Source organism: Monodon monoceros, unplaced genomic scaffold (genome assembly GCF_005190385.1).
Source record: "Monodon monoceros isolate NGI ecotype Baffin Bay Population unplaced genomic scaffold, NGI_Narwhal_1 Super_Scaffold_21, whole genome shotgun sequence".
NCBI classification, from domain to species: Eukaryota; Metazoa; Chordata; class Mammalia; order Artiodactyla; family Monodontidae; genus Monodon; species Monodon monoceros.
The window spans coordinates 35,351,803-35,572,087 of record NW_021703778.1 but is presented as its reverse complement, the minus strand read 5'-3'; the positions used below and the strand labels follow the sequence as shown (position 1 = coordinate 35,572,087).

General features: G+C 40.5%; 3 protein-coding genes and 1 pseudogene across 8 annotated transcripts; 1 reads left to right on the top strand and 3 right to left on the bottom strand.

Annotated features, from left to right (window-relative positions):
- Positions 1–38,926: 38,926 nt before the first annotated feature.
- TM6SF1 (transmembrane 6 superfamily member 1) lies at positions 38,927–78,346 on the top strand. 6 transcript variants are annotated; one of them, XM_029236959.1, is made up of 10 exons: positions 38,927–39,169; positions 44,052–44,155; positions 46,314–46,411; positions 49,952–50,055; positions 51,812–51,894; positions 52,519–52,640; positions 54,414–54,518; positions 56,318–56,410; positions 56,611–56,730; positions 64,153–65,245. In XM_029236959.1, exons 1-10 carry the CDS (start codon positions 39,078–39,080, stop codon positions 64,342–64,344), a joined length of 1,113 nt encoding a protein of 370 aa, XP_029092792.1. In that variant the 5' UTR covers positions 38,927–39,077; the 3' UTR covers positions 64,345–65,245. The 6 variants fall into 6 exon arrangements, with proteins under 6 accessions (XP_029092792.1, XP_029092793.1, XP_029092794.1 ...); XM_029236960.1 differs by lacking the exon at positions 64,153–65,245 and adding an exon at positions 78,004–78,346 and having other exon boundaries at positions 39,053–39,169; XM_029236961.1 differs by lacking the exon at positions 64,153–65,245 and adding an exon at positions 65,923–66,031 and having other exon boundaries at positions 39,053–39,169.
- Positions 65,858–140,749, bottom strand: HDGFL3 (HDGF like 3). Its single transcript, XM_029236965.1, has 6 exons — positions 140,079–140,749; positions 90,955–91,031; positions 83,059–83,197; positions 80,183–80,341; positions 76,080–76,226; positions 65,858–66,952 (listed from the first exon to the last, which is right to left on the bottom strand). The coding sequence occupies exons 1-6, from the start codon at positions 140,160–140,162 to the stop codon at positions 66,947–66,949; spliced, it is 612 nt and encodes a 203-aa protein (XP_029092798.1). The 5' UTR covers positions 140,163–140,749; the 3' UTR covers positions 65,858–66,946.
- Positions 118,867–119,607, bottom strand: LOC114903743 (annotated as a pseudogene).
- Positions 140,750–189,737: 48,988 nt separating the features above from the next.
- BNC1 (basonuclin 1) lies at positions 189,738–219,850 on the bottom strand. The gene is made up of 5 exons (XM_029239390.1): positions 219,678–219,850; positions 199,928–200,027; positions 198,623–198,858; positions 194,778–196,624; positions 189,738–190,527 (listed from the first exon to the last, which is right to left on the bottom strand). The coding sequence occupies exons 1-5, from the start codon at positions 219,753–219,755 to the stop codon at positions 189,843–189,845; spliced, it is 2,946 nt and encodes a 981-aa protein (XP_029095223.1). The 5' UTR covers positions 219,756–219,850; the 3' UTR covers positions 189,738–189,842.
- Between the last annotated feature and the right edge of the window lie 435 nt (positions 219,851–220,285).

Here is a 220,285-nt window from a genome sequence, read left to right as displayed (position 1 = left end):
AAAACTTAACTCACAACTCTAACATTGTGCATTTTTTTTTCAGTCAACAGCTTGTAGGAGGAGCCAGGGAGGGCAAAAAGGCACCTATCCTCCAAACACTGGGGATCTGTGCTCTGATTTCTGCTTCTGAACACAAATGTACAGACAAAGAGGGGGCAGCTATTGTTGTTGTAGTACCTCTCTCCATTGTTGCAAGATGCTTTAGCTGAAGTGACTTCCCGAGGATTTAAAGGACCAGCACCTTCCCTCCCCCACCCCCCCACCCCCGTCCTTCATTTTCACTTTTTACCTTTTGGGGAGCCAGGTATTAAAGACTAGTATATTAAAAAGCAACCGTATTCATGGGGAAAATTAGAAAGTAACCATACATGCCCAAAAGGCTGAGAAAAGACCTGAGAAGACCTTAAGTTTATACCTCAGGCTGATCCTTGGCAAAGAGACAGATTTTACAGTAATCAAAACAACAAAAATAGCAAATGCTGGGGAAAAGGGAGAATCTGATTTGCAAAATTACCACATTACTAGATTCAAATGTCCAGTGTTCAACAAAAAAAATCACAAGGCATACAAAGAAATAGGAAAGTTTGACCCATTCAAAGGAAAAAAATAAATCAGCAGAAACTGTTCCTGAAAAAGACCTAATGGCAGATATACTAGACAGACTTTAAAACAACTATCTTAAAGATGCTCAGCTAACTTAAGAAAACGTGGAGAAAATCGAGAAAATGATGTGTGAACAAAACAGACGTATCAATAAAGAGATAGGAAGCTTGAAAAGAAACCGAAAAGAAATTCCAGAGCTGAAAAGTACAATAACTGAAATGAAAAATTTGCTAGAAGAATTCAAGGGCACACTTGAGCAAGCAGAAAAAAAGAATCAGCAAACTTAAAGATAAGACAATAGAAGTCGTCAAGGCAGAGAATAGAAAGAAAAAAGATTGAAGAAAAGCAAACAGAGCCTAAGAGAACTATAGGCCCTCATAAAAGAGACAACACTGTGGGAGTTCTAGAAGGAGAAGAGAGAGTGAAAGGGGCAGAGAGAACACTTGAAGAAATAATGGCTGAAAACTTATGAAGCAAAAACTGACAGAATTGAAGGGAGAAATAGATGGTTCTACAGTAATAGTTGGAGACATCAATATCCCACTCACAGTAATGGATAGAACAACCAGACAGAAGATGAGTAAGGAAATAGAGGACTTGAACAACCTGATAAGCCAACTAGATCTGACATATACAGAACACTCCACTCAACAACAGCAGCAGGCACATTCTTCCCAAGTGAACATGGGACATGTCTTCTCTGACCACAAAGAGATGAAGTTAGAAATCAATAACAAAGGGAAAATGGGGGAATTCACAAAATTGTGGAAACTAAACAATATACTTTTAAACAACCAACAGACCAAAGAAGAAATCACAAGAGAAATTAGAAAATACTTAGAGACAAATGAAAATGAAAACGCAAAATACCAGGGACTTCCTGGCGGTCCAGTAGTTAGGACTTTGCCTTCTAATGCAGGGGTGTGGGTTCAATCCCTGGTCAGGGGGCTAAGATCCCACATGCCTCGTGGCCAAAAAAACAAAACATAAAGCAGAAGCAATATTGTAACAAATTCAATAAAGACTTTAAAAATGGTCCACATCAAAAAAAAAAATCTTAAAAAACCCCACAATATACGGGCTTCCCTGGTGGCGCAGTGGTTGAGAGTCCGCCTGCCAATGCAGGGGATGCGGGTTCGTGCCCCGGTCCGGGAAGATCCCACATGCCACGGAGCGGCTAGGCCCGTGAGCCATGGCCGCTGAGCCTGTGGGTCCAGAGCCTGTGCTCCGCAACGGGAGAGGCCACAACAGTGAGAGGCCCTCATACTGCAAAAAAACAAAACAAAACACAATATACCACACAACATTGTAAATCAACTATACATCAATTTAAAAATATATATATACCAAAACTTAGGAGATGCAATAAAAACAGTGCTAAGGGGGAAATTTACAGCTATAAATGCTTACGTTAAAAAACATGCAATATCTCAAATCAACAACCTAACTTTACAAGTTAAGGAACTAGAAAAAGAAGAACAAACTAAACTCAAAGCTAGCAGAAAGAAGGAAATAATAAATATTAGAGCACTGATAAATAACATAGAGAACAGAAAAACAGTACAGGAAATCAATGAAACCAAAAGTTGATTCTTTGAAAAGGTCAACAAAATTGATAAACCTTTGGCTAGGTAGACTAAGGAAAAAAGAGAGAAGATTCAAATTACTAAGATCAGAAATGAAAGTGGGGACAATACTACATGCTACAGAAATAAAAAGGGTTATAAGAGAGTACTGTGAACAATTGTTTGCCAAAAATTAGATATCCTAGATGAAATGGACAAATTCCTAAAACTCAAAACAACAACAGAAACCTTTTAAAACACGTTTTTAAGGGACTTCCCTGGTGGTCCAGTGGGTAAGACTCTGTGCTCCCAATGCAGGGGGCCTGGGTTTGATCCCTGGTCAGGAACTAGATCCTTCATGCCACAACTAAGTCCACATGCTGCAACTAAACTAAAAAACACAGATCTCACAGGCCTCAACAAAGATCCCGAGTGCCACAACTAAGACCCAGCACAGCCTAAATAAATGTCTTTAAAAAAACAACACATTTATTTATTTCTTTAAAATAAATACATTTATTTAAAAAATAAATAAAAGAAAATGAACAAATACAATACAATACAATACAAAAAAAGCCACTGTGACCTATTCATCATTCTGTGTCAGAAGCTAAACCTGGTCACCTTTGGACAGAGTCCCACCAGTCAGCCCACCTTGGGCAAAACGCCCACTGATGACACTTCTTGTCCATTACCCAACCAAAACCATAACATGAATTTGAAACAGGGAAGGAAAAAAGAACCAAAATATCTAAGGCCCTCCTTTTCTTTTCTTCTTTTTTTTTTAAATTGAAATATAGTTTATTGTAAAATATTGTGTTACTTTCAGGTGTACAACATGGTGATCCAACAATTAAATACATTATGAAATGATCACTACAAGTCCAGTAACTATCTATCACCATACAAAATCATTACAGTATTAACTCTTAATTAAAATTTAATTAACCTTACAGTATTAACTCTAACTCTACACCCCTGTAAGTTACTCATTTTATAACTTGAAGTTTGTACCTTTTAATCCTCTTCACCTATTTCACTCAACCCCCTTCCTCCTTCTCCTCTGGCAAACACCAGTTTGCTCCAGGTATCTATAAGTCTGTTTCTTACTATTCTTTAGCTTTGTTTTCTTTGTTCATTTGCAAAACACTTTTTTAAATGGTAAGGGAGACTTTATTCAAGTCCATTGCAATGGGGGCATTGCAGTAGGGGAGAGTGATCAGGCTCAATTCCAAATACAGCAATGACAGCTGAGGATTTATAGCCAATAAGCAAAATGAGGGGGTCAATAATGGAAAATTACTAAAAGGAAACATCGAGGGTAGGGAGATTCTTGCTAAACTAATTTAGGATTTTTGCTGAAGGCAAGCCAGAGTAATCAGATATCAAGGGTAGGGAGTGAGAAACTTGATCAGGTATTGAGGGTAATCAGATAAAGGGTGAGGGCCTTCTTACTGAACTAACTTAGAGGATTTTTGCTAAGACTGAGTTAGGCAGGCCAAAGACAGGCCTGGGGCCGAGGTTGAGGCACATCTGAGAAGAAGGCTCAGAGGAGCCGGACTAAAGTTTGGTCAAGGAGAGTCTTTGTCAGAATTAAAGAATAAATAATGCAGATAAGATTTGAGGGACTAGGGTCTTTAAGAGAAAGGAAGTACATGAGATTTACTCCTGCTTTTTCCCTGAGGGCATTGTCTAATTTGTTGCTTATTTCTCAAGCAGAAAGAACTCAAGAGATAGACTATGAAACTGCCAGAGAAGTTGGGGCAAAGTCCTGGAAAGGAGGGAACTACAAAGAAGTGAACCCCCAAATCTTCATACAAATTAACTTTATGCTATTGGATAACTTCTAAGTTCTGCATGGACAAGGAGAAACAATAGCAGCTGAGAGAACAGAGACAAGGAGAGACTTCACATGTGCTGCAGTGCTGGGGAGACAGAGGTTGTAGTTCAAGGTCCACCAAGATGGAGGAGCCTTAGTGATTACAAGGGACTTTGGCTGAGATCCCATAAGGACATGCCCTAGAAGTAAGGGTTACACACTAGTAGTAAGAGAAAAATTAACTAGGTTAAAACCTGTCTTTGACAGGTTCAAGGTGATCTGTAGAGCTGCTGTAAGGAAATTTAATCCTGTTCGAAGAAAGATATGTCATCTGGAGACTCAACATTTTTTCTTCTACAGTGTTGTTGGGAAAAAAATAAAAATTATGAGGCATGCTAAAAAAATGAGAGACAGAGAGAGATAGAGAAGGAGAAAGAATAGACAACAGAATCAGTTCTATGGATGATTCAGATATTGGATTTATCAGACGAGGACTGTAAAATAACTATGATTAATATGATGAGGAAAACAGACAAAAGATGGAGAATTTCACCAGAGAGCTAGAATCCATGAAAAAAGAGTCAGGTGGAGATTCTTGACCTGAAAAGCACTATAACAAATTAATACCTAAACACTTTGTGTTTAATAGCAAATTAGACACAGCAGAACAGACGACTAGTATAACTAGAAGACAAGTCAGTAGATGTCCAAATTGAAATACAGAGAGAACAAAGGACAGAAAATACAGAAAGGAATGTGTCTATTTATCATATGAGACAGAATGAAAAATGGAGTACTAGAAGGAGAACAGAGAATGAGGCAGAACAGTATTTGAAGAAATACTGGCTGGAAATTTCCCAGAGCAAGTGCCCCAAGAAAACCAGGTAGAGCTGCATAATTTTTTGTATCTAGCCTCAGATGTCATGCAAGGATGCAAGGTCATATCCATTGCATTCTATTGGTTACAAACGAGTCACTAAGACCAGTCCAGATTCAAAGAGGGGGGACACAGACCCCCACCTTTTGATGGAGTAATATCTAAGAATTCATGGACATGCTTTAAAACCACCACCCTACTAAAACTACACATACCTATATCCTATGACCCAGTCATTCCACTCCTGGGTATATATGCAGCAGGGTACTGATGCCCACCAAAAGAAGTACATGAATGTGCATAGCAGCTTTATTCATAATAAATGACTAAATAATTACCAATAGTAGAATGGATAAATGGTGGTATATTCATACAATGGATGAAAAAGAGCAAACCCTAATATTGAAATAATATGAATTAATTTCAAAAACATGTTGAGCAGAAGAAGCCAGACATAAAGAATATATTATGATTTCATTTGTATCAAACTTCACCATAGGCAAAACTAATATGCAGGGCTATAGGTCAGAATAGCAGTTAGCTTTCGGGGGGTTGTTGACTGGGAGGGTACATGAGAGAATTTCTGGGGTAACAGAAATGTTCTGTATTTAGTGGTAGTTATAGGGCTGTTGTTCTGGTTATTTATTACTGTGTAACAAACCTGTCCAAAACCTAGCGGCTTAAAACAACAATTTCTTTTTTTTTCGTTAATCTGCATTGTGGGCAGGGCTTGGCAGGGAAGGCTCTTGTCTCTCCGCCCAGAGTCATCTAGGGTGACTTGACTGAGGGCTAGAAGATCCACTTCCAAGAAGCCTCACTCACGTGGCTGGCAAGTTGGTGCAGGCTGTTGGCTGGGAGCTCAGTTGGAGTTGAGGGCCCAGGACCTTGGTTTCTCTCCACATGAGCCTCTCCATGTGACTGGGCCTCCTCATAGCATGGTGGTTCCAAGGGCAAGTAGCCTGAAAGAGAGAAAGAGCCAGGAAAAGACTCTATCTCCTTTTATGACCTAGTCCTGACAGTCACACAGCATATTACCTCCACACTTAGTTTGTTGAGGTGGACACAAAGGCCTGCCCAGGTGCAAAAGGAGGAGACATAGACTCTGCACTTGATGGGGGAGTGGCAAGTCACACTGTGGGAAAGTCACGTCGGATTATAGACATTATTAAGTCACCTTTAGAAAATACAATCGGCTATAGGAGTTTACACACGTAAACATTTGTTAGCTTTATACTTGAGACTTGTGTCCTTCACTATCTATAAGTTATATCTCAATAGAAAAGCAAATAAAATGTAAAAAACTTGTGAAAGAATATATAAACTTACAAAGATTGACAATTCTTGCCCTTCTTTCCTGTACAACCATTCTGTGGGAGTCACCACCATTATCTGTTTGACATGTACACTTTTTTTATACGTACACTTTTAAACTTTACCCTGTACACTTGAAAACATTGCCTATCTATCTACCTATCTGTCATCATCATCTATCTATCTAAATCTGTCTATCTATCCATCCATCCATCCATCTATATAGACACGTATACTCCTAAATACAATTTTTTAAAAGATAAAAAATGGTATCACATTGCACATATTGTTTTGAAATTTGCTTTTTTTCACTTAGTACATTGTGGAAATCCTTCCATGCCAGGCAGTTTGGGAGTGGAATGCCTTCAAATGTTCAAAGAATAGACGCTAAATAAATGAGAGCTTAGATGATAGATTTCCAAATTCATATTGTGAAGTTAGCTTAACTCTGATACCAAAACCTAACCAAGAGAACTCACAGAAAAGAAAACTATCAGCCAATCTCATATATGAATATAATATGAAAATCTCAAAGTAACAGCAAATCAAATTTAGCACAAATTAAAAGCATAATTAACCACAACTAAGTAAAATTTATTCACATAGTAATTTGATAGTTCAATATAAAGAAATGGTACTGGCAATTATCTCTTCAAGTATGGACATCTTGACCCAAGTATCAAAAAGACATCTCCAAATACCCTTTGACACAATAGTTTTCCTCTTGGATATTTATCTGATTCAAATATACTCATTTATTTGTGAAATGACAGAAGTACCTGGATATCATGACAGTTTTATTTGTGTAATAAAAGATTTGAATTTCCATCAAGAGAAAACTGGTTAAATTGTGATATATTCATATAATGGAAGTCATTAGAAAGAATGAGGCACTATTATATGTACTAATATGGCAGCAATTCAAGTTATATTGTCCAGTGAAAAAGGAAGATTACAAAAATAAAATGAGTTATACAGCTGAAATAATACAAAATTTAGTAGGCATTATAGTGTATAGCAAAAATCCTATGTGACGATGTATTATCCAACTGTTGGCCTTGACCTCTCTCTACCTCGGTTTCCTCATCTGTAAATTTATTATTATATCAATAAAAGTCATATCACAGAGTCAGGAGTGGACCCAGGTTTTAGGGGTCTGAAGCTAATACAATAGTGTGTGGGGGGGGGGGGGGGGGGGGGGTACTTTTTAAGAAAAAGAATGCAAAATCAGATAGAAAACTGGGGTATATGGGTCTTAATTGCACAAGTCTTTCAAACTTTTCTATATGTTTGAAATTATTAGAAAAATTAGTTAGAAAGTATTTATAATGAGAAAAAAATCATAAGAAATCACACATTTTTAAAAAGCTGACCAATATCACAAACAGCACAAATCCAGAAAATAACATAATCTTTTAAATTAAGTAACTGCCTGAAAAACTTCTATAATACTTTCCCTCTGTAGTTTTGTCTTCAGACTCTTTATCTCTTGACATGAAAATGATTTTGGAACATCATTTTCTAGAGAGAGAACAGAAAAATTATTATGCTTTTCCTCTAACAGGATCAAAAAATTTATTATTGGTTGTTTAGAGAAGTTTTTGCATGTTCAGAACTTGTTACTGATAATATGCACATTCTAAGCATTATTGTGAAACTTGGGAACCTCTCTCTGTCGTTTCTTCTCTCTCTGAGCTGTAACAGACATTTACAGTACTGCTAGATGTTTGTGTCCAACAAACCCAGGAATTCTAATAAATTATATTTTGTGTGATTCCTGTCACAAAAGGCTATGATTAGCTATCATTGTAACCAACGAATAATCAAGAATATTCCCAAAAAGAGAGGACTTCTTTCTTGACCAGGTATTAATAAAAACCAAATCTTCCATTTGCAATTTTACATTTTGATAGATTGGAAAAATTTCCCACAGAAATCTGTTGTTATTTATTTTTATCCTTGTTTTTTTCCACTGCCCACATACCTCTGGGGCTGGGTCTCAGAAGATCCATTTAAATTGTAATAAGAGTTCTGACTTGTACCTTTGTGTCATGATGCTGGGTAAGTTGGCACAAAAGGCAGTAGAAGTATTCCTGGAAGCTATTCCTACAGTGGGCATCTAGCAAAAGTGACTGATAACCACATAAGGATATCCTACTAAACCTAACTAAATCTATCCCTGACTCAGGTTCTCCTTAAGGCCAGAGGCCATTCCAATGCCTCCCGATGACATAGGGAAATTGCGATGGAAAATTTATCAGAACCACCAGAACCAACAGTCATTAACATATCTTATTTTGCAAATTTTACAAAAACAATAACATTGTGTGAATATATTGCTAGGGCCCCTCCCAGACTCTTGGATGAGGTTTGTGCAAGTGAAGGGCCCTGAAGCTTAAGCTTCATTAGTTTCATGATAAATCTGCCTCTGCATAGAGTTGATATAAGGCCTAACTGAATTAATATATGGAAAGCATTTAGAACAGCCCAAGTAAGTGCTCAATAAATACTATTTATTATACATTACTGATATAGAAATAGATAGATAAATACAGCAGACTAGCAAGTCCAGAAAGAGACTCGATTACATATATACATTCATTTATTGGAGGTAGATTATATTTCACTCTCTATTCCACAATATACACCTGAAAGAATAAATCTATATATTAAAGAAGACTGATAACAGAGAAGAAAAGAAGAACAACAACAACAAGACAAAAGGAACCACAATAAAGTGCAAGTGAAATGATCTGGTTTTGAGGTGGGGAATTTCATTTTTTTTTTAGAAATTAAAAAAAATTATTTTATTTATTTTTATTTTTGGCTGTGTTGGGTCTTCATTGCTGCACGCGGGCTTTCTCTAGTTTCGGTGAGCAGGGGCTACTCTTCACTGTGGTGCGCGGGCTTCTCATTGCGATGCCTTCTCTTGCTGTGAAGCATGGGCTCTAGGCGCGTGGGCTTCAGTAGTTGTGGCTCGTGGGCTCAGTAGTTGTGGCTTGCGGGCTCTAGAGCGGAGGCTTGGTAGTTGTGGTGCGCGGGCTTCGTTGCTCTGCGGCATGTGGGATCTTCCTGGACCAGGGCTTTAACCTGCATCCCCTGCATTGGCAGGTGGATTCTTAACCACTGTGCCACCAGGGAAGCCTGGGAATTTCTTTCTAAACATAACACCAAGACTAAATCCATAAAATAAAAATACTGGCAGATTTGACTACATAAAAATGTTAAACTTGTGTCCATCTACAAATAAAGCTATTAATATTAAAAGTAAAGAGACAAATGAGGAAAAAATGTTTGTGTAATTTATGACAAAAGGGCAGTGTGCTTAATAAATAAAGAGCCCTAACAAATCAATAAGATAATTACCCACTCATCCCCTTTTTATTTATTTATTTATTTTTGGCTGCATTGGGTCTTCATTGCTGCGCACAGGCTTTCTCTAGTTGCGACACGTGGGATCTACACTTCGTTGCGGTGCACAGGCTTCTCATTGCGGTGGCTTCTCTTGTCGTGGAGCACGGGCTCTAGGCGCACAGGCTTCAGTAGTTGTGGAGCACAGGCTTCAGTAGTTGTGGCTCGTGGGCTCTAGAGCACAGGCTCAGTAGTTGTGGCGCACGGGCTTAGTTGTTCCGCCGCGTGTGGGATCTTCCCGGACCAGCGATCGAACCCATGTCCCCTGCATTGACAGGCAGATTCTTAACCACTGTGCCACGAGGGAAGTCCCTCATTCCCTTTTTTAAATGGAAAAAGGACATGAACAGGGAATGCATAGAAGTATAACCTTTCTGAACAGCGACTCAGAAATGTGTGTTCCAGTTTAAAATCTATGCATCTTTCGTCCCAGCAATTCTACCTATGGTAATTTATCCTGAGGAAATAAGAGCAGAATATAGAACTAAAAACAACAGCAACAACAAGGATATCAAAACATTATAATAAATTTTTAAAATGGAAACACCCAAGACAGATGATTGGTTAGGCAAATTGTGGTACAATCATATGACAGAATAATAAATATCTATTAAGGAATGTTTATTGGTATGAGAACGTCTTCTCAACCCATAACGCTGAGTGAAAGAGCAGGCTACAGAACAAGATGTAGAGCATACCATTTTGTCCTATGGGCTCAGAGTATACCATTTTGTTTAAAATATCTGTATTACATGTATAACAAAGACAAAATTTATAACCACTGTTGTTAATCTGATATATTGCAGGGTGATGAGACTGTGAGTGGTTCCACACACTTTATATTACTTTTCTTATTGGAGATTAAGAAAGAGGTAAAAATATTGTGAGGTTTGACTGCATACAATTATTGAATTGGTTAACTGGTAAGTTATAGCAAGGACACCAGCATGTCTATGTCATAAGATGCAGTTTATTTCTTTGTCTTCCTCTGAAATGCTGTTAGGTATCACCTCTCATTTGACTAAATGCAATTTAATTCAGTTCAACACTCATTGCATACTCCTAGTGAAAGTCACTGGAGATGACATTACAAAGATGACTAGAACATATTACTTTCCTCAAAGAAGCTAATAATTTATTAGGAGGGGGAAACACACTGGGACCTGCTTCAGCTAGAAATAAAATTTCTTTTTGGATTAAAAAAAAAAAAGCAACAGTAAGGGCAATTTGCCATCCCATAGACTAAATTCAGCTTATTTATGGAGTTCTTCTTTCTTTGCTTGTCATCGCTTTCTGGATCAGCCTAGGAAAGTAACATATGTCACCATGTGTGCTAGTTTATAATTAGAACAAATGTGAGGATTTATAAGAAAAAGAGCTATTGGCTAAAAAACATTTAGTAAAACTCTAGAAAAGGCAGTCAGGAGAAAGAAGAAGGAAGAGTTCTATTTTGGAAATTAATTTAATGCTAAAGAAAGAGAAGACTTTTAAAAAATATAAAAGGCAATTATTATGTCCTTAGGATTTTTATGTTTCAGGAGTGCAAGAAAAAGTAGCTGCTACTGGATTACCCTGTATTTGAAAGGATGAGTATTGTGCGTATAAATAGAAGCTAAGGTCAAGAAACTAAAGGCAGAAAAAGACTCACGTGTTCAGCAGAGACTGATAAGCATGTGAAATAAAATCTTTTACTCGTAAGGCTGCAATTATGCCTGTGACCAGAGTTTGAGCTCCAGGGAAGAGGGGAGGGGTTAAAGTCAGAAGGGTCCAAGATCGCCCTTCTTATAAACCTTAAACCAGTCCAAGACTTCACCGGACTTCACTATGATAACATTAACAGCAGAGACTTATTTCTAAGACCTCTGAGCCCATAGGGTAATTTTCTCCCCACACTTCACCTGTTTCCAACTCAGCATTAACACTTTTCAGAAAGATGTGGTTGACCTAAGCCCTAAAAACCACCATCTCCTCCCCATTTAGGGTCAAGAGTTTCTGAGAAGGCTTTCCCAGAGGCATGGCCCCAGGAATTAAAAAGCAGACAGGGGCTTTCCTGATGGCTCAGTGGTTAAGAATCCGCCTGCCAGTGCAGGGGACACAGGTTTGAGCCCTGGTCAGGAAAGATCCCACATGCCGCGGAGCAACTAAGCCCGTGCACCACAACTACTGAGCCTGAGCTCTAGAGCCCGGGAGCCACAGCTACTGAGCCCGTGTGCCACAACTACTGAAGCTGGCAAGCCTAGAGCCCATGCTCTGCAACAAGAGAAGCCACCGCAATAAGAAGCCTGCGCACCGCACCGCAACGAAGAGTAGCCCCCGCTCACCACAACTAGAGAAAGCCCGCGTGCAATAACAAAGACCCAATGCAGCCAAAAATAAATAAATAAATTTAAAAATAAAAATAATTTAAAAAAAAAAGCAAACAGGTAGAGGGTCACCTCTAGTCTGAAGTAGCTTGATTTCCCACCATCTTTCCATCCCCCTACTGACCTCCTCTAGCCTAGAATTCCCATGTTCTGCTTTCCTGCTCAGGACAGGGCAATTCAGCTTTCATCCTTCTCCACTGTCCTGTCAGCTTTCATGTCCCCTCAGGCTTTAGCAGGGCATGTTTCCCTGAGCACTTCCCCACCCTCCCCGCCTTGAATGTCCCCTCTGTCTTTTCTTGGGCTCCTGTCCCAGCTTCCCAAGCCAGACTCATTCACCACGGGCTCCACCACTACGCCCCACTGTGCATGGTTGCCAGCGTCTCCACTGAGTGGTGGTGGGTTACCTGGATGCTCAGTGGGTCTGCTGCCTCTTCTTTGTCCTCCTCTGAGGGACTCTGCACTTGACTCTCATCACTAGACGCTCTTCAAGGACAGGGGAGAGAACTGCCTTTTAGTTTACCAAGTCAACTCAACGTGACATAGAGAGGAGTGTAGGGAAACTAGGTTTGTCAATCAAGTAGAAGTCAGGGAACTCTGAGGAGAGTTTCTTTAGATGCCACAACAATACCAATAAGCATACACACACAAGTACTGAGGTTATTGTTTTTGGTAATCACTTTTCTCCTCCCCCCCTTCCCCTTCCTTGTTCTGGCACTACCTCATCACTTATTTTTAACAACTTTCTTGTTCAAATTTTCCATTTTTAATTCACCCTGGTTGCACAGCCACTATGGAGAGTAGTATAGAGGTTCCTTAAAAAACGAAAAATAGAACTACCATGTGACCCAGCAATCCCACTACTGGGCATATACCCTGAGAAAACCATAATTCAGAAAGACACATGCACCCCAATGTTCATTGCAGCACTATTTACAATAGCCAGGTCACGGAAACAACCTAAATGTCCACAGACAAAGGAACGGCTAAAGAAGATGTGGTACATATATTCAGTGGAATATTACTCAGCCATAAAAAGGAATGAAATTGGGTCATTTGCAGAGACGTGGATGGACCTAGAGACTGTCATACAGAGTGAAGCAAGTCAGAACGAGAAAAACAAATATCATATATTAACGCATATATGCAGAATCTGAAAAAAATGGTATAGACCATCTTATTTACAAAGCAGCAGCAGCACAGCACAGGGAGGTCGGCTCAGTGCTTTGTGACCACCTAGAGGGGTGGGATAGGGAGGATGGGAGGGAGGCTCAAGAGGGAGGGGATATGGGGGCATGTGTATGCATATGGCTGATTCACTCTGGTGCACAACAGAAACTAACAGAGCATTGTGAAGCAATTATACTCCAATAAAGATCTATTTAAAAAAATTGGCACACACACAAAAAAGAAAAGAAATAGAGACACAGGCGTAGAGAACAAATGTATGGATACCAACAGGGAAGGAGGGGTGGGATGAATTGGGAGATTGGGATTGACATATATACACTATTGATACTATGTATAAAATAGATAACTAATAAGGACCTACTGTATAGCACAGGAAACTCTACTCAGTGCTCTGTGGTGACCTAAATGGGAAGGAAATCTAAAAAAGAGGGGATACATGTAAACATAGAGCTGATTCACTTTGCTGTACAGCAGAAACTAACACAACGTTGTAAAGCAGCTATACTCCAATAAAGTTAAAAAAACAAAAAAGAAGCAGCCAACAGTTTGAAGTGGGATAGCACGAAGTGTAGAGCACACACTCTGGAGCCACACGGCCTGGGTTTGAATTCCGGCTCTGCCCCTTACTGATTGTGTGACCTTGGGCAAGTTGCTTAACCTCTGTATGCCTCAGTCTCCTTACCTATAAAATGGGGATTATTACATCTACTTTACAGAGTTGCTACGAAGATAATGTAATAAAGCACTTAAAATACTGCCTGACACATGGTGAGAGCTCTCTTTAAGTGTTTTAAAACAAATATATGTCTTTGAGCAAATTAGGGAGAATAAGCATTTGATTAGTAAGTTTTCTGAGACTTTGCAGACCTGAGAATGTCTTGGTGTTGCCTTGTTCTATGAATGACAGCCTTGCTGAGAAAACAATCCTTTGGAATCAACCTCACCCTTGCCCGCTTCCCTACCACCAAGCCCTGTAGATGCGGTTCCATTGCATCTGGGCTTGACTGGGTCCTCAGAAGAAGTAAAGGCAATCTGCCTTGAATTCAAGAAAGCCATCCCTGCCGGGAAAACCTGCAAACTATTTGCGGTTGAAACAACCATGTCGCAGTCTCTGACTTAAAGAAATTTTTGTTTTTACTTTTTATTGTGGAAGATTTCAAATCTACATAAAAATGAGAGGATTCCTGGCAATTTTAATAAGGACTCTGTTTATGTATAAACTCATCTTTTCCCTCTCAAATTACCTTTATATCTTTAGTTATTGACTGTTGAGGGTTGGAAAATCTTCCTCGAGTTTCCTGAGGTCTGGAGTTCAGATGATATTTTCTGTTGTCTAGGAGTTCTGTGATAAATGCTGTGGAAAGCCTGGATCTAAATTCTGGCTTGATCAGTTACTAATTATGGCTTTATTTATTTATTATTATTATTTTTTCTTTGCGGTATGCGGGCCTCTCACTGTTGTGGCCTCTCCCGTTGCAGAGCACAGGCTCCGGACGCGCAGGCTTAGCGGCCATGGCTCACGGGCCCAGCCGCTCCGCGGCATGTGGGACCTTCCCGGACCGGGGCACGAACCCATGTCCCCAGCATCGGCAGGCAGACTCTCAACCACTGCGCCACCAGGGAAGCCCAATTATGGCTTTATTAATTTTCTCTACACATTTCTTCATTTTTCAAGCAACGTTTATGTCTTTAGATTATTGTATGGGATAAATTAGTTAATACTGTATCTCTGCAAATCCAGGACACCAGTGATTATAAGAACATATTTTATATACTGCTAAGAAACAAACAAGGCTTCCAATTAAACTAATACACAATGAATTTTTTTATCACCTAAGATTCTTGTTTTATACTTATTGAAAGAATTCTTTCAGACTTATTTAGAAATATATATTTATCATTTACCACTTTGATAGGATTTCATTAGTATTTTCTATTTGACTAAACATATAGTTTTATTTTTTTCTCAGCTGAATGACACATATCAGTTATAAGATGCATTCTGATTTTAGAGCTGTTAAAATGGGAAGAAAATATACATTTAGAATTGATTAAATACAGTATATGTAAACCTTTCTGCTTACAATAGGAGTTCAGTGATTTTCTCCAGTTTTGTTTTGTTTTGTTTTACTGTACATTTTTCTTCTGGAGTTCTTTTACGTTCTGACTGATTTTCTACTGTGTCAGTTTTTACTTCCACTGCTTCTAATAGTGACTTTAAGTAGTCTGGTATTAGTTTTTATAATAATTTAAAAACTTGTCTGTTGTTCTTGGATATATGTCCTCTTTTAATGCTTTCACAGCTCATGAACCTCACATGATATGAAAAAAATCCATTCCAGATCTAAATGTAAAAGGACCAAAAAAGAAATTCTTATAGCAGAAAACAAAGGAGAAGATATTGGAGCAGGCAAAATTTTTTTAAAAAGGAAATATAAAGCACTTTACCCATCAAATAAAGTTAATGAATTGGCCTATATTAAAATTAAGAACTTCTGTTTATCAAAAGATACAAATTAAGAGAATGAAAAATCAATCTATAGATTGGAAAAGATATTTGCCATACATATATCTGACAAAGGACTGTCATCCAAAATGTGTAAATTGATAAGAGAAAGGAAGCCAATTGAATAAAAAATGGGCAAGAGGGCTTCCGTGGTGGCGCAGTGGTTAAGAACCTGCCTGCCAGTTCAGGGGACACAGGTTCGAGCCCTGGTCCAGGAAGATCCCACATGCTGCAAAGCAACTAAGCCCGTGTGCCACAGCTACTGAGCCTGCGCTCTAGAGCCTGCGAGCCACAACTACTGAGCCTGCGTGCCACAACTACTGAAGCCCGCGTGCCTAGAACCCGTGCTCCGCAACAAGAGAAGCCACCGCAATGAGAAGCCCGCACACCACAACAAAGAGTAGCCTCCGCTCGCCACAACTAGGGAAAGCTCGCATGCAGCAACAAAGACCCAACGCAGCCAAAAATAAATAAATAAATAAAATGTTTTAAAAAGGGGCAAGAGACTTGAATAGGCACTTCATTAATGAGGTTACGCCAAGAAGCACACAAAAAGTTGTTCAACATCATCATCATCAAGGAAATGCAAACTAACACCATAATGAGATACAGCTATACCAGGACCTCAACAGCTAAAAATTAAATGGCTGACAATAACAAGTGCTGATAAGGATGCAGAACAATCAGAATGTTCATAGTCTCCTGATGGGAGTGTAACTTGATACAACCATTTTGAAACATTATTTGGCATCATCTCCTAAAGATGATTATATACATAATCTATGACCCAGAGATTCCACTCTTAGGGATATTCCCAACAGAAATATGTACGTATGTTCACCAAAAGACATGCCCAAGAATGTTCATAGGAGTACAATTTGTAATAAATGAAAACTAGAGAGCACCCAAGTGTTCATCTTCAATGGACAGAAATGTAAATTGTGACATATTATCACAATGGAAATCTACACAGAACGAACTGATACAAGAGCATAGATGAATCCTGCAAACATAATATTGAATAAAAGGAGCCAAACCCCAAAGAGTGCATACTGTGTAATCCTGCATATGTAAAGTTCAAAAACAAGAAACTAATCTGTGGTGTTATAAGTCAAGGTATGAAAATGATGTGAGGCAGTCTTCTGGGTGCTGTTGATGTTTTATTTCCAGGTCTGGGTATTGCAGAAGTGTAGACCCACTTTTGAAAATTCACTGAACTATACTCTTAGGATTTGTGCACCTTTTGGTGTGTGTGTTAGACTTTGAGTTGCCAGAAAAATGTTGAAGATTTGTTCTCCAAATTGTTACATTTCTTCTGGATGATTCAGTCAAGAAGTTTTCCTTAGGCTCTTACTGCTTTTTACTGTCATCATCCTTAGATTAGTTTTTGCTTGTTTACATATTGGTGACGATATTTTTGCACACAATAAATGGATGTATTTTATTTCCCTCTTAAATAGTGTTCCCATGCAGGCTTCCCTAAGACAGGAGGCTTATCTTCCCAGAGCAGGAAAGAGTGACTATTTAGATTGGTCTAAAATTAGGGTGGCCAGAGAAAAGATGCAGTGTTCATTCCTGAGCCTCTTTTAGCCCCCTCGGAATGTAGAATTGAGAGCCAGCAGCCCTGCCATGGACCTGCTGCGGGGTGGTGGTGGTGGTGAGGTGACCCCACTGCCTGGACCTCCTGGTCAGGGGCCAGATGGACAATGTGGTAGCGCCCATGGCTCAGTGAAAGCTCAGTGGAGCCCATGGCTCAGCGAAAGCTACGGTGGGGTCAAGCCAGCTGGAGAGCAGCCCTCAGGCTCTGAGCAAGATAAATAAAACTAGGTTACAGGTTAGAGCAACTGCAGGGGTCAGCTGTGGACACCAGAAGCCAGGGCCAAGGCCAGCTGCGCCTCAGTGGTCACCAGCCCCCACAGAGCAAAGGGCCAGCATGAGGTCACGATATCTTGAGGTCACCAGGGCCCCTTCCCTGTACCCAAGTGCTACCTTAGAGATAAGCTGGAGGAGAAGGGTGGAATCTGACAGATTGAGTTGTTTTGACTCTGAAGCAGCCTTACTAAAAGGGATTGGTCCCATTTCTGACTGGGACTAATTGTACTAGAACGGACTAAAATACATGTTTCCGTGCCACCTAATCAGTGGGACCCAGTAGGGTCGGATTGCTTAAAGATAAATAAAAGAGCTACATTTCTTTGGCACTTCTGAGTATAGTGCAACGAAATTTGCAGCCCTCTTTCTCTCTTTTATTTTTTCTTGATTTTACCAACTTGTAAACTTTTGTTGCTGGAAATTGTTCATTTTAGGAATTTTTCTAGCTACTTGAATAGAATTTGAAGAGAAAGCTCCTGGCATTGCTACTCTCCACAATCATTCCTTTATTTATTAGTAAAACAATTTTATAGTTTCTCTTACCTTTCCATTCTATTCATCATGCAACCATCTATCTACCCACCCAAACAGTAACCATTTTTTGGAGCCATGTTCCAGGTATTGAGCTAGAAGATGAATGACAGTCCTTTGCTATCAGGTTTTGAATACAGAGGGTAAGCAGATAGCCAACACTGTTCCAGTTTCACCTTTCCACACATCCACACAGGCTTGTTTTCACTTTTGGTGTCTAGGCATATTAATTGCCAGGAATTGTTGAAAGTACTGGGTTTCTGAGTCTTATGACCCGTTGGCAATCATCTTTAAGAGCTTCCTTGCTTTGTAGTATGTCAAGATGTACATCTGCTGCCCTAGACCTGGAATCAGCCATTTCTCTAAGGAGCCTCGGTTCCCTTTAATAGGAAATATATTTAGAAACCAGAATCTGGCCTCTAAGGAAGCTCATTTCTTCAGGATTGGTCATTATTTCTAGTTCTTTTCAGTGGACAGAGATGAGATGAAGAAGATTAGGGGAGGAACAGATTTTAGAGGGTAAAGGAAAACTAATTTTTCTCAGTCATTTTTCTATTATCAATCATAGATTATTATTTTTGACTATAAATACATACATCTGTTCTAAATACCTTTATTTATAGTTTTTAATTCCCCTTTGAATTCATTCACTTAGGATAATTTACTCTTGTAGGTTTATTAGGACTGAGGGCAGGAACACTCAAGTGTCTTAATTATTTCCTGAGTCTATATACAGGACCAGCTATGTAATTTGCCATCCCATATAAAATTAAAATGGGGGCCCTGGTTCAAACAGCAGTAAATAAGTTCCACAAAGGTACTAAAATAAAAAGCTTTTCTCTTTTGTTCACTGTCTCTCCCTCCCCGATCCTCCCTCCACCTGTCCTGGTGTTTCTAATTTGCTATTTAATGTCAGGTTCCCCTGGGCCCAGGGCTACTGGCAGGCTGAGTGCAGACCTCACAGGCTCCCTAGGGGGCAGTCTCCTTGGCAGCAGGCATGCACGGGGCACAGCAGCTGCCAGGTTCCCTTCCCTGGCGAGACCAGCAATGTCCCCTTCCCATAGGCCAGTTGCCCTCACCCACAGGAATGGGAGAACCTCAAAGGTATTGCAATCTTCGTGCCAGGACGTGGTAGGTATCTAGATTTGGGGAGGGGTGAGAGGTTTGCCCCGAGGCCAGGGTGTTTCTACTCTGGGGTGAGGTCAGCTGCCTGAGCCACCACCGAGTGCACTGTGCCCAACTCTGATCCTTCCCATGCCCTAGCCAAGGCTCCCACCAGGAACGAGGGTGCCAGTGGTTGCTGGGCAGGAAGGCAGGCCAGGTAAGGCCCAACGCACCAAGGTGGGGGGAGTGGGTGGCTCAAGCTGGTCCCTGGGAGGCAGGGAGTCATCAGAAGTGGGGGACAGTGCATGAGCCAAGGCTCCAAGCCTCTGGTGCATGCCCCATTGTCCCACTGGATTTCACTTATGAAACACAAATTCAAAGATTAAATTCTTAAGAGCTTCATGATGGCGACTACAGAGCATTAAACCCCAAATGTGGGGCTCTTTAGAGCACAGGGCTCTGTGTGCCTCCACTGGTCCTGTGCCCATGAAGTGGTCCCTCCCTGTTTCAGCAGCAATTTTGTAAATATGCCTGGGGCCCCTGGGGTTCTTGGAGATCCTTTCAGGGGATCTGTGAGGTCAAAACTACTTTCATAATAACAGGAGGACAATACTTGCCTTTTTCGCTCTCATTCTCTCAGGAGTGTACAGTGAGGTTTTCCAAAGGCTGCCTGACAGTGTGATCCTGTAACAGATTGAATTCAGAAGCAGAGAATTCAGCTGTCTTCTATTAAGTCAGACATTAAAGAGATTTTCAAAAATGTAAAACAATATTATTCTTCTCACTAATTTCTATTGTAGAAAATATAGTTATTTTAAATAAAAATGTTACCTGTCATTATTTTAAATTTTTAATATTTATTTCTATATAGTCCTTTTTGTTGTTATTTTTAAGTGAATGAAGATATTTAAAATTTTCCAGTTTAAATTTCCAACACAACAAATATCGATAGATAGACCCACATAAACAAAAGCTGTTGGGGTGCTCAATACTTTCTTTAATGAATAAATTTTAAAAATTGAAGTAAAATTCATGACACAAAATTAACCATTTTAAAGTGCATAATTTGGTGGCATTTAGTCTACTGTGTTGTGCGACCATGACCTCTATTTAGTTCTAAGACATCTTCTTTCATCACCTCAAATGGAAACTCTGTACTCATTAAACAGTCACTCCCCATTCTTCCCTCCCCTCAGGCCCTGGTAACTGCTAGTCTGCTTTCTGTCTCTATGGATTTGCCTATTTTGGACGTTTCATATAAACGGAATTATCCAATCTGTGACCTTCCTCTCACTTATCATAATGTTTTTGAGGTTCACCCACACGATAGCATGTATCAGCACTTCATTCCTTTTTATGATTGAATAATGTTCCATTGTATGATATGACATATTTTGTTTATTCATTCATCATTTGATGGATATTTGGGTTGTTTCCACCTTTTAGCTACTGTGAACATTCATGTACAAGTATTTCTTGAAATACATGTTTTTAATTTCTTGGGGTATGATACCTAAGAGTAGAAGTTCTGGGTCAAATGATAATTTTATGTTTACTGTATTGAGGAAGTGACAAAGTGGTGACTTTTTTGTTTGTTTTTCTGACAAAGTGTTTTTTACAGCAGCTGCATCATTTTACAGTCCCATCGGCAATGTATGAGGGTTCCAATTTCTCCACATCCTCAACATTTGTTATTTTCCTTTTTTTTTTTTTAAATTGTAGTTATCCTAGTGGGTGTGAAGTGGTATCTCATTTGTAGTATTGATTTGCATTTCCATAATGATTAATGATGAGCATCTTTTCATATATTTACTGGCCATTTGTATATCTTCTTCGGAGAAATGTCTATTCAAACCCTTTGCTTGTTTTTAAATTGGGTTGTCTTTTTGTTGTAGGGTTCTAAGAGTTCTTTATATATTCTGGATACTAGACCTTTATCAGATATGTTTTATAAATATTTTCCCCCATTTTGTAAGTTGTCTTCTTACTTTCTTGTTAGTGCATTGTTTTAAATGAATTTTTATTGGAATATAGTTGATTTCTTAGTAGTATCTTTTGATGTACAAAAGTTTAAAATTTTGTTTACCTATTTATTTATTATTGAAGTATAGTTGATTTACAATATTATGTTAGTTTCAGGTATACAGCATAGTGATTCAGTATTTTTACAGATTATACTTCATTAAATGTTATTACAAGATAATAGCTATAATTCCCTGTACTATACAATATATGTTTTTTGCTTATCTACTTTATACACAGTAGTTTGTATCTTTTAGTCCCCTACCCCTAACTTGCCCTTCCCCTTTCCCTCTCTCCTCTGGTAACCACTAGTTTGTTTTTTACATCTGTGCGAAAAGCTTTTAATTTTGATTAAATCAATTTGCCTAGTTTTTTTGTTGTTGTTTATGTTTTTGGTGTCATTTCTAAGAATCTCTTGCCAAATCCAAAGCATGAAGATTTACCCCTATGTTTTTTATAAGAGTTTTATAATTTTATGTATCATTGTAAATCAAATATTCTTCAATTAAAAAAAGTTTTATAATTTTAGCTCTTACATTTAGGTCTATGATCCATTTTGATTAATTATTATATATGGTATGAGGTAGAGTACTAACTTCATTCTTTTGCATGTGGATATCCAGTTGTCCCAGCACCATTTGTTGAAATGACTATTCTTTCCACCATTGAATGGTCTTGGCACTTTTGTTGAAAATCAATTAATCATAGATTTTTTGACTTATTTCTGGACTCTCTATTCTATTCTAATTATTTATATATCTATCCCTATGCCAGTACCACACTGTCTTGATTCCTGTAGCTTTATAGTAAGTTTTGAAATTGGGAAATGTGAGTCCTCCAACTTTGTTTTTCTTTTTCAAGGTTGTTTTGGCTATTCAGAGCCCCTTGCAATTCCTTATCAATTTTATAATCAGTGTGTCAATTTCTGCAAAAACAAAAAAAAAAGTCATTTGAATCTTTGTAGGGATTACATTGACTGTGTAGATTGTAATGGGTAGTATTGCCATCTTAAAGGTATTAAGTCTTTTAATCCATGATCCCAGAACGTCCTTCCATTTATTTAGATCTTTATTTTTTTTCAGCAATGTTTTGTAGTTTTCAGTGCACAAGTCTTGCACCAACTTGGCTAAATTTATTCCTAACTGTTTTTATTATTTTTGATGCTATTACAAATGGAATTGTTTAAAAAAATTTTATTTTCAGATTGCTTGTTCCTAATATATAGAAATATAGCTGGTTTCTGAGTGTTGATCTTAGATCCTCCAACTTTGCTGAATTCATTAACTCAGTTTTTTTGTGTGTGTATTTTTTGAGATATTCTATATACAGGATCATATTATCTGTTAATTTTACTTCTTCCTTTCCAATTTGGATTCCTTTATTTCTTTTTCTTGACAAATGGCTCTGGCTAGGACTTCCTGTATAGTGTTGTTGACCAGCAGTGGTGAAAGTAGACATCCTTGTCTTGTTCCTGATATTAGGGGAAAGTCTTTAGTCTTTTATTATTGAGTATGTTAGCTGTGGGTTTGTTGAGTGTTCTTATCATGAAGGGCCCAATAATTTTTAAGAATGTTGGGAATTCCCTGGTGGTCCAGTGGCTAGGACTCTGCCTTTCACTGCCGAGGGCCCAGGTTCAATCCCTGGTCAGGGAACTAGGATCTCACAAGCCACGGGGCATGGCAAAAAAAAAAAAAAAAGGATTGTAAAGGGGTCCTGCTGGTATAGAATATTAGTTAAGAGCAAGAGCTTTGTAATCAGTCTAGGTCATTTGAATCGCAGCTTGGCCGCTTACTTGCTTCATGACCTGCTTGGACAATTTATTTAACGGTGTGCTCCAGTTTCCTTATTTGGAAAATGGAGATTTATTTATAACAGTGACATGATCTACCTCAGAGTGGTAAGTGAGGATTACATGACTACTCATTAAAACAGTGCCTGAGGTGGAGTAAATGATCAATACATATTGGCAATTATTCAAAGAACTGAACCAATTTAAATGTTCCCTGGCAATTTCCATTCTGCTAAAGTCTACACCACATAGATTTAATAATTTGACTTTGCTTTTGATTATTTAATAGATGGTGCTTCATTTTTCAAATTTACATTTCTGTAACTACTGTAGAGGCTGAAGAGTTTTCAAATTTTTATCACAGTTGTGATTTTCCCCTTTTTAATCTATCTTAAATCTCCATTTGTACTTTATTATTAGCGGTCTCACATATTAGTTTGATGCAGTCAAGTATAAGATAAATAACTAAAATTAGTCCAGTTTACACCACGTTATCAAGGCTGTTGTCGTGTTCATAAAAATAATATTAGGGCTCCAAGGACATTGAAGAGCTGGAATTATCTGGCCCACATATTTTGAATCTTTGAAATAAGCCATGGAGACTGAGCACAGTTGCTGTGATTCTGCTGCAGCGATATAAATATGACCTTCCATGAAAAAGCATGTTATGGCCAGAAGTGAAATTCAAAGCAGCAGGCTGGTTTTCAGAGTCCACATCATTAGAATAGGCTGCCTCTCTGGTTACAGCAAAGTAAATATAGACCAGGCTTATTATATGAACACATTTCATTTAACTTTGCCCATCTCTATTGATTTCCCAATTCAGTTTCAACAGAAACTGGATCAACCCAGTTATAAGTAGGTCTGCTTATTCTTTTCCCATCCGCCTCGGACATTTCCGTTCTTCCCAAGGCTAAGTTTTCCACCTTTGCTCTTCAGTTCATTCCCTTACTATCCTGCTGTTCTGTCTCTTGCTTTTCTTTCTGGTGACTTCAAACTCTCCTCTTCCACCAGCACCTTTTCCCGGTACCCACAAATATGTAAATATTTCCCCTAACAGGAAAGAGGTCCTCAACCCCATGTCAGCCTCAAAGTGTCCCCCTTTCTTCTTCCTTCCTATCACAGTATTCACTCTGCTTTCTTATTTCTGGCCACTCCTCAAGCAACAATAGGATGGCTTTGGCCACCACTCCTCTGAGCACCTCTAAGGCTGCTGGAGATCTCCTAACTGCTAAATCTTTGTCATTTCATTTTTTTTAAGATTTTTTTTTGATGTGGACCATTTTTTAAAGTCTTTATTGTATTTGTTACAATATTGCTTCTGTTTTATGCTTTGGTTTTTTGGCCACGAGGCATGTGGGATCTTATCTCCCCGGCCAGGGATCGAACCCACACCCTCTGCATTGGAAGGCGAAGTCCTAACCACTGGACCATTTTCACTGGGTGTGATGGTTGACTCCTAACTCTATGACACTCTCCTTGCCTGGGTCTGTGATATATTTTTATGGTTTTTCACCTTTCTAACTTTTCCTTTTCATTTTCCTGCATGATGAGCTCCTCTTCTGTCTCCACCCTTAACCGTTGGTTTACTCAGGATGCCATTCTTGGCGCCCTTTTTTTCCCCCTCCACCCACATTTTCTGCATGATCTCTCCTGTTCCCATGATTTCAGCTAATGCAGGTGATTCTCAAATCTATATTTTCATCTCTGATCATTCTTATAAGCATAATACTTGTTTTAGATATCCAAACGTCTACTAGAAATCTCCTCCTGGAGTCCCACAAATGCATCAAACTGAGCTGACATCTCCTTTGCCGGAAGCTCCTTCAGATCCTTATGTGTTAATTGCTGCTAACTTAAAAAACCCAGCTGAAATCCTGGCACTCAAGTGGAAAGAATGTCTGGCTGTCTGATTTTAGCCTCTTGTTTCAACAGATCACAACATACAGAATGCAACACAGTTGTGTTCTTTCTTTCTCAGTTTATAAAATTTGATTTTATTTGGGCAGCAACAAGCACAAGGAAGGAGGACCCTGTCTCCAGGCCTCTGAGAAAAACCATGATAGGTTTCCATATATCTCAGTGTACCTTCGTCCCCTGAGTTCCCCTGTCCCTTTCCTTCTCCCCAGCTAGCTGCCACTCCTAAATTCTTCTCTGCTTCGTGCCTCTCACATCCTGTTAATCAACAAGCTCCGTAGATTCTATTCCTAGTCTCTCCTTTCTACTCTCACTGTAGCTGCCCTAGTTCAAGACACCTTTGTTTTCTTATTTATTTATTTGTTTGTTTTTGTTTTGGGCTGTGTTGGTTCTTCGTTGCTGCATGCAGGCTTTCTCTAGTTGCGGCAAGAGGGTGCTACTCTTTGTTGTGGTGCACAGGCTTCTCATTGCGGTGGCTTCTCTTGCTGGGGAGCACAGGCTCCAGGCGCACGGGCTTCAGTAGTTGTGGCACACAGGCTCAGTAGTTGTGGCTCGCGGGCTCTAGAGCACAGGCTCAGTAGTTGTGGCGTACAGGCTTTGTTGCTCCATGGCATGTGGGATCTTCCCGGACCAGGGCTCGAACCCATGTCCCCTGCATTGGCAGGCGGATTCTCAACCACTGCACCACCAGGGAAGCCCGACGCCTTCGTTTTTCTTGCTTGGATTATTGCTCCTCTTATCCCTTTGCCTCCTGTTTCATTCCCCTTCACCTCAAACCCTGCACACCTATTAGAATAATCTTCTAAAATGGCCAAACTGAACATGTCCCTCTCCATCTTAAAAATTTCACTTGTCTACCCCGGGGGTACCCCAAGGAGGCTGGCACTTCCTAGATCGTGCTATGGTATTTTAGCCTCCGTTCCATTCCATATGTGGTAGGTAACTTCCTTCTGAAATGCCCTCTCTGCCTTGGTCCTCCAGAGATTACTTCCTCTGAGACGCCTTGGTTGAATTAATGATTCCTTCCCTGGGGCAACTTTCATCTTTATTATTATTGTCCTTCTCAAATACAGCTGTGACTGTGATCATTTTTTTATAGGTCTGAGTCCTCTGTAGACTGTGAATGGGTTGGTCACTTATTTACACTTTCCTTTTTTATAACCACAGTGCCTAGTAGAATATGTGGTACATCATCTTTATTCAATAAATAAATGTGTATTGAATGAATGTTTTAAATGTGATTGTTTGGATAGGGAATTCAGTGAGCTCTCCAGTACTTGGAGGCTGATTATAAAACATACAGCTTCTCTTTTTTTTGCGGTACGCGGGCCTCTCACTGTTGTGGCCTCTCCCGTTGCGGAGCACAGGCTCCGGGCGCGCAGGCTCCGGGTGCGCAGGCTCAGTGGCCATGGCTCACGGGCCCAGCCGCTCCGCGGCATGTGGGATCTTCCCAGACCGGGGCACGAACCCATGTCCCCCGCATCGGCAGGCGGACCCTCAACCACTGCGCCACCAGGGAAGCCCAATATACAGCTTCTTTAGTCCTCATTCTGTAACTCCTTCCCACTTCTCCTTTCTGCTTCCTGCCTATATGTCATTTCTTTTCTACACTAGACATCAAGCAGGTGGTGAACCAATGAGTGAGGAGTGAATATGACAGTTGGGACAGTCAGTTTTACCGTAAACAGAATTCTTATTGTCTGAGTATTCATTAGTCAAGACCCCACCGTTTGAGTTTATGTAAAGTAGCAGTAGTCAACAGCCTTCCAACATATTCACTAACAAACCAGTCAATAATGAAATCAGTCCCCACTGGACTAGCCAGAGTTTACCTCTGCCATTGAGTCAATGGCTTTTTTTAGTAGTCAGTCATCCTTTCCAAGATTGTGGGGTTGCAGAATTTCATGAAGTTGATTAAAGGGATGTTGGAGAATGGCTTATTCACAAATGAAAATTTGATTATAAAACCAGTTAACAAATGAAGCAAATAAGAGACAAGGATAAAAATGTGTTAAGTTCTTCAAAGAAGGTGATTTGAATATCAAAGGACTAAGAACTGCCTTTGGAGGAATTCCCTGGCGGTCCAGTGGTTAGGACTCCACGCTTTCACTGCAGGAGGCAAGGGTTCAATCCCTGATCGGGGAACTAAGATCCCACATGCTTCGCAGTGCGGCCTTAAAAAAAAGAACTGCCTTTGGAAAAATGACTAATCTCTTGAATACTTATGCAAAGACACCTGTTTTGGATCTTGATGTGAAGCTCAAAAATGATATTAATGTTGTGCATTATGTCATCATACTTCTTTTATTTACTGATTTATTTTTATCAAAGTTATACATCTGTTTAATAAAAATAGATGTATGTGGCTTGAAATGAAAACCAGAATCCCTTTCCCTTCTTTTCCCCATCCCTGAATTCTGCCCCTGAAGGCAACATCTTCTAATGCCTGCTTTTGCCCCATATTTCTAAATAACATGTTTACACTGGAATTTCTTGATTTTTTTCAGGTTTGGATGTTATCTATTGACTTTCTACTATAGAAGATGAGGCCGTTTGCTTAGTTTTCTATTTCCTCTCACTACTTCAAAGTCTCTGGAATTTTTTCATATTTTAATACCTTCAAACATACTAGGTAACCTAATAGTTACATCTTTTTCTAGAGACAGTTCTCCTGGAGTTGCCTCCCTTCTGCCCTAAACTGGGCTGCTTGTTCTCCAGGCCTGCTCCTGCACAGTTGTCACCCCATCTTCCTGGGGGATCCCTCAGCCCCGTTCATGGGCTGGAGCTCCTGTTTCCTGAATCCCACATCTTCTTCTACATTGTATGCTCCCTTGTATCAGTGGAACACATTCTCCAGTAGCTTTCTGAGAAAAGGCTCAAGGGAGGTAGATTTTTTGAGACCTTGCATTTCTGAAAATGCCTTTTTATTTTCACCTCTTGCTTGAGAGTTTAATTTTTTTGAGTTAAAGTCCTGAGCTATCTGGACTAGATAATCTGAAAACTTTCCCACTTAAAAACACCTAAATGGGAGGACTTCCCTGGTGGTCCAGCAGTTAAGACTACGCTCCCAATGCAGGGGGCCAGAGTTCGATCCCTGGTCAAGGAACTAGATCCCACATGCCACAACTGAAGATCCCTCATGTGGCAGTGAAGATCCTGCATGCCACAACTAAAGACCCAGCACAGCCAAATAAATAAATAAAAATAAAATAAAAACACCTAAATGCTGGATACAATATAACAGGAGCACTTAAACATGTAGCCTAGACTGCAAGAAAGTAAGTGAAATTCCCAGAGGCTAAAACTAAAGTCTGGGACCTGGAGTCAGTGAGAAATGCAGTGCCTACAGCTCCAGGGAGGTTGTCATTTCAATAACCTGGAAACCTGGTTTTTATGTCTACACTAGTCTAGGCGACCTGGCTTTGAGTTCACTGGATGCAGAACATTGAAACTGACATCCTGCAGAGAGCTGGGACCTTTAAAGGAGACATAACCTGCGATGAAAGTGTGAACTAGCAAAAAATGTCCCACCACAAAAGGGTCTAAAGACAAAGATCATAGGTCATGTCCTGAGCTCAGAGTAGTGGGGGAAGCTCTCCCTTGTAAAACTGTAGCCATTCTATACCATTGTTTGAGATCTGAATTTCTTCTACCAGAATATTCTGGGGGAAATTATTGACCTTTCCCATCTGATTCTTCTTATGATCAATTGCATCTTTTCCTGACATCTGATTTGGATTTGAAGATACTCTCTGTCTCCAGCCATGGATTAGGGCAGTGTTTCTCAGAGGGTAGACTGGAGACAACTTTGAGAACTTCTGGATTAGAGCCAAGCTCACCGACTCTTGGGAAGGACCTTTGCTTTCAAAGCTCATCAGGTCAATGAAGAAACTTGCAGGAAACTGACCCTGGACTGAACAAGTGTAAAGAAGCTCCAAACAACATGCACACCTTGACCTGGCTGTTTTGTGTTTAAGTATTGCCACCTGGAGAAACTCTTGATGTGTGCACAGGAGAGAATCACAGGATGTTCATTACAGCATTGTTTATAGAAGTGAAAAATTAAAAACAATTCTGAGATCTATTAGTGGAGGAATGAAAAATAAATTGTGGTATGGTCATACAGTAGAATGCTCTAGCAGTGAAAATGAATGAACAAGTGTATAGAAATCAGTGGATTTCAAAAACTCAATGTTAAGTGAAAAAAATATGTAAGAATATTATCATTTATGTAAATTTTATAAAATAACTATATATTGTTTACATGTATAGAGACATATATAAATAAAGACTGGATATGCCCCAGTTACAGGGTAGTGATTACTTCTAGAGATGGAGGGAGAGGAATGGGACTGGGAAGGGGATTTCAATTTCAATTTTATTTAAAAAAAAAAAAAGACTTTGAAACACCTTCTTCTCTGTCAGCCCCTCTCAATTTTTGTAGCTGTGATTCTTACAGGGTAAAGGTTTACAATATTTACATTTTGTTTTGTAACTGTTTTCCAGTTATTTCAAAAATAGAAAACTTTTTTTTTTGGCTGCACCACGGATCTCAGTTCCCCGACCAAGGATCGAACCCATGCTCTCTGTAGTGGAAGCGTGGAGTCTCAACTACTGCCCCACCAGGGAAGTCCCTAGAAAACTTTTAAATACCATAGTTTTGTGACATGTAAATATTAGTCACTAAAGAAACAATTCGTGTGATTGGAGCCAGAGAATATTAATAAATGTAAATCCTCATGTCATTTAAACATTGTTGGTCCAGGGAGATCCATTCAATCATCCCAACGTGATCAATTCTTTTGATTTCTTGCTGGCTTTTTTCACTTCCTTGGGGTTTCAGTTTCTTGTATTCCATGCTGTCTTTTCTTGAACTTTTAAAAAAATTTTGCTGGAAAATATACTGGCATAATCTGTCATCTAGGATGCATGGATAGTAAATGTTCTTGCATATCTGAAAATGCCTTATTACTGCCTTCACAAATTACTGGCAGTGTGGCAGGGTTTAGAATTCTAGGTCCGAGACTGGTTTCCTTGCTAACTGTGAAGATACTACTCTGTTTTCCAGGATTCAATGTTGTTAATGTTAGATGACAGTTCTGTGTCTTGTTCTTTAGTAGGAAATTCCAAAGATTTTAGGATTTCTTGTTTACATGTACAATTATAAAATTTTACCAGGATGTGTCTATCTAGATTTTAATTCAATTCAACAAATATTTACTGATGCCCGCTAAAGGTCAGGCACTGTTCAAGGTGCTAGGTTCACTGGACAATGAACAAATCAGACAAAGATTCCCGCCTTCCTGGAGCTGACAATTTAGCAAGGGAGACAGGCTGAAAATAACATGCATATTTCTTATGCATGGATAAGAAAATTACATAGTATGCCAGAAGGTGAAATATGCTATGGGAAAAAGGAATGAGTAGATCAGTGTAAAGGGTTCTGAGAATGCTGGTGGGGAGAGCTTAGTCTTTTTTCTTTAATTTTGTTCAGTGGGCTTTTTCAGTCTTGAAGACTTGTATATTTCTTGAGCTTAAGAAGATATTGTTTTGTTACTTCTTTGCTATTTTCTCTCCTCTATTTTCTCCATTCTTTGCTAATAAGACAGGTGCAGGACCTCTTGGGTCCCTGCTTCACGCTCTTATATTTTCTGCCTCTTTATTTTTCTTGCTCTATATTATGTGAGATTCCTTGATTGTAGATTAACTGCTTGGTCTTTAGCTGTGTCCAAATTATTATTTCAGCCCATGAATTGAATTTTCCCTACTGCAATCCCATTTTTAATTTCCTAGAACTTTTTCTTGTTCTTTGTTCCTTTCTGTTAGCCACTTCTGACCATTTCTCAACTGCAATGCCTCTGAGGATGTTAATTGAAATTTTTATAAAGTTCTCTCTTCTTTCTTAAATTGTCTCTGTTTCCGCCAAGGTCAGTTTTTCTATTGGTTCAACCTGGGCCTTCTCTTTCATGCTGCTGATTTTCCTAATATATTTAGCAACCTTGGTTTTCTGCTTATAGTTATGAATAAAGGTCTATGTTAAGCAGTGTGGGTAGCTTTCCTGAACATCTTGGCAGATTTGTTGGTCCCTGTCAGGCCTCTCCCCTGGCTGACAGAATTGTCTGAGAGTTCTATGCATGTGGGGTTTCAGAAGATAGACACCTTTTTAGGGTACCAGGATAAGAGGGAAGTAGTCAAGTTAGAGACCCTCACAGTTGTCCAAGTGGGTTTTATTCTGGGGGCAGAGCCCTTTAGAATTTCTAACTCGGTTCTGCTTAATTCTCAGGCCCTCCTACTGGCCCCCTCAGACATCTTCTGAACAGATTTCCCTCTTTCTTTAGAGAGCAGGTTTTTTGATTAATGATGAGGGAGAATGCCATTGCTTTCACCTACTACGTTTTCGTGCCAGGAGAGAAGGAAGGGCTGACTATCTGAGCTGTCCACAATACTGCTCCTCAATGCTCGTCCAAACCCTTCCTACTCTGCATTTATTGACTCTGAACTTGGACCTGCTCCTTATCTCCCTTGGGAAGAATTTTGGTGTCTCAGGTTTAAATGGCCTCTGTTCTTTCTCCACTACTGCTTCCTATTTGTCCGTTATCCATGACTGCATAACAAACCATCTCAAACTTTAATGGCTTAAAGCATCAAAAATGTCTCATTTTTCATGCTTCTGTGGGTTGACCATGCAGCTCTTTTGCTTTATGTGGTGTTGATGTTGGGATGGCTGGGTGGTCAAAACTAACCTTCTTTCATGTTTGGTGCTGGCTGCTGGCTGGGATCTCAGCTTGGGCTGTCAGCCAGGGGCCTTGGTTCTTCTCCGTGTTGTCCTTTCCACATGGCTGCTTGGGCCTCCTTACAGCATGGTGGCTGGTTCCAAGAAAGAGCACCATAAGAGGACAGACTCTAATGGGCAAAAGCTCTTATAAGCTTTTGTTTAAATTATGCTTCCTAATGTCCCATTGGCCAGAGCAAGCTAGCCACCTGCCAAGTCCAGAGTCAGTGTGGTAGGGAACTACAAAGGGCACAAATACTAAGAAGTGTGGTTCAGGACACCAGCAAAGTAACAGCTACCACAATCTTCTATGTATCCTTCAGATTTCAGGTCTACTAGGAGTACTCTTTCCTATTTCAAGCACTGTATTGCTTAGTCTTTTTAAAAAATGTATTTATTGGCCAGTTAATTATGTTAACTATTCTTATGTTAACTACTTTTACTTTAACTCTTGAATCAGAGGTTGAAAAGGTATCTAGAGGGGAAAAGTAAATGTCAAGGAAGTCCCTCAACCTCCCCTCCAATGGGTTCTGTCTAACCCAAACCCTGACATGTGAGGTCTTTTTTGTTATACCTCAGGAGGGTCTGAACAATGCAGCAACCTCGGGTTTGTTTGTCCCATGCTCATCCTTTTCATGCAAGAGTGTCAAATTACCCTCCATTTGTTTGTCTGTCAAACCATAATGCTCTGTCCTTACTTATCCACTCAGAATGTTTCTTCTTTCTTGCCAGCCACTGTAATTTCAAACTCTCTGTTGCTTCATTTGTATTAAGATGTTACTATATGAAATAATATTCACAGAACATCGCCTGAAGGATATTCATGAATACCCTTTGATCAGAGCTGGCAGATCGATTTAAGTTGGCAAGTGAGAAGAAGCCTATTGGTGATGTCCAATCTCCATGGGAGAAGGTTTCATTGATCATTGGTGAATGATCAATGAAACCCATTGATGCTCTGGGCTTGGACTGGAAGTGGTGGTGTGCTTGCCGGGAAGGTATTTCCGCCTCTGCCCCCAGATATCGTAAAATTTATCACCGAACCAAACCAAACCTTCTGAGGGCTGCTTATCTGTGAGGAATTATTTTGGCTCCTTTGCACTGAGTGACTCTTGGCAATATGCCAGCCACCTTGCACTGAAGACATACTGAGAGACAACTGTTCAGAATTAGATTTCTATATTTATTGTAGGAATGTTGCTGAGGACATACTATATGACATGGTGTTCCCTTTAAGAGGAGCCATGAGAGAGATCTTCTGAGCCTATGATCTGTTTTTATCTTACGGACACTGTGACTGTTATAACATTATGTTTCCCTCTTTGCTTTGATTGCTAGGAAACCCAGGGCAATGGTGCAGATGTCATCTAGCAACTGCACAAGACTTTTTGACAAACATTTTACATACTAACTTTACCTCTCCCTTCAGTTAGCATTTATTGAGCACCTGCTCTATGCCTGGCACTACCCAAAAATATCCATGTTAATCATTGTAGCATATTAAGACAGTCAGGGCGCTTGTAGCCAAAGACAAACCCTGTGTTTAATGTGACTTAATGTTTAGGATAACTTAATGTTTCTTTGAGTGGATTGGTCACTCTCTGGTCCCTTCTCGGGACAAGACCCTGGTAATGTACCCACTAAGATATGTACCCTTGCCCTGGTCACTCTCAGGTCATTTTTTTTCTGTCTCTATACACCCCACAGAGCAATCTGTTTGTCCCATTTACGTTTGTCTAGAGTGTTCAGCCTTTCCAAAGAACACAATCACAACTTTTATCAGAAGGATAAAAAAAGGGGAAAAAAGGGGAGAGGGAAGAGGGGAGGGGACAAATTAGAGGTATGGCATTAACAGATACAAACTACTATATATAAAATAGATAAGCAACAAGCACTTACTGAATAGCACAGGGAAATGTACCCGGTATCTTGTAATAACCTGTAATGGAAAAGAATCTGCAAAAATTACTGAATCACTATGCTGTACACCTGAAAGTAACACAATGTTGTAAATCAACTATACTTCAATAAGGAAAAAAAGGAAAGAAAAAAAGAAGGAAGAAAAATAGTGGAAAACTGAAGCATGTGAAAGGGGAAGACGCCACTGGGGCTGGGTACTAACGAGTGAACACAGGGCTGACTTCTACACTCTTCCAGAACAGCCTCACTGTGCTCCCTCAGTTCCTGCCCAGCAGTATTCTTCCTTAGTTCCTACTTCCTATGTGACCAGGTTCTCTGATGTTTTGCTTTCACTTCCCCTCCATGGCAGAAGCAGACACGGTCAGGGGCCCTTCCGTGTAATTCCAGATTTGTCAATTCTTTTGAACCAATACACCGAAAACTGTCTTTCTCATCAGGGAATGGGCAGAGTACAGACCTCTGTGTGTCTATTTTTGCTTCCAGGAAGCTTGGAGTCAAATTTCACAGCTACAATATTAGCCTTCACGGCTTGCAAGATGGATGGTCCTAAAAAAACAAAAACCGAAAATCAAAAAACAAATTTATTGTCTGAATGCCTTTTATTTTAAGTCATACCCAACCCTTTTTCAAGAGGAGGGGCAACTTAATAATTACTGATTTGCATAGAGCAGAACTCCAGAACTCAGCCTCCTAAAGCAATGAGTCAACTGGCCAAATTTGTAGGGTGTCCACCCACCATTTCTAAGGTGCCCGATGTGGTGCTTTGCTGCTGGTCAGCTGTGGCATCATGGGTATAGTGACTTAAAGTCAGCAAATCTGAATTTAAGTGCACCCTCTCTTAGCCCTTTGACCTTGGGCAAGTTGCCTCACCTCTTTGAGCCCCAGTGTCTTCATCCATAAATGGCTCCATACTCTTCAGAGAACTGCTGTGAAGATTATAGGATAATGTTGATGGAATTCCTTTATAATTTACAGAGTACTGCAGTGCTGGAGAATGAGATTATATTCACTGGGTTTGTGCCCTCCCCAGAAACCTGCGGAGGGTTTCTTCACCACTACAAGCATTCTGACCACTCATATTTTCAGCATTAAGACAAATTGTTGTCAACAAAATAATATAATCTCCAACATGCATACCAAAGTACCCCAAAGCTTTGCCATGGCCCTTGGGTCCCTGGCAGACTCCTAGGGAGCAGCTCACAGGTGTGGGATGTTGGATGCTTCTGCCATTGAGTTCAGATGCCCTTGGGCTGCTCTGCTGATGGAAATGCTCACCAGCCCCTCTCAGGTGGCCTCTGTTACCATTCTCTTTGACTCTACCCTCTTCCTGGACATTGAATTCATTTCCTTGATTTTTAAGCCACACCTCTTGGCCGGTGACCCTCAAATCTGTATCTGCAGCCTGTGCTTCTCTTGGTGCCAAAGACCAGTATCCCCAACTGCCTATGGGACGGCTCCTCCTGGGAGCCCCATGGGTACTAGAAACCCAACGTATCCAAAGCCAAACTCATCCTCAAGCCCCCTTCTCCCAGCTCTCTCCTCTTACAATTCCTATCCAGATCTTTCACATCTGCCCCCTCCTCTTCCCTCTCATTGCCATCACTTTGGTTCAGGTCCTCAGCATCTCTTGCTAGGATAAGCCTCCCATCTGGACTTCCTGCCTCCTACTTCTCCTCTTTCTAAACCATGGTCCACATCAGCTGCCAGGCAGATCTTTGAAGATGCTACTCTGGGGAATTCCCCTGCAGGCCAGTAGTTCGGACTCTGTGCTTTCACTGCCGCAGCCCAGGGTTCAATCCCTGGTCAGGGAACAAAGATCCCACAAGCCTTGTGGCAGGGCCCCCCTCCTCCAAAAAAGTGACTCTGATTAAGTCAGCCTCTCCTCCTACTCATAAATCTTAAATGCTCCCTGCCCTTGAGGTTTTCTGAGACTGAATCCCCGATCACCTCTCCATTGCCACTTCCCACCAGCCCCCCTCATGCACGAGTGTTTCCAACCAGAGCAAACAGCTTGAAGTTCATTGACTGGCATGCTCTCTCTTACATTTCTGGCTTTCACATGTGTTGTTTCCATTTTCTGGAAAACCCCACCAGTCCTTGCCTGCTTATCCAGCTTCTACTTGTTCTGCAAGGCTGGTCTAAAGCCTCAACTCCTCTCTGAAGCTTTTCTTGACTCCTTCAGACAAGATTGGTGATTCCTACAGCAATTTGTACATAAATCTTTTATCACCTTGCATGCTAATTGTTTACATGTGTTTTTCCCACACTAGACTGTGGTCTTTTTGGGCGAAATGTGTTTGTGATTCATCTTTGTGTGACCACTTCTTAGAACAATGCTGGAAACATGGTAGACTCTCTGAGGATGTTTGAGTCCTCTTGTTAGTGATTTAATTGTCACACCCATTCCTAAAGCAGCAGAGAGCATAACCGAAGCCAGCTTGATAAGATAGGAGGAATACATATAGAACTGTGAAGTCCAAAACAGAAGCCACTGGCCACAGGTAGCTATTAAGCACTTGAAATGTGACTAGCCTGAAATGAGTTATACTGTAAAATACACACAAAATTGCAAAGCCTTAGTATTAAAAAAAAAAAAGAATGTAAAGTTTCCCATTAACACCTTTGACATTGATGACCATTGAAATGATCATCTTTTGGACATATCGTGTTAAATAAAATATATTATTAAAATTAATTTCACCTCTGTCTTTTTACTTTTCTAATGTGGTTACTAGAAAATTTAAAACTACACATGCGGTTCACACTTGTGGCTTGCATTATATTTCCGTCAGACTATGATGATCTAGAGCGTTCATTCTGTGAACAAATGTTTCTCGAGTACCTGCTCCATACAGGTGTTAGTCTAGGTGATGGAAATAGAATGGTAAACAAGATAGATAAGGTTCTTGACCTCAGGGAGCTTATATCATAATGGAGAGAGGGACACAGAACAGGAAGCAGACGTGTAAACAAGATGATTTTGGACAGTATAAGTAAAGTACTATGAAGAAAGCAAAGCAGGGTACTTGATAGAGAGGGTGGAGGAGGCACAGGAGGGCGGCCAGGTAAGGTCTTCTAGAGCAGGTGAGGTCAGAGGCAGGGAGACAGGGGAGGAGGCTGGCACATGGAAGATAGTAGAGACCTGAACTGAGACAGCAATGGTACAGATAGGGAGACAGACTTGAGAGATATTTGGGAAGTAACAGGAGGACTGTGGTAATCATAGGAGTTCGGGATTGGCCAGAACCGATGCGGACTGCCAGTTTTCTGGATCACCAGGTGAATGGTGGTGCCACCAGATGAGATAAAGCTGGAGTGGTCTTGCGGCAGACGAGGAATTCCATTTTGGCCATGTTGAGGGTGAGGTGTCCGTGGAATGCCAGGGAGCAGCGCTAAAGGGAGACATCAGTGCTACGAATGATAAAATGGGATCTATTAGCACAGACACGGTCATTAAAACCCAGCATGGATGGGACGAAGTGAGAGAGTGGCATGGACATATATACACTACCAAATGTAAAATGGATAGATGGTGGGAAGCAGCCGCATAGCACAAGGAGATCAGCTCGGTGCTTTGTGACCACCTAGAGGGGTGGGATAGGGAGGGTGGGAGTGAGACGCAAGAGGGAGGGAGATGTGGGGATATATGTATATGCATAGCTGATTCACTTTGTTATAAAGCAGAAACTAACACACCATTGTAAAGCAATTATACTCCAATAAAGATGTTAAAAAAAAGTTTTAAAAGGGATAAAAACAACAACAGTAACAACAACAACCCAGCATGGATGGGAAAGGAAAGAGAGAAGATGGCAAATGGAGAGGACACACAGGTCCAGGGTCCAGTTTTCTAAACTGGATCATACACGAGCATGTGTCTAGGTTGAGGGGAAGGACCCAGGGTGGCTAGAGGGGTTCACGGTATAAGAGAGAAGGCAAGATCGATTCGGCAAGGTTTGGCTGGTGATGGAGGGGTTGGGCTGGCCTGGGAGACTGGCTGGGAGGAGAGAAGGGGTCTCCGACGAGGTATTTGTCCTCCGGGAGGAGGAAAGAGTTTAAGGAGCTGGTAAAGGTTAGGAGTAGCTGTGGAAGGGGATGATGTCCAGGTCACAGGTAAGGACATCACTTGGGGAAGCTTTGGATGTGTCACAGTTTGGGCCAAGGCTTTATCATTATGTCTTCAGAGTTTGAGAAGCCTCCAAGAAGCGCTGGGATAGAGGATTGGGAAAGCTGGCTTTTGAAAAGTTGAGTGGCCCTGGGGCAGCTCAGAGCCTCTTTGCCACTCTTTTCTCTCACCTCTAAAACGAGCTGCTGCTGTCTTCAGCTTGTTAGCAGGTGTAAGGTCACTAAGTACATGTGCTTCCCTTGGTTGCTTGAGCTGTCCTCTGTCTGAAACTCACTTCCCTTCCCTTTCCCAGCCAGTAGAGGACTCCAGGCTCTGTCCCAGGGGCTGTCTGAGGCCGCCCGGCAGCAAGGTCAAGCAGCCAGGGCAGACTTGGCCCGCATTATTCTCTGTAACGAGTGGGCGTCTGTCTGTCTGTCTTACAGCAGTGTGAGGGCAGAGTCCTTGGCTTCCTTGTACTCTGTATGAACTAGGGCAGGCTGTCTGGTGGTAAGCTGGCTTCCAGGAACGCTACCTGTAAGAGAAATGAATAGCGTTCTAGTCTCTTAAATCGTATTCCTCGGAGTGTCAGCTCCAAGTAAAAATGGGAATTGCAGGTGATAGCAGTGTACTGATTAGTACTGGGCACGCACTTCATGCCTATTAACTCAGTGAATCCCACAATCACACTGACGTGGGTTATTCCCATTTGGTAGAGAAGGGAAAAGACACAGAGAGGTTAAGTACTTGACCGAGGTCGACATCTGGTGAGTGAGCAGACGGGGTTTAAACCGGAATTCGGACTCGGCGTAGGAGCACTGCTCGCTGCCGGTTGTTGGCTGCTCCGGTGGAGAGGTTCCAAGGTTTCGGGATCATTTATCCCTTCCTATCCCCGGCCCGAGTGTTCCCCACGTGGATGATCTCGCGGGCTCTTCCCGCTCTGACACCCCCGGGTCTGGCTCCACCCTCTGCCTGCCCGCAGTTCGGCCCAGACACTCTTCAGAGCCTCTCTCGTCGATGACAAGCTCCCGGCTGCGCCCAGGGCCGGGGCCCCGCGCCCACCTCCCGGTCCGCCGCCTTCCCTGAGAGCGCGCGTCTCCGGGGACACCTGTCCCCGGTCAGGGGGCTGTCGCCGCTCCTCGGCGCCGCCCGGCGCTCGCGGTGGAGCCCCAGCAGCCCTGGGCGGGAGGACGGCAGGGGGCCTCCCGGGCCTGTGCACCTGCCCTGCTTACCAGGAGGCTGCGGGCGGGCGAGCCGTGGGGGCGCTGCTGAGGGCGCAGCGCGGGGGGCGCGCTGGGCGGGGCGCCTTGAAGGGCGCGGCCGAGGGGCGCGGGCGCAGCCGGAAGCTGGGGCGGGGCGCCCGCGCGGGATGCGGTGAAGGGCAAGCGGCGCGGCGGCGGTGGCAATGAGTGCCTCGGCGGCCACAGGGGTCTTCGTGCTGTCCCTCTCGGCCATCCCGGTCACCTACGTCTTCAACCACCTGGCGGCCCAGCACGAGTGAGTGGGTGCGCGCGGCGGGGGTCGGCGCGTCAGGAGCCCCAGCAACTTTTCAGAGGGGGCCGAGCCGCAAACTGCAGGGCAGCGGTTCGCCGGCCTCCAGGGCTCCCCGCGGGCGGCCGGAGGAGGGGAGGCGCCCGGAGTCGTGCGGGCCGGGGTCCTCGCTTAGGCTGGCATCCCTGACATTCGGCGCAATTCTGGGGGCAAGTGCTGGGCGTCCGCTCTGTGCCCGCCCCGTGCCAGGTATCCGGGGTTACAGAGGTCAATAAGGCAATGCCCCTAACCTTCAAGTGCCCAGGGGCAGGGGTGGGGCGGTACACACCAACTTGGGAGCTTGGTCTTATCTCAGGCTGTGCCTTGTTCGTTTCGCATTTCTCAGGAACGTTTCCATGTATGCACACACGCATACTTGTCATTTCGTATTAATTTTAGAAACTGTTGTGAATGACTAGCAGAAATAGCCCAGAACGAACAAACAAAGACCTGGGTTCTAGGCCTGGCTTTGGCACTAACCGTGGGGTCCGGCCTCAGTTCTCCTGTCTGTCAAATGGCCTATATTTGCATCCTATTGTCGGGATCCAAAAAGCCGTAAGGGCGCGGTGTTGTGTAGGATGGGCAGCGAGGCAGAGAGGCAGGGCAGTTCCATGCTAAGGAAATGGGTGGGGCTGAAGGAGGACGCATATGGATTTGGTTCAAAGCCCTGCCTCTCCTCTGTGAGGGATCCCTGGCCAAGCAATGGGCACCAGTCAGCAGCCAGCCTGCTCCAGCAGTGGGAAAGGTGCCAGACAGACCCCCGGGCCTGCTGATGTTTCTTGCTATCTGCGGGGAAGAGGAAGTAAACCTGTTATGTTTCCCACAGCAGTTGGTGCTAAGGAAATTGCATCAGTCTGTATGCTGCAGACACCCTCCAGACCTGCAGGCTGTAGAGAAGTGTCTGCCCACAGGGCGGTGACTTGCTCCTCTCTTGTTCCTGGGGCCACCACTTGCTGACAGCCTTATCCAGATGGCACCCATCCATACTGAGTGCTCCCTAGGCATGGGCGGTGACAGCCCTTGGTCTGACCCAGTCTTGGGGCACAACTCCTGGAAGAAGCATCTCTGGGCAGTGAATGTCACATGTCTGTGAATATAGTGCATGGAGGACCCTGCCCTCCTAAAATGGCATTATGGACAGTTCAGCAAATATTTATTGAGTACATATTCTATGCTTGGCACTGTTCCAGGTGCTGGGGAAATAGCTATGAACAAACCACAAGAGATTGGGGAGGCATGTGTTGAGATAGACATCAGCACAGAAAATAGGGCGACATGAGAGTGATGGGGGGGACTGGTGGTCAGGGAAGGCTTCTTGGAGGAGGTGACTTGAGCTGCAGGAGGTGGCCACAGGAAGATCTGGGGACAGAGCTTTCCAGGTAGGGGAACAGGGAGCAGTGCAGGGAGAGGGATGTGGCTGGGTGCTGGGATATTTGGGAGGGAGGGCAGTGCAGCTTGTTGAAGGATCCCATGGCATGGAGAGGATTTGAGGATGACTGAGATTTTGGCCTCAGCCTCTGGGAGGATGGTGATGGCATTTACTGAACACATGGTGAATTATGTATTGCTGTGTATTGTTGAGCACATTGCTAAGCCCTGCAGAGTTTGGAATAATTGGTTCCAACCATTCTTCCTGTCCTCCTGCAGGTTAAAATCCCAGTAGCCTTTGATTCCTCCTTCTTCTTTCTCCACTCCTTCCCTCCAGCCCTCCCACTGTCTCCTTCCCCCTAATTCCCCGGGCTGGGCTAGCGTGTTTCCTCCTTCCTGTTCCCCTGGCACTGGCCCTCTCTGGCCCAGCCCATGGCAAAGCCTCCCACGGGAGGTCCCCTTCCCGCCCCAGTGCCCTGTGCATTTCTGCCTCAGCCCACCAGCCCAGCCCACTGTGCTGGTGCTTCAGCCACACGGGACTGTTCTGTGCCCCTAGGACACTCCTTAACTTTCCCACCTCCTCGCCATTGCTCACACTGTTCCCTCTGATGGGGATGCCTTCCTCCCTGTAGCTGACTGTTGAAGCCACACCTGGGCTTTATGGCCCAGAGGAAAATGCCACCTCTTCTTCTTCCAGGTCCCTCCAAGCAGATGTGATCTCTCCCTCCTCTGAGCCTGGCTGGGTTGTGCTCTTCCCACAAGAGTTACTTTCCTGTGGTCAGAACTTACCTTCTCAGGCCATAGCTCCCCTTAGTATTGTCCTGCCCAGCACGGGGCCTCGTGCCTAGTGGGCATCCCGCTAAGTTTGCATTAGTTGACTTAGTTGAAGCTTCCTTCCCACCAGACCTTTTACAAAAGCCTGAAAAACAGAAAAATCAGATTAAGTCGAGGAGTCAGAAAAGGGTGGGATCTCTCTCTCTGTCACACACAAATACACACACACACACAAACACACACGCACACTCAAACACTCTGCTCATACTCACCCATACATGACCCCGCTCAGTAGCTGTCTGTTCATGGAAGGGCATCAGTAACTCCCCGCTCCCCATCCCAAAACACACACACACATTCCAAGACTAACAACATTTCCACCCTTGGGTTAGTGGCAGCCCTTATCCCTCCCCCCACACCCCGAGTCCCTGCTGGATCCATTTCTCCCTGTTCTGAGCAGGCCCTGCACTTGGCTGTCACTGGGAGACACAGGTGATCTGTTGCCCCAGTTTCTCTTCATTTTTTGCTCCTCTCCCAGAGGTGGAGAGTGTGAGAGGACACCGTGAACCAGTTCACACTGCTCTCTCATAGTCCAGAAGAGCACCAGCTGTGTGACAGTGCTGGCTGCGAGCCTAGGTCCTTGGTAGGAGCAGGGATGGGAGTTGTCTCCTGGCCACTACCTGTCTCAGGCTGTGATTAAAATGTCCGTCAGCTTACATCACACACCTATCCTCTTCCCTCTTCACCGGATGCTTCAGCCCAGCATCATGTTCCTGACCCACATTAGCTTCCTCTTCCATCCTCTCCTCCTTTGTCTCATCCCTACAGGAGGAGCCTGGAGCATCCACTGATGTGTACCCCTAGAAACCTCCTATTTCAGTTTCTTACCTGGTCACTGACATGGTCATCCTCATTCTTGTCATAGAACTATGTCATCCATTCACCATCCGTCCATCCACCCATCCATCCACCGTCCATTGTCCATCCGTCCGTCCATCCATTCATCCATTCACCATCCATCATCCATTCCTCCACCCACCACCCATCGTCTGTCATCCATCCAACTATCCATCCATCTGTCCATCCATCTACCATCCATCCACCCATCCATCCATCCCATTTCTCCTTCCTTTCTTCCTCTCCCTTTCCTTCCCTCCCTCATTCATCCATCAATTCCTGAACACCTTAAAAGAGGTCCCGAGGCAGACTTTCTGTGCATACTCATCCAGGTTTCTTGGAAAAGGTTGCACGTTCCCATACCCCACCCCTGAAGTATTCTGATTCTGTAGGTCTAGGGTGGCATTCGGAAATCTGGGCACTGCTGATGCCCAGAGCCCACTCCTTTACTCTTAAGTGGGTCCTGGGGCCAGGTGCTGGGGACACAGCTTTCTCCTTGGGGTCCATCTACCTGCAAGGAGTTGGATCACTTCCTGACTGACCTCTCTGACATTAGGGGCAGATTTCTGACTGGTGCCTAGCACCCATTCCAGCTGTAGGTGTGTGGAGTGAACTTCAGCATAAGTTCGTCCCTCAGATATTAGTAGGTATTGGTGGGCTGTGAAGGATACTTTCCAGAAGTCCCGGGGCATGTGGCAAACGTTATCCAGAAATCCTCTGTGATGGTGTGGAGGGCTCTTGGCTAAGGAGTGGTGCTTGCAGCCTCTCTCAAGGGCTACTGAGGAGTGGAGCAGGCCATGGGAGTGGGCCAGGTGGTGCTTTGTCTAGAACTGGATGCCTTGTTGGTGTGGAGGAGTGAGAGAGAGAACATCTCTTAGGACTGGAGGTAGCCTTCTGGGTGAGGAAGCTCAGAGCCTATTGAGATAGGTTCCCCCCGTGTAGACAAGGGTCTCTTTTTCATCCACAGTGCCTGGCACAGAGGGGTGTGCAAGGCATTTTCCCTCAATATATCTTTTAATGAATTAAAAACCAGATGATGAAATGACATGATGTTCCTAAGGTCACACAGGGAGTGGCAGAGTAGGTACTAGACTCCAGGTCCCTTGACTGCTAACTCCACCAAGTCTCGTGCCCTAGTGCTGTCCTGCTGAGGAGGGGCTTTGTTCCCCAGCCTCCTTAGTGCCACGCCCTTTCCCAGGAGAAAGACCAGGGGCTGTGCCCAACCTAGCCTCACCCTGGCTTCCTGGGCATGGGGTTGCATGCTGGCTTGGCTTCCTGGGTGTTGGGGTGCTGGCATCATTCTGGCTTTAGGCCCCGCCTAGGCTCTTCCCTCCTTGGATTGGCCTCGTCCTCTGGCCCCTTTGATTATACACACAGCCTGTGGCTTGTCTACCGAGAAGGTGTATGTAGTTGTGACTCCTGTGTGTTCCCTGGAGCTCGGTCTGAGGGTTTCCAGCTGGCCCTGAGAGAGGAGGCAGATTCAGTGGTTAGACCTGTCAGACACTGGGAAGAGGGCTTGGAGGAGCAGGTGGACAAAGGCAGCGGGACAGCAGCAGAGGGCGCTTGGACACATGGTTCACCCAGGTGGGCAGGATGACAGGAGAGTGAGGACCTAGTACCTCTGGTCCCTGAAAGTCACAGGGGCAGCCCAGAGGGGCCCAAGTGCTGCGGATAAACTTCATGAACTCCACAGTGCTTGAGGGATAGGCAGAGGCAGAGCTGCGAGAGAATGCATTCAATAGCCAGGGAATTCCATACACCAGTGTGTTTATTTTGATAAGTGACCACCTCCCTGTTCTGGTTGTTGCAGTTCCTGGACAATTGTAGGGGTGGCTGCCCTCATCCTGTTCCTGGTAGCCCTGTTGGCTCGTGTCCTGGTCAAAAGGAAACCACCCCGGGACCCACTGTTCTATGGTACGTCTCCATGGGAGGGAAACACTTTGTGTCCACTTAAGAGCACAACACTGGGGCCTCAGTCTCTTTCCCTCTGTGGTTGTGAATACTCTGAGCCCCCTGGTAAAGCGGCGGGAAGAGTGGGAGTATTTTTGTTCTCCTGTAAGCTAAAGTCTCTCCCAGGCTGTGGACCCCACCCTGTCACAGCTGGGAGCCTGGTGGAGGGAAGGTCACTGCCAGGGCCAGGCAGGACACCCCTCCGTTCCTCTCCCCTGTCCCCAGCCATGCTCTGACCTCTGACCTCGGCTCTTTTACCAGCTCCTTCCTGGCTTCCTGCCTTCAGCTTGCTGTTTGCAGCGCCCTCCACCTGGCATGGAACGTAGCCATATGGAGCCTCAGTTTGCACATTTGTGTAATGAGGAAAATAATAGTATCAATACTTATCATGGAGGGTTGGTACCAACATTAGATACTAGTTGTAAAGTACTTAGACCACTGCCTGGCAAGTACGCTTGTATGTTAAAGGAATAAAAACACCACTGATTGAGCACCTGTGGTGTGCCTGGTGTGACTCTGACCGCATTAGCAGTATCATTTTATTTAATCCTCACAACAAACGTCCTCCCTGCACAGATGAAGAATCTGGCTCAGAGGGTGCTAAGAAACGTGGTCAAGGTCACAGTTAGTGAGACAGCACTGACCCGCACAATTTCTCCCAACTTGCATGTAAAAAATGCTGAAGCTTAGAGAAATGATGTAACTTACCTAAGACCTGACAGCCGGTCAGGAGATGAGCTGGGCCTGTCTGAGTTCAAGGCCCCACTCCACCTGCCTTTGATCTGGCCTCTGCCCCCCTCTGCAGACTGGTCTCCTGCTGCCGTCTTCCCCCGACCCCCTCCACACTCCGTGGAGCCCACGCTTAGCTGCGCTCATGTCTCTCCCAACTCCTCAGGGTGGAGGACCCTTGCTCCTACCCCCTCAGCCCTCTGTCCTCATGTCTGTCACTGCAGCCACAGGGCCAGACTGGAGGGCAGAGAATGTCCTTGCCATCTCTGACCCAGCGTCTGACACTCCTGTTGGCATCGGCGATTGTTGGTAGAATAGCCGAATGAGCATGTGCTGAAGGCTTCCTCTCCTGGGAGACACGCAGTGGCTGATCACCTGATGGCTCATCGCTGTCAGTGGGATCTGGACCAGAGGCCTGCACAGAGGCCCGGGGAGGCAGGGTCTCCAGGGCCGGGCACGCGTGGGCCTTCTGCTCCTTCTGGGGAAGATGTAAACGCAGACTCAGGGCAAGGCCAGCTTCCCTTCTCTGTGAGTTAACCTTCCCCTCTCTCCTCTCCGTTTCTTTTTTCACAGCTGTTTGGATACTCATCATCAGATTTTTCTACCATCCAGGCCCATCACATAGTTTGACACCGATTTGTTACAACTTGAACGTGCAGCTTTATTGACAAACTGCCACACACTAAATTTGACCACTCACTGTTTAAAAAGTATTATTCCTAAGCTGTTTGTTGCTGGTAGTTTTCAGCCCGTTGAGGAGATTCTCACAACCTTAGTGAGATTCTCTAAGATGCTACGGCTTTCCTTCTTTAACATTCATCGGTTCCATCTCGTATCCATTTTTTAAAAAAATCACTGGCCTTTCTTCTTAAAGCCACTGTCACTTGCACGTCAGCCGCTGTCTGTCTTTCGGATCTCCAGTGTGGGATAAAGCAAGTGCGTTGGACACACTGTGAGGCAGACTGCTTGGTAACCATTGAGATGAATGATCTCTTTTGAGTCCATGTTTTAAACCTGGGGGTCACCTCTGTGCTTCCTTGGCCACTGGTTAATGGTTTTGTTCCCGCTACCCAGGTGGGATGCAGATGTGGCCCTGGCAGCCACGTGTAGGAAGTGGAGGATGGGTGGGGCAGGCTGGTAGAATCCTCTGGGACAGTCAGTGGGTGACTTTGTCACTCGCTACTCCCTGGGTCGGGGGGTGTCCTCTCCCAGCTCCACAACACGGGCAGAGATCCAGCTGCATGCACAGGAGGTACGTTCTTTTAGTCCATATTGACAACGTCCACAGTATCTTCTGGAAAACATGAAAATAAATCATTACTGGTGAACGCCAGGCTCTTAGGCAACGTCCCCTGAGCTACGGCTTTTTGAACTCCTGCTTTCTTTGCTCTAGTGTATGCAGTTTTTGGATTTACCAGCGTGGTGAACCTCATCATAGGACTGGAACAGGATGGGATCATTGATGGCTTCATGACATACTACTTGAGAGAGGTACGGGGTCGGTAGTGAGTACGAGCCTCGAACTAAAGGGTCTGCGACCCCAACAGCATTGCTCGAGATGGAAGTCCTTTCGTTTAGTGTAAGCAGGGATGACACACGGTATTTCATTTGCTGCCATAGACACAGGACACTTAGTCACGTGGAAGATGAAGCAGAAAGTTAGGACTGGGTCATGGGAGGCAGTTCTCCTCGGCGTTCGGTCTTACAGCTCCTTCCTCACACCCAACCCACCACCTTTCCCCTTTACTTGTATTTAATATAAATGAGGTTACTTTAAATGAATCCAGTATCTGTGTATCTACTGTTATTAATACACTACTCTCTAAGAAAGCCCAGGTCAGTCTTAAATGTATAAAGCCCCAAACACTGAGGCAGTTAATAAAGCCATTTGATTGTGGGGATGAACATGCACTCCTCCCCCCATCACAGCATGATAGACCTACCTGGCACCTGACAGAGCTAGTCCTTTTTCCTTATTTTATGGTGTGATGAATCCAGCCCCAGAGAGGTTAAGTAATGTACTTAAGGTCACACAGGAAATAAGGAGCAGAGCTGAAGTGTAGTCTTCATCTGTGTTTCAAACAATGGGGAGCTTTGTGTGCAAGCTAAGGGAGTTTGGATTTTGTCCCGCATGTGAGGGAAGATGTTAAGTCAGCGAACAGTGCAGTCAGCTCTGAGAAGGATGGGCTTGACGGGAAGGGTCGATGTCATAAGCTGGGACACCAGTCAGGAGGCTTTTGCAGGGCCAGCAAGGGCATGAAGATGGCCCAGACGGAGGCCAAGCATGGACAGTAGAGAAGGACGGACGGACTTCAGAGAACTTGGGCGGCTGGAATGAGTAGGTCTCGGGGATGAGTTGGGGGCAATGGGGAGAGTAAGGGCTGAGGTGCCATCCTGATTCCTGCTTTTGGAAGAACGCTGGTGTTATTCAACCGGAGAAGGACAAAAGGGGAAATGCAGTTCCACAGATGTTCGGTGAGCAGACTGTGGGGGTCACAAGACCTGCTTTCTCCCTCCAGGAGCTAATGTGGCAGTGAGATGGCATGGTCCTAGGCGCAGAGACGGAGGCTCACGCCAGGCACAGTGTGCGCTGAGGAAGAACTGACTCTGGGAGCACTCGGGGGAGCCTCAGCGAGTTGGTGACGCTGCCCTCGGCTTCTTTAAAAATGGCAGTGGCAGTGGATGATAAACGTTTTCCAGATAGACTAGGGGGTGGAGGGCATGCCAAGGAGAAGAGACAGTGTGGGCAAAGGCTTAGAGAGAAGGGACTTCCCTGGCGGTACAGTGGTTAGGACTGCACTTCCACTGCAGGGGGCGTGGGTTCCAGCCCTGGTCGGGGAGCTAAGATCCCACAAGCTGCACGGCACAGCCAAAAAAGAAAAAAAAAAAAAGGAGGCTTAGAGAGGAGAAACAGCATATGTCTCCCCACTGCCAGCCTGGGGCGCACGTGTGCAGGGATGATGCTGAGTTCATCTGGGGACGTGTGGGGTTTGAGGTGGGTAAGGAACATCCTGGCAGGTGTCCCAGCTGGCAGGGCTTTGCAGCTGTTGAGCTCGGGGAGGAGAACAAGGACCATCAGAGTATAGTTGGTACCTGAAGGTCTGAGAGGAAAGGAGAGGGTAGAGAGGAGAGGGCCGAGGGTGGAACTTTGGAGACCGTGGCCAGAAGATCAGGAGCCTCTGAAGTGGACTGTGAGGGGACAGGCGAAGAGGCAGAAGGAAAGCCTGGAGAGTGCAGGGCCACTGAGCCCAGAGCGGGGAGGTTTCAGGAAGGAGGCAGCTGCCAAGAGGGCCTGGAGGTTGAGCTGGTGAGGGTGGTGAGACAGGGTATGAGATGGGGGGCTGGGGTGTAACTGTGGGAGGGTCTGCAGGGCCAGGCTCAGGGACCCGGCTGCCAGATAAGAGGAGGTGGGGCTTGGTGTTGCAGCCACCAGCAGCTTTGGCAGGTTTTTGAGCAGAAGAGTGACATGTCAAGAGCCAGGGCAGTGGTGAGGTGAATCGGAAGGAGAGGAGAGAGGTAGGAAGACCATGTGGGAAAGGTCCAGTGAGGGGCACTGAGGTCTTGAACTAGGCCATGACGAGAGGGAGGGTTGCCTGGGGTGACATTATAGAGGTAAAATTGATAGGACTTGCCAACAGACTGCATAAGAGAACAAGGAATGAACAACGACCCTGTGGTTTTGACCTGGGTAAGTTGAATGGTGTTGCCATAAAAATAGAGAGGCCAGGTGGGGCTTGGTTGAAGGGGGAAGCCAATGAGTTAAAGGAGGTAAGGTGAGTTTGAAGGGCCCACGGACCAGACAGTTGAAGATACCCATCAAGCCACCAGGAGAGGTCAGCACTGGCCGTGAGAGCCAGGTGTGTACGCATCAATGATTAAAACCATGAACTTGGATAATATTATCCAATCAAAGCATGTCAGAGAGAAAAGATGTGGGCCAGGCATGGGTACTGAAGTATGACTCACGTTGTTTCCTCCACCTCTGTGATTTTCACTTGATTTGATTTTTGAGGCAAGATGACAGAGAGCAGTCTTTGCCCCAGGGGAGTGCAGAGCTTCAGAGAATCCCCTGCTTGGTTGGTTGACTGATGGGCTGGTTGATCTGCTGTGTTCCTTGTTGTAGAAAGGATTTAAGGCATCTTAGGAAAACATCTGAAACAAGGCAGGAGATCACAAATGTGGGAGAAAGAAGAAAGGAAAGTGAGTTGGAGCCAGAATGACACTAAAAACCTAGGCAGGTTTGACAGTGATTTTACAGTAGCCACCTGGAAACATAAGCACCTGGGAAAGGGAAATGTCGTTCATCATATAATCTGTGTTTATAAAATTAAAAATTTCTCAGAAGTATAGCTCTTCTTGGTAGTATAGTTTCTGCTAGTAATTAGCTGTGTGACCTTAGGCAGGTCAGGTAACCTCTTCCAACCTCTGTTTGCTCATCTGTAAAATGGAGTCAGTCGTGTCTATCCCATAGTGGTGTTGGGAAGGTTGAACGAGGGGTTGGGTGTGAAGCTCTGAGTATAGTGCCTGCCGGTCTGTGCCTGCATTGGGGACAGAAGCGGGGGAAAGGTGTGCCTTCCTCACACTCATCCCAGCAAGCCTCTGGGTCAGTATGAATTTTGAAGGTCAGCCAGTGGCCCTGGTCAGCAGGGTCTTCCCTGGCCACCCCTTCTGCCCAGAGCCAAACACCTTTAGTCACAGATTAGACTTGGCCTCAGTGAGTTCGTCATGCGGCCAGGACTGCCTGTAACGCCATCAGTTTTGCATCACTGTGCACACCTGTGTTGACCTAGCATAGGCCAGGCATTCTCTTAATTCCACTCCCTGTGGCAGACCCTAGTTCTGGCGGCTCCAGGGTAAATGTATATTTTCATGTTTCTACCAATTGTGTAATTGTATGGGATTAAGAATAGTTTCATTTTAGCAGACGAAGATGTTCTGCTGCTTTATTTTACTTTCAATACAGGTCTGGTGTTCTGTGTTGAAGTGTCTGAGTCATATTTAAAGTGGACTTCTGTTTAATGCTTTCCTTAGGGTGAACCGTATCTGAACACGGCCTATGGGCACATGATCTGCTACTGGGATGGCTCTGCTCATTATCTGATGTATCTGGTGATGGTGGCAGCCATAGCCTGGGAGTAAGTCAGTTCGCCTGGTGGGTGTGCCTTTGTCACCTTAGCAATCGATAGGCGGGTAGGTAAGGAAAATGGATGTATAGAGGCACAGACACAGGCAGGTACACATGGACATGAATCTAGGGTCTATGGAGACAAGTTAGACATGGCTTTGTTTTTCCTTGTGTCACTGCCTTTCGAACATATGCCTTTGGATCTCTCCTCTGCCATGATGGACAGCTCGGGCAGACCCCTTAACTTTCTGATTATGTTCTGTTATAAGAGCAGTCTCATTTTCAGAAATTAAAGCCCAGCACATAGTAATTCAAAACTTCAAACTCCTATCAGTTCAGAGCTCTCTTTCCCTCCAGTTCAGGCTTACCCCTGAAGCTTAGCGGCCTGCTTTGAGGCTGGGGTGCGTGGTCTGTCCCTTGATTCCTTCTCAGCTTGCTCTGCGGCTGGCTCCTCTGGGAGCATGTGTGTATGTACATGGGGTTAAAGGAAGAGGGGCAGAGTCTAACACGACAATTGCTGTTTTCTGGGAATTGGTAGCCTCTGTTATGATGTGCTGGCTGTGTCTTGTGGGGCACATGTGTGGGTTCTTGGAGACCCCTACCACAGGAAGGAACCTCTGCATTACACTGATCCCTGAAATGAGCAATGCTCTCTCAGACTGAATTTGTGTGACTCTCCTGCCCATGGTGGTACACCCACAGCTTCTTTCTGCTGGGGCCACGCCCTTTGGGGTGGGGATCCTTAAAAGATGGCTCAAGCCCAGCTACCTTCCCAGGCCTCCCCTTGGCTCCAGGTTAGAGAAAGCCGTGCATTTTGCCCCACACCAGGTTGAAATTCAGCTTGACCAACTGTCCTGTGCCCCTCCCATGCCCTCAGTCATCCACTCAAGGACAGTTCCAACTAATTTCTGGACTTTTCTAGGCCCCCCCCGCCCATCTCTTCATGAATGTTCCCAAGCTCCAGAGAACACATCAGGTATTTCTGAGAAGGCTCAGGCTCTGCTTGCTGTCAGGAGGGGGCCAGTGTTTCTATGGTTCACTTAGCATCCAGTTGGGGAGGAAGATTCTGGTCTGTCCCCCTGCTGACAATCCCAGTCACTGTGAACGGGCCTCTTGGGATCTGATGCATGTGGCTTGGGGGGTAGGGCAGGGCAGGAAGCACACAGTATTCTCCACTTCTCTTTCCCATCAGAGGATCTCTTTTTGAATTTCTCATGGCCCCTTATGGAGGTGACTGTCAGTTATCAGTTGCAAACACTTTTTGCCAACATCGCCTATTAAGATTAGGGGTATGTGTCTAGCAGCTCCTTCAGAACATGGGGTAGGTATCACTTATTATACTTATCTCTGGGGCTTTGGCCAAAATCCTGTGACACCAGGGAAAGTCCACTTAACATCCTACTCATAATGGTTTAAAATATGGATCCAATTTTCTGTGAACCTTCTTTTTACTTTCATGCTGTGAGTTTCATAAGTAATAGTGAAATGCAGTACTCCTTTGATAGTGATGACCATGGTATGGTTTAACAGACCAGTGTAGCAAGCATAATTTCCTATTCAAAAGGACACAAAGAGGGTTCTATAGCATATCACATATGGAAATGCAGTTTGATCACCAGGGTTCCTTGTATTTGATTTATTACTCTTGATTCAGTACATTTTGGCTCATGTACTTTACTAGTTAGAACAAAGATAATATTGTGGAGCATCTTATACTAATAGTATTCTAAGACAAATGTGTTAAGTCAGGATTTTTTTCATTACAGGGAAAGTTATAGAACCATTGGCCTATATTGGGTCGGATCTATTATTATGAGCATTGTTGTTTTTGTGCCAGGAAACATTGTAGGTAAGAAACTTTATCTTAAAGTTCACTTTCCTTTTCTGAAACAATAGGAATTGTTTTTAAATAGGGAAGCTATTTTGGTTGTAACAGAACCAAGAAATTCCAAGTATACCAAAATGGCTGTTTTGCAGAATTACTCCTTTTCCCTTCCATCTCACCTTCTAAGAAATGCTTTTGGGCAGTTTTCAGAAGTGTACACTGAACAATTAGACTATCTAATATCAGTGTTTCCTGACTTTTAGAAGGATCTAGTGGGGTAAGTATTGTGTTTGTGGCTACATTCAGTGTGAAAATATTTCCTACAACTCTTTGTATTATATATAACTCTTGACACACTATGGGAACTTGATAAATGTACTTGATAATTAAGATTCTTGAAAGCTAATGTAGAAGAGTTATTTATGCATGCAAGAAATCAGGATATTATATTGTCTATTTTTAAAGTGCTGTAGATAGGGCATGCCTGTTAATAAACACCTAATAATTTAAAATTGACCTGTTTTTGGTCTCATTAAAAATACTGTCTGGCCTATATCAAAATTTTAGATGACTTGAGACGGGGAGGTGTTCTACATGTTGTGTTTGGATATACTTTTGACTTTCTCTTTTTTTCTCTCTTTTAAATAGGGAAGTATGGAACACGCATTTGCCCTGCTTTTTTCTTAAGCATACCATATACTTGTCTTCCTGTCTGGGCTGGTTTCAGAATCTATAATCAGCCATCAGAAAATTATAATTATCCCTCAAAGGTGATTTTATTAAGTTAAATGTAACCTGTTCTCAGACTCACAGGGCTTACTCATGTCCACTGGATACTGGATTGAACCATGCCTCCAGGGATGGAGCCTTTGGAGCATTCAATCAGTGTGACTGTGCTGATTCTGCAGCATTGGTTCACACCTTAGTTATGGTGGCCAGAATGGTCTGTTTCTGCGTGAATAGATCTGCTTTGATTGGCCAGGCCATGCTTTTTGGAACTTCCTGTGCCAGAGGTTACACTGGCTCTTCCCATGAGATTCCGCATTAGTGTGTGGAGCGTGAGGTTTGTCTGGGGCTGTTAACAGCCTGGAGTCTGAGCACCTGGGTACCTCCTTCAGAGATATCTATGCACTACTGCCCCAAAGGAGGCTGGAGATATACTGCTGTTCCAGGTAGCACACACAGACATAGGGTCTGATTTACCAAGAGATCCAGGCACATGGAGACTGGCTACAGGACGTCTTCTGAGACACCTCCCTTCCATTCACAGCCGAGGTGGTCAAGGTGAAACAATACTGGCCGGGCAGGTACTCTGTTAAGGTCTTCATTTCTAAGCTAGTGACATTTTTCTAAGTTTCTCTTCCTTTCATAGGTATTAGATCCTTAAGCAAGATCCTTTAAGCAAAATTGATATATGAAAATATGAGTTACTAGAGATAATCAGAACACAATTCTTCATTTTACAAAAAGACTTACAATAGAATTCATTAAAATACATTTTAATTTACAGACACTTCATTTGTAAACATTTAGACACATGCTATGTAAACTCAGCTTGGCACATTGACAACTGGTACTCCCTTACACCCTCTTGAGGAATGAGGTGGTTGTTAAAAAATAAGCGAACAGTAACCATAGCCTTGGTCCTCACTCGGCTCCATGTCAGTGTATCAACACCATTCCGTTCATGTTGTAAAACACATAGACTGTTCATTTAAAAAACTGTTAAAACACAGTGATGGCTGGGGAGAAATAGGCATTGTCATACAGTGCTGGTAGGAACATAAATTCAGAATCGCTCTGCAAAGCCACCTGGCAGTGTTATCAACCTTAACAAATCTAACTTTTTAATCTAGTAATTCTGCTTCTAGGGCACTATCCTAAGAAAATCATCAGAGATGCTGTCAAAGATTTATGTACAAAGTTGCTCATCATCGCATTAAGTGTAACAGTGAAAATGCCTAAATGTCCAATAATCAGAGATATGGCGCTTCCATGTGATGTTGTTTTAGAAGAATTTTTAATAATGTGGTAAAGTACTGATAGGTAGATAGTGAGAGGCAAGAGAACAAATGCAAAATTGTTTATACATTAAGTCCTAATTTTGTGAAAAAATAAATGTAGATTATATATCATACATACATATGTAGTACAATGTGTGTGTGGATATATATATATATATATATATATAACTATATATATGTGACTGGAAAATATAACAACTGTTAATAGAAGTATGATGGGTTAATGGTTTATTTTTAAAAAATGAGTATATTTTACATTTATAATCATAAAATGCTTTTTCAAAAAAAAATATGGCCTCATAGAGCCAGAAGGGCCCTTTGAGATCACCTGGCCCAGTCTCATTTCACAGATGAGGAACTGAGACTTGAGGGGTGAAATTATTTTCCTGTTGCATGGCTAGTGGTTTTGAATCTTCAACATTCTCTTATCACCCATCATCATTGTATCTGTGTTTCAGTAGATCTCAGATTATTCTTTGGCACCTTGGGCCTGCTCATTAGTTACCACCTCTACTTTAGGTCATTCAAGAAATCCAAGCGAAAGATCTGCTGAGAAGACCATGTGATTTAATGTTGGTTGTGTGTCTCCTTCTGGCAACTGGATTTTGCCTGTTTAGAGGCTTGGTAAGCATAAGAGATCATAATAACATAAAGTATATTTTTAATCAGATTTCCTAGTGCACTAACAAAACATACCTCCCATTAGAGCCTGGAGGCCTGGACCTGCTTCCTGACTCTCCTACCCTCACCCCAGACCTCTCCTCCCAAAGGGGTAGGTCCCTTCTGGGCTGCTCCGTACCACCTCCTTCAGGTCCTTGGATCAAGCTCTGTACCTGAAAAATTAGCCATTAGTCTCATTCTTTTGGTTCCTTTGATGTTTCTGATTTAAGTATCTTTGGTAAGGGTGGTAACTTAAGACTAGTCAAACTGTGGCACAGAGCATGCATGTGTTCTCAGGGGTAGGGAGATGGGATTGAGGAAGGGGTACCAGAGTACAGTGTTAGACTCCTGGCCATTTACTAGCTGTGTGGCCTTGGAAAAATCACTTAACCTCTTTGATCCTCAGTTTCTTCCTGTGTAAAGTAACAGTACCTACCTTACAGTACTGTTTGAAGATTAAATGATAAGGCACATCGAACACTTGCAGAGGGCCTTATACCTAATAAGCGCTCAGTAAGTGATTGCTCTTACTATTTTTATTGATCAAGGATCCTTCACAATATCCCAGTTTCATGGTTTATTCTCAGTAGCAATAAATTTGAGCAGCCAGAATTATACGGGTAATTATATTCAGCTTTAATGACAATCACTGTTCTAAGGCTGCTGGCATTGCACAGCAGTTGGGGGGCAAGAGTGGCAAGTGTAAACTGATGCAGCTGATTCATTGTTTTGGGGCGGCTAGCTGGGTCAGGGTGAGTAGTCTTAAGAGCTGTCTCCCTCTTTGGATCATCAGAAACTTCCTGGAGCAGAGTTGGCTAGTAGGAGTGGCATGGGGAAGGGAAGTAAAGGAGAAAGCAGGGCCATAGGCTTTGCTCAGACCACAGAGCACTGAAACCATTCTTTGTTTAGTTTGCTGTAATTCCTAAAGTCAAAAGAACAAAACCAGCAACAATAAAAATGAGCCCCAACTGTTTTCTTGCATAGCCATCTCCACTCCCCTGTGCACATGAGAAAAACGTGTGCATGGGCGAGTGTGTACCCTTTGGTAGGTGGGGCTTTTAGGTTGGGGCCCATTTTTACCAACTCTGCCACTGACGTGTTCATGTTATTTAGGTGGGACAGCATTTATGGCTAAGGACACAAGGAATGGTACCTGAGGGAGGTGACTCAGTAATGTGCCAGAGAGACACTTCGTCTGTTCTGTGGCCTAAAGTCCACTCTGCCGTGACTAAATCTGCTCTGCCCTCTTTCAAAGTGGATATAGGAGGTGGCTTCAGAGAGGACCTCACTTTCAAATCCTTATCCTTTACTGCCCCCAAAGGCCATTTACTCTGTGAGGCGCTGGAGATAGGAGGATGCTATTTTTTGAATCTTGCAAAGCACAGTTAAGATGAATTTGGCATAGAAATGTACTTTTCTTCCTGCCGGGAATAGTTGGTGAGTTATTCCCAGGAAAAGTGAAACTGATAATCTAAAGCAAGCTGTGCTTTGGTTAGCCAAACCTAGACATTTAAACTGAATACTCGGAAGATCCCAAGAACAGGGCATTAGTTTCCATTTCCTTCTCCACTATTAACCTCTGCTTAATCTCTTCAGAGTAAATCTGTAGAATATTTTCTTTCCTTTTTTACTGATGAGCTTCTAAAATAGCTTTTGTTAAACAGAAAGCAGGTTGTGACGAAACCTGGCACGTTTAGCCTTATCAGCAAACATAAGAACCAGATGTGACTGTATCTTTATAATGCATTCATTTTTGTTTGTAGATTGCTTTGGATTGCCCAGCTGAGCTCTGCCGATTATATACGCAATTTCAAGAGCCCTACCTAAAGGATCCTGCTGCTTATGCTAAAATCCAGGTCAAGTAGTTATGAAGCCTAAGATTTTTCTAAAATTAATTTTCTTTTTTTTTTTAAGAATGGGAAAATGTGATACCATGTAGGAAATAGGAGTTAACGTTTTCTAAGGTGAAAATGTTAATTGATGAAAATGTTGTGCTTTTCGTAAGGCCAGATTAACTATTAATTTACTGATGACGTTATTCCTCTGTTCAATGTAGATGCTGGCATATCTGTTCTATTCCGTCCCTTACTTTGTGATGGCGCTCTATGGCTTGGTGGTTCCTGGATGCTCCTGGATGCCTGACGTAACACTGATACATGCTGGAGGTCTAGCTCAGGTACTAAGAATATGCTGTTAAGAAAGTTTACTGGGGATGTGGCTGTCATTGTTGAGTGTCTAAAAAATATCTCTGCTCTGTGTTTTAGGGTTGGAAACAGTTATTAGATATGTTGTGCCCTTTGCTTTACAGTTCTTTGGAAGACATTTCTGCATTATTTAAATCTCTTAATCTGGTAGGTGCGCCATTCAGTTATACAGATGAGGAAACTGAGGCCCAGCAAGGTTAAATGATTTGTTCAAGGTCACATACCCAGCAAGCGGCACTGCTGTTTCCCAGTCTCTGAACACCACAGCTACTAAAAGAGAATTGAGAGCTGTTATCATTAAGATGTCTATCTGAATTTAAGATTTCAGAAGTTCACTATATTATGCTACACAGGACCAGGGAAACTGGTTTTTAAAAAGTTCTGCTCCTGGGAAGCTGGGCCTGTCATCCCATTCCTCCCCTCTGCTACTTAGCCAAGCCTCTGGCCTACAGTAGATGTTCAGTGAATGCTTACTTCATTGAACTGGGAATGAAATTATCTATGGAATTATCATTCAAAGCATATTTTTATAAGATAACAACCTATCAAAACAAATTGATCTTATGAACAAGGAAGAAAATTATTTTGTTCTTTTCTTACTGTAAATTAGAAAACCGAAGTGAACTCATCTTTTAAAATCATTATCTGTCCCGCTCTTTTTTTTGTCTCGCTCTTTTTAAGCAGGCATAAAAATGAGGTTCATCCAGGAACTCTAGGCATATACAGTTAATTATACTTATGGTATAATTATGATGGCAAAAAGACACACTAGAATTTACAGGGTTTAAAACCAGTAACAGCATTTATGGGTTAATAGACTGGGCTCAATCTTTGCAGTCTGAGGTACTTCTTAACTATAGACTTAGAATATAAATATCAAAAAAAGTTGATGCAGTATTCAGAAGAAGTAATGGTTCCTGTCCTTTCCTTGAAGGACATAAGGAAAGAGAACTAGTATATACCCTCAGCAGACCTCTGAATACCTTATTTCTCAGGCCTTGGTGTGGGTCTTTATTTCCATATCTTTCAATACCAACTATAAGGTGATGACTTTTCATTTCCCATCTTTAGCTCAGACTGTTCCCAGACTCTTATATTTAATTCTGAACTCCTTCTTTTCACTTGGGTGTCTTACTGACATCTCAGATTTAATGTCTAAAATAGGACTCCTGATCCGCCCCACAACTTCTCTTTCATCTCCCCATCTCTGAAAATAGCCCTTCCTGGCATCCAGCAGCTCAAGTCAAAAATGTGGAGTAGTTCTTTACACTTCCTATTCCCTTACCGTCTACATGTAGCCCATCACTAGGTCGGGTTAGTTCTCTCGCCAGAGTAATTTGCAAATCCACCACTTTTTTACAGCTCCACTGCCACTACGATAGTCTGAGCTCTCATTACCTTACTTCATGCAAGGCAAGCCATGCTAAGTGTTTTACTTACCTATTTGTGTAAAGACAGGCTGTGTGCTCTGCTGGAGTAGCAAATACCCAGTGGTTAAAAATAAAGTTTTATTTATTGCTTGTGCAAAGATCATGTGGGATATTTTCAAAAGTCAGGCCTGGCACCGACCCAACTGCAGAGGAGGCTGATACATGTGGTCTTCCTGTCTGCCTCAGAAGAAACTGTGTGAGCACATAGCATCATCTCTGCAAGTGTTTCAAAAGCCTCACTTAAAGATAAGCAGGCCGAGACCCAGGGTAGTTACTTGCCTAAGGTCACAAAGTTACTAGAAGAGGGATATAAAACCCCATCTGACTCCAAAGCCCATATTCTTCTCTGTTGTGTTATCCCTCTCCTCATGCAAACAACTAACTATGCTCCAGAATCCTACAGCAGAGTAAGACTTTGTACGTGGCGTGTAGGAGTTAGAGGACCTTCTGGGAGTGGGAGGCAATGACACCTGAGCTGTGGGCTTTACTGGCTGAATAGACTTGAAAAGACTGCGGAAGCGTTTAGATGTTGGAGTGTGCCCTGGTTAGAGGGTACAGAGGGCCTCCCACTCGCCCCACTCTTACCAGCCCCTTGATTAGATTGTTCAGGGTTCAACATCTACTCATTACCCGTGTGCTCTGCCTGCACAATCCAGCTTCCTCTGCATGCCGTGTACCTTGGTCTGCCCTGCACCAGGCCCTGATGCAGGAACACCGAGTGTCATCAGCTAGGAGGCTGGCAAGAGTGAGGCCAAGTGTTGGACCTGGTCAAGTCTCAGGAGACAACTTGAGAACTAGGCAGGAAGACCTAGGCCAGGGCCTAGCCATGTGCACAGGGTCAGCAGAGTCAGGAGGCTTAGGATGGTCAGAGCTTGGGGGCGAATGGGTCCTTAAATCTGTAACAGTAAGATGAACCCTACCCTGTACCTGCTAGTGAGGCTAAGCTTGCAGACAGGCACCTGTGACTCCAGCCAGGAGGTTCTGGGAAAGGCAGTGTGGATGGCAGAGCGGCTGGCAGCAGCAGTGGCAGTTTCAGTCGTACGCCAGGCCTTGAAGAAATCTCTGATCTCATCCATCACTGCCCAATTTGCAAAGGTAGCCTGAGGCTGTCAACTAGATTCTATCAATGTCAGAAGGATGTTTCTCCCAACCCAACAGAAGAATGGTGCAATCTAAGAATTATGTGTCTGACATTCCCGTAACTCTTAGCTGGGCTTTAATATCTACCTATTCAGAGTGTTCAGCCTGAGGAAAAGTTACAGATCATACTGCAACGAAACAGTGCATATGATGAGAATGCTGAATTCCAGTTGTGTGATTTGTTTTCTGCTTAGCGAATACTTGCTCACGAAATGAATTCTCATCTTGAGAGGATATCGGACACATTCATCATAGAAGCTCTCCATTACCTTGATTAGCACCCCGAGCTTGCTAAAACTGCCATTCCTAATTTAGAAGCTTTATGTATTCATGATCCCACTAACTTTACCAAAATCTGCTTTTATTGTAAGATCTAGTGAACTCCCAAGAACCTGTGACTTAACAATAAGAAAAAAATCCTTGAAAAACTTCTAGACCAGTACAAGTCAATGGAAAACATGGTTAGTAGTTATTAGGTCCCTCATTTCAGACCATTTAGGAATCTGCCAAACCTGCTGCCTTCAGAAATCAAAAGATAAATCAAAAGGTGAACTAAAATGCAATAAAACCAGGACACATTTTACACCGGAGTTCCACTGGGGACTTTAACCCAAGGGTCTTTTCATATAAAATTAAAGTTTCAAGTCTAATTTGAAAAGTATTACAGGCTGTTTAGAGTTACTTATTAGCATTTTTTAATCAATTGAAGAATTTTTCTCTGCTAAAATTAAAAGAAAAGATATAGTTAATATGGTTAAGACCATGAGCTCTGGAGGCAGACTGGTTCGAATCTCATTCACGGATCACTTCAGTGACCTTGGTCACTCGCCTCTTTGATCCCGTTTCCTCTTCTATAAAGTAAAAATAATAACAGTACCTTTCTCATAGAGCTGCTGTTAAGGATTTTATGAGGTAATATGTGTAAAGGGCGTAGAGCAGTGCCTGGCACATTATAAGCTGTGGGCCTCTTTGTTGCTTTTGTTAATGTTGTTGTTAGAAGCTTCCCAGTAAGAGTTCGGAGGAGAAATGCCTTATGTTGCTCAGAAGATACATTAATCTGTAGCTGTGTGTTGTGTATAATTACCTAAAAATCAGAGAAACTGGAAGAAAGCTCTGGGACAGATTCACAGCGGGTTTGGCAGGGAGCCTGCCATGCCATCCAATTAACAGCTCGCAGCCATGGAAGCAGGAGCAGTTCCACTTCAGTCAGGCAATGCCAGTGCCCCTTCCCACCTGCTGCCTCAGACTCTCCCACCCCCTGGCTATGCAGGTGCCACATACTTTCTCACAAAAGGGTCTGGAGGCTCATCTGTGGATAATTTGGTTGTCAAGAGTTGACTCTACTGGGGGACAAGTTTTATTAAGTTTTTTCCTTTATGGAAGCCTTTAAGAAAACCTGAAAGTAAAGGTTTAGGAAGAACATGGGATACTAAAGCAAATCTCATTTTAATCATTTGCTTCTGATGTGATTCATCACTAAACATCTTTTTTAGTATTAAAACTAGAGCTTGGGTTTAATGTCTTTTTACATGCTTGTTATCCTTTGGTGGAGACAGTCTTGAAATTGTCAAAAGATCAGCAAGGGAATCTAAAAACAAAGGGCCCCGGTTTTCAAGCAAGTAGAGTGCCAGATCATGAGCAAGTATTTCACTTGGGTTTTGTATCTGTCTGTGGAAGAGCTCCATGTGCTTGGCACTGTCCTAAGCACTTGACAAAGATCAACTCATTGAACCTGTATAACAATCCTATGAGGTGGACTCCTGCTTTTCAGGTGAGGAGCCAGAGGTAGTTACATACCTAACACAAGGTCATATTGCTGGTTTTCGGTGAAGCTGGGATTTGACGCTGTCTATCTGGTTCCAGATTCAGTGTTCTTAACCACAAGACTATGGCGCTCAGAAAACCCTAAGAAACGGTAACACGGTTCTAGATTAGCTGTTTATACTGTATCAGCCAAATAACCTGGCTACTGTCCCAATGTTCACATTAGTTTTTGCCTATAATATTTATGTGGACACACAAAACTCTTTCAATTCTCCTTTCTGGAACCAAGATTGTGATTTTTAGTCAAATTCTTTCCAGGCTGTCTCTATAGGAAAACACAGCTATTAAAATTTAACCTTTTTCTTTGACTTTATTGCCTCATTTTCCATCCCAACAATCCATTCTTAAAAAAAAAAAAAAACCCAAAGTAAATCTCTTAACTAAATTTAAGGTGAAAAATGATTTAGAATGAAGTAGAAGAAAAATTATTAGGGGCTCAACCTCACATCACTGAATTTTGGAGAAATTTCTGGGACCCATAACTTGAACATGTAATCTTGGCCATGTGTCAGTTCAGCAGCACTGAGGTCACCAAGCCACCAGATCCTACTAGCACAGTGCTCAGGCTGAGCTCTTCGGCCCTGTCATAAGGAGGTCTCATGTGCTGGTGGGAAAATCACCCAGGAGACACGGTGCAGCCCCTTAGCAGCTATGTGCTTGGGAAGGGAACCCTTCTCAAGTGAGACTGAGGGTTTTCTGAAACTTCAGCACCCTGGAAACTGGACACCATATGTCTTGGGAGGAAGCTATGGTTGGATTGCTCACTCAGCTAGAGGTGAGGCCACTATAAATACACCCATTAGAACCATGAGCAGTACAGGAACTGCAGAAAATTGGCCTCAGGCTCTTTCTCTCAATTACATACCTCTTTTGATTAGAAATGCAATCATCTTTGCCCCTTGTTAAACAATTTTGAAGCAAAAGGCCTATTAAAATAGGTATAAAAATAGAGAAATGCTTTGTAGAAGCTTTTTTGTATTTTGACAGTCACAAGACCATTACTGTTGAACGTTTATTGAGCTCTAACAATGTGATAGGTGCCACACAAAACATCAGACACAGTACCTGCCCGGTGGGCTTACAATCTAATCTAAGGACATGATCATTTTTTAATGTTGCCATGAGTTTGCTGTTTGTGAAAATGAGGTATTAACTGCACCGGTTAGTGCAGCAAAAAAGCCTACGAAATCAGACGTTTTAGCAGGTTCCCTATGCAAGTAGGCATGATTGCTCATATTATTCTCTCAAACTATGGTCCGCATTTCCCCAAATTTGGTGATTTTTGAGATGTGTATAAGTGTCTATAAAGATAGACAACAAATGCACATTTCTTAAAACCATGGTTCAAATCTGGCCTCTAGTCCAGAAGAAAAAATTTAGTTACAATATTCAGAAAAATACTGTTATTCAAAATAGGCCCTAGAAGAAAATAGTGATGGGGGCCAAGTTCCTGTTCAGTGTTCCTAGAATGTCCACAAGAGCAGCTCCTCAGGGCAGCCTCTCAAATGCCCTTTACTCTGAAGGTGTTTTGTCTTCATAGCCCAGAGATGAAATATTTAACGTTTGCTGGGTTCTGTTTGGGCATGTGCCCCGGGGGAGGTGTGTTTGAGGGCAGAGCCCTCTCAGTGCCTCACAGATCACAATGCAGACAGACGATTCCTGCGTTGGCATTGGCGTTGGTCCCTGGGTCCTTGGCAACACACCACACTAATTTAATTTCTATCTCCAGAAAGCAGCAAAACTACCAGAGGCCCCCAGAATGTATCAGTAACTTGCAAAAATGTAACCTGTTAAAATCTGTCACTGATACAATCTGTATACATACTGCTTATGAAAACTTGTCCTTTGCTCATCATAGTAAAGTCAAGTGCTAAGTAACACTTTTATCTGTGTTAACCACTTAGCAGAATAAACTGATTTCATATGGAAGGAAATGTAAGATAACTCATATGTATTTAAAGCAAATTATTTAGTTTTCATTCTTGTTACTTCTGTGCCTTCTTTAGATTATAGTATCTTCTGTCTTTTCACTTTGATCCTGATGAACTAAGTCACCACTTACTACATTTAGATTCCCAATCCTTTGTGTATATCTTGCATTTCAGTAAGATATGAAATGCAGACTCCAGGACTGCATTCTGTAATGATACAAGGATCCTGAGGAAATACTTTCACAGAAGCCTTTTCTAATAGATTCCCCTGTGCTTACGAAAAGTATCAAAAAAGACCAACTGGCACATTCTGAATGTATGTTCTCAACAAGTAATCTAAGTACAAATGGGAAGCTCTTGCCTTTCTGTTTTGTAAACTCGGATTATGCTGACAAGCCATACTTCTAAATAATTTGATTTGAAAAGGTTGCCTGCATGTATATTTGCCATTTTATAAAGAGCAACCAAATCCCTACGCCCACCCTTATCTTACAAAACAACCCTTAGTATTTTTTAAGTTGCATAAAAAAACAAATATGTGAATAAATAAACAAATGCATAATGAAAGGCTTTGAGCTCTTGCTCCAAGGAGTAGGTGAAAGAACTGATAAATGAAGCTGAGGCCCTCTCTCAGTCCTTCTCTTTAAATAGTTAGGCTAAAAATATTTTAAGCTGTCTAAACTCTGTACTTGCTTCATTTTTATTGGAACACATTTTGTGAGCCACAACTGAGTTCCTATATAGGATATCTCCAGAAGGTAAATCAGGAAAAAGCAGATTTTATTCAGATTTTTTGTCAAATTGAGCCACTACTGTTTGGTATGGGGGCACTAGATGCGTTAAAAAACAGCTAGCCTGATAAAGACGTGCTAAAGGTTTACTTTATTTGAACAGTTAAGTCAAGAATAGCCCTAAATTCAATGAAATATTGAAGACTATGGATTGTTTGAAAGTCCTGGTTTTGAGGGCACAGGAGCATGGTCTGAATGAACCATTCAGAACTCATCGTGCATCCAACTAAACACAAAATTCATGCTTACCACCCCCCCTCCTTTTTTTAATGCAACAGGCTCAGTTTTCTCACATCGGTGCTTCTCTTCATGCTAGAACTGCTTATGTCTACAGAGTCCCTGAAGAAGCGAAAATCCTTTTTTTAGCATTAAACATAGCATATGGAGTTCTTCCTCAGCTCTTGGCCTATCGCTGTATCTACAAACCAGAGTTCTTCATAAAAACAAAGGCAGATGAAAAAGTTGAATAAAGCATTATTTTATGTTATTTCTCTCTAGATTACTGACTTTTGTTATTTTGGTACCAATATTTGGTCCCATTCCACTCTCTTCCCATACAGGAACATTTAAGAATACATAAATTCTTGCTCCGTACTGTATATGTGAGCTATCATAGGAATTATGTGGATAAATTTTCTTTTTTTGAAGGAAAATTGAAGTTATTCAGAAAGCTTGTTTAAAGAAATATATTTCAAGTTATTTGTGAATAAACTTGACCACCTATCTCAATATTCTGTTTGCACACTTTAAATATAAGTGAAAAATTACAATTTAGCTCCTATAATAGTGAGCATGAAAAGGAAACTGTTCAAAAGTGAAAATGGTCTATGCATATTAAAAATTTCAAAGTAGCAAATACAGATGGAGAAATATTTTTGCATATAAGATCTATATGTTTCATTATCAACCTCAATATAAAAGACAAATTATCAGAATATTTAAAAATGTTGTTTGAAAAATGTTTTCCCAAGGAAAGTATATTATTTACTGCTGTTTAAAAATTGCTTTTACTGAAATTTTTCTGTGAGTCTAAATAGCTAAGGAGGGATCTATAACTTATCATTAACCTTATTTTATTGGTGACTGGAAATGTTTCTATTGTATTTCTGTGTATATTTTTAATAAATTATTTTTGGTCTTTTATGAAGACAAATCTTACTAAATTTGAAACATTTTGTATATTTTTTTCAGAAAAAGTTCTGTAGTCTTTACGCCTTTTGTTTTAAAAATCTGTCAGCTATATTTCCAGTTCAAAATGTCATCTACATTCTCATGTTGTAGTGTGAGCAATGAAGAGGACTTTTCATGAATTAATTAAATTTCATTACTTTTAAATTAAAATATTCAAAATTAAAAAGTACCTTTTAAGGAAAAAGAAGTGGACTGGCATTCCTACTGTCTTTTAATGAACTTTTCATATTTGGAAATGTGAGTGAGTATAAATAGAGGAAAATCAATATTTGCTAAGTAAGAGAAACAAACCAAAAATCCAGCCGCCGCCTCAGAGCCCGGGAGTGGTAAGTGGCGCTTTCATGTCCTCAGCTGCCATCATCACCACCACCACCACCACTACCATCATCGTCATCAATGGCCCTAAGCTTTTAGGGCCACTCATGTTTTTCCTTCATGTTATTTACAAGCTCTTCACCAAAATAAGAAAACCAAAAGAAAATGGGGTCCAAATCAATGCATGGATAATGTCAAGTGTGTGAATTTAGGGTCCACTGAACTGGTAAGTATCTTAGACGTGCAAGCAATCATGTAGCCAGTTCCTCTCCCTCCCCACACTGTTTAAAAAAACCCTAAAACCCATAGAGTGTTAAAAAAAAAAAAGAAAACCCTCACCTGCACTTGATTCTATTGTCAACTTGCTGTTAACAATTTTTGCTTTAATATATGAATTACATTAATACCTCACATTACATATATGAAGCCAAATTACACTAACTTAGTTGTTTACAACCTCAAACCTTACTCCCAGTACACATTCCAATAAATTTATTCTGTAAAAACAATACACTTTTTTGTTTTTGATTTTTTTTTTACAGTAAACTTTTCAACTACAAACCTCGAATACGCGAAAGATGTTCCAAGGACAAGCATAACAGGACTGATAAAACCCAAACTGACTAAATGTGTTCTCACAATATAAGCTGGCATAAAAATAAATAAAATTTTCTATTATCACAATTGCAACAATAATGTACACATAATAATGGTTTGTGGATGAGTATTAACTATTCTAATTCTAGTTCCAAAAGAAAACAACAGATCATTTTAAAAGTCTATATTTAAAAGTCAATGCTTTGTCTTACTTCCCATAGGGCTACTGCTGATTCCAGCTTTAAAATGTAAAGAATCCAGCTTGAGTGATTAGCTCAAATTGTATTGAGATTGGGAAAAAATAAATCATTGCCTTTATTTTGGAGTAACACAAAAGACTCACTAACTTCACATATAGAAACTGAGTTTGTGTACGTTAACAACATGAGTTTTGAGAAGTATAAGCTGTCAACTAGCTATTTCTAATACGGAATAGATATTTTACAATATGATTAAACTTTACACATGGCCTCAAAACTGAAGAACAATTTTAAGTTTATCTTCAATATGCCAACATGGTGTATCTAGGAATTGGTTCCTGGGTTCTGTCACAGAGAGGAAATCCCTTAAGCATTATGTTGAGTGGTCATTTAAAAAAATGCTAATTTATATTTAACTGAGTGTTTGGTGATGGTGGAGTAAAGGCAGGAGACTGATGAACATAACTGCCTTGATAAAGGATCCTAGACTTGTATAAGCTTGTGCAAAAATCTGGATAATCCTTAGTGGTTAAGGGCAACTTCATGCAACCAAATAACATGAAATTAAATCAATAACCTTAAAAAAGGCTCAAATGTCTTTTTTCCCCCAAACACAACAGAGAGGAATGTGAATAATGTACATACAAACTGGGGTTCTGTCAATGACAACAAGGACTATGTGTTGGTTCATATCAAATCCAAGAATATTAGACAACCAAACGTATAACCTTCTTGTGGTTTTCTTAATATGCAGCATTCATTATGGTAGTTAGGTCTGAAAAAAAAGAAAGAAAACAAGCCTTTAGATGATTTTGGATATTAAGAATAAAAGCTATCCACACCTTTATAGTATATAACTGGGTTTTCTGAGATTCCAACCTGCACTGCAGCATTAACAATACTTAGCAAGAACAGCCCCTGAGGCTCTGCTTTATACCTATTAGTGCAAAAAGCTAAAGGAACGACTAGGGCATTTTTAGTGTTCCATTAAGAAAAAAAAAAAAGGGGGGGCTTCCCTGGTGGCGCAGTGGTTGAGAGTCCGCCTGCCGATGCAGGGGACACGGGTTTGTGCCCCGGTCCGGGAGGATCCCACATGCCGCGGAGCGGCTGGGCCTGTGAGCCATGGCCGCTGAGCCTGCGCGTCCGGAGCCTGTGCTCCGCAACGGGAGAGGCCACAACAGTGAGGGGCCCGCGTACCGCAAAAAAAAAAAAAAAAAAAAGTATTTGAAGAGTATGCAGATTATTCTGTATAATATTTACAACTTAATTACTTGTGACATATGGCTCAAAGAATACAAAAGTTAATAAAATCAAGATGTACAAAAAGAACGGAAGCCTAGATTTCTGTTAAAATTTAGATTACATCCATGTGACAAAGATAAAATATTTCCGTTTCCTAAAAGAATTATGTTTCAATTTTGGTCCCACTTTAAATTTTATCAGGTTACATTTCCCCACAGGGATGCTATTTTTGTTTTCTTCATCATTATCCCAAATACATTAAACCCCTTAGTAATGTTCTCATGAGATGAATGAAAGAGGGAACTCGGGCCCCCAATATTTTTTCTAAAAACAGCCTGCTTCAGCTCTTTACTTCACTGAGTGAATGAACTTGTTTGTAAGCATACATGTGCTCACTCATGGGTATATGGGTATGTTTTCACTTATGCAGCCAAAATCTATCCTGTACCGTACAGAATACAATATACAAATAATTCCAGAACCTTCAAATAGGAAAAGTTACTAAACCTACCATCCACTCAAGATGGCAGAAGTACATTTCTTAGCCTTCTTTGTTCCTACCAAAATGAGAAAGCTAATCTTAAATAAAAATTACATTTAAAATCTGTGAACTTGGAAGATTCAGTGCCTCGTGACTCCTAACAAAGAAAAACACTAGAAATAAGATTATACTCACAGACTTTAGAGGATTTTCCTCCCTTGTGAAGGAGGAAGACACCCATTAAAACAATGAAAAATTGTTAATCAACCAAAGAAAATTCTTTGTAACAATGTCTTTTTATTAATATTAATGTGAAAGGCAATACCTTCTATGTTTACATTGGTAGAAAATTCATAGTAACAACTACTCAATCCATGTTGAAGAGTATATTTGGAACAGATGGTCTTATGGCAGCCTCAGAATATTATTAGTGCTCCAAACAAAGTGCAAGTGGTAGCAAAATGTGACTATAACTTTAAGGACATGCTTTTTGGGGGGCGGGGTCTTTAAACAAGGTGCTATCAAATGAGTACTTATAAAACCAAATTATAAATCTAATTTTTTTAACTTCTCATACCATAATCACACTCTGTGCGCCTGTCTGTGAAAATATATCTTGTTAATTCATAATGGTGAATGTCCTGGACACACTGTTCTGAGTATTTGCTAGACTAGAAGTCTCCTCCACGTAAGCAGCCAGAATTTGTTCCTTAACACGCTGGTTGCCATGCTCAGCGCCACACCACTTCTATACTGGATAATGGCTGGCTAATCCAATCAGATTCTCTCTTGAGTCATTTGAATATGAGGCACATCGGAAAGGCTGTAGGGTGGCAGTGAAGCTGAAGGACACCCAGAACATAGTAAGCAGAAGTTATGAGGCAGGTGAAGTCATAGGATCATTTTTTTTTTTTTTCCATAGGATCATTTTATGGAGCACCAGTTTTACTGCAAAAAATGATGACAGATAAACTATGGTTATTCAGACTTGGGCATTTGGCACTTTGTCAAAAATAAATGAAATAAGCCTGTTATTTCAAGGAAAATGGCAGTATTTGTCGCCAATGATAAAATCTGAGCTTTTAAGTGAAAATTAGAATTCTAGAAAACTTAAATCCTCCATAACCAACAGCTTCCCAAAACGTAGATTCTTCTGACAAGACAGGCAGTGATATTTAAAATGTGACTAAAAAGATTTCATAATGAAATATTTGGAAAACTTGAATAACTCAGGGAACAAAGATTTTCCAAATGTGTGAAAGCTATTCAAAGTGCCAGACAGTCCAATGGATTTTAACCAAACAATACAAAGGGTTCAGATTCCACAGTGCAACTAACCTCTGAGAAATTACTACTTACAGAATTGGTGTAATATCAGAGAATACACATAATGATATGAAAAGACTATTAAAATACGCATAACTCCACTTCTCAACTACATGTCTATGTAAGACCACATTTTCTTCCTATACTTCAACCAGAATAACATCACAACAGACTGAATCCAGAAGCAGATATGAGAATCCTGCCTGATGTCTTCTATTAAAGCAGACATTAAAGAGATTTTTAAAAACGTAAAACCGTGCCATTTTTCTCAAAAAATTTTGGGGAAAATGCACTTTTCACAAAAATGTGTTATTTATACTAAGTAATGGGTTTATTATTTTAAAGGAAATTAGTATCTCAAAATTTTGTTTTTATTTCTAATTAAGTAAATATCAATAGCTATATCAAAAACTCTTTGGGGCCCTCAATAACTTTTAAGAGTATCAAAGGGGTCCTGAGCCAGCTTGATGAACCACTGGCTTAGAATAAATGAGAGTGAACGGTGAGAAATGAGGCTGAAAAGATAAATTGGCGTTGGAGTGTGAAGGCCATTATATGCTGAAATAAGGAGTCTGGGCTTGATCTAGAGGGCAATGGCAAGACATAAGGAGGCAGCACTATATGGCAGGAAGAACAATAGTTCCAGAGTCAGAAGAATAAAGGTATGAATATTGGTCAGTGGTTACAGTGAACTCTCTGTCCTCCCAACATTTATTCTATCCTCTGCTCCTCCCCACAATTATGTGATAGCCTTGTGATTTGGGGACTTGACTCCAGCTCCAGGGATGGGGAGAACCTGACTGGTCTGAGCCAGTTCTAATCCCCTTGTTATCAGCGGTTGGTTCAGGGATGGGCAGCTTTCTGACATGGATCTCAATGATGGCTGCCTCCTGGTATTCATACCCTTGTGTAATACCCTCCCTTTGAGTGTGGGCTGGACCTTGTGACTTGCTTCTAATAAACAGAATGAGGCAAAAGTGATGGGATAACAAAAGACGGACTTCTGTGTTGCTAGCATTCTCTCTCTTGCTAATGAAGCCAGCTGCCATGTTGGAGTTGCCTTATGGAGAGACTCATGTGGCAAGCAACCAAGGGAGGCCTTTAATGAAGAACTGAAGCCCTCAGCCCAGTAAGCTGTGTGTAACCAAATCCTGCCAACAACTTCCTGAGTGAACTTGGAAGAGGACCACCCCTCCGCACCCCCCAGATGAGCCTCAAAATGATTTGAGCCCCTGCTAATACTTTTAACTGCAGCTTTGGAGAGATCAAGATAGAGGTATCAACAAGTTACATCTACTTGGATTCCTGACTCATAGAAAATGCTATTTTAGGCCACTGAGTTTTGGAATAATTTGTTACATGGCAAGAGACAATAGAGCAGGTATATTATCTGCATGGCTTCCTGGCCACAAAGATTATTCCCCTCCACTTTATAGCCACATGAATCAGGAAGGGGAGCTCTAAGTGTTCTGGAGCCTACCCCTTTCTGCCTCATGCTTCCACTAGCAGGGGTGAGGATGAAGGCAGAGAGCCTCTGGAAATAAAGAGGGTCTCAGAAGTCTGTGGGTTCCTTGTAAGAACCTCTTCTTTCCTTTCTTTATCAATATTCATAACTTCAACACCACTATCTGCCTTGAGCCATCAATAATCCTTTTTCCTTACGCCCTTTATTCTTGCTTACTTCGGTTGCCACAAGATGGGCTCCAGAGCATCTATCACTTCCTGGACTCTCATCCTCAGTCACTTTATACATGTTTGTTTATAACCTCATCTCCTAAATGCTCCCAGCGCCCCCAACCCAGATTCCTTAATCTCTTCCACTGGGCCCCTTGGAAATCATAGCCATCAGCAAATTTCCTAAATTCATGATCTATTTTACTCATCAACTTGTTCTAACTGAAACCTGGTTTCCCCTGAAGATAGTGCTGCTTCTTTTCCTGCAACCCCCAGATGGTAACTATTTCCTTTGCCACAGCTCTTATACTACAGGCCCCCGAGGTGGGGAAGGTGTCCTTGATCTTAGTGACTATTTCTAAGCTCTTCTTCCTCCCCCCTGTGCTTCCATCCCCAGGAAGAATAATCCTTCTAGCTTTTAGTCTCAATATTGTGAACCACCACCCCTCCCTACTGCTGTCACCTCCAGACACCCTGGGTCACTCCCCTTTTCTCCTTGAAGACTTTAGCTCTGGCCCACTGTCATTCAATAGCATAATAACTGCTGGATGTCGACATGCAGAGAGATCGTCTTTCCAACACTCTGGCCTCTTAAGTTCCTAGACTTCCTCTTCTCCAAAGATCTCGTCTTCCACCTTACCTCAGTCACTCATTTCCATGGCTATTTCGTAGACAAGTGTTTCTCAACCATTGAGAGTATTTGCAAATACTGTTTTAAGTCACTGTTCTTTTGGGGGGAATTATGGGAACATTTTAGGCTATTATAAGAACTTGGAGGTCCTGTGGCATTTAACGGGTAGGGGCCAAGGGTACTAAATGTCCTGCGATGTGAACAGTGCTCACACAATGGAAAACTGTCCCACTCAAAATACCAAACTCACCTGCACTGCCATCAGCACATACTGCCACCCTTCCGCAGTTTGATCTAAACATCTTCCTATTCTATCACCACCTATCTTTCCAGCTCGCTCCCTTTATCCAGTACTCCAACTCCAAGAATTCTTGGATATGCAAAATCTGTTGATCCTGTCTCCTTCCTCACATCCTTATTTCCCTCTGAACATATTTTGGATTCCATGGGTCCATCATTATAATTAATCCCTTCCTTGCATACACCCTCAACTCCCTTGTCTTGAACCTCCTTTATTCTCTGGGCAAGCACCAATTCTAGTTAAATGCAATTCTCTGCCACTCCATGACTGCACAATTGAATATGCCTGGAGAAAAACACACAGCCATCTGACTGTTCTCACTTTAAATTCATGACCACTAACCTCATGTGGGCCCTTACTGCTGTCTGGCAATTCAACTTCATTTCCCAAGTCCAATCACTCTTCTGTTCTTCTAAGTAACTATTTTATCCCTTTTCCTCTCTCTTTAAACTTTCAACACTTCTTCCTGTTCTCACTCTCAAATGTTGACCTTGCTTCCTAAGAAGATAAAAGTAATCAGAAGAGAACTTTTGCATGCTCTCACCCCAAGTACTCATTTACCTGCCCCTGTGCCCAAACGCTCTGCATTTCCTCCTGCTTCAGTGGATGCAGTAAGGTAGCCCTTCCGGATGTGCACTAGATTTTATGCCTTCTTGCCTTCTGAAGAGCACTACTGTGGCAATTTTTTCTTACATTATTATTTTGTGATCATTCCATATTTGGATCATTCTCATTAGCATATGTGCTGTATATTCTCCCATCAAGAAAAAAAAGCCCCTCTGACCTTCTATCCTGGACCATGTCTATTAAATATTTGAAAAAAAAATTAGGTTACTTGCCCTATAAGATATCAGGACACATTATAAAGCTACTAAAATTTAAGAGTTTAGTACTGACCAAAGGAACAGAATAGAGAACCCAGAGAGAGACCCATGGCTATATGACAGATGACACTGCAGATCAGACAGGAAAGGAGAGACTATTTAATAAATGGTGCTGGTTAAATGGTTATGCTATGGGGAAAATGCAGTGGGAGCCTATCTCATACTATACACAAAAATCAATTCCAGATGGATTAAACACTGAAATGTTAAGAACAAAACTTTACAATTTTAAAAGGAAATATAGGAGAATACCTTTCTGACTTTGAGATAGGAAAAGACTTCTTAAACAAGACAGAAAAACAATAACCATAACAAGGAAAGTTTGATACATTTGACTACAATAAAATTAAGAAAGTCTGTTCACTAACAGCTTAGAGAAGATATCTGCAATGCATATGACCACCCATGGCAGTGAGAATCCAGAATATGTAAAGGAGTCCTACAAGTCAGTAAGAAAAGAAGTCCAACAGGAAAATGGGCAAAAAACCAAAATCAAGCACTGCACAGAAGAGGAAACAGAGGTGGTCGATAAACATGTGAAAAGAGGCTCAACTTCATTATTGATCAAAGAATCACAAATTTAGACTATAATTTACATCCACTATATTGGCAAAAATTTTAAAGTCTGACAATGCCCAGTTAGTCACAGGGAACTCATACACTGATGGTGGGAGTATACATGGATCCAACAACTTAGGAAAATACTTTGGCATTACCTTGTAAAGTTAAAAACCTTAAACTCATGACTCAGCATGTCCAGTGTGAGTTTACATACCCTAAATAAACTCTTTTATGTGCATTGGCTCAAAAATGAGCAAAATTATATTATTATTTAAGTATATACATATATGTTAGGTATGGGCTAAAATTTTGAAAATGAAAGGAAATAATAAATACAACGCTAGTGGTTATCTCTGGTTAGGAAGAAGACAGGATGGGGAAGAACATGTATATAGATACAAGTTATTGTTATGTTCTAGTTTTGGCTGAGTGGTAGGGTCTCTGGTATTCATTAAATTACCATGCTTACTACTTTATTTTTATATTATATATATATATCCTTTTGTGTATAAAATTATATTATTAGAAACAGGTTAAAAATAAAAAGATCTCAGGCTCTTGCTTCAAATTCAGGCTCTGACTAGCTGTGCGACCCTGGCCCAATCCTTTCAGCTTCAGTTTCCCCAGCTACGAAATGAAATAACACCTGCACCTACCTCCTGGGATTTGTATGAGGATCAAATGCATGTACAGCATTTAGCACAGTATGTGGCACATGGTAAAAATGTTAGCCACTACTACTCTGACTCTGCTGCTGTTGTTACTTCTAGTAGCAACTATCTTCTGAGGTGCTTTCAAGTTATTAAAGTAGAAATGGTTTTATTAAATTAGAAAAATGAATCTACAATGCAAGAGCTAGAGTGAGAAGTCATCAGTAATACCTAACAGCTGAAACCACATGAGTGCATAAGATGGAAACAGGGGAAGCTTTCAGACTGGAAGTGTACCAAGACAGCCTAGAGAAAAGTGCTCTAGGAGACTGAGGAGACACTGGGAGAGGAAGCAGAAGAGACTGGTGACCTGGAGGCAAAGTCAGGAGGAGAAAGTGGCTAATGGTATTAAATGCTGCAGAGTAAAATAAAGACTAAAGGAGACACTGGATTTGGCAATGAGAGGATCACTAGGAACCTTTACAAGAGCAGTTTCCATGAACCGGTCAAAGAAGAAACAAGAGTGCCAAGGGTTAAGGTAGTGGTCCCCAACCTCTTTGGCACCAGGGACTGTGTTTCATGGAAGACAATTTTTCCACGGACTGGGGTGCGGGGGGGGGGATGGTGCGGGGGGGAGATGGTTCCGGCGGTAACGCGAGCGATGGGGAGCAGCAGATGAAGCTTCCTTGCTCGCCCGCCGCTCACCTCCTGCTGGGTGGCCCAGTTCCTAACAGGCCTCTGACGGACAGGTAGCGGTCCACGGCCTGGGGGTTGGGGACCCCTGGGTTAAGGCATGAGTAGGTGAGAAGATGGACGCTGGGAGAAAAAGGAACTCTTTTAAGAAATTAGAGATAAAGAGAAAGGTGAAAAGAGTAGGATACATGGTGGAAGGGAGGTATCTTTAAGGTTAAGGGAGACCTGATACTGTTTATAGGCAGAGAGTAAGGAGCCAGCAGAAAAGAAAGTAAAGGTATAGGAGAGAAAGGGGACCACTGATGGGGTGTAGCCTTGGAGAAAGCAGGAGATGATATTCTGGACTCTGGTGATAGGAAGGTGCAGATTGGTGCTTCTCTTTAATGTGCATATGAATGACTTGGGCGTTTAGTTAAAATGCAGACTATGATTTGATAGCTCTGGGGTTAAGCCTGGATTCTGCATTTCTAACAAGCCCCCAGGTGATGTTGATGCTACCTGTCTGCAGACCACACACTGAGTAGTACGGGTGTAAACTACCTCTTCCTCTGTCATGGGAAGTACAGCTAGAAATTTATTGGAGAGAGGTCAAGGGAAGGAGGACAGGCAGAGGATGGGGTAAACTGAGCTGGGTGAGAGAAACAAGGGAATAAATAGAATCATAACTTGGGAAAAATTATGGGTAACTGGAAGCAGGAGGAGACAGTTGAGAGGTAAACAGTAATGACAAGAGTAAGCAAGAACTCAGCTGAAACCAGAATTTAACTAAAGAGTAATAATTTATTTTATCAGTATTGTTTTAAAATGATTTGCTGCTGTCCAATTAGTCTTCATAAAGACTATGGAAAATGACCAGGGGCAAAATCTGCCTTCACTAAAACTTTTACGAAGGTGGACTTGCCTGTGACTTTGAAGTTAACAGAGGTTAACAAAAGGTAACAAGATTCAAAGTGTACAAGTTTTCCCCTTGGTTACTTTAAACATTAATATTCACATATAGCTTGAATATTTAAATGTTTAAAATCCCCATGGGTATATTAAATTACATACTGCTTCTAAGAAAGAAGGAGCAGTATAAAATACCCTATTTTGAACATGCCATTCATTTTATAATATAAGAAATACAACTGTCAAATTCTGAGGTGGCATTTCATAATTTCAATACTTCATGCCTGACTTCTAAAAAACTCTCAAGGTGCTGAAGTTAGTTTAAAAAAGAATAAACCTGTCAGAGTTCCAAACTGATAGGTGTAATTCCCACCCAGCTCTCTTTTGTTCTCAGACTCTAAGCATCTGATCACTTATTCAGGAGCTGTGAGTGAATGTATATGTCAAGCTGAGAATGTTTCTCCATTTACTAAGGCAACGTTTACTAATGCTGAGATAATGAAACCTGTTCTGAGGCAAAATGTCTTCTAAGTTAACAGGAAGATAAGAGAAATCACAGGTATATTCTTACCCCTTCACTGGTTTTTTGCAAGTCTGAAGTTGTGTTTCTTGTGTCATTGCCGGCATCTCCACCCTCAGAGCTGCTTTTATTTTCTTCTTCTTTGCAGTCCTTGTCATCTTCATCTCCTGGAGATTTCCGGGACTGTTTAGAGGATTTCTAAATATTTAGACAAGTTAAAAAGTATAGTCAAAAGTAGAAACCCAAATGCACAAATGTAAGTAAGAAATGTAGAAGTAGCTGACCTATATCCAGTCTTTGTGGCTTGATACAGGATATACCAATACAACATGGCAGTGTGCCACAACTGAGCTAGGTGACCTTGGACAAGTGATTTCACCTCATGGGGCCTCAGTTTAACCAGCTGGAAAGGAAGTAGAGGTGGACTAGATAACCTTCTAGTTCTTTCCAGCAGTGTGATATTAAAAGCAGAAAATAGAGATTCACATACCTGGAACACTGTCAATGAATAAATATAGCTGATGGATACCATTCTAGGAAGGCTACAGAGCTAGAAGGAACCCTAAAGGTCTCCTTGTCCTTCCCCATCATTTCACAGTAGAATGTGAGGTCCAGAGAAGCAAGGTAAACTATCTAGGATACTATATGGATATTCATGTTGGAACACTTATGGAAGCTGTTTGGTTAATGGTATACATGGGATGATCTTGACAAAACTTTTCTATCACCATATGATATGAATTAACTTTAATCTTTTAAATTATGGATAGGCCACACTGGTAAACTAGCCCTTTTTTTCTTATCAACTTGCATTTGAAACCAAGATGAACTCTACGGTGAAGATGAAAATACAATTATAGTTCACAGCCAGAGCTGCTTTGCAGAACAGCATTAAAATGATCAAAAGCTGGCCCCACTGTGTACCTTTAAGAAAATAAAATGTAGCATTTCACTTACATTTCCTTTTTGAGAAATTTTATGAATCTTTAAGCACATGGTAAATAACAGCTAAGGCAAAACTCATTAAGGCAAGTCACTTTTGGTCTTACAGAAATGAATTAGCAAATCTGAGCTTCCTGAGACAATCAATATTTTAAAATGCAACTTTCAAAGAGAAAATATCTTCTAGCTATGTGACAGAATATGGAATTACATTGCTTCTATCTTACTTAACTGAAACTACCAACCAAGTCCAAGATGTCAGTTTAAAATGACTTCATTTTTACTTTTTACAAGGAGGGAAAGCAGGGATTTAATAATCCAAACATGGAGTGCCTGGAGTTAAAGTTTAGATCAAGTATGATGATGTAAAAAGTCAAATACTTTTGTTCTCCTAGTAAATACAGTATAATTATTGAAATGCAGTAGTTGCTTTATATAGTAATTCTCAAGTAATAGTCCTTGACTTGCAGTTCTTACAGATAATAGGCAGAACTCCCTAAAATTTATAGTGCTTACAAAGGATACTTACGAGTAATCCTACAAGTGAGTTTTTAAGCTTTATAATTTGATATACATAGACTAGAATTAGGGCATTACTATGTTTTGCTAATGAGTCACATTCGGTATTCCACTAAGAAATCTGGCTGCCAAGCTATATTTGGTAACCTTAGAAAGCGCTTACTGTGCTTATGCAGATCGTCGCACTTCCTGTAATTTTGGGGAAGGACCCTTCATCAGTTTTATCAATATGGTTTTGAATTGGTTGTGTGTCCAACTGTTGCTATCTTTGGTTTTTAACTAAGATTACTAACGGTTTACTATCATCATCAGTTTAGTTTGTTGTGAGGCTCTCTGATTAGCCCTACTTTATACAGTAGATAACTTGCATGCAAAATATTTTTTGCTTATAATTTTCTAGTATCTGTTATGGCTCAAATATGAATCACACATACACTTACTGCTAATATGATATATATATAACCTCCCTCAAATGTGCTTATACTATGGCTCTTATGAACATTTTTTTCCACAGAAGAAACAGAATTAGGTGAGGTAGAGGGAAAGTGGGACTTCTCCCTCAACCTAACTTGGATGCAGTCAAAAAAGTTTGTGAACCAAAAGTTTAGTGGTAAAGGAAGATTATTCAAGAAACAGATGTAAAAAAAATCACCATATTCAACAAAAAGGAAACATCTGGGAAGCCAAAGAGAGCAGTGAGGTTATACGAGGTAAGTGGTTCTCTAAACGTGGTTCCCAGATCAGCAACATCAGCTCACTGGATATTTAATTCCCCACACTGGACCCTGCCCTAGACCTACTAAAATAGAAAATGGTGGGGGGTGCTGACACGCAGCAATAAGTGTTTTAATAAGCCCTCCAGGTGATTCTGATGCATGCAAAAGTTTGAGAACTATTGTGTTAGGTTACTCGGTTGATATTGAAAATTAAAAATCATGGTTCTTAAGTGATCATGAAAGTTGTGATCTTGAAGGAAAGCAACGGAAATGATTCTTTAATTTAAAATCGATACGCCTTAGTAAATAAAGTATGTCTTTACCTCTTCACTACTTTAAATTATAAATCCACCCCAGGTATGAGCCCTATTACTTCTGGCTTTCACAAGAGTGATGAAATAATGACATTTAAAAGCCACATATCCACACTATTAAATACCTCAGGTACCTTAGAGGGGCTTAGATAATTTAGGGTGGTGCAACACATTACACGGAAGCTCAGCAGGCAATCATAAACTAAATTAAATTCAATTGGGTGTTTAAATGAAGGCCAAAATGTTAAAAGAAATTCAGCTTAAAAAATAACCCCTATGGAATATACAGTCTGTTAGGGAAAATTCTAATTATTTTGTTGCCATTTGCAAACTTTACCCCCATTTAAGGCAGATACCATGTTTTTCATTAGGTGTACAGGAAGTAACATGCATTCATACAATTTTACCCGTATGCCAGTTGGGTGGATTTTATAGACTGTAAAATAAAATGTTGATAGTCTAAGAAACCCTTGATACTTGTTTTTAAGGAATTTCCTAAGTATATCCAGCCACTAAATACCAGAGTCTAAATGGAAGTAATTTGTCCAAGTATTCAACTGTGTGACAGACCAATTGCAGCAAAACTTGTACCCATCTTTATCTTCAAAGATCCATCTACCCTGCTTTAAGTTTCTAAAAGGTGAAGAATTTCCACAATATCATAGTTTTTTCAATTGTATTTCTGAATTACTGTATGAAAAACCTAAACTTTCAATTTGTAAATCAAGGATCATGTCACGCCTCCAATAAATTACTGTTACATCTGGAATAAAATTCAAACTCCTTAACATGGCGTGCCAGTCTCCATTATTTAGCCTTTGCCTGTCTCTCCCTCCTCATCGTGACTCTCCAATCATGCCTGCCTTCTTTCAATCCAGGCCATGTCAAACTCTTCCCTCCCTCAGAGCTTTGCTGCTCTGCCACACGCGCTCCTCGTCCCATGCTCTTCTTTCAGGTCTCAGCATAAATTTCATCTTTTCGGAAAGGCCCGGCCACTCTATCTAAATAGATACACTTATTCTGTTGTTCCCTGCTCCCATTCATTTCCTTCATAGCCCTTTCAGAATTTACAGTTATTTATTATTTGTTTTTTAACTCTGTGTTTCCACCCCCCCCAACCCACTGTATTGTAAGTTACATGAGGGTAGGAATGGCATTGGATTTGCTCACCACTATCTACCTAGTACAAGTGTCTGACATAGAATAGGTGACCTGGAAATATGAGAACTGAACAAATAAAGAACCAAAGCACATTCTTTAAAGCAGAGAGACAAGAAAGAGTCTATCTTTATATTTACATCTATAATACTAGACATAGTCCTAAATTGTACTGAGTCTCCTATATTCCTAAATTCTTCAGGGCTCACCTGGGGGTTGTTATAAGAGGTATACCTATTCTTACATCCTTGATTAAAGAACAGTCCTCCTCCAACAGAGAAGGTGCTATTTTCAGGGTCAATAGACCTTATGAGTCAATACCAGTTACCCTCACATCTAAGATCACCTGTCTTATTCCCCTCAGATATATTACTGTCTCTAAAGGCAGAGGCTCCACAGAGCTAATATATTTCTATGTGCCCAGTGAATGAATTAAAAGTAATCTAAAAACCTTTAATGAATATGCATACAGGATTAACAACAATGGGAAAGGTTTCTTAGTAACCTTTGAAGTGTATGACTTTTTCCGTTTTGAGCCTGCTTTTTCATTCTTTCTTTTGCCTTTTCCATCTTCTTCTACTCTATCACCTTCTTCCTCACTGCTTGCATCTGCAGTATTCCCGCCTTCTCCCTCGGTTTCTGAAGAGCTCTGTTGCTGAATTGCCTAAGAGATAATAAAATATTAGCTAATTACATTTTTGAAAAATAGCAAAGACTACAGACTATGAAAAGAATCATTCTATTCTAATTAGAAGAAGTTCAGCTTACTCAAGATTTTCAAAATAAATGGCTGTCAACTTCAATTTTCCAGTGACCAATTGACATGAACCCTCTTAAGGTAACAGAATTACAGGCATACCTCGGAGATACTGCAGGTTCAGTTGCAGACCATAGCAATAAAGTAAATATCACAATAAAGCACGTCACATGAATTTTTTGGTTCCCCAGTGCATATAAAAGTTATGTTTATACTAAACTGTAGTCTATTAAGTTTGCAGTAGCATTATATCTATAAAAACAATGTGTATACCTTAATTTAAAAATACTTTATTGCTAAAAAATGCTAACCATCATCTGAGCCTTCAGTGAGTCCTCATCTTTTTGCTGGTGGAGGGTCAGCCATGCTGATGGTTGCTGACTGGTCAGGGTGGTGGCTGCTGAAGGCTGGGAGGCTGTGGCAACTTCTTAAAATAAGACAACAGTGAAGTCTGCAGTATCAATTGACAAATGATTTCTCTGTAGCAGGCAATGCAGCTGGATAGCATTTTACCCACCATAGAATTTCTTTCAAAATTGGAGTCAGTCCTCTCAAACCCTGTCACCATTTTATCAACTAAGTTTATATAATATTCTGAATCCTTTGTGGTCATGTCAACAATCTTCACAGCATCTTCACCAGGAGTAGCTTTCATCTCAAGAAACTACACTCTGCTCATCCATAAGAAGCAATTCCTTATCCATTCAAGCTTTAGCAGGAGTTTGCAACAATTTAGTTACATCTCCAGGCTCTGCTTCTAATTCTAATTCTCTTGCCATTTCCACCACATCTGCAGTTCCTTCCTCCACTGAAGTCTTGAAACCCTCCAAGTCATCCATGAAGTTTGGAATCCACTTTTTCCAAACTCCTGTTAATGTTGATATTCTGACCTCTTCCTATGAATCATGAATGTTCTTAATGGCATCTAGAATGCTGAATACTTTCCAGAAGGTTTTCAACTGAGTTTTGCCCAGATCCATCAGAGGAATCGTCATCTGTGGCAGCTATAGCCTTACAAAATGTATTTCTTAAATAATAAACTTGAAAGTCTAAATTACTCTTTGATCCATGGCTGCAGAATGGATGTTGTGTTAGGAGGCATGAAAACAACACTGATCTCATCGTACATCTCCAATAGAGCTTCTGGGTGACCAGGTGCATTGTCAACGAGCAGTAATATCAAGATTTTCAAAGGAATCTTTTTTCTGAGCAGTAGGTCTCAACGGTGGGCTTAAAATATTTAGTATACCATGTTGTCAACAGACTGTGCTGTCATTCAGGCTTTGGTGTTCCATTTATAAAACACAGGCAGAGCAGATTCAGCATAATTCTTAAGGGCCCTAGGATTTCTAGAATGGTCAATGAGCACTGGCTTCAACTGAAAGTCACCAGTTGCATTAGCTCCTAACAAGAGTCAGCTTGTCCTTTGAGGCTTTGAAGTCAGGCATAGACTTCTATCTAGCTATGAAAGTCCTAGATGGCAACTTCCAATAGAAGGCCATTTCATCTACATTGAAAATCTGTTGTTCAATGTAGCCACCTTTATTAATTATCTTAGCTAGATCTTCTGGATAACTTGCGGCAGCTTCTACATCAGCACTTGCTGCTTCACCTTGCACTTTTATGTTATAGAAATGGCTTCTTTCCTTAAACCTCTGGCATCAACCTCGGCTAGCTTCAAACTTTTCTTCTGCACTTCCTCACCTCTCTTAGTGTTCAGAGAATCGAAGAGAGTTAGGGCCTTCTCTAGATTAGGCTTTAGCTTAAGGGAATGTTGTGGCCGGTTTGATCTTCTATCCAGACTACTCAAACCTTCTCCACCGTAGCAATAAGGCTGTTTTGCTTTCTTATTATTCATGTGTTCACCAGAGTAGTACTTTAAAATTCTTTCAAGAACTTTTCCCTTGCATTCACAACTTGGCTAACTGCTTGGCTCCAAGAGGCCTAGCTTTCAGCCTATTCCAGTTTTCGACATGCCTTTCTCACTAAGCTTAATCATTTCTAGCTTTTGATTTAAAGTAAGCGATGTGTGATTTTTCCTTTCACCTGAATACTTAAGATGCCATTGCAGGGTTATTAACTGGCCCAGCTTCAATACTGTTGTGTCTCAGGGGATAGGGAGGCTCAAGGAGGGGGAGAAAGGGGAACTGCTGATCAGTGGCGCAGTCAGAACACACACAACATTATCAATTAAGTTTACTGTCTTATATGGGTGTGGTTTGTGGTGCCCCAAAACAATTATAATAGTAACATCAAAGAGCACTGATCACAGGTCACTATAACAAATATAAGAATAATGAAAAAGTTTGAAATATTGAGAGAATTACCAAAATGTGATGCCAAAACATGAGGTGAGCAAATGCTGTTGGAAAAATGGGGCCAACAGGCTTGCTCAATGCAGGGTTGCCACAAACCTTTGATTTGTAAAAAATGCAGTATCTGTGAAGTGCAACAGAGCAAGGTATGCCTGTACATTTAATCCAAAGTGCTACTGGAACCAGAAAGAATTCTGACTTCAAATGGGTGGTGGGTAATCATTAGTACAAAGGACATATAAGAAAGATCCAAAAAAGAGTTAAAATAAAAAATGAGATGCAGCAAGTGGTAATGAAGTAAACCATCACCTGGTATCCAGTAAACTTTACTCCTGGGTTATTTTCTATTTCCCACAATCCTTCATTAAATCCTTTCCGTTTGTTTGACTTTCCAAACTTGTCTTTGTATTCCTTATAAGGGAAAAGGTCTTTGGGACCTAGAAATGCACTGCAGAGATATATTAGAAAGAGATTTGATATTCTGACCTTCAAATATAAGATATTTTTAATATCAACTCAAGTGTCAGAGCATATTTTAGTAAATACATTAAAAGTATATATAAACCCTCTCAGTTAGACACATATCACAAGATGTTTTGCACATATATTTCAAGGTAGAAAAAATAGACAGCTAGGTATGCAAGCCAGCAACACTGAACGGTGCTACTTTGATTTTACTTCTAAATTACTAATTTCTTTTTTGTTTTGAAATTGATTTTTAGTTAAACTACTTTAAAAGTAGTTTTAAAGATGTCTACTTTGACCACTTAAATCATCATCTTAAACTAAGGCTTACCTATGCTAATCTTTCACAGGTAAGGGTTTTGTAAGACTCACAGTAAAAACATAAACACTGGATTAAAAAATGATTTTAACTCTTTATGCCACATTAGTGTATTTATTCACTATTATTTCTATAAATTAAAAAAGCATTAGTGTTTAATGAGGCACTACACAAGAAAAAAATCAGAAGTGGCAAAGTAGATAGAATCTTATCCAATTTAAACCTTATCCTAAATTAATCATAATTATGAAAAGAAAACGAGTCAGAATAAATCCTGGGGCTGGCTAATAGATCTGAGCATTTAAACTAGAGTCTTCAGCATTATTATCTATGATATTAACCTGGTGAATGAGATGGTGGAGGCCCACATGCTGGCTGAGACTCATTTCAAACTAAGATTCATTTACTCAACAAATTTTATCGAACATCTCTAATGTGTAAAGCACTATTCCAGAGGTGCTGGGGATTCTTCAGGGAACAAAGAGATGAATGTCTCTGCCTTCATGGAGCATACATTCTATTAGCAAGGGTAGGGGACCAGACAATAAAGAAGATAAATAAATAAAATACATAGTACTGTGTGCTGAAAATAAATCAATCAATATATAGATGAAGCAGAGGAGGAGGATGGTTAAGGACTGGGGTAGATTTTACAGTTTTAGAAATACAGATCAAGAAGGAAGGCCTCACTGAAAAGGGAACAGCTAAGCACTGAAGGGGGTGAAGGAAGAACCCATGCAGTTATCTGGGGAAGAGTAGAGCAGACTGAAGGAAGAGCAAGTACAACAGACCCTGAGGTGGGAGAATGCCTAGTGTGTCTGAAAAATTAAGAGGCCAGTGTGGCTAGACTGAAATGAGTGAAGAGAGAGCTGTGTGAGATGAGGTCAGAGAGGTAACAGGGTGGGAGCACAGATTATGTCAGGCCTTGGAGGCCACTACAAAGGCTTTGAGTCATATGGGAAGCCATTAAAGGTTTTGAGAAGTGACAATTTGTGTTTTAACAGTGCCACTTTGGCTGCTGTGTTGAAAACACACTGAAGAGCTGGGTACTAGGGCAGAAGCAGAGAGACTAATTAGGCTATTGAAGTAACAGTGGTGACTTGGACCAGTTGTAAGCAGTGCAGTTGGTGAGAGGTGGCTGGATTCTGAATTCACTCTCAAGAAAGAGCCAAGGTATTTGTTAATGGGCTAGATACAGCACGTGAGAGAGAGGGTGGAACTGAGGCTATCTCCAAGGTTTTAGATTGAGCAATTAGAAAAATGCAGTTGATATTTACTGAAATGGAAAGATTTTTGAGAGAACAAGATTTGAAGGTGAAAAGCTTAGTTCTGGATGTTGAATTTGAAAACTTGGTTAGATATCCCAGTGAAGATGTCAAGTAGGCAACTGGGCAGGTGATTCTGGAATTCAGGGGAAAGGTCTGTGCTGGAGATAAATATTTGGAATTTATCGCAGAGATGATGTTGAAAGCTTTGAGACGATAGGTTAACAATTTACTGCTGATTTTTATAAATTCCATTTTCTGACTGGATCTTAGTACTGATCCCTTCCTTACACTGCCCAGCTGGTCAAGAATTCAAGTTGATAAAATCACCTGAGGAAGCTTTCTGACCCCAATCACCAAACTTTCCTTGACTGTTCACCTTCAACTGTTCAGCATGACTGCATTTCACTGAATCCAGAGATAGTTTATTAGGATACTGGACATTCTAACCAAATGCCTGACAAACTGAGCATGAGAAGGAAATGTGACTTTGGGTATGGTGATTTCACTTTTAGAGCAATTTGACATGAATTATTAGACTGTGGCTTGTGACCTTTCTCTAGTCCTTGACTCTATGTATAGGAATTGTGGGCTAAGCTGCCTGAGGTTCACGTCAGCTATAGATGCTAACCAGAGCTTGTCTGTACTTTAATTATGCCACAGGAGTCAAGGTTAATGATTCAACTGGCCATGTTAGCTGCTGCCAGAAAGAGGGACACTGAATGAGCTATTCTAAAACAAGTTCTTGTTTTTGATAGACAATCTTGGTTTTTCCTGGATTATAGATAATTCCACAAATCAAATCCCCTCTCAACTGGTTAACTTTGTTGTATGTTTTATAAATTTTAAAGGGTAGGCCAGAAAATAGAATTGTTCAAAGTTACAAGCTCTAAGGATGTTATTTTTTTTCCTGACAAAGGCTGCCTTGAAAATTGTCCAGACTAAAACTACTGGGGTAAAGTTATATGGAGCAGAAGAAATTGGGGCTCCAATCACCTATCTGTCTGAGCAACAGATTCAAAGCCATGTTCTGAGGAAAATTCTGGTCCTGCCTGAGGGTGCTCCTGCTGACAGTTTTTTTGTTAAGTTCCTCACCTTCCACATACCTTCCCCCCCTTTCATTTATTTCATTTAATCAATTTTAATTCATTCAACAGCTAGTTTTAGACACTCCTGAAGTCATTCTACGAGACCACCGTCACCCTGATACCAAAACCAGACAAAGATACTACAAAAAAAGAAAATTACAGACCAATATCACTGATGAATATAGATGCAAAAATCCTCAACAAAATACTAGCAAACAGAATCCAGCAAAACATTAAAAGGATCATACACCATGATCAAGTGGGGTTTATCCCAGGAATGCAAGGATTCTTCAATATACGCAAATCAATCAATGTGATACACCATATTAACAGACTGAAGAATAAAAAACATATGAACATCTCAATAGATGCAGAAAAAGCTTGTGACAAAATTCAACACCAATTTATGATAAAAACTCTCCAGAAAGTGGGCACAGAGGGAACATACCTCAACATAATAAAGGCCATATATGACAAACCCACAGCAAACATCATTGTCAATGGTGAAAAACTGAAAGCATTTCCTCTAAGATCAGGAACGAGACAAGGATGTCCACTCTTGCCACTATTATTCCACCTAGCTTTGGAAGTCCTAGCCACGGCAATCACAGAAGAAAAAGAAATAAAAGGAATACAAATCAGAAAAGAAGAAGTAAAACTGTCACTGTTTGCAGATGACATGATACATGCATAGATACATAGAGAATCCTAAAGATGCCACCAGAAGACTAATAGAGCTAATCAATGAATTGGGTAAAGTTGCAGGATACAAAATTAATGCACAGAAATCTCTTGCATTCCTATACACTAATGATGAAAAATCTGGAAGAGAAATTAAGGAAACACTCCCATTTACCACTGCAACAAAAAGAATAAAATACCTAGGAATAAACCTACCTAGGGAGACAAAAGACCTGTATGCAGAAAACTATAAGGCACTGATGAAAGAAATTAAAGATGATACCAAAAGATGGAGAGATATACCATGTTCTTAGATTGGAGAAATCAATATTGTGAAAATGACTATACTACCCAAAACAATCTACAGATTCAATGCAACCCCTATCAAATTACCAATGGCATTTCTTCTTCTTCTTTTTTTTTTTTTTTGCGGTATGCGGGCCTCTCACTGTTGTGGCCTTTCCCGTTGCGGAGCACAGGCTCCGGACGCGCAGGCTCAGTGGCCATGGCTCACGGGCCCAGCTGCTCCGCGGCATGTGAGATCTTCCCGGACCGGAGCACGAACCCACATCTCCTGCATCGGCAGGCAGACTCTCAACCACTGCGCCACCAGGGAAGCCCTACCAATGACATTTTTTACGGAACTAGAACAAATCATCTTAAAATTTGTATGGAGACACAAAAGACCCCAAATAGCCAAAGCAGTCCTGAGGGAAAAATACGGAGCTGGAGGAATCAGACTCCCTGACTTCAGCCTAAACTACAAAGCTACAGTAATCAAGACAATATGGTACTGGCACAAAAACAGAAACAGATCAATGGAACAAGACAGAACGCCCAGAGATAAACTCACGCATCTATGGTCAACTAATCTATGACAAAGGAGGCAAGGATATACAATGGAGAAAAGACAGTCTCTTCAATAAGTGGTGCTGGGAAAACTGGACAGCTACATGTAAAAGAATGAAATTAGAACACTCCCTAACACCATACACAAAAATAAGCTCAAAATGGATAAGAGACCTAAATGTAAGACCGGACACTGTAAAACTCTTAGAGGAATACATAGGAAGAACACTCTTTGACATAAATCACAGCAAGATCTTTTTTGATTCACCTCCTAGAGTAATGGAAATAAAAACAAAAATAAACAAATGGGACCTAATGAAACTTCAAAGCTTTTGCACAGCAAAGGAAATCATAAACAAGATGAAAAGGCAACCCTCAGAATAGGAGAAAATATTTGCAAACAAATCAATGGACAAACGATTAATCTCCAAAATATATAAACAGCTCATGGAGCTCAATACTAAAAAAACAAACAACCCAATCCAAAAATGGGCAGAAGACCTAAATAGACAGTTCTCCAAAGAAGACATACAGATGGCCAAGAAGCACATGAAAAGCTGCTCAACATCACTAATTATTAGAGAAATGCAAATCAAAACTGCAATGAGGTATCACCTCACACCAGTTAGAATGGGCATCACCGGAAAGTCTACAGACAACAAATGCTGGAGAGGGTGTAGAGAAAAGGGAACCCTCTTGCACTGTTTGTGGGAATGTAAATTGATACAGCCACTATGGAGAACAGTATGGAGGTTCCTTAAAAAGCCAAAAATAGAATTACCTTATGATCCAGCAATCCCACTACTGGGCATATACCCAGAGAAAACCATAATTCAAAAAGACACATGCACCCCAATTTTCACTGCAGCACTATTTACAATAGCCAGGTCATGGAAGCAACATAAATGCCCATCGACAGACGAATGGATAAAGAAGATGTGGTACATATATACAATGGAATATTACTCAGCCATAAAAATGAACGAAATTGGGTCATTTGTTGAGACGTGGATGGATCTAGAGACGTCATGCAGAATGAAGTAACTCAGAAAGAGAAAAACAAATATCGTATACTAACGCATATATGTGGAACCTAGAAAAATGGTACACATGAACCGGTTTGCAGGGCAGAAATTGAGACACAGATTTAGAGAACAAACTTACGGACACCAAGGCGGGGAAAGCAGTGGGGGGTGGGGATGGGATGAATTGGGCAATTGGGATTGACATGTATACACTGATGTGTATAAAACTGATGACTAATAAGAACCTGCTGTATAAAAAAATAAATAAAATAAAATTCAAAAAAACAAAGAAACAAAAAAACACCTACCATGGGCCAGGCACTGTGTAAAGCACTGTGTATATAGGGCTTAGCAACATCCACAGAATCTCTGCCTTCACAGGGAGACTGAATATTAGGTACTTGCCAGGGCATATAATCTCAGGTTTAAGGACACCCAATACTTAGTAAATGATCAGCTGAAACAATGTTATAACAGGTTTTCTAATCCAGCAAAAAAACTCACATATGGACTGTATCACACTGCTCCTTGGTAGAATTGCTTTTACTGAATTGAGACTTGGAATTATGCCACTGACTTATATGAAGGATGCTATAAGAAATAACTCCATAAAATCCTTCACACTGTTTACTGGAATGATTCTGTTACTTGTACTAGCAATATACTAGGTGGCAAATTCTTTAAGGACAACTTTTATTTTCAGTGCCTTAAAGAATATCTAGAAAATGTTTACTAAGTGAATGAAAGTTACCACATAATATTAGTAAATGGTTGATTTTGGTGTATGCAATGGAAACGTGATAATCTCGTTTATCAAATCCTGCCTTGTTCTAGATGTACAATCAGATCACTTGGAATTAGGTTCTAAAGGAAAAGCAAAATAATGGTACAGACATAAAAGGGAAGCAGGAATGAGGGAAATACAAAAATGGGTATCACAAAGCCCTACGCACTTATTACTATAGGTAAAACATTTATTTCTAAGCTACGAGCAACCTCTTCAAGGAGAAAAACATGTTAAGTTGCATAGTCCACAAGCGTCTATTAGATAAAAATAAAACAAAGAAAATAAAACTAACCTCTTGAAAAAATAAATTTCTCACATGAAGACAAGAAAGAAATATGCCTTAAACGGCCCTCTCCCAGCTAGCTCTCTTTCAATACGAGAATGAGGAAGATGTCAGAGTGGTAGAGACAGGAAGCAAAGAAAAAGTTCATGCCTAGGGCTTCCCTGGTGGCTTAGTGGTTGAGAGTCCGCCTGCCGATACAGGGGACACGGGTTCGTGACCCGGTCCGGGAGGATCCCACATGCCGCGGAGCGGCTGGGCCCGTGAGCCATGGCCGCTGAGCCTGCGCGTCCGGAGCCTGTGCTCCGCGACGGGAGAGGCCACAGCGGTGAGAGGCCCGCGTAAAGCAAAAAAAAAAAAAAAAAAGTTCATGCCTGGCTCTACTAACATTCACATGAACATAGAGGGTGACCCTGAATATAAGATTTCATCTTAGTTTTTAGCTTTCCCCCCCCATTTGCAGTTTCTATTCCATTTGTGTCCTTGTTGTAAATAACCATATACGTTCTCAGTGTGTCAGGTTCTGTGTGTCAAGACTGCCTATGGTTCCCTAGCATCCATTATCATTGTCTTTCTTTTAATGGATACTCCTCCCAATTTGCTTCCCCAACAAAGTTGCCTAGCTAGAGACTATGCTTCCAGCTTCCTTACAGCTAGATGTGACCATATGTCCAAGTTCTCGCCACTGGTATAAATGCAACTGTAAGCCACATATTCAACTGCTGTGTCATTTCCGTACCTCTTCTCTCTCCCCCTTCCCTCTACCTGGAAGATGCACAGGTACTGCTGAGCCAGTTTTTGCTTTTTTTTTTTAAAATAAGCAGACAAGGGTAATGCCCTAGGGAATGGTAGGACAACACAACAGAAGAAACCTGGGTCCCTAGAGCAGAGCTGAACATCCACCTTGATCTATCTACCTTGATAGACAGATCTATCTATCTATCTATCTATCTATCTATCTATCTAGATCCCCCATCCCTGGACTGTTTCCAAAAACAGAAGTAAATTCCTATATTATTTGAGACACTGTATTTTCAGTTTCCTTTATTCAGTAGCTTAATCTGTATTCTGACCAGCACAATTACAAAAACTTAGAAAGGTAGTATGTTTCCTTCAGGGTCTGACAAATTGAAGGAGACTGAGAGAACATAACTTTGTTCTGTGAAATATGAATGGAAGACATCTCTCTAGGTCTTAAAAGTGTCCTAAAGGAAACTTCTGGGTCATGCCCAACATTTAAGCAGAAACAGAAATGATATTCAAAAGCCAAATAAATGAAAAATCTTTACATTAAGAAAAAAATATATTATCTTTGCAATTTTATATAATTGATTATAATGATTTTAACAACATATAAAATAATATAAAGTGATTTTAACAACATATAATGTAGTCTAGCAGAATCAAATTAGAATTGTTGAAAATTTAAGTGTTTTGTTGACTTACGTTTCATGGGTTCCAAAAAAGAAGATAGGATACTTATTTGCTGGAGGCTTCACAGCTCCCTCTGGGAGTTCATCAATCTATTAAAGATAAAACCATGTAAAATAGCATAAACGTGATATAAACATTGTTCCGATAATTTATTGTTAATTTCAAAATAAAATCACTCTAATAAAAATCCCAACAGTTTTCCTTTCCTTGAACCTTATAAAATGATTCTAAAGGTCGTATTTGGCACACCATATGGAGAGTAACACTGTAAATTGATTATAACTATTATGGTAATACATAATCAGGAGCCAAAACTACTCATTTCCTTCAACTCAATAGAATTACTCTTGGGAATGTGTCCTAGTGAAATAATTCAAAAGAATAACAAAAAAGTAACAGAAGATGCACTTTTGGGGGATAGTAACAAATTTTTATATCCCACCCTACAAGATAGGAGAATTATAGAAAGTTAACTCAAAATATTATGTAGTCATTGAAAGATATCATCTCTTGCCTGGACTAGTGCAAGTCTCTCCCCATCCACTGAAGCTCACATTACCTTTTTAAATGCATATTTGATTGTGTCAAATCCTTCAACAGCTTGTCATAGCTGTGCATCTGAAACCTCTGGGGCTTTTAAAAACTAAAGATCATCAATCCTTCCCCAGACCCAGCAATTTTTATGTACACCTGAGGTTGAAAACTTCTCATAGGATAAAGTCTAAATTCTTTAGAATGCTACATAGTTATATAAACATCATTCCCTAGAATGTTTCAAGAAATGGTCCTTGACTCCTAAATCTCCATCTATAGTCCCAACCTTTCCTTTGAACTCCAGGAATGAAATTACAAACATCTACAAACCATTTCCATTTACAGGTCCTACAAGCAGCTTAAAATGAAGAAAAGGCCTGGAGTTCTTCAGAAGAGGCATACTTGGAGTTTATAGAGCAAGGAAAAGGGTCTGGTATCCTGTATCCTGAAGATATCTGCAGGCCTTCTGAACTAACATATGGCGACAGCCTGAGGATTACTACAGCATCACAACATTCATCTCTGAACTGAAAGAACCATGTGTCACAGAACAGATGCCCTGGTGTACTGAGAAAAGATGGACTTTCAGTCTAGAAACTTTAGTCCTGCTTCTGACTTCAATTGTGATATCGAAGATATCACTTAATGACTTTCACATCTGTAAAATGAGACGGTTGCACTAGGTAACCTCTAGGTTTCCTTCAAGTCCTGAAATTCCATGCCTTGGAATTTTCTCTGAATCTGTTTTTGTTTCCTATCTTAAGTACTGGTACACTCAGTACCAAGAAAGAAACCTTAATCTTTTTATTATTTCCTCAAGCTCCACATTCAGTTTTTCACCAAATTCCCCAATTTGGCTCCTGAAATGTCTCCAAATTGAACACCATTCCCATTACTAAATTTAGTTCCCTAAAAAAGTTCTCATGATCTTTTGACAAGGCCACAGCAGCCTGTCAAAGTATCTCCTTGCCTCTGGGCTTTCCCGTTACCGACTGTACAACTTCTGGGTAAACCCTGTATGTTTTACATTCAATACACTACCCTACAAAGACAATTTAAAATGAGTAATTTCATTTTGAATAAAATTCAATTATACACACACAAACACACACACACACTCTCTCTCTCTCATACATATATTATTGTGGTAAAAAATACATAACATAAAATTTTCTATCTTACCCATTTTAAAATTTACAGTTCAGTAGTGTTAAGAATATTCACACTATGATACAGATCTCCAGAAAATGAATAACTATATTTTAAATGGACAAAAAATAGAACTTAATATGGAAATGTATGTTTATGTATGTGGGAGGCACTGAATTGCTAGCCGACAAAACACTATCACATCATGTTTTTTTTTTCACTCTTGTGAGAAAACTGAAAGTGTATCTTTTTAAAAAAACTTTTCTTTCAAATAAAACACAACTTTTGGTTAAACTTTTCCTTCACTGTGTTATATAACTAACATCTACTGTAGAAGCTGCAAACTGACAGCCCTTAGGCCATGTCTGGCCTGAAGAAATGTTTTGTTTGGCTCATACAGTGTTTTTAAAAAACTGAATTAGGTATCAACACTTTAAAACTGGAAGATTCATCTTAAATCCAGAACAACAGCCTCTGTGAAAAAATATGGAAGATAGGGATAAGCAACACTAAGCTTGCATTCCCAGGAGACAACAATTAGCTGAAGATGATCAACAGCTGCCTTCAGACAAGGTATGTTCTCTCAAGTTTGCTACATTCCCCACCACTCTCTAGGTAATGTTGTTAATGCCTGCTTCCCTTACTTACAATTGCTTGCCTGGCCCCTTTGAACATCTGAGTTCACACCCCTGTAATAAATAATACCAAAATAGTGGCTTTACCATCACGCTGGTTCCCTCATAAAGGTGTTAAATGTTGACACGCACTCACTATATCTTACTGAGTCTTGTTTTGAAAATTACACTTTGACAGTTTTGGAATTATACGAAGTTGTTCAAGTGGATATATATACCTTCTTGAACCAATTAAAGAGTGCACCTCCTGGGCACTGGTTTTTGTTTGTTTGTTTTGGCTTCTAGAGTGAATACCAAGTGGCAATAGAACTTTAACTTCAGAGTTTCTGTTTTTCTACTGTTTCTATTTTCCTGACTTTTATTTTCACTTTTATTTCTGGTTCTTGGCTATGTTTGGTTCTGATTCTGGTTTGCACACAGCCAGTGTGTTATTCCCCATTAATAGGAGGATGGGGACCTATTCTCTTTTGGGTATGACAGGGCAAATAATCTGGTACAATAGTCTTTTGGTTTGTAGAAGAATAAGTCTTGCTTTTACTGGAAAGAAGAAAAGCCCTTTGAGATCTAGATCAGTGAGTGTATGTATTTTGTGTTTCCTTTAACCTGTAACTGAAGTAGACCTGAAGCCATAGGCTCTCTGTGTGCCTATCATACTTGAGAGTCTTTACCCTTCCCCGTGTGAGTTTGAAACATTTTCCTGTTTCTGGGAAGGGTATTAACAAATTAGATATAAATTTCTTAAAATGAAAGAGCTCTGTTTTTACTGATTTACAGACACTAATAAGATTACAAAAATCTAATATAAAGGAACGTTAAGAATCCTCAAGAAATTAAAAAGTGAATGTAGAATACTTCAAATACGGTGGCCTTTTTGTTATCGTTCATTGTTTATCTGTCTGCTTTGTTCACTGCAGAGACACGAATGTCAGTTAGAACTGAGGCTGGACTTGGGGCCTGGAGGCAGGCAACCTCACATTTCCTAGAAAACTTGTTCTCAGAGTTCATCCCTGGGCCTTCACCATCAGTGTCACCTGCGGACTCATTAGAAATGCTAGTTCTCAGTCCAGAACCCTAATGAGGGTTAGGCCCAAGAATCAGGGTTTTAAGAAGCCTCCAGCTGTTTTTGATATACATTATAAAACATTCCATCCTCCTGCTGTGGTTCCTGTGGATGAGTTGCCTTTGTTTCTTCTGATTAAGTCTGCTTAGGGAAGAGATATGGGGATATATGTATATGGATAGCTGATTCACTTTGTTATAAAGCAGGAACTAACACACCATTGTAAAGCAATTATACTCCAATAAAGATGTTATAAAAACAACAACAACAACAACAAAACATTAAGTCTGCTTAAATCTGCGGGATTTTTGCCCTGAGACCGCAAAATTGCATCAGTGCACGTTTATTTTCCTAATATTTTAAAAAATGTCCAATTTTCTATTTTTTAATTAAAGGAGTGCTACACTATATTAAATGTGGTGGCTTTTTAAGGAAAAAACCCTTCTCACAGGAGCTGTTAGCTCGTAAGTATTCTTATATAAGAATCCAAATTAAAGTAATCAAAGTGAATCTTTGAACAAATCAGACTGGTTTACAATTTTGGTTTAAAAATAACTATTTGTCTTTATCTGGATTTAATCATTGTAGAGTGTAATATAAGTAAATTTAAGAAAATAAAATTGGGGTTTCTCATGAAGATACTAATTTACATCTGAATTCCTTAAGTTCTGAAGTTCTTACCTAACCTCCCTCGGTAGACTTCCCTGGTGGTGCAGTGGTTAAGAATCCACCTGCCAATGCAGGGGACACAGGTTTGATCCCTGGTCCAGGAAGATCCCACATGCTGCAGAGCAATGAAGCTTGTGCACCACAACTACTGAGCCTGTGTTCTAGAGCCCGCGAGCCACAACTACTGAGGTCTCACGCCACAAACTACTGAAGCCCACGCGCCTAGAGCCCGAGCTCCGCAACAAGAGAACCACTGCAATGAGAAGCCTGCGCACCTCAAGGAAGAGTAGCCCCTGCTCACCGCAACTAGAGAAAGCCCGCACACAGCAACGAAGACCCAACGCAGCCAAAAATAAATAATAATAAAAAAAACAAAGGCATCATCATATAGATAAAAACAAATAAGTAAATAATTAAAAAAAGAATAAAATGGACATTAAAAAAAGGAAAAAAGGGTCTACTGATAAGCTAATATTACTTCCATATAATGTTTAAGATGAAGGAAAACGTAAACTTAAATTATAATTCTGACAAACTTTTCTATATCAACAGTAATTATGTTCTGTGGTATGTTAAGATTAAACATAATTTCCAACAGTTAACTTTAAGACCTTGGACTAATATTAAATTGAGTTAAAGGATCATCTTTGCATCTCTGAATAATTCCTAAGTAAGACAGAATACTGAAACACTGGTCAGCAAGTGTAGTTTTAACATATATATGATTTTAATTTTTATATGTTATGTAGTGGAAAGGATATGTGTATTAGGTGTATCCATGAGCTTTGCTGGTTTGTTAAAACACTTGTATATAACAGAAATTTCTCAGTTTCTCTGTGAAACAGAAGTTAGTTACCTTGGTTAAGTTATAACTGATATGCAGATTGAGACTATACTAAGAACAATAGTGACACAGAAATACAACCATGTATGCAAAGGTAATGAATGGCATGTGTTCTTGTTTATTAATGGGAAAAGATTAGTCTTGTACTTGAAGTGAAGTATCTAGGTTGTTCCAAAATGTGAAAGAGGATAATGAAGGACAAACCTGGATATTGAAAGCTGTAGATTTGTGGAAAGGGAAATTTATTTGCCTTGGACTATAATAACTGCAAATAACAGTCTAAAATATGCAATGAAATATTAAAATTTTTCCAAAGCTGGCTCAGTTTTGATGGATTTATTCATAAGGTTAAAAAGGGAAAGCTTCTAAATCAATTAATGTCAAATATTTATTAATATAAAACCAGAATTTGGTTTTCTCTGTTAAAATAAGAAATTGGTCTTGGAGTATTCTGTTCTTAACAAAATATGGTAAAAGGTTATTCTTTACCTCCTGTAATCTGCATAGATAGCCATATCTCACTAGAATAACTTCTTGGACTTTGTGCTGACTCTGTCATATCTTTAAATTTGTTTTTAAACAAACAACAAAAGTTCCTTGCTAAAGAGTTAAAGTTCTTTAAAAAAACTGGGTTACCACCTTCTATGTTAATTTAAAACATTATATTGTTACTTTGACCAAGTCATTATTCATTATCCTCAGATATCTAAGCTCCTATCTTAATCAAGCAATGAAGTCTGATAATTCTTGTGATGCTGCTGAGTTCAGAGAACTCACTGTGTAACAAATGATTTGGTTCAGATTGTGGTGTAAGACCCAAAGTGCAGTATTACGTGCTGCCTCAACATTTTGTAAAATTGGGATGGTCTTGAATGGTCTACCTGCAAGTTCTCTTCCTCGCTCTGCTCCTGTGGATAAGGTCCCCTAGTCAAAAAATCCTCTTCATTAAAGGGACCAAGCAAAGTTTTTTAATCCCTGCTAGCCTTTATCCCCGGTTTTGGTTCCCTGCTAGCCTCGCAATTATTCAGACAAGCCAATCACATCCTCCTGTGGGAACCCCACTCTCTTGATACTACAAAGTCTTCTTCCCATTGCCTGAGTTGTTCACTGTTTCTGAGTGTAACCTCCAGGTCGCCCTGTAAGGCAGGCAGCGTCCTCCTCCTCTGGGATGTGAGTTTATGTAACTAATACATTGTTGCCTATCTTATCTGCCCAGTGTTGTGTGTTGAGCCATTCCCAAAAACATATGGTGGGAATCCTCTCTCTCACCAATAGGGTGAATAGGAAGTGATTAAAATACAGATAGGCACCAACACCAGGGGAATCTTATCAGAATGCTGGGGTAAGAGGTTCCACACAGTGGCTCAAATTTATTATGTGTGGTAGCTTAGAGGAGTCCAGATGGTAGTTGGGGGTGGGGTTGAGTGGAGGAAGAGAAGTCCTGAGGGCCAGAGGGCTAGGCAGAGATACCAAGGTCCCTCCCTTGGCAGTGTCTCTTCTCTCAGAAATGCTCATGGCCCATTCATTCTCTTACTTTGTTCAAATCTCTGCTCAAATAGCACTGCATCAGAGGGCTTTCCCCCTACAACCCAACTTAAAATAATACCTCTTACCCTGTCATTCTCTATTCTTTTATTCTGCTTTATTTTTACTGTAAGAATTTCCCTGCCCTTGAGTATTTGTTTGTTTCTTCACATTAGAATATAATCTTTGTGAGAGGGAAACTTGCTTTGTTCTCCACAATAGCTCTACTGCCTAAAGCAGCACCTGATACATGACTAGTGCATAATAAATATTCCTCGAGGACCAAAATTTCCTTACTGACTCAGGACCTGAAGAAGCCTATACTTACATGATGAGAATCAGTGACCCTGGCTGTGAAGAAGAGAAAGGTACACCACAGACCACTTTCAATCACAGATTACTAAGAAAAACTATTATGGGGTTATAGTATAAAGGAGTCTCTATGCTTAAGAAAAGGAAATAAGAAGAACAAACTTGTCTCTTTGAATATGCCAATAAGAATTTTGGGGGCTAGCTGACTAAGAATGTGGAGGGAAAAAAAGACCATTTTACCTATTAAAGTTTATGAGGTGAGGTTAAATTACAGAGGGGAAAACCGCTTGTGATATTATAAAATGGCTTTAGATAAAGAGAAGTCTATAAATGAGTCAACAAATTTACTGTAGGGGAAGAAAGGGAAAGCACACTATGGAAAAAGGAAATGTATACAAGAGGAAGGGGAAAGAATTTTTTAAATCTGAGTATATCTGGATTAACAAACAGGTAACTGATCAACTTAATATCTGAAAATAACACTTTGTTAGGACCCCAAACATAAGGAGATAGCTTCCAAAATAACAGTTCAAAAAATCTGTTGAAAACCAGTCTGTAATTATCTTCAAGAATATAAAAATCATCACTTGTTAGTTGACAGAGCAATTTCACATTGAAAGACATTTTGTTTTTCACTCAATAAAACTTTGAAAAACCTCGCCATTTTCATCTTTAGAAAATTATAAATAATTTTGAGAGGTCACAATACACTTAGAACACAGTGCTTTTAACTTATTGTAGGCTTTATGTAGGGGATAGGCCAGATGACTGACTGAGGTCCCTCATTCGTATGTTACATTGCTGATTCTAGAGGAGGAGCACATATGGAGCATTAACACATCCTCACAGTATACCCGGGGAGAGCCAATCTGACAAATGGAAAACCTCAGGCTGAATAGTAAAAAGTGAGGGATTTGGTGTATGATCTTCATATAAGATCTTCATTTATATTGCCAGATCCCTCTTTTTTTTTTTTAAATTATAGCAGGCACATTTTAAATTGAAATGTATAAAAAATCTGGCCTATTCCCCCAACTTTCCCTCAGTCTTAAGCAACTGTCCACACAGGTTCAATCTTGAACAGGTATAAATAAACTCATTTTTAGGGTTTAGCTGCATTTTAAAAAAATTTTACTTATTTAATTTATTTATTTTTGGCTGTGTTGGGTCTTCGTTGCTGTGCGAGCTTTCTCTAGTTGCGGCAAGTGGGCGCTACTCTTCATCACGGTGTGCGGGTTTCTCATTGCAGTGGCTTCTCTTGTTGTGGAGCACGGATTCTAGGCATGCGGGCTTCAGTAGTTGCAGCACATGGGCTCAGTAGTTGTAGCTCGCAGGCTCTAGAGCGCAGGCTTATTTGCTCCATGGCATGTGGGATCTTCCCGGACCAGGGCTCGAACCCGTGTCCCCTGCACTGGCAGGTGGATTCTTAACCACTGTGCCACCAGAGAAGCCCGCTATCTGCATTTTTATTGAAGTAAAATTTATAGTGAAATATACTGATCTTAAATGTATTGAATATATTTAACGAGAATTTGATACATACATATACCCATTTAACCAACCCCTAATCAAGTACAGAACTTTAAGTTATCTCAGAACATTTCCTCCTACTCCCTACCGGTTATTTCTCATCCACTACAGGCAACCACCTTCCTGATTTCCATCATCACAGATCGGTTTTGCCTGTTCCTGAACTTAAAAAAAAAAAAAAAAAAAAAAGCAACAAGTTTTTGGTCATTGGCTTCTTTTGCTCCATGTCTTTTTGAGATGAATTCATATTATATTAGTAATATAATTCTAATATCATTCTTTTATATTGCCAAGTAGTATTCTACTGCATCCATTCTCTTTATGTGATGATGGACATTTGTTACTGTTTCCAGTTTTGACTATTGTGAATGAAACTGCTAAAATTATTCTTGTACCTTTCTTGGGGGGAATATATGCTTTCATCTTACTTGGATAAATACCTAGGAAAAGGATTAGTGAGTAATAGTGTAGGGATATGTTTAACTTTCTAAGAAACTTCCACACTGTGTTCTGAAGTGGTTATACCATTTTTTAAAAAATTTATTTTACTTATTTATTTTTGTCTGTGTTGGGTCTTCGTTGCTGCATGCGGGCTTTCTCTAGTTGCGACTAGCGGGGGCTACTCTTTGTTGTGGTGCGCGGGCTTCTCATTGCGGTGGCTTCTCTTGTTGCAGAGCACAGGCTCTAGGCATGCAGGCTCCAGCAGTTGTGGCACGCGGGCTCGGTAGTTGTGGCACGTGGGCTCAAGAGCGCAGGCTCAGTAGTTTCGGCACACGAGCTTAGCTGCTCTGCAGCATGTGGGATCTTCCCGGACCACGGCTTGAACCCGTGTCCCCTGCATTGGTAGGTGGATTCTTAACCACTGTGCCACTAGGTAAGCCCGGTTATACCATTTTAAACCCCCCTGAACAATACATGAGTTCCAGTTGCTCTACATCCTAACCAACACTTGGTGTGGCCAGTCTTTTTAACTTTAGCCATTCTAACAGGTGTGAAGTGGTATCTACTGTGGATATCTTTTAACATACCAAACTGTCATAGTGCTCTACACATTTACCCAAGAGAAATGAAAGCTTACGTCCACACAAAGATCTGTACAAGGATGTATATGGCAGCTTTACTCATAATAGTGAAAATCTGGAAACAGTCTAGATGTCCATCAACATGAGAATGGTTAAACAAACTGTGGTGTATTCACACAAGGAAATACTATTCTGTAATAAAAAGAACGAAGTACTAATCATACAATAACATGGATGAATCTCAAAAGCATTACGGTAAATGAAAGAAGTCTGCATAAAAGAGTAATACTGGAATATTGCATAAATGGAATATTGCATGATTCCATTTATATGAAGTTCCAGAAAAGAAAAAGCTAATTTGTGATGAAAAAAAACTCTAAACAGTGATTACCTCTGGGGGAAGGTGGGAGTGGTAACTGACTGGTAAGAGGCATAAGAGAATTTTCTGGGGTGATGGTATATTTCATATCTTGATAGGGGTTTGCGTTATATGGGTGTATAAATCTGTCATAACTCATCAAATGGAATATTCACTGTATGTAACTTTCACCTCAAAAATGTAAATAAACATTAAATTCTAGTTAATTACATGCATGCTAAAGTGTTTAGGAATGAAATACAATAATGCATGCAAATTAACTTAAAATACATAAAAATAAGATAAATTGATGGATGGATAGAAATTGTTAGATGGATACAAATGTCATAAAACAAACCTAGCAAAATGCTAATTGTAGACTCTAGGTGTGGTGGGTTATGGTGTTCACTTTTTTTTTTTTTTTTTTTTTGCGGTATGCGGGTCTCTCACCGTTGTGGGCTCTCCCGTTGCGGAGCACAGGCTCCGGACACGCAGGCTCAGCGGCCATGGCTCACGGGCCCAGCTGCTCCGTGGCATGTGGGATCCTCCCGGACCGGGGCACGAACCTGTGTCTCCTGCATCGGCAGGCGGACTCTCAACCACTGCGCCACCAGGGAAGCCCGGTGTTCACTTTTTATATCAACTTCTGATACGTTTCAAAAATTTCATTATAATATTTTGGTAAAAATAGGAGAAGAGGGGAGAGAGGATGAGGGTAGTATAACAAGTTGGTTATAACCTCGCTCTTAAAATGGAGTCAACTGATATTGTTTAGTCAATAAATCAGTATGAGACAGGAGGGGCTTCCCTGGTGGTGCAGTGGTTAAGAATCTGCCTGCCAATGCAGGGGACATGGGTTCGAGCCCTGGTCCAGGAAGATCCCACATGCTGCAGAGTAACTAAGCCTGTGTGCCACAACTACTGAGCCTGTGTGCCACAACTACTGAAGCCCTCCTGCCTAGAGCCCAGGCTCCACAATAAGAGAAGCCACCACAACGAGAAGGCCACACACCGCAACAAACAGCAGCCCTCACTTGCTGCAACTAGAGAAAGCCCATGTGCAGCAATGAAGACCCAATGCAGCCAAAAAAAAAAAAAGAGAGAGACAGGAAACTGTTGTGCTTTCTTATAAGCCAAGTTGGTTTTCAAAACTGTGTATACAATACTTAAGCTAAAAACAACTGAATTCAAAAAAGAATTTTTAATGAAGTAATGCCATTTGCAGCAACATGGATGGACCTGGAGATTATCATACTAAGTGAAGTCAGACAAAGACAAATATCTCATATCACTATATATGGAATCTTAAAAAAAAAAAAAAAAGATACAAAATGAGCTTGTTTACAAAACAGAAACAGACTCACAGACATTGAAAACAAACTTATGGTTACCAAAGGGGAAAGGCAGGGGAGGGATAAATTCGGAGTTTAGGATTAAGATACACATTACTATATATAAAATGAATAAACAAGGAGGACCTCCTGTATAGCACAGGGAACTATATGCAATGTCTTATAATACCCTATAATGGAAAAGAATCTGAAAAAGAATATATATATAAAACTGAATCACTTTGCTGTACACCTGAAACTAACGCAACATTGTAAATCAACTATACTTCAATTTAAAAAAATTTTTTAAGTTTTTAAAACCACCAAATTGTCAATTAGTGATTGCACTTCCACCAATCATGTGAGTCCCTAAATCCCTACATCTTCACTAATAACGAATAATTTATTATCTTTTAATCTTATTTAAATTTGCTATGTGAAAAATGCTGTTTTGTTTTAATTTGTACTTTCTTAATTATAGATGATGTTGAACATCTTTTCATATGTTAAAAAGTTATTTGTGTTTTCTATAAACTGCTTTTTCATATCCCGTGTCCATTTTTCTACTGGGTTGTTGTCTAGTTTTGTTACTGATCAGTAAAAGCTCATTTTGTTTGTATGCCTGTCTGTCTGTCTGTCTACCTATCTATGTCAGCCCTTTTCCTACCACGTATGTTTTTTACCCATTTATCATTTGTCTTGACTTCATCTGCAAAATTTTTTTTGCTAGCAGAAATTTCTTAATTTTTATATAGCAACAGCTATTAATCATTTCCTTTGTGGCTTATGGGTTTGTATCTTGCTTAAAAGGCCTTTCCTACTTTAAGATTACCCAAAAATTATCCCATATTTTCTCTTGTATTACTTTTGTGATTTCACAAGTCACAAAATAATTCTATGAATTATTTTCTTAAGCTAGAAATGCGCCTAATAGTAAGTGTAGGGAAATGAGCACCCACATAAATAATTACAAGGATTATAAACTGCTACAAACATTTAAGAAATTGATATGATTGCATATATTATAAAATTAAAACATACATACCACATGGCCTAACAATTCCACTTCTAGGAACCAATCTATCCTACAGAAATAAGAACATGAGTGAGTATGTAAACATAAACAAACCAATATGTTCACTGAGGCTCTCCTGCCAAAGAAGAAACAACTAACGGGCCATCAGGGTGGGAATGGTTAACTAAATTATGGTGCAGTCATAGTATGGCACGTTCATAGCCAAGATCTATGTGCATTGACTTGGAAAGTTAGCAGTATATCAAGGACAAGTGAAAAGAGCAAGCTACAGGATAAAAAATGTTAACTACATAAAACCATACGTGCATGTGAATGCTTATGTAAGTGGAGGAAAACATTAGGAAGGGTACACGCCAAACTATCAATGCTAGTTATCTCAATGGGGTAGGAACGGTAGTGCTATAAAACATTTCTTCTGAAATTAAAAATAAACAAAAATATTATTTTGTCAGAGTAACCCAATAAAAATATTGATGCTTAGGGCTTTCTCTGGCAAGTCTGATTAAAAAAATAATTGCAGAATGGAATTCTTATTAGGTAAAGAGCAAATGGACAATTAAGCTTCCAGACTCTACTGTCTATGTGTGCTGGATGACTTTTCCTTTAAACCGTCAGCCTCTCTATGGTTCAGCCCCTCTGAACCAATGAGAACCTCATCTGATCAGATATAAAGGCACCTTTTCCCACTACAAGGGGGGTTTGGAATGAGTCTCCAGTTATATACTTGGTTGAATTTCTAAGGACACTATATTTGCAGAATTTAGCCTTCCCTTTTCCATTTCCCTAGTAAGGAGTCTTAGCTGGTCTTCCTCCAGCAAAATTTCCTTAATTATATGCAAGATTTTATATAGCACATTTTAATGGGGAGAGAATTCACTGCTTTACTCATATCCTCCAAACCCTGCCTCCCCCATCAAAAAAATGTAAAGAAAAACAATCATGTTAAACTAAATTCACACACTTGTGAATCTAATTCACAGTATTTGTACCAATTTGGGGACATCTTTTATTTTTGGTGTCAACTCATCAAGCTTTATGTTGTCAACAAAAAATGATATACAATATCTGTTTTTTTCCCCCTTAAATTCTACTTTATATGATATAAATTACTGCCATTTCTTGTTTTATTCAAATCTGATAAATAGATCTTTCCAACTGGGGCAAATTTTTGTCTTCTACTATTCTGTGTTAGATTGGTCTCTCTTAAACACTGCATTGCTGGGTTTTATTTATCAATCCAAATGGAGAACCATTTATGTTTGTAACATAATGTCTGGCTTTTTATGCCTCTGTTTTTTCTCTTCATGTTTATTTTTATTACATGAATTGTAACTCAAATACCTCATTTTTAATTCACTAAGTACTTCCTATATTTCAAGAACACTTTTAAAATAATATTTACAAATAATATTAAGATAATATTTACCTATTTATTCTAATCTGAAACAAAATATTTAGTGCTTTCCCCTCTCTTCTTCCCTTTCCCAATCTTTATTAATCTTCCCTCCATCTTTTCTCTATTATGTTTTACTGTTTGGTTTAATAAATTAGTTACTAATCACTTTTCTTGTTATAGTGACTGTAGGCAACTATCCAAGGGAGACTCCTTCAAAGAAGGAGCAGGAAGAAGGCAAAAGCATATAAAACAGGATGTTGATATGGAACTGTCAGTTTCAGCTGAAGATCTAAGACAACAGATAATACATTACAAAATGAGGTGAGTAACCACCATGCCAAACTTGCAAAGAATGTGGGCAAAAAACCTTGTAAACTTTAGCTCTAGCACAATAAGAAAACAAAACAAAACAAAGAAAGGTTGGAGAAGGCAAGAAAAGAGATAGAGATTAGGAGAGGATTTTTGGAAAAAGCTTCTTTTCCCCAAGTACCTTGACCTAGGGAAATAAGTTTCAAGAAGACTACTTGCAGAGCTTAAGATATATCTTCTAGAGCTTGGGAGTCACAGGAGACTGGTGTTTGACTCAAGTCTGAGAAATCCTGAGAAAGAGTACAGGACTTCCTGGTTAGTTCCTCTGATAGCAGGGTGAAATGGGTGATGAATGCACTGAGGTTGGCTTGCACTTCAAGAGTTTCTTGTGGTAAGAATGCAAGTCTTCCATGGACCATTAGCTAGAGATACAGTAAGTCCTCTACATACAAACCTTCAAGTTGTGAACTTTTAAAGATGCAAACATGCGTCCGCACGTCCAACCACGTAAGGTAGTTCACGTGTCTGGTATACATTGTCACATGCATGCATCCTCTACGAGTGGTTGTGCTTTTGTGTACTCTACTGTACAGCACTGTAGAGAGTACGGTAGTACAGTATCTTTATTTCAAGTCAGGATGTCTGGAAGCAAGCATAAAAGCAGCAGTGATGTAGCTGGTACCGCTAAGAAACGCCAAGCGGTAATGATGTAAACAAAAGTGAAAATAACTGAGAGTGGAACGAGGCGAAAAGATGGTAGGCGTTGCTCGTTCTTACGACTCATTCAACCATCAGCATGATTCTAAAGAACAAGGACGATCATGAAAAATGTGAAGTCTGCCGTGCTGATGATGTTGACAATAATATTGAAGAAGTGTGGAAAAGTGATGGAGGACATGGAGAAACTTCTCAGTGTGTGGATGCAGGATCAGCATCAGCGCTGAGTCCTGCTCAGCTTAAGGCTGATTCAAGAGAAATCTAAAAGCCTTCATGAAGACTTGAAGAAGAAACATGGCGAAGAATCAGAGGGCACATCTTTTAATGCCAGCCATGGCTGGCTTCATTGGTTCAAGGTTACAGCCAACCTTCATAATGTAAAAGTTAAGTGTTGAGGCAGTGAGTGCAGATATGGTAGCTGCCCAGGAATTTCCTGAAATGCTTCAAGAAATTATTGATGAAGGCGCATATTTACCGAAGCAGGTTTTTAATGTGGATCAGAAAGGACTGTACTGGAAGATTCCAGACCGAAGTTACATCAGGAAGGAGGAAAAGTTGATGCCAGGCTATAAAGCAGCAAAGGACAGGCTAACTCTTGTTGTTTGGTGGCATTGCTTCCAGTGATATGAAGCTGAAGCCTCTCTTAGTTTATCATTCAGAGAACCCAAGAGCCCTTAAAAATATAGCCAAGGACTCTTCCTGTTGTGTGGAAGAGTAACCCCAAAGCCTGGGTTACACAGGCCATTTTCCAGGACTGGTTTTTCCACTACTTTATCCCAGAGGTAGAGAAATATTGCACGGAGAAGGACGTCCCATTCAACATTCTATTGCTGCTTGACAGTGCTCCAGGCCATCCCCCATTCATGGATGACTTTCATCCCAACATCAAAGTAGTGCATCTGCCACCAAATACTACATCACTTATCCAACCTATGGACAAGGGAGTTACAGCGACTTTCAAAATATTATTTGCATCACACTTTTCATCAGGCAGTAAAGACGAGTGACAAATCCGGAACAACCTTGAGACAATTTTGGAAGGACTGTAACATCTACAAGGCCAGAAAAAACACTGACTTTGGCGTGAGGTTACAGCCCTCACCATGAATGGGGTTTGGAAGAACCTTTGTTCACACAGTTTGTTCACGATTTTTATGGAGTTTAGAAGGTGGATGAGGAGTCCAAAGAAGTCTTCAGCAACTTAGTGACCCTCAGCGAGAAGCTGGAGCTAGATCTCCAAGAGGATGACTTCACTGAACTCCTTGCTGTGCAACATGAGGAGCTTACTAATGAGGACCTGATGGAACTGGAGGCCCAGAGAAAGGACGAAGAGAGACAAGAGGAAGAATTAACTGAAGAACCGAAGAGATTCACGACGCAGGAAATGGCAAGGGGATTTTCTTTTTTTTGAGGAGGCACTGTTAGTTTTTGAGGCACAGGACCCGAACGTAGAATGGTACACAAAGCTTGCAGCAGCCATTCAGAATGCAATCCAGTGCTACCATGTCATCTATGATGAGAAAAAGAGCTAGTACCCAGACATCACTGGGTTCTTTTCAAGAGGGTAGATAGAACTGAATCCAGCAAGGAACCATAATCTGTGCCATCGACATCACGTGTGAGTGAAATTGCAGCTCGCCCTCTGTCTCCTATTGCTGACGATCCTTCAGCTCTAGCATCTCCCACCTCCTCTCCTTCCTCCAGTCAGTAATTCTTCTTGCCTGTTCACTTGATGCCAGCCCCTGGATGCCAGCTCTTGTACTGTACTACTGTACTTTTCAAGGTACTGAGGGGCTTCCCTGGTGGACCAGTGATTAAGACTCCACACTCCCAAAGCAGGGGGCTCGGGTTCTATCCCTGGTCAGGGAACTAGATTCCACATGCTGCAACTAAGACCTAGTGCAGCCAAATAAATAAATATTTAAAAAAAATAATAAAATCAATCAAGGTACCGTACTGTAAGAGTCAAAATGTTTTCTTTCTTGTGTTTGTTTTTTATGTATTATTTGTGTGAAAAGTATTATAAACCTGTTCCAGTACAGTACTATATAGCCGATTGTGTTAGTTAGGGACCTAGGCTAACTTTGTTGGACTTAATGAACAAACTAGACTTACGAATGTGCTCTTGGAACAGAACTTGTTATACATATGTAGGGTACTTACTGTAGTATGAAAGTTGTCTTAAATCCTATCCAAGAGGGCCATGTGGAGGTGAGGGGACCACGGCAGAAAGAAGGCAGAAATGTACCGTGACATGTCTAGGGAGGAGGGACTGGACTAAGTGACTTCACAGGAGATACATTTGCCTGTATCAAGAGAAGTGAAGATGAGATAATCCCAGGATTACTGGTGGTGGGATGGTAGGGTGCTTCTAAAATGGTTCCCAATAATCCTCATTTCCTGGTATTCGTGGCCTTGTGTAATCCCCTCTTCTTGAGTGTGGGCTAGATCTAGTTATCTACTTCTAATGAATGGAATATGGCAAAAGTGATGGGATGTCACTTTCAGCTGGCAGACTCTTGCCCTCTTGATTGCTTGCTCTGAGGAAACTGGCTGCCATATCATGAGTTGCTCTGTGGAGAAGCCCATGTAGCAAGGAACACAGGGATGGCTCTGGCCAACAGCTCATGAAGAAATAAGGCCTTTAAAGTCAATAACTCATGAAGAAGTGAATCCTGCCAACAACTCCTGGAGTGAGCTTGGAAGCAAATCCATTCCCTAGTCAAGCCGTAAGATGACTGTGACAGACAGAGGCAGAAGGTCCAGGTAAGCCATGCCTAGATTCCTGATCCACAGAAATTGTGAAATAATATATGTTTATTGTTTTAAGCCAGTAAATTTTGGAGTAATCTGTTATGTAGCAAAAGGTAAAACAGGGTAGCTCTAAACAAAGTACAAAAGAATTAATGAGCAAAAGAATCAGCCCTAAACAGCTGCCCAGTCCAGACAGCATCAACACCAGCTCACAACAGCTATTAGTCTAATAAGAACTTTCCTGCTACCTTCTACCCGTTTCAACCCTAGAGGGCTGAAGAATGTTGGATGAGCAGTCAATACATTAAGTAAGGTCAAAAAAATTAGTTGACCCCCCCTCTTAATACAGTAGGGCAACCTTTGGTAGGGAGAAATTTTGGCTTTAAATAAAGTTTGAAGTTTTAAATAATTATACAGAATTGACCATATTAATTATTGAACTTAGTCTGCTTTTGTACTAGAACTGCTTTGAGGACTTCTCATTAGCAGAGAGTGATCAGAAAAGTTACAGGACTTCATCCAAAGGGACTGGAGCAATGTTAGCATCACAAAATGGGTATGAACAGAGTAGAGGCAAAACAAAGCTTCAAAAAAGCAAAATGAGGAAAGAAAGAAGTCAGAGCAGCTAAATCATAGAGAGAAACAGCAAAGCTGGGGGTAGGTCAAGATGAATACTGAGTAATGCATGAAGGCAAGGCAAGAGAAAATCAGCTAGGCTAGAATCCAACATTTTGTAAATGGTAGTTTCCAAACCCACAGGTCTTCACAGTGCTCTGAGAAGTTTGCATTATTGACAGTCATGGTATCTGTTTCAATTTCAATTTAAAAAATAAATAAAATAATTTAAATACTTTCTTTCTAAAATTGAACAGTATGAGAGCCTCTTCGTATCTACTGAGCAAATATGTGTAGCAATAGTAGGTAAGTGTGTTCACGATTGAAATATTCAGTTAGGTTTATCACTCAACTGAACACAGCTAGCTGCTTCTGGATTTGACCATTAATCTGTTCTAATTTTTATTCTTTGTCTCATATTATTTAGCTTATATCCAAAACAAACCGTTTGTTAAGACTGCAAAAGAAATATGGATGTTGAAACAGAAGTTAGTAAAGAGCACAAAATGATAATAATCTTGTAAATTTTTTTCAAAATTATCTTTATTCTATCTGAAAATTGAATTTATCTGATCAATATCAAGATTCTCCATCTGAACCAGTATTGAAAGGAGAAAAAAATGATGACAAGTATATCCCAATTTAGCATTTTATTTAAAAAATGAATTATACTTTAGATTATCATTTTGGTGACTATCCTTTTATGTCTTTTATATACATGCACATATATTTTACATAAATGGGATATGTCACAGAAGCTGTTTTATCATGGAGATCCTTTTTCTTTTAAATAGAGGTGTGTGTGTGTGTGTGTGTGTGTGTGTGTGTGTGTGTGTGTATCTGTGTACATACTGAGTGGTAGGTGAGTGGAGGTTTACCTCTACAACCTCTCGCAGACCTACTTATCCCAAGGTAATGATTACAGTTGGAACCTTCGTAGTCATGGTTCCTCATCTGCTGATTCGACCAACCGTGGAATGAAAATTATTTGAGAAAAAGAATTCCAGAAAATTCCAAAAAAGCAGAACTTGAATTTGCCAAGTGCTGGTAACTATACAGCATTTACATTGTATTAGGTATTATAAGTAAGCTAGAGATGATGTAAAGTATATGGGAGGATGTGTGTAGGCTACATATAAAGGACTTGGGTGTCTGCAGATTTTGGTATATGCAGAGGTACTGGAACCAATCCCCCTGAGAATATCGAGACATAACTATTCATAGCAAAGTATGCTTTTCTCCATGTTCATATACAAATTTTTTTTTTTTTTTTTTTTTGGCAGTATGCGGGCCTCTCACTGCTGTGGCCTCTCCCATTGCGGAGCACAGGCTCTGGACACGCAGGCTCAGCGGCCATGGCTCACGGGCCCAGCCACTCCACGGCATGTGGGATCCTCCCGGACCGGGGCACGAACCCGTGTCCCCTGCATCGGCAGGCAGACTCTGAACCGCTGCGCCACCAGGGAAGCCCAATATGCAAATATTTTATACACAGGCAGAAGTGTGTTTTTTTTGGGGGGGGGGTGACTATGGTGTTTCTCTCTCTCACACACATGCACACAAAATAAATCACATTTTATCAAATTCTCTGCATTATTAAAACTCCTTGAAGTCAACTGGCATAGATTTAACTCATTTATTTTTAATGACTGCATAATAATCCAGTAATTAGATAACCTATAATTTACCCAACTTTTTCCTGAGGAATGTTAAATAAGGAATTTACCTTATTTTTAGTGTTTTTGCCCTTAAAAAAGGCTACAGCAAACATACTTAGATTTTTATGCACTGGTGCTTCTATTTCCATGAGATATGATTTCCAGGAGTGAGACTGTTGGATCATATATTAGAGGTATTTTTCATTTAAATAGATATTGCCAGACTGCTTTCAAAAAAGGTTATAATAATTCACTTTTCCACCAAGATATGAAAATGACCTCCCTTCCAATCTTTGACAGCATTAGGCATTTCTGCTCTTTTAAATTTGCATTTCCCTGATTAATGGTGAGGTTAAGCATCTTTTCATAGGTGTATCGGCTATTAGGATTTACCCTTCAGTGAATTGCCTATTCATATCACTTTTGCATTTCTCTATAGGCTTCTGTCTTTTTACTATTCATTTGTAATATATTAACCTGATAACTATACTCTCCATTGCAAATATATTTCTCTATTATATAATATGCCCATTGAAACATTTTCTTCTCTTGAGTTCCAGGATACTACACTCTCCTGATATATTTTTTTCCTTTCTCACCATCCACTTCTTTTCAGTCTTCTTTTCACAGCTCCTCTTCTCACACAGACTTACTCCCCTGGTGATTTCATCCAGTTCCATGGTTCTGAATGCCATCTATACACTGATGAGTCTCATATTTCTACCCCCAAAATCCAGACCTCCCTTTTGAGCATCAGACTCACCTACTTCAGTGTCTCATAGGCATTTCAACTCTTAATCTTATGGCCTAACCCGTTTATCTTTCAGTATTCTCTAACGTGAGTAAATGATATCACTGTCCAACCAGCTGCTCCTATTCGAAACCTGGAAGTCATTATTGATTTACTTCTCTCCCACACAGATATGTCTCAATAACACTAATTTCTTTCAATTATACCCCCTCAAATATATCACCAAACTAACCATTTCTTTCTACATCCAATTCTGTCTGCTCTGGTCTACTCTACCATCATCTAATGCCTAAACTTCTACAAAAGGCTCCTAACTGGGCCCTTTGCATCCACCTCCCTAGCCCCTACCTCTGCCCCCAACAATCAATTCTTCAGATCCTAAACATAAGTCAGATCATGTCATTTTGCTCGAAACACTCCCATGACCTTCCATCTTTTAAAAAATTCTAAACTCATTGCTAAAGCTGTAAGACCCATGATAGGAATTTTGTCTACCTCCTTGAACTCATCTCCCGCCCTTCTGCCTCTAGCCCTAGCTTATTCTGTATTAGCCTCATTTGCCTTCTTGCTCTTCCTTGAACATACCAAGCTCATTCCAACTTTTACCCCAGAGCTGTACGACTCCTTCCTCTCGAACATTTGACTCTGCTCAAATGTCACATTTTCAGAAAACCCTTCCTTGGTTGTGCAGAAACACCCACCCACACCGCATCACATCATATGCTATCCTCTTTGCTTGCTTCATCTTTTTCCATCTCTTATGGTTACATTAAATTACAAATTGCTTTGCTTGCTTGCTTAGTCATCTGTCCCACTCTAAACTAAAACATAAGCTTTATGAGGACAGAAAACACGTCCATTCTCATTCACTACTAAATCCCTAGCACCCAAAACAGTGCCTGGCACATAGCAGGAATTCAGTGTAATTTTTATTTTCAAGAATGACTAAGTGTTGCTTTATTATTTTTTGACACTGATCATTGCAAAGCTAGCCTAATTACATTGAAAGGAACCAATATATAGCTGTAGTTCATTCGTTTTTAATGTTTAATATTTTTACATCAATATACCACCATTTAATTTTCCATTCTCTGTCAAGGACATTTGGGTTACTTCCAAGTTTTTTTGCTATTATGAATCATGTTGGTGTGAATATTCTTGTACACATCTTCTAGTACACACATGTGAGCTTCTCTAGGATTACAGATGTTGAGTCAGAAAGTATGCAAAATTCAACTTCACAACATAAAGCTAATTTGTTTTCCAAAGTGGTTGACCAATACTCCTTCAGTGGTGTATAAGAATTCCTATTGCTGGACTTCTCTGGTGGTGCAGTGGTTAAGAATCTGCCTACCAATGCAGGGGACACGGGTTCGAGCCCTGGTCCGGGAAGATCCCAAATGCTGCAGAGCAACTAAGCCCGCGAGCCACAACTACTGAAGCCTGCGTGCCTAGAGCCCGTGCTCCGCAACAAGAGAAACCACCACAACTAGAGAAAGCCTGCGGGCAGCAACGAAGACCCGCAGCCAAAAATAAATAAATAAAATTTAAAAACAATTAATAAAAGAATTCCTATTGGGATAAACAACAAGGTCCTACTGTATAGCACAGGGAACTATATCCAATCTCCTGGGATAAACAATAATGGAAAAGAATTTTAAAGAAGAATGTCTGTATGTGTATAACTGAGTCACTCTGCTGCACAGCAGAGATTGGCACAGCATTGTAAACTATACTTCAATTAAAAAAAAGAAAAAAATACTCAAAATAAAAAATCACGGAGTCTAATAAAACACAGATAATGGCCAAAAAACAATTCCTATTGATCCACATCCTCTCCAACATATGATACTGGAAAATCTCTTAATTTTTGGCAATCTCATTATGATCTTAATTTGCATTTCCCTACTAATAAGGTTGAGCATCTTTTACTATATTTATAGGCCTTATGTAATTCTTCTATGAAATGGCTGTTCATGCCTTTTTGCCTATTTTACTATCCAGCTATTTGTCTTTTTCTTATTGATTCATTCTGTATACTAAAGCTTTGCTAGTTCTGTATGTAGCAACTTCCTTCAGGTTGTGGCTTATATTTTCAAGTTCATTAAAGGATTTTTTAACTGAAAAGAAGCTCTTGATTTTAACATACTAAAATTTATCAATTTTTCCTTCCATGGCTAGTTTTTTTCTGTGTTGTCATGGAAAATTCTTCCCTACTCCAGGGATACAATATATTCTCCCCATATGCTTTAAAAGCTTTTTACGTTTTCATCTATGTAGAAATGATCTTTGTATATAGTATGAAATAGGGATCCATATGGATACGATATGGATAACTAATCATGCTAGCATTGTTTAAAAATACTCTCTCCATATCCCCCCTCCCCTACCTGCAATGCCACCCTTGTCCATATATCTGTGGACCAGTTTCTGGGTGACCATTTTGTTCTACTGGTCAGTACAACTCTCCCTGAGCCAAACACTGTCTTAATTTACTATTAACTACTACTTGAACAATTGTACATTTTGATATCTGATAGGACAAGTCCCACCATCTTGTTCTTACTGTTCAGAAATGTCTTGTCTTCGTTATCTACCCTTCCATATATATTTTAAAGGACAACAAAACAAAAACATAATTTAAAAACAAATACTCATTTACAACAGCAACAAAAAGTATAAGATACCTAAGAATGTACAGAGATTTATAAAACAATTTAAAAACATTTAAGAAAGCCCACATAAATGAAGAAATAGACCACATTCATGTATTAGAAACCTTAATAAGATGTCAATTTTTCTATATTAATCCATAAATATAATTCAAATTCAATCAAAATCCAAACATAGTTTATTGTGAATCTTGACAAGCTAATATACTGTTTAACCCTCACTGCTTGATTGGAAGCATACAGAATTATAAATTTAGTATAAGATATAAAACTTTAACCAAAATATGTATTAGAATCTAAAATGTGATCAGCCTTATCTATTTCTGATGATAGGTCTTCCTTAATCAAAGTCTAGAAATTTTCCTTTATTATACTTCAGATAATTAATTTTGAAATATCTGTCCTGTCTTCTAGAGTTCATGTTGTTAGCAAGCTCTCTGAAATATACTTGCTGTTTATCATCTCTTCCCTTATATTTGTCTCCAAACACTTCCTTTGCTTTCTAGAGATGTTCTTCAAAGTCTGTCTTCTATTTGACTAATTTATTGATTCTGCTTGTTACCTGAGGTGTTTACATACTCTACTCTGGCTGTTCTTATTTAATAGTCATTGTTCACATCCTAATGTTCTTTACCGGAAAAAAAAAAATTTAAAGAACACAGACTTGTTACAGAACCATAAAGAAAGGCTTTGGACAATCATAAGGCATAGCATAAAAGGACTTTAAAAAAGCCAGCGAGAAAGGGAAGAAACAGCATAAAGCTTGGAAAAAGCAAATATTCTTTGCATACTTTCAAATTTAGTATAGAAGCAATTATCCTGAATGGCTCTGAAAACAGGGACCTATGCCCTAGACTGCTGATATCAAACAAAAGGCAAAATCACAGAAGCAAAGTACAGGTATAATAATCCATGAAGTGCCTCAGAAATTTAACCTATAGCAGCATTAATAATATTCTAAGGATTTAGAACCATCTGCTAAATGTATCCAATTGTAATTTATCTCTTTTTAAGGATAAAGATGTGAAATTAGTTTTGTCTTTCTGCCAAAAGCACCAATCAACCAAAAAAAAAAAGAAGAAAACAAACCCCCCAAAAATGTAATAATGACTGTGTTCCTGACAGGGTTGCTAAACAAATATTTGATAATAGAAAGTAGACAGTAGGAAGAAAACACCAAAAATTCCACAGGATGATTTTCTCAGAGATTCTTTCCTTCAGTTTATGTCTCAGGGATGAAATTCATCACTTGTAAATTTGAATAATTCTACACATAAAACAAAATTAAAGCATATAATAGTCTTAAACTATGCCTGTTTTTGACAAATAAAGGTGGTAGCTTAGCCAAACCATCTTGACTGCCTCATCTATGCAAAAGCTCATTTAAACATTTAAATAATCACTCACAGGCATTTTCTGAACACTGTATCTCATTTTCCTTGTTCTCAATTATACCCAACTGCCTCATATAAGGCTAGGCCTGGGCAAACTTGTGCTTTGTCTTCATTCTTACCTTTTCATCTTTCTGATAAGATCACAATGACCCCAGGACCTCATATTTCACTGCTCTTGCTTTCCCCACATATGCTGCATATGGATGTCCATAAAAACTCACTGTCCCAGGAATATCTGTTCAGAGTCCTGTTCTTTGCTTATTTTAAAATAAATTACAGGGACTTCCCTGGCGGTCCATTTATTAAGACTTTGCCTTCCAATGCAGGGGATGTGGGTTCGATCCCTGGTCTGGGAGCTAAGATCCCACATGCCTCATGGCTAAAAAACCAAAACATAAAACAGAAGCAATACTGCAACAAATTCAAAAGACTTAAAAATAAATAAACAAATAACAACAAGCACAATGATCAACAGAGTGAAAAGGGAGTCCACATAGTGGGAATAATATTTGCAAATCACATATCTGATAAGGAGTTAATAATATTTAGAATATATAAAGAACTCTTACAACTCAATAACAAAACCCCCCAAATAACCCAATTAAAAAACGGGCAGGGGCTTCCCTGGTGGCGCAGTGGTTGAGAGTCTGCCTGCCGATGCAGGGGACACGGGTTTGTGCCCCGGTCCGGGAAGATCCCACATGCCACGGAGCAGATGGACCCCGGGAGCCATGGCCGCTGAGCCTGCGCGTCTGGAGCCTGTGCTCTGCAACGGGAGAGTCCACAACAGTGAGAGGCCCGCGTACCGCAAAAAAAAAAAAAAAAAAAAAGGGCAAAGGACTTGAAGATATACTTCTCCAAAGATATACAAATGGCCAATAAAGCACATGAAAACATTCTCAACATGGATAATCATTAAGGAAACACAAATCAAAACCATGAGATATCACTTCATACCCATGAAAATGGCTACTTTCAAATAAACAAAAACCCAAAAAACAAAAACCGCAGAAAATATAAAGTGTTGGCAAAGACACGGAGAAACCGGAACCCTTGTGCACTGTTGGTGGGAATCTAAAATGGTGCAGTCCCTATGGAAAACAGTACGGTATTCCCTAAAAAAAATTAAAAATAGGATTATCACATGACCCAGCAATTCTACTTCTGAGTATATACCCAAAAGAATTAAAGGCAGGGTATCGAAGAGATATGTGTACCCACACGTTTATAGCAGCATTATTCACAATAGCTAAAAGGTGGAAGCATTCTGGGTTTTCATCAACGAATGAATGAAGAAACAAAATGTGGGATATACATGCAGTAAAATATTATTCAGCCTCAAGAAGGAAGAAATTCTAATACATGCTACCACGTGGATGAACTTTGAGGACATTATGCTAAGTGAAATATTCCAGTCACAAAAAAGACATGTACTGTATGATTCCACTTATATGAGGTACACAGACAAGTCAAATTCATAGAGACAGAAAGTAAAATGGTGGCTGACAAGGTTTGGGAGTAGAGGAGAATGGGGAGTTATTGTTTAATGGGTACAGTTTCAGTTTTGCAATACGAAAAAGTTCTGAAGATGGATGATGGTGATGGTTACACAACAATGTGAATGTACTTAATACCAATGAATTGTCCACTTAAAAATAGTAAATTTTATGTTATGTATATTTTAACACAATTAAAAAGAAAAAATTACAATTAGCACATAAATAGCTCATCCTAAGACTGGTTTTAAACCCTTTTCTTACCTGAGCCTTAAATTTTCTAAATTAAATATGGGTTTCTGTCTAACTGTCAAAATGGTTAGAGTGAATTCCGTATTTTCTTTCACTTCTCCCTCTCATCCTACGCAGGTGAGTAAAGAGGGCAATGGATTGTACTGCAGTTCTTCCTACTAACTTGCTCTGTAACTCTGAGAAAGTCACTTGGTCAAGAAGTTTAATGCATTTTAGTTTTCTCATCCCTCCCCTCAAAGTAACAACACTGGAAGTCATCTTAAATCTTATGTCTCAGAAGGTACTATCACTAAACTTTCCATTAACGACTTCAAAACTGACTGCAGGGAGGCAGGAACCAAAGCACAAAATGTAAAGGAAGGTCCATTCAAGATGCAGTGTTCTCTCTCTATAACAGTTAAATTGTGTTAAGTCCTATTACAAATAATAGGACAATAAACAGTTCTAAAAACTACATTTCAAAAAAAAAACTACATTTCAATGTCCTATAACCAAAAAGGGCTGAAACCCAGCCTTTTTGTAAGGAAATGCCAATAAAAAATGTCTCTATTCTCTTTTTCATGTTCCTTCTGGGTTGGTCAGTTTTATTACTTGTTCATTTAGTCTAGCTGCCTTGTTGATAGGAAAATCTTCTCATCACTTTCTGCACACATCTCACTTTTATTCTTTTCCTTTATGCATCTACGGTTCTCTTCCTTAACCTATCTCAAGCTTTTTCAAGGTAAGGTCATGTCTCATTCATTTTTGTAATGTTAAGTCTATCAAGTCTATCATGGAGACTAACCCAGAGTATATACTCGATGGACACTTAATGGGAATATGATGATGGAACCCAATTCACACAGCCCCGCTTTCACAAGGAAATAACTGGAAATTAAAAAGACGAAAGTTTCAATGACAGAAATTAAGAATGTTACACAACAAACTGTTTAAAACCAGGAAGCATTTCTGCTAACCAAAAAAAGTAGATAAAATCTTGAGGAAGTCTGTTAACAAAGAGTGGAATAGGGGAAAATCTCCCAGGGGTGGTCAAAAAACATTAAGCTACATATATACTGTTTATACAATTTACATCTTAAAACAGGAAGAAAAGTTATGAGTAAAAGGCTGGATAAAGACACAACAGCCAAATCTATACAAAAATAAAAGCATGTTACAAGTTACAAGTACCATAACTTACAAGCTGAAAAAGTATGAAATGGTAGAGTGGATCATTATACATATATTTTTTGTAATTTCCCCAGTTTATTTGAAAACAATCTTTTCTGACATATATTCATACGAATTTTAGATCAGTCATCTCCAAGTGTACAGAAATTACCTATATTTGACTATAAACTAACCACTGATAAAAGAATACTTAACATATCAATATTTAAGCATTCCAATATAAAAGGACTTTTTCCAACTTATTATTTTTTTCCTACCTAAGCTGATCTATATTTGACATTCAGGTTAATTATCTGCATGTAAAAGCAGGTGCAGTCCTCAAACTAACCTAAGGTAAACCAGCACACAAGTGTCCTTCTTCCCGGACATAATTACATTTCCAGAGGCAAAGTGGTTCAAATGGGAACAAATAAGCTAACTTCCTTATGAAATAAACTAGACAGACACAAACTAAGGAGTGAAGGTGCTAAAGATAAATCCCACAAATCTTCCTCCTTCCTGTCTTGTCAATGCACAAGTGTGCACTGTGAGCGTGTATGAACACTTCTCACCAACATCACTGGACACCAGGCCCTGGCATCAACAGGTAGTGCAGGGCAGGGGGCCCCGTCCACACAGAGGGAAGACGTAGTGCAGATTCTTGGAAGTGTCGATGGGCTCAGATGCTAATGGGCCTTACAGTGATGTTTTACTTCATTATGTTCTATTTTATTGCTCTACTATTTTGTCTGTTCCACTATTTTTGTAGCTGGGGTGAAGTGGGAGGTTCAACTAGTCTAAGAACATTTACCCCATAAACTGTCTGAATCAAAAATTTTATTTATTCTTCCACCAAACACAACAACTGATTTCCATCTACAATTATTTTTTAAGGTAGGAAACAGTGAGCCAACTGAAGAAAGGGCTGCGGCCTTGGCTAGGGAATGGTGACACTGTGTCGCTCGACTGAGAATGCAGGCCTATGGGGACGAGCCTGGGCCACAGCAGGACTGGACCTGGGTCAGTGAACCCTCTCCAGCAAGGCTCTGCAGCACTGCACACACTGGTGGTAGACGGTCTCAAAGTCAGCATCCTTACCATAATAAGGATCTTCAATAATGAGCTGTTCCTGTGGCTCCTAGCTCCCAAGTATTCAATTCTCACTCTGCAGTTTTTAACTTGATTACTTTTCCTATTCACATCTCTCAGGTTGCTTTCATCCATACATAGTATATAATCAAAAGTGGCAAAGACTTCTTTGGTAACCTGCCAGGCAACGTGACTCATGGGGATAACCACGCTTCTTCATGCAAGCCTGCCCCCGATAATCAGGAGGGTTTCCTAGTTCATACGTGGACACTGCTGCACTGTTTATCCTCCAAGTATCTGAAATGTTTTGATCAGTTACAAGTTTCCTGAAAACTGCTTCTGCAATGGGCGATTGACAGATGTTACCCAGACACACGAACAGCACTGACTTGGTCACCCGTATGGCCATCTTCCCGTGCACAGAGAGGCGCCCACTTGGATCATTATATTCTGACAAAAGGTACACTACCCTGGAGTTATAAGTCCTAAACATTTATGTGGCAAGTGAAGCCCTGAAATTTCCTAAATAGTCAAAAATATTGTGAGAGATATGTAGAAATATAATAGATATGGTAGCTATACTTCTGCATCTCTAAATATTGACTGCTACAGAAGCCTTCTTTTTAGGAATACAAAGAACACTTTTAAAAAGTTGATCACGGGGACTTCCCTCGTGGTCCAGCGGTTAAGACTCTGCATTCCCAATGCAGGGGGCCTGGGTTCAATCCCTGGTCAGGGAACTAAATCCTGCATGCTGCAACTAAGACCCAGTGCAGCCAAATAAGTAAACAAATAAATAATTTTTAAAAAGCTGATCACATATTAAAAGAAAACTCAAATTAAAAATTAGTTTAAAAGGCTACATACTCTGATAACAAGGTAATCATGCTAAAAAAACAAATTTAAACATTGTATAAAAACTTTTTTTTTTTTTGCGGTACGCGGGCCTCTCACTGTTGTGGTCTCTCCCGTTGTGGAGCACAGGCTCCGGATGCGCAGGCTCAGCGGCCATGGCTCACGGGTCCATCTGCTCCGTGGCATGTGGGATCTTCCCAGACCAGGGCACGAACCCGTGTCCCCTGCATCGGCAGGCGGACTCTCAACCACTGTGCCACCAGGGAAGGCCTGTATAAAAACTTTTAACCAATGATAATTTCTAAAATTATCTCCTAAACATCTCTTAGGCCAAAAAAGAAAAGAAAATCACGATTAAAATCTATATTGAAAATGATTATAAAACACCAATTACCCAAATCTACATGTTGAAGCCAAATCTGACCTTAGGAAAACTAGCTTTAAAAATTTTCATTTTCAAAAAGAATTTCAAAGGAATTTCATGACTTTTGAAATAGAAGTAGTGAAGATGAAATCAGAAATTCATGATGTAAGGGGAAAAAAATAGGAGAACTGATTAACCAAAAAAAAAAAAAAAAAGGGAAAAATAAAAACCAAGAGCTAGAGTTTTGGTGAAAAAATGACAATAAAGCTGACACATCTTTGGCAAATCTAAATACAAAATTTTTTTTAAATATATAAAATTAGTAATGAGATGTAACTACAGTGACTGAGACTAAAAATTATAGTAGAATGATATATATATATATATATAAAATCTACACTAGAAGGTTTACTATATCTATGAAATAGACACTTTTCTAGGAAAATAAAAATGGTAGAATTGACTCAAGAAGAGTGGAATATGTGAATAAACCAATAACCATGAAATTGATTTAAAAGATGCCCGAAAAAACCCTCAAAAAGTTTCCAGGCCTGAAGTGGTTTTAAGGTCTTTCAAGTCTTGGAAACAGACTTGCTTGCTTGCTAAATAGAAATTATTTTAGGGACTTCCCTGGTGGCGCAGTGGTTAAGAAACCGCCTGCCAACACAGGGGACACGGGTTTGAACCCTGGTCCGGAAAGATCTCACATGCTGCAGAGCAGCTAAGCCCGTGCACCACAACTACTGAGCCCACATGCTGCAACTACTGAAGCCCGTGTGCCTAGAGCCCGTGCTCTGCAACAAGAGAACCCACCGCAATGAGAAGCCCGCACACTGTGACCAAGAGTAGCCCCCGCTCGCCACAACTAGAGAAAGCCCACATGCAGCAATGAGGACCCAATGCGGCCAAAAATAAATAAACAAAAATAATTTTTAAAAAAATAGAAATTATTTTAGGGCATCTAAAACTTGGAAAGCTTACCACACATTTTACCAAATCAGCAAAGCTGCTAAAGAAATCAGACAAAAGACTTACTACAACAGACAGAACTGAAAGGAGAATAGGCAATTCAACAATAATAGATGGAGACTTCAATACCTCACTCTAAATAACGGATAGAACAACTAAACTAGACAGAAGATCAAAAAGGAAACAGAACACACTATAAACTAACTAGACCTAACAGACATCTATAGAACACTTCACTGAATAGCAGCAGAATACGCATTCTTCTCAAGTGTACATGGAGTGTTCTCCAGAATAGAACATACATTATTAGGTCATAAAACATGCTTCAATGAATTTAAAAGGACTGAAGTCGTACAAAGTATGTTCTCTGACCACAAGGTAATGAAATTAGACATTACTAATAAAAGGAAATTTGGGAAATTCACAAATATATAGAAATTAGCACACTGCTGAATAAACAATTGGCAAAGGAGAAATCACAAGGAAAATTAAAATTACTTGTAGGTGAATGAAAACATAAACATAATATACCAACACTTATGGGATGCAGTGAAAGCAATGTTTAGAGAGAAATTTATAGCTATGTACACCTATATTAAAAAGGAAGATCATGGGGCTTCCCTGGTGGCGCAGTGGTTGAGAATCTGCCAATGCAGGGGACATGGGTTCGAGCCATGGTCTGGGAAGATTCCACATGCCACGGAGCAACTGGGCCCGTGAGCCACAACTACTGAGCCTGTGCGTCTGGAGCCTGTGCTCTGCAACAAGAGAGGCCGCGATAGTGAGAGGCCCCCGCTCGCCGCAACTAGAGAAAGCCCTCGCACAGAAACGAAGACCCAACACAGCCCAAAATAAATAAATTAATAAATAAAATTTAAACTGTTGATTCATTCATGTAATTTAAAGAAAAAAAAAAAAGGAAGACCACAAATCAATAACCTAACATTCTACCTTCAGAAACTGGAAAAAGAATAGCACACCAACTTAAAGCAAATAAAAGGAAGAAAAAAATACAGATTAGAGTGGAAATAAGTAAAATAGACAATAGAAAAATACAGGAAATCAATGAAACCAAAAGTTAGTTCCTTGACAAGATCAATAAAATTGACAAATCTTAGGCTAGAATGACTAAGAAAAAAGAGAGAAGATTCAAATTACTAAAATCAGGAACGAAAAGAGAACATTACTACTGACCTTACAGAAATAAAAAAGGCTATCAGGGAATAGTATGGGTAACTGTATGCCAACAAATTAGATAACCTAGATAAAATGAACAAATTCCTAGGAAGGCACAAACTATTGAAACCCACTGAAGATGAAATAGAAAATGTGAGTAGAGCTATAATAGGAGATTAAATTATTAAAAAATACCATAAATAATAATAAAAAAACTACCACAAAGAATCTAAAAAAGCGCAACTCATAGAAACAAGAGTAGAATGATGGTTGCTAGGGACTGGAGGGTAGGGTAAATTGAGAGATGTTGGTCAAAGGATACAAACTTCCAGTTATATAAGATGAATAAGTTTTGGGGATCTAACATACAGCATGGTGATTATAATTAACAATACTGTATAGACTTGAAAGTTGCTGAGAGTAAATCTTAAAAGTTCTCACTACAAAAGAAATGGTAATTATGTGAGGTGACTGAAGTGCTAACTAACCCTACTAGCGTAATCACTTTATTATGTGTATCAAATCAGCACATTGTACACCTTAAATTTACACAATATTTCATGTCAGTTAAATCTCAATAAAGCTGTTTAAAATAAATTAAAAAAAAACACCCACAAAGAAAAGCTCAGGTCCAGATAGCTTCATTGGTGAATCATACCAAACATTTAAAGAATTAATACCAATCCTTCACAAACTCTTTCAAAAAACAGAAGAGGAGGGAACACTCCCCAACTCATTTTTTGAGGACTGTATTACTCTGATACCAGGATCCCAGAAACAGACATCACAAGAAAACAGAACTATAGATCAGTATCACTTACGACTATAGATGCAAAAATCTACAACAAAAATACAGATCTCCCTCAACTTATGATGGAGTTACATCCCAATAAACCCATCATAAACTGAAATTATCATTAAGACAGAAATGCATTTAATACACCTAACATACAGAATATCATAGCTTAGCCTAGTCTACTTTAAATGTGCTCAGAACACTTAACTTACAGTTGGGCAAAACAATCTAACACAAAGCCTATTTTATAATAAATGTTGAGCATCTCATGTAATTTATGGAATACCATTCTGAAAGTGAAATACAGAATGGTTGTATGGATACAGAATGGTTCTAAGTGTACTGGCTGTTTACCCTAGTGACAGTGTGGCTGACTGGGAGCTACGGCTCACTGCCACTGCCCAGCATCAGGAGAAAGTATCTTACTGCATACCGCTAGCCTGAGAAAAGATCAAAATTCAAAACTTGAAGTGTGGTTTCTACTGAATGTGTATCACTTTTGTACCATCATGAAGTCGAAAAATTATAAGTTCAACCGTCATGTGTCAGGGATTCTATTTCTTATTAGCAAACAGAATCCAGCAATGTATAAAAAGAATTATGCACCATGACCAAGAAGTTTTATTCCAAGAATGTGAGATTGGTTTAACACACAAAAATCAATCAATATAATACACCATATTAATAGAACAAAAGACAAAACATCACATGGTTATCTCAATAGATGTGGGAAAAGCATCTGACAAAATCCAACATCCTTCCATGATAAAAACATTCAACAAACTAGGAATACAAGGAAACACCCTCAACCTGATAAAGGGCATCTAAGAAAAACCCACAGCTAACATCATACTTAATTGTGGAAGACTAAAATTTCCTGCATAAGATAAGAAACAAGACAAGGATGTCCACTTTGACCACTTCTATTCAACATTGTACTGGAGGTTCTAGTCAAGGTCATTAGGCTATATGAAATGTAAAATGGTATAACAGCTTTGGAAAAGAGCCTGGGAATTTCTCAAAGGGTTAAACAAAGAGTTACCATATGACCCAGCAATTCCATTCCTAAGTATATACCCAAGAGACTGAAAACATTAAATCCACATAAAAAGCTGTATACATATGTTCATCGCAGCATTATTTATAACAGCCCAAAGTGGGAATGACCCAAATACCCATCAGCTGATGAACAGATAAACAAAATGTGGAATACCTATGGAATGTTATTCAGACATTAAAAGGAATAAACTACTGGGACTTCCCTGGTGGCACAGTGGTTGGGGATCCGTGCTCCCAATGCAGGAGGCCTGGGTTTGATCTCTCATCGGGGAACTGGATCCTACACGCATGCCGCAACTAAGAATTCCCATGCCACAACTAAGGAGCTAGCGAGCCGCAACTAAGGGGCACACCTGCTGCAACTAAGGCAACTAAGGGGCAAACCTGCTGCAACTAAGACCTGGCACAACCAAATAAATAAATGAATATTAAATAAATAAATAAAAGGAATAAACTACTGATACACGCTACAACATGGATAAACTTTGAAAATATTATGTTAAATTAAAGAAGCCAGACATAATTGGCCATATATTCTTTTTTTAAAAATAAATTTATTTGGGCTTCCCTGGTGGCGCAGTGGTTGAGAGTCCGCCTGCCGATGCAGGGGACACGGGTTCGTGCCGTGGAGCAGCTGGGCCAGTAAGCCATGGCCGCTAAGCCTGCATGTCTGGAGCCTGTACTCCGCAATGGGAGAGGCCACAGCAGTGAGAGGCCCGTGTACCACACACACACACACAAAATTATTTATTTATTTATTTATGGAGGGCTATGTTTGGTCTTCATTGCTGTGCGCGGGCTTTCTCTAGTTGTGGCGAGCAGGGGCTACTCTTCATTGCAGTGCGCAGGCTTCTCATTGCGGTGGCTTCTCTTGCTGTGGAGCATGGGCTCTAGGTGCGTGGGCTTCAGTAACTGTGGCACGTGGGCTCAGTAGTTGTGGCATGCGGGCTCTAGAGCACAGACTCAGTAGTTGTGGTGCATGGGCTTAGTTGCTCCACAGCATGTGGGATCTTCCCGGACCAGGGCTCGAACCTGTGTGGTTAAGAATCCACCTGCCAGTGCACCATCAGGGAAGTCCACCACCAGGGAAGTCCAATTGGCCATATATTCTATGATACCTCCAAATGAAATATCCAGAATAAGCAAATTCTTAGAGACAAAGTAGATTAGTGATTGTCATGGATTGGGGGTAAGGATGGATGATGACAGACTGCTTAATGGGTATGCATTTCCTTTTGGGGTGATAAAAATGTTCTAGAATTAGCAATGGTTGTACGGCATTGTGAATATAATAAAAACTACTGAACTGTATAACTTAAACAGGTGAATTTTATGTTACCTAAATTATATCTCAACAAAAAGAGAAATGTATATACAATAGTCCCCCATTATCTGCAGTTTCATTTTCTGTGGTTTCAGTTACCTGTGATCAACCATGGTCCAAAAATATTTAATGGAAAATTCCAGAAATAAACAATTCATAAGTTTTAAATTGCATGCCATTCTCAGTAGTGTTAGGAAATCTCAAGCCATCCTGGAGTGGGACATGAATTATCCCTTTGTCCAGCATATCCTACCTGTTAATAACTTAGTAGCTGTCTCAGTTATCAGATCAACTGTTGCAGTGCTTGTGTTCAAGTAGCCTTGATTTTACTTAATGAGGGCTGCAAAGCGTAAGAGTAGTGATGCTGGCAATTTGGATATGCCAAAGAGAAGCTGTGAAGTGCTTTCATTAAGTGAAAAGGTGAAAGTTCTCAACTTAATAAGGAGAGAAAAAATACCATTTGTTGAAGTTGCTAAGATCTACTGTATGAAAGAATATTCTATCCATGAAATTGTGAAGGAAAAAGAAATTCATGCTAGTTTTGCTGTTGCACTCCAAAATGCAAAAGTTATGGCCATAGTGCATTATAAGTGTTTAGTTAAGATGGAAAAGGCATTAAATTTATACAATAAGATATTTTGAGAGAGACCACATTCACGTAACTTTTATTACAGTGTATTGATATAACTGTTTTATTTTATTATTTATTTAATATTTTACCATGCCTAATTTATAAATTAAACTCTATCATGGGTACACAGGTATAGGAAAAAACGTATACATAGGGCTCAGTATTATCTGCAATTTCAGGCATTCCACTGGGGGTACTGTAATGTATCCCCATGGATAAGGGGGGGTTACTGTACTGAAACAAAGTAAGGTGTATTCCAGGTATACAAGTACAATTTAATATTTAAAATATATAATTAATAACAAGGCCAAAAGAGAAAACTTACAAAACTATTACAATTTGACAAAATTTAACTTTGACAAAATTTAACTTCCATTCTTGATAATTCTTAGAAAAATAAGAATAAAAGAATACATCAATGGAAAACAGTATGGGGGTTCCTTAAAAAACTAAAAATAGAGTTGCCACATGATCCTGCAATCCCATTCCTGAGCATATATCTACAGAAAACTATAATTCAGAAAGATACGTGCGGGCTTCCCTGGTGGCGCAGTGGTTGAGAGTCCGCCTGCTGATGCAGGGGACACGGGTTCGTGCCCCGGTCTGGGAAGATCCCACGTGCCGCAGAGCGGCTGGGCCCGTGAGCCATGTCAGCTGAGCCTGCGCGTCCGGAGCCTGTGCTCCGCAACGGGAGAGGCCACAACAGTGAGAGGCCCGCGTACCGGGAAAAAGAAAAAAAAAAAAGATACATGCACCCCAATGTTCACTGCAGCACTATTTACAATAGCCAAAACATAGAAACAACCTAAATGCCCACTGACAGATGAATGGATAAAGAAGATGTGGTATATATATATAATGAAGCATTACTCAGCCATAAAAAGGAATGAAATAATGCCATTTGCAGCAACATGGATGGACCTAGAGATTATCATGCTAAGTAAGTCATCATGCTAAGCAAGTCAGATAAAATACCATATGATATCACTTACATGTGTAATTTAAAATATGACACATGAACTTACCTACAACACAGAAACAGACTCACAGTCCTAGAGAACAGACTTGTGGTTGCCAAGGGGGAGGGGGGCTAGGGAGGGATGGATTGGGAGTTTGGGGTTAGCAGATGCAAATTATTGTACATAGAATGGATAAACAACAAGGTCCTACACAGGGAACTATATTCAATATCCTGTGATAAACCATAATGGAAAAGAATATGAAAAAGTATGTATATATAGGTATAACTGAATCACTTTGCTGTATAATAATTAACACATTGTAAATCAACTATACTTCAATAAAATGAATTTAAAAAAAAGGAATATATCAACATTATGTGGACCCCAGCTGTCATAAAATTTTATCATGTTCTGAAATGTGCACAAATATAACGGTACTATTGTAACAATACATTATAAAACCAAGATAAATTAATATATTATTAAGTAGAAATAAAATGACACCAAAAAATCTAAATTAATAATTTAATGTCATACTGTTTTGTTGGAATTACATCCTGTTTACAACATGAATATGCCTCAGGTTCTTTTGTGTTTAGCACTCTTACGCTGCCCTGGGCTGTATAATGAATCAAATTTCACAGTATTTTTCTCTATCAGAACTACCACCAGGCCTCCATTTACACAGCCCATCTTGACATCATTAGGTGATCAATAAGATGTTGGAGGCAAAGAATAAGGAGCATCTAGGATAATTTGAGGTCTTTGTTTTTGGGGGTGACTGGCTAAATAGTAATCTTTAAGTAAAACAGGAATACTTGGGTTGGGAGGGGTGGCTAGATTACTTTTGATGATGAATTTGTGGTACCTGAGGGACAGCTAGATGGAGCTGTCTAGTAGGTAAACGGATGTATGGATTTGAAGCTCACAATAGTAAGTCTGGGCCTGAAACAGAAATTTAGAAGAATGGTGGCTTGAAGCCAAAGAAGAACCTGTACAGGTATGGTTAGAGAAGCAGAAGAATCTTTCAAAAGAAACACAGGAGGGAAGTCAAGAGAAGAGAATTTTTTAATAGCAGTGTTAATTTCCACAGAGGCAACAATTAGGATTGAAATGAATTCTATTAATTGGCAGGTGATGGTGACTTCTGGGAGAGGGGTGAGAAAGAGACAGTAAGGTCAGTTATTTAAAGAAGCTTGGCTTCCAAGGAAAGCAGAGAGAGCAGTGCCTGGAAGATAGGAGAGATTATTCTTTCTAGTCTGAAGAGAGAAAGTCAGTGGAGGGGAAGAGGCTGATGACTTCAAGTCTATGAGAACAAAACTTTGTTTAGGTTACCTCTCTACCCCCAGCATCTATTAGGGTGTTAGTGTTTGGGACATAGCAAACACTCAAAAATATCAATATTTGCTGAATGTTGAATGAAGAAAGGAAAAGGGTGGGGTCAAGCAAGAAGGGGAGGGTCTTAGTAAGGAGGATGGGGAAGAGGCGATGGAGAGGGAAAAAAACATTTTTTGATCATCCGTTAAACTTCAGATTCTTAAAAAAAAAAAACAAAAAAAACCCCTTCAGATTCTTTATGTTCAAAATCCTTGAAATAACCCTGAAAAGAAGGCATTATTGTCTCCATTTTACAGTCCATCAAAGCAAAGAGATTAGGTACCCAAGGTCATTCATCTGTTGAGGGATAGAGACAGCAGACACAGCTTTATCTGCACATAAAGCTCCTGCTCTTCCACTGCACCTTGAAAATGAACATATAAAATATGAAAGTAAAATAATTTGCTGAAAATAAGGGGAAAGAGGTTGAGTTGGAAGAGGGTAGTAAAAATATCTACTAACACCTGAGGAGGATGGACAAGGAACTGACCCAGGTCAAGTAAAAGGAGTGATGAGCAGTGTTGAGGACCTAACGAAATTAATCCTGGAGCAGCCCCAGTCTGCATGCCTTTGTGATTATGTCTAGTTGGTCTCAGCAGGAGTTTGTAGGGTGAATGCATGAAAGTGTGCATGGGGTGAGAGCAGTTCAAGTAATCATGTAGGTCTAATCTGGATAAGGAAGGAGTGAAGCCAGGAGGTAGCTGGGATACCCAGAGAAAACGGAGAGGTCACAGTAGTTGGATTTTACAATATTGAATGAGAAGCAATTTTAGTGGCGCAAAGGAGGGGTCTTCAATCACCATCATCTCTATTTCACTTCAACAAACTTCTCTAACCGCCCGCTCTTGCTGAGCTGCCCTACTTCTGTAATTTGCTTTTATGACTATTAAAAACAAGGGACACATTTGTTCTGGGTTACCTATCCCTTGTAGTTAAATAAATATTTGCCCCAGACAAGGAGCTTATTAAAAATGAACAATGGAGACCATCAAATTTCATAACTCTATCAAAGGCTCTGTCCTTCACCCGCCACCCCACCTAGCACAAGACAGGGCCAGTGAACAACAGCAGTGACAAAAAGCTGAGCGGAAAATCACCAGAGTTCTTGAATACCTGACTTAACACAAAGATTAACCTAACCCTTTTGTTTCCAGATACTTCCACTTAGTATAGTGGGGCTATTTTCCAATAGAAGTGTACTTATTTTGTGTGAGTCAGTCAGCCAGATGTGAGATATAAAACTGTGCTTACTATAACTTTTCAGAAATATATCTTTTTCAGAAATTGAAGAGTGTCTTACTATCATCAATATTAGATTGTCTCTTCTAAGATTGCTGTTATCTAAATAGTAGCAAGGAAATCTTTTTGATTGGACAAAAGTGATTGTAAAGAAGATACAGAACCATTAGAAATGTGGTAGTCCCATGACTTTACATCCACCTCAGAGGGTACCACAAACCTACCCCACCTATAGGTTTTCTGGACTTAACAAAAGCCCATATCAATCCCAGTCATAGATAGCCTGATACCTCCACAGTCTAGTCTCACAAACCCAAGAAAACCCCAGAACCTCAATATTATCAACCAGGGAACACTAGATAGTCAGTGTTTATCACTAACTAGTTAGCAAATGTATGAAGCTTATTACCCTCAACAAGCCGTATGTATGAAACTATAATTAGCTTCATAGAGAAAGCTAAGAAAGTAGTAGGTATATTTGCAGTTCAAAGAATAGAAGGAAAATGAGAGTAGAAATATTTGATCTGTATACCTTTGGAGATCAAGTAAAACAATGGCCAGGGTGGTTAAGTGTCCTAACATAACTTTCATTTCTTATGTTCATGTGACCTCCATGTAGGACTATGGCTACAGCAGAATAAAAAGCTCAGGACTATTAACTCATCTCAAAAATCCAACTACTGTTCTATATAAACATATATAACTCACATAGGTTAATTTTCCTTTGGCCTAACAGACCAGACCAGTACTTTTCAAACTACAGGTAGTGAAATTGATTTTGTGGGTTACAACCTGATTTTATACAAAATGAAATATAAAAACATCAGGATGCATCACATATAGTATGATGTGGTGAAAATCTTTTTCTAGTGTGTGTGTATGAAATTAATATTTATTTCTTATTGTCAGTTACAGTCAAAAAAAGTCTGAAAGCCACTAGACTAGACTGCAACAGAATCAATCAGCAACCATGACTCATTTCCAAGGTCTAAATACTTTTTCAAAATTATTGACTTAATCCTCATGTAGCAGTCCAGTGAAGGAGATAAGAACAGTTATGCCTTGTTTGAAAATAGCTGGTCTCATTTTGAAAGTCAAACAGAAGTCTTGAGGGAATTAATTTTCAATCCATTTAACATATGCTAACTCCAAAAAAAAAATGAACTGAGAATTCATAACACTGCTCCCTCTAAATATGCATTTCCTCCAAAATTAAAGATATCATTAGTACAAAAGTCTACTTCAGTGACAAAAAGGAAGAAGAGCTCTAAAGGCATGGGGTTTATTTTTTGACATTTTTCCCTACATAAAAGTTTTTCAATCTCTGTGAAACTTTTTATATTTGCTAACCACTACTGAACCTAAATGAACCCATCACTTACAACAACTCTCATCTTAAACATATTTTGATAGAAACTAAGAAGTTACTAATATGTTAGTAAGAATTATCCAGTCTACTTTTGGAGAGCCTTCGAGACTCTATAATCAGGCTTAGGGAATCCACTCAGAGCTTGAGTTTCAGTGATCAAGTGGGAGGAGTAGTTGATTCATAGGCACCATTTAACTGCCAACGAAGTCCAGCTTAGTTTGCCCCCAAATCCTGAAGCTATGTGGACCCTCTAGAGATGGCTCATCACACTCAGAAATCTGGAGGGGCAATATTAATGGGAAGTCCCTACAACTCCCAGAGCCTAAAGCCAACTCACTATTATAAAGTCACAAGGAAACTGCTGAAAGACACACTTGCCAAACCACAAAAACATTTACTGAGACTTTACTAGGTCTGGTGTTTCTAGGAGGTTAATTATTAGGTACTTAATTAGCAAACACTTTCTTCATGTATATTTTCACATTTGATTACTAGGAAAAAGGGTGAGACTAAGAATTATCACTCTCCCTGTTTTACAAAGAGGTTGTAATAAAAAAAAGATGCCCAAACCTAACAAACCAAGAGAGTGGTAGAATGAGGTGCTTATCTTTTAACTCCTGGTCTAGTTGTCTTTCCCGACATGGCAGGAAGTCTTGCTCAGAAATCTGGAGGATGTCACTCTAAATGTCTGAGCTCACCAATCATTGGATTATTTCACTCTTTTTAACCTCTAGGTGGCTCTCTGTGACCCTACAGATGGTACTTACCTGACTAACTACAGCAAATTCTTATCAAGTAAGAAGATATAGTAGAAAAATTCAATTACTACCTCCATTTTAATCAGCTGAAAGGAGATTATATATACAAATGGCAGTGATATACAGTACATAGGAAAATGCTGTTACAGAGATTGAGAATGCAGTAAACTGGCAAGAAGTTACACAGGCTAGTAGTAGTAGTTCTTATGATTTAGCTTCTAGGCTCTACTGAACCAGTAACTCTCATAACTACCCTACCTGATGTTCAAAGTAGATGTGTTCTCTCACACATAAAGGTTTTAGAACTTACACTAAGTCAACATCATGCTACTCATTCAGAATTGATTTTAACAGGCCTCTGCTTTCTTTAAATGCACAGCTAATACTTATTTTTATATTGCCCTGTGTCAAAGGTCTTTCAAAGAGATATAGACTAAAGATAATATAATAAATGTTACAATAGTAAGTGTTCTCTGACTGAAGATTTCCAACTTCACAGAAACTTGTAGCCCTACAAACACACATATATGTATGTTCTTTTTACATACTGCCAAATGCTTCTTTAGTCCTTTACCTAATCTGATATCACATTTCTTATGTTCTTGTGGCATTCTTAATAGTCTGGGATTAAGACAATTAAGTTGTCTTTAGGTGAATTTCTTAAGCTAAGTCTTGGTTCTCTTATGGGGATATCTACCTCATAGTAGTGTTATTATATATACTCATTCTAACTTGATAATCAAGACACATATACATTATTGATAGAATGTCATATGTGATACATATATTCTGCCTAACTTGTAACCAAAGAAATTAATTCAATTAAATATTTGTGCTTATTAAATTGAGAAAGATTTTTAAACATTTGAATCATCTACTTTTAATGAATATGTGAGAAAACAAGTATTCTCTTATTCTGGTAGTGGGTAAGATAAGATAGTTAAATCTTTGTAATACAAAGCTTTAAAACATGCACATGCCCCTTGACTCAGAAATATAATTTCCAGAGACTTGTCCTAAGGAAATAACAATTAAGCCAAAAGAATGTTTCTCAGAGTATTCTTTCATAGTATAAAACTGGAAATAAAATGTCTTATAATAGCAAGTAGTTATAATTTATAAAAATAGGTCCACGCCATAAATTACCAGATGGCTATTACAAATAATGTTATAAAAACATATTCATTGCCACTGAAAGTCTTCTAAAGATACAGTGTTTAGTGGGGAAAAAAGGTTGCAAAACTGTATATACATTACAAAAATTATGTACCTAAACATATAGGTGCATATTCATGATGCTTGTAATTATGTCTAGGGATGTTAATCTTTCTACAGTGAACATTATTACTTGTGTAATAACTGTAACTCTGTTACACAGCTGAAATTAATATATAACATGAAGGTCAGTCCATTCTCTTTTAAATAAGCATAGTTTAAATAGTTTACAGTATGAGCAAATTGTTTTCAGTGCAAGGAACACTACTGACTGTTAAGGATCCTATATAGTCAGTACTTCTATTCTGTGGTGAAGGAGCAATTAAAAAAAATTCTAATTAGTTACAGACATTTTAATAAAATAGATTAAAGGTGAATTATTAGAAAATTAAAATTAAAAGGCATACAAACCTCAATTTTAAATCAGATTCACAAACAAAAAGTTACTCTATCAAATTGCTAAAAAAGTTTCTAAACTCTTGCTCTCAATTTCTATATCTATCTTGTCACTGACAGGTAACAGTCCACAGACCATGCTTTCAGTACTGCTTGAAATGATTAAGAAATCTTTTTGCAGTGGACTAACAACCGTATTAAGTGGACTATATTTTGATCAGACATCTGGAGGCTCTTCTGCAATAGAAGATATTTCTCTAATAAACAGGAATATTTGGGCTCTTGCTCTACTATACTTATTAGTCTATAATGTTTTTCTAATGCTAATAGACATTTTCAACAGTCATATATCATTTTAAACCATCATTTTCCAAAAGAATCAAACACAAACTCATATAGTGGAATTAAGAGAATTAATATTCTTCAAATCATGGGGCAACAAGTAGTCATTAGGGCATTCCAAAGGGGATATGCCACATACACAGATGCACCTGGCTGATGGAAAATGTAAATGTTGGTATGGAGTTGAAGTTGCTTGTTTGCTCCCAGGGTTAAGCTGAAGAAAATGAGAAAGTTTGCCAGTCTCAAACTGGCAATGTGAATATAGTCTCTTGGGCAAAGGCTGAGTGAGCCTGTGCCACTCTACCTGAGGAATGAACCAATGATGCATTTCTGTGGACTCGGGACAAAGTAATAAAGATTATAAACATCTTACTTTATGTCGAGATTAAAAAGCATTTAAGTGTCAACTGATTCTCTGAAAATATGTAGCCTGGTCTGCAGAAATAAAGGTTCACAGTCTAGCAGTTTACTGTCAAAGGCAAAAAAAAAAATGGAAAGTACTATGGATCAGAAACTGAGGATTCCCAACCAGTATTTACATTAACAGAGGATAGGGAAACACTTTATTCAATTACAATGTTTTTAAATTGCTGCAAGTTTAATCTGTTGGTAGAAAAACGAAAAAATACACCTAGTACAGTGCCTTACATACGGTAGGTACTCAATAAAAGTTCAATAAGAGTTCAGATCTTTGAACTGTCATAGAGGGGTAAGTCAAATGCTTTATTCTTAAGTTTTAACAAGTGAGAGGTGGAGAGCTAGATCAAAAATATGATGAGCAATGAATGATTTAGCATGAAAGGAATAGAAAGACTCTAGTAGAGTTAAGCAAAAGACAGAGGCAGAATCCAGAACTACAAAGAAGCCTCAAGAGAAAGCTGTGAAGTAGTAAATGAAGCTTCTAAAATAGTCAAAGGAAGATGCAACTTTGTAGGACTGAAGCCTTAACGGAAAAAATTTCTCACTGAAAGCTAAGAATGGTGAAATTGAATCCATGAAGAAACTTGGAGTATTAGATTCTTCTTTTTCCCCACCTCACACAAAGTGTGTGTTTTTAAAATTGAGGCATTATATACACAAATTGAGGCATTATATACATAATAGTGTATAAATCCCCATGTGCAAGCCTAATAAATTTTTACATACGTACAAACCCACATCAAGATACAGAACATTTCCAGTGCCTCCTACCAGTCAGTAACCCCACCACCACCTCCACCTACCACAAACTGGTCACCATTGATCAGCTTTGCCTGTTTTTGAACATCATGGGATCATACAGAATGTACTGTCTTGTGTCTGGCTTTTTTTTCACTCAACCTTATATTTTTGAGATTCATCCATATTTTTGTGGGCATCAGTAGTCTGCCCCTTTTTACTGCTGGGTAGTACTCCACTATACAAACATACTACAAATTTGCTTATCCATTCTCGTGTGGATGGACATCTGGGTTGTTTCAGTCTTCTGCTATTATGGATAAAGCCGCCATGTATGAGCATTACTGTACAAGTCTTTTGGTGGACATAAACACCCATTCTCTTGGGTATATGCCTAGAACAGACTGCCAAGTCACAAGGCAGGCGTGTGTTTAACTACAGTAGATCAGGCCAGTTTTCTAAGGTGGTTATATCGATTTACTCTCCTATTAACGATGCTTGAGAGTTCTCATATAAAGTTATATTTTAAAAAGCTCTTTAACTGAAACACAAGGGCTTTAAGACTTTTTGGTTTTTGTATTGTTTTTTGTTTTTCCATTTTTTAGAGTAGGGGTAACATAAGCAGAGTGCTTACACCTCGAGGGATACACAAGATGATTTTAGGGGGTCTGAGAAGAAAATAGTACAACTTCTATCTTAGTTTCTTATTCTTTCACCTAAAAAGTAAATTTTACTAATATCCAATACATCAATTAACACTAGTGTGCTTATTTACATAATTATATTTATTCACTTTAGGCATACTGTGACTTATTGCCATTTGTGTGTGCCTGGTTGAGTAGAATTATGGAACATCTACTTCTAACAGAATTCTCGCTAAATGAACAAGTGGCTAAAGGAGTCCTACAAAGATGACACTAATAATGTAAGCACAAGCAAACAAGGAAATGGCCAAGCTGACAGTTCTATTCTATAATATCTCTTTAAAAGATAAAAACTGACTATCTAGTCAGATCTCACAAGAAGGAGGCAAAAAAATTCCAAAAATTAGTACTTTTTAAAATATAAACTTAATCTAGTACTATTAATGACATTTTGCCAATAAGAATTTTAAAACATAAAATATCATCTATATCATCTGTCATCCCTATTAGTTTTTTTGTATTTATCTTATAATATATATAATAGTACAAAGTACATGTAGATGTAATTTTAAAGTAAATTTACACATATCGGAGATGCATGCTCTATTTTTCTTTTTTCTTTACCAACAAGGTACACAATCAAAAGCCTTCAGAGGGACTTCCCTGGTGGTTCAGTGGTAAAGAATCCACCTTCCAATGTAGGGGACTCGGGTTCGATCCCTGGTCAGGGAACTAAGATCCCACATGCCATGGGGCAACTAGGCCTGCGCACACGCCACAACTGGAGAGAAGAACTAGAGAGAAGCCCGCATGCCACAGTGAAAGATCCTGCATGCCGCAACTAAGACCCTATGCAGCCAAAAATAAAAAATAAATATTTTTTAAAAATTAAAAAAAAAAAGGCTTCGAGACTCTTGTTTTAGCATAAGTATTTTTTAGTATTAAGCTAGTTAATCCTTAGGCATAAATGAACTTCTAATTTTTAAAGTCATATACAGCAAGTATACTCCATTAGAAACAGCCAGTTGCTATTTAATGTTAAAATAATATATCTGAAAAGGGAGGAGGACAAGAATCAACTGGGAAGAGGCATAAAGGAACTTTCTTGGGTACTGGTACTGTTCTGTCCCAGTAGGGGCTAGCATTACACCAGTGTATACATTTGTCAACTCACTGAATGGTACATTTAAGGTAAGTGTGTTTCAGTCTATGTAAATTTTACCTCAAAAGGAAAAAAAAGAATCTATTAAAAATATTGACCTCTAGTTAATGAAATACATTCTGGAGTGTCTAGGAGTAAATTATCTGCAACTTACTTTGAAATGCATTAAAAAAAGATGGACTGCTGTATGGATAGAGGGATGGATATGTGAACAAATAGGTGACATAGCTAGTATAACAAAATGTTAAGTGCAGAATCTAGGTGGTAGATATATGGCTGTTCACTATACAATTTTTTAAATTCTCTATATGTTTGAAATTTTTCATGATAAAATGCTGGACAAATAACAAATCTACGTAATAGCTGAAAATTTTAAATAGTATAGTGATACAGGGGAAAAATTAGAAATTCAAAAAGCAAAAAGCATTCAAGTACTGCTGCTTAGTGCTTTTACATACACTAAATCTGTGAGGTGAGAATTATCCCTATTTTACAGACTAGTAAACTGAAACTTAGATTACAGAACACACCCTGGGCACAGAGTGTGAAGCTCAGCCAAAAGCTGAAACCAACCGGATCAAATTTACTAGATGTCTGAATCCTCTAGGCTCACATTCCTCACAAGGGGATTCCTAGGACCAAAACAAATGTCTTCTCTACAGCAGAGAAGTCACTTCTCCATGCCACGTGGACCAGCTCTGACCCTCAGAAAGCTCCTCCCCATAGCCTGAAGAAATGTTTCCTCCATGTTCTCCCTCCTATGTTTCATTCCTTATGGCCATATACTGATAGAATCCCAACATGGCTGGCCTCCGTATCAAGGGATAATATTTGAAATTTAAATAAGTAGGATTCCCCCCCCATACTTGATAATATCATCATCTACAAAGCTATAGCTAGGTGTAAAGTGGGGATACTATCTCACAGAATTGGGATGAAAATAAAACGAGAACACTGACACATTCAACTGTAACAAAGAGTAGGGACTCAAATATCTTTCTTCTTTTTCTAACCTTTACCTTTCTTTGGAAATTACAACATGCCACTCACTATAAAATATTTTTTAAAAATTAGAGAGACTTAGGTCCTTCCCTTGAGGAGCTCGCGTTAAATGTGAACAGACACACATTTTTTTCCCTGTATTTACTGTATCTTATCTAACAATGTAATTGATTTTATTTCCTCATTTTATTTTTCATTTTGCCTTGGTTTGGAACTATAACTCCTAGGAATTTTATGTACAATTAAATACACAACTATGACTACTTCTGCAGCACTTTTTTGTTTCAAAATTACTACAGGTGGCCAACATATGCAAGCAACATGTTAATGAAATTTTAAGTCTATTTTCTTTTTGACCCTCAGGAGATGTTTTTCAGAGGTAAGATTAAAGAAAGCCATTGTGTTACAAGAAAATGACCAACTGGTGATGCTAACTTTTAATTCACTTTTAACTATGTATAAACATATGTGCCCTATAGCTGTTTATTTCTTACTTGACGAATATACTCAAGGGGTTCCCTAAAGGACTCCTAAAGTAACAAATCTTGCCCCAAAACATTACGGCACTGTAGTAGGAAAAATAACCCATTATTCCACCATGAAAACTTTGCCTTATTTAAGGAAAACCTACAGTTCAGATGTGGACAAAAGTTATTTGCACAGCCTCACGAAATCTGAATAAGACTGTTTTTTCCCCTTGAAATCTGAGGTTGTTAGTGTTGGAAGGAATCCTAGAGATGATCATTTTACAGTTGCAGAAACGGATATTCAGACAGTTGAGATGATTAGCCCATAACAGAGCCCAGACCAGATGCCAGGGTCCCCCAGTTCCTGACCCAGTGTTCTTTCCATTTTACAATCATGACAAACTAAAAACAAAAAAAGTGATTATGTCCATCCATTACTTCAACTTCACTAAATTTCAGTCTGGTCACCCATGATGTCACTTCCTTTTGTGAATGGGTGTATTTGGGGGAGGGGGGAATCTCAGTACCTTCACTTGCATATAATACAACATATTTAGAGCCTGCACTCATATTTATGCCACTATTTCCCATGTCTACTTCTATTCCTCAAGTTTACTAACATAATCTTCAACATGCTTTGACCCTCCTTTTCACTGTTTCTTATTTCAAGCAATTAACTGCCAACTGTTATAAAATAAAAGTAAAAGGGATTTATTTTAAGACACAAAGCACACATGTTAGCAAAGGACCTAATAAAATTTAATGTTATGTATTACACGCAGATGCTTTCTAGAGAAAGAGCCCAGCGAAAACCCTGCTACACAGAAAGAGAGCGCTATTGTGGACTGTTGTGGGAGGCCGAGGATAAGGTCTGGGATCTGACCTAAAACAAACATGGAGGTGAAAAGGCACGAGAAGCTTACAGGACACACCAGCCACTGCCAAGCTGCAAGCTCCCGGCTATTTGGTGTCGGTTTAAAAGAACCATGGGCACCAAGGATGCACGTACCCCAGGACAAGGATAGGGCTGGCGGGGCACCCGGAATCGCGCTCAGGGAAAACTCAACAAGTCTGGATGGCGAAGGATGCAACGAGAGACGGATGAATGACTGCCAAGAGGCTCCTGCTGGCTCTGAATGACCACTACCCCTTTCCAGGATTTGCGCCGCGGGCACCCGCCGGCTCTCCGACAGCCATTTGCACTACGCTCCCCTACGTACCCCGACGTTCGCCCGGGACCGCGGTGTCTACCAACGACCCTGCCCGGAGCGATGGCTCCACTCCAGGCCCGCTTCCCGGCGGCGCGGGCTCCCGGTCACCACCGGCTTTCCGGGAGGAAGGCAGCGGCGGGCCTGCCGGGGCCGGAGCCGCCTTCGAAAGTGGGCGGAAGGATGGCGGCCCTCGCGGGGTGCGGGCGCGGCCCGAAACCCTCGCCTCCGGCGCGGCCCCGTCCTCCCTGCGCAGCGCCGCCCGCGCCCTCAGCCCCGGCCGCAGTCGGCCGCTCGCGGCGGGCTCCGCGCTCCGGGCTGAGGCGATGGGGAAAGGGGGCGGGCGCGCCATCATGAAGGGGAAAATGGTGGGCGGGCGGGCCCGCGCGCGCGGCCGCCGTACTCACCCGGGCCGGCCAGTGCGGATAGCCCTTCATCTTGGCGAAGACCAGGTCGCCCGCCTTGTACTCGCGGGGCCGCGGACGCGCCATCCCGGCCGCTCCCCTTCCTGGTCGTCCTTGGGCGCCGCGAAGATGCCGGGAGGCCGCCCCCCCGCGCGCCAACAGACTGCGCCGCGCTCCCCGCGGGCCTCGAGCCGGGCGGGCGGGCGGACGAGCGGCCGCTCCGACGAAGGGAAGCGGCGAGGCGGCAGCTGGGGCGAGGGGTGGGCGGGGGGCGCAGCAGGCCCGGCAAATCACCGCCCGGCAGCGGGGGAGGGGAGCCCCCGGCCGCTCGGCTCTCCCCGCGCTGAGGTTCCCCGCTGCCGCCGCCGCGCGCTGCTCACAGGCGCCGCGTCGCCTGCCTCATGCCGCCGCCGCCGCCGGCGGCCTCTTTCCCGGGCTCCCGGGCGCGGCGCGAGCACCGGGCCTCGCGCCTCCTCCGAATTCCTCCTCGGGCAGCGACCGCAAACACGATCTTATTATTGTTCTCGCGCGCGCTCAACATCCCCCCCACCACCACCACTTCCCGCTCCCCACCCCTCCCCTCCAGGGCCGGCCGGTTAATTCCTAGGTACACGGCCGGCTTTCGCGCAGAAACCGAGCGCGCCAGCCAGGCTGCTCGGCGGGCGGGCGGTGGGTGCGTCTTCCCCCAGCACCGAAGCCCGCGCCGGGCGGGCGGGAGCGCCTACTCCAGAGGCCGCCCGCCGCCCGCTCTCTTTTGTTCTTGGCCCGGAGCTGCCAGCCGCAGCCCAGCCAATCACCACCTGGCCGCCCCCCTCCCCACCCGTCCGCGCCACATCGGGGGCGCTCCCACCGGCGTCCCCAGTCCCACGGCCACCTCCTGCTGACTGGTCTCCCTCCCGGCTCCCCGCCGCGGGCCGCTTCTGCGAGTGCTCTCGGGTGAGTGGGGCACAAAGGCGCTCCAGGCCGGGGGCCGGCCGCGCGAGGGGACCCGCTACCCAGAGCATCAGGCTGCTGGAAAGAGCACCGCTCTGTAGTCAGCGACCTTGTTGGGGTCTCACCCTAGGCCTGCCCTTCACAATGAGGTGTGACCCACCCAGGGCAAGCTGACCGGAGTCACCGGAGGTTATCTCATTTGCCAAGCGGGACATCGGGATTCGAACACGGATCTCCATAACTCCAAAGTCCGGAAGCGGTTATGCTTTTCCATGCGTGGGCCTTATAGGCCTGTAGTTTTGTGAAAGGGACTTATTCTGGCAGGTCACTCGTTTCCAGTCCTGGCAACATTTTGGACAAAGTTTTTTTGAATCTGCCCAATGAATGCTGCCTCTCGCATCATTCTGAAGCTCATCTTTAAGAAATCAGCTGACGCAGCTCCTGAGCGTAACGGACTTTCTGTGGTCCTCATCTTGTCTCCTTGTTTGTGTCTGTCCCCTCTTCTAGGCTTTCTTGCCCTCTCCCCCTTTTATAGAAGCTACAGTTCCTCCCAGCATTTGCCTTCCTCACTTGCTGTGTAGAATTGTGCGTGTGTTTTAACCCCTGCTCGTGTTCCTTTAATGGGGCTTTAAATTCTCTAGGCTTCCTGTGGATTGTTTACTTTAATAGTGCTTAACATTATCTACTAATGCATCCCCTTACTACTCGCATCTGGTGATTTTCCTTTTTAGATATTTACCCTTCCTCACCAGTCCTACAGGTTCACCTTTTCCTGTTTTCTCACTGTATACTAGTCTAGGTCCTTTTGCCTCTGTTGCAAGAGCCTGTGTAAGTCTTAGTGCCTTCGGGCTGCTATAACAAAATACTGTAAATACTGTAGACTGGGTGACTTATAAACAACAGAAATTTATTTCTCACAGTTCTGGAGACCGGGAGGTCCAAGATCAAGGCATAGACAATTCATTTGTCTGGTGAGGGCCTGCTTCCTGGTTCACAGAAAATAGTCTTTTCTCTGTGTCCTTACATGGGGTAAGGGGTAAAGGGGAGGAGAGTGAGGGAGCTCTCTGGGATCTCTTTTATAAGAGCACTAATCCCATTGACGAGGGCTCCATCCTCATGATCTAATCACCTCCCAAAGGTCCCACTTCCAAATACACTGGTCATTAGGATTTAACATGAATTTTGGGAGGATACAAACATTCAGTCTATAGCAGCCTGCTAATGTGTCTCCCACCTCTAGGACTGCCATGTATACCTGTCATCATGTCATCATGCCCTGCTCATGAACCTGTGAATGGTTCCTATATCCTCTTATGCCAAAACCAGATCCCTCTGACCAGCTGCCAAAGCCCTAGCTGTTGGCTGCTCTCCCCACATGGTCCCGCCTCCCTCTGGGCACAAATTAGAGAGAGGGGAGAGGAGAGAAATGAGAGGGGAAAGGTGGTCAGTTGGAAGCCACGGGAGGACTTTAAATAGGGGAGGGGCACGATCATAGTTTGGGTTTAGACAGATTATTCTGGGGGCCTGGGTGGAGGTGGATTTGAGGGTGAGAGTCTGGAGGCAGGAGCTCAGCTGGCGGGTGGGGGGCTCTCTCCAGAAGAGAGAAGACAAGGGCTGAGACAGGTCTTGCTGACTCACTGAGCAGTATGTAGCAAGGAAGAAGGAGGAGTCAAAAACTCTTCCCTGGTCTCTGGCTTAAGCAATGGGATGATTAGTTTTTTGTTGTTTGTTTGGTTTTTTTTGCGGTATGTGGGCCTCTCACTGGTGTGACCTCTCCCGTTGCGGAGCACAGGCTCCGGACGCGCAGGCTCAGCGGCCATGGCTCACGGGCCCAGCCGCTCCGCGGCATGTGGGATCTTCCTGGACCCAGGCACGAACCTGGGTCCCCTGCATCGGCAGGCGGACTCTCAACCACTGCGCCACCAGGGAAGCCCGGGATGATTAGTTTTGACATTCACTGAGATGAGGAAATCCATGAAGAATGGGCAATTTGGAGATGAGATCATGAGTGGTTTTGTGTGTTGAGATTTCCCGGGGTATCCAGAGAGAGATGCTTTAGTGGAGAGCTGAATACACAGCGTAGGGAGAGTGGTCAAGGTAGAACATAGAGACCTGAGTGACTTCAGTAGATAAGTGGTGGCTGAAACCATGAGGGAGGTTCCTAGGAGACCGTGTAGAATGTAAAAAGCGGTGGTGAGGATGGAGCCAGGTAACACCAACATTTAAGGGTCAGGCAGAAGAAGACGAGGAGTGTGGTCCTGTAGGAACCAAAGAATTAAAGAATTTCCAGAAGGAGGGAGGTGTCCAGATACATGCCACAGGGAGGTCAAGTTAAGATAAGGGAGGCGATGGCTCCATTTAATCTGGTGATTGAGAAGTATTTGGTGTCCTTGTTGGGAACTGTGTCACTGAAATGGTGATGAGAAGAAACCAGAGAGCAGTGGCTTGAGATGGGAATGAAAGGTGAACATGTGGAAGCAGGAAGTGTAGACAGCTCATTCCCAGCGGTGGAGAAGGAATAGCCCAAAAGCATGCCGGGAGAGTTTTTCTGTTGTGATTATTTGGCTGGATTTTAAAGATTGGAGAAATTTGAGTTTGTTATTAGGAGAAGGAGCCAGTAGAGTGGTTGAAGACAGAGTCCAAAGAAGGGACACTTGATGGGTGTTTGGTTATATCGATACTGTGGAGATTTCTCCCAGTCTAGGCTTTGGTTTCAGGTTTTTAATTGAGCCTCGGCCTGACTGCTCAGCACACATTTTCTGCCTGCCTCTCCTGCCGTACCAAGTCACACTTAATGACACACGCACGTGGGATCCCCTTACAGGCTCCCTCTGACTGGTCATCGGGAATCTCCTAATGTGCTTGGCTAAGAGCCCATCTGTTTTGCAGCCAGGTTGGATGCAGACCACCTTGTCAACACAGTTTTGCCAGGGATGAAGCATTGCTCTGTGGCTTTCACTGCAGACAGAGCTTTCAGACTGGGTCCTCTGCTTTTATGCAAAGGATTGTTCCTATGGCTATTCCAGAACAATGCTGTATTCAAATATTTAACAGATAATAAGTAACCCTTTAGAGATACCACTAAGACCATTAAAAGAATCTGATGTATTTTATTTTAATCAATGTGGCCCCAAGAGCTGGTCTATTTGCTATGTCAAAATAGAATACATTAATTTTACCTGAAAATTGAAAGGATCTCCATTCACAAATGGTGATAATATCAACTTCCTTTGATCACCTGATTTCAGCATCCTCAAATCCCGATGGGCTACTACATCTCCCTGCCCTTGGCTACCTGATCTATTTTTTGCCACTCCTTACTCACACATCCACACATGCTGTCAACCCTGTCCTGTTTTCACCTTCCCCTTTCATATCTTGGCTCAGCTTACTGAAAAAACTCTTTTAACAGTTCCTTCAAATCTTGCCTCCCAATTCAACCATTCCACGATGCTTCAATTACCTACAATCTATTCCTCCACCCAAAATTATATATGAGATTATATATCTAAAGCACTCGGAACAGTGCCTGGCACATACTAAGTACTCATTAAATGTTAGTTTATATTGTTGTCTTTGTTGTTAACATGGTGTGGTGAAAAGAATTATGGAAAAGGAGTTGGGAAAATTTGGTGTTACACACACACTCGGTATGTCAGAAGGGCACTCCCTGGACTTTGCCTCAGAGTTCATTTCTATTACTTTTGCCGCTAGGGTTATCTCTCAAATGTCCTTTGACCCAGTCCCAGAAGAACTGGTCTCATATTCTTTGAAAGAGAAAGGATCATAAGATATTGACACCTTTGTGACAGTCAAATAGAAGGACTGTAATATACTACTTGTGGTGAGAGAGGGAACTCCCACCTCAGTGTGAGCACCAGGAAGTTCTAGGTTGGCAAAAGGCATCATAAACTCAGCATGGGCCACGATGGGGCAGGGTAGGGGTCAAAGGTTGGGGTCAGCATTGCTGGAGGGAGGGTGGGTAACGGCAGCAACTGTACTCAGGCCACAATGTATAGAAACAGAGAGCCCCCCAATAATAACCCTAGATGCATGTTAATGTTCTCTGAAGACATACTTGAGTCACCTGGATCTTATTTGGGGAAGGAAAGGGATATTGTTTAGGTCCTGGGGATTTTCCTCCCTGATACTGAGAGTCCAAGGCTGTTTCTATTAAGACTGTTCTCATTCTTCTGCCTTCACTGTCCTGTCTCAGGCTGAGAAACAAACTGGAGAATTTTAGTGAGTTATCAGCTATTTGGGAGAAGAGGTGATTCAATATGTAGAAAGAATTTGCAAATTTAGCGACCACTTTGGCTAGTATTGTTCCAATATTTGTGTAAATGCTGCTGAAGAGAGCCTTGGATCAACAGTTAGCATTCATTTCTTCATTGATTTATTGAACAAATATTTGTCGAATACTGCTATGTGTCAGCCATTGTTCTAGGACTAGAAGTCATGGACAACAAGGAGGATGGTGAGGGAATCAAAAACATGTCAGATGAAGTAGTGTTGCAGGAGTTACGAGAGGCCAGTGTATCTAATGGTATCCATCTGAAGGGCTGCTGTGTGGAGTGAAGGATGTGGGAGAAATGATGCATTGCTAGCTCTAGCCCTAGCCATTGTGAGGCGTAGTAACTTCCACTTTCACCCTCTTGGAATCCTGGCCCACCGTGTAAATACAGTAAGTCCCCTACATACAAATGAGTTCTGTTCCTGGAGCGCGTTCAGAAGTCCAATCTGTCCGTAAGTCCAAAAAAGTTAGCCTAGGTACCCAGCTAACACAATCGGCTCTATAGTACTGTACCGGAATAGGTTTATCATATTTACACAAAAAATACATAAAAAACAAACAAGCACAAAAAATAAAGAAAACATTTTGACTGTTACAGTGCAGTACCTTGAAAAGTACAGTAGCAAAGTACAAGAGCTGGCATCCAGGGGCTGGCATCGAGTGAGCAGGCAAGAAGAGTTACTGACTGGAGGAGGGCGAGGAGGTGGGAGATGGTAGAGCTGAAGGATCGTCAGCAATAGGAGATGGAGGGCGAGCTGTGATGTCACTCACTCCTGACGTTGCTGGCACAGGTTCTGGTTCCTTGCTGGAACCAGGTGCACGTTCGCGTCTTTGAAATTTCACAACTTGAAGGGGAGTTACTGTAATTACAAATACCCTGCTGGTATGGAAGGGGAAGGGGCAAGTGGAGAGAGACAGGCCCTGGAGAATGAAAGACTACAGAGAGAGAGAGAGACACCTAGACGGCCCCCAACTCTTCTGATCTCCCTACTTAATTAAGGTGCCAGACATGTGAGTGTAGCCATCTTGGGTCCTCCAACCCCTGTAAGCTACAGGCAGTCCTTACTGAGCCTGGCTCAAATTGCAGAATCATGTGCAAGTAAATGGTGATGATTGTTTTAAGCCACACAATTTGGGGATGGGTTGTTATGTAGCAACAGATAACTGAAACAGGGTTTAATTAGCAGATTAGATACAGCTAAAGAGAGCTTGTGATCTGGAAGATAGGTCAAAAGGAAAGATATTCAGACATAAGCCCAGAGAGATTAAAGGAAGGAAAAAACAGAAAAGAATGTAGTATAGCCACACCAGCTTTCTATTGGTTAGTATTTCTAAGGTATTTTCTATCTGTGAGATATGGTGAGAAAGTCTAATATGAAGTCTCAAATGTTGAGGAGAGAGAGAGAAAATGGGATAGAAGCAGTATTTGTAGCCATGATGGCCAAGAATTTTCTAAAACTGATTAAAGTTATCAAGGCATGGATTAAAAAGTATTTTGAATGATGAATTACTTGGGTTATATATATGGAGAAATAAAAATTCACAAAAAGTGAACTGAGGTGCATGGAATAAAAAGGCCCTAGATCCTAAGTTAGTACAGAAAGTGGGAAAAACATATTACATTTTAATAATTTAAAGATTCATGTCATGATCTGTAGGATAACAAGTAAAAGAATAATAAAAGAATTCTCAACTAATGGGTGCAATAACAAAATAGTAAAATAATACAGAACCCAAAAAGGTAAGAAAGAAGAGAAAAAGGACATAGCATAGTGGATTAAATATGAGATATTCATAATTATTTTAACCCAAAAATATCAGTGATCACATTAAAGGTAAAAGGAACAAATACTCCAATTACAATTAAAAGTTTGTAAGACTGGATTAAAAAGACATTGGCGTTATGCTTTCAAGAGAGGTACCGTAAGAGTACTGAAAGTAAAATGATTAACAACAAAAAAACCCTTGCAAATATCAATAGAAATGGCTTTACTAACATCAGACAAAATAGACTTTACAACCCAAAGCATTACTATAGATGAGTGGCTCTCAAGTAGGAGCGATTTTGCCCTCCAGTGGACATTTGGGAATGTCTAGACTTTTTTTTTTTTTTTTAACATTTATTTATTTGCCTGTGCCGTTTTTTTTTGGCTGCGTTGGGTCTTTGTTGCTGCCCGCGGGCTTTCTCTAGTGGCGAGTGGGGACTATTTTTCATTTTGGTGAATGGGCTTCTCATTGGTGTGGCTTCTCTTGTTGTGGAGCACAAGCTCTAGGTGCGCGGGCTCAGTAGTTGCGGCACACAGGCCCTAGAGCATGCAGGCTTCAGTGGCTGTGGCGTGTGGGCTCAGTAGTTGTGGCGCACGGGCTTAGGTGCTCCGTGGCATGTGGGATCTTTCCGGACCAGGGATCGAACCTGTTTCCCCTGCATTGGCAGGTGGATTCTTAACCACTGAGCCACCAGGGAAGTCCCAGTGCCGGGTCTTAGTTGTCACATGCTGGATCTTCGTTGCCGTGAGCAGGATCTTCCTTGCAGCATGTGGGATCTAGTTCCCTGACCAGGGATTAACCCCTGGACCCCCTGCATTGGGAGCTTGGAGTCTTAACCACTGGACCTCCAGGGAAGTCCCTATTCATATAGTTTTGATTGTCATGGGTAGGGTCGGGATGCTACTGGCATCTAGTGGGTAGACAACAAGGATACTGCTAAACATCCTACCGTGCACAGGACAGCACCACCATACCCACTCAACAAAGAATTCTCCTGCCCAATGTGTCAATAGCACCACAGTTGAGAAATGCTGCTATAAAGGGACATTACATAAAAATAAAAGGGTAAATTCACCAGAAAAAAATCAAAAGCTTAATGCATACACTAATAACATTGCCCTAAAATATATAAAGCAAAAAGTTTACAGAACTACAAGGAGAAGAGACAAATCCACATTTATGGTGGGATATTTCAACAAAATTCTCTTAGGAACTGATAGAAGTGGACAAAAAAAAAAAAAGAATAAGAATGTATGTGATTTATCAAAAATCTACAAACAATAAATGCTGGAGAGGGTGTGGAGAAAAGGGAACCCTCTTGCACTGTTGGTGGGAATGTAAATTGATACAGCCACTATGGAGAACAGTTTGGAGGTTCCTTAAAAAGCTAAAAATAGAACTACCATATGACCCAGCAATCCCACTACTGGGCATATACGCTGAGAAAACCATAATTCAAAAAGAGTCATATACCACAATGTTCGTTGCAGCTCTATTTACAATAGCCAGGACATGGAAGCAACCTAAGTGTCCATCGACTGATGAATGGATAAAGAAGATGTGACACATATATACAATGGAATATTACTCAGCCATTAAAAGGAACGAAATTGAGTTATTTGTAGTGAGGTGGATGGACCTAGAGTCTGTCATACAAAGTGAAGTAAGTCAGAAAGAGAAAAACAAATACCGTACGCTAACACATATATATGGAATCTAAAAAAAAAAAGTTCTGAAGAACCTAGGGGCGGGACAGGAATAAAGATGCAGACGTAGAGAATGGACTTGAGGACATGGGGAGGGGGAAGGGTAAGCTGGGATGAAGTGAGAGAGTGACATGGACTTACATATACTACCAAATGTAAAATAGATGGCTAGTGGGAAGCAGCCGCATAGCACAGGGAGATCAGCTCAGTGCTTTGAGACCACCTAGAGGGGTGGGATAGGGAGGGTGGGAGGGAGATGCAAGAGGGAGGGGATATGGGGATATATGTATACGTATAGCTGATTCACTATGTTATAAAGCAGAAACTAACACACCATTGTAAAGCAATTATACTCCAATAAAGATGTTTAAAAAAAAAAGGATGTATGTGATTTAAGAAACGTAAGTAATAAACACAATCTTATTGATATATTTAGAACACAGTACCAAATATCTATAGAATACACATTTTCAAATATACATGTAACATTTACCAAAACGTACCATATGCTGGTTCTTAGAGTTAATCCCGACAACTTCCAAAGGATAAAATTAGGCATGGTGTGTTCTCTGCCCACAGTGGAATTAAGCTGTGAAGTCAGTAACAAAAAGAAAACTTGGAAATTCCAAAATATTTGGAAATTAAACAATATTTTTAGTGTCTAATTTTCAATAACCCATGAGTCAAGAAATTACGATGGAGATCAAAATATATCTTGAAGTGAATAATATTGGAAACACAATGTATCTAAACTTGTGAGATGAAGTTAAAGCTGTGTAGAGAGTCTTAAATGCATATACCAGGGGGAAAAGGATGAAAAGCAATGATCTCAAGCATTCATCTCAACAACTTAGGAAAAGAACATAAAGGTAAACCCAAAAAAGGAGAAGGAAGGAAATAACAAAAAGCAGAAATTAATAAACCATAAAAATATATCACAGGATAAACAAAGCTTGTTTTCTAAAGGGCTAATAAAATGGATAAGCCTCTGTCAAGACTGATCAAAAGAAATAGCGAAAGAACAAATAACAAATGAGAAATGAAAAGGGGGACATCACTTCAAGTTCTACAGATATTTAAAATAATAAAAAAGTCATTGCAGACAACTTTGTGCTGTTACATTTGGAAATTTAGATGAAACTGACAACATACTAGGAAAACACTTCTTACCAGAATTCAAACAAGAAGAAAGAGAACTGTGACTAGTCCTAAATGTACTACCGAAAGAAATTCCATCTGTAAGTGAAATCTGCCCCCAAAGAAAATTCCAGGTCCAGATGGCTTCACTAATATATTACACCAAACATTTTAGGAAGAAATAGTGCCAATTCACAGAAACTCTTTCAGAGAATAGAAAAAGAGAGAAGACTGGAAAGTTGTTTTATGAGGCCAGCACAATCTTAATATCAAAATCTGACAAGTATATAATACAAGAAAGGAAAACTATATACCAATCACTCTCACAACACAGATAAAAAAATCTCAACCAAAATGTCAGCAAACCAAATGCTGATATACATAAAAAGAATAATACATCATGACAAATTTGAATCTAATCCAGAGTGCAGATTGTTTAACATTGAAAATTAATGTCATTCACAACATTAATATAGTAAAGGAGAAAAATCACATGATCCTTTTAAGAAATTCAGGAAAAGTGATAAAATTCAGCATATATTTTTAAAGCAACAGCAAACTAGGAATAGATAGGCACTTTCTTAATAGAATAAAGGGTATATACAAAAATGTATAACAAACATCATACTTAATGGTGAAACATTGAAAATTTTCCCTATGACTGTGAACAAGGCAAGGATATCTGCTATAACACCTTCTGTTCACGATTGTACTAGATTCTTTAGCTTATGAATTAAGGTAAAGAGAAAAAACAGGGACTTCCCTGGTGACACAGTGGCTAAGAATCCACCTGCCAATGCAGGGGACAAGGGTTCCAGCCCTGGTCCGGGAAGATCCCACATGCTGCGGAGCAACTAAACCCATGTGCCACAACTACTGATCCTGTGCTCGAGAGCCCGCAAGCCACAACTTCTGAAGCCCATGCGCCTAGAGCCCATGCTCTGCAACAGGAGAAGCCACTGCAATGAGAAGCCCGCACGCCACAACGAAGAGTAGCACCTGGTCACCGCAGGTATAGAAAGCCTGCGCACAGCAATGAAGACCCAATGCAGCCAAAAATAAATAAATAAAATAAATAAATTTATAAAAAAAGAAAAAAAACGAAGTATGAGGATTGGAAAAGAATAAATGTACTGTTATTTGCAGATGACATAATTATGTATGTACTAAGTCTAAAAGAACCTATAGATGAACTATTAGAATTAATAAGTGAATTCAACAATGTCACCAACAAAAGGTCAATATAGAAAAACGATCAATTGCATTTCTATACACCAGCAATAAACAATTAGAAAATGAAATTTTAGAAATGCTATCATTTTCAATAGCATCAAAAACACCAACTGCTTAGGAATAAATTTCATGAAAGATTTGTTAGAACTTTGCACAGAAACTATATTATTTAGAGAATTTAAAGAAGAACTAAATAAATGAAGAGATATACCATTTTCATAAATTGGAAGACTCAATGTCATAAATGTGTTATTCCTTCCCAAGGTGATGTATGGAATCTAATTAAACCAAATTAAAATCCCAACAATTTTTTTTGGGGGGGGTGAAAATTGACAAGCTGCTTCTAAAACATGTATAAAATGCAAGGAGGTAACAATAGCCAAGACAACACTAAAGAAGTGAGTAAAAAGACAAACCACACAGAGTGTGAGAAAATATTTGCAAGACATGTAATCAACGAGGGGCTTGTATTCAGAAAATACAAAAAACGCCTACAGATCAATAAGAAAAAGGAACAATCCAAAAGAAAGATGGTTAAAAATCTTGAACAAGCACTTCACAAAAGATGTTAGGCCTATGGAAGAAGAAAAATGAAAAGCTTCTCAAATCATTAGGTATCAGAGAAATGCAAATTAGAATAATAATGAAATACCACTATCTTCCTAAGAGAATGGCTAAAATTAAAAGCACAAACAATTCCATGTGTCGGCAAGAATGTGGAGTAATTGAAACTCTCAAACACTGCTGGCAGAAGTATAAGTTGGTATAACCGATTTGGAAAATAATTTATCATTATTTTACTGAAGTTGAATATATTTACTAAAGTTTAATATAAAGCAATTCACTCCGTAGGCATATAAATGTGAACATAAGTACAACAAAAGTCATGTACAAGGGTTTTCTTAGAAGTGTTATTCATAATAGTTAAAACATGGAATAAGTCCAGATGTTCATCAACACTAGAATGGATAAATAATGGAACAGTCATATAATAGAATAATTTATAGGATGCAATACCCATAAATACCATAAATACTACCACATGTAATAATATGGATTAATCTTATAAACATAATGTTGAACAAGAGTAGCCAGGCACATGAAAGAATAAGTACTATGAGATTCCATTCACAAAAAGTTCAAAAGTTATCCATGGTATTAGAAGTCAGGATAGTGGTTACCTTTAGGAAGGAAGATGGAGATAATAATTGGGAATGGGTACAGGGGACTTTTGGGTGCTGGTAATGTTCTGTTTTTCCACCTGGGGGGTGTTTACACAGGTGTGTTCACTTTATGATAATCACGCTGTACACATGGTAGGCATGTTTTTTCACATCTTTATAATTGTTATACTTGAATAAAGTTTATTTCAAATTAAAAATTGGTGGACTATGGCTTAAAAATTCTGAAATCAACTCCATGTACATGCTTTTATGTCTAATGTTTGCTTTCCTTGACAAATCCCTAAAGGATAAAGGGGATTTCTGACTTTCAAAGTGACTTCAGGAAAGGGAGATAATTCTTAGAAAGTATACAGAATCCTTTCCAGATCATCAAGGACCACTTACCAATAAAGTTTGAACTTCTCAAGAAGAGAGACTATTTCATTTACTTCTGTATGCCCAGCACCTATCACAAGGTCTGACCTAGCTTTAGGCCAGGGATGGCAAATAGATTTCACTAACTGTGCCAACTCCAAATTATTAATAATGGCTACCTGGAACACCATGTAGGAGAATGTATATTGAAACTGCATCCAGGATCAGTGGGAAAGATTCTGTGTTCAGTTAGCAGTGTCTGCCATATGTACCAGATAAAAAATGATGGCACACACAACACGTACCTGTCATTTGTGGCTTAAAGAGGCCACAACCATGGGATCTTGGTTGATGATGCAGAGCACTCAATTAAGAGAATTGTTTGCCCAGGAACTCACCATAGGACCAAAGGCTTTTAAGCTAATAATGGATGATATTAGAGAAAAGTCAGTGAATCAATCTGTAGAAATAATTACTGTGGAGGAAGTAAGTTTTGATGGGAAGAAAAATAATAGTAAAGGATGTTGGCAGTAAGTCAAAGTGAAATGGAAAGGGAATCAGAAATAGTACTTATGACCTCCAGTGTCTACACATCAACTTTTCCCAAACAAATACTGCTTTTTTAGGATATTCACAAGCAGGTTTCCTAACATTTGTGAGACCCAGGCCAATAGTGTAAATTGAAGCCAGGTATCATACAAAAATATTTAGAAGTTATAAGTCAAGCTAACATACTGTTAGATAAAATATGTTCTGCCCACTTACTTTGGCAAGCGTACTTTCAAAATGATAAAACTGAAAAATGTGTAAGCAGCTATAATCTTTATGTGATTGAAACATGGCAAAAATCAAAGATGATGGATATAATTATTATCGTGCAGGTCTTCCTGTTCTGTTGATGGTCCAGTGATGTTTGGGTGAGTAATAAATTAAAGGTATACATGGCTAATCAATTGTTTATACATTTACTCCATAACATTTATTTTCCTGCCTTCATTTCAGCAAAATCAAGATTTCCATAACATGCATTTTATTGATAATGATGTCAATTTGACATTACTAATGTCTGTAATATAACACTGTAGTTCTTGGATGATTTAAAAAATTTTTTAAATTATTTCAATTTGGAGAAATGCTGCTCTGCTGGGGCAGTAACAACTATAATTGCCAATATTCTCAAAGCAATACCTACATTTGGAAAGAAACCAAGAATTTTACATATTTTATATATCATGTATATCATGATATGCAACAATGGGGTTGCATATATAAAATGATTATTACAGAATATATTATAAAAATATTTTAATTTCATCATATACTGTTAATATTTATTATGATTTTTATCATCTTCTAAAGGAATATCTGTATACATACAGTATTTATTCAGTTATTTTCAAATATTTTTCAATGTTGAAATATTCTATAGAAAACCAGAATAGCAGTATCTTGCTTCATTGGTGCAAATTTCTCTTTAAAAGAAGACTACTTCTTGATTTAATTTGACCAAAAAGGGGTCTCCACAGAATTAGTTTTAGGATCATTTGTAAGTAAATCCTCTCCTTCAGAATCAAGCAAATTGTCTGTGTCCATGTTCTGATATCCTATTTTATTGGACTATCACTTTTTTTGCATATTTCATATGTAGCTTCTTTTGATTTAGAAAAACATGTTCTCAAAAAATTAAAAGCATTAATCCTTTTAAAAGTGAAATAGTTTTAAAAAATAAACTTCTGCTAATACTTTTAGTAGCAAGCAACAGTTTATACCAAATAACTGGATAATGCAAATTCAAAATTATTTTAATTTTCCAACAAATACCATGATTTGTTTTTCATCTGAGGATTTTCTGTGATTTCACTGAACTCTTTTTGGGCATTTCATATCTTGTCTAAATTAAGTCTAATAGACTTAACAACATTCAGCTGGATATAATTAGTGTCCTAGAATGGATGTAAGGTCACAGTTTATATATATTTTCATCAATATTGTTCTATCTTTGGGCAGACCTAGAAAAATTGTAAGGGAGGAAAAAAACTATTCCTCTGTCTTTTTCAGTTCTGTGACAGGGGACTGAGAATTAAACTGACAAAGACAGATTAACGAAAGGAAAGGCACACAAATTTTATGTGATGTTAGTATTTTAATCTTTACATGCATGGAGGCCTTCACAGAAAAGCAATTAGGACCCCGAACAAGCAGTTAGACCCAGGAGCTTGTACACCATGTTAACAAAAAACAATCAATGCAGAGAAGTGACAAGTCAAAGGAAAAGAGGTTTGGGCTTCTATGGGTGGTAAATTATGGGAAGGGAGGAAACTAATGGAAGATAATGATGATTTCAGTAAGATTTGTTTGTCAGCACCCATCTTGGTGCTGACTTTCTGTCTCCAGTAATAAGAATCGTTTTCCTCCTGGTATAGGAGAGGGGAAGGGGAACACCTTCACAAAGGGAAACTTATGACCTGCTTTTAGGGAAAAAGCTTTTTTTTTTTCATTTGCACCTTCTTAATTGCCTTCAGCTCAAAATAATCCTTATGCCAAAGAGGCACATTTTGAGGTGGCATCTTCTGATCTCCTACAATATTATACATAACTTTTGAACTGTTTCCAAATATGTCTCTTACCAGAACAGATGAGGCCCCATCTTTTAATATTAAATTCGAACAATATGCCATATATGGCACAAAAAATACATCTATATCCAGGGCCAAAATTCTGGCTTATCCACCCTTTTCTTAACTGTTAGTACCCTTGACAGTTTTTTGCCAGCTTTATTGAGATATAACATTGTGTACGTTTAGGTTCATAATGTGATGTTTTAATATACATGTATATAGTGAAATGATTACCACAATAATGTTGGTTAACACAACTGTCACCTCATGTAGTTACCATTTCTATTAACACATATATGTGGAATCTAGAAAAACGGTATAGATGAACTTATTTGCAAAGCAGAAATAGAGACACATATAGAGAACAAACGAATGGTTACCAAGCGGGGAGGGATGGATTGGGAGATTGGGACTGACATATATACACTACTATGTATAAAATAGATCACTAATGAGAACCGACTATATAGCACAGGGAACTCTACTCAATGCTCTGCAGTGACCTAAATGGGAAGGAAATCCAAAAAAGAGGGAATATATGTATATGTATAACTGATTGACTTTGCTGTACAGCAGAAACTAACACAACATTGTAAAGCAACTATACTCCAATGTAACAACAAAAAAAGACTTGCTCTCTTGGCAACTTTCAAGTATATAATTCAGTACTGTTAATTATAGTCACCATGCTGTGCATTAGATTCCCCAGAACTTACCCATCTTATAACTGGAAGTTTGTACCTGTTGACCACCATCATCCATTCCTGGTACCCTGGCGACCACCAATCTACTCTCTGTTCCATAAGTTTAGAGTTTCTAGTTTCCATATATGAGATCAGACAGCACAATTGACGCTTGAACAGTGTAGGAGTTAGGGGTGCTGACTCTCTTCACAGTTGAAAACCTGCATATAACTCATAGCTGGCCCTCTGCATATGTGGTTCCTCCATATTCACAGTTCCAAATCTGCAGATTCAACCAACCTCCGATTGTGTAGTACCATAGTATTTACTATTGGAAAAAATCTGATTATAAATGGACCCATGCCGTTCAAACCCACGTTGTTCAAGGGTCAACTGTATTTTTTTTTCTCTGTCTGACATTTCACTTAGCATAATACCCTCAAGTTTTATCCATGGTGTTACAAATGGCAGAATTTCCTTCTTTTTTATGGCTGAATTATATTCCATATATATATATAAAACAAAAGAAGAACAGGGAATTCCCTGGCGGTCCAATGGTTAGGACTCTGTGCTTCCACTGCAGGGGCCACGGGTTTGATCCCTGGTTGGGGAACTAAGATCCCAAAAAAGAAGAGCTGAGTGTTTTGCCCACCATCCAGTTTTACAAAGATTAACCCACTGTAGTCGCGGACTGACAGTGCACCCTGTGCTTCAGACAGAGGAAATTAAAGGCGATAAGAGGATGCTCTGTGCTTCGGACAAGCAGACCCCTTAGATAGTTAGATGTATCTCAGGAAGAATTTTAATGAACCCAGCTTCTTGCATCTTCCCATACATAGAAAAGCACGAAAATCATTAACTTGTGATATCTTCTCTTTGTGACTAGTGGCAAAGCTTTTACAAAGATGTATGCTTGGCTGAGTGTATTCCCCAGCAAAAAAAAAAAAAAGGGTCATATATAAACTAGGCTTCTACCACCTCTTCAGAGCAGCTTCTCAGAACCCTCTTCAGATCTCCCAGGCTATAGTTAGTCCTCAGCAAGTTTAACTCACAACTCTTGCATTGTGCGTTTTTCTTTCAGTCGACAACATACCACACACACACGCACACACACACACACACACACCCCCACATTTTCTTTATCCATTCATCCATTGATGGATGGGAACTTAGGTTGTTCCATATCTTGGCTACAGTGAATGATGCTGCAATGAACACATGAGTTCACATATGAGAGAGTGACTTTATTTCCTTTAGATATAATACCCAGAAATGGGACTGCTGATCATATGGTAACTCTATTTTGAATTTTTTGAGGAACCTCCATACTGTTCTCCATAGCGGCTGCACCAATTTACATTCCCACCAACAGTGCACAGGCTTCCCTTTTCCCCACATTCTTGCCAACACTTGTTGTCTCTTGTCTTTTTGAGAATAGCCATTCTCACAGGTGTGAGGTGATATCTCACTGTGGTTTTGATTTACATTTCCCTGATAATTAGTGATACTGAGCACCTTTTCTTCTACCTGTTGGCCATTTGTATATCTTCTTTGGAAAAACAGCCCTCAACAATTTTTGACATTACTTACATAATTTATATAAAACCAAAATGTTATTTTATTTTATTTATTTATTTTTGGTTGCGTTGGGTCTTTGTTGCTGCGCACAGGCTTTCTCTAGCTGTGGCGAGTGGGGGGCTACTCTTCATTGTGGTGCGCGGGCTTCTCATTGCGGTGGCTTCTCTTGTTGTGGAGCATGGGCTCTAGGCACACTGGGCCTTCAGTAGTTGTGGCACGTGGGCTCAGTAGTTGTGGCTCAAGGGCTTAGCTGCTCCACAGCATGTGGGATCTTCCCAGACCCGGGATCCAACCCATGTCCCCTGCATTGGCAGGTGGATTCTTAACCACTGTACCACCAGGGAAGTCCCCAAACCAAAATGTTTTAATTTTAACTTCAATTAAACTTCATAAAATATTTTCATGGAAATAAAAGCATTTGCCATTCGAGCATAAAATGTCCCTTTTATGCCAAGGTAAAGAATCAGTATTGTATAGTATATGATATATATGATATACCTATATGAATATATATATGTATACACATTTAAAATTAGTTTTTTTTTTTTTTTTTTTTGGCTGTGTGGCATGTGGGATCTTTGTTCCCTAACCAGGGACCGAACCTGCACCACCCGCAGTGGAAGCTCGGAGTGTTAACCACTGGACCACCAGGGAAGTCCCCTAAAATTAGTTTTAATTGTTTAGTATTGCAACATATTCTTCTCCACCCTGTGCAATTGTTGGCTGAAACCTTACTAATTCACACCAGAACGATGAATTGGAATACAAAGAAAGGAAAACAAGTAAACTCAGTCCTACTGGAGAAGATATTTTGTTATGCAAAAATGTATTCAAGCTATCAGAGAAGGATTTGACATGTTAATTTTTCCTTTCTCTTACCTAAGCACTTCTCCCACTCAGAACTTCTCCAGACTCCAGCCGGTGTTAATAATTCACACTGGCAGTAGAGCCACCCACAAACCTTCATTGTGTTTTGACACAGTCACCTTTGGTTTTGAGGATGCAGGGAAAGTGATGCAGAGAAGCTTTTCTCTGGGTCCTGAACAACGTTTGTGATATGCAGGGCCCAGGGCAAAGATTCCTCTCGTCTGGATCTGTGACTGGTACAGTAATCAGTGTAGGGCAAAAAGAATTACATAGTCACATAAGTTTGGCAAATGCTAAGTTAAAGCACAGTTAAGCCATCTTGACTGTGGGGATTCTTAGAGCCTCTAATATGTTAGACAATCTAATAAATGGGGGACAAATCTAACAAAATTTTTAATCTTCAAAATGGGACAAAGTATGTAGCTCATGTCAAATGAATTCACCCTCAGGATCCTTTATTCTTGGAACATCTTATAGGATGGGTGCTCCAGGGAGCAGAGGTTGGGAGATGCTGTTGTACCTCAGTGCACAAGATTTCCTCTCCACAAAGTGGTGGGAAGGGGAGGAAGACACCCTGCAGGGCAGTGCAGTGTTTGAGAAGAGACTCTTTCCTCCACTTACCTCTTCAAAGCCAAGTCAGGGATTCCCCAAGGGAATCACTCGTAGAATTTGGGAAAGTCTGTGAGATGGGGAGGCTGAGGTTTCCATTTGTGATTGTGCTCTTGCTTAGTCACTTGACTTGCTGACCTTTCCCTGGGATACCAGAGCAAGGGAAAAGAGCACTGGAGAAGACAGACGAGGGGCCAGGGCCACGTCCTGTACTTCGCAGAAGCCAAACATATGGAAGAGAGATCCCACAGAACTCCAAGGGCCTGTCAACTGAAAAAAAGCACAACCTAAAAGTTGAGAATTATGTTTTATTTGGGGCATGGCTGAGGATTTAAGACCAGGATGCAGCCTCTCAGCTCTGAGGGACTATTCCAAAGAGGTAAGGGAGGAGCCAGGATCTATAGGAATTTTTGCAAAAACGAAACAAAACAAAACAAATCAGGTAATCGAGCATCAAAAGATGATTGCTAATTAAAGAAAAACCAGATACCTCAAGTTAATGAATTTAACACTTTTCTATGTACAGGAAGATGCAAGAGACTGGGCTTAATGAAATCATTCCTTTGATATGCACCTTAACTATCTAGGGCCAGGATCCTGTTTTTCTCCATCTTGAATGCCCTCAGGGTGCACCGTTGTGAGTGGCTGCAGTGGCTGCTGGCTTGATGGCCACAACATTCTTTTTTTCTGATATGGCAGATGATATTCTTTGTTTATAGTCACACAGGTTGCCATGGAGAGCAGATGATATAGGGAGCTTTAGTCTTTCAGGGGCCACCACAAGGGGGAATGACACTGTACAGGGATCCTAGGAATGCAACACCATACCACCAGCTGGGGAATCATGGCGAAGATGTGGCCAAGTCTCCTAATGGCACCAGTGCTAACCCCTCACCGTTGTTCACACCACACCAACAGACAATGAGCTAAGAGAGGCTTGTAACGTGGAGAACCCCAGGTTTCTATCCTTCTCCTGCCCTGGAGAGAGAAGAAGTCACCAGGAAGAGGTGGGGGTTGAACAAATCTATCCTGCTACCGACACTTTACAACACGACTCTATACTTTAGTCAGGATAGTGAAGTGGAGAGGGAGCTTTAAACCACACTTGCAATTGATACATTAAAGTCAACTGGACTGAATCTTAAAAAAAACAATGAAAAGGTAACTGAATTTAGGGAATTAGTATGAGAGGTTAAGAGAGCCCTCTCCACAGTAGGAAAAAGATTTCTCCAGAGAAGAAAATAATAAATAAAACTATTTCATAGTGGTGGTTAAAAACAAGTTTTGGAGCCAGACTACTACCTGCACTGACTTGTTGGTTCCTCTTCTTATTAGCTGAGTGACCTTTGACATGTTACTTAATTTCTCTGGGACTCAGTTACCTCATCTATAAAATGGGGATGATGAGAGTATCTATTTCACAAGGTTATTCTGAGGATTAAACAACTTGCTATTTGTAGAGCACTTAGGAACATACATGGCACAGAGTAAACTTTTTATAAATGGTTGTTAAGAATAAGTTGGATTTCCATCATACTCAATGGTGAAAGGCTGAAAGCATTTCCTCTAAGATTAGGAACAAGACAAGGATGCCCACTCTTGCCACTTTTATTCAACATAGTTTCGGAAGTCCTAGCCACAGCGATAAGAGAAGAAAAAGAAATAAAAGGAATCCAAATTGGAAAAGAAGTAAAACTGTCACTGTTTGCAGATGACATGATGCTATACATAGAAAAAGCCTAAAGACACTACCAGACAACTACTAGAGCTCATCGGTAAAGTTGCTGGATACAAAATTAATATACAGGAATCTGTTGCATTTGTACACTAACAATGAAATATCAGAAAGAGAAATTAAGGAAACAACCCCATTTACCATCACATCAAAAAGAATTAAATACCTAGGAAGAAACCCACCTAAGGAGGCAAAAGACCTGTACTCTGAAAAACTATAAGATGCTGATGAAAGAAGACATGGATGGAAAGATGTACCATGTTCTTGGATTGGAAGAATCAATATTGTTAAAAATGACCATACTACCCAAGGCAATCCACAGATTCAATGCAATCTCTATCAAGTTACCAATAGCATTTTTCACAGAACAAGAACAAAAAATTTTAAAATTTGTATGGAAACACAAAAGACCCTAAATTGCCACAACAATCTTGAGAAAGAAGAATGGAGCTGGAGGAATCATGCTCTCTGACTTCAGACTATACTACAAAGTGACAGTAATCACAACAGTATAGTACTGGCACAAAAACTGACATATAGATCAATGGAACAGAATAGAAAGCCCAGAAATAAACCCTCGCATTTATGATCAATTAATCTACAACAAAGGAGGCAAGAATATACAATGGAGAAGAGACAGTCTCTTCAATAAGTGATGTTGGGAAAACTGGACAGCCACGTGTAAAAGAATGAAATTAGAACATTCTCTAACACCATACACAAAAATAAACTCAAAATGGATTAAAGATCTAAAGGTAAGACTGGCTACTATAAAACTCCTAGAGGAAAACATAGGCAGAACACTCTTTGACATAAATCACAGCAATATTTTTTTGGATCCGTCTCTTAGAGTAATGGAAATAAACACAAAAATAAACAAATGGGGCCTAATTAAACTTAAAAGCTTTTGCATAGCAAAGGAAACCATAAACAAAATGAGAAGACGACCTACAGACTGGGAGAAAATATTTGCAAATGATGCTACTGACTAGGGATTAATTTCTAAAATATACAAATAGCTCATACAGCTTAATATCAAAAAAACAAACAACCCAATCAAAAAATGGGCAGAAGACCTAAATAAACATGTCTCCAAAGAAGACATACAGCAGCCAACAGGCACATGAAAAGATGCTCAATATCACTAATTATTAAAGAAATGCAAATCAAAACTACAGTGAGATATCACCTCACACCAGTCAGAATGGCCATTAAAACTTCTACATATAATAAATGCTGGAGAGGGTGTGGAGAAAAAGGAACCCCCCTACACTGTTGGTGGGAATGTAAATTGGTGCAGCCACTATGGAGAACAGTATGGAGGTTCCTTAAAAAACTAAAAATAGAGTTACCATATGATCCTGCAATCCCACTCCTGGGCATATATCTGGAGAAAACTCTTAATACAAAAAGATACATGTACCCCAACCTTCATAGCAGTATTATTTACAATAGCCAAGATACAGAAGCAACCTAAATGTCCATCAACAGATGAATGGTTAAAGAAGACGTGGTATACACACACACACACACACACACACACACACACACAATGGAATACTAGTCAGCTATAAAAAAGAATGAAACAATGCCATTTGCAGCAGCATGGATGGACCTAGAGATTATCATATTAAGTGAAGTAAGTCAGAGAAAGACAAATATCATATCACTTCTATGTGGAATCTAAAAAAAAATGATACAAATAAATAAAACAGAAAAAGACTCACAGACAAATTCAGAAAACAAATTTATGACTACCAAAGGGGATAGTGGGGCAGGGGAGATAAATCTCGGAGTTTGGGATTAACATATACACACTACTATACATAAAATAGGTAAACAACAAGGACCTACTGTATAGCAGAGAGAACTGTACTCAATATCTTGTAATAAACTATAATGGAAAAGAATCTGAAAAAGAATATATATATATAACTGAATCAATTTGCTGTACACTTGAAACTAACACAACATTGTAAATTAACTATACTTCAATTAAAAAAAATAAGAGTTGGATTTCTCAATAGACTGGCTATACTCAAATGACTACTGGGCTAGGCAAGAAATGTAAGTGGTTGAAACAAACTATGTACAAGATAAGCAGTAGTGAGGACTGTGGCAAACTGGGGAGCCCCTTATAAAAGGGACAGTCATGCTAAGCTTCAACTGATTGTTACCATATTGGAATGAGCCCCAACCTTAATTAGAAATACTCCTGAAAGACATTATTGGAGAAAAATTCCCTCACCTCCCACAACTTCAAGTGGTCCATTTCACTGATAATTCATTCAACATGAAATAACTAGAGGTGAGAATCTATATTTATCTCTTGGCAGAGGTTTATGAGTTGGCCAGTTGGCCAGGGACTTGGAAAGAACAATATTGGAGTGAAAAGGAGATCTAGGGAAGAGATATGAAGATGGAGCTCCTAGAACGGGCACAGAGTGTAAGGATATTTATGTCCCATGTGGGTGCTCACCAAAGGGCATCTACCATAAAATAATTAAGTAGATAAGAAGACATGATCTGAGGAGGTCAGCAAGCCTCTTTTCCCAACCAGCTTACTGCTTGCTGAATGCTCCGTATTCAAAGTGGCCGTGATGGCAGCAATGGGCCCAACACGTAGACCTCCTCCTCACCAGGATGATGTAGCTGAATGTCTAACCTGCCAACAGCACAGGCCAATGATGATACCATAATATGAAGTAGGCAGTAATTGGTTCTCATTGGAATAATCATTTATGGATATGGATTTACCTTTTCTATCTGCAATGCTTCTGATAGTACCACCCTCCCTGGACTTAATGGAATGCTTTATTCACCAGGAAAGTATTTCATACATCACTTCTGACGAAACAACTCATTTCACAGCGAAAGGAGAATCACAACAAGCTCATGCTCATGTAATTCACTGGCTTTACCACGTACCCCAACACTCAGAAACAGCTGGCCTGAGAGAACAGTAGAATGGCCTACTGAAGACAGCTACAGTGTAAGTTGGAAGACAATAACTCTGAAAGGTTGGGGTATATCCTACAAAATGTGTTTCTTTTCTTCTTGTACCAGTGATCAATATATGTGCTATTTTTTCCATAGCCAGGATATTCAGGTTTAGAAATCAAGGGGTAGAAATGGGAGTGTTTCTAATAACCCACTCACAAAATTTTTGCTTCCAAATATGATAGGTTTTTGCTAGCTTAGAGGTCTTAGTTTCTAATAGAAGAATATTTCCACTAGGGATCATAATTGATTAACATCCTTGAGTTATAAGTTGAGACTACCATTGGCCAATTTGGACTTTAATGTGCCATTCAATTAACAGGCAAAGAAGGGGGTCATTGTATTGGCTGGGGTGATCCCAATCATATTAGGGAATTGAGTTGCTAAGACACAATGGAACTCAGTGGATTCTCTTAAGGCATCTCTTAGTGCTTCCACGTCCAGTAGAAAGAAAGTTAATAGTAAACTAAATGAAGACCACTGGGGGTCAGATGGTTCAGGAATGAAGGTTTGGGTTACCCCAAAGAATCTGGATCTGCCAAGAGACTGGCTGAGGATAAAGGGGACTAAAATGTATAGTGAGACAAGAAGCTGGATACAACAACTACAGCTTGAGTACCGGTTACAGAAATGGGGTTCATTTTCCCCTGGTCAATTTCATATAAGGCTTAATATTAGTCTTTGTGTTCCAAATGGTTCACATGGGATTCTGACTGAATTAGAAGAGAAACTAGCCTCACCCAGAGATGGAAATAGCAACTGTTAGGTTTTTGTATATTGCTTATTTGGGAAGAGAGTGATGGCTGTATTGCTTTTTTGGGAAGAGTGTGATAGCTTTATTGTACAAAAAATGGTAGCATCCTGTTAGGTGGAAGCATGGAGTTTTTATTCTTGTCTAACATTCCTGTCTTCTGGCATTGTCTTTCTAGAGATGATCAGAACCCTGCCTGGGTTTATTCCCCAATATAGGTGACTTGCCTGTGTGCTAATAGTATTCTTTATCTTTAGAGTTGAGAAACTTCTCCAGGCTATGTCTCAGTTTTGATGATACTGTATCATATTTTCCTCCACAACTTTGTTGTCTTCAATTGACTAAATTTGAAGATATAGTTATTTCTTCATTTCAAGGGTGTTTTCATCTGTTCTAATTTTGGAAATTTTTTTTAACATGTGTTTATTCTTTATTTAGGAGTATCATTTACCTGTCTATGTCTTCCATATCCATCATTTTACCTCTAATTGTTTTATTTCTTTGCCTTTTCCCTTTCTGTGAGACATTTTTTTGTGTAATTCATTATCTTCTTTGATTTTTATTCTCATATATGAGCTAGTTATATAGAGACATTTTTTCTTTTTGTTCTCTATTTCTTTCCTTTTCTCTGAAATCTCCCTGCTATTCTTCTTAGTCTATTGTATTATCTTTTAATCTTTTCTTTCATACATTTCATGTTCTCTAAATTTAGGGGCATGAAATATTTATTGCTTGGTATTTCCTTCTTTTTTCCAGGGTGCACCTACTGACAGAATGGGCTTTTCCCTGGTTAAAAGATCTGCCATCATTTATCTGGTAGCTTCAGTCTATTCTTTCTTTTTTATTTTATTTTATATTGGAGCATAGTTGATTGACAATGTTGTGTTAGTTTCAGGTGTACAGCAAAATGATTCAGTTATACATATATCCATTCTTTTTCAAATTCTTTTCCCATTTAGGTTACTACAGAATATTGAGCAGTGTTCCCTGTGCTATACAGTAGGTCCTTGTTGGTTATCTATTTTATTTTATAATATTTTATTTTATTTTTAAATTAATTTTTTATTGGCGTATAGTTGATTTACAATGCTGTGTTAGTTTCTGCTGTACAGCAAAGTAAGCCAGTTATACATATACATATATCCACTTTTTTAGATTCTATTCCCACATAGGTCATTACAGAGTATTGCAGTCTATTCTTTGTGAATGCCCTTCTAAAGGCCCTAGATGTGATTATACTTGTTCTTAAATTCATTCTCATGAAGAAGTTACCTAGGTACTTGTATTTAGTTAGGGTTCTCCAAAGAAACAGAGCCAATAGTGTGTGTGTGTGTGTGTGTGTGTGTGTGTGTGTGTGTGTGTGTGTGTGTATCTGATGGGGTAGGCTGGCAGGCTGGAGACTCAGGGAAGAGTTACAATTTGAGTCCAAAAGCAGTCTGCTGGCAGAATTTCCTCTTTCTCAGAGGAGGTCAGTCCTTGTTCTATAAGGCTTTCAACTGATTGAATGAGGTCCATCCACATTATGAGTGGTAATCTGCTTTACTCAAAGTCCACCAGTTTAAATGTTAATCTCATTCAAAATACACCTTCATGGAAACATCCAGAATAATGTTTGACTAAATATTTGAACACTGTGGCCCGGCCAAGCTGACACAAAATTAACCATGACAGTACTATACCAATATTTTCTGAATGGGTGGTGTCAAGAAAACAAACGGGCAAACAGAAATGGAGAAATTATCTTCAGACATGTAAAATAGATTTCATCAGCCAACCATACTTTAGAGAAGCCCAAAGTTTCTGAGGTAAACAACTATCCTCTTTAATAAAGGCTAAACCAGTATGCAGTATTTCATTCATTCAAGGAGAAAGCAAAGAAAATTAGAGGTGATGAATGAATAACTGTACCCCCAGCTTTGGGAAGACCAAAATTTCTTCCAGGCTATCAAAGAAAGCAGGTAATTTGCATCAGCTAACGATGAAAAGAAAGCATCACTATCTCTCACACAGACCACACCATATGCCCCAGGTACTACCTGTGTTCATTTCCCCCCTTTCCCAACTTCCCTTTGGTTAAGGGCTCCCTCCCTTTGTGGCCCAGTTCTGTTCATATCCTGCATCAAAACTCCCCTCTAGGATTTAGACTCTTCTCAAAGGCTATAGCATTTGGTATCTGTACTAGGCATTTTATTTATTATTTATCTTACATAGCCATCCTTTTCCTGATGCACAAGATTGCAAGTTTCTCAAGGACCCATGTCTTATTTCTGGAGTCCGGCACACAGTGTGGGCAGTTAATGAGCTGATAACATCTATGAAGAATGACACTATGGACTTTTTCTTAACATTGTATTTACATGGTACTGTAAAAGTGTAATATCTTTATATAAAATTTTAGGGTTAAATGGTGACTTGAGTAAAGGCAACCTACTTCTTCTCTCTCAATCCCAATGTAAATGAACAAGGGAATAAAAAACTAAAAAATGTCCTATTTCTTTTCTATAGAAGTGGACAGTCGCATGACAGAACATTAATTTCTGGAAGTCACAGTGAGCTGGAACATGATCAAGAAGAATGCCAAGTATTAATTTATAATTCCCCTCCCAAGAAGGCAGTTGAACTTGTGGATTTTTAAACCTAAGAATTCCTAGTTTTTTGGTTTTTTTTATGATGGGAGGGAACACTGAGAGTGGGCAATAGGACAGATAGGCAACACTCAACTCAGTATCTTCTTGTCTATAAATATCAGTGGCATTTGAGGGCCTGGCTCATGACACAGAATCTTTACCAGACATAGAGAAAAAACTATGTAGAGACCTTGGCCCACAGCCCTGGCTTCCTCCCTTTTCTCTTTGAGAGACTTGATCACTGAACTGTAACAAGTTCTTTACCTTAAGATAAAGGCAGAATGCCATCAGCACCTGAGTCATGCATGGAGTGATCTAAGGAGAATGTTGGGGGCAAACACAAGGCATGGATGACACTCTTAGCATTCAAATCTGATTAAATGCATGAGCACATAAAGAAGCACTATTCCGTGACTTGAAAGGAAGCTTGCCAAGTTCTCATGAGTCAGAAGAGCACGTGTTCACAGGAGGAATTTTATTTTGGGTTCTCAAAATTCAAGAGAACTTCAAGGTATCCCTGGATGATGGTGGCCACCTATTTATATCTTTCCATGCTTCCTCCAATAACTGTACAGATTGACAAGAAAAACAAGTGAAACCACCCCTAACCTGTGCCTTTGGCATACTAGAAGACAGAGAACACTACACACTTCAAATTCATTTAATACATGTAACTTTAGTCTAAGACTAAAACAAAAGGGGGGGGCAAGAGTGGAAGAATTATATGTCTTGGGGATGATAGAATAAGTTCATGGATTGTTGTACGGGCAACAGGTGGGAGTTACTGGATACTTTTCATAACTGACAAACCCAATATATAAAAATATATAAAATAAAAAATATATTTATTATAAAATAAAAAATATATATTAAAAATAAAAAGTAAGGTTACTGTAAAAGGTCTAAATATAAGGGTAACAACTAACCAAATATTCTGTGACTTGGCAAACCTCTCTAAATATCAAAAGAAAATTTAAAAATTAGAACAAAGAAAATACATCCAATAGAGAAAGAAATACAATAAATATACATGTATAGTAATTATAACATAAAATAATAAGGCAGGGCTTCCCTGGTGGCACAGTGGTTGGGAGTCCGCCTGCCAATGCAGGGGACGCGGGTTCGTGCCCTGGTCCGGGAAGATCCCACATGCCGCGGAGCGGTTGGGCCCGTGAGCCATGGCCGCTGAGCCTGCGCGTCCGGAGCCTGTGCTCCGCAACGGGAGAGGCCACAACAGTGAGAGGCCCGCGTAAAAAAAAAAAAAAAAAAAAAAGAAAAAAAAAAAAAAATAATAAGGCAGAATTGAGGCCAAACATATATGTCATATCAATAAAAGTGAGTGGACTGAACTCACCTAATAAAAGAAAAGGATTTTTAAGTTGGCTCATAAAGCTGACAGGTATACAAGAGACACTGAAAAGTCATTCAGAAAGGTTAAAAATAAAGAAATAGGCAAAATATACCAGGTAAATGGAAAGGAAAAGAAAGCTGTAGTTGTAATCCTGATATCAGTCAAATCAGTATTTAAGTCAAAAAGCGTTAAGTATAACAAATAAAGATGCTAGAACCTATGACTCACAATTAAGCTACAACAATTATAGATAGGTATGCACCAAATAATGCAGCAACCACCTATAACTATACTGTAGTTGTAAGGAGACACAGATAGGAAAACACTAATAGTGGGAGGCTTTAACATACCACTACAAGTACAAGGCAGGTCAAATGGTCAAAATAAGCAGGAATAATGAAGACGAACTACATAATCAATAAGGTAGATTTTACGTATATATAAAACTTTCACACCCTGATTATAGGAAATACACCTTCTCAAGCACACACAGATCATTAGCAAAAATGGATCATGTATAAAGTCATAAAGGAACTATTAAATTCCATAAAGTAGAAAATTACTAATAATACTTTCTGATAACATAGAATAAAACTAGAAATTAATAACAAAGTATTTTTAAAGGTCCACCTAGAAATTAAAGAATCTCCTATTGGGTCTAATTTTTCCAATGTTTATGGAACATCTACAAAAATTAATTGTATACTGGGCTACACAGAAAACCTCAATTAATTCCTCAAAGCTGAAAATGTACAGGTCACACTACATCTTATCATGATGCAATAAAATCAGAAAGTAATAACCTAAGATTAAACAAAGAAATAATCTTGTAAAACTTGGAAATGAAAACAAAACAATTTTATTATATCTTGGATCAAAGAAGAAATAAAAGTTAAACTTATACTACTTAAAAATAATAACATTATATTTTAAAACCTCCATAAGAGTTAAATTCTTAGCACCAAATTCTTACACTAGAGTGAGAATAAATGAATTGAGCATTCAACTTATGAAAACAGAAAATAAACACAAGAAAAGCAGAAGTAAGGAATTAATAAGGATAAAAGTAGTATATTAGTAAGTAGAAAAATGAACTAGTCTTACTGATAAACAAATTGAAGGAAAAAAATAACACAGATTTCTGGATAGATTGATCAAGAAAGGAGAAAGAAAATGTTTCTTTTAAATTACATGTTTAAATTACCCAAATTGGAAAATTACTATTAAAATTGGCAAAGTAAAGGCATTTTTTTTCCCTCTTCCTCCTACTCCCCACCTCAAACCTCATCAAAAACAACCATCAAAAAAAAAAAAAAAAAAAAACAACCATCAAAAAAGAATGTGATCGAGGCTCTGAAATGGGCATAAGACTTTCTTTGATGTGAAAGAGAGCCAGGAGGAGGCAGGAACTTTGTGGATTCAATTTTCTAGAAGGTTGGCTGGGGAGGGGTCTGGCCTTGGGTGCAGTGTGGTGGAGTTTCAGGGCATCCAGACCCAGTGACCGAGGTCCCAGCTGGCATAGGGTCTTCACTGTAGAAGAAGAAAGGTCTTTGCTGGGTGAATCACACTGTGTGGCTAGACAAGCATTGCTCCTGGCTGTGTAGCCTCCAAACCTGACTTGCTGTCTGGCTCCCCTAAAGGTTTTGTGAGCCACAAAAAAATAAATTCCTTTTCTGGTTACAATAGCTTGAGTGAGTTGTGTAGTTAATGACCAAGAACCCTCCCGATCTGAGGAAGGTCAGAGACCTGAAAGTTCATTGCTAGGGGCAGTCTTCTCCAAACAGTTTCGATTGTAAACCACTATCAGAATAAAATAGATGCACCCCAACACATAACCCTGTAATTTATATACAAATATTCGTATGTTCATGAATTATATAAATGATAAAACAGATTGAAGGAGAAAATTTAAACTGATGAAATTTTAATGGACTGAACAATATTTAAAACCAAATCTTTTTTTTTTTTTTTTTTTTGAGGTATGCGGGCCTCTCACTGCTGTGACCTCTCCCATTGCGGAGCACAGGCTCCGGACGCGCAGGCCCAGCGGCCACGGCTCACGGGCCTAGCCGCTCCACGGCATGTGGGATCCTCCCGGACCGGGGCACGAACCCGTGTCCCCTGAATCGGCAGGCGGACTCTCAACCACTGCGCCACCAGGGAAGCCGAAAGCCAGATCATTTTAATTTTATTTATTAACAGCACATCTTTACTCATATAAGAATCCATGCTTCAAATACTTTTTTTGGATAAAATTTGTCTTTTTTCCCGTAGATCTGATTAGATTGTTGTCGTTTTTACTCTGTAACGTGGCTGATGAAAAGTTCATCTCTAATAGTAAAAGAGGTGTTATGTCTGCCATTTTGATCTTAGTGTTTTGTTTGTGCTTGCTTTAGTATTGTCTTCATGCTGTGGACAATGAGTGTCTCCTGCCATATCAGTAAACAAAGGATGCAGCCACTGCAGCCACCCCCAACAGTGCACCCTGAGGGGATTCAGGTTGGGGAAAAACAGGATTCTGGCCCCAGATAGCTGAGGTGCATATCAAAGGAATGATATCAATGAGCCCAGATTCTTGCATCTTCCCATACATAGAAAAGTGCTAAATTGAGTAACTTGAGATGTCCGGTTTTTCTTTAATTAACAGTAATCTTTTGATATTCCGACTACCTGGTTTTGGTTGTAAAAATTCCTGTATATCCTGGGCTGCTCTCTTACCTCTTCAGAGCGATCTGAAAGGCTGCCTCCCGGGCTTGAGTCCTCAGCAAGTCCACTGAATAAAACATAATTCTCAACTTTTAGGTTGTGCAGTTTTCCACTCCATAACACCATAGTTTTTTTGTTTTGTTTTGTCTTGTTTTTGTTTTGGCAGGAATCTCTGTAAACTTCTTTTTCACTTTGTATTGGCTAGGTTTTAAAATTACATAGTATAGTTGCTAATCCTCTAAACTGGGCACACATAAACTGCATTACTCTGCAACACACTGAGAGGGAAAGAAGGAGCGTGAGAGCCACTGTCAACTTCTCTATGTGTTTAGCTTCCAGTCTTCCGAATATGTACCACATGTCCACCTGACACACGAGCCAAACAAGGGTGCCCTTGTTTGGCTGTATATTCAAGGTCAGTAAAGATGAACTTCTTTGTTTTGTCAAGATAAAAATAAGATCAACTGAAGCCCCATATTTTCTTCCTTCAGCCCATTTGATCATCTTGTGCACCCCCTTGGGAGTGACTCATCCACCTGGGAGACTCCAGATGGCAGCATTGAGATCCAGAAGCAGGTGTCAATCATGAAAGAAGAAGGACACTTCCTGTACAGGCCAGGTGGACACTGGAAAGGCAGGGGAAATGGAGCTGAAGGAGAAGTGACACTGGAAGGCCAAGTTTGTTGCTGGTGACCTAGTTTGTATGGCTTCTGAGAAGAGGCAGTAATCTCCAGACCATAGCACAGGGGGTAGTGACTCAACCTCTGAGCCAACCACCCAGTTGAAAAATGGAATATGAAAGGAGACTTAGTCCCAGGACAAAGGAAAGATGTGGAAACCACTGTTTGTTTGTTTGTTTGTTTGGCTGCGCCATGCAGCATATGAGATCTTAGTTCCCTGACCAGGGATTGAACCTGTGCTCCCTGCAGTAAAAGTGTGGAGTCTTAACCACTGGACTGCCAGGGAAGTCCCCACTGGGTTTCTTTATATTGAAGTATAGTTGATTTACAATGTTGTGTTAGTTTCAGGTGTACAGCAAAGTGATTCAGTTATATATGTACAACTGAATATATATATTCTATTTATTTATAATATATATAGTCTTTTTCAGATTCTTTTCCATTATAGGTTATTACAAGATATTGAATATAGTTCCCTGTGCTATACAGTAGGTCCTCACTTATCTATTTTATATATAGTAGTGTGTATCTGTTAATCCCAAATTCCTAATTTATCCCTCCTCCACCCCTTTTCCCTTTGGTATTCATTAGTTTGTTTTCTATGTCTGTGAGTCTGTTTCTGTTACTTGGCTAACTCAGTAGACAGTTCCAAACTCTTTCTTTGTTGCCACCTCCACTACAGAGGAAAGGAAAACTAAATCTTTGCTTTCCCTGCTTCCCTGGCTGCTAAATATGGCCATGTGACATGGTTCTGGTCAATGATACAGAAGTAGAATCTGCTAGGGCCTTCTGGGAAAACTGCTTTTCTTGATAATACAGAAAAACCTATTTAGTGCCAATCCTCTACCCCTTCCTCCTACCTTCAATTCAGGTTGGTGACTGGAGTCAGAGAAGCCTCATTGTTCCTTGACAATGAGGGAAAAATCAAGAGAATTGCAGAGATGGTGGCCCTGGCCAGGCTGGGCCACTACGCAAATCCCAGCAGTTACTTATGCCTACATTTCTTGTTATTTGAAATAAATGCTGTCTGACACTAAATTTTTGAATTTTCTGATGTATGCTTCAAAGCATTCCTAAGTGCTACAAGACATCTCCTTATAGACTAAAATGATAGAGCACTTCTCTCCATTTCCTCCCTCCCTCTGCTCAGCCTCACTCATACCCACTCTATTCTTCAGCAAGTAACCAGCCCCACTGAAAGGTGAAAAATCACCAGAAAGAACCTTGCACAGGTTCTGTGCATGGAAACAGCAAAAGCAAAGGAGGAAAGGAACATAGGCAGTTGAAAACCATACATCCCAAGAAGAATTACTCCTTTGGAATGTGGAGCTCTTAGAAATATATAAATATAAATATAATATCTAAGAGAATATAAATACAATAGCCAAAATAAATATTACTTAGATAAAAAGAATAGTAAATAATTAAACAAACACAACTTTCCTTTTAACAAAAGAAAGGAAAAAGATGGAAGGATGATGGCAGGGTGGGATTTTTAAACTTTTGTCTTCTTCTGTATTTTCATCCACCTCCCCTCAGCCCCCCATGAGTTTGTATTACTTTTGCATTCAGAAAAATCCCGATATTTAAGAAAAGATTCCACTTTACTATATCTTCAAGTCTCTTCTCTGGTGGCTTGGATTTTAGGTCAGAGAGACTCCCTTCTTTAACAAAAGCCATGCTGTTCTGATTATGTTAGGATGACTATTATCAAAAAGCCAAAAGAGGAGGAGGAACCAAGATGGCGGAGTAGAAGGACGTGCTCTCACTCCCTCTTGTGAGAACACCAGAATCACAACTAGCTGCTGGACAATCATTGACAGGAAGACACTGGAACTCACCAAAAAAGATACCCCACGTCCAAAGACAAAGGAGAAGCCACAATGAGACGGTAGGAGGGGCACAATCACAGCAAAATCAAATCCCATAACTGCTGGGTGGGTGACTCAAAGACTGGAGAACACTTATACCACAGAAGTCCACCCACTGGAGTGAAGGTTCTCAGCCCCACGTCAGGCTTCCCAACCTGGGGGTCCGGCAACAGGAGGAGGAATTCCCAGAGAATCAGACTTTGAAGCCTAATGGGAATTGATTGCAGGACTTCGACAGGACTGGGGGAAACAGAGACTCCACTCTTGGAGGGCACACACAAAGTAGTGTGCGCATCGGGACCCAGGGGAAGGAGCAGTGACCCCAGGGGAGACTGAACCAGACTTACCTGCTTGTGTTGGAGGGTTTCCTGCAGAGGCGGGGGGTGGGGTGGGGTTGGGGCTGTGGCTCACCGTGGGGACAAGGACACTGGCAGCAGAAGTTCTGGGAAGTATTCCTTGGCGTGAGCCCTCCCAGAGTCTGCCAGTAGCCCCACCAAAGAGCCGGGTAGGCTCTAATGCTGGGTCGCCTCAGGCCAAACAACCAACAGGGAGGGAACCCAGCCCCACCCATCAACAGTGAAGCAGATAAAGTTTTACTGAGCTCTGCTCGCCAGAGCAACAGTCAGCTCTACCCACCACCAGTCCCTCCCATCAGGAAACTTACACAAGCCTCTTAGATAGCCTCATCCACCAGAGGTCAGACAGCAGAAGCAAGAAGAACTACAATCCTGCAGCCTGTGGAACAAAAACCACATTCACAGAAAGATAGACAAGATGAAAAGGAAGAGGGCTATGTACTAGATGAAGGAACAAGATAAAACCCCAGAAAAATAACTAAATGAAGGGGAGATAGGCAACCTTCCAGAAAAAGAATTCAGAATAATGATAGTGAAGATGATCCAGGACCTCGGAAAAAGAATGGAGGCAAAGATCAAGAAGATGCAAGAGATGTTTAACAAAGACCTAGAAGAATTAAAGAACAAACAAACAGAGATGAACAATACAGTAACTGAAATGAAAACTACACTAGAAGGAATCAATAGCAGAATAACTGAGGCAGAAGAATGGATAAGTGACCTGGAAGACAGAATGGTGGAATTCACTGTTGAGGAACAGAATAAAGAAAAAAGAATGAAAAGCAATGAAGACAGCCTAAGAGAACGCTGGGACAACATTAAACGCAACAACATTCGCATTATAGAGGTCCCAGAAGGAGAAGAGAGAGAGAAAGGACCAGAGAAAATATTTGAAGAGAATATAGTTGAAAACTTCCCTAACATGGGAAAGGAAATAGCCACCCAAGTCCAGGAAGCGCAGTGAGTCCCATACAGGATAAACCCAAGGAGAAACATGCCAAGACACATAGTAATCAAACTGGCAAAAATTAAAGACAAACAAAAATTATTGAAAGCAGCAAGGGAAAAAAGAAAAATAACACAAAAGGGAACACCCATAAGGTTAACAGCTGATTTCTCAGCAGAAACTCTACAAGCCAGAAGGGAGTGGCATGATATACTTAAAGTGATGAAAGGGAAGAACTTACAACCAAGATTACTGTACCCTGCAAGGATCTCATTCAGATTTGATGGAGAAATCAAAAGCTTTACAGACAAGCAAAAGCTAAGAGAATTCAGCACCAGCAAACCAGCTCTACAACAAATGCTAAAGGAACTTCTCCAAGTTGGAAACACAAGAGAAGAAAAGGATCTACAAAAACAAACCCAAAACATTAAGAAAATGGTCATAGGAACATACATATCGATAATTACCTTAAACGTGAATGGATTAAATGCTCCAACCAAAAGACACAAGCTTGCTGAATGGATACAAAAACAAGACCCATATATATGCTGTCTACAAGAGACCCCCTTCAGACCTAGGGACACATACAGACTGAAAGTGAGGGGAAGGAAAAAGATATTCCATGCAAATGGAAATCAAAAGAAAGCTGGAGTAGCTATACTCATATCAGATAAAATAAACTTTAAAATAAAGAATGTTACAAGAGACAAGGAAGGACACTACGTAAGATCAAGGGATCAATCCAAGAAGAAGATATAACAATTATAAATATATATGCACCCAACATAGGAGCACCTCAATACATAAAGCAACTGCTAACAGCCATAAAAGAGGAAATCGACAGTAACACAATAATAGTGGGGGACTTTAACACCTCACTTACACCAATGGACAGATCATCCAAACAGAAAATTAATAAGGAAACACAAGCTTTAAATGACACAATAGACCAGACAGATTTAATTGATATTTATAGGACATTCCATCCAAAAACAGCAGATTACACTTTCTTCTCAAGTGCGCATGGAACATTCTCCAGGATAGATCACATCTTGGGTCACAAATCAAGCCTCAGTAAATTTAAGAAGATTGAAATCATATCAAGCATCTTTTCTGATCACGATGCTATGAGATTAGAAATAAATTACAGGGAAAAAAACATAAAAAACACAAACACATGGAGGCTAAACAATACGTTACTAAACAACTAAGAGATCACTGAAGAAATCAAAGAGGAAATCAAAAAATACCTAGAGACAAATGACAATGAAAACACGACGATCCAAAACTGATGGGATGCAGCAAAAGCACTTCTAAGAGGGAAGTTTATAGCTACACAAGCCTACCTTAAGAAACAAGAAAAATCTCAAGTAAACAATCTAACCTTACACCTAAAGGAACTAGAGAAAGAAGAAGAAACAAACCCCAAAGTTAGCAGAAAGAAAGAAATCATAAAGATCAGAGCAGAAATAAATGAAATATAAACAAAGAAAACAATAGCAAAGATCAATAAAACTAAAAGCTGGTTCTTTGAGAAGATAAACAAAATTGATAAACCATTAGCCAGACTCATCAAGAAAAAGAGGGAGAGGACTCAAATCAATAAAATTAGAAATGAAAAAGGAGAAGTTACAACAGATACTGCAGAAATACAAAGCATCCTAAGAGACTACTACAAGCAACTCTATGCCAATAAAATGCACAACCTGGAAGAAACGGACAAATTCTTAGAAAGGTATAACCTTCCAAGACTGAACCAGGAAGAAACAGAAAATATGAACAGACCAATCACAAGTAATGAAATTGAAACTGTGATTAAAAATCTTCCAACAAACAAAAGTCCAGAACCAGATGCCTTCATAGGTGAATTCTATCAAACATTTAGAGAAGAGCTAACACCCATGCTTCTCAAACTCTTCCAAAAAATTGCAGAGGAAGGAACACTCCCAAACTCATTCTATGAGGCCACCAGACAAAGATACTACAAAAAAAGAAAATTACAGACCAATATCACTGATGAATATAGATGCAAAAATCCTCAACAAAATACTAGCAAACAGAATGCAACAACACATTAAAAGGATCATACACCATGATCAAGTGGGATTTATCCCTGGATGCATGGATCCTTCAATATATGCACATCAATCAATGTGATACACCATATTAACAACTTGAAGAATAAAAACCATACGATCATCTCAATCGATGCAGAAAAACTTGTGACAAAATTCAACACCATTTATGATAAAAACTCTCCAGAAAGTGGGTATAGAGGGAACCTACCTCAACATAATAAAGGCCATATACAACAAACCCACAGCAAAAATCATTCGCAATGGTGAAAAACTGAAAGCATTTCCTCTAAGATCAGGAACGAGACAAGGATGTCCACTCTTGCAACTATTATTCAACCTAGTTTTGGAAGTCCTAGCCACAGCAATCAGAGAAGAAAAAGAAATAAAAGGAATACAAATTGGAAAAGAAGTAAATCTGTCACTGTTTGCAGATGACATGATACTATACATAGAGAATACTAAAGATGCCACCAGAAGACTACTAGAGCTAATCAATGAATTGGGTAAAGTTGCAGGATACAAAATTAATGCACAGAAATCTTTGGCATTCCTATACACTAATGATGAAAAATCTGAAAGAGAAATTATGGAAACACTCCCATTTACCACTGCAACAAAAAGAATAAAATACCTAGGAATAAACCTACCTAGGGAGACAAAAGATCTGTATGCAGAAAACTATAAGACACTGATGAAAGAAATTAAAGATGATACGAGGAGATGGAGAGATATACCATGTTCTTGGACTGGGAGAATCAATATTGTGAAAATAACAATACTACCCAAAGCAATCTACAGATTCAATGCAACCCCTATCAAGTTACCAATGGCATTTTTTACAGAACTAGAACAAATCATCTTAAAATTTGTATGGAGACACAAAAGACCCCGAATAGCCAAAGCAGTCTTGAGGGAAAAAAACGGAGCTGGAGGAATCAGACTCCCTGACTTCAGACTACACCACAAAACTCCAGTAATCAAGACAATATGGTACTGGCATAAAAACAGAAACATAGATCAATGGAACAAGATAGAAAGCCCAGAGATAAATCCATGCACCTATGGTCAACTAATCTATGACAAAGAGGGCAAGGATATACAATGGAGAAAAGACAGTCTCTTCAATAAGTGGTGCTGGGAAAACTGGACAGCTACATGTAAAAGAATGAAATTAGAACAGTCCCTAACACCATACACAAAAATAAGCTCAAAATGGATTTGAGACCTAAATGTAAGACCGGACACTATAAAACTCTTTGAGGAAAACATAGGAAGAACACTCTTTGCATAAACCACAGCAAGATCTTTTTTGATCCACCTCCTAGAGTAATGGAAATAAAACCAAAAATAAACAAATGGGACCTAATGAAACTTAAAAGCTTTTGCACAGCAAAGGAAACCATAAACAAGATGAAAAGACAACTCTCAGAATGGGAGAAAATATTTGCAAACGAATCAATGAACAAACGATTAATCTCCAAAATATATGAACAGCTCATGGAGCTCAATATTAATGAAACAACCCAATCCAAAAATGGGTAGAAGACCTAAATAGACATTTCTCCAAAGAAGACATACAGATGGCCAAGAAGCACATGAAAAGCTGCTCAACATCACTAATTATTAGAGAAATGCAAATCAAAACTACAATGAGGTATCACCTCACACCAGTTAGAATGGGCATCATCAGAAAATCTACAAACAACAAATGCTGGAGAGGGTGTAGAGAAAAGGGAACCCTCTTGCACTGTTTGTGGGAATGTAAATTGATACAGCCACTATGGAGAACAGCATGGAGGTTCCTAAAAAACTAAAAATAGAACTACCATATGACCCAGCAATCCCACTACTGGGCATATACCCAGAGAAAACCATAATTCAAAAAGACACATGCACCCCAATGTTCATTGCAGCACTATTTATAATAGCCAAGTCATGGAAGCAACCTAAATGCCCATCGACAGATGAATGGATAAAAAAGATGTGGTACATATATAAAATGGAATATTACTCAGCCATAAAACAGAACGAAACTGAGTCATTTGTTGAGACATGGATGGACCTAGAGACTGTCATACAGAGCGAAGTAAGTCAGAAAGAGAAAAACAAATATCGTATATTAACGCATGTATGTGGAACCTAGAAAAATGGTACAGATGAACTGGTTTGCAGGGCAGAAGTTGAGACACAGATGTAGAGAACAAACGTATGGACACCAAGCGGAGGAAAACTGCGGTGGGGTGGGGATGGTGGTGTGCTGAATTGGGCGATTGGCATTGACATGTATACACTGATGTGTATAAAATTGATGACTAATAAGAACCTGCAGTAAAATAAAACAAACAAAAGAAACAACTAATACTAAACTTTCTTTGGGTTATTTGTATGGAAATATGTTAATATAAATGTTTCAGACATTACATGAAATTCCTAAAAATCTTATATGTTCTGATATAATGTTATAAGTCATAATTCTAGTTATTACTTTAAAATGTATATCTCAGAAATAACTAAATGTCCTTGTCAATTGCATTACTATGAACTTTCATCAAATTTTTAACCATGGTCATTTTTAAGTCTCTTGTCATTTACAGACAGTTCTGGGTGTACTCTGAAGCTTTCGCAAAAATGTTTCTATAAAAGGGTTTCATCTTCAAGGAATTCATGGAAAAGACTCCAACAAGTACAGGTTTCTGGTAGCTGACTGTACTACTGAACTGAATAAGCATTTTCAGAACTCTAATGGAAAACTGATGAAGTCATAAAAGTGCTAACAGAAGATCACGATGAAAAAAAATTAATTACATGGGACTGAGTGAACTGATGAGGATGATTATAATTTTTGTGACTTTGTTTGAATAAAAAAAATTAATAATAAAAAAATAAAATAAATCCCACAAGGACTCAGAGGCAAAAAATATACAAATCAATTTTCACTGCAAGTAAAGGAGCTGTTACCGTGGAGGATTCCTGGACTGAATGTCAATATGATGACATAGTATGAGTGCGTTTCGTGTTTGGTAATTGCAATCATTGTTGCTTTTGTTGTGGTCATCCATTTACAATGCTTGGTGTCAGTTGATTTATCTCTTGTAAAAATAAAATACAGTGTGTGTGTGTGGAAACAAAAAACAGTTAAAAAAAAAAAAGCCAAAAGATAACGTGTTGGTGAGGATGTGGAGAAAGGGGAAACCTTGTGCACTGTTGGTGCAAATGTAACTTAGTACAGCCACAATGGAAAACAGTATGAAGGTTTTTCAAAAAATAAAAAATAGAACTACCATATGATCTAGCAAGCCCTGTTCTGGGTGTATGTCCAAAAGAAATGAAGTCACTCTCGAAGAGATATCTGCACTCCCATGTTTGTTGTTGAATTATGCACAGTAGCCAAGACATGGAAGCAACCTAAGTGTCTGTTGACAGATGAATGGATAAAGAAGACGTGGCATATTGGGACTTCCTTGGTGGTCCAGTGGCTAAGACTTCGTGCTCCCAATGCAGGGGGCCCGGGTTCAATCACTGGTCAGGGAACTAGGTCCCACATGCACAAATGAAGATCCCGCGTGCCACAACTAAGACCCGGCGCAGCCAAATAAATAAATAAATATTTAAAAAGAAGGTGTGGCATATATATATAATATACATATTATATATATATATATATATATTTTAGCAGAACACAAAATATTAAAACCTAACATATGAGACCAGACAGAAGGGGAATGAACTCCTCTGGTGCTGGTCATTGCCCTCTTGGCAACTCCTCATACCCCCTTTGGCCTGTGAGGTCCCTGTGAGGTTCCTAGAACACTATGAAATACAATCTGAAACCACCATTTGATCGATGGAGAAATGAGGTCTCCAAGCGTTGAGATGTTTAAGGCCCCACAGCTAGGGATGTGCAGAGGTGGAAGGTGAAGCCAGGAGCCTGGGGGCCCTAAACGTGTCCTTCCCACCACATCACTCCTCCACATGCAGGCAGGTTGGAGAGCTGGAAGGGCTCTGGTTTCACCTTCTGTTCTAGGAAAGCAAGTGCCAAACTGGGGAGTGACAGAAGGAGCCTGTGTGAACTTACCCTGAACCAGTGCCCTAGGTGGAGACACTCAACTCCACGAAGCGGGCTTAAGAACATTCAGGAAACATGTCTTCTTTTCACCCGGCCTTGGCATTGGAGGACATGAGGGGAATTTCCAAACACATTATTTCCCAGGACAGACAGGACTCCAGCAGCACACAATGCCGATTGAAATAACCAAGACATTCCAGCAGAGGGCACTATTCACCAACAATCTGAAAGGTGGCCAAGCATCAAAGAAGATTGGAAAGCCAAGCACCTCCTTTAAAAAATCGTTTGTTTTTTCTTAGTATTCCCAGCCCTCTGCAAAGAACATAAAGAAAATAAAGCAATACAGATGAATTAAGAATCAATCACAGATTTCTAGGATGTAGCTTTAAAAGCATCAGGTGACCAATTGGCATTCAGTTCTTTATACAATTTGTCTGAAGCCACTTCTAAAGTTTCTTGGGGGACTTCCCTCGTGGTCCAGTGGTTAAGACTCTGCGCTTCCAATGCAGGGGGTGCGGGTTTGATCCCTGGTCGGGGAACTGAGATCCAGCATGCTGCAAGGCGTGGCCAAAAAATAAAAAAAAATGTTTATTGGAAAGTATGGTTTTAATGAGTAGCCAAAAGTAGACCTTGCACAGAAGGAGTTATGGGTGAGGAGGGAGGGTGACAGGGGCTGGGCTACCTGTCAGGACTATAAAGCTGGTGTTCAGAGATTCAGACGTTTCTCTTGTACCCCACAGTTGCCAGGGAGCTGGGACCAGGGTCTCATTTCCCTGTGAGTAAATCCTGGGTGAAAGATGTTGCCCCAGGGCGTCTCAGGCTCCTTTGTAGATGCCCCCCAGGATCTGAGGGGGTGGGAGAAGAGGCTGAGAGAGGTTGCCTGAGCCAGGGGACAACTCTCCTCTCCCAGGAATGGGATGAGTGACAGACCCTCCCTTTTAGGAACGGTCTTGACCAGTGTTTCTCAACTGGGGGCTATTTTGTTACCCATCCCCACTAGGGGATATTTGGCAATGCTTGGAGATATTTTTAGCTGTCACAATTTTGGGGGTGCTACTGGCATCTCGTGGGTAGAAGCCAGAGAAGCAGCTGAACATCCTACAATGCACAGGGTAGCCCCCTACAGATAATAAAGAATTATCTGGCCCCATATGTCAACAGTGCCGAGATTGAGAAACCCTGGTCTGGATTTTAGACCGGGGATTCTCAAAGTGTGGTCCCCAGTCCAAGTGCATCAGCATCACCTGTTACAAGTGTAGATTCTCTGGCCATGCCTCGACCTACTAAATGAGAAGCTCCGAGAGCCACCTGTGCTTCAATGAGCCTTTAAGATGATGTAATGCATGTCCACTTTGAGAACCACTTGTCCAGGGACAATACAGCTTGAGATTTAGGAGTCTAAGTGTGCTTTTAAGATACGAATGTGCTTGGGACTTCCCTGGGGGTCCAGTGGTTGAGACTTCACCTTCCAATGCAGGGGGTGAGGGTTCGATCCTTGGTCGGGGAGCTAAGATCCCACATGCCTCATGGCCAAAGAAACCAAAGCATAAAACAGAAGCAATATTGTAACAAATTCAATAAAGACTTTAAAAATGGTCCACATCAAAAAATCTTTAAAAAAAAGAAAGATACGAATGTGCTTATAATCACCGTGGAATTGCTAAAAGGCAGATTCTGATTTAGCTGTATGAGAATTTGCATTTCTTACAAGCTCCAGGTGATGGTGATGTGGCTGGCTGAGGCCCACACTTTGAGAAGCAAGGATCTATGATATTGTTTCCAAAACCTGCCAGATCATAAGGTAGACCTGAAATGTGCGTCAAAACTTCAGATTCCCAGGATCCCCCTGAGGCCCACTCCCTAAGCCATCTCCAGAGGAGGGGCCTATGAATCTGTATTTTTAGTAAGTGCCTCAGAAAATTCTCACAATCAAGCAGGTCTGAAAACACTGACTTCTGACGGCAGATTCAGGAGTTACTGATTAATGACATCATCTCTGAGTCATCTTTGTCTGTATACTGGAAGTTCTCAACCAGGGCTGAGGAGAAGCATCTGGGGAGCTCTGAAACTCTCCCTGCAAAGGCCACAAAGCAGGTTGATTACATCAGAACCTCCGAGGATGGGACCTAGGAAGTGGTACTTTTAAAAATGCCCAGGTGACTCCAATGTACAACTACATTTAAGAATCAGTGACCTTAGAAAACAGTCTCGCAGTTCCTCAGAAAGCTAAACATATAGTTACCATATGACCCAACAATTCCACTCCTAGGTACATACCCAAGTGAATTGAAAACGTATGTCTACACAAAAATTTGTATATGAATGTTCAGAGCAGCATTATTCAAAATAGCCAAAAAGCGGAAACAATCCAAATGTCCACTAAGTGGAAAAACAAATTAAAATAGTTGTGGTATAGCCATACAATGGAATATTATTTAGCCATAGGAAGGAATGATATGTTACAACATGGATGAACTTTGAAAACAATACATTAACTGAAAGAAGCCAGATACAAAAGACTATATATTTTATGATTCCATTTATATGATATACCCAGAATAAGCAAATCCATAGAGGTAGAAAGTAGATTGGTGGTTTCCAGGGGCCGGTGTGAAGGGGGAATGGAGAGTGATTGTTAATGGGTACAGGGTTGTATTTTGGGGTTATGAAAATGTTTTGGAACTACATAGAGGTCGTGGTTGCACAACACTGTACATGTACTAAATGCTGCTGAATTGTATACTTTAAAATAGTTAAAATGGTAAATTTTACGTTATGTGAATTTTATCTCAATTAAAAAAGGAAAAAAAAACCAGTGACCTATACAATTTCCTAATAGAGGTAGAGTATAAGAAATCAGGGAAAATCTGGATGTGAGTGGATTAGCTCATTCAGAATAAACCTTAAGATAGGCCATATTTATGCCCCCATGGTCTTTGACCCTCTGCTAGAGGAGGGAGAAAAGGGTTTTTGAAAGCTTGATTGGAGGAGTGAATATTATCAGATCCCTAGGATTAAGGGCAAAGAAGCTAGTTTTCATCTGTCAGTTGCAGTTGTATTGATTTGAAAGTTTGCTCCCAGAATCTGGGAGGCTTGTGTGTTTTTAATGTTCAAAGGCTGATGGAGAAAGTGATTGCTGAGATGAGTCCTCTTAAAGTGTGGGCGTTATTTAATGTGAATATAAACAGAAGGATGACCCACAAGGCTGAAGGTTTAGGGACCTGCAGGCAAGTGACAGTTAAGTTACATTTAAGCAGCCACACACCTGGGTGTGGAGACAGAGTGCCCAACCTTGAGGAGGGGAGGTCACGGGGAGGTCATGACCCCATGCCCTCAGTTGGGTGGGCCTTGCAGGAAGGGATGCTAGTGAGAGAGGTTGAAGATAGAGAGAGCTCTCTTCTGGAAATTCAGCTTGTGTCATTTTTAAATTTTTTGGTTCATTATCAGTCTTCCTTGCTGGGCTTTAAACTCCACAAGAGCAGGGACCATGTCTATTACATTTACCACTGTGTGCTCAGCATGCTTGGCACACGGTAGAGGGTTCTCTGTTGACTGACAGCCAGAGGTCACAAGTAAAGCCCCTTGGTGAGGGGTGAATGCTGACAGTAGACCTGCCAAAGGAGGGGCTGGGGTGGGGGAGGGCAAGTCTGTGGGTAAACCTGACAGCACATGGGTGCCAAGAACTGGCTCACTTCACTCAACACTGAGAGGGAGAGACAGCGAGGTCACCAGGGGCTTTCAGGAAGTGATGACACCTGAGCTGAGTCTCAAAGGAGGACCAAGGGTTAGTGGGTCAGAGACAGGAAAGGCGATTCCTGCAGAGCAAGCAGCATATGTAGGGCCTTTGGGGCCTGACTAGCCCCAGGATTGTGGGGCCACTGCAGGGGGTCAGCCTGGCTGAGGCCTGGCTGGACCGTAAGTCCCTGAAGGGGGTGGCACCGTCAGACCTTGGGCTGCTGTCTGGAGGTTGGATTTGAGAGAGAAATAAAAATAGGAGGCTGCTGAAGTACTCTCAGAGAACGGAGCGGAGGGTTGCCTTGATGAACTTACATCGATGGTGAGCAGGAAAGAGGGGAAGGATGTGAGAGCGTTTGCACAGGTAGAGCTGTTTGGATTTGGTGACTGAGTGCTGTTGTTGGGAGTGAGATGAAAGGAGAAGTCTAGGATAGGGATGATGATGGTGACAAAGACGATGCTTACGGCTAATGTTTGTTGAGGGTGTACGTGCCAGGCACTGTGCTAAGTGTTTCATATACACCATGTCATTTGAGTCTCATCATGAACTATCAAAGCTCATGAGTATATTTTTATACTCATGATACAGATGAGGAAACTGAGACCCAGGGAAGCTGTTACTTGGCCAAGGTCACCAGGTTAGTATGTGGAACAGCCAAGGGCAGTCAGACCTAAAGAGCTATGCTCTTAACCATACTCAGTACCGGCTATGCTCTTAACCATACTCAGTACTGGCTATGCTCTTAACCATGCTCAGTACCGCCCCCAGTGTCTTAGCTTGGGTTGGCCAGGTGATGGCACCACTCCCTCAATCCGAGGAAACAGAAGGAGAAAAATGTTTGATTGGTGGGGAAACGACAAACTGAGCTGAGGACAAGTTGAACTGGAGATGCTGTGGGTTATTCCATGATAACCAACAGTCAAGAGGGCAGCTCTGGAGGGATCCTGCTGGGGTTGCAAGTCACGGGGATGAATAAGACAACCAAGAGCATGAGCACGAGGAGAGAAAAAGGCCAGGGAGGGACCAGTGTTCACCAAAGAACCAAATGTGTCCTTTGGATATGGCCATCCGGGAGCAAGATTAGTGCAGCCATAGGACAGAAGCAAAGTCTACTATTCTAAGGAAATTGGGTGCACAAGGAGGAAAGAAGAGTCACCAGAAGGGATCGGGGGAGGGGGGACAGAGAGCTCTTTTTTCTTGTAATCGTTGAGATGAGAGCGATTTGCAAATGTCACAGGCTAGAGAGATGGAACCATTAGAAAGACGAATTTGATAATGAATGGGAGAGGAGAAAAGTGATGGAACGACAACCTTGAGGCAGCCGGAGGGATGAGGTGAGGGCATCAGTCTTCAAAAAGAAAGTGAACACTTCTTTTGAGTCTAGAGAAAAAATATAGGTTTGAATGCACCTTGAACAGGACCCAGGGGCTTTAGAAAGGTAAGATTTGGCCAACTGCTACAGCTATCATGCTCTACGTCCACTGCCACGTTTGCACAGTGGCCACACTTCCCATGGGTTGCTCGCAGCCAAGACGGAGCATGGCAGGGAAACGATTCCCAGGGAACCCATTCCCAGGAGATGGGGGCCGACTGCTCAGATGGTTCATCTGGACACAGGGACTCCCCAAAGGCCATGCTGAACCTTCCTCAGGTACATGGCGGTCTCAAGATACTTTCACCCAATCTTCCCTCCTTCCTTTCTTTACTTGGGGTCAGCCCTGCATTGCATCTGCCGGCTCCTCCCGCTTTCCCCAGCTCCCTATTTTCTCTCAAGAGTGTCTCTTAATACCATCCTTGTACATTTAGTCCTACTGGCATCTGCTTCTTAGAGGACCCAGACTAACATAGCCACCCAGGCACACATGGATAAAATCAGAAAGGTTGAGTTAGGGAGACTCGGATCCCTCAGTGGGAGGTGATGAACCTAAGGAGGCTGTGACGGGTCTGCGTGTGAGGGCAAAATGGGCGGTGGGAGTGCAGGGGGGATCCTGGTCACCTTCTCACAGAGGCCTGCAGCTCACTGTTGACTGTCTGCCAGGCACAAGTTAGATTCTCAGGAGGTCCAGGCAGATGTGACCACATGAGGATGGATATGAATACAGACAAATGGATGGGGGCTGGTGGGCACAGGGGGAGAAGCTGAAGGGGTTCCCACCTAATTCTCAGAGAGCAGGAAGTGAGGTCAGCTCTGTGAATATGACCAGTCCACGGGGTGGGACCTTGCAAACTGGAGGTTTGGAACAGCTGCTATGGTGAGAGGGAGGGAGAGACGGCTGACAAAGACTGTAATGAAAAGAGAACGGAGAAGCGGCAGGGGCAGGAAAATGTTTTAGGGCCTTGTAGGCCTTGGGAGGGTCTCTGGATTTTACACTAACTGCTAAAGGGAAACCTTGGAGGGTTTCGAGCTGGGGCCCTACAGGACTGGATCTGTAACTTAGAAGGACATTCTGGATACTGTAGGAGATGAGAATGGATGCAGCAGACCAGTGAGGAGGTTACAGCAGTCATCCAGGCAAGAGATGACATGCCCCAGAGCCGGGCGGGAGCAGTGCAGATGCCGGTAGCTAAGAAAGTTCCCCTCTGATGACTCCTATTCTCCCACTGAAATAAGAAGCAGGGACACTGACATCACCTGAGAGGGGGGCTGGATGGGTAGGTGGGATTGTGCTTTTATCTATATGTTGGAAGGGTAGAAGAAAGAGGCAAAGCTGTTAAAAGATAATAAAAACTTACTTTAATGTATAAAATAGGTAACTAATGAGTACCTACTGTCTAGCACAAGCAACTCTACTCAGTGCTCTGTGGTGACCTAAATGGGAAGGAAATCCAAAAAAGAGGGGATATATGCATACGTATAGCTGACTCACTTTGCTGTACAGCAGAAACTAATACAGCATTGTAGAGCAACTATACTCCAATAAAAATTAAAAAAAATAAAAAACCCCTGCATATTTAAGAAAGAAAGAAGAGGCTTAAATCTTTCATTACATTCCATTTTGAGCATTGGCCATAAGACTTATCTTTGATAGCACAGATTTTAAAAAATCCCTGTATTTTCCTTGATAAGTGATACCTAGCCCCTCCTCCCAGTGAAGTAACCACTTGATTTCTTTGCAACTCATGAACCGCTGCAGTTCCTGTTAGGATGGGACAGTAGTTACTGATTCCTGTCCACCAGACCTTCCCTGAGTGGTTAGATCTGTAAAATTTGTAAGTGTGTGTGTGTGTGTGTGTGTGTATGATGATCACATGCACTCACACAACACGCACTATGTATGACAAAACTGCTTTGACAAAGGTTTGCCTTTTTAAACAAAAAATGTGTCATATATTTTTATTAAATCATAGAAAACTCATTTGTATACAAATTTTTCCACTTTGGGGACAATGGAATATTAAACAGCTGGGTAACAAAACAGTTGAAAGATACATCTCACTTTAAGCAGAGACAAATTTTAAGTTGTCACATTTATTTTAAAAAAATGTTGAAATAATCAGTAACAGGTTATTGGCTTTTTTCACCTTTGGGTCAGAGGAATATAGTATCTCTTATAAAGCCCCAATTCTCTTTAAGGATGCTTTTCATTACTCAAACCAACCATGAGTTTAAAAAGGTGATTAACTTGAAGTTTTAATACAAAATCAATTTCTTTTTCCCAACCATGGACTTTTAGGGTATTGTAAATGCCGAATTTCAGGACAGGGTCTCCTTCCACAGGACCTATTATGCTTCTTTTCTACAAAAGCAAATGTGTATAATGGTACAGAATATATTTCAGAATAAGTTAAATATTAAGACATACAGTATGGCAATAATGTCCTACTTTTCTTTCTACCATGTAAATTCAAAAGTTCATCCTAATCTTACACGTTTATAAAAGGGTGAAGACTGAGGGATCCAGTGATAATGAAAATGCACAACAACCATCAGGACCACATTCTCTAAACACTTTGGCTGAATATATACAAATGGTCCTGCCAGAATCATGCCTGCGTTTGTTCCACAGGGGATCTAAATGAACAGACGCTGAAGGTCACCAAACAAAAATGGGCAGTGGTTTTGCAGTTTAGGTTGTCACTTGTTCTGCTTCTGAGCAGAGACCCAGAGGTCACACTGTGACATGTCTGCACTCACCACAAACACTCACAGAACATAAACACAAATTAAATATTAGCAAACATTTTAAATTAAATTGAAGACCGCTATTTTTAAGTGCATGAAGTATTTCCCCCTAGCTTCTTAACGCGTGTTACAGAGCGAGAACTAAGATCCTGGGTAACATTTGTGTTCCTACATATTAGAGGCCAACGTGCTTCCTTTGAGAACTCTCTGGAGTAACACATGAGATCTTCAGGGGGAAAAAAGGCAATTCTCCAATCTAAATGGAGGGATAGTCTCAAACAGTCATTTTCCCAAACTCCAGTTTGGATTTCAGACTCATTAAAGCAGGGACTCAAAAATGTGATCTTTGGGAGTGGCTCCTGGTGTCACCCGTGGTGACAGTCTGTGTCCCAGGACACTCGACTGACCCTTAATACTACAAGCCTCACTTCAAGCTGCCCCCAGGTCCTGGGACCCTGCTGTCAACTTGCAGACCTGGAGCTCTCCCAGGGAATGTGTAAACAAATCTGGGGAAAACCACGTTTCTGCAAGTTTTTGTTATGTCAGTGGTAAACCTCCTGGGCTAAGAAAAATAATAGGAAACGCCACCCCAATGGCAACTTCTCACGAGGCTTGTCTTCTGCTCATCCTGCTGTCGAAGACTATGAAGTCAACTCAAATATTCTTCGCCTCGCTTGCCCCAAATGGTAACTAAACAGAGTTAGAAGCTTTTCTTTGGACTACCTTATTCCTGAATTACGACAAATGCTTATCTGAGCAAACGTGGTCCGCTACCTTGTTACTGGAGGTGACTTGGAGAGGAGGCTAGGCTTTTGTGCAGGTTGGGATTCTGGCTGTGTCTGTTTCGACTTCGAACAGACGAAAACATGGTGTTGCAGCCCGGGACTTTGCATTTGTGGAGCTGGCGGAGGTGCACAGTTTTGTAGTGAGCCCTGAAGGTCCCTTTATTACTGTACGTCTTTTGGCAGAGGTGACATGTTATGGGCAGCCCAGACGGCAGGCTGGCAAGGCTCTGGTCGGCCTTCTCCATCAGGACGCAGATGGGATAGTCATCCTCCCCGGGGACCAGGCTCGCCCCTTCACAGTTGCCATCGCTGTCCTCCATGAGCACGGTGCCTTCCTCGCTTGCCCCGTCTGAGTCCCAGGAGGAATGGCTGCTACTCTCCGATTTCATGCTCGAGGTAGTACTTAAATCCAGGATGGTGCCCTCGCTTGGCGGACCGGAGGTGTAGCTCTCCAGGCCGGCGCTGTGGACTTGGGCTACTGGGTAAACCAGGCTGCCCATCCGACTTGTTCCCTTGAAGATGACAGATGTCGGGGAGGCTTGCTGTGTGAAAGCCACACCCTGACAGGCCTCCTTAGCCATATCTTTCAACAAGTAAGCTGCACGGAAATGGTCTTCACCGCTCTCCAACACTTCTTGAGTCAACACTTTTTGGTGGAGGTTTAGGTTTGAACTGTGTCTACAAGAGTGAAAAGACTGTTAGCAATGGGTTGGGCTGTTGTTTCTGTTGTGTTAAAGACAGCCTTCATTCTGAGTAGAGACACTAGGCAGATACCAGGAAAGCTTGTGGCATGAGAGAAGTGATACAGTGTGTGTGTGGTGGACACTGCCCACTGCCGTTCACCACTTGTCACAAGTTAGCATTTGACCAGAAAGGTCAACAGAATATGTAGTTCTCTTCAGTTTCCACGATCTGATTGACACGTAAGTTCTGGTACCTCATCTTTAGAGAATGGCTAGACTACTTCAGTTAGGCCAGTTCAACTGGGACACTGGAACCAGGAGATCCCAGAAGAAAACTGGTCACAGACAATAAGGAACTAAGCAGAGGACTTTATTTCAATGAAACCAGGAAATATTATCTTCTAGAGCTGCACTGTCCAGTATGACAGCTACTCATAAGTGTATGAGCACCTGAAAGGTGGCTATGACATATACTGAAATGATAATATTTTGGATAGGCTGAGTGAAATAAAATATGTTACTAACACTTACTTCACTTGTTTCTTTTTACTTTTTTAATGTGGCTACCAGAAAATTTAAAATTTCCTATGTGGCTTGCATGGTGGTCTAGAGTATTTGCTTACACACCCCCACGCAAGTTCTACAGGTGTGATAATCTGACTGGCTAGAAATTGTATGTGTGTGCATGAGTGTGTGTGGGGGGTGTGCACACGTGTGTGTGCTAAATTTAGTTCATATCTGCAACATTTCACTATATACCAGACAGAAATCTTGCAAATGCAGCACTGTGAGCACACTGCCAATCATCTACCCAATGATTACTCCTAAAGGGCAGATAATAAGTATCCATTATGACACATGCCTTTTACTCATAAGATATCATTTGGATGTAACTTGTCAATCAATGTCGGCCTTGCTCGGAGATCCCCTAACTATTGACGAGCAAAAACACCCCTTACCAGAGGGTACAATCTTAAAGGTGATTGGAGAATAATTCCAAACAGGGAAAATACCTCCTCCAACACAGATCAGAATGCATGCCAGGGTCAAACTGGGAAAAACACCCTCACCTAAATGACAAGGAATCAAATTTTCTCTTCTAAATCTCCAAGGACATATGGAAGGGGTGTTACTCATAAAATGTATCAAATTTACTTCTGAACTTCTTTTTAATCCTCTTATACATTCTTTTCTTGGGACATAATCAGAATTATACTCCCAGATCACCCACTTTGCAAGCAGCTCTTCTCAACTGCAACTCTGCCCTGTGATTATGTCAGCACCCTGGGTTGAAGGGGCAGGTATGTCTCGGCAGAAAACCAGACATTAGATTGACATACAGGTTCCAGTATACACAAGTGGTCAAAAAAAACGTCTGACAAACACATTTACTGGAACACCTTGCACAGAAAGGTCCCTGATGCAACAAAGCAAACCTCTGGGCCCTTTGCTCAACTCCTGAGGATCCCATGAACACCAAGAGCTAACATGTGGGAAGCCCTCTCTCCTCCTTAACCATCCTCAGAGGGTTAGATGCACTTCCCAAGGTGCCATGTCCCCTGAGACCAGTGAGTACCACAGCTTCAAAAACCCTGTGGACCACGTGCCAGGCTTTCTGTTTCCAGGACTAATGCTGTGCCTACTGCCCAGGTCTGCATTTCTTCCCTTCAACCTCTACACCTCCCCCTCCAACTCTTCCCTCCTGTTTGTGACTATTTAGGTAAGCTGAGACCAGTGGTTTTCAAATTGCGGTCTGGGTACCCCTAGTGGTCCCTGAGATCCTTTCAGGATGTCCCTCAAGTCAGACTCCTTTCATGATGATACTAAGACATTGTTTTCTCTTTTCAGGCTCATTCTCTCACTAGTGTAGAGTGGAGTTTTCCAGAGGCTACGTGACCTGTGATATTGCAACAGATTGAATGCAGAAGCTGGTATGAGAACCCAGTCGTCTTCTACCAGACCAGACATTAAAGATATTTGCAAAATGTAAAACAAAGCCACTTCTCACTAAGTTTTTGATCCAGAAAATGTAGTTATTTTTCATAAAAATGTAATGGTAACGTATAATAGGTTTTTTTAAGTGATATGATACGTATTGTTTCAATTTTAATTTCTAATACAGTAAATATTGATAGATATAAACCCAAAGAGACAAAAGTTCTTGAGGGTCTTGAGGTTTTAAGAATTTGTAAAGGGGCTGTGAGACCAAAACTTCTGCAAGCTGCTGGATTAGACAGAACTCCTCTGGGAAACCATCCCTAACTTCTCAGAGAGTTTGGTTAGGCGCCCTCCCATGTGCCCGTAACAGAATACCCCCGCTTCTAGCAGCCACCACCCTCAGCTGTAATCACCTACTTACTGCTCTGTCTGCCCCACTGGCCTTCGTGCGCAGGGACTGTGTCTAGAGCACCTAACACAGAAGGTTATTAACTATTTGTTGGATAAGTATCCACAGTGCTGTCCTCGTCCCTTTGTGATGGGTCCTAGGAACTGCTGTTGGCAGTAGCAGTGGCTTGAAGAGAGGACATCAGTTATCATGACAGCCATGCAATTCTCATCTCTGACTCAGAAAAATGGTGGTGGGCCCGGGACTGCTCACAAAGTCCTGTTTAAAATAGTATCATTTTAATCACAGATTCTAGGGAAAACGCAGTCCAAGTTCTAGACTACTAGAATTAGTGGTTTACATTTAGAACGAAAGATGTTTTCCTGTGGTGGGGCAGGAGGTTTGCATCACAAATAGGTTCCAAAATAAGAAAATGTTAAATATATGAAAAATAAATATAAATAGTATCTTAAATTCAATATGTCTTCTAATTTAGTAGACAATGTAGGTCAGAACAGTATCATAAATATCAAGGATAACCTGACCGATATGACTATCTCTTCTTTATAACGACAGCTTATTCATGATCGAACACCCTTCTTGGAGGGTGGAGGAGGGGCATTGGCTCACTAATTTGGGTATCTTGGTGGTTTGGTGCAACATCCGGCAACAGAAACAGGAATTTTAACTAACATCACCCCTGCCGTATCCTCTCTGCTCAAGACAATGTGTGTGTTCTTAGGAGCCCTGTCCAGGAATGTGTGTGGGAGTCTATACATTTTCACCCTCTTAATAAATTAGGTGCTACAACTTGGACTGAGGCAATGGTGGTGTTGAGCTGCTCGAAGTCAAGCTTGTTTGAGCGAATGTAACATTTTGATATTCTGTGAACCATTTAGCATCCACAATGCTGCATTTCATCAGTGAGCTGGTTCTCTCCTTAAAGCCTCCTGGGGTCATCTTTTGGTAAGCTTCCTCTTCCCTTTACAGGCTGGGGAGGAAGGCGACCTGAAGAGTGGTTATGCGACTCAAGTTCATTAAGAAAAGCACAAGTAAGATAGTAACGCCAGTGCTGTGTCCCCAGAGTGATGAGAGATACTCTATACCCGGGCACTCTGTACAAACAGTCTGACTCTGTGTGGTGGGGTCATGAAAACCCGGCACTGAAAGACTTCTCATCTTTGAACCATACATCACAGACACTGAAATAACCTGTTAATTGCCTTTACTCTTTGATATCTTAGTATTTCAAAAACCTTCAATCAGGCAGTTATTCTTTCTTTCAAAAATAGTGGTTAAATAGAAATCGGAGAAAACGTTTCATTCTGTGGACTTCATGGTGTGAAATGAAAATCAGGCAAGTTTTGGGGAGCTACAATCCTAACTTTAAAAGCTCCCCCGCTTCCTCCCCCTCTATTGTGTGAACTAGTTCATGACGCCTTATCCCAAACCCTTGGGGCCAGATGTTTCTGAATCCAAAATTTCTCAGGCTTTAAAAAGGCAGAATGATGCATATACTGTCATATCATGGCAATGCCCCCATAATAAATCCATTAACATTTCTGTACGGAATATATAGTAAAAAAATCCACACAAAGGGAGATTTAAAAAGATTAAAATAGCCTCACATCATTTCAGGTCAGGTTTTGTGGCTAAATGAGTTTACATTCTGGAATTGAAAATCCAGGAATCTGGATCTATAGAACACCGTTTCTCAATCTGTGGTCCCTGGAATAGCATCAGTGTCCCCTGGGAACTTAGCAATGCAAACTCTCACATCTCGTCCCAGACCAAGTGAAGCAGAAATTCTAGGGGGAGGGCTCAGAAGTCTGTTTTAACAACACTCCAGGTGACTCAGATGCATGCTAAAGTTTAAGAACCCCTGCCTTGGAAGAAATGATTGCCACCAGACGTCTTACCTGTCTCTGCTCCTGCGGGAGGGGAACGTGGCCTTACAGCCCTCCATCGTGCACGTGTGCATTTCTTTGGCATGCAGGTTCTTGTGATGCATCTTCACACCGCAAGCGTTTTTAAAAGTCTTCTTGCAGATGTCACACTGGAAGCGATTTTCCTCCTTCGGCCTCGCTAATGTGTGCTGACCTGAGTGCTCCAGCTCTTTGGAATCTTCAAAACAAGGAAAAGCCATCCCCCGGCTGGACAAAGCACTGAGGAGGCCCCCGGCCAGCAGGCGCTGCTGCAGTTTGACGTAATCAGGAAAAGGGACACAGGGCTCCACCCCGGGGGTGAGGTGAGGTTCACGGCCACCATCCTCCCCGTCCCGTGGCACCACGGTCAGCACTGACTTCTGCTCAGTCTCCCTCTCCGAGTTGTATGTGGCCTGCTCGGGGGTTTGGCGGAGGGCTCCGCTGGACTCGATCGCCGGTTTGAGATGGCAGGGCCTCTCTCCTTCAGGACCAGGCTTCCCTAAGCTTCCCAATGGGGCTCTGTCTGGCCGGGGGCTGCAGGCCTCCAGCTCGTCTTCACTGACCACCTGCAGGGGCATGTCTTCATCTGAGCTGAGAGTGTGCCTCTTCTCATCCACTATCTCCACAGCCTCCTTCTCTATTTTGATGGGCATACTGGACTTGCGCGATTTCTTCTTGGGCAGGGCATCGAATGGCATTTCGTTGGAAACCAGTTGTTCCGGGATTGAAGAGGACAGCAGAGGGAGGGAAGGTAGCATCCCAGGTGTGTTTGCTAGCTCAGCCGGGGTGGCCGGACTGCGGTAGAAAGGAAAGACCGGCTGGACCGTCTTCAGGTTGGGAAAAAGCACTCCGTTTTGGCCGATGCTTGGGAAGGCTGGCTGGCTCCGGGAATCCTCCCCTGAACCAGTGTAGCCAGGGAAAGGTCGACAGTCTGGAGAAGTCACCCTGAAACCGGGGAGCTTATAGCTCTCAGAGGCAGCCAGGTTCAGGCTGTTCCTCAGGTCTTTGTCCCTGTTGTTTCTGTTCATTGGCATGTGCAGCCGGGGGTTGGGGTTGGCGCTGTGGCGGTTCCGGCTCCTCAGGGAGCTGAACACCATGTTACAGCCTTCGATGGTGCACTTATGCTTGATCTTCAGGTGGACGGCATTGTAGTGGATCTTGAGGGTGCCTTTGTCGTAGAAGGTCTTCTCACACGCTGTACAGAACACCCGGCCCTTCTTTGTGCCGAGGCTGTTCCTCTCAGACTTCACTTTGCCCTCTGGGGACAACTGTGTCCTTTCGAGCTTTGTGATGATGTTGTATGAGCTGGAGTCACTTAAATGGGCACTGTCTTCCTTTTTAGTAACAGGACCTGGACAGTTTAGACACTGCTCTTTTTCAACCTGAAATGGGGTGGAACTGGAAGTTAAGAAACTGCTGTTGGGGAAGGGTCCGTGGATTTCCTGTTTGGGGTCCTGACTTTGGTCCTGACCCTGCTCCAGCACATATGGTTCGGGCACTGACCCTATCAGTGCGGGAGGCACGGGGTTGAAGAACTGGAAGGGCAGCATGAAGGTCATGTTGTTTATGAGGTTCTCAAAGGGGTGTATATTGCCGGGGTTTCCTTTGTCTACAGGAGGGGGTAGGCTGCCACTCCGGTGGCTGCAGCTCTCGATGAAAGCCCTGATATCTACGTTCGCCGTGGAGGGCGGGATGATGATGGACTGCTCTTCCTTCTCTTGAATTACCATGAGCTCAACGATAGACTTGGTCTCTCCAAAACGAAGGAACTGCTGCAAGGTGGCCACCTCTTCCTCACTGGTCATGATGCTCCAGTGATCCAACACCTTTCCTGATGCATCCTAAACCCAAACCAGAATTAAAAAGGGCAATTAATTTACTATTCCTTACCCTCTTCTCTAAGAAAGGAACCACGTATGTGGTCAGGGCCTCCACCAGCACCACAGGGCACTTTTGTACATATTAGAAAAAGACACCCCTGTGAGCATAAGGCTTGATGAGTTCAGCCCTCGCTCACCCCACTGTCCTAGGACAGAAACCCTGTGCAGAAAATAAACTGCACAAAGGTAAGCAGTGGTCCAGAAGAGAGAAATAAAATGATATCACTCAAGCCTAAGGGAAGTTTGGTGATTATTTTCCATCTTATTTCAAACGAATTGGTTGTCTTGCATCAGGCATAATTTTCCTCCACTAAAATTAAAATATGTATCATTTGAACAATAGTAACTTCTTTATCTAAAGAGTATAGATGAGGCAATCAGGCCTAGATATAGTTCAAGTATTTATTCGCTGCAAGTTTAATAATCTTTCCCAAGCAACTAACATTGAAAAACAAATGAACCTGTATTGATCTATTGCCTATGTTCACAAAGCAGAGCTGTAATTACACTGGAGTGTTGGAGATCTTTCAAACTCTAGCAAGGCCTAACTTTTCCCAAAACGACAATAAATATTTTATCACAGAACATGTATTTGACGGCCTACTGAGATTTTTCACGGTGCGTGTAAGAGTTCTGAAGATGATGAGGAAGGTAACATCATAAATTTTTCATGCACCAGAGGTTCAAGGTAATTGATTCCATATTTTTAATCCTAACACTAGAAAGCAAGATTATTAGGATCATTAAATATTGATCTATGTCATAATGTAAGATCATAATGCTGCTCTACATAAAAGGTGGTTTCTAGCCTGCTGGGGGTCCTGCACTCGAGGTGAGCAAACATGTTTCCAGAGGAAGACTGGAGGCATTGTCAGAGTTCGAAAGAAGGGGGTTCAAATTCTCAGTCTGCTGCATACAAGCTGAGTGACTTCAGCAAGAGTTAGAAGCACTCAGTCTCTGGTTTTCCAACTGGAAAATGGGGATAATCTACCTACCTTGTGAGATTACTGGAAGAGGGTCTAAGTCAATAATTGGTTGTTATTAGTGTTTGTTTCAGGGTTATGGCCCAGCTGAGTTAGACTGAAGTGTATGTTAGTCTTGGAAATAACATTCATCCGCCCATTTCGTTGAAATTTTTATCAAAGTTAGCTGACATTTTCTAGCGTAGTGACAAGAAAGAAAATGCTGTAGCTGTTTCATATGTCAGAGAAATGATAGAATTCACACCAGGGAATATGTTCTTTGCTGTTGAAACACCTTGATAGCCTCTCCGGATAGGAAGCATAAGGCCTACCCCCCACAGTATGGTACAGAAAAAGAGGTACAACTACTCTGCAAAGGAAAGAGATGAGAGAAGGGACAAAAGGCATGGAATGATGGAGAGACGTAGAGAAAATGCGAGGAGGCCAAAAGGAACTGCGGAGGCAGAGAGAGAATGAGCCAGAGCATGCACACAGAAATATCACAAGGTGATGGAGCCTGGGAAGGAAAATTAGCAGTAGGATGGATGGCAGAGGGCTTTAAAGAACAGGAAGGTGTGGCATGAAATTGTAACTGTTTGCTGTGCCGTTCTGCAGTGTAAGTTCCCTTCCTCAACCCCAAACTCTCAGTAAAATCTGAAACATGACGTCTTGTGTCAGTAAATAGTTTGAGGATAATAACAGAAATGGAGGCAGCACCAAGGATGGGGCAAATGGCTGACTGTGGAAGAGCTGGCTGAGTGAAACCTAAATCAGAGAATATGTAATGCTCCCGCATCCTCAAGTTTTACAGATACCTTGAGGAAAGGCACTGGATTTCACCCAGAACATGAGGTAGGGCTTAAGACATTAGAAATAACTATGAAAGGGAAGGATGACTACCAATGGCTGTAGCACTGTAGGCAACTGGGTTACATCAGTTCCATGGACACGAGCTTCGGAAGACATTCTAGGAGAACAGTGCCCATGGTCCCCATACCTGCAGCACGTATCCACGGATGTAATCCTGGAGGGTCCAGTCCAAGGCATGGAGGATCTGGAGAACCTCATCTTGCTTCAACACACTGAAGAGCCGGTCCAGTAGGATTTTCAGGCGAACAGGGATGGCCTGGGTCCCATACAGCATGAGGCTGCTAATATCAAACACCACGTTGGACTGAACAATCTCCACCTGGCTTGTTGGATACACGGGGGGAATCCTTAGCTTACTTAGAGCTGAAAAAGTGAATTGAAGAAATATCGTTTTTCAAGATTCTACTTTTAAGAGAAACACTGCACAGAAGTAGGTTAGCGCTAACTCTCAGTTATTTGTTCCAGTAGAAAAACCACAAATATGCAAACAATTAATAATCTTAATAGCTATCTGGCTCCAAGTTATTCTCAGGAACTTCTAAAATAAAATGGACTAGGCTGAGAGGCTTCTTTTCTCCCTTTCCTGTGGCATACCTAAGGAGTAAAACAGCCGCAAGTAGGGACCGTGCACGGAAAACAGGTAAAAACGAAGGCGGCAGGTGCATAATCAAGAGGATGGAAAACCAGGAAGCATGGGGTCTGGGGAAGAACCTGGACTTGGAAATCCAACAGATCTGGGTTTGAGCCCTGGTCTGCCACTATCTAGTTGTTGGGCTGGGCAAGTTAAGCCACTGAACTCCATGCTGTCCAATGCAACAGTCATCAGTCAGTCACATATGGCTATTCAAATTTAGATTTAAATTAATTAACATTAAATAAAACTAAAAATTCAGTTCACCAGTTGCGCTAGTCACATTTCAAGTGCTTGTAGCCACATGTGGCTAGTGTAGGGCTGTCAGGTATAGCAAATAAACAAATAAAAATTAAACTTGAATATACATTTCAGATAAAAAATGAATAAGTGGTATACACTTAAACCAAAAATATTCATTGGGATATACTTAGGCTAAAAAATTATGTATAGCTTAACTGAAATTCAAATTCAACTGAGCATTCTGTTTTTCCATCTAGCAACCCTGCGTTAGAGGCTACTTACTGTATTAGACAGCACAGAACATTTCTACTGTTGCAGAATGACAGCCCTGAAGCACCATTTTCTACATCTTTAGAAGGGGGTTGATAAACACTTGTCATATAGAGTTGTTAAGATTCAAAGAGATAACATATATAAAGCTCTTAGGCTGTTACCTGGCACATAGCAGTAACTTACAAATGTTAGCTGTCATTCTTAGATATTGAATCTGTTCCTGAATAACTGTAAGTTATTTAAAGGGTACGCTAAAGGCCAAGAGAGGGGGCAAAATGAAGTTACCGTGGGCCACCCATCCATGTCTGCACTGCTCACACTGACGGTGGTTTATTTTCCCTGGTTTGAAGCTTTGGCAACTACAGTTCAGAGTACAGCCGATGGCCTGCAAAAGAGAACACAGGGATACCTGGCATGTTAGTGAGGCGTGGAGCACACATCACATTTACATAACAAAACACACTCCTCCACTGAGCAACGTTCTTTGAGTGATGTGTGCCCACTCTGTGCCAGGCCCAGACCTGTACAGTGTATCCTGGAAAGCGGGGAAGCTGGCCCCAGACCTGGAGACGGTGAACATGCTACACAGATATTCTGCATGCGAGAATGGGCTAAAATCCCAGAACTCTTTATAAGAAAGGATTACAGGTGGGAAGGAAACATCTTGCTTGTTATTAAGGACACAGAAAGGGTGAAGAAGAGTCACATTCTCACTGAATCTCTAAGTTGACCAGAACAGCAACCCTGAAAGGTATACAAGGGCTACCCTGACACAAGTAAATAGGAGAGCAATCAGAACTGAGAGTAACACACATGTGTAATTCGTTACCCCCCAAAATGAGGCAGAGGCTGAATATCAAGATAGATTTGAGGACATGCAATGGCTGACCACACTGACGATGATTCCCCGACCCCGCTCACTGGACTGTGTGACCGACAGATGCACACAGGCTGGACAAGCCCTGCATCGATGCCCAGGTGCAGTCGAAATGTCGGCTGTGGTGTGGGGGTGTGGAGTGTGCAAACACACAACTGAAATTGAAACTAGAGATGTATGTGACAACAAAGTTCTAGTATTAAGAACAAAGCTTCATGTGTATTTTTTTTTTTTTTTTTTTTGCGGTACGCGGGCCTCTCACTGTTGTGGCCTCTCCCGTTGCGGAGCACAGGCTCCGGATGCGCAGGCTCAGTGGCCATGGCTCACGGGCCCAGCCGCTCCGCGGCATGTGGGATCCTCCCGGACCGGGGCACGAACCCGTGTCCCCCGCATCAGCAGGTGGACTCTCAACCACTGCACCACCAGGGAAGCCCACTTCACGTGCATTTTTAAGATGAATTTCTCAAAAGGGGATAGAGGCCTGAGGAACATAATCTCTTATTAAAGAGAAAAAGCTCTCACAGGAGCTCTGTCAGTGAGATTCCTGGGAAGCACTGCTGTGTGGAATCTGTATGATTCAAGAGAGCTTTGACACTGGGGAGTGTCTCTGTGTTTGGAGGGGATGAAAGAGCCCTATGACTATGGGTTTAAACCCTCCATGTGACAATTAAGGGACTATGTGGCCTTGGGTGGGGACAGGGAAGAGGAGAATCTGGCCTAGGACACTTTAAGGAGTATATAGCTAGTCCTCACTCAAAAATCAGTTGCTGGTGGGACTGTAAAATGGTGCAGCCACTTTGGAAAACAGTCTGGCTGATCCTCACAAACACAGTTACTATACAACCAAGCAATTCCACTCCTAGGTATAAGCTCAAGAGAACTGAAGACATACGTCCACGTAAAACTTGTACCCGAACTTTAAAATCAGCATTATTTATAGTAGCCCCGAAGTGGAAACAACCTCAATATTGATCAGCTGATGAATGGATAAACAAAATGTGGTATGTCCATACAATGGGATATCACTAGGCAATAAGAATGAAGTACTGATACCTGCTAAAACATGGGTGAACTCTGAAAATATTATGCTCATGAAAGAAGCCAAGTACAAAAAGTCACAGGTGGAATGATTCCATTTATGTGAACTGTCAAGAACAGGCCAATCCAGAGAGGCACAAAGCAGACTAGTGGTTACCGGGGTCGTGGGGAGCAGGTAGGGATGAGGAGTGACTGCTAATGGGTGGTAGTGGGGGGAAAGGGTTATCTTTTTTGTTTGTTTTCATCTTTAAAAAAAAAAAATAATTAATTAATTAATTTTTGGCCGCGTTGGGTCTTTGTGTCTGTGGGCGGGCTTTCTCTAGTTGCGGCCAGCGGGGGCTACTCTTCGTTGCAGTGCGTGGGATATACTCCTAGGAGTAGAACTGCTGGATCATATAGTAACTCTATGTTTAACTTTTTGAGAAAAATCCCAAACTGATTTTTAAAGTTTATATTCCTACCAGCAGTCTATGAGGGCTCTGATTTCTCCACATCCCCACCAACACTAGTTACTGTTTGCCTTTTCTACTGTAGTTATCCTACTGGGCATAAGTGGTATCTCATTGTGGTTTTGATTTGCATTTCCCTGACGGCTAATGGTGTTCAGCATCTTTTCATGTGCTTGACGGCCATCTGTATGTCTGTTCAGATCTTTTGCCCATTTTTAAATTGGGGTGTCTTTTTAGCATTGAGTCATAAGAGTTCTTTATATACTCTAGGTACAAGTCCCTTACTAGATATATGATTTGCAAATATTTTCTCCAATCCTTGGCTTATCCTTTCACTTTCTTCACAGTACCCTTTGAAACACAGATAGTTTAAATTTTGACCAGAGTTTCTTTTTTTTTTTTTTTTGCGGTACGTGGGCCTCTCACTGTTGTGGCCTCTCCCGTTGCAGAGCACAGGCTCCAGACGCGCAGGCTCAGCGGCCATGGCTCATGGGCCCAGCCGCTCCGCGGCATGTGGGATCTTCCCGGACCGGGGCACGAACCTGTGTCCCCTGCATCGGCAGGCAGACTCTCAACCACTGCGCCACCAGGGGAACCCCAGAGTTTCTTTCTGAGGTGATGAAAATGTTCTAAAATCAGGTAGTAGTGATGGTTGCACAACTCAATTAATACAGTGAAACCACTCAGTTGTATACTTTATAAGGGTGAATTTTATGGTATGTGAATTATATTTTGATAAAAATATTATTTTAAAAAATCAGTCCACTATACTCCTATTAGAATGGCCAAAATCCAGAACACTGACAGCATCAAATGATTGTGAGGATGTGGAGCAACAGAAATCTCATTCATTGCTGATGAGAATGCAAAATAGTAATAAAGCTACTTTGGAAGACGGTTTGGTGGTTTCTTATAAAACTAAGCACACTCTTACCGTACAATCCAGTAACTGCACTCTTTGGTATTTACCCAAAGAAGCTGAAAACTTATGCCCACACAAAACCTGCACATGGATGTTTATAGCAGCTTTATTCATAATTTCTAAGACTTGGAAGTAAACAAGATGTCCTTTAGTTGGCAAATAGATAAACTGTGGTACACCCAAACAACAGAATATTATTCAGCACAAAAAAGACATGAGCTATAAAGCCATGAAAAGACATGGAGGAAATGTAAATGCATATTATTAAGTGAAAGAAGCCAATCTGAAAAGGCTACATACTGCATGATTCCAACTTTAAAACATTCTGGAAAAGGGAAAACTATGGAGACAGTAAAAGGATCAGTGGTTGCCAGGGGGTTGGCAGGGGTTGGGGAATGAACAGGAAGAACACAGAGGATTTTTAGGGCAGTGAAAATACTCTGTATGATACTATAATGATAGATACTTGTCATTGTACATTTTTCCAAACCCATAGGGTGTACAACACCAAGAGTGAACTCTAAGGTTAAACCATGGATTTTGGGTGATTATGATGTGTCAAAATGTTGGTTCATCAATTGTAACAAATGTACCCTCCGGTGAGGGATGTTGAAAATAGGGGAGGCTATGCCTACGTGGAGGTAGGGGATATATGGGAAATCCTTGTACTTTCCTTTCAATTTTTCTATGGATCTAAAAGTATTCTAAAAAAATAAAGTCTTTTAAAAAACCAGTGACCTTCCTTAAATACAGGTTAAACTTTACATGATTTGACTGTTATCTACAATTTCTTTTGGATTACAATGGGCCTGAACAGAACAACTAGACAGAGATTTTCAGGTGAAGGAATAGGGCTGTTTATAACTGAGGTGTATAGCAGACAGCAACAGTGTTACCTAATCCCTTCAACAGGCTATCAAAAAACAGGAAATATGGGTAAAAGGGTTTTGCTCTTTGTAAAGTCATAGAATATAACATAAAGAACTCCAGATGATCAGAACAGTCTCTCACTCTAATAATGCATACATTCTCATCTGGGGTATACCATCCCCAAAGGGTGAAAACTATTCCATTCTTTTTATGTATAGAGCACACATATACATACATAAACAGATATATAGTATATGGTGTGAAATTAAAATTTCATTGTGGTAGGCACAATTAGAAAAAAATTTCTAAAGTCTCCTTAGATGCATGTGGGGGGGTGAATAATGAAAAATAAGATCAAGAAATATTGCTCTAATGACAGAAATTATTTTACTTTTTGGTTATAGAGTTTCTACTTGTGTACACATATACAAATGTATTACTGATAAATATACAAACACACACATCTATATACCTGCACACATAATTATATAGTTATCTTGACTGGAAGTTAAAGGATAAAAATGAGTAATGGTTTAGTTTCTACTACACACTGTCAAAATTTAAGAGTGTCATTACCTCAGTTTGCAGCATTCTTATGTTGTCCAGCTTCTAAACTTCCCTGCGACTCCCTGAATGTCAGCTCACAGGCAAACCAATCATCTATACTCTCAATAGCTACCAGCACACTTAGTACTAAACCTCTGAAATATTTCACCACCTACATTCTACAAATATGACTGTTTTAATGGAAATTTTTAAAAGAAGAAAAGTTCTTATTTTGGATTATGTCCCTCAAGATGCTATTCATTCTTTAAAAACAAGGTATTGGAACTATATAAAGTGAATTCACATTTTATTTACTTGGAAAATAGGACCTGCCTGAATTAGAGAAAGATGTCCTTGAGCACATACTTCCTTCACTCCCTAAAGAGTCTGCTCAGAAGGCTGACTCATGGGAAGCCCCCAGGAAACTCTGAGTGACACTATCTCAGGCCCAGCACAGTGAAACTACAGAGGGAACAATTCCAAGCACATTTCATAGCCTAAGGTTGAAACTCATTTTTTTCTGCATCTCTTGACACCAACTCAGGGTTTCTCAACATCAGCATTATAGACATTTTGAGCTGGATAATTATTTGTGGTGGGTGCTGTCCTGTGCATTGTAGGATGTCAAGCAGCATCCCTGGCTTCTACCCACCAGGTGCCACAGTAACACCTCCCTTCCCCAGTTGTGAAAACCAAAATGTTTCCAGACATTGTCAAATGCCCCTAGGGGCAAAACTGCCCCCAGTTGACACTCCCTGACCTAACCTGACTATTCACAGTTATAGCAGCTTCTAGTTTGGGGACTGAATTTTAAGCAGTTTTATCTGTAATTCCAATGTATGAATGCTGCTTTATAAGAAACATTCATGTGGTTCTATATGAACCTGTTTGAATAAGGCTTTAATAAAGCTCATTAAACATCTATGGAAATAAATCTCAGAAGAATTATTTATGAACTAAAAATGCTAATTACAGTGTCTAAGAAAACTTCCAACATTAAAGCCCTTGGGTTTTTTCCACCCATCTCAGAATCCCACGATGTAGTAAAATTATAGCACCATTATCTACAGACAAATTAAAACTTCTAAGATGAAATCAAATCAAAAATTCTAATTACAGGACAAAAAGTACTCATGTAAATCAATAATGGAAAACTCTTAAAACTTACATCCTTTCTTTCAGAATCCTGATACTTGTTCCATTCTTCAGAAACATAAGACAGATAGATGTTTACAACATTCCGAACTCATCAAGACATGATTATTGCTTTTTACGCACTCATTTTAATCAGACTATTTCCGAGTTGTTATCACTTTGATGTGCTACAAATCAACATTCAAAATTCTGGTTTGCCTTTTTGTAACTATCATTTGCTCATTCATTCACCCCAAAATTACTAATACACCTAGTATAGGATGGATGATTTGGTTTTTTTCAGTTTGGGGATGGAAAGTTATGACCTAGATTTTAGGTAGATTTGAGGGTCCCACTTCCTCTCCCAGATACCCTCTACCTTCAGCTTGGGGAGATGCTGCCATGGGCCTTCTGTCAGTAGATGCTGACTTGAACTCCTAGCAGTGGCCAGCGCAGGCACACAGTGGGGTAGATGCACAGACATCCACTGCTAGACAGTGCAGGCCTTTGATGGGATTTGAATTATTGAGCTTGAGAGTAAAAACTGTGCACTTCAAAGCTGTTTTCATCTCTAGTACATGCAAACATTTTCGTATCACTGAAGATAAATTCAGGGGGATACTCTTGGGGGACCAGATGGAAGTGGGGAGGAGAAAAATCATAGAGGACTTTTGGGATTTCCAGATTCATGGTATTGGCCCTTTGAGGGGAGTCATTTGCGATCTGGCTCAGGAACAAGATTGAACTGCATACCAGCCAGACAACTTTGTAGGGTTAAGTTACTTAGTCCGCCTTGTCCAACAGTAGCCACTAGCCACATGTGGCTACTTAATTAAAATAAAATAAAATAAAAAATTCAGTTCTTTGGTCACTTAGTCATATTTCAAGTGCTTGGGAGCCACATGTGGCTAGTGGCTATTGTACAGGACAGCAGAGAGGAGAACATTTCCATCATCACACAAAATTCTACTGGGTCTGAGTCCAAAGGCGAGACTAGCTATTCTTCCAGCATCTGCCCTTCCACATGGTGGCATTCGTATGTAATAGGTGATCACATTCAATCCTCACTACATCACTGTGAGGAGGGAATTATTCTCAGGAAACAAACTTACGGAAGATTGTAATTTGCCCAAGGTTACATAGTTTATGATACTGATTGCTTATTTATTACGTGTGAGGCACTGCAGTAAGCAGTATCTATGTGTTATCTCATTTCTTACCACCACCCCGTTGTATAGATGAGGAAGCTAGGAACTTATAGGCTACTTGAGGGTGGTCTCAAATCTGGATATTGAGCATAGATTATATCTTGAATTATCAGTACCTGGTACTAACTGCACTTATATTTATGGTTTCATTTAATCTCGACAGAAACTATAAGGATATTAAAGTTCCACATGGTAAAGAAACCCCATTCACTGAATAAATATTTACTGAGTGTTTATGAGCCAGGCGTTCTAAACTCTGGGGGCTAAAGTGTTGAATGAGAATGATGAAGTCCCTGCCCTCAAGGAGCTTATATTCTACAAGAGAGAGACAGAATAAACAAGTAAACAAACAAACAACACCTTTTCAGAATAAGGTAAGTGCTATTGAAGAAATAAGCAGAAAGCTTTGCTAGCAATTTTACTGGGTGGCATGGAGAGGCAGGAGTAGTGGTAAGTGCCTTTTAGACAGGGTCGTCAGCAAAGGCGTTTGAGGAGGTGACACTTGAACTGAGTCCTAAGGCATGGCAAGGAGCCAGTGAAGAACTGGAGATTGAAGGAGTGTTTCGGGCAGAGCAAGTGCAAAGGCTCTGAGGCATAAAAGAGGCTGAAAGTGCTCAGGGAACAGAAAGGGGGCCAGGGTAGCTGGAGTGGAGTTAGTAAGGTTAATGGTGGAAAATGAGGGTCAGAAAGGTGACAGAGACCACTGTGCATAGGATCTTGTGGGGCAGGCCAAGGAGTATGGTTTTGTCCTAAGTCTAACAGTTAGCCTTTGAAAAAAGTATGAAACTAATATGATTTGCCTGTTAAAATGACACCTCTGGAGGCAGAGCTGGGGAGCCTAAACTCCTTCCCCCTCATCACACTGAGCATCTTTCACTGAGAGGTAGTACAATCTATGATTGTCCTCAGTCTATGTCTTACTTTTTGTTAAGCCATACAACCTTCAGCTCCATGCCTTGGAGTCTTTGACTATAAAATGGGCTGGATATCTGTTCCTGCCTATCTCAGAGGCCTTTTAGTCATATTAATGAGGATATACAGATAGAGAGTTGAAAAGACCAATTAGCACAGTGAAACTGTTGTTGCTACCAGGTCTACAACAAGCAAGATCTTAGGTCCTCTGGGCTCTAGTGATCTGACTCTGCACAGACAGAGCTACCAAAAACACCTATGATAAAAACCTCCAAAAACTTGTTCTATAATGAATCATTCCCTAAAGAGGCAACAAAAGTGAAACTCCAAACCAATACCTAGTGGCTAGCACTGGGCCTGATACTTGGTAAGCTTTCCACTGGTATTAAGAGAATAATGAATGAATCAATGAGAAAGCCGCACCATGCTTACTAATCACAGACACCCATCCAATATCCTTTGCCTGATCTGCCTTAGTAAAGGAACCTTAATTTCCACGTTTCCTTTGGTGGCCAGGTGACTAAGGATTGACCAATGTGTGCAAGCAGAAGTGGCTGGGTGGAGCTTTACAGAAAGCTCCTTACAAATGGGAGCTGACACTATGGAGAACAGTATGGAGGTTCCTTAAAAAACTAAAAATAGAACTACCATATGACCCAGCAATCCCACTACTGGGCATATACTCTGAGAAAACCATAATTCAAAAACAGTCACGTACCACAATGTTCATTGCAGCTCTATTTACAATAGCCAGGACACGGAAGCAACCTAAGTGTCCATCGACAAATGAATGGATAAAGAAGATGTGGCACATATATACAAAGGAATATTACTCAGCCATAAAAAGAAACGAAATTGAGTTATTTGTAGTGAGGTGGATGGACATGGAGTCTCTCATACAGACTGAAGTAAGTCAGAAAGAGAAAAACAAATACCTTATGCTAACACATATACATGGAATCTAAAAAAAAAAAAAAAGGTTATGAAGAACCTAGGGGCAAGACAGGAATAAAGACGCAGACGTAGAGAATGGACTTGAAGACATGGGGGGGGGGAAGGGTGAGCTGGGACGAAGTGAGAGAGTGGCATGGACATATACACACTACCAAGTGTAAAAGAGATAGCTAGTGGGAAGCGGCTGCATAGCACAGGAAGATCAGCTCGGTGCTTTGTGACCACCTAGAGGGGTGGGATAGGGAGGGTGGGAGGGAGACGCAAGAGGGAGGGAGACGCAAGAGGGAGGGAGATGTGGGGATATATGTATATGTATAACTGATTCACTTTGTTATAAAGCAGAAACTAACACACCATTTGTAAAGAAATTATACTCCAATAAAGATGTTAAAAAAAATAAAAATAAATGAGAACTGACTCAGCTGGGGGAATTCTTTGCCTTTCCTCCTTCCTCCTTCTTGGAACAAGAACATGATGGCTGGACCTCATGGATGCAAACTTGAGGTCAACCTCAAAGTCATGCCCTAAGGATGGCTGAGCAGAAAGGATGGCAACCATTATTAAGGAGCTCTTTTACTAGCAGCCAAATGCTGTTCCTAATTTACACATTGACCTTCCTATCGACTGTGGAGAGTGACACATAAAAATCATGTGAAAAACTGCTAACTAGTAGAGATCACTGAGGCCAAGTTTAGAGTCTATGGTCCTCTCTTAAATGTGAGATTCTAAGGCTGTGTCAGATTCTCAGTTCTGAGAATCATAATTTCCCAACTTGAAATCAAGGGACCCAGTCAGCTAAATCACAAATCACTTTTTAAAAGTCACCAAGCTTTAGAATAAAAATGATGCGGGTTTTTCCAAGTTGTATTTTTAAATGTTGAATATAGACAATGGCTTTTCATATGTTTGAGTCCTGGAAATCTACAGTGCATATCAAAAACTGCCCATCTATAATACAAAACATCTTCTAAAGCGGCTGGACCACCCTTAGCTTGTGGGGACAGAACTTACTTTCTTTTCATCTCCAGTGAAATTGTATTCCCATTCTCTCTGTGGCTGCAGAGTTAGACTTCCTGGTTTGGGAAAATGCTTGATTCAAGGATGGGAGGTCTCTACCCCATTGCTCTTTGGAGCTACTCTGCCGCTTAACACACATTTTATACTTCTAACTTCTCTTACTAGACCTGGCTTTTTTTCTTGTTTTTTGCTCCCTACCTTCCCTCCTCTCATTTTGCTCTAACTTCTTACACTTTTCATTAAGTTTTTCATTGTTTTTCTAACATATGCAAAACCACAAAGGTACAACTAGGATTCTGAAAATAGTAACATCATTTGCCAGGTGTCCCAGGACAACTGGGATGAAGGGAGAAGAAAACCCATGAGGTCCTTTTGTGTGAGGTAGCTTATCTGCTTCTGGCAGCACTGGACTGATGCCCACCTGGAGAATTACACATGGACCAGATGTTCATCATGCCTTCACCTTCCATTAGTAGTTTGACAAAATGAAACCAATTTATTTAACAATTTTTTTTTTTTTTTTTTTTGCAGTACGCGGGCCTCTCACTGTTGTGGCCTCTCCCGCTGCGGAGCACATGCTCCGGACGCGCAGGCTCAGCGGCCATGGCTCACGGGCCCAGCCGCTCCGTGGCATGTGGGATCTTCCCACACCAGGGCACAAACCCGTGTCCCCTGCATCGGCAGGCGGACTCTCAACCACTGTGCCACCAGGGAAGCCCTAACAAATTGTTTTTTTGTGGGGGTCGTTGTTGTTTTTTTTAAAGCATCTACCATGTACAGGTAACAGTGGGGAGCCTCAGGGAGACACAAAGATGAGGAACTCCCAGTGTCCGCTCTAGGGGAGCACATGGCTTCATTGGGGAAAAAAAGTCAGACACCTTGATTCGTCAAGAACTGCCGAACAAGGACTTCCCTGGTGGCGCAGTGGTTAAGAATCTGCCTGCCCTTGCTGAATGGATACAAAAACAAGACCCATATATATGCTACAAGAGACCTACTTCAGACCTAGGGACACATACAGACTGAAAGTGAGGGGATGGAAAAAGATATTCCATTCAAATGGAAATCAAAAGAAAGCTGGAGTAGCAATACTCATATCAGATAAAATAAACTTTAAAATAAAGAATGTTACAAGAGACAAAGAAGACTACATAATGATCAAGGGATCAATCCAAGAAGAATATATAACAATTATAAATATATATGCATCCAACATAGGAGCACCTCAATACATAAGGCAACTGCTAACAGCTCTAAAAGAGGAAATCGACAGCAACACAGTAATAGTGGGGGACGTTAACACCTCACTTACACCAATGGACAGATCATCCAAAATGAAAATTAATAAGGAAACACAAGCTTTAAATGACACAACAGACCAGATAGATTTAATTGATATTTATAGGACATTCCATCCAAAAACAGCAGATTACACTTTCTTCTCAAGTATGCATGGAACATTCTCCAGGATAGATCACATCTTGGGTCACAAATGAAGCCTCAGTAAATTTAAGAAAATTGACTTCATATCAAGCATCATTTCTGACCACAACGCTATGAGATTAGAAATCAATTACAGGGAAAAAAACGTAAAAAACTTAAAACACATGGAAGTTAAACAATACGTTACTAAATAACAAAAAGGTCACTGAAGAAATCAAAGTGGAAATCAAAAAATACCTAGAGACAAAGGACAATGAAAATACAATGATCCAAAACCTATGCGATGCAGCAAAAACGGTTCTAAGAGGGAAGTTTATAGCTATACAAGCCTACTTCAAGAAACAAGAAAAATCTCAAATAAACAATCTAACCTTACACCTAAAGAAACTAGAGAAAGAAGAAACAAAACCCAAAGTTAGCAGAGAGAAATAAATCATAAAGATGAGAACAAAAATAAATGAAATATAAATAAAGAAAACAATAGCAAAGATCAATAAAACTAAGAGCTGGTTCTTTGAGAAGATAAACAAAATTGATAAACCATTAGCCAGACTCATCAAGAAAAAGAGGGAGAGGACTCAAATCAATAAAATTAGAAATGAAAAAGGAGAAGTTACAACAGATACTGCAGAAATACAAAGCATCCTAAGAGACTACTACAAGCAACTCTATGCCAATAAAATGCACAACCCGGAAGAAACAGACAAATTCTTAGAAAGGTATAACCTTCCAAGAGTGAACCAGGAAGAAACAGAAAATATGAACAGACCAATCACAAGTAATGAAATTGAAACTGTGATTAAAAATCTTCCAACAAACAAAAGTCCAGGACCAGATGTCTTCACAGGTGAATTCTATCAAACATTTAGAGAAGAGCTAACACCCATCCTTCTCAAACTCTTCCAAAAAATTGCAGAGGAACACTCCCAAACTCATTCTATGAGGCCACTATCACCCTGATAACAAAACAAGACAAAGATACTACAAAAAAAGAAAATTACAGACCAATATCACTGATTAATATAGATGCAAAAATCCTCAACAAAATACTAGCAAACAGAATCCAACAACATATTAAAAGGATCATACACCATGACCAAGCGGGATTTATCCCAGGGATGCAAGGATTCTTCAATATACGCAAATCAATCAATGTGATACACCATATTAACAAAGTGAAGAATAAAAACCATATGATCATCTCAATCAATGCAGAAAAAGCTTCTGACAAAATTCAACACCCATTTATGATAAAAAGTCTCCAGAAAGTGTGCATAGAGGGAACCTACCTCAACATAATAAAGGCCATATACGCCCAACCCACAGCAAACATCATTCTCAATGGTGGAAAACTGAAAGCATTTTCTCTAAGATCAGGAACAAGACAAGGATGTCCACTCTCGCCACTATTATTCAACATAGTTTTGGAAGTCCTAGCCATGGTAATCAGAGAAGAAAAATAAATAAAAGGAATACAAATTGGAAAAGAAGAAGTAAAACTGTCACTGTCTGCAGCTGACATGATACTATACATAGAGAATCCTACAGATGCCACCAGAATACTACTAGAGCTAATCAATGAATTGGGTAAAGTTGCAGGATACAAAATTAATGCACAGAAATCTCTTGCGTTCTTATACACTAACAATGAAAGATCAGAAAGAGAAATTAAGGAAACAATCCGATTCACCATTGCAACAAAAAGAATAAAATACCTAGGAACAAACCTACCTAAGGAGGTAAAAGACCTGTACTCAGAAAACCATAAGACACTGATGAAAGAAATCAAAAATGACACAAAAACAGATGGAGAGATATAACATGCTCTTGGATTGGAAGAATCAATATTGTGAAAATGACTATACTACCCAAAGCAATCTACAGATTCAATGCAATCCCTAACAAATTACCAATGGCATTTTTTACAGAACTAGAACAAAAAATCTTAAAATTTGTATGGAGACACAAAAGTCCCTGAATAGCCAAAGCAGTCCTGAGGGAAAAAAATGGAGCTGGAGGAATCAGACTCCCTGACTTCAGACTATACTATAAAGCTACAGTAATCGAGACAATATAGTACTGGCACAAAAACAGAAACATAGATCAATGGAACAAGATAGAAAGCCCAGAGATAAACCCACGCACCTACGGTCAACTAATCTAGGACAAAGGAGGCAAGGATATACAATGGAGAAAAGACAGTCTCTTCAATAAGTGGTGCTGGGAAAACTGGACAGCTCCATGTAAAAGAATGAAATTAGAACACTCCCTAACACCATACACAAAAATAAGCTCAAAATGGATTAGAGACCTAAATGTAAGACTGGACACTATAAAACTCTTTGAGGAAAACATAGGAAGAACACTCTTTGCATAAACCACAGCAAGATCTTTTTTGATCCACCTCCTAGAGTAATGGAAATAAAACCAAAAATAAACAAATGGGACCTAATGAAACTTAAAAGCTTTTGCACAGCAAAGGAAACCATAAACAAGATGAAAAGACAACTCTCAGAATGGGAGAAAATATTTGCAAACGAATCAATGAACAAACGATTAATCTCCAAAATATATGAACAGCTCATGGAGCTCAATATTAATGAAACAACCCAATCCAAAAATGGGTAGAAGACCTAAATAGACATTTCTCCAAAGAAGACATACAGATGGCCAAGAAGCACATGAAAAGCTGCTCAACATCACTAATTATTAGAGAAATGCAAATCAAAACTACAATGAGGTATCACCTCACACCAGTTAGAATGGGCATCATCAGAAAATCTACAAACAACAAATGCTGGAGAGGGTGTAGAGAAAAGGGAACCCTCTTGCACTGTTTGTGGGAATGTAAATTGATACAGCCACTATGGAGAACAGCATGGAGGTTCCTAAAAAACTAAAAATAGAACTACCATATGACCCAGCAATCCCACTACTGGGCATATACCCAGAGAAAACCATAATTCAAAAAGACACATGCACCCCAATGTTCATTGCAGCACTATTTATAATAGCCAAGTCATGGAAGCAACCTAAATGCCCATCGACAGATGAATGGATAAAGAAGATGTGGTACATATATAAAATGGAATATTACTCAGCCATAAAACAGAACGAAACTGAGTCATTTGTAGAGACATGGATGGATCTAGAGTCTGTCATACAGAGCGAAGTAAGTCAGAAAGAGTAAAACAAATATCGTACATTAACGCATATATGTGGAACCTAGAAAAATGGTACAGATGAACTGGTTTGCAGGGCAGAAGTTGAGACACAGATGTAGAGAACAAACGTATGGACACCAAGGGGGGCCAGCGTCAGGGGGTGGTGGTGGTGGTGGGGTGAATTGAGAGTTTGGGATTGACATATATACACTGATGTGTATAAAATGGATGACTAATAAGAACCTGCTGTATAAAAAAATAAATTAAAAAAATAAAGAAAAAAAAGAATCTGCCTGCCAATGCAGGGGACACCCGTTCCAGCCTTGGTCTGGGAAGATCTCACATGACACGGGGCAACTAAGCCCATGTGCCACAACTACTGAAGCCCACGCGCCTAGAGCCCATGCTCCGCAATAAGAGAAGCCACTGCAATAAGAAGCCCATGCACTGCAACGAAGACCCAACACAGCCAAAAATAAATATATAAATACATTTTAAAAAATTGCTGTATTGTATCATAGTCACACAACAAAATACATACTTTAAAAATTTCATTAAAAAAAGAATTGCTGAACAGAAAATATGATTTGCTAAAAATTAGTGCAAGTCATTTACTATATTAAAATCTAGCAATTCATAAGGCAGTTAAAAACAAATGCAAAACTCACTGGCCCCCTTTAGAGGATGCTATGGAACCAAAAGATGTTAAACAAAGGGAAAGAATTAAGCATGTACTCTTTTTCATACAAATTGTAGTTCAGGGCAACCAAATCACTGATGAGGCAAAGATTCTCTTTATAGTATTCCAGTAAATAAATAAATGAAGAATTAGAATATCAGCATTCTGCAACTCTTAATGAAAAAGACAACAACTAGGTCACCTGCGCCTGCATTGGAAGATACACACTACTACATATGGGGTGTTCTTGCCCAAAAAGTTCAAATCTGAATTAGATCAAGCCTTTTGGTATAGGGGATAGAGGAATGCTTAAATGATATCACGAGTAAACAATCACCAAAATCCAGGCTGGGGAGTACTCCACAAGACAAATGACCCAGATTTTTCAACAGATAAATTGCAAGGAAAAAAGTAAAATGTAAACCTATAGATTAATAGACACAATTTATGGACCCTATTTGAATACTGATTTGAACAAACCAATGATAATATAAACTTAAAGGGACAATCAAGGGAATTTGAACACTTTAGAAATTTAATGACATTACATAGTTATTGTTAATTTTTAGATGCTATATGGTATACTGCTTTTCTTAACAAAAGAGCCTTTTATTTCAGAGCTACATATTAAAGTATTTATGAATGAATGCTCAGGATTTGCTTCAAAGGAATTTAGTGTTGGTGACGGTGAGGAGAATGGGTAGGGAAAACAGACGAAACAGGATTGGCCCAAAGTTGATCAATGCTGAATGCCCAAGCATGTATCACCAAGCTTCATTAAACTAGTCCAATTTTGCTTGAAATACTCTATAATAAAAAGTGAAAAAAAAGGGGGCTTCCCTGGTGGCGCAGTAGGACATGGGTTCGTGCCCTGGTCCGGGAAGATCCCACATGCCGTGGAGCGGCTGGGCCCGTGAGCCATGGCCGCTGAGCCTGCACGTCTGGAGCCTGTGCTCCGCAACGGGAGAGGCCACAACAGTGAGAGGCCCGCGTACCACAAAAAAAAAAAAAAAAAAGTGGAAAAAAAAAAAAAATCAGGACTCCACCTCTCCCCCAAATTTTAGTTTTGAGTAAGACGGCATAGAGGGAGAGAGCAGTGTTATGCAGAGAGCCCAGAGGAGGCTTTCTGCAGGGGGCAGCAGGCATGCTCTCAGCAGTGCATGCAGGAAATGCCACAGTCCTAGGCGTAAAGAAGGCTCACCCTGTACATGTCTGTCAAGCCCAGGAGGCTGGGCCACAGAGCACAGATTTCTGTCATGGGCAACAAGAGCCGACCGAGAAAGGCAAAAGGCGGGGGGTGCTGTCCAGATGGGCAGCCATGAGTCTCTCTCTTGGGTTCATGGAACCATCAGCGTTCTGAACCATGGGAAGACACCATTTATCATGAGCATGGTTGAAAGAGGGGACCCTGGGAAGGCTCAGAAACCAGGCAGGTAGCATTTGCAACATAAAAATGACACTAAAGGAGAACTGACAGAATCTGGTTTCTCGCTGCAAGGATGGGGATGAAAAGAGGCCGGTCAAAGAAGACTGAGAGGGTGGAGAAGGGTCTGGCAGAGAAACGGCAGGTGGGAGGTAGAACTCAGGGAACAGATGTTGGGCCAAGTCTACCTGTTAGTAGAAAGTATGCATGAGGCACTTGTAGTGTTTTCTCTTGCTGCTTAGTTCAAAGAGGGAGACGGGGAAAATACTTGTTCTTTTGATCTCTATAAATCAAAGTATAAACTCTGTGCCAAAATAATTTAACAGCTGTGCCTTTTTCCTTAAAATTATTAGTTCTAAAAACAGAAAATATAAAAAGTAGGAAAATCTGCGAATCCTACCTTAGAAACCAAACCAAATATTTCTTCTTAAAAAAACTAACAACAACAACAAAAACTATACAGGTATATAAATGATACGGAGACATTTTTTGCCTTTATAACCTAAGTTTCAGAGACCTCAGTTGTAATCTTCAGAAAACTTTGACAACAAAAAACAAAAGGACATTAACTGTACATGTAGGGAACTTCTGGATACAACAGTCAGCCTAAGGAAAAAAATAAAAACCAAAACAAAACAAGACATTTACACTTCAGGATAATTTCAACTATACAAACAATGTAACTTCACCATTGCTGCTGATGTAAAATAACGATGACATTATGAACATCGCTAAGTAAAATTTTGCAAATATTTCTTCTAGGGACTTAGTGAGAACTAGATTTTAAAAATGAAGTGTAAAAAAACCCCTAGATTTTCCAATTGAAATTTTTGAAAAGAAAAGATCAGACTTACTTATGACATCCTGATCACTGCCTTAACATTCAGCATGGTGTATCGTGAAACAGAGCTGTCTGTATAAAAATTTTATCCTCATAATGAATAACGAAAGAAATAATCAGAGGGTTACAGAGCAAGGACAGTGCTTCTGGAAGCTGATATAGACCTGGAAAATAATTTTGATGTTTGCTAGCATGTACTGAAGGCTCACACAAATAATGTGTAAGAGGAGACAAACTAATATAACTCTATGAAAGAAGTTAGCAGCCTGAATTAACTTTACCTGAGACAACCATTTCCCTCCACATAGGTTGTTTGGACCTGGCCTTCACAACATTTTATTTGTCCATCTTTCTTTTCTCTCACATTAGCTGAGTGAAATTATCAACCCCCAAGGCAGCATCCTCCTGTGATATGTTAGGCTGGTTTATAATAATGAGTCCATGTGTGGACGGGAACAGCGATAGCTGGTTTGCTTATTTGTGCGAAGTTTGAGAAGGCCCCAAGTTGGACCCTGAGTGAAGCAGGTCTGCACTGTTTAGACCCACCCTTTTGGGATAAAATAGGCATGTGTCTGAGTAGAGAAATGGGGCTGCACCCGAATCGTGGAATTTCCAGAATTAGGAAAAAGGGCTTCAAAGAATGACAGGATAAGAGGAAATAAGGTTTTCAGGTGGAAACCAATTTAAAAGGGAAAAAAAGACCAAAAAAACAACCCTTTCCAGATGCCCCTTCTGTGCAGAATCAGTTAGTTTTAATATCTCTCAGATAAGTCATCAAAAATAAAATATCTAAATAAATAAAATTTAAAAATCTACAGAATACTCAGAATAAAGTAATTTAGAAAATTTATTGACTCTAGCACTGAGATTTCACCTTAGCTAAGATATTTCTAGTTCTTTTTAAACAGAACTGTTTCTGACAAAAGTAACTCATTCTAAATGACGTCTGTAGAGGTGAAAATTCACCCTGGGGTAAAGCATGCTCCTCCTGCAAGTAATTTACCTTGTGGAACCTTCAGGGCAACTCTTTAATGGCTACTGTCAAAACAACTTCTAAAGCCATACACAAAAGCTAGAAGACACTTATGCCCCTCACCCCATATGCTGTGGTTTAATTTTACTGACAAACTAAACTTTTAAAATGTTTTCCCATTTATATTTGTCCACAGGCATTCAGAAATAATAAGTGTATGCTTAAAGGACAATTATTACTTGTTCCACAGGGAAACCGATATGGCTTTTCTCACCCAATGGGTTGGTTCGTCCTTCTTTCCAAGCTGATGCTTCTGAGGTACAGAATATGGGCATGGGCTTGGGACGCAGGCCTAACTGATACATGGGAGAGGCATAAAAATTAAAATAAAATAAAGATAACCCTCTATGTAAACTTTATGCTTCCACTGCAATTACTCCATTTTCGTTAACATTTCTAGTGTGAATTATAACCAGAGCAAACAGATCATCGTTCCACATCCCAGTAGATGTCAACAGACAAATAACCACTTCAAACTAACCACTCTCTCTGTCTGACTGAAGAAGGGGCACATTGCTAAATCCTTACTATTCTGAAGGAAATAGGAACTCTGGGTACAGGTGATATTCCAAATTAAATTATGCAGATGTCTGAACATATTTGAGTTCCCAGAGTATGAGCAGTACTTGTTCTAAGATCTCACCACCTCTTCTATAACAGAACATGTTCAACCACAGTTGAGTTGAAATAGTAACACTTTCTTGGGGAAATTAAAGTTAGCAAACTTATTAGATGAGAAATCAAATAATGACTCACATCTTATTCTTTTAAGTATGACAAAAAAGATAAAGCTATTTATCAAAATTTATTTTAGCAAAAGTTGTGGCTATCTTTTCACACCTATTTAAAGCAAAAATCAAATCCTGGACAATCTGTAACATTTGGAGTAATGCTCTTTTACATCATGCACAAAATTTTTATTTTGACGTATTCAATTTTAATGAAATTTTAGTAATATATATCAACAGATTTGGGGACAGCTGAGGAGCCAGTATATTTATCACTGAACAAAAGTTTTAACACGTAAGCACGTATTTGCAAAAAGCAATCTAAGAAATCTTATGAAAAGATCCCATGAAATCCAGTATCAAATTAAAACAGCAAGGAATAAAAGGACACCAGAAAAAAAAAAGATCTGTTAAATGCTGTTTTTCAATTCACTTACTGTCCAACCAAAATCTTTGTTGCTTTGATGAGAAGAATATATTTTTAAAAAGTTCTTGCTAGATCTGCTCTATGGGACACACACACACACACACACACACACACACACTCTCTCTCTCTCTCTCTCTCTCTCTCTCTCTCTCTCTCTGACAGGGATTCCCAGGACACCAGTGGGGCCTCTTTTAGGCCCCTTAAGTGTTAACAGCAGAGGCCTGGCTGCGCCCTGTCTTCAGAGCACTGCGGTGAGCATGGCCATAAAACTAGGGGACATTACTGAACCTTAGAGTGTCTGATCCTCCCCCCAACAATACACACAACTTTACTCATACAATTAAGGCTGCTAGTTGGCATTCCATTTAACTGTCAAAGTCAGACCGGTGGCAGCCCCGCAGCCACAAAGAGATGCCTTAAATGAGAAGAACATGTTTCTACACCGCATTTGAGAAAGTTTGGCTCCAAGCTATGCACTGATTAATATCAGATCTCCTCCTTCATTCTCTGCTCGACAACCTTGTCACATCTGGCTGACAAATCCTTAGGAGGTTATGCAAAACCAGGCGGCCGGTGGGGCTCGGGGTCTGGCCAGCAGCACCTGAGGGGCAGCGGGGACCACTTCGCGGCCTCCTCCTCCGCCCTCGGGCACCCCCCGCCCCCGGTCCCCTGCCCCGCCGCCCGGTCGGCAGCGGGGACCCGCCTGGGCGCTCGGGTGGCGAGCGAGCGCGGCGCCCCCGGGGCCGGGAAGCCGAGTGCGGCCGAGGTTCAACACCCGCGACGCGGGACCGGCTGCCCCGGCGCTTGCAGGCGATGCCGAGTGCGGCGGGGGTACCGCCGCCGGCTCCGAAGCCCGGTCCAGTCCTGTCACCTGCAGGCTGCCCGTCCCCAAGTAGCCAGAGCCCACTGTGTCTGGCTTGGACGTGGAAACCCTCGAGCCTGACCCCGATTTCTGGGGCTGCCTGAACCAGGGGGGAA

Excerpts from the sequence above, each read along its gene's own strand:
- TM6SF1 (XM_029236959.1), top strand. The coding sequence starts at position 39,078 with ATGAGTGCCTCGGCGGCCACAGGGGTCTTCGTGCTGTCCCTCTCGGCC. Across the intron at positions 52,641-54,413 it reads ATTATAATTATCCCTCAAAG|GTCATTCAAGAAATCCAAGC; the intron begins GTGATTTTATTA and ends CCTCTACTTTAG. Across the intron at positions 54,519-56,317 it reads TTTGCCTGTTTAGAGGCTTG|ATTGCTTTGGATTGCCCAGC; the intron begins GTAAGCATAAGA and ends TTTTGTTTGTAG.
- HDGFL3 (XM_029236965.1), bottom strand. The coding sequence starts at position 140,162 with ATGGCGCGTCCGCGGCCCCGCGAGTACAAGGCGGGCGACCTGGTCTTC. Across the intron at positions 83,198-90,954 it reads TTTTTTGGAACCCATGAAAC|TGCATTTCTAGGTCCCAAAG; the intron begins GTAAGTCAACAA and ends ATATCTCTGCAG. Across the intron at positions 76,227-80,182 it reads AAAAGTCATACACTTCAAAG|AAATCCTCTAAACAGTCCCG; the intron begins GTTACTAAGAAA and ends CTAAATATTTAG.
- BNC1 (XM_029239390.1), bottom strand. The coding sequence starts at position 219,755 with ATGCGGTGTAGAAACATGTTCTTCTCATTTAAGGCATCTCTTTGTGGC. Across the intron at positions 198,859-199,927 it reads ACATGGATGGGTGGCCCACG|CTCTAAGTAAGCTAAGGATT; the intron begins GTAACTTCATTT and ends TCACTTTTTCAG. Across the intron at positions 190,528-194,777 it reads TCCCGCAGGAGCAGAGACAG|ACACAGTTCAAACCTAAACC; the intron begins GTAAGACGTCTG and ends TCACTCTTGTAG.